The following is a 288,358-nucleotide window of genomic DNA, read 5'->3' as shown; positions in this document are numbered from 1 at the left end:
AAACAGGGCTGCCACAAACATTTTGGCACATACAGGTCCCTTTACCTTCTTTAATATTTCTTTAGGATATAAGCCCAGAAGTAGAACTACAGGATCAAAGGGTATGCACAGTTTGACACTTTTTTTGGGCATAGTTCTAGACTGCTCTCCAGAATGGTTGGATTCATTCACAACTCTACCAACACTGCATTAGTGTCCCAGTTTTCCCGCATCCCCTCCAACATTTAGCATTATTTTTTCCTGTCATCTTAGCCAATCTGACAGGTGTGTAGTGGTATATCAGAGTTGTCTTAATTTGCATTTCTCTGATCAATAGTGATTTGGAACTGTTGGAATCCTTACTAACTGCTAACTAATTAGAGTTGATCTAATCTTACAAGAAGATTTTGGCCAGAACCTGAAACAAGGTACTAAGTAGAACTAATTAATACAAGGCTTGTGTTCACACCTTTACTCATTGGAGTTCACAAGTATGCCAGCTTCACAAAGTAAACTTTCTAACTTCAAGGGAGTCCACACCTCCCATAGTAATAGTTTCAATTTCATCATCTGAAAATTGTTCATATCCTTTGACCATTTATCAATTGGAGAATGGCTTGTTTCTTATAAATTAGAGTCAATTCTCTATATATTTTGGAAATGAGGCCTTTATCAGAACCTTTAACTGTGAAGATATTTTCCCATTTTGTTGCTTCCCTTCTAATCTTGTTTGCATTAGTTTTGTTTGTACAAAGGTTTTTTAATTTGATATAATCAAAATTTTCTATTTTGTGATCAGTAATGGTCTCTAGTTCATCTTTGGTCACAAGATGCTTTCTCCTCCACAAGTCTGAGAGATAAACTATCCTATGTTCCTCTAATTTATTTATAATCTCGTTCTTTATGCCTAAATCATGGACCTATTTTGATCTTATCTTGGTATATGGTGTTAAGTGTGGGTCCATGCCTAATTCCTGCCATACTAATTTCCAGTTATCCCAGCAGTTTTTATAAATAATGAATTCTTATCCCAAAAGTTAGGATCTTTGGGTTTGTCAAACACTAGATTGCTATAGTTGACTATTCTGTCTTGTGAACCTAACCTTTTCCACTGATCAACTAATCTATTTCTTAGCCAATACCAAATGGTTTTGGTGACTGCTGCTTTATAATATAGTTTTGGATCAGGTACAGCTAGGCCACCTTCATTTTATTTTTTTTTTTCATTAATTCGTCTGATTGGTATAGCACTAAATAAATAGATTAGTATAGGGAGTATTGTCATCTTTATTATATTCACTCAGCCTATCCAAGAGCACTTAATATTTTTCCAATTATTTAAGTATGACTTTATTTGTGTGGAAAGTTTTTTGTAATTTTGCTCATATAATTCCTGATTTTCCTTTGGTAGATAGATTCCCAAATATTTTATGCTGTTGACAGTTATTTTGAATAGAATTTCTCTTTGTTATCTCTTGATGTTGGGTTTTGTTGGTGATGTATAAAAATGCTGAGGATTTATGGGAATTTATTTTGTATCCTGCTACTTTGCTAAAGTTATGAATTATTTCTAATAGCTTTTTAGTAGAATCTCTGGGGTTCTCTAGGTATACCATTATATCATCTGTAAAGAGTGATAGTTTGGTTTCCTCATTGCCTACTCTAATTCCTTTAATCTCTTTCTCGATTCTTTTTTTAGAGGCTAGTGTTGCTAATAAAATATTGAATTATAATGGTGATAGTGGGCAACCTTGCTTCACTACACATCTTACTGGGAAAGGTTCCAGTTTTTCCCCATTGCATATGATGCTTACTGATGGTTTTAAATATATGCTCCTGATTATTTTAAGGAAAAGTCCATTTATTCCTATACTCTCAAGTGTTTTTATTAGGAATGGATGTTGGATTTTATCAAATGCTTTTTCTGCATCTATTGAGATGATCATATGTTTTTTGTTTGGTTATTGATATAGTTGATTATGCTAATAGTTTTCCTAATATTGAACCAGCCCTGCATTCCTGGTATAAATCCTACTTGATCATAGTGTATTATCCTGGGAATGATTTTCTGTAATCTTTTTGCTAATATTTTATTTAAGATTTTAGCATCAATATTCATTAGGGAGAATGGTCTATAATTTTCTTTCTCTGTTTTCAGCCTACTGGTTTAGGTATCAGTCCCATGTCTGTGTCGTAAAAGGACTTTGGTAGGACTCCTTCAATCCCTATTTTTTCAAATAGTTTATATAACATTGGAGTTAATTGTTCTTTAAATGTTTGGTAGAATTCACATGTAAATCCATCTGGTCCTGGGGATTTTTTCTTAGGGAGTTGGTTAATAGCTTGTTCTATTTCTTTTTCTGAGATGGGACTGTTTAGGATATTTACTTCTTCCTCTGTTAATCTGGGCAAGCTATATTTTTGAAAGTATTTTTGAAGGTTTCATTTAAGTTGTCGAATTTATTGGCATAAAATTGGGCAAAGTAACTCCTAATTATTGCTCTTATTTCCTCTTCATTAGTATTTCCTGAATGAACTTTTCCCCCTCTTAGTATTATCATGTAAAGTTATTTCAATTATATCTTTGTATGCCCACTGTGTGGCAGAAAGTAAGAACTAAATCCATGATTTTTTGATAGGAGGAAAAAATTATTTAACCCACATGTGTAATAGTATATACCATTGAATGCAACGGAATAAATAGAAGCATGATGAATTTTCTCTTCTCCATTTTTCTTTAATTTCACTGAAAATGAGAATGTGATGATGATGAGAATGGTGCTAATTATATTAACAATAATTTTATAAATACAATAAATAAGTTATATTGGAATCAGAGGATGTGATAAGTGTTGCTCCCAAATACTAAAAGGAAATATTCATCCATGAATTTTTAGAATGTTTTTACAAACATTACCATTTCGAATCTCTAAACTACAAAAAAATTTAAAAATTTCAAAACCGGGAATTTGAAGAATCAAAACTTTATGAGAAAAGAATAAAACACACGTCATCTTTATTTATCCTATTTGCTTTTAAAACTGAGCAGAAAATGCTTTGGGAAAGCTTTTAGAGGGTGAACTTACATATCAATGCCTTTTTTCAACTAGAAAAATGATTTTTTAATTCACTTGTGCAATACATTTCAAAACTTTAAGCTTAAAGGAATAATAACTAGATAGTATTTTTTTTCCTAAATTCCATTGAAAAGAATGCATACAAAACGATTGTGCTGTTGCTTTTTCAATAAGATTTCATGGTTTACTAAAATCTTTATATCAGGTATTAACAAAATGAAATAAAAATTCCTAATAGGTGATTGGTAAATATGTACTTTGAGAAAAGAGATATGAATGATGGATTATCTCATGACCAAACTTCTTTCATTCACTTACTTATGAATAAAGTGATCTGTGAAAACTATCTCACAAGATGGAGATAATATTATAAAAACTGAATGAAGGTCAGCTGTTCTCGGGCTCAGGTCTCTTTCTGTAGAAACCACTTGTTTTACAAGGAATCCCTGTGTTTTGTGGGACTAAGTGGAGCCACCTTGGTTTTGAAATTTCCATATAAGGTAATTTAGTAATCCTAAATATATGGGTGGGTTAGAAGTTATTCCTCATTTATGACTTAGAATGTGAGGTCATTTGTCCTGACTAATCAGAGCAAAGATCCAGCCTATAGGGACTGTTACCCCAGACCCCTCCATAATTCTTGTCTGTTAACTAGGCTTCACCTCCCCTTGTCTAACTACTTGTGGGGAGGAAGACACCCTTTCTTGTGAGATTGTAATAAATTTTCTTTCTGCTTTTACTTTGAGAAATCTCCTTAAGTTATTTGAGCCAGTGGTCTTTGTCCCACACACTTATCATGATACCCACACTTCCATAAAAAGGTTTTTTTTTTGCCCCTTTCCCCAATCTCTTTTTTTTAAAGCAAAAAATCTTTTTTTTTTCCCCAGTAACTTGGACCTCAGATTTTTGTTTGTTTGTTTGTTTGTTTTAGAACTGTTAAAGAAGGCAAATCAAGTGAAATCAGTCTTCTTGGAGATTGGCAGACTTTTCTCATTGACTGCCATGTGAGTTTGTGAGTGGCCATATGTATAGAAATGTTTTCCAGCAGTAATCTTCCTTGAATTATTTAAAAACAGGCTCAAAATTCAAAAACCATCTACCAAATCTTGCTTAACCAGGAAAATAAGCCTACAGATGTTTCACCAAGCATTGAAAAAAATTAAATAATTTATGCATGGAAAATCTTTCTAAATAGAAACATAACTAGATTGAACACCTTTCCTCATGAGCAATTACAGCAGAGAGTTAAAGACAAATAAGAAATAAAAGAGGCATGCAGAGCATTTCATAGAAACAGAATAGGCAGGACACTCTGCTATTCATTTTCTAACAATGTGTTTCAACATGCCATTTGTACTACATTTCAAAATATTTACACTGGAACATTGCCTAAAAACACAACTATCATGCAAAAGGAACTTATGTATTACTCCACTTACAATAGGGATTGTGGATGTCACTGTAAATGACAGCATGCATAGTAATGCATGCACTGAAACTCCCAGGCATGGATTATTTATTTATTTACATTTGTACCTTTCCATGATACTGACATAAAACTCAGGAGATTAAAAATCCATTTTGAAAACTTAGAAATGATATGTTTCCATGGGCATTTCCAAAGGTGACAAGGAATCATGGTACATCAAAAAAAAAATACTTTACCACTTAATTAAGATGACTTTTCTTATACAGATGAGCTATATTATTTCAGTATATTCATTTAGTAAATTAATTGTCTGACTCATGTGAGACCGACTTCAAATGTAAATTTAAATTTGACCTGATAGTAGTGTAGTAGAAAACACCAGATGTCATGTGAAGGTTCTCTTCCTTTTTCTTCTATTACTCTCAACTCAACTTCCGTATGTATAAAGTGAGATAAGCCTAGAGTGATTTCTGAGCTCTTTTTTCCTAACTCGGTAGACCAAATTACAAAGACATTTGATAAATATTTCTTAAATCAATTACATGGCCAAATATGATTCAAAGTTTATAGTTTTTGCCCATATTCAGACCAATATTTCATCTCTGCAGCCAAAAAAAAATTCTAAAATAATATATGTTACATCACAAGAAAATATATTTTTGGCTAAAATATAATTATTATTTTGGTGTCATATGATGTCGTTGATAGATTTCCCAATTATTAGAAAGACAATCAGACCCACACAATTTGTTCTCAACATGCCTTTCTTTAAAATCCAGCTTGTCTTCCTCTCACTTTGTCAGTTTTAAATCTGAATCTCCCTACAATCTGAGATTCCAATTATCACTCATTCTCTCATCAGGGGTGAATATAATTGCAATACTTAGCAATCTAGTAATTATGGTGCAGGAGGCAAGGTGCATTGTTCTGAGACAATGCTTGAAGGAGTGAAAAATGTGTAATACATGACTCATGTCACATTCTGAGGATTTAAAAATACTAGAAACTTACGGTTAACAGCAACTTAGAGAAATAGAAGTTATGTCTGTATAGATAACAAAAACAACAGATGGTCAATTCATTGAAAAAAATGTCAAACCAATAGTTTAACATTAGTCATCTAAACGATTGATAGCATGTAGTTTCTAGTCACCCTACCTGCAAGAATCTTCCCATTTTCTTTCCATTTACCTAAGTAATTGCTTCCCCTATATACAACAATGAAATTTTATAATTGACTTAAGGATGGAGATAAAAAATCAGACCAATTATTCCATGAGTATAAGTATCTCCAACATTAGGAAACACCTTTGCTAATGTAGATAGTGACTTAGAATCTGAGAGAGACTTAGCAGAATAATTTGAGGGTAAATGACTTGTCCAGGGTCCAGGGGCTAGTATGTGTCAGAGGAGGTTTCCTTCTGTGCTGTTTCCATCCAATCAAGTTACCTTTTGACATTTTGCTGAAATAAGCATCAAATATTTATGAAGTATTATTTTTTTCATGCCTCATATTAGGTCCTGGAGTAAAAGACAAAAGTAAAGAATTTTCTTTCTCAAAGACTTTATAGCATATTGATAAAAAAAAATGTATCAATTTTAGTAATTCTATAACATATAAATAAAATTAAATGAATATCTCTTTTTTATGTAACTATAGGTTTATAGCTATTTAGTTAACATACTGTTTATATTTGGTTCAGCACTTCCCACAGAATAGATGGAACAATTAATCCTTGGTCCAGAAAAAGTTGTCAACATACTAAATCAAAAAAGACTTTCAGCTGGTTAGCTGGGTTGGGGGCTTATATATTAGAACTATACCCAGTAGAATATCTTGCAGCTATATTGTTTAGAAACAATAGAAGCTCTAGATCCTAAGAAGCCCAAAAGGGCAACAATCAAACTACATACTTGGTAAGACCACTAAAAAATCCATCAAAATCTTATATACTCTAGCTGAGATTGCCCCTGTTATCCTTGAAGAAGAAAACAGTTGATGCCAAATAATTGTGACAGTTCATATAGTCTAGACTCCAGTTCATATAGTCTAGAATCACATTAGAACTTGTGAGTCCAAAGAGAAATTATATAGAAGTTTGTATTAAAAATTTCAATGTAGAATATAGACTAGAAGAAGGACTGAAGAAACAAACAAACTAAATAAATAAAAATAAAAAGAGAAAGCATGATCCTTGGACTACCTAAGAAACAAGCTTAGGGAATGACAATGCCAAATATTTATTTTTTCTACTTATTTATAATCCTATAATGCTGGTCTTTTTTATTTGTTGCTCTCATATGATACTCCATCATCTAGCATTTTCACTACTGCCCTTCCCCCCCTCCCCATACTTGCAATGCTCTCTAACATTCATCTGTGCCTTTTGATTTCCCTGGTTTCTTTCAAGGCTCTGCTCAGTTCTCATCTTCTGCAATTGGCCTTTCCTACCCCTACTAATGCCTTCCCTCTGAGAATATCTGACATTTATACTGCATATAATATGTATATAAGTCATTTGCATGACTTCTCCCTTATTTGAGTTTGCAAGGTCATTGAGTGTAAATACTATTATTGGCTTTCTTTGAATCTCCAGGGCTTAGCAGAGTTCCTGGAATATAATGGACATTTAATATATCTCATGGATTCCCTGATTATCCTGAATCTAGAAGAATTTAGAGGCTATCTAGGCTCAAACTACTCATTTTTAAGAACACCAAACATAAATCTGGGAATTTCAAATAATTTGTCCAAGATATCAGAAGTATTAAGCAGCATAGAAACTGATTCCAGATCCAGAACTCTTAGTCTCTGAAGAATTCAGAGGATCATTCAAAGAGAACTGTAGAAGCACATAGTACATGATAAGTAAAGAATACTTATGAAATAGTAAGAAATGTATTATTTTTAAAATGAAGGAATGAAAAAAAAATATTAGATTCACCAAATAGTAAGAGTGAAAAATAATTGGTAGAAAGTATACTATCTATATAAAGTGAAGCAAGGAAAGCTCTTGGAATGTTGAGTACTACAAAGCCACAGTGTTTTTTCTCTTTATATAATATACACACACACACACATACACACACACATATATATGTATACACACACACACACACACATAGATATGCATATCTTTATGTGTGTTCTTTATTTATTTTAAGCTCCTTCCTGTACCAGAAAATCAATTTAATATCTCCCCCCCCCTTTTTTTTTTTTACATTTAAGGGCAGCACGAAAACATTTTCCAAAAACCTTGTCTAAATCTTAGACAAAGAATAAAGGGAAATATAAAATTAATAGGAGAGCATATATCTGTTTATTATTTTAAAATTATAATAAACTTTTGTTATGAAAAAATTAAATGTGTTTTTGTAGTACCTCAAATAATTACAAATTTGGAAAGTATATATTCAACTCAATAAGTATGGATTTGCATGTTTTGTCCCTCAAATGAAATGCCTTCCTAGAATGTAATATCCTCAGGATCTTCACTAATACGTGGATCCAAAAATTACACATACACAAACACACACACACACATACACACACACACACACTGCTCATAAGTTCCTATTGCTATATTTAGTTTACATTGTCAAAAAGCAGAAACAATTAGGCAATAGTCATAAAATTTTTAATATCTCATGGTAAGAACAGTAGCCTCAAAATATTCCCCTTTAAACCTGTAATAAAATTGCCTACAAACACACATTGTGGCCAGAAGACTGAATACAAACTTGTAATATACTATAGTGTGGCCTACATAGGGGGCCTCTTAGTACTTCAAAGCCACAGTGTTTTTTTTCTTTATATAGTATCCTTATACTGATCCCCAAAGGTCATAGAATCCCTGCTAGGTGGGTTGCTTGGCCCAGCTGCTCCTCTCCACAGCTGGATCCTTGGCTGCCAGAACTAGTTTTGTTTTGTTTTTCCTTGAATTCATAGTCACCTCTATTCTCTGCTGCAGGGGTCAAACAATTCAAAACCTAACAGTTGCCTGTTATATAAGAATCTGATTGAAAAGTATATATCACTGTTCCCAGTTGTCTATGTTGTCTATGAACTGTCTCCTGTTGGTAGGATGGCTATCTCTTACTCAGCTCTGTTATAACATTCCATATTTGATAGGTATGGACTGGAGAATGTAAAGAAGTTTACTGCTCTACTATTCTTTTTTGTGGTAAAGAAATTAAAAGTCACATTTCACAAATCTACTCCCTCTTAAGGATTTCTTTCAGGGATGGAGAGTTTCATTTTTATTTAAAGGTCACCATAGGTGTGACGTATCTTTAACCAGCCACTGACAAACTGTTCTATTAATCCTGTCAAAAACAGGTCCCCCTTCACAGATGTAATACTGTATAGATTGGTCTTTGGTCTTTGTACTTTGTTTAACACATGATATCTCATTATGTGACTGTTTGTGTAGAGAAACAACTTCACCTTCTCTATATTTACCAAGCCTGTTTTCATCATGAGGCAGTGAAGGGTCAAGGGAATATCAGTTTATCTTCTGAACAATTTTATTGTCACCCTATAGGATCCATGCTTTTCTTTTTGTCAATATTGCTGCATAAATATAGATGAACATAAATACAAGTCATAAATATAATCATGGAGTAGTGGGGTGACTGGAGATAAAAGAATTGTCCTTGCCATGAGTAATTATTAAGTTTATAAATGAGCACTTTCTAAGGAGTTCTATGTACTAGTCATTACTAATGACTTCCAGTTATATTACCAAAAGCAACTATTTTAAAATATTCACTTTGGAAAACTAAATTTTAATTTTAACCCTATCTTTAGAAATATGACTTGATTCTATGTTTTAAGAAAATGTCTGAACCAATAAGAAGTTCAGCTACTAGAAAAAAAAATCCATTACAAGGTATAGTTATCAATACTTTTTTTTTAATCCCTGTTTCTATTACTACTTACATCATTCACATTTAAACTGAAAGAATAAATTACAATGGTCAAAAAGTGCTACTGACTTTTGGTAGATGATCTGTTGATGAACTCCTTAGAATTTAACTATATTGTTTTTCTGATGAGAAATAAAATAATCTATCAGAGGACCAATATACACTGTGATAACAACTGTGATATACAAAAGCTATTTTTCAAATATTACAAAATAAATAAGTAATCAAAAAAAAAAAACTTAGTTACTCAAAAACTGTATTCAGTGAAAAATCTAAAACATCGGTTACTACAAGTAGGATAAATTCATTATATTGACGTTCCTTTGTAACAAGTTAGATCAAAACAGTTATTTTGTTTAAAAATATAAAATATTATATCTTTCTGGAATTATCTGAACTACTTCTGAAAACAAGGAAATAGTTAATAACATGTGACATACATTTGCAATATCCCTATAATTTCAGACAATGTAAAATACCCACATAAAAAGATATGCTTTTAAAGAAAAGTGAGATTTAATTGGGTAAGTTATTATTCCATTAGTAGATACCCAACTGGGATTTATGGAGAACATCATGCTTTTTAGTATTCTCCACTGCCTAAATCCTAACTGTATTGCAGAATACAGAGCATCCTGTCCATATGTGCACTATAAGTCCACTAGGGCCTTCCTCTTTTTTTCTAAACATTATGGGTAGCAATAGACCTCACAAGTTTGTCCATCAATTATTACTCAGACTTACACATCTTCCATTTTTAATGAAATATTTTATTTTGATTAATTTGAATAATCCCTTTTCTGATATGTGTACAGCTAGTTCAGGCCACCAAATCATTATCTTTGCTTGTTTGAGATTCTAAAAGTTTATGTCTCAGAGACTAAATTGTTTCTGTCTCACAGCTATAGGACACTAGAAAAATAGATGAATCAGTATATGACTTTTAGTTTCAGGTAGAAGCTTATGGTTATTTAAAGACTTTTGCAGTTTGTCAGAGAAAAGACATCCAATGCTTTTCCCACTCAATCCTCAGCCAATTTAATTTATAAAACCTACTCACTAGGGCTAATTTGTTATACAACAAATATAAGGTAACCATTAAAGATTAAGACCAAAGTACCCTACCAAGACAAATTATTTAGGTTTTAGACATGTAAATATAAATAATATGTCTGAGATTGTTATTAATAATTGAGAAATTCAAAATAAAAATGGGTAGAGATAAGTATGATGTAGCTTTAATAAGTGGAACCACTTATTAAAATAATAATTATGTCATACAAATGAGGTATGTGAGCAAGGACTTACACAAAGGAATTAGATGGGATAGGAGGCTAGAAGATCTGAAACTCTACTTTCAGGAGGAATGGGTTAAAAAAGAACTGTATGTGTGTATGTGTCTCTCGGTGTGTGTGTCTATATATATGTTTATATCTATATATATGTATATGTAAAGAGAGAGATATAGATGCATGTAGGCATATAGATAGATATAGATACAGATAGATATAGATGCAGATATATGTTGATTATTTATCTATCAACTATCTATATAAATTTATCAATCTACATATTTTCAAAGATAAAAATGTAAAATTCTTCAAATTTTATAAAGAAACAAAAAGAGGAGGGAATAGGATAAGGCTGGGTATAGAAGGATGGAAAGATTGATGGGAATGGGATAAAAAGGAAGAAAACATTAGGGAGAGAGGATAAAAGAGGGATTTTTGAGGGACGGGATGGTTAAGTTAAATAAGAACAAGATATCTGAAGGGTAGAAGTAAAGTCAAAGAGTCAGCAGGGATAGTAAACAAGAGATATATACAAACACTAATAATTATTAGGAATATAACTTATTCAAAAAAGCAGACATATATAATAATTGATCTCAGAAAACATTATAGTTAAAATAGATTTAATCAAAAGAGAAGAATAGGGAAATTATATAAATTATATAAATGTCATCCATATTAATATTGTGTTAGACTATTCGAAATAAGTAGATAGTATAAGATTGGAATACAATTGTGGCACAGGAAATGATAACCTGGTGGCTTTACAAAGGTATGCAAAGTATGGAAAAGTATTAGAATGTATCCGAAGATCTTATTTGGATCTAAGAAGAATGATGCTATCCACCTGCAGACAAAGGACAACAAGAATAGTACAACTTTATAAAGAATTATAAGAATATGTATTGTTTTTGATCACGGATATCTGTCTTTTGGAATCTTTACAAATTGTTAAGTCATTAGAGTTGATAGAGACAATAATTATCTAATTTAGCATGGTTCAGTCTCCTTGATCTAATCTTACAAGATGTTTTGGGCCAGAATCTGAAACAAGGTACTAAGTAGAACTAATTGATACAATGCTTGTGTTCACACCTTTATTCATTGGAGTTCACACGTTAGGGAGATTTCAGGGTTTAGTATGAATATCCGAATTCACACCTCCCTTGAAGCTCTTAAGGCCAGAGAGCACTGTGGGAGAAAACCCATAATCCCACTCGCTAATATATAAGAAGAAAGCAGAGGCCTAGTTAAGAGAGTTCAGCTGAATTTAGTTTGAGAGGGGACAGTCAAGTGAGTTCAGCCAGAAGCCCTCTCTGAGTGAGAAGTTTTACTTCGGAACATTGACTGGGGTCGGAGAGGAGCACTCTGAGAGATTGAGAGTCAGAAGCCCTCTTTCAGAGGCAAGACAGATTCAACTTGGTGCTGGCTCTGGAGGTTGAAGAAAGCAGAGGCAGAAGCAAAGGACAAAGCTGAAAAAGCTCTTAGAACCAAGCAGAGAGATAGGCCTCAACTAACTGAGCTATTTTGGAAGGAGAAAATAAACATTTGCATTTTTACCAGCTGGCTGCATTTTGGGTGATTATTACTTTTAACTGAAACTAAGACTGCCTCCAGAAAACCTCCCTGAGAAATCTGCTTTCTCCCAGAGAAAACCATTATATTATTATTAAAGATGAAAAACTCCAGCATATGTCAAATGTATGTATGCATATGTATTTGCATATATATGCATGTATGTGTGTGCTCACATACACACACAATTATGTCTGTGCTCAACTCTAGCCATTTTGAGGTAGATAGATGGGAAAGGAAAATGGGAAAAAGAATAAAGTAAAATGTGCATAGCAGAGAACAACAACAATAACAAAACCTACAAAAACCTACAAGGAAGAAAAGGAAAGACAGTTCGGAATACAATATGTTATATTATTATACACTCTTTCTTGAAATGGAAATTTGTTGTTATGTGATTTGAATATTTTCTTATATTCTGCTGTGCAAATGACAATTTTTAAAATTTTTGTTTAATCTTTTTTTCTTATTTTGTATTGAAATTTAAAAATATATTAAAATAGGAATATAGTTTATTTATTTGTGGTTTCTCAATTGTGCTTTTCTGTATGCTATTGGTAATAAATATGTCATTGTTTCTTGAACACCAGTATTATAACACAATCAAAACTATGTAATTTATAACATAGAACTTTTTCTCTAATATTTAGTCTAAATCAAATGTTTTTTCTTCCTCTCTTAGTTCTCTTCAATAATTGATTTTACATTCTACAATATGTTGTATTTATTGCATAGATAATTTCCAAATAAAATGTAAAATTTTTAACATTAATTTTTAATATTTTGTTTCAAATCTCTCTTTCCCTACTTGGGAAGGCAAGCAATTTGATATCAATTGTGGGTGTGATAATGTGATATCATTATGTAAAACACATTTCCATATTAGCAATGTTGCAAAAGAAAACAAATAAAAAAGAAAAATAGAAAAAGGAAGAAACTATATTTTCAGTATGCATTCAGAGTTCCTTAGTTCTCTATGGAAGTGCTTAATATTTTTCATCATGACTCTTTGGAATTGTTTTTGAACAATTTATTGATGAGAATATTTAATTCTCTCACAGTTGATTATCCATAAAATATTACTGTAACTGCATACACAACATTCTCCTGTTTCTGCTGACTTCACTTTGAATGAATTCATATAATCTTCCCACATTTTTATGAAATTATCCTGCTCATAGTTACTTATAGCATAGTAGTGTTCTATAACATCATAAGCCTCAACTCATTTTGATAGTACTTTATTTTTTCCAATTACATGTAAATATAGTTTTCAATATTCATTTTCAGAATATTTTGTGGAATGTTCTTAGTTCATTTTCTGGAGGTCTTTAAGGGAGTCTTCTTTTCAGCAGAGTAATCACCCCCAAGAATAGCCAGGTGTTAAAGTCCAAAAGTCTTTATAGTCTACTTCACCTGGTGCTCAACTAGCTTTCTTGTGGCCTTCAGAGGGGACTTGGTTTGAATGGAGAAAATGCAGGAAGACAGGCCAGCCACCAAAAGGCTGATGAAGATGGAGATGGAGGTCTCTCCTTGCCTGGGAGAGCTTAAATTCCTGCCTCCAGTCCTCGTGCCCTCTCTGGCTCTCTCTCCAAACCTCTATGTCCCCCAGGAGAGTTACCAAGAGCCTGACTGAAGATGGAATGAATCTCCTCCAGTCCTTGCTGGTTGTTATATACTCCATTATCATAGGTGTGAATCCCATGGAACTATATTAAGTACAAAGTACATGAACTGAACTAGAGAACTATTAAGCATCATGCTAAACTAGATGACCATTGTCTTTATCAATTCCACTGACTTAACACCTCGTAAGAATCCTTGTTTCAAGTTCAGAGTTCTGGCCCATAACAATTTTATTTCATATTTTTCCTTCATTCTTGTATCTCCTCCATTCCCAAGATAGCAAACAATTTCATGATATACACATGCAATTATATTAAACATAGTTCCACATTAGTTATGTTGTGAAGAAGAATGAGAACAAAAAGGAGAAATAATGATGGGAAAAAGTATTGTTAAAAGTGAAAATATTCTATGATCTTCATTCAGACTCCATAATTCTTACTCTATATGTAGATAGCATTTTCCATCATGGGTCTTTTGGAATAGGCTTTTATCATCTGCATGATTGAAGAGAGCTATCTATCAAAGTTGATTATTGCACAATGTTGCTGTCACTGTGTACAATGTTTCCTTAACGTTAGAGAAGAATAGAGTGATTTTAGATTTCCAGGGCATTTTGCCTTTAAATTTATTTAATAAATTTTTGTAATTAAATAATTCATCACCAAATGGCCATCCTACTAATGATGACTCTCTCTGTACTTAAGCACATAAAATGATAGATTAAGAAACAGAACTATCCTCTGGAACCCAAGATGGCTGAATAAGCTGTGAATCTCTGTAATCCTATCACCTTTACATCTGGGCAATCATAAAATAACTCTCTAAGACAGGTCCTGGAGTGATGGAATCAGCAAAGAGACAAGGAGAAATATTTATTTAGCCCAAGATAATTGGAAACTGGCAGGAGGGATCTGTCCTACTTAGGCAAAGATGAGGGTGGAGCACAAAGTCCAAAATAAAAAGCTCCCCAGTGACCCAGCATCAGGACCCATTTTGGCAAATCAGTAAGAGTCCCTTAAACCCAAGATGATTGAACAAGAGAATGCCAAGACCAGGAGGTCCTACATGTATATGCGAAACCATGAGAGTGTGTTGATTCCAACTTTGGGAATAGCCATGTGATCCAACTTATTTAGCTTGGGCCAAACAGGTATCCTACAGCAGCCCCATATTCATTTATCTCAGTAGAGCTTCAGACAGAGGTATCCTGAAGAAGCCAGACCACCATATCTTCCAGTATAGTCCTGGTGAAACATAGAAATACCCCACTGGGCCTCAGCATATGCCAGATAACACAACAAGGATCCAGTTTGAACAACAGGTAAGCTGCCAGACTTCTATGGCCTCTACCAACATCAGTCACTTCTCTATACACCCTCCTAATCAGAACCAGATGCAAATACCCAATGTGGCTCAAGAAAACATCAGTCTACTAGTATATAATTTGTCACCACTGGCATTAGAAGCATGAGACTCCCATGGGGGAGCAGAGGTCACATGTAAGAGAAAGCAAAAAAGAGAGGTGGAAAGGAGAGGGAAATAGAGCAGGAGAGAGGAAGAAAAATGGAAAAAGACAAACAGACTATATAGAGACAAAGACTGAGAAACAGACATGAAGATGCAGAGACAGAAAAAGAAACTAAGAGAAGCAAATTACAATATCCATAACAAAAAGAATATTGATAGTAGAAAGTTATTATGGTGACAGGGAAGACAAGACACAAACATAGAACAAGAAACCAATGCCCAAACACGTATGGGCAAAACAATGAAGATAAGTAGGAAGTGGTCTCAAATCCAGAAATAATTCATGTAAGATGTTAACAAGGAACTTAAAAATTATATGAGAGGTAGAACAAAGATTAGGGGAAAGAAATGAGAATGATATAACAAAATCATGAAAAAGAGGCCAAAAGCTTGAAAATCTGTCTTAAAAAGTATAATTGGTCAAATGAAAAATGAGATGCAGAAATGAATTGAAGAAAACAAGTCCTTAAAGAGCACAATTGGCCAAATGGAAAAGAATGTTCAAAAGATAATTGAGGAAAACAACATTTAAAAAGTTAGAATTGAACAAGTTGAGGCTAACAACTCTATGATTCTCCAAGGATTAAACAAATTGAAAAGAATTTTAAAAATAAATTATTTCTGTGAAAAGTGTTTTCTAATTGTGTTCATATAGTTCCTGATTTTGCCTTGGCAGGTAGACTCGCAAATATTTTTTATTATCTACAGTTATTTTAAATGGAATTTCTCTATTTCTTGCTGCAGGACATTGTTGGTAATATATAAAAATGCTAATGATTTATTTCATATGTTACAATTTTGCTAAAGTTGTGAATTGTTTCTAGTAGTTTCTTAGTTGATTCTCTAGGGTTCTATACCATCATATCATATCTGCAAAGAGTGATAATTTGGTTCTCTCATTATATAATCTAATTCATTTAATCACTTTTTCTTCTCTTGTTGCCAAAGCTAAAATTTCTATTATTATATAGAATAGTAATGCTGATGATGGGCAACCTTATTTTATCCCTGATCTTATTGGGAATAGTTGTAGTTTGTTCTCATTACATATGATGCTTGCTAATGGTTTTAAATAGAGACTACCAATCGTTTTAAGGAAAAGTCCATTCATTCCTACACTTTCTAGTGTTTTTAATAGGAATGAATGTTGGATTTTATCAAATGCTTTTTTTCTGTACCTATTGAGATATTTATATTTTTTTTTCTTAGTTTGGTTATTGTTACACTCAATTATGCTAATAGTTTTCCTAATATTGAACCAGCCCTTCATACCTGGTACAAATCCTTTTTGATCATTCTGTATTATCCTGGGGATGACTTTCTATAATCTCATTGCTAATATTTTGTTTAAGATTTTTGAATCAATATTCATTAGGGAAATTGGTCTATAATTTTCTTTCTCTGTTTTCACTCCAACTGATTTAGCTATCAGCACAATATTTTTTGTCATAAAAGGAATTTGGTAGGACTCCTTTCCCTATTTTTTTTTTCAGAAAGCTTATATAGTATTGGAATTAATTGTTCTTTAAATGTTAAGTGGAATTCACAAGTAAATCCATCTGGCTCTGGAGATTTTTCTTAGGGAGTTGATTACTAACTTGTTACATTTCTTTGTTTTAAATGGAACTATTTAAATAATGTAATTTTTGAGCAGTTAGAGAAGGAACCCCTTTTTGGGGGTTCTACCTCTACTTCCTTGAGAAGACAGGGAGGTCATGACCACCTATGTTCTAAAAACAAAAGAAAGCAGGAGATGTTATGGACCAGAACTCTGAATTTGAAACAAGGATTCTACAAGGTGGTAGCTTGTGGAATTGATAGAGCAATAGTTATTTAGCATGGTGCTTAACAGTTCTCTAGTTCAGTATGTGTACTTACTACTTAATCTAGTTCCACAAGATTCATACCTATGATAAATCATATAAGCTGAGACAAACTCGGCCAGAATCAGAACTAAAGAAGACATAGAAGTGGTGGCAGGCTCTCCTCCTTAGCTTCTCCACTGAAACCAAGATTCAGAAGTCCTCCAGAAAACTAACCGGGCCTCAAGTGAAGGAGATAGGACTTTGAAGGAGACAATAAGGGATTTGGACTTTAACACCTGGCTGCATTTTTGGTGATTACTGAACTGAAATGAAGGCTGCTCCCAGAGACCCCAAAAAAACCCCAAAAGAGAAGATTACATTTTAGAGAAAATATTACACTTGGAAATCTATATTTTTTGTAGATATTTCTTCATTTCATTGATTACCAAATTAATTGACATATAGTTGGGCAAAATAATTCCTAATTATTGTTTCAATTTCCTCTTCATTTAGGAAAGTATCATTTTAGATACTAACAAGTTGATCTTCTTTTCTTTTTCTAATCAAATTAACTAAAGATTTATCTATTTTGTTAATTTTTTTTCATAAAACCAACTCTTAGTTTCCCTTACTAACTCAATATTTTTCTTATTTTCAATTTTATTATTCTCCCCTTTTATCTTGAGAATTTCAAATTTGGTATTTTGTTGGGAGTTTTTAATGTGTTTGTTTTTTTCTAGATTTGTTAGTTGCAAGCCTGATTCATTCATCTGCTCTTCCTCCATTTTACGCAATTAAGCATTTATGGATAGAAAGTTTTGCCTAATATCTGCTTTGTCTGCATCCCATAAATTTTAATATGTTATCTCATTATTGTCATTTTCTTCGATGAAATTATTGATTGTGTCTATGATTTGTTCTTTTACCCACTCATTATTTAGGATTAGATTATTTAATTTCCAATTAATTTTTCATCTATTTTTCCCTGGCCTTTTATTGCATGTAATTGTTATTGCGTTATGAGCTGAAGAAATGTAATTACTATTTCTGTCTTTCTGCATTTGATTTTGAGGGTTTTGCACCCATATACATGGTCAGTTTTTGTAAAGATTCCATCTACTGCTCAGAACAAAGAACATTTCTTTCAGTTTATATTCAATTTTCTTCAAAGGTCTATAATACCTAACTTTTCTAGAATTTTATTTACCTCCTTAACTTCTTTCTTATTTATTTTGTGGTTTGATGTATCTAGTCTTGAGAAAGCAAGTTTGAGATCCTCCACTAGGATAGTTTTACTGTCCAATTCTTCTAACAGCTCTCTTAATTTCTCCTCTAGAAATTTGCATGGTATACCACTTTCAAAAATATAGCTTGCACAGATTAACAGAGGAAGAAGTAAATATCCTAAACAGTCCCATTTTAGAAAAAGAAATAGAACAAGCTATTAACCAACTCCCTAAGAAAAAAATTCCCAGGACCACATGGATTTACATGTGAATTCTACCAAACAATGAAAGAACAATTAACTCCAATGCTATGCAAACTAGTTGAAAAAATGGGGATTGAAGGAATCCTACCAAATTCCTTTTATGACACAGATATGGTACTGATACCTAAACCAGGTAGGTTGAAAACAGAGAAAGAAAATTACAGACCAATCTCCCTAATGAATATTGAAGCTAAAATCTTAAATAAAATATTGTAATGGGCTGAGGCTTGAGTTGATGCACTGAGGTCCCAAGCACGTGAAGCTAAATAGTAATTGGACCATACTCTATTAATATATATGCTTGGAGACTGAATGGCCCCCTCTCACTCTTTGTGCAAGTCCTGATGTGTTGTATAGGAAATGATGTTTTTGGTGGGTAGAGGCAAGGGAGTGAGAAGGGAAGCGCAAGGAGAGACTGCTGGCTGGCATCTTGACACAGCTGCTCACATTGCCATTGCGATGGCCTTTCATCTCCAATCCCCCTCTGCTAGCTGGCTCCCTGTCGCAGCTGCCCATATTGCTATCACAATCCTTTTTCACCTCTTCACTTCAATAAAGATTGAAGATTTTTCCCTTAATCTGAATTCCTGATTCCGGCTGATTTTAAATACACAGTCATCACAAAATATTAGCAAAAAGATTACAGAAAATCATCCCCAGGATAATACACTATGACCAAGTAGGATTTATAGCAGGAATGCAGGGCTGGTTTAATATTAGGAAAACTATTAACACAATTGACTATATCAATAACCACATGAACAAAAACCATATGATCATCTCAATAGATGCAGAAAAAGCATTTGATAAAATCCAACATCCATTACTAATAAAAACCCTTGAGAGTATAGGAATAAATGGACTTTTCCTTAAAATAGTCAGGAACATATATTTAAAATCGGCAGTAAGCATTATATGTAATGGGGAAAAACTGGAACCTTTCCCAGTAAGATCAGGAGTGAAAGAAGGTTGCCCATTATCACTATTATTATTCAATATTGTATTAGAAACTCTAGGCTTGGCAATGAGAGTTGAGAAAGAGATTAAAGGAGTCAGAGTAGGTAATGAGGAAACCAAACTATTACTCTTTGCAAATGATATGATGGTATACTTAGAAAACCCCAGGGATTCTACTAAAAAGCTATTAGAAATAATTCATAACTTCAGGAAAGTTGCAGGATAGAAAATAAATCCACATAAATCCTCAGCATTTTTATACATCACCAACAAAATCCAATAGCAAGATATACAAAGTGAAATTCCATTCAAAATAACTGTTGATAGCATAAAATATTTGGGAATCTATCTACCAAAGAAAAGTCAAGAATTATATTATCAAAATTACAAAACACTTTCCACACAAATCAAGTTAGATTTAAATAATTGGAAAAGTATTAAGTGATCTTGGATAGGCCGAGAGAATATTATAAAGATGACAATACTCCCTAAACTAATCTATTTATTTAGTGCTATACCAATCAGACTCCCAAGAAACTATTTTAATGACCTAGAAAAAAATAACAACAAACTTCATATGGAAGAACAAAAGGTTGAGAATTTCAAAGGAATTAATGAAAAAAAAATCAAATGTAGGTGGCCTAACTTTACCTGATCTAAAACTATAAATATATATAATGGTGGCAATAGTCACCAAAACTATTTGGTATTGGCTGAGAAATAGATTAATTGATCAGTGGAATAGGTTAGGTCCACAAGACAAAATAGTCAACAACTATAGCAATCTTGTGTTTGACATACCCAAATATCCCAACTTTTGGGATAAGAATTCATTATTTGACAAAAAACTGCTGGGAAAACTGGAAATTAGTATGGTAGAAATTAAGCATGGACCCACACTTTACACCATATAACAAGATAAGATCAAAATAGGTCCATAATTTAGGCATAAAGAACAAGATCCTAAATAAAATAGAGGAACAAGTTTACTTCTCAGACTTGTGGAGGAGGAAGGAATTTGTGACCAAAGAAAAACTAGAGATCACATCACAACATAGAAAATTCTGATTACATCAAATTAAAAAGCCTTTGTACAAACAAAACTAATGCAAACAAAATTAGAAGGGAAGCAACAAACTGGGAAAACATGTTTTACAGTGAAAGGTTCTGATAAAGGCCTCATTTCCAAAATATATAGAGAATTGACTCTAATTTGTAAGAAATTAAGCCATTCTCCAATTGATAAATGGTCAAAGGATATGAATAGACAATTTTCAAAAGATGAAATGGAAAATATTTCCACTCATATGAAAAAGTGTTCCAAATCACTATTGATCAGAGAAATGCAAATTAAGACAACTCTGAGATACCACTACACACCTGTCAGATTGGCTAAGATGACAGGAAAAAATAATGATAAATATTGGAGGGGATGTGGGAAAAGAGCTCTGAGAGATGACTATGAACCACTACATAGTATTTCCAATCTCTCTATTTTTGTCCACTTGCATTCTTTATTTCCTTCACAGGCTAATTGTATACTATTTTAAAGTTCAATTCTTTTTGTATAGCGAAATAACTATTTGGGCATGTGTGTGTGTGTGTGTGTGTGTGTGTGTGTGTGTGTGTATAGTATTTAACTTATACTTTAACATATTTAACATGTATTGGTCAACCTGCCATGTGGGGAAAGGGGTGGGGGGAAGGAGGGGAAAAGTTGGAACAAAAGGTTTTGCAATTGTCAATGCTGAAAAATTACCCATGCATATATCTTGTAAATAAAAAGCTGTATTTTAAAAAAAGAAAAAAAAAGAAAGATAGGAAGGAAAGAACTTCCAGGAACCAAGGGAAAAAATATTTAAAATGAAGTCATTGTAACATGATGATGGGAAAGGACAGGGGGAGTTAGAGAATACATAGTAGGAAGAAGATTATTAAAGATGAATTTTGAAAGGTTAGGATTTCAATAGGCAGATGTAGATGAGGGTGGGATAAAGTATTTCTTAAAAACAGTGGACAAGAAGAAAAAGTGATTTTAAGAAAGCAATTTAGAACTATGTCCAAAATGTTGTAAAACATTGCATCCCGTTTTATCAAGTAGTACTACTATTAAGTCTCTATCATAAAAAGATCAAAGAAAAAATGGGAAAAAAGTTTTATATATACAAAAATGTTTGTAGTAGCTTTTTGGAGAGTCAAGGATTGTCATAAAGAATTAGAAATTGAAGGGATACCCATCAATTAAGGAATTTCTGAACAAATTGTGTTATATGGTTGTGATGGAATACTGTTGTATTAAGAAATGCCCAGCAGATGGTTTCAAAAAACAAACAAACAAATTTTAAAAGGGGGCAGATTTATATGAAATGATGCAAGGATAATTAATCAGAATCAAGAGATTAGCAATATTGTATTATGACCAGCTATATGTAACCTTTCTTTTCTTAATAATATAAGGATACAAGACAATTCCAAAGGACTTAAAATAAAAAATCCCATTAACCTGTAGAGAAAGAACCAATGGAGTCTGAATGCAGATCAAAGTGTACTTAATTTTTTTTAAATATATGTTTTCCTTTTCTTTCTTTTTGTTCAGTCTTTCCTTTTGCACATAGCTAATATGGAAAAATTGTATTGCTCTACATATAAAATCTATATCAAAATGCTTGCCTTTACAAGAAAATTGTTGGGACTTAGAAGCAGAAGGGGATATGAATTCAGGAGTAAGGTCAAGGCAAGACAGAGAGACTTAGGAGTTATTTGAATAAATAGTATAGTTGAAGATGTATTAATGGCTATGTACTTATCCAGATTTGTTTATTTAATTCCTTTTTTTTTTTTTTGCTATAAATAGGGAAATATTACTTGTTATAGGCAACATTCAATAATCAGTAACATCTCTTCTTTTCATTGAAAGTGACATTTTAACCTATGCAAATTGATGCTACATTTGCAAGGAAAAGAATCATCTAGTAAAGATACTGAAGAAACATTTATATTTTCATTGTCTTTGGAACCTCTTCATTCACCACGAAGATAGTATTATTCTTTTCCCACTCCTAGAAGATACTTGAAATAGAATATGAAAGTCCTGCCATACTAAAAACTGGGATCCAGTAGGAAGCCAAGACTCACATTTATCTTGATGGAGATATTGTACTCACACCCAGAAATCTTACATATTTTTACAATTTAGAAACTGATGGTCAGAAAAATATGCTGGAGTTTTAATGCTTGGCTACTGTTCCCAACTCTGACACTTCATCATTCCTGGTTATTGAAACTGATCAAGTTTGAAGCCCACACTTGTCTGAGATTATCTGTACCATAAATTGCTTTACTCTTGATTCAGACCTGATTTTGACCTTGTCTTGTCTATTCTTGTTTCTGCCATTATTCTCTCACATTACCTGACCCCGAATGACTGTGGATCTCACTCTTGTCCACTTTTATTAATGTACTCTCCCAATTTAATTTAATAACACAAACTGGCTTTTGTCAGTTTATATCAGCTGCTGGGCAGGTGGCCACCCAGACCTGCCATTGCAGATCCACACTTTTATTATATTCCCCATATCTCTATGACCAAGGAAAGGACCTTAAATCTTTGCAGAACTTTCTGACCTATGCCTTTCTGACTAATTCAATGTACTTATTGTTACAACTCTTTTATTAAAAGCAAGACAGCTTAGAATTATTATTTGGTTATTTTAAGAAGAAAACAATGTCCTCTATTATTACTCTCTATGAAGGATAGAGATATCCTTTATCCACTATGTATTATAAAGAAGGTGAACATAGAATTAAATAATGGGGAAAGAGTCACTTGAAAACTTATTCTAAGATTTCAATGGAGACTAAACTTGTTGCTCTATGAAAGTCCATCTTTTTAAAATCATTATTATTTTCTTTGATGTTACATTCTGGAGAATTATTGTATATTATAATATTCAAAGGATCAAATTTTGGTTCGGCAAAAATAGGAGGGAGACTGGTGGGCATACACACAAAATATTGCATCTATGTATATGAATATAAGCATATGAATGAGTCTGTGTATATATGTTTTTGTGAATAGATAGATAGATGCATAGGTAAATAGCACAATGGAGAAAGTACCGGGAGTGTAGTTAAAAAGACTGTGTCCAAAGCTGGCATCAAATACATACTAGTTATGTGACTCTAGGAAAGTCAATTAACCCTATTTTCTCATTGGTTAAATTATCTGGAAAAGGACAGGCAAACCACTCCAGTATCTTCACCAAGAAAATTCCAAACAAGGTCATGAGTGTCAGACATAATTGAAGTAAGTTAATAATATATACATCTTAATTCTAAGGGTCACCTGTACCTCAGTTCTATTTAATTATTTAAAAATAAGATTAGTTTTTACAAAGGAATTTTTACTGTTGGAATATCTCCTCCCCCCCTCCCAAAATAGAAACATTAGGAAATGTTTACATAATATTTATAATAATTTTTAATTGTGTAAAAGAAAACTAGGATAACTGTTTGTCTCACTCAGATTCTAACAAGGACAAACTGATTGCTTTGTGATCTTGTGTTATTTTCATGCTGTACCTCAGTTCTTTCATCTGAAAATGGAAAAAGTAGCAAAACCTGCCTGGTAAGATTGTTGTGAGAATAAAATAGCATAAGATTCGTAAAGTGCTTAGCATAGTACTTGGGTACAAAGTAAATGGTATATAAATGATAGCTGTTTTTGTTTGACATGGAGACCACTGTTACTATTAAACTAGGAGTGAGAATTCTAGTGGTATTATTGTATCTCCCAAATTGACCAAGTCCTTAAGCTTTCTCATTTCAGAATATTTTTTCACTTAAGATTAGGAAAGATCAGAAATGGCTACATGTTCATCAGTGAGGTAGAGATGAAGACATCACCCAAATAAATTCTTATACACTCAGATTTATTCTTCACAAAGGTGTAAAAGAAATAGATATTTTGTTTGGACCTCTAGTTCTGCCTCAGTAAATCCTGATTCATCAGTTTTTCAGGTTTTCATAATCAATGAAAACATTGGTAATGACTCACTCTTGACCATCCTTTTCACATGGTGGTATAGAAAGCATTCAGACAACATCTATTTGTGCTTCAAGAATTCTAAACCTCTAGGGGCTATACAAGTTCAATTAGCATAATTATTTGTTTATTATTCAGTTACATTCCAAATAACTTTAATTTTTTATTGGACTTTATATCATTGGATAAAAAAAAGAGAATGTCTAGATACTCAGTAACTTTCTGTGAAAATAAAGTTCTTTGTTTTCTTGTTTCTGTAATTTGTTTAGTGTGGGGAATTCCTGATGTGGAACTCAGGCAGAAAGAATGATGTTCCCTCTGTCAGTGAAAATTGTTCACCATCAAAGTAGAAAAGACTAGGGTACTGCCTGAGGCACATAGAACATAATGATTCTAGAATCTTATATTTATTAAATAATAGAAGTGAGATTTGAATCTATTTTTTCTAACTCAAGTTCAATATTCTAAACATTAAGCTGTATTGTTATTATTTATATACAGCTTTTATTTCATATACAAATTCGAACAATCGATATCACTAACGCACATGACATTTGGATGCATATATGTACATATATTAATATATACATGTGAGTATATGTACATGCATATGTATGCATGTGTACATATGCATATAAGTGTATATCTTAATTGCATACACTAAAATGGGATACATTAATTTTGTTGGGCCTCTCAAGGCAGTTGATTAAGGTATAATCAATTATATTGGATAAAGTATAAGAGTTTGAGGCTTATTCTTTCTTTTGACATTTTTCTAAGTCCATTAAAAGAAAGACAGGCTATATCAGAGGCAAATATTTCTAAGAAACTGAAAAACAACTATGTGGGTGTTATCAAAAAGCTGTAGAATTGTCTTACATTGGAATAAATAAATGTTATATATTTAACATAGCAATCATGAATCTTCCTAACTACATAAAAGATTACTTAGGATATTAGGACAAACGATCTTGATATAATATATTTTTAAACTATGTCATTTCACAACGATATGGTATGAGGATGTATTCTGATGGAAGTGGATTTCTATGACAAAGAGACCTAACTGAGTTTCAATGGATAAATGATGGACAGAAACAGCTACACCCAAAGAAGGAACACTGGGAAACGAATGTGAACTATTTGCATTTTTGATTTTCTTCCCGAGTTATTTTTACCTTCTGAATCCAATTCTCCCTGTGCAAAAGGAGAACTGTTCGGTTATGCAAATATGTATTGTATCTAGGATATACTGCAACATATTTAACATATATAGGACTGCTTGCCATCTTGGGAGGGGGTGGAGGGAGGGAGGGGAAAAAAACGAAACATAAGCGAGTGCAAGGGATAATGTTGTAAAAAATTACCCTGGCATGGATTCTGTCAATATAAAGTTATTATTAACTAAAATAAAATTTAAATTAAAAACAAAACAAAACAAAACAAAAACTATGTCATTTCAAAAGTTCATACCTTTCTCACATGCTTGAAGAGAAGCCTACTATGATTAAGAAACTATCATTTCTTCCCATCAATGTCACTGTTTCCCCAAAATGCAAAAAAAAAAATATCTAATGGCTCACAGAAATTATACATATCGAGCATCTTATTATGATAATTGTTTTTCCAGTTTAGATTACTTTCAATGGTATCGTAACTAAATAACAAGGCTTTTGTAAAATCCCAGGGTGGTAAATCACGCTAACCCTTCTTTGAAATAATATTGTCTGGCTTAATTTCATATTACATTTTTACAGAATTTCATTAAATCCTTGATACCATAAAACATCATTACTTTATAGGAAGTAAAGTTATAATATGCTTGCACCATTGAAGGTTAGATAAGTGGCATATATTTCTGCAGTACTCCAGAGAAGGATTTTTAAACTTTATCCACTTGCAAGATTTTTTCCTGAGAAATTTTATGTAGTGCCAAATATATATGTATATCAATTAGATATATAATATAGGTATATAAAATCAAACACTTACTGATAATAAATCATAATTGTACAACTTCCATATTCAGTTATAAGATTCTATATGAGTTTGTGAACTATAATTTTTAAAACTGGGTTCTTAGGGAATTATGAAATTTCCATACTCCTTACGAGGTTAACCTATCATCTTCTGGACACATTCATAGATAAATTATTAAAATCTATTTTGAAACATTGGAATTTAAATTTACTGCCATTTATTTACCCATTTTATTTTCTTCTTTATTTTGGTCCATAATATGGAATTATTTATTTAAAGTCAATTTTGTACATTGGTCATCCCTTCTGTATATACTGAGCAATTCAAAAGCTAAAAGAAAAATGATGGCTTCCACTACCTCAAAGACCCATCATTACTTTAGATCAGATATAAATTAATTAAGATATTAACAGAGTAAATGAAGTATATTATATAATTTTGCTATATATCCATTTTCCCTTGTATAACTGCATTAATATATAACTAATTTATTTACATGATTATTTCACAATGCTTTAAACCTTTTTATTGTCAAAAAACTGAATAGAAATTTTAATCATTATCTCTAATTATATTATATTTCCTATGGGCCAAAACATTATTACATACTGATTTAATCTATAGTAATATTTTTATGGAGTATTTTTCCATTTATATAAAAGTTCTCATTTATTTTCAATGTGGAATTGAATTTTCTCATTATATACTAAAAACAGACATACTATTTCAATATTGTGCCAATGGAAAATACATAAGAATTTGTGAGTCTCCATATCAAAGCAAACTGAGTGGGAGGAAAACCATTGTCTGAAATAAACTGACCTATTATGCCACAGTAACCCCTGGAGGGTTAGTAAATTGAATGATCTGACAATAACTGTTGTTTTTTAAGAGTTAATTCAATAATACTGTGTAAATTGATTTAAATGATATTACTAATTTGGGGGTGTAATGGATTGTATTTTTACCATGGTAAATGATAGAACCAATGATTAAATACACACACAGACACACACACACACACACACACACACACACAGACACACACACATGTGTGTGTGTCTGTGTGTGTGTATGTGTAAATGTATGTGTAAGTATTCATGTGTCTTTTGCTTTAGAGGTTGTTACCTATGGGCAGTAAAAGGCAAAATGTAGAGAGAATGGGCCATGCAGTCAGGTAGCCACTTTTTCCTGATTTCAAATCTGGCCCCATATACTTATTTCCTGTGTGACTCTTGGCAAATCGCTTTATTCTGCTACCCTTTGTTTCATCTTCTGTAAAATGAGATGGAAAGGAAAATGGCAAATCATCTCAGTATTTTTGCCAAGAAACCCCAACTAGGGTCATGAGATCTCAGATATAATTGAAAAAAATGACTGAACAGTAATAAACTTTCTATGTGGTTTTTCTGAAAAGATCTATGAGTTACATGCAATCTTTTCTACACTATGCATTATGATAAAATAAGGGATAATAAGGACAAATGCCACAGCCTATATTTTCTAACAAGAACAGGTCTTTTTTTCCTTAATAACATCTCAAGCACATATATAATTTAAGGAAGATCTTTGAGTTGCATCAAGTTTTTCATCATTGCTCCCTAAAGACTGTAAGCTCTGTAGCAGAATTGTCATTCATATTCTTCCCCAGTCAAATGTGAGCTCCTTACCTCATGTTTTCCATTTGGTAGCACAATTCTTGACACAAAAAACAATTCTTAATAAGTGCTTTAAAAATTCATTCAGAGAATCCCATATCATAAAATTTTGAGAGAAATAGCAGAATCCAGGTTCATTATTGTATTGGAAGAATTTATCTATATAATAAATCATTTTAAAATCCTGCCCCCTAAAACAGAAATAAATGCTTTACAGGTCATTGTTTTGAAGGCGGACTTCAATTCCATTCACTCCTCTGATAGAGGAAAGACAGAACAGTCTAGCAAGCTGAATTTGAATCTAATATCTCTGTATACAAATACTTTAAAATGTTTCTTAAGACAACTCTCATTAAGTTTTTGAGTCTTTGAGTGTAAAATGAAGAAATGGAGTAGATGATTTCTGAAGTTCCTTTTAGTTATAAATCTCTAATCCTATAGAATACCACTATGTTATCTTTATATAGTGTTTTATTGAAAAAGAATAATGTCTAAATAGATTGAAAATATGTGGAATTGTATCACATCTGATTTCAAAAAAATTGTTATGTTGTTTGGGTCACAAGTCAGACATCTTAATGAATTGGATTTTCATAAGCAATGTGTAATCTACAGCTCAAAGCCTATCAAGATACATTCATACATATACACACATATAGACACATACATATATCTATACACACAATATATAATACATATATACATACATATATATATATATATATATGCACATATATTAAATATATACATTTGACTCCTTGGATGATTTGTATCCTTTTGTATGACTAGCTTGTCATAGTTCTGTGGAAACAATTTCCTCTCTATTGAATTTATTTAAATTGTTCTGTAAAAATAAAACACTAAAGAATAAGAAAAGGAAGGAATAGAACTAAGCATCTCTATTAACACATTTGTAAAATAGCTTCCCATTACTTTATATTCTAGTAGGGTTCTGATAGTTCTTTTAATCAGCTGTTCAGTTTCTCTGTGTGCATTTCCTTTTCTGTGTCATGTATAGGTTGTTTGAGACCTATACTCTCTATGCTGCTGTTTTTACTGTGATTGTTGCTGTTCCTGTCTTCTTACTCCTTACCTTGGTCTTAGATTGTTCAAGAAATAGTTGGAGATATATCATTTCTAGCCACACTTCATTTAAGGGCACATCATCAACACCTATTTCCTGTCTGATTATTTTGTAAGTCTGAAGCAACTAAGCACATATTCTACTGAAAAGCAACTAAGCTTTGCTTATCTCTGGTTTGCCTTCCATGCACATCTTTTTTTTCCCCTCAATTCCTCTAAAATCTCTCAAGCACATAATAAACACAGTTCCAGTGAGTCGGAAACAGCTAATTCAGCTGATGCTGGAGCAAACTTTTAAATCAATGCATTGTAATCACGATATTTCTAGCACAGGCATTGCGTTCCTCAGGCCAAAAATGTGTTGCATATATCTCTTGACATATTTCCAATATAGTATTTTCCATTTTTACTGTATAAGATCAAGCAAACAACTTTGAACATGGACCTAGAATCCCTAACATATGTGCAGAAACAATGATAATTTTAGCTGCTATTTTAATGTAGGAAATGATTCTTGTTTCCTTGAAATGTGATTACAATTAGTAATAGTTTAATAGACTCTGAGATGCCTAGGGAAGTTATAGATTCTAATTCAATTGATCATTTTATGGGCAGGGTCCATTACTATTTGCTGGTATGTAGTAGAGATTATTATTTTTTTCAAACATGATTTGCACTTCAACTCCTAGTATGCCATTTAACTGAAAGTCTATGATTTTTATATACATTTATAGAATAGCAGTGCCTAAATCACAGTGTTTACATATGTATAATTGACAAATATTTATTAAGCACCTACTATGTGTCAGACACAGAATTAATTCCTGGTGATAAAAATACAAAAGAATTGCCATCCATGAAGGTCTTCTACTCACAGTAACACTCTATGGGTTTTAAAGTCAAGAAGTATTTATTAAGTATCTGCTATATATAAGGAACTCTATTAAGCAATTGTGATTGCTTACAAAGAAAGTAAAAATAAATCCCTGCTTTCAGGGAGCTCATAGTCTAATGGAGGAGGTAACACACAAACAACAATGTACAAATATATCTAGATGTAACTATAGACCTAGATCTAGATATCAATATATACATATATATGAGATCATAGAGAGCCACTGGAATTTATTGAATAAGATTATATGATCAAAGCTGGAGATAACTTTCGGCAGCTGAATGGAAGACTTGGAGACAGATCTGAGGCAGTGAGAACAATTTGTTGTCAATGTAAATAAAATGGGTGAAAATGGTGTAGATGAAGAGGTTATGTATCTGTGATACATAAATGTATTGGGATATTATAACTAAATAACACTAGAAAAAGAAGCAATGGGTTGTAGAGAACAGAGAGAGAATTCCAAAGTCACTGAAGCTCACATTCAAGTGTGCCTTTGCCACACTGTAGCTGAATAACTTTTGATAAGTCACTATATATCTAACTACTCCAAGCAACTTTTCTTAAATATAAATTGCAAACTGCTGTTCAAGATCTACATTAAGAGAAAAAATATCGTTGGGAATTTCCAAAGTCAATGAAATTAGAGGCTTGAATTGTCAAAAAATGAGGCTATGACCAATCTGTAACCAATGGATCATAAGGTCATATGTAATCCAAGAGTCATAGATTTGGAATGAGAAGAGATCCCACAGGTCATGTATTCCATCTCACTCACTTTAAAAAGGAGGGAAATAAGTCTCACATAGATTGAACTTCTTATTCAAGATAAAAGAAGTTTTTAGTTACGAAACTGGAATATTACCTCATGTCTTTTGACTAAAAATTTAATATTCTTTTATATATATGTGTGTGTATATATATATAATGGATAAGAATGAAGGGCATAAGATAGCAGATCATATCAGTAAGCCCATCTAATAATAGTATGCCCAAATTTCCTGAAATCCACCACTGGCCAAAGGTGTATAGATATTGAGTCAAGACATGCACCAAAAATAGAGTAGCAGCTCTTTCCAACTTCTGGAAGCCATGTTGGTGGAGCAAACAATAAATCATCATAGCTCTCCTATATTCACCTCCAAACAACAATATAATAGTACATCAAAACACATACTGGAACAAAAGAAGCAGAAAAAGATGGGATAAAATAATCTTTTAGCCCAAGAAACTTAAGGGATCAGCAAGAAAGTTCTGTCTCACTCAGGTAAAAGGAGAATGCAATTTAGGAATTGTTCTAGCAAAACAGCAGCAAGCCTTATATCAGAAAACGAATGTGAGATCCTGAGGTCCAGTATGCAATAGCAGACAAATACCAATAACAGGAGCCACCATGTGCATTAATATTGGTAGAGAAACCAGAAGACTCCAGCTCTGAAAAAACACCATGTGCTTCAGTATAGTCCCAGGCAATCAGACATTCTCCAATAGCCTTATCGTTAGTGTCACAGTCCTAGGAAAATAAGAAGCCTCCAGAGGTCAGGCCATCATGTGCTTCAATGTAGCTTAGGGAGATGCAAAAGCACCCCATGAGCCAAACATAGCCACTAGGACCCCTGTTCAGCACCAGACAAACTTCTAGAACACTAAGGCCTCAAATAGCAAAAGTTGTATGCCATTGCAGTTCTTCAACATAGCACCAGACATGTCGGCCCCCTTTGGGCTTCAGGATAACAACAGTGCAACAACAGGTAAACAGCCAGGGACTACAGCAGGAAGCCTGAGACAGTGACCTTTGTTCCCTGGGAGCTGAGCTCAAATTTAAAAGACAAGAAAAAAAAATAATGAACAAAAAACTACAGGAAAAGAATCTGACCATAGAAAGTTATTGTGATGATAGGGAAGACCAAGGCACAAATTCACAAGAGGATGCAATGTCAAAACACTTGTGATGGCAAAATCCAAAAGAAAAATGAGAAGTAGTTTCAATCCCAGAAGAGATTTAAAAAAAGAGATTTAAAATCATAAAAGAGAGGAAGAAAAAAAAAACTGGGGAAAGAAGTGAGAATGATGGAGCAGAATTGTGGGAGAAAAAGCAATAACAGCTGGAAAAAAATAAAAGAAAACTGCTTAAAAAGAATTGACCAAATAGAAAAGGAGATACAAAAATCCACTGAAGAAAACAACTTTTTAAAAATTGCAATAAGCCAAGTAGAAAAGGAAGTACAAAAGCTAATTGAGGAAAACAAAGCTAATGATTCTATGAGACATCAAGAATCAATCAAATAAGTTCAAATGAATGGGAAAAAAATAGAAGAAAATGTAAACTGCCTCATTGGGAAAACAAAACAAAACAAAACAAAACAAAAAACAATTGACAGAAAACAAATCCAGGAGATACTGAGTCTGAAACATTGAATTAATTAAAAACTATAATCAAAAGGAATATGGAGCAACTTTTAAGAAATTATAAAGGAAATTTGATCTTATTTCCTGGAAGCAGGGGCAAAATATGCAAGTTTTTTAACTATCACATTAAGGAAAATACAGTGTAAATAGTCAGAAAGAAACAATTCAACTATAAGGTATTCACAATAAGGATTACATAGGATTTTGCAGCTGCAACAAAAACAAATGGGAAGTCATAAAACCTGATATTCCAGAAAGCAAAGAAGCTAGGATTGCACCCAGAATCATGTATGTAGCAAAAATAAAAATAATATCTGAAGGGGAAAAGTGGGTATTCAATGAAATAAAAGGATTTCAGAATTTCATAAGGAGATCAGAAATGAACAACAAGTATCTCCAATATTGAGAGTCAAAAGAAGCTTTAAAAAAGTAAAAAGGAAAAGAAAGCATATGGAATTCAAAGAATTTGAACTGTTTACATCTCTACTTGGGAAAATAAGTTGTAATTCTTAAAAGCTGTACCACTGATACAACAGATAAAAAGAATATACATAAAAGTATATGAATATAAAGTGAACTTGATGGAATAACATAGAAATAATGAAGGGATAAGAAAGAAGATTACATAGGGTGAAGAAGAAAGGGAGCATAGAATGGTATAAAGTATTTCACATAAAAATATGTTTAAAACCTGTTACAGTGGAGGGGAAGATGGGCAGTTGGGCAATGAGCATTATTTGAATCTTCCCTTCAACAGTATTGGGTCAAAGAGGAAATAATATACACAATCAGTTGAATATGGAAGTCTTGTCTTACCAGATAGGAAAAGTGTAATGGAGAGATTAAGTAGAACAGAAGGGAAGATCTCAGAGAAGAGAAGCTATTAGATGCAAAGCACTGTGAGGAGGGAAAAGGTAAAAGGAAAGAGAAGACAAATTGTAGATAAAATAAAATGATGGACATAAAGAATAAACATCCTGTGAACAAGAGCAGAATGAAATCTCCTGTAAAACAAAAGTGGATTGCAAAATTGATTTAAAAAGAATCCTACAAGATGTTTATCACAAAAATTAAAAAAAGGAAAAAAAAAACACACACTTTAACAGAGAGACACACAGAATAAGAGTAAAGTTAAGAGGCTGGAGGAAAATCTCTATTGCTTCAGCTGATGTTAAAAAAAAAAAACACTCAAAAAGCAGGAGAAACAATACTTAATGCAAAAGCAAAAATAGATCTAAATAAAAGAGAAGGAACAAAGCTACATCTTGCTAAAAGTTATGACTGACAAAGAAGTAATATCAATATTAACATATACATATTGAGTGGTATAGCATACAAATTCTTAAAGGAAAAGTTGAATGAGTTACAAGTTCATTATCAAAGAAGAGGTAGAGAGCATTATGGAATGTAAAAGAGATAATATTGATTATATTAAATTAAAAGGCTTTTGTACATATTTTATGCAACCAAGATTAGAAAAAAAGCTGAAATATGGGAAACAGTATTTACATTGAATATCTGACAAGGGACTCATTTCTGAAATTATAGAAAACTGATTCTAATTTAAAAGAATATAAGCCACCTTTGATAAATGATCAAAGCATATAAACAGAGAGTTCTCAAATGAAGAAATAAAAGCTATTGATAGGTATATAAAGAATGTTCTAAATCACTTTTAATTAGAGAAATACAAATAAAAACAATTTTTAGGTACCACTTCACATCTATCAGATTGATATGACCAAAAGAAAGATAGGGGGTGATAAAATTTGGAGAGAATGGGGGAAAATTGTTACACTAAAGAACTGTTATTTATGCTGTGACCTGATCTGTTAAGAATCATGCCTAAATGAAGGGGCAGGTCAATTCTCCAAGAGCCTGTAAATCATAATACACACACACACACACACACAAAAGCTTTTTATTTACAAAAATATGCATGGTAATTTTTCCAACATTGATCCTTGCAAAATCGTTTGTTCCAAATTTTCCCCTCCTTCCCCTCACCCCCTCCCCTAGCTACCAAGTAGTCCAATACATGTTAAATCCAATATATGGATACATATTTATACAGTTATCTTGCTGCACAAGAAAAATCAGATCAAGAAGGAAGAAAAACAAAAACTGAGAAAACAAAATGCAAGCAAATTATAACAGAGAGAGTAAGAATGCTGTGCTGTGTTCCACACTCTGTTCCCATTGTCCTCTCTCTGGGTGTAGATGGCTTTCTTCATTACTGAACTGGTTTGAACCATCTCAATGTGGAAGAGAATCATGTCCATCAGAACTGATCATTGCATAGAGTCTTGTTGTTGTCCTGTATAATGATCTCTTGGTCCTGCTGATTTCAATTAGCATCAGTTCATGTAGGTCTCTCCAAGCCTCTCTGAAATCATCCTGCTGGTCATTTCTTACAGAACAATAATATTGCATAGCATTGATATGCTTTAATTTGTAAAGTGCTAAAACTCCAAAAGGGTATGCTTGAATCAGATAAGAGAGCACTTGAGGCTAATTACCTATTCCACAATGACTCTATTAGCATAAGTTTGGATAAATGACTCTTATCATTGTTGGTACTTACTGAATGTTTGGTGTTAAGATAATCATCGACAAGGACTGGAGGGCAGAAAGACAGAGGCCAGAGTGACTTGGAAGCAGGGCCAGGTGGAGAGAAGTTGGTGATTCCGGATTCAGAATCCAGGATTCTGCTTGGCTGCTTCTTTTACATTTTGCACATTTTCCCTCCTTTAAGATCTCTGAGTTGTAATCCCTGAAGAAACACTGCTGGATCAAAGGGTATGCACAGTTTGATAACTTTTTGAGCATAGTTCCATAATGCTCTCCAGAATGGTTGGACCTGTTCACAGTTATACCAACAATGTATTAGTGTCCCAGTTTTCCCACATCCCCTCCAAAATTTGTTATTATCATTTTCTGTCATATTAGTCAATTTGAAAGGTGAGTGGTGGTATGTCAGAGCTGTCTTAATTTACATTTCTGATCAATAATGATTTGGAGTATCTTTTCATGTGACTACAAATAGTTTCAATTTTATCTGAAACTTGTGTTCATATGCTTTCACCATTTATCAATTAGAGAATACTTTGAACTATTATAAATTTTAGTCAATTCTCTATATATTTTAGAAATGAGGCCTTTATTAGATCTTTTGGACTTCGTAAAAATAGATTGGGAAAATTGAAAAACTAAACAACTCCTTGAAAAGTAGAATTGCTGCAAAAAGAAAAAAAAATAAATGAATAAAACAACTCCTTTAAAAGTTCAATAGGTAAAATATAAAAAGAGATAAAAAGCTACCTGAAGAAAATAATTCACTAAAAATTAGAATTAGACAACAGGAAGTGAATGATTCAATGAAATCTCAAGAACCAATCAAACAAAACCAAAAAAAAAATAATAATAAAAGAAAAAGATATAGAAGAAAATATAAAATACTTCATTGGAAAAATAGCTGACCCAGAAAATAGAGACAGTTTAAGATTTATTGGGCTACCTGAAAACCATGATGAAAAAAAAAGCTTGGACAACACACTTCAAAAACTCATCAAGGCAGCTAGATGGTACAGTGGTTAGTGCACCAGCCCTGAAGTTAGGATGACCTGAGTTCAATTCTGGTCTCAGACATTTAACATTTCCTAGATTGTGACCCTAAGCAAGTCACTTAACCCCAATTGCCTGAGAAAATTAAAACAAAAAAGAAAGAAAGAAAGAAAAAGACTATCATCAAGGAAAACTGCTCTGTTATTGTAGAGAGATCAAAAGAGCCATTGAAAAAAACACATTGATCAACTCCTAAGAGATGCCAAAATGAAAACTCCAAGAAATATTGTAGCTTAATACTAGAAATATCATATTAATGAGATATACAAGCAAAAGGAAAGAGGAATGCTTACAGAAGGGAGAATAGAAGGAGGGGAAAAGTCTAAGAAAGGGGGAGAGGCTGAAAAAGAGAGGGCAGAATGAGGGAGGTGGTGTTCAAACAGAAAATACTAGTAAGGAGTGAAAGGAGAAGAGAGAAAAATATAACTGGAAAAATAGGATATTAGGAAATAAAGTTAGTAATTTTATTTGCAACTGTGAATAGAATGAATTCTCCTATAAAACTGAAGCAGATAGCATACTGGATTAAAAGCCAGAAATCTACAATATTTGTCTATAAGAAACACATTTGAAGAAGAAAGATACACACAGAGTAAAGGTAAAAAGCTGAAGGAGAATCTGTAAAGCTCCAGCAGAAGTAAAAAAAAACAAAAACAAAAAAAAAGAGGGTTGGTGATGTTGATCTCAGATGAAGCAAAAACATAAATAGATCTAATTAAAAGAGATAAGGAAGGAAACTACATTTTGCTAGTGAAAATATCATAAAGAATGAAGTACTATCAATACTAAACATATGTGCTCCAAGTGGCATAGCATCTAAATTCCTTGACAGGAAGTTAAGAGAGTTATAAGAAGAAACAGATAACAAAACTATGGTAGAAGGGGATCTCAACCTCATCCATCAGAATTAAATAAATCAAACTATAAAATAAACAAGAAAGAAGTTGAGATAAATAGAATTTTAGAAAAAATAAGTATCATAGATCTTTGGAGAAAATGAATCAGAAGAAAATGAAGAAAGATATATTTTTCTCAGTGGCAGAAGAAACCCACACAAAATTTTGACCATGAATAAGAACATAAAAATTTCACAATCAGATTCAAAATGGGAGAAATAGTAAAGGCATTCTTTTCAGGTCATGATGCAATTATAATTACATGTAATAAAGGACAAAATAAATAGACAAAAATTATTTAGAAACTAAATAATCACATCCTAAAAGCATGAGTAGGTGAAAGAACAAATCACAGAAACAATGGCTAAGTTCATCAATGAGAATGATAGTAGTGAGATAACATACCAACATTTATGGGATGCAGCCAAAGCAGTTCATAAGGAAAATTTTATATCTAGAGGATTACTTGCATCAAAAAGAGAAAGACAAGATCAATGAATTGGACATGCAACTAAAAAAGCTAGAAGAACAAATTAAAAACTTTCAAGTAAATACCAAATTTGGAATTCTGAAATAAAAGGAGAGATAATGAAGTTAAAAGTAAGAAAGCTATTGAAATAATGAACAAAACTAAGCATTGGTTTTATGAAAAACCCAACAAAATAGATAAAATTTTGGTAAATTAATTGGAAAAGGGAAAGAAGAAAATTAAATTACTAGTATCAAAAATGAAAAGGGTAAATGTATCACCAATGCAGAGAAAATTAAATCAAATGTAAGAAATTATTTTGTTTAACTATATGGCAAAGAACCTAAGTGAATCTAAGGTGAAATGAATGAATACTTGCAAAAATATAGATTTCCCACATTAATAGACGAGGAAGTAAATTACTTAAATAGTGCCATTTTAGAAAAAGAAATGAACAAGCTATTAAACAACTCTCTAAGAAAAAGTCTCCAGTGCCTGATGGGTTCAAAAGTAAATTCTACCAAAGATTTAAAGAACAGTTAATTCCTATACAAATCAAACTATTTGGAAAAATAGGGGAAGAAGAACTCATACCAAAATTTTTATGACACATATATGGTGCTGGTATGTAAATTAGGTAGAGTCAATGCAGAGAAAGAAAATTATAGCCAAGTTGCCTAATGAACATTGTTGCAAAAATCTTAAATAAAATGTTAGCAGAGATTACAGCAATTTAATCACCAAGACATCATACCTATTACCAAATACAAAGAAGGATTTTTACCAAAAATGCAGGGCTGGTTGAATATTAAGAAAACTATTAGAATAATGGACTATATCAAAAACCAAACAGAAATAATATAATTATTTGAATAGGTGCAGAAAAAGCATTTGACCAAAATCCAATACCTGTTTCTGTTAAGAACACTAAAAAACATAGAAATAAATAGCATTTTCTTTAAAATGATCATTAACATGTATTTAAAGCTATTGCCAAGCATCACATGTAATACATATAAACTAGAAGTAATACATATAAATACATACAAAATATCAGGGGTGAAACAAGTTTGCCCATTATCATCAGTGCTATTCAATATTGTTAGTTTTAGTAATTTAGTAATGAGATAATAATAAGTAATAAAATTTAGTAATAAGAGAAGAAAATGTTAGTTTTAGTAATAAGAGAAGAAAAATAAATTGAAAGTATTAGAGTAGGTAATATGGAAACAAAATTATTACTCTTTGCAGATGATACGATAGTATACTTAGAGAATCCTAGCAAACCAACTAAAAAACTGCTATAAAAATTGCTATCCTTAGCAAAGTTTCAGGATACAAAATAAATCCACATGGATCATCAGCATTTCTATATATTACCAACAAAGTTCAGCAGTAAGAAATAGAAATAAAAATTTCTTTTTTTAAAAAAAAGTGTAAATAATATAATGACTAGAACCAAGAAAACATTGTACACAGAAACAATAAGATTATGTGATGATCACCTCTCATGGATGTAGCTCTTTTCAGCAATGTTGTGATTCAGATCAATTCCGATACACTTGTTATGGAGAGATACATTTACATCCTGAAAAAGGACTTTGTAGAGTGAATGTGGATCAAAACATAATATTTCACCTTTATTGTTATTGTTGTTTGCTTGCTTTTTTTTTCTTTCTCTTTTTTTTCTTTTTGATCTGATATTTCTTCAGCTGTATGACAAATGTAGAAATAGGTTTTGAGGAATTACATATGTTTAACCTGTGTTGGATTGTTTGCTGTTTATGAGTGGGGATGGGGGCAAGGAAGGAAGAAAAAATTGGAACAAAGTTTTTCCAAAGAGAATCTTCAAACCTATTTTTGCATGTATTTTGAAAAAAAAACTATTAATAAAGAAGGATACTGAAAAAAATTAAGGGAATGGAGACACAGAAAAGTTAAGAGAAATGCCCAAATTGCCATTATTAGATAGGTGAGACACTGTAATTGAAGATTAGCCTCTCTGATTCAAAAATGATTTTTTATCCATTATATAAAAATGTCTTGAAAAGTGGTGACAGAATGAGACATAACAATGAGTAATAAAATAACAAAACACATTAATGATAAAAAGATCAAAAACTACAAAATTTGGAGCAATCAAACCAAAGAAGAATCAAGATTACTCACATAAATGTGAATGATTTAGAACTACATCATCAACATTCAGACTCAGGTACATAGTTTGGATTCAAGTGGCACATAGAAAATATGTGACAGAATGATCACCATTGGCCACCAAGAAACTTTTAGACATAAATGCTAAAAATATAGCAATTTAGAGAGGAAGGCAAAGTTTGTTCACTTAATTTATATACTTTTTTCAGAATATGGAATCTACAGTATTGTAAGAACAAATGGCATGTTTTCAAGTTGTATCAGAGTCTGTATTATTTGAGTGTATTTGATCTGGCAAGGATTGTTTTGGGAGATTATTAGGGGATTGAAAAGATTACATGTTAGTCTTTTTAAATTCATTTTTACATTTTTTTGAGTGTAACTAAATAATCACATATATTTGCAATTTACCTGGACTTCCCTTGAGTTCTCTGTAAGTGTGCCAATAACGTACATGTATAATTTGACATTTTGAGAAACTCAGTTCTAGTCAGGTCAAGTTTTTTATTATATGAATCACTTGCAAAATCAAGTATTAAGTTTGGTCATCATGCTCCATTGACCTAGAAACTTAAGATGCTGCTCTTTGCTATCATACTTGAACTAGTAAGAAAGGCTCCTAGGAGTAAACTGGTCATTAGGAAACAGTGGTTTAAAATAGTAGTAGGATATTCGGTTAATAAAACAAGGAACAATATATTTGTTTTTATGCTTTTACGTAGACAAATTACATACTGGCAAAAGCACAAGTTCCGAGAAAGAAGACCTAAGTTCATAAACCACTTCTAATATTTATTAAAATTGTAACCTCAAATAAATCAATTAATCTTTTAAATCATCAGTTTTTTTTGTCTAAAGAATAATGTGGTTCATAAGATCCAGATTTATAATTTTATGTTTTACTTTATAAACAATTTAATGAATAGAACTCAAACTGATTAAAACAAAGAATGAGTTGGTAGTGTGCTTCTTATATTAGAATGCATATGAGCCATTGTGCCCTAAGCTTGGAAAAGTACAATGAGTTATTCCTATTTCTTTTAAATAATTGCTATTGTTGTTACAGAATTCTTATGGTAGCAATAGTATGGGTGATTCAAGCACAGTCTGTGAAAGATAATTAAATGACAAATGTCATTATGCATATCCTCCTCCCCTGTCAGTCAATTCAAATCATTAAGTGTTCACTTTATACAAGACTATTTGGGTACCATGTAGAATTGCAAGTTCATTGGCTCAGCGCCCATAGTGAAAGCCACTGTTCTTTGGGAATAAGATATTACTGTCACTTTAGATTTGTTACAACAGCAGTGAAGTTTTTGTTAATTTCCTCTCAGTTCTTTGCCTATAGGCACTGTTAATTCCTTCTTGTTATATTTACAACAGTAAACCATCACATTATGAAGGTTTATTTATGTCATAATTAGAGCAACTGTTGGCTGAAATGTGGTTAACTTAATGCCTAGTAGATAACATACCAAATCTGGACCTAAGTCATGTATTAACTCGGTACCAAAGTCAAATTTCTTATCACTCCATTAGGTTATATTTCATATCTGTAAAATGAGGGGAAAATAATACAAACCTACATAAATATACATAGGTGTACATATATGATCACATACATAAAAACTAGAATGGGGCAAATGGAAGCTAATGACTCTATAAGACATCAAGCCAGTCAAACAAACTAAAAAGAATAAAAAAATAAAGAAGATGTAAAATACCTCATTGGAAAAACAGCCAATCTGGAAATTAGATCTAGGAAGGATGATTTAAAAATCATTGGTCTGCCAGAATGCCATATCCAAAAAGAACCTGGATAACATTCTTTAATAAATCATTAAAAAAAACCCTGCCCTGTTTTTCTTGAAACAGAGGGGAAAATAATCATTGAAAGAACCCACCAATCACCTCCAGAAAATCATTCCGCAAGCAAAACTCAAGGAAAATTGTTACAAAACTTCATCTCAAAGAAAAAAACACTAGAAGCAGCCAGACAAAAGCAATTCAAGTATCTTTTTTTTTTTTTTTTTTTTTTGCTGAGGCAATTGGGATTAAGTGACTTGCCCAGGGTCACACAGCTAGACAGTGTCTGAGACCAGATTTGAACTCGGGTCCTCCTGACTTCAGAGTTGGTACTCTATCCACTGCGCCACCTAGTTGCCCCACAATTCAAGTATCAAGGAGCAACAATAAGGATTACCCAGGATTTGACAGCATCTACAATAAAGGATCAGGGCATCTGGAATACCATATTCTGGAAGACAAAGGACCTGGGGTTACAAAAAAGAATTAACTACTCAGCTAGAGTGGTTTTAAATCATTTTTTGATTGAATTGAATTGAAACAGTTGAAACAGATACATACAGAGTAAAGGTAAAAGTCTGAAACAGAATTTAATTATGCTTCAGCTAAAGCCAAAAAAAAAAAAAAAAAAAAAGCAAAGATAGCAATTTTGATCTCAGAGAAAGCAAAAGTAAAACTAGATCTAATTAAAAGATATAAGGAAGGAAAGTACATTTTGTTAAATATAAATTTTGTTAAATGTAAATAATGAAGTAGTAATGATACTATTTGTATATGCACCAAGTGATAGAGCATGCAAATATGTAGAAAATATATTAAGCCAGTTACAAGAAGAAATAGATAGCAAAAATATATTAATGGGAGATCTCAACCTCATCCTCTCAAATCAGACAATTCAAACCACAAAATAAACCACAAAGAAACTAAGAAGAATAATAGAATCCTAGAAAACCTAGATATGATAGATCACTGGAGAAAATTAAATAGGGACAGAAAGGAATATACCTTTAAGTGTACAAGGCACTTAAACAAAAATTGACCATGTATTAGGGTATAAAAACCTCACAATCAAATGCATAAAGACATAAATGGTAAATGCTTCTTTTTCAAACCATATGCAATAATAATTATATGCAACAAATGGTCAGGGAAAGATAGATTAAAAACCAATTGGAAATAAAATAATTTAATCCTAAATAATGAATGGCTCAAACAAATCACAGAAATATTACCTAATTTCATCCAAGAGTATGACAATAATGATACAACTTATCAAAACCTATGGAATGCAGCCAATGAAGTTCTTAAAGGAAATTTTCTATCTCTAAATAATTACATGAATAAAATTGAGATAGAGGAGATAAATGAATTGTGCATGCAACTAAAAAAGCTAGAAGAAGAACAAATTAGAAACCCCAGTTACATACCCAGTTAAAAAGTCTGGACTCAAAGGGGAAATTAATAAAATTGAACCTAAATAATCTATTGAGCTAATTAATAAAACTAAGATTTGGTTTTATGAAAAAGCCAAAAAATAGATAAAAAATTTGGTTATATTCTTGACAAAAAGGAAAGACAAAAAATTAATAAAGCCAAATATAAAAAGTGTGAATTTCTCACCAAAGAAAAATAAATTAAAGCAACCATTAGGAGCTCTTTTGCCCAACTCTATTGCAGCCAATCTGATAATCTAACCAAAGTGCATGGATATTTACAAAAATATACATTGCCCAGATTAAAAGAAGATGCAATAATTTATTTAAATCATTCCATTTTAGAAAATGAAATTGAGCAAGCCATCAATGAGCATCCTAAGAAAAAATCTTCATTGCCAAATGGATTTAATAGTAAATTCTACCAAACAATTAAAGACCTCAATTTCAATTCAATACTATGTGAATTATTTGGAAAAATAGTAAAAAAGGAGTCCTGACAAATACCTTCTATGACACAAATGTGGTACTGTTACCTGTAAAAGAAAGAGACAAAACAGAGAAGAAAAAAATTACAGATCAATCTTCCTAATGAATATTGATGCAAAAAAAATTAAATAAAATATTAGCAAAGACATTACCACAAGTTATCAGCAGGATAATACACTGTGATCAAATATATTCTATAGCAGACAATCAGGCTTTCCCTGATTCCCTATGCATAGCTTTTTATACAACAGTAATAATAACAAACAAGTGAAAAGGACCCACATGTACAAACATGATTGTAGCTCTTCTTTTTGTCATAGCAAAGAATTGGAAAATGAATAGATACCTATCTGAGGGGAATGGCTGAATAAGTTATGGTGTATGAATGTAATGGAATATTGTTGTTCTATAAAAATGAAGAATAAGCTGATTTTAGAAAAGCCTGAAAAAATTTACATGAACTGATGCTGAATGAAACACACAGTATCAGGAATACATTATGTATATATATATATATATATATATATATATATATATATATATATATATATACTGCAAAAATTGTGTGATGGTAAATTATGAAAGACTTGGGTTTTCTCAGCACTTCAGTGATCCAAGCAAATCCCAATAAACTATTGATAGAAATTGTTGTCTACATCCAGAGAAAGAACTATGGGGATTGAATGTAAATCAACATATGCTATGTCCACATCTTTTCTCTGTTTTCTTTTTTTTTTCCTTAGGTTCTGAGTTTTCTTTTCCAAGAAAATTCATAGAAAAAATATATTTTAAAAGTTAGTGTATATTTATAACCAGAAATAATAATAAAAAAATTAAACAATTTTTAAAAAGAGAGATTCGATATAGACCACTGATGAAAATGATGGGGAAGTTCACAAACTACTAAGTGAAAAATGAGAGTTTTGCAGGGTATAACTTCAGTATAGTCCATCAATCTTTAAGAAAGCAACATATAATTCCATTACATGTAAAGAAAAAATGAAGCTTAGGAAGATGCAGGTTCTTGGTTTATCAAGAAAAAGGTATATTTGTATACAATGAATAGAGCACTGGCTCTAGAGTCAGGAGGATCTGATGTCAAATAGAATCAGAGATACTTACTAGCTGTGTGATCCTGGGAAAGTCACTTAAGTCAGATAGATAGATAGATCTATAGTCAACTTTCCTTGTCACAGCTCAGTCATGTGACTAGCTTTGTAAAATGCAGATGAGAGAGGAAGAATGTGTGGAAGAATGGACCATTCTTATCACCCTCATTCTCCCCCACTCTCTCACTATAAGTGAATCCTTTGTAATCAAGTTTATTTAACAACTACTCTGAAAAAGATCTGGGGATTTTAGTGGACCACAAGAGAAGTCAGCAGTTTAATGTGAAGCCAGAAAACCTTTTGCAATCTTGAACTTCATTAGAAGACAGCTAGATTTTTTTAGGAAAAAAGAAGTGATAATACCACTTTACTCTACCCCTGCCATGTCTTACCAGGAATAAAATGTTCACAAAGTTTAAGAAAGACATGAGCAGAAGAGTATATAGATGTAGGAAACCAGAATGATGGAGGAACTTTACTTCATGAAATATGAATATCTGTGAAGTAATGGAAATGTTTTCAGTAAAAAAAAAAAAAAAAAGAAAAAGAAAAGAAAATGGGTGGAAATATGAATGATATCAAAAGCTAGTTATTCTTTCCCTACTGTGTCCTTTTTTAGGATATTAAAGCCATTTAATTTAAATACTAACTTTATTTTTCTTTGCAAGGGTCTAAAAATTGCTATCATTCTCAATTTTTTTTTTATTATTATTTCAATTTGGTAACAATTATGCTATTACATGTAAAGCCCTCACCAGGCAAGGAAAACAATGTAAGACTTATTTTCCAATTTACAAGAATAAAAATAAAACTTAAAAAACCCCACAATAATAAGTTTTTTTTTTTTTTTTTTTTGGATCTTCAAAGAAACCTAATATTTATTTTGACTGAAGTCTATCTATCACCATTTATCACCAATATTTGGTTTTCCCCTAAATTTCTCCATTAAAAAGAGGAGTAAAAAACAAACAAACAAAACAAAAAATACATGATCCAGAGTAGAACATATATAATTTATTTGAAATTCTGGGATAAATGGTGAGGTCACTGTTTTGACCACTCAGTTCTATGTGTTAATTTTTGATCAATAGCACATATCTTGAAAGATAGATATTTTTTTCTTGCATGTGATTTCCCTACTGAATTATCAGAATTGTATGGTAAAACTACCCATATTACCTTGAAGATTTTTTTTTAAAGATTACCTTAAAAACAGCAGGATCCACACCTTCTTTTCAATATTTAGAGGCTAACCAGAAAGAAAGGATGAGAGAAAGAAAGAAAAAAAGGAAGGAAGGAAGAAAGAAAAAAAAAAAGAAAAAAGGAAGAAAGAAAAGAAAGGAGAGAAAGAAAAGAAAAGAAAAGAAAGAGAAAAAGGAAGTAAGAGAGAAAGAGAAAGAAAGAAAGAAAAGAAGAAAGAAAGACAACCTAGTGGCTCTGAAAATGTTCTGTACAGTATAGAATCTTTTTTAATGGTTTTTCAGAGAAGTTCTGTGAAGGGAGAGGGTCAACATTCATTGGTAAATTCTGATGGTCCCATTAACAGGACAAAGATTTTTGCAGCAATTTTCAACTATTTTAATTTAACCAGAGGGAGGAAAAGGGTTAAGAGCTACAAAAAGAATCAAACAAATCATAAGACTCATCTATTCTAACCAAGTAAGTTTGCCATTGAGGACTGATTCATAGTAAATGTTCCACACCCACTGAGGCCTACAGGGCAGTTTTACACACCCTGCTGCTGACCTAGTTAAAAGGAAACTGGCAAAACCCATTCTAAAGGTACTCCTGTGGACAGATAAATGGAACTATAGACTTCATTTTAATGGTTCTCTCCATTTCCACAAACACCCTGTTACCTGAATCAGTGTGACCAGAAATTTCTCATATGATCATGGAAACTGTCTTATCTATCTCTGAAAGAAAATCTATTTCTTCCTGCCCCAACACATTTCTGAAAAGTGTTCATTATTTTTCCCATATATGTGTGTGTGTGTGTAATTATGTATATCCAGAAAGTCATTTTTTCATCTTTTGAAAGTGTAAAATATATGCCCTCTTACTTTTTTCTCAAATAAAATTATGATTCATATATTTAGTCATTCTAAGGGCCAACTTCTCTCAGGAAAGTGAATTTCCATGAGGATATTATTTATTCTTGGTCAAATAACCCCAAGTGAGTGTCAAATGATAATAAGTTGGGTTGGGAAACCAACATAAAACTGCAACTGTCATTCCGTCTGTGGGACACTTACCCCTGTGCCAACACAGAAAATTAGATATTTGTAATGTAATATTATAATGGATCAAATTCAAAAACTATTAAATTGTAGATCTGTGTCCAAATCATAAACAATTACAGTTTCTTTGCAAATACTATAACATCATAGTTAACCATATTAATACAGTGAGTCAGAATTGCCTAATTTGTAAAGTATTCTTCCCATTGCCTAATATGTCAATAGGGAATAGTTTAGATAAATTGAGACCTAATTTGGAACAAATTATATTATAGGATCATAAGAAATCATTTTTAGAATGTACCACAATTTTTAGGATAAATTTTGGGATAGATAGAGAAATAGATTATTTAACAACAGGCTCATGGTTCTGTTTTTAAAAAAAAAATAACCATGTATGTGTATGTATTTTGCATATGTATATATATATAATATATATATATATTTCTTTCTTTATTTGAATGTAATGAGGAAATGGTCAATGTGTTTCAAGCCCTGACATATGCTAAGAGACCTATATGAATATCTAGGAATTCAGTTTCTGGAAGTTCCTGTTCATGTGAAGTGAAGGAGTCTGGTTCTTTATATCTAGATAGAGAATAGTTTCCCTTCATTTTCTAACTTGTAAAAATCATGAGCACTAAAATTTTCCAGCATGATTCTAATCAACTTGTTGAAAGAACAAACAAGGTACCTCTGTATCATGTCACTGATGGAGAGGGCTGAAACCCTTGAGTTGTTGCACTGAGGTCAGTTCAAGCACTTAGGGCTAATTACCGATTGGACAATACTCTATGGGCACGTGCTTGGAGAATGGCCCTCCCCACTATCCTGTGCTGGCTCCATAATTGATGTATACAGAGAATTGTAGGAGGGGCTAGGGGATGGAGTAAGACTAGTCAGAGTCACTCTCTGGGTGGGAGAGGAAGAACTAAGGTTGTGGAGATTCTGCTTCCATCCAATTCAATCCTACCCCTAAAGACCAAGAATAAAAACTAAGGACTTTTGCTTATCCTGACTCCAGCTGATTCTAAGGTATCCAGGGTGCTAACGCGGTTATCACACCGCTATACATTTATTTTTACATAATTTTTGGCTGGAACTAAAGCTAAATTGTAAGGTTTTTTTTTTTTTTTCAATTTCCCTTTCAATTAGACATTAGTATCAATCTGTTTTGTTTTGTTTTGTTTTGTTTTCCCATCCTCAGAGATCCACCAACATAGCTTCTACTCAAACATTGGCAAGTAGGGTGTGAAGTGATTAATATAATCCCAGATAATAGTCACATGCATGAACAATGCAAAAGGCCACAAGGTCAAATCCACTGAGATTTTTTTACAGTCTCAGAGTTTCTACTATACACATCAGTGTGTGATTAATATTTAACTTGTAGGGTCACTTTGAGAGTGGTATTGCGTTGTTCTACACTTCTTAAGCCTAATTAAAACTAGAAAAAACCCATAACATCAAGCAATTTGCTTAAAAAGTTTCTGCCTTTATCTGAATGGAATCCTGACTAGAAGCCTTTACACTGATAAATGATTTTCCTCCAATGTATTTGTTTTTATCTTACAATTTCAGTTACCTGAAAAAAAGCAACTATGATTATGAATAAAATTAGATTTTTCTATCTTATTACTTCTTCTTGACCTTTTAGCTTTTCCTTCTTACATCTCCTCAGAGAGAGACTGAAGAATAGAGTGGTTGAACAGTTGTTGTTATTGCAATTGCCAGACATGCAGCTTCTTCACAAGACTAAGTAAAAGAACTTCCATATCTTGAATTCTAATCACTTAGTTTTATTTTTGGTTTTATTTTTCCTGATCTGGGAAAAAAAAATATAAGTTCTCTAACTAGTTAAAAGAGACCACTCCAGAGCAATTAGTTCATAAATTTGTAAAGGGCCAGCTGCATTCTTCCTCAGGGTTTGAGGTTTTACAGTCAAATGGAAAATCATGTTTGATAGGATTATTTATTATTTTTAAGCAGCATGGTACCAAATACATATCCTCACTTAAAAATACAACTCGCTTAATTGATTAATTCAATTACAGGCAATAAAGAGCATACACGTTCAAAAGACAGAAAACAATGAAAAGTTTCATTTTCTAGGGTGGATTCAGTGTCCAAAGTATAAATTAAATTTTAGATAATTTTTATAAACATTTCACAAGTTTACATGAGTAAATGCAAGGCCAAAGCAAGCAAGCATAAAAAAATGGCAATAGTAAGCACCAAGATTAGACAAAAAGCAAATTAAATAAAATTAATGGACAAATAAAGTTGCATAAGAAGAATAATATCAATATAAAAAAGGAGACTTTGGGCAAAAAATTCAAATGAATCAAAGCATTCTAAAATTGTAGCCATCGATGAAGATGAATAACTTCCTTTAAAGCATACATTATATGACTTTAAACTTTGGCTTTAACATCTCTCTACATGTAAAAACTTTCCTTAAGTTTCCCCCGGAATAGTCTAAGTATGATCAGTAATTGATACTTCTGCCCCTCCTAAAACCTGTTGATTTATGTACTGTTCTAGTCAGTGGTATGAGCTAATAATAATCCTTAACAGATCTGTCATTTTATACAACTGAATCTTATCAAAAAAGGGTTCAAGTTAAACACTTATGCAATTTTATATGAAGAGATGCATCTGTATTCTTTGAAGTTCTATGATCCAAAGACTAGTCAGAAAAAACATTGCCTCTTCATCCAATCCTCTCTTATTTGAGTTGGTTATTAGAATAGACCCCGAATGATCTTTTTAACTTGTAATGTCTGTATATGATCCATTGTCTAAATAGTCAGTCTGTGCATGACTGGCACTGGCAAATAGTCTCAGAGTCGTCTGAGGTAGGAAATACCTCATATTTTTTTAGCAACATAGTCATTTAATAGCAATGTGTCATGAAATCATGGTAAATTCAATGGCAATCCATGATTACCATGAATTGTTTCCACTTAGTCCTTGCCAGTCTTTGTAAACCAGTGTAAACCTTTGTAAACCACTTCTGTTCCAATTTTTCCCCTCCCTCCCTCCACCCCTTCCCCCAGATGGCAAGCAGTCCTTTACATGTAGAATGGGTTGCAGTATATCCTAGATACAATATATGTGTGCAGAACCGAACAGTTTTCTTGTTGCACAGGGAGAATTGAATTCAGAAGATATAAATAACCCGGGAATAAAAACAAAAATGCAAGCAGTTTATATTCATTTCCCAGTGTTCTTTCTCTGGGTGTAGCTGCTTCTGTCCATCTTTGATCAATTAAGGCTCTCTTTATTGAAGAGATCCACTTCCATCAGAATACATCCTCAAACAGTATCATTATTGAGGTATATAATGATCTTCTGGTTCTGCTCATTTCACTCAGCATCAGTTCATGTAAGTCTCGCCAGTCCTCTCTGTATTCATCCTGCTGGTCATTCCTTACACAACAATAATACTCCATAACATTCATATACCACAATTTACTCAACCATTCTCCAATTGATGGACATCCTTTCATTTTCCAGCTTCTAGCCACTACAAACAGAGCTGCCACAAACATTTTGGCAAATACAGGTGCCTTTCCTTTCTTTAGTATCTCTCTGGGGTATAAGCCCAGTAGAAACACTGCTGGATCAAAGTGTATGCAGAGTTTGATAACTTTTTGAGCATAGTTCCAAATTGCTTTCCAGAATGGCTGGATGTGTTCACAATTCCACCAACAATGTATCAGTGTCCCTGTTTTCCCACATCCCCTCCAACATTCCACATTATCTTTCCCTGTCATTCTAACCACTCTGACAGGTGTGTAGTGGTATCTCAGAGTTGTCTTAATTTGCATTTCTCTGATTAATAATGATTTGGAGCTTATTTTCATATGTCTATAAATAGTTTCAATTTCTTCATCTGAGAATTGTCTGTTCGTATCCTTTGACCATTTATCAATTGGAGAATGGTTTGATTTCTTATAGATTAGAGTCAATTCTCTATATATTTTGGAAATGAGGCCTTTATCAGAACCTTTGATTGTAAAAATGTTTTCCCAGTTTATTGTTTCCCTTCTAATCTTGTTTGCATTTGTTTTGTTTGTACAAAAACTTTTCAATTTGATATAATCAAAATTTTCTATGTTGTGGTCAATAGTGATCTCTAGTTCTTCTTTGGTCATAAATTCCTCCCTCTTCCACAGGTCTGTGAGGTAAACTATCCTATGCTCTTCCAATTTATTTATCATCTCATTCTTTATGCCTAGGTCATGAACCCATCTTGACCTTATCTTGGTGTATGGTGTTAAGTGTGGGTCAATGCCTAGTTTCTGCCATACTGATTTCCAATTTTCCCAGCAATTTTTGTCAAATAATGCATTCTTATCCCAGAAATTGGTGTCTTTGGGTTTGTCAAACACTATATTATTAAAGTTATTGGCTATTTTATCCTTTGAACCTAACCTATTCCATTGATCAACTAGTCAATTTCTTAGCCAATACCAGATGGTTTTAGTAACTGCTGCTTTATAATATAATTTTAGATCTGGTACAGCTAGGCCACGTTCATTTATTTTTTTTTCATTAATTCCCTTGAAATACTTGACCTTTTGTTTTTCCATATGAACTTTGTTGTTATTTTTTCTAATTCATCAAAGTAGTTTTTTGGGAGTCTGATTGGTATAGCGCTAAATAAGTAGATTAATTTAGGTAATATTGTCATCTTTATTATATTTGCTCGCCCAATCCAAGAGCATTTAATATTTTTCCAGTTGGTTAGATCAGACTTAATTTGTGTGGAAAGTGTTTTGTTGTTTTGCTCATAAAGTTTCTGATTTTCCCTTGGCAGATAGATTCCTAAATATTTTATACAATCAGTCATTACTTTAAATGGAATTTCTTTTTGTAACTCTAACTGTTGGGTTTTGTTAGTGATATATAAGAATGCTGATGACTTATGTGGGTTTATTTTATATCCTGCAACTTTGCTGAAGGTGTAGATTGTTTCTAATGACTTTTTTGGTAGAATCTCTGGGGTTCTCTAAGTATACCATCATATCATCAGCAAAGAGTGATAATTTGGTTTCCTCATTGCCTATTCTTATTCCTTTAATCTCTTTCTCAACTCTTATTGCCAAAGCTAGCATTTCTAATACAATATTAAATAGGAACGGTGATAGTGGGAAACCTTGTTTTACTCCTGATCTTATTGGGAATGGTTGCGGTTTGTCCCCATTACATATAATGCTTACTGCTGGTTTTAAATAGATGCTACTGATTATTTTAAGGAAAAGTCCATTTATTCCTATACTCTCAAGAGTTTTTAATAGGAATGGATGTTGGATTTTATCAAATGCTTTTTCTGCATCTATTGAGATGATCATATGGTTTTTGTTAATTTGATTATTAATTATTGATTATTAATATGGCCAATTATACTGATAGTTTTCCTAATATTGGACCAGCCTTGCATTCCTGATATAAATCCTACTTGATCATGGTGTATTATCCTGGAGATAATAGTCTTTTTCTGTAGTCTTTTTGCTAATATCTTTTTTAAGATTTTAGCATCAATATTCATTAGGGAGATTGGTCTATAATTTTCTTTCTCTGTTTTCAACCTACCTGATTTAGGTATTAGTACCATGTCCGTGTCATAAAAGGAGTTTGGTCAGACTCCTTCTATTTTTTCAAATAGTTTATAAAGTATTGGGGCTAATTGTTCTTTGAATGTTTGGTAGAATTCACATGTAAATCCATCTGGTCCCGGGGATTTTTTTTTAGGGAGTTGATTAATAGCTTGTTCTATTTCTTTTTCTGAAATGGGATTATTTAAGCAATTTACTTCCTCCTCTGATAATCTGGGAAGCCTATATTTTTGGAGGTAGTCATCCATTTCGCTTAGGTTATCAAATTTATTGGCATAAAGTTGGGCAAAGTAACCCTTATTATTTATTTAATTTCCTCTTCATCAGTGGTAAGTTCTCCTTTTTCATTTTTAAGACTGCCAATTTGATTTCCCTCTCTCCTTTTTCTAATCAGATTTACCAAAGGTTTATCAATTTTATTGGTTTTTTCATAAAACCAACTCTTAGTTTTATTTATTAGTTCAATAGTTTTTTGTTTTTTTTTTTACTTTCTATATTATTAATTTCTCCTTTTAATTTTAGAATTTCAAGTTTAGTAATTGATTGGGGGTTTTTAATTTGGTCTTTTTCTAACTTTTTAAGTTCCAGGCCCAATTCATTGATCTTCTCTTTTTATATTTTATTCAAGTAAGCCTCTAAGGATATAAAATTTCCCCTTATTACTGCTTTGGCTGCATCCCATAAATTTTGATATGATGTCTCATTGTTGTCATTATCTTGAGTGAAATTATTAATTGTGTCTATAATTTGCTGTTTTACCCAATCATTCTTTAAGATGAGATTATTTAGTTTCCAATTACTTTTTGGTCTATTTACAGCTAACTTTTTGTTGAATGTAGTTTTTATTGCATTGTGCTCTGAAAATTAAGCATTTACTATTTCTGCCTTCCTGAATTTAATTTTGAGGTCTTTATGTCCTAATATATGGTCAATTTTTGTGTAGGTTCCATGAACTGCTGAGAAGAAAGTATACTCCTTTCTGTCACCATTCAGTTTTCTCCAGAGATCTATCATACCTAATTTTTCTAATATTCTATTTGCTTCTTTAATTTCTTACTTATTTGTTTTGTGATTTGATTTATCTAAATCTGAGAGTGCAAGATTGAGATCTCCCACTATTATACTTTTGCTGTCTATTACTTCTCGCAACTCTCTTAGCTTCTCTTTAAGGAATTTAGATGCTATACCACTTGGTGCATATATGTTTAATACTGATATTGCTTCATTGTCTATATAGTACCCTTAAGCAAGATATAGTTTCCTTCCTTATCTCTTTTAATTAGATCAATCTTTGTTTTTGCTTGATCTGAGATAAGGATGGCTACCCCTGCTTTTTTGATTTCACCTGAAGCATAATAGATTCTGCTCCAGCCTTTTACCTTTAGTCTTTAATGAAGTGAGAGAAGAATCTATGTAAAACAAATATGTCAATTGTTTCCTCTTTGAGCCAACTCTGATGAGAGTAGGATTCATACAATGTTCCTCCCCCTCTCTAAGTTCCCCCATATATGATAGGTTTCCTTTGTCTCATTGTCGCATGTAGTTTCCCTCTTTTTATCTCCCTTCTTCCCTTTTTCTGATGCTATTCCCTTTCCATTTCTACTTCCCTTTTTTATGTTATATTGGTAAAATCAAATTATACATGTGGTTTTTATGTATATTCACAACAGAAATACAGTTCTCAAGAGTTCCTTTTACCTTTTTCTACTTCTCTTGATTCCTGTTGTTGAAGATCAAATTTTTTATTTAAGTCTGGTTTTTTCCTTAGAAACAGATGGAATTCCTCTATTTCATTAAATGTCCATCTTCTTCCATGGAAAAAAATACTCAGCTTAGCTGGATAGTTTATTCTTGGCTGCATTCCAAGTTCTTTTGCCTTTGGGAATATCTGATCCAGGCCCTTCGATCCTTTAATGTTGAGGCAGCCAGGTCTTGTGTGACCCTTATTGTTGCATCTCAGTATTTGAATTGTTTTTTCCTGGGTGCTTGCAAAATTTTTTCTTTAGTCTGGAAATTCTGAAGTTTGGCCACAATATTCTTTGGAGTCTTTATTTTAGGGTCTTTTTCAGAAGGTGTTCCATGAATTCTTTCAATGCCTATTTTCCCTTCCGGTTCTATTACTTCTGAGCAGTTCTCTTTGATGATTTCCTGTAAAATAGTATCTAGGCTCTTTTTTTCATCATAATTTTCTGGTAGTCCGATGATCCTCAGGTTATCTCTCCTAGATCTATTTTCCAGGTCTGTTGTTTTTCCAAGTAAATATTTGACATTTTTTTCCAATCTTTCATTTTTTTGGTTTTGCTTGACTGATTCTTGATGTCTCAATGAATCAGTCATTTCTATTTGTTCAGTTCTAATTTTTAGTGAGTTATTTTCTTCGTTAGCTTTTTTTACTTCTTTTTGTATATGTCCAATTGAGTTGTTTTGCTCTATGGAATTTTTTTTCCATTTCACTAATTTTTTTTTTTTTTTTTTTTTTTTTTTTTTTTTTTGTGAGTCATTTTCTTTTTCTAATTCGCAAACTCTGTTTTTTACCTTTTCCAATTCAAATTTCAGGAAGTTGTTTTCTTTTTCCACTTTATCAAATTTTTCTTTTAGTGAGTTATGTGTCTTTCCCCATTTCTCTTCTAGCTCTCTTTTAAGGTTTTTAATAGTCTCTTCTAGGAGAGCCTTTTGTATTGGTCTCCAATAAAAAATCCAGTCAATCGTCTGGAGACTGTCTGCTATTAGTCTCTTCAGGGTTGAAAAGCTGTTCTCTTTCTGTGTAGAAACTATCAATCGTTCTTTTGATTTTTTTACTCATTTTGTTAAAGCCTGTAAGGTCTGCCTTCAGAGCCAGGAGGTTACTAGCTTCCTCTGCAGAGCAGTGCAAGGTATATGGATGGGGTAGCTGTCCTGTCAACCAGATACAAAAAGCAGGGAGGTACTGGAGTGCTCTGGGAAAGAGTTCCCCACCGGAAAGTAACTCAGGCCTGCAGGGTAGTGCTGGGAAAGTGCCTTTCAAAGAACCTCAGCTGTGTGAGATAAGGACTGCCCTGGGGCTAGACACTGAGCAGTGAGAGTTTCACTGCCCCAAGCCAAACCCTGCCCTGGGACTATGGGTATTAGCAGCTGAGCAGTGAATGGATTTGCAGGGACTGGAAGTGTCTGCCCGGGAAGTGCAGTCAGCTGGGGAGGTTCTATTGCTCCAGGCTGAGCCCCCCACACTGCCGATTAGAGGCAGCCCAGGCTGTGCCCCACTGTCGTGCAGATTAGTAACTGCCCCAGCAAAAGCCCCGAACTGCCAGATGTGACCACAGGGCTGAGGTAAAGTCTGCCTAAGTCACTTCCGGGTTTGAGGGGTTACAGCCAGATCTCATTAGGTTCTGGCTTTTTTAAGAGGACCCTCTGTTTTAGGCTTTAACTTCTCTGCCAGTTTACTGCTTTGTAATCAAGGCAGAGCAGTCAGCCTATAGCAGGGTGGTCCCTATAACTTCTCTAGCCACAGAGATCACCCCTGCCCCTGGTCTGCTCAGGATGCTAGCCTCTATCTGTCTGTGCTAGTCTGTTCCTGGCCCCTCAGGACAAACCTTTCCTGGCGAGCTTCCGGATCGGCTGGTAAGTTGTAGTGCTTCTTATCTTCATGAATTTAAGCAGTGAAGAGTTATTTTTGAGGCTGGATTAAATAGTTGGTTATGAGGGTAATGAGAGGAGCTTAGAGAGTCGTGTGTGCCTGCTCTGCCATCTTGGCTCCGCCCCAACTTATATTCATTTGAATAAAACTTTAAAATCTGTTGCACAAATAAAATTGAATAAAATGATAAAAACTTTACTAGGAAGAATTCTGCACTATATTTCTCTGATTAATTTCTGATATAAAAATACATAAGCATTTGATTCAAATAAAGAAAAGAAGCCAGTTTCCATTAAAGAGAAATGAACAAATAATTTTAGAAAAATGCAAATGATTGGCAAATTTAGAAAGCATTTTTCTAATCACAGTAATAATATCTAAGTCCAACATTTCATTCAAGAGTTAGCAAATATTATCAGAACTATGAATTGCTTAAAACATCCTGGAAAACTTTACATTATGTGCAAAAAGACAAAAAAACATCAGATTTTGACATGGAAATCCGGCTGTTGAAGGTCTATAGAAGAGAGCAAGGCACCATTTATAACAATTTGTTCCTAATAACAGTCTTAAGAGCAGACAAAACAAAGAAAATAAAAACAAAATTGATGCTCACTGATCAAAGAATGACTAAAATTGTGGTATATAAATGTAATAAACTAATATTTTATTTTGAAAAATGAGTAATGAAGAATCCAGTGAAACGAGATAAAGAAATGAAAGGAACATGAAGTGAACAATAAATTCAATGTTTTAGTTACATCTAAAAGTAATTGAATTCTGACAAATTTTAATGGTGAGTTTTAGGCCCTAAGGAATGGCAAGGAAACACATATTACTCCTCTCAGTAGAGAGTTGAGGACTACCAAAGTTGAACATGACATATACTGCCAGATATTGTGACTTTGCAATTGTTTTCCCTTAATTGCTTCTCCCTCTTCTTTATTACAAAGAAGGACTCAAATGAGAGGAGTAAGAGAAAATGAATGTGGTTTAAAAAACAAAGACAAAATTAAAACTTTTTAGACATATAATGCAATGGAATAAAAAAAATATACTGGAATAATTTTTGAAAACATGTTTTTAATTGTCTTTTTCACAAAGGACCAATTTGCTACTTCCATTCATATATCAAATTTGTCCTTTTCTATGTTTTCCATTTTCTGACTCAAGAATCTGGGCATAGTCAAAGAAAACTTTATGATATCCATAGGGAAATCAAGAATAGAAAAGATGAAAGAAATGGTAATTCATTCAGGGAAAGTTTTCTTAAGAGTTGAAACAATCTCCTAAAAGTTAGTTCCTTCATTTTTCTGAGAATGTTAAGAAGTAAACAGTTCAGGAGAATGCCTTTTGGCAGATAAAAGCAGAGCAGAAGGTCTTAAATGAAACAAAATATATACTGAATTATAGTGTATAAAACGGAATGCAATTTTATATAAAAATGATTATTTTTCTTATTTCTCCATAAACATGGATTCTTCTATGTATTTGTAAGTAAATGTAGAAGCTGTTTCATTTATCAATTCTTGTCAAGAATATTTAGCTCTAAAAATAATACAATCAAATCTCCATATCATTAAAGAAAGGAATGAAATCAATGGATTCTTTTGTTAGCTTATAGAAAGAATAACTTTAAAAATGTGTATTGTCAAAAAATCAGTTCTCTATTTTTATGCAAACTTGTTCTATTTCCCCTGGGTACTCTCTAGATACTGTTTCAAAATAGGATAAATGAAATGAAAAGCAAAGCAATTACTTGGTAAATCTGATCAAGATAAAAAAAAAATCAATCCAGACAATTCAACCTAAGTTAAAAAAAAAAATCTACTTTCTTATATAATAGATTGGTGGGAAATGAATGATCTGTAGAATTGTCTCAGAGCCCAACCATAATGTATAGATTTCAAAAAGGGCACAGGGGCACATAGCTTTGAAAGTTAAAATTCCTAAAATGGAAATCAGAATTAGGGTACTACTATTTCTCAAAAAAAAATTTGTAAAAAGCCATAAATACTGGAAAATGTGATTAACAACTGCAAATATACTTTCTAATAAAGGACATTTAGATTATGTTGCAGGCTCAAAAGGGAAGACTATAGATCAACCAATCAAACTCAGTGAATTCTTGAAATTGAATCGAGATTCTCCTGATATTACAATCCTTATATTAACAAAAAAATAATTCAGCCATTTATTCTATTGATTTGGTAGATCCTAATTAGAGGAAAAAAGAATGCCATTTAGCTATGAGTTTCTTTTATATCATATCCAAAATAACAGCTTTTGGTGATGGGGATGAAGAAGAAAAAATAAATAAAATCATGATTACTGAGATGTCTTTAAAAATAAGTTCTCACACATCATACATGTGGCATGATTCATTTGTGGAAATAAATTATATTTTCCTAAGGAAATAAAGATAAATGCTTCTGGAATCCCAGTTTTTAAAGGATGCATGAGTTTACATTTTTGGATGAAAGTGCTTTGCAAATACCTCTTTAATATTCTTTGTGCCTATGTCTTCAAAATTACCAGTGAACCCAAAAAAATTCTATATGTGCTTTCCCCTAAGAATTCTGTGGTTTACATTAGCAAAGTGACTTTTGAATTATCAAAGCACACATGCTAATATCTCATATTGCATATAAACAGAAATGTCACCAAAGTGCTTCTTTTCTGAGGGAGTAAAAATTTTGTAACACAAAAATAAGAAGATTAAATTCTTTTGATTTTATAAGCAATGAATTTACAGAAAAAATTAAGAAACTGAGAAAAGTTGATTTTTATAGTGAATTAACAAGGTAGTTTTGAGATTGCTAGATGGCACACTGAATGTAGTATGAAAATAAAAAGTTTTCCAGAGGTTTTTTTAATCTTTAATGAATTTGTAAACTAAAACCTCACATTTTAAAATAAAAGAAAAATCTAAAAATTCATAGATAATTTCAGTGATGAGATTAGTCTAAGCAAATGTCACTGAGAGGCAACACAGACTAATCAGTAGTAAGTTGACCATAGAACCAGTAAACGATCTGTTTTCAAAACCTATATTTGACATGCAGCATCTGTGTCAATACAAGCAAATCACTTTGTCTCTCAGTGATTAAAACAATTCTCAAATTTTCATGCATAACTTCTAAGAACAAGAGAATATCACATCACAATTATAAATTGAAATCAGAAAAAACACATAATTCAATAAAAAAATTTATGAATCTATTTAAGGAATATGATTTTTTTTTCTTTTTAAAATAATAGCTGGTTTGTTTTCAAAATATATGCAAAAATAGTTTTTAGCATTCACTCTTGAAAAATCTTGTGTTCCAAATTTTTCTCCCTCCTTTTCCTACTTTTTGTCCTCCTTTTACAATATATGTTAAACATATACAATTCTTCTATACATATTTCCATATTTATTATTCTGCACAAGAAAAATCAGATCAAAAAGGGAAAAAAATGAGAAAGAACATGCAAACAATAACTAAAACAGTGAAAATAATATGTTGTGATCCACATTCAGTCCTGACACTCCTCTTTCTGGCTGCAGATAGCTGTCTCCATCACAAGTTGATTGAAACTGACCTGAATCACCTCATTGTTGAAAAGAGCCACTTATATCAGAATTGATCATCACATAATCTTGTTTGTATCTGTAATGTTTCTATGATCTACTCACTTTATTTGGCCTCAGTTCATGTAACTTGTCCCCAGGCTTTTCTGAAATCATACTACTGATTGTTTCTTAAAGAACCATATTCATATACCTTAACTTGCATAACATTCATATACCACAACTTTCTCAGCCATTCGCCAACTGACATCCATTTATTTTACAGGTCCTTTCCACTACCTGCTATAAACATTTTTGTACATGGAGATCCTTTCTCCTTTTTTTATGATCTCTTTTGGATACAAACTCAATAAAGACACTGCTGGTTCAAAGGGTATACATAGTTTGATAGCCCTTTGCACATAGTTCCAAAATGCTCTCTAGCAACAATGTATTAGTGTCACAGTTTTCACAATACCCTCCAAAATTGATCATTAACTTTTCCTCTCATCTTAGCCAATCTGAGTTGTGTATAATGGTACCACAGAATTATCTTAATTTGCATTTTTCTGATCAATAGTGATTTAGAGTATTTTTTTATATGACCAGAAATAGTTTTAATTGCTTCTTCTGAAAATGGTCTGTTTATATCCTTTGACTATTTACCAATTGGGTAATGACTTATAGTCTTATAAATTTGAGTCAATACTCTATTTATTTCTAAAATAAAGCCTTTATCAGAATAATTGGATGCATTTTCTTTCTGTGTTTTCTGTTTCCTTTCTAATGTTCTCTGCATTGGTTTTGTTTGTACAAACTTTTTAACTTAATATAATAAAAAAATTATCCATTTTGCATTTCATAGTGTCTTCTATTTCATCTTTGACCATAAATTCCTTCCTTCTGCACAGATCTGTGAGGTAAATTATGCCTTTTTCTTCTTATTTCCTCATAATATCACTCTTTATGTCTAAATTATGAACCTGGCCAAGATGGTGGAGAGAAGGCACATAGCTGTGTAAGCTCCACATTTTCTCTCACAATTCATTTCATGACAAGCCTCTGAATTAATGCTTGACTGGAAAAAAAAAAAAAAAAAAACACAACACAAATAGTTACCAAGAGAAGACATCCTTGAAATTCGCCAAGAAAGGTCTGTTTTTGCTCAAGGGCGGGGACAGTTTTAGATCGGGTGCAGGCTGCAGCTAGGCAGCGGCAGCAAGAGCACGGAAGGCAGCTCACACTCGAGCAGACTGGAGAGAGGGTGGGTTGTGATCGCAGCCATCTCTGAGGGGATAGCTTTGCTACAGGATTGGATACTTTGCCCTGGCAGCAAGCCAGCAGCCCATCAGAGAAGCTAAAAACACCGGGGGGTTGAAGAATATAACCCCATATAACCCCAAACAGCTGGAGTCTCTTAGGACCTGGCCACCCCTCCCCCACAGTGTCTCAGCACACTCTTGGAGTCTCAGAGCACAGGTTCAGCACAGCCCTGCTAGTGCCTCGCTGCTGCCCCCACAGTCTGTAGAGGAAGCTCGGTAACACTACCCAGACCCTCCCCCCAAAAAAGCAGATTCCTTTTGGGTTTTTTTCTTTTTTTCTTTTTGCTAGTTTGTCTTTGATTCTTTTCTGACAAAATGAGCAAAAAATTTAAACGGACCTTAACCCTTGACAGCTTCTATATGCATAGAGAGCAGATGCTAAACCCTGAGGAGACTAAAAACAGACTGTCTTCAGGTGAATCCCCAAAGGAGGAGATCGTCTGTTCCTCAGCACAGATAAATCTCATAGAAGAAATTAAAAAGGCTCTCACAAGAAAGCTAGAAGAAAAATGGGAAAAGGAGAGGGAGGCTTGGCAAGAGAGTCTGGAGAAGTCATCCCACTCATTTAAAGAGAGAGTGGATAAAGAAATCAAATCCTTGAAAAATAGGATTAGTGAACTAGAAACAGAAAATAGTCTCTAAAAAATAAAATTGGTGAAATGGAAAAAAAAAAAATTCCATAGAACAAAAGAACTCAATTGGACAATTAGAAAAAGATATTAAAAAAGTGAGTGAAGAAAATACTTCATTGAAAATCAGATCAAACAAATGGAATTGAATGACTTGAGGAGACAAGAAGAATCAGTCAAGCAAATCCAAAAAAATCAAACAATGGAAAAAAATGTGAAATACCTTCTGGGGAAGACAACAGACCTGGAAAACAGATCAAGGAGAGACAATCTGAGAATCATCGGACTCCCAGAAAAGCATGATGAAAAAAAGAGCCTGGACATTATTTTCCAGGAAATTATCAAAGAGAACTGCCCAGAAGTCATAGAAACAGAGGGTAAAATAGACATTGAAAGAAATCATCGATCACCTACTGAAAGGGATCCTAAAATCAAAACACCAAGAAATATAGTGGCCAAATGCCAGAACCCTCAGACGAAGGAAAAATTCAGTTCTGCACACATATACTGTATCTAGGATATACTATGATATATTTAACATGTATAGGACTGCTTGCCATCTGGGGGAGGGGGTGGAGGAAGGGAGGGGAAAAATCAGAACAGAAATGAGTGTAAAGGATAATGTTGTAAAAAATTACTCTGGCATGGGTTCTGTCAATAAAAAGTTATAATTATTTAAAAAAATAAAAATAAATAAAGAAAAAAAGAAAAAAATAAGAAAAAAAAAGAAAAATGATAACTTATGAACCCATTTTGATCTTATATTGCTATAAAATGTCAAGTGGTTGTCATTTCATATTTTCTTATATCCCCAGCAATTTTTGTCAAATAATGAATTCCTATTCCAGAAGCTGAGATCTTTGTTTTTATCAAACACTAGATTACTATAGTACTTGACAATTGTGTCTTGTGAACTTACTCTATTCCACTGATTGACTACTCTATTTTTTAGAGTATTTTTTTACTCTATTTTTTGTTTGTTTCAAAACAATCTTCCAAATTGTTTTGAAGTCCATTGTTTTATAATATAGTTTTAGGTCTGGTAAAACTATGCCACCTCCATTTGCAATTGTTTTCATCAATGTCCTTGAGATTCTTGATCTTTTATTTTTGCATAGGAACTTCTTTTTAATATTTTTTTCTATCTCTATAAAGTAATTTCTTGGCAATTTAATTGGTATGGCACTGAATAAGTAGATTAATTTAGGTAGAATTGTCTTTTTTATTATATTAGCTTGGCCTACATGTGGACATTTGATTTTCTTCCAATCATTTAGCTCTGACATTATTTGTGTGGAAATTTTGTAATTGTGTTCATATAGTTCCTGACTTTGGCAGGTAGATTCCCAAATATTTTATATTATCTACAATTATTTTGAATGGAATTTCCACTTGTGTTTCTTACTGCTGGACTTTCTTGGTAACATATAGAAATGCTGATGATTTATGTGGATTCATTTTGCTAAAATTGTTATTGTTTCTAGTATTTTTTAGTTTGTTCTCTAGGATTCTCTAAATATAACATCAGATCATCGGCAAAGGGTAATAATTTGGTTTCCTAATTATGTATTCTAATTTCTTTAATTTCTTTTTCTTCTCTTAGCTAACAAGAAATATGTTGTTTTAAAATTTTGTTTTTGTTGAGTTATTTTACTCTTGCTCAACTCTTTGTTATTTAAGTGGAGGTTTTCTTGAAAAAAAAATATTAGAGTAGTCTGCCATTTTCTTCTCTGACTCATTTTACAGATGAGAAAATTGAGGCAAACAGCATTAAGTGACTTTTTCAGAGTCATACAGCTAGTGAGTATCTGATATTTAATTTGAACTGAGGTCTTCCAGATTCCAGGCCCTGAAGTCTATACACTATACCAACCAGTTCCCTTGTTAAAAACAAAGAACAAAACACACAGGAACATGCACACACACACATGATAATAACATTGTAAAGTTACAGTTGTCTCCTAAATGTAATTTAGTAATCAATACATATTTCTGTAGTTTTTATTTATGTTATTTATAGTGCTAGTTAGTAAATTAATTGCTAACATATCAGATAACAATAACTTTTAAAATGATTATGTTTGCAACTCTCATACTGCAGAAAAGAGAAATCCCTAAAAAATACAATGTGTGTGTGTGTTTGTGTGTGTATTTGTGCGTGTATATATATATATATATATATATATATATATATATATATATATATACATTACTGCAAAATAATTATTCAGGATTTGTTTTTAATTGCTACTTAATATAAATGAAGTAGTCAATGGAGCTTCTCTGATCATATAATTTTCTTGGGGCTAAACTTGTTCTCTGAAGGACTTCTGCTCAGGCCATATTGCATTAGGAAACTTTAGTATTCAAAGATCTAGGAGCACATCTGATTATATTAGCTAATTTACCAGGGATCTCCTCTTGCCCTGGCTCACTTCTGTGTGTGTGCTTGGGATGGGATAATATAGAAATGGGTCATCAAGAATGGCTGGCTAGATTAGAGTAAATCTGAAAAAGGTCTTGAGGTGATGATGGGGCCCAAGCTGAGTATAAATCAGCAATGCAGGATTGTCATTAAGAAGGTAGGGGCAGAGCAGCTAGATGGTTCAGTGGATAGAGTACTGGTGCTGAAGTCAGGAGGACCAGAGTTCAAATCTGGTCTCAGACACTTAAGACTTCTAAGCAAGTCACTTAACCCCAATTGCCTCACCCAATAAACAAATAAATAACAATAACAATAACAATAAAAAGGGAGGCGTGTAGACCTAAAATGAGAGTTCCTATAACCACTCAGTGACTTAGCATGGTCAGCTCCTTCCGTGAGTACTCTTCAATTCTGGGCTTCAAGACTAGAGGGATGCAGAGGAAAACAGTGAAAAACAAGGGGGATGGCTGATGGTTCTCTGAGTAAAGATTAAAGAACTGGGCTTATTTACCTTAGAAAAGGAAAAGTTAGAAGGATAGGATTATAATGTTGAGAAGGGTTAGGAATTATTAGGGGCTGCCCCTATAGGAGTAAAGGAAAGGAATGCAGACTGCAGAATGAGAGATTTGTGTTGTTTAGTCTTTTTAGTTATATCTGGGATTTTCTAGGCAAAGACACTGACATAATTTACCATTTCCTTCTTTAGCTCATTTTACAGATGAGGAAACTGAGGCAGGCAGGGTTAAGTGACTTGCCCAGGGTCACATGGCTAGTGAGTGTCCGAGACTGGATTTGAACTCAGATCCACCTGACTCCAGACCTGTCATTCCATGCACTGAGCCACCAAGCTGCCCCCTTCATGGGGGGCAGCAGCATCATTGTTACATAGTTTTTATATAAATTAAGGCATTTTCTCTAAGTAAATGCCTGATCACAATCTTGAGAAAATAGAATTGAATTTCTAGATTTGAGAAATAATGAATTCTGCTCACTCACTTTGCTTAGAAATATTTTATATTAGCCCAGATCTCATCAATTTCCTTTCCTATAGTAGAACGGGCCTCTATATAGTAGAGGAATTTGCCTTGTCTAAAAAAAAGATACTTTTTTTTTTAATGTGTTGATGAGTGAGACACTTAGGAGGCATTGAGAAAATACTCTTTAGTTTATTCTATATAATGTAAAGTCTTTGTTTCAAAATCTATTTAATTTTTATCTTTGTATTACCAGTGCCTAATAAAATGTTTGTTTAGTAAAAGGCTTATCACATAGCAGGCATTTAAAGACTGCTTGATCCTTGATTTTATTTTCTGTAAAAAAGGTCAAATCAGCAAAACAAAAATGAAAGGGGACAATTAATATTTTGAAAATAATTTCTATATATGTATTATTTACAATTGTAAAACCTTTGTTTGCAGTGTTTCATTGCTATATGGATTTGTATGAGAAATAGTGATCATTTCTTATATAAAAAATACTTAGGACTACTCTCATCTTTTTATATATCAGTGTGATTCCAACATTGACTTCAAACAATCAGGCTGTTCTCACCACTTCTTTCACAATTTCTGAATCTTTCCTCCTCTTTGACCAGATGTATAATAGGGGCTGACCAACTCACATGACACACAAATGTGAAAGCTAGAGTCCAACACAAAGATTAATACTTCAGTAGTATCTTTAGTTCTATCTTGGCAGTGTTCAACAAAGACTAGTTACTCCTACTCATTGTTTTACTTATCTTTTTTCCCAGCTTTCTTCATGTAGACAGCCAGTATTTTTCACTGCTTCAGGCTGAGAGAAAAAAAAAAAAAAAACTACATGCTCTCATCTGTGTCTCATTACCTGACAGAATCCAAGAGATACACTCTATTACTAAATGACCCATTGGCAATAGAATAAGAAGAAATAAAGAGATCATTGAAGAGTATACATTTATGCATAAACATTAGAGAATAATAAATTTTAAAAGCATTGATTTTAAATTTTCAGGCAATGACTTAAATGAAAAGCAGTAGGTGATTTCCACTATTTCAAATGACATTCTGTTTCAGTGAAGTAAAAAGTCATGCCTTCAGGTTTAAAGGGGGTAAGCAATCTACCTTGGGAAAGCAGGAAGTGCCATAAATGAGATATATAAAATGGAAAAGAAGTATTTGTAAAAATATATAAAATGTATTGGTAGATCGTCCATAAAGTCAAATGTCTCCACTTGGAATTCTAGAGGTAGAAATGTGGCAGATAGAAATTATATGTTGTAACATGAACTTCCTTTCCCAAAAAAAGCTTGGGTAGAATGCTTACGCCATAAAGGAAAAAATGCTCTTGGATTATACAGTGTGTCTCTTGATTCTATTGTACCTAGAGGCCATATTCTGGTACAGCTAAAATTCATAAAGTGAAAATATATCTAGGCCTGAATACTCAGCAACAATCAATTATAACACTTATAAAACACAAAGACTTAAATATCTTTGTGGCTCATTGAATGAATGGGATATGGCTTTTATTTTAATAAACTCTGAGGATAAGGAGTGGTTCAATTTTACTAGTAAGTCTTAAAGTATATTTTAGAAAGTTGTACTAGGAAAAATGATTCTTAAATGGTAGGATTTTGTCTAGGAAGTAGGAGTGGGAGATGTGTGAAGAAAGCCTATGTGAGGAAATATATTTAGAGAAGTTATTCTTATAAGTTTTTTTAGTTATTACTTATACCATAGAAAAAGCAACTTGCCATATCAAGTTTATAATATAAGCCAAATTTCCTAACTAGTAATTCTTGACATGATACAACCTTTAAAAAATTCCTGCTTAGAACGTTTTTCTTTTTTTTTCTTTGTTCTTATTGTCTTATTTCACTTTCACTCTCACTTCAATTAAGAAAAATAGAATAAAAGATTTTAGAGGTAGAAGCTTCTTAAAGATATCTATTCTAACATTCTCACCTTGCAGTTGAAGAAACAGATACACTGATACTATTTAGGTAAAATTATAATTATAGATTTTTGAAATATAGATTTATCAATATTTGTTAAACAGTTTCTTATAAGGCAAAGATCTATTATATGAGAGATATAATATATAAAAAAATTAACTGAAAAAAGTCAGTTATGGAATTTCAGAGAGATGATTTAGTGCTGTAGTGGTCAAAGATTGGTGCAATTATTCGTGCAATTCAGAGTGAGAAGGAATTTTTATTGCTGTTGTTTAATAATTTCAATCATATTTAAGTCTTTGTGACATGATTTGGGGTTTTTGTGTCAAAGATAATTGAAGGAATTGTCAATTTCTTTTTCAGGTCATTTTGTATATGAGAAAAACTGAGAAACAGGAAAAAGTGAATTTCTCAAACTCACAGTTAGTAACTGTTTTAAGTCACATTTGAACTCAGGAAGATGGATCTTCCTGATAACAATCCAGGTGCCCTTTACAAATTAACATTTAGCTGCCTCAGAGAGGGTAGAATGGGGTAAATGTTTTCTTTTCTTTTCTTTTTTTTCTGAACATATGGTTCCTAACAGTAGTAACAAAGGTATGTACACAGGCAGAAATGTTTTGAGAGAAAAGGAAAAAAAAAACAAAAGAACAAATAAATGTGGTCTTTTCAGTAATGTAGAGTACTTAGGTAAAGATCAGAATGCTGACTTTAGGCATTCTTAGAGAATGTAGAAAAGACTCACACAGAATGAGAAGGCATGGATGAGATTTGTTCTGCAGGGTCAGAAGAAATACTGACCACAATTTGATCAAAGAGGCATTGAGATAAGTTTAGTTTTCAGCCAAAAAGAAATGTTTAGTAAGTGTTAGAGATGAAAAGATGGAATTGAAATGATTTTTAGTAGGACTAAATTGAAAATCAGCAAAGAAAAATTTGAAATTAATCAGAAGGGAGATAAAGAAAAAAAAATGCTTATATTACAGTCTGAAGCACAAAGACTTTACAGAGAGGGTTGATAACTATCAATGCTGAACAGATATGTTTTTTGTATCATAGAATTGATGAAGGTCAAATTTCAAAGGATTGAGGAGTAAATGGATGACAGTACTTATTAGTCATTTAATTCATGATAAAGTTACTTCCTGTGCTAAGCTCTGGAAATACAAATATAATCAGGAAAAAAGAAATTTTTGCTTTCAAGTAGTTTATACTTTAATGGGGAGAGCAATATATAAAAAGAAGTGGTGGTGGAAGGAATGTAGCCATGCACATACATGGTAGAAAATATCTATAGAGTCAGATGGAGCCCAGACAAGATTTGATAAGGCTGAACACTTAAAATAGAAATTATGTTAGGAGGAAAGGGCCATAGGCAAAGAATGTACTGCCAGGAGAAGACAGCAAGTACTTAGCAAAGTTTCAATTTGAGAGGACTACTGTGGCATAAGAGAAAAAGTTCAGAGAGTCAGATGTACCTGGAAAGTAACAAAGAAAGACAGGTTACAGATTTAGACTATTTACTGAAAATGTGACAATGAGAGAAAAGGGAAGGTTAAGATTGCAACTGCATTGCAAGATAGAATTAAGCAAAAGCATTAGAAATATGGGAAACTTTCTTTATTAAAACCTACATAGGCATTTACTAGCCATAGAAGGCTATCAACAGTGGGGTTATATTATAACTATAAATGGAATATATAATCTCTCCCTATCAATACATACAAGTAGAATCTTTTGATAGGTTTTCATAATACTTGTACTTTCCTTATCTGAATATCCATTTTTGTGATGGACAGAGTAGATGAATGAGTAGTAGGTGTAGAAGACAATTGCTTTGCAAATCTTAAAGTGCTATATAATAATTTCAATAGCAATAATAATTTATGATGAAGATGATGTTGATAGAGTTTTACCTAGATATATGAGAAAAAAAAAATTTTTAAGCTAAGGGGAATTCATGTTATGGCTTTTTTTTTTTTCCACTAGTATCTGTACTCCAGGAAGTAAATCTTAAGGGTGTGTCTAAGGTGATAAGAGATTTTGCACATAGTTAAAAAGTAGCAAACTAGGATTATTTAAACCTGTTTTCCAGATTTCAAATATAGAACTCAAAAATCTATACATGATGACGTTATTGATTGGCTATATTTATTCTTCTATTTTACAGAGTAGCAAATGTTGTGATACTTTGAGTAGAAACTAAATCAGTCCACCAAGCATTTTTTGAAAAGACTATCACCTTCAAAAACATTTTAATAAATAAAACTGATCTTAAGCTTGGTCAGTTATTTTTATGCTGTTTTAATATATTCTGTTACATTCAACAATGTTTTTCTCTAATTTGGAGGGCATTGCTTGGAGCAGTATTTTTCTATATTTTTTTTCTCTTATTACTTGTTGGGATACAATTAGCTAGGGTTAATTAGTCAATAGCTACAGAAAAATATAACCTACTCAAATAGGTTTATTTCCACTCAAACGGCATTTGTGTTTATTGTTCTCAGTAATAGAAATATATGAAGATAAATGCTTTCAATGTGCTAAGCATAGTATTAGCAAATGTTGTTGAAATGGAAAACAGATCTGCAAATCATTTTCTACATTCTGTTTCAACATTCTAATGCAACTATTAAAAGTTTTAGCTGCTTTCTTGTTTTCAGTTTCTCTAAAGTAAGAGGGACATATGGGCTAACCACAAACATGCTGGTGATCTTTCATAGTTTATTTGTTGCTATTATTATTATTATTATTTTTGAAACTGACCTACCAAATCTTTATATTTTGGCTTTGTTTCACCTCAGAAACACCAAAGAAAACAAGGTCATCACAAAGTTACTGAAAGTATCACAACTTAAAATACCACTCTTTGGGATTGATGAATAGCTTCAATTTTCTCAGTTCCATGACAAAGGGAATTGGAGCAGTTCTTTGGAGATCCATAAGAGGATGGAAGTAGCTGGATGAAAAATGACATTTCTGGAAATGTTCGTGGCAAGGTTAGAACATTCTAAAAATGAAATGCTTAATGTTCTTCAGAATTCAGGCTAGAGACTGTGATCTTAGAGATGGAAGAAGTGAACAGCTAAGAAAATATTAGAAGGTATTAATATATAATTGATGTGAAGCCTAAATTTATAATCCAACATATTTGAGAAGAGTAAATATGTATTACAAGAACAAAAGTAACCTTATGATTTAGGAGACTGGAGACACAAGGCCAGGCCATTAATCGAGTCTTTGTAACTAATGGAGTGTCTTTAGACATGGCAAATACTCTCTATGCTTTGGTCTCTTTATGTTGAAATAATGCACAGACTATTAAAAAAGACAAAAGTTTGTAAGCCCTACATTCAAAATTGAAGGTTTCTTAGTAATAACTCTAAGAATCATTTTTGAGGCATCTAGGTAGGGTAGTATTTAGAGCCCTAGCTCAAAATTCAAGAAGATCTGAGATCAAATCTGTTATCAGATAATTCTTCCTTGTGTTGCTTTGGGCAAGGCACTTGACTTTTGTTTACCTCAGATTTGTCAGCTGAAAATGAGAATAATAATAGCACTTAACTCTAGGGTTGAGATAATATATATTTTTTAAGAACTTACTTAGCACAGTGCTCCTACTTTGATGTTGTTCAGTCATGTCCAAATCTTGTGACTTTGGGGAAGTTTTCTTAGCAGAGATATTAGAGTGGCATACTTTTTTTTTTTCTCCATCTCATTTTATAGATAAGGAATTGACGTAAAGAGGGTTAAATGACTTGCCCAGGGTCACACACCTAATAAGTGCTTTAGGCCAGATTTTGTTTAACTTTCCATGATGAATATTGACTTGGCAATAATAATAAAAACAAAAGGTTTTGGCAATTGTCAATGTAAAATTACCCATGCATCTAACTTGTAAATAAAAAGCTATTTAAAAAATGTTAAACAAGGTTGATTGCCACTGTTCAGGAACATTTTCTCTTCAAAGGGCATATAAACTGTGAGCCCATAGCCATGAAGAGTCATTAGTCTAAGAGACATCTAAATAAATGTCTTTTTATTAACAAATGTGCTGGCCTTATTAATAAAATGATTAAATTACGCAGAAAAAAAGACTCATTTATATTATTGCCATGGCTGGTGAGCCAAACATTTAAAATGGCTCTCAATTCAATAGAGATCTATGCCATTGTTTTAGATCTGAGATAATCCATATAGTTGAAAACTTGAGCAGAGTCCCACCATTCAAAGAACTGATATTGACTTGAAATTGAAAGTTCTTCCTTTAATGTTATATTTAGTACACATTCATTATAGAGAAGAACAGTCTGATTTTGCTCCTCTTCATGTTCATTCACTCTGTGCTACATTGATTGGCTCTTTCACCTCTTGACTTGAACCATTCTCTCTCTCTCTCTCTCTCTCTCTCTCTCTCTCTCTCTCTCTCTCTCTCGCTCTCTCCCTTTTTGCTGAAGCAGTTGGGATTAAGTGACTTGCCCAGGGTCACACAGCCAGGAAGAGTTAAGTGTCTGAGAACAGATTTGAACTCAGGTCCTCCTGACTTCAGGGCTGGTATTCTATCCTCTGTACCACCTAGCTGCCCCAAACCACACTCTCTTTAACTTGCCTCCAGAGCTTCTTTGCTTACTCACTTGGTTTCCTTTTCCTATTTGGATGCTGTTAGTACATAATATATACAATCTCTCTCTTTCTCTTTCTGGTTCACACAAAGTTCTGTCATTTCTAATGAGGCCTGACTCATCAGTAAGGCCACTGGGGCTTCTTTCTTTATTTTTGTTCCCTATACTGTTGTTGTTGCTATAGTGGTAAATTTCAACAATGTCTAGTACCCACTACATCCCACTGTTTAAAGAGTAACCGTTTTCAAAGAGAGTTACCCTGGGCCAATATGTTTCCAGACAAACTGATACATTTCTATCTCTTTTCTTAGTCATACTGACATGTTCACAAAAAGGTAATTAAGTGTCTATGAGGAAGCCATATCATTCCCCCTTCCCCCATCTTTCTCTACTTCTGAAGACATTATTATTGTTGGATTGTTCTACTGGCTGTCTCTCAAACAACACATTACATGACCAGACTCCAGACATTTTCACTGGGTGATTCCCATGTGTGGAAGACCTTCTTGCCTCCTCTCTACCTCTAAACTTCGTTCAAGATTCAGTTAAGAAGTCTTTCATAATCCTACTGAATACAAGGAATTTCTATTAATTATTTTAGTTTACCTTACATATACTGGCTTGAACACAATTGTTATCTTTTTACCCACAATAGACCATGAGTTCTCTTAGAACCATTATTGCTTTTTATCCTTTTTTGTATCACTGGTGCTTGAACCTTGAACATAGATGTACTCAGTGGTCAACAAATGATTATTAGGTAACTAGAACTACTGTGACTGCATTCATCATCTTTTCTGTGCTTTGGTGACTTTTTCTTTATCTTATTGCACAGATTTCACAGAACAAGTGAATTTCTTCCTTAATATCACTTCTTTACCAATGATTTCTGAGAGAAAACAAAAGAACACAAAAATCAAAACCCCCAAAACAATTCAAGTATCAAGGAGCAACAGTTAGGATTATCCAGGATCTTGCAGTTTCCACAATAAAAAAATTGAAGAGCCTGTAATATCATATTCTGGAAGGAAAATGACTAAGAATCAAATATTCAGCAATACTGAGGACCAGGGGAGAAGATAGATCTTCAATGAAGTCAGGAATTTTCAATCATTGCTATTGAAAACATCAGAAATAAACTGAAAATTTGATCTTCAAACACCCGATTCAAGAGAAGCATAGAAAATTAAATGGTAAAGAAAAAACAGACAACAATAACATAATATTTAAAGATTCAACTATTTACATTTCTAAATGGGAAAATGATACTTGTAATTTTTGAGAACTATAGTCTTTTTTGGGCAAGTTGAAGGGATCATACATGGACAGAGGTATAAATTGACTCTGATGAGATGAAATCAAAGAAGAAATTAAAGGCTGGAAAAATAATTATACTGGGAGAAGAAGAAAAGAGAAATAAAATAGAATAAATTAGATCATATGAAAAAGTATGAAAGACTATTATAATAGAGGGAAAGAAGGGAGAGAAATGAGCACTGTCTGAAGATTAATTTCTTCAGCTTTGGCTCAAATAAGAAATAGCATTTACTCAATTTGCTGAAATTTACCTTACCCAATAAGGAAATGGGAGAAAAAAGGGGAAAGAAAAGAGAGGGGCTGTATAGAAGGAAGGGCAGAAACACTAGGAGAAAGAGGTAAGAGAAGGAAGGAAAGGTAAGAGAAGGAAGGGCAGTTGAGAGACAGATGAATCAGAGAAAAAACACTTCTAAGGAGGGGCAGAATAGAAAGAAAACAAAAGTAGATACAAGAGAGGAAATAGGATGGAGAGAAATACATAGCTGGGAATCATAAATTGTGATTGTGAATAGGATGTACTCTCACATAAAATGGAAGTAGATAGCTGAATGGATTAAAAACCAGAATGCTACAATATATTGTTTACAAGAATCACATTTGAAATAGAGAGATTCATACAGAATAAGAATAAAAGAATGGGGCAGAATCTATTAGGCTTTAGCAGCAGCAAAAACAACAACAACAACAAAAAAAACAAAAACAAAAACAAAACAAAACAGGGATAGCAATTCTGATTTCAGAGAAAGCAAAAAAAAAAGTCTAATTAAAACAGATAAGAAAGGAAATTACACCTTGTTAAATTGCACTATAGAAATAAATTGGTAATGAAACTAAATGTATATGCATCAAGTGATAGAGCATCCAAATTTTAAGAGAAGTTGATCAAGCTAAAGGAAGAAATAGACAATAAAACTATACTTAAGCATGGGATTGCAAATTCCCTCTCACAGAAATATATAAATTTAGCCACAAAACAAAAAAGAAACTATGGACAATAATAGAATCTTAGGAAATTTAGATATGATAAACCTAGGGGAAAAAAGAATAAGGATATAAATATACCTTTTTCTCAGCAATACATTATGTTTGTGTATTAGAGCATAAAAACTTCACAATGAAATGCAGAAAGGCAGAAATAGTAAATTCTTCCTTTTTAGATCATAATGCAAACTTCCAGAGGTGAAGCCAAGATGGTAGAGTAAAGAAGCTGCTCCAGCTCTCCCTATTTTCCTCAAAAACCACATGAAAGCAAGCTGCTAAATAGAGTATTATGGAATAAAACTACTCTCCAAGTCAAGATAGACTGAAAAAAACTTCAAGAAAGGTCAGTCTCACTCACGTGAAAAGGCTCTTTAGCCCAGGTCAGAGTGACTCTGAGAAAGCTGGTGAGAGAGTCTTAATTACAGAAAATCAGTGACTAAGACCCTCAGTTCTGGCTCAGTAGAGGAGAAAATCAGTGGAGTAGTTTCCTCACAATTTAGAAGGAAAACTCTCAGAAAGCAGGCCATTTCCTGAATAGAGCAGGCAAAAATACCCCCTGCAAACACAAATCAAGGTTTAGAGCTATCCAAGAAACTAGAGACAGTACACTCTATAACCAAGGAGCAGAGCTCTACCTTAAATAATTTTTTTAAAAGAGGGGGAAAACCAAAAGAAAAGGAAATATAATGAGCAAGAAACAAAAAAGAATGTTGACCATAGAAAGCTACTATGGTAATAGGGCAGACCAAAACACAAACTCAGATGAGGACAGAAAGTTTCAAGAAGAAATCTCAAAGAGTGATATGAATTGGTCTCAAACCCAAAGAAGGTTTTTGGAAAAGACTTCAAAAGGCAAATTAGAGAGGTAGAAGAAAAAAATGAGAAAGGAAATGAGAAAGGAAGTGAGACATATGCATGAGACAGTCAAAAGTTTGGAAAAGGAAGGGAAAAAATAGCCTGAAGAAAAGAACTTCTTAAACAGTAGAATAAATGGAAAAACAGATATAAAAGAGATACAGTAATTGAAAAAAATCACACATTAAAATCTAGAAGAGAGTAAATGGAAGCTAATGAGTATGAGACAGCAAGAATCAGTCAAATAAACTAAAAAGAATGAAAAAATATGAAAGCAAATATAAAATACTTTATTGGTAAAGCATCTGACCTGGAAAACAGAACCAGAAAAGACAATTTGTACCAGGAATTTAGGGCTGGTTCAGTATCAGAAAAATTATTACCATATCGATAACAAAATAATCAGAAATAATATGATAATCTCAATAGATGGTGAAAAAGCTCTTTTGGCAAAATACAGCACCCATTCTTAATAAAAAAAAAAAAGACTAGAGAGCATGGGAATAATGTGAGCATTCCTTTAGATAATAAGCAGTATCTATCAAAAACCTACAGCAAGCATTATTTGTAATGGAGAGAATTTAGACGCATTGCCAATAAGAACAGGACTTAAACAGGGATGCCCCTCATCACCACTATTGTTCAATATTGGGCTAGAAATGTTGTCTTTAGCAAAAAGAAAAGAAAATTCAAGGAATTAGAATAGGCAATGAGGAAATAAAACTATCACTCTTTGCAGATGACATGATGATATACTTAGAAAATCCTGGAAAATCATCCCAAAATCTACTGAAAACAATTGAAAGCTTTAGCAAAGTTGCAGAATATAAAATAAACCCACACAAACTATCAAAATGTCTATATATTACTGACAAAGCCCATCAGCAAGAGATAGAAAGAGAAATTCCATTTAAAACTATGATAGAAAAAATAAATACATGCAGGTCTACCTGTAAAGACAAATTCAAAAAGTTTATGTACACAATTACAAAACACTTCTTACACAAATAAAATCAGATCTAAACAATTGGGAAAATATCAATATTCATGGCTAGGTTGAGGTTATATAATAAAAATGGGAATTCTGCCTAAATTGGTCTACTTGTTCTGTGGCATACCAATCAAACTGCAGAAACATTATTTTATAGAATTAGGAAAAACAACAAAATTCATCTGGAAGACCAAAACATCAAGAATATCAAAAGAATTAATGAAAAAAAAATACAAAGGATGATGGCTGAGCAGTAATAAACCTAAAACTATATTATAAAGCAGCACTCATCAAAATCCTTTGGTACTAAAAAATAAAGTGGAATAGATTAAATACATACTACCCAATAATCAAGGCCTATAGGAATCAAATATTCAATAAATATCCAAACTCTAGCTTCGTGAAGAAGAACTCAGTATTTAACAAAAACATTTGGGGGAAACTGGAAAATAATGTCAGAAACTTGGTGTTAACTTACATCTCCCACTCCCAATCAAAATAAGGTCAAAATGGATACATGATTTGGGTGTAAAGGATGATACCCTAAACAAATTAAGAAAACAAGGGACAATTTACCTATTACATCTTTGAAGAAGGGAGGGATTTGTGACTAAAGAAGAACTAAAGAATGTCATGAAAGGTAAAATGGACAATTCTGATTACAACAATAAATTTAAAAGGTTTTACACAAACAGAACCAAGAGAACCAAGAGAAAGCTGGGAACAAATCTTAAAAGCCAATGTTTCTGATAAAGGTCTCATTTCTAAAATATATAAAGAATTGTGCAAAATTTATAAGAATATAAATTATTCCTCCACCATCAAAGCAAATTAACTTTGATATCTCCAAGATGGCGGAGAGGAGGCACACTGCTGTGTAACCTCCGTGCTTTTCTCTCACTATCCATTTCATTTCATGCCTCTGAATTAATGCTCGACTGAAAAAAAAAACATACAATTACTTACCAAGAGAAACCATCCTTGAGACTCATCAAGAAAGGTCTGTTTTTGCGCGAGGGCAGGGACGATTATTAGATCGGAAGCAGACTGTGGGCAGCAGCTGCAGCGAGAGCATGGAAAGCAGCTCAGAGCCGAGCAGAGCGGAGAGGGGGTGGGGCGTGATCGCAGCCGTCTCTGAGGGGAGAGCTTTGCTACAGGATTAGATACTTTGCTCTGGCAGCAAGTCAGGAGCCCAGCAGAGAAGCTAAAAACACCGAGGGTGAAGAATACAACCCCAAACAGCTGGAGTCTCTTGGGACCTGGCCGCCCCTCCCCCAGTGTCTCAGCACGCTCTCGGATCTCAGAGCGCAGGCGCCGTAGCACAGTAGGACCTGTGCCTCATGGCTACCCTGCCCCTCCCCCAAAGAAAGCAGCCTCCATTCAAGGGTTTTTTTTTCTTCTGTTTCTTTGATAGTTTGTCTTTGATTATTAGACAGAATGAGCAAGAAACTGAAAAAGACTTTAACCCTTGACAGCTTCTATACAGATAAAGAGCAGACTCCAAATCCTGAGGAGACTAAAAACAAACAGTCCCCAGGTGAATCCCCAAAGGAGGAGATCATCTGTTCCTCAGCACAGATGAATCTCATGGAGGAAATTAAAAAGGCTCTCACAAGAGAGCTAGAAGAAAAATGGGAAAAGGAGAAGGAGGCTTTGCAAAAAGAGAGGGAGACTTGGCAAAAGCAGAGTGAGGCTTTGCAAAAGGAGAGGGAGACTTGGCAAAAGGAGAGGGAGGCTTGGCAAAAGAGTCTGGAGAAGTCATCCCACTCAGTTAAAGAGAGAGTGGATAAAGAAATCAAATCCTTGAAAAATAGGATTGGTGAACTGGAAACAGAAAATAGCTCTCTAAAAAACAAAATTGGCAAAATGGAAAAAAATTCCACAGAACAAAAGAACTCAATTGGACAATTAGAAAAAGATCTTAAAAAAAGTGAGTGAAGAAAATACTTCACTGAAAATCAGAGTCGAACAAATGGAATTGAATGACTCGAGGAGACAAGAAGAATCAGTCAAGCAAATCCAAAAAAATCAAACAATGGAAAAGAATGTGAAATACCTTCTGGGGAAGACAACAGACCTGGAAAACAGATCCAGGAGAGACAACCTGAGAATCATCTGACTCCCAGAAAAGTATGATGAAAAAAAGAGCCTGGACACTATTTTCCAGGAAATTATCAAAGAGAACTGCTCAGAAGTCATAGAAACAGAGGGTAAAATAGACATTGAAAAAATTCATCGATCCCCTACTGAAAGGGATCCTAAAATCAAAATACCAAGAAATATAATGGCCAAATGCCAGAACCCTCAGACGAAGGAAAAAATACTGCAAGCAGCTAGAAAAACCCAATTCAAGTATCAAGGAGCCACAATAAGGATCACCCAGGATCTGGCAACATCCACAAAATAAATAAGAAAGAAGTCAAAGAGATAAATAGAATACTAGAAAAATTAGATATGATAGATCTCTGGAGAAAATGTAATGGGGACAGAAAGGAGTATACCTTCTTTTCAGCAGTTCATGGAACTTATACAAAAATTGACCATATATTAGGACATAAAAACCTCAAACTCAAATGCAGTAAGGCAGAAATAGTGAATGCATCCTTTTCAGACCACGATGCATTGAAAATTACATTCAATAAAAAGCCACGGGAAAATAGACCAAAAAATAATTGGAAACTAAATAATCTCATACTAAAGAATGATTGGGTGAAACAGCAAATTATAGACATAATTAATAACTTCATCCAAGAAAACAATAATAATGAGACATCATGCCAAAATGTATGGGATATATATTGATAGTTTTCCTAATATTGAACCAACCTTGCATTCCTGCTATACACACTACATGACCATACTGTGTTATCCATAATATATTGCTATAATTACTTTGCTAATATTAAAATTTTTGCATTGATATTCAAAACAAACAAACAAACAAATAAATAAATAATTCTCCAATTGATAAATGGTTGAAAATATGAACAATTTTCAGATTGTGAAATTAAAGTCATCTGCTGTCATATGAAAAAAAATGCTATTGATTAGAGAAATGTAAATTATAACAACTCTGAGGTATGATGTAGAAGGCTGAAACTTTTGAGTCATTGCACTGAGGTCAGTTCAAGCACTTAGGGCTAATTATGATTGGTAAGTTACTCTATTAGCATATGCTTGGAAAATGGTCTTCCCACTATCCTGTGCTGGCTCAATGATTGGTGTATATAAAGGATTGTAGGAGGGACTAGGAGATGGAGTAAGATGAGCCAGAGTCATTTGTTGCAGTAGACAAGGGAGAAGGCGGTCAGGGAGATTCTGCTTCCATCCTGTTCAATCCTACATCTAAAGACCAAGAATAAAGACTAAGGAATTTTGCTTATCCTAACTCTGGCTGATTCTGGGTTGTCCTGGGTGCTAGGGGGTCATCACAGTATGACCTGACATCTTTCAAATTGGCTAAGATGACAGGAAAAGATAATGATAAATGTTAGAGGGAATGTGGGAAAACTGGCATATTAATGCATTGTTTGGTGGAGCTGTGAAATAATCCAACCATTCTAGAGAGCAATTTGAAACTATGCTCAAAGAGTTATAAAACTGTGCATACCCTTTGACCCAGCAGTGTCATTACTGGTTCTGTATCCTGTTAGAGTTCAAAGGTTGGAGTTCTTGTTCTCAAAACACAGGATTTAGAGGCTTAGAGCCCTCCGAATATCTCCAAATCCAAAGGTTCTGTCCTTCAGCCTCTGCTTCTGCTTTCTTCAGCCTCCAACCAACACAGAGATGGAATGTCTCTCTTGTCTCCTTCTGGGGAGCCCAGCCACCAACTACAGTGGTGTGAGATGAAGATGAATCTGGTTGTCCACTGAACTCTCACTCGTAGCTTTATCCTCTGAAAGCTCTTCATCTGCCACCAGCCAGCCAAGTGGAAAAAATGTATTCTGGAATGGCTGTCTCGCCTTATATGTGAATCTTCTGAGAGAATGGGATTATGGGTTTTCTCCCATAGTGCTCTCTGGCCCAAAGAGCTTTAAGGGAGGTGTGAACTCCCTTGAAGTTAGAAAGTTTACTTTGTGAAGCTGGCATACTTGTGAACTCCAATGAGTAAAGGTGTGAACACAAGCCTTGTATTAATTAGTTCTACTTAGTACCTTGTTTCAGGTTCTGGCCAAAATCTTCTTGTAAGATTAGATCAACTCTAATTACTTAGCAGTTAGTAAGGATTCCAACAGTATCCTAAGGAAAACATATAGGAGGGGGAAAAAAAAAAAAACACATGGGCAAAAAGTTTATAACTGCTTTTTCTGTGGTAGCAAAGAATTGGAAAAGGAGTGGATGCCTATCAATTGGAGAATGGCTAAATAAGCTGTGATACATGAAGGTAATGGAATATTATTGTTCTATAAAGAATGATGAACAAACTGATTATTGAAAGTCCTGGAAAGATCCACATGAATTGATGCTGAGCAAAACAAGAAGAACCAGGAATATATTGTACATAATAATAGCAAATATGTGAGATGATCAACTATAAAAAGCTTGGTTATTCTCAGTGGTTCAGTGATCCAAAGCTATTCCAATTGACTTTGGATTGAAAATGCCATCTGTAACTGAGGAGACTAAAAACAGACAGTCTCCAGATGAATCCCATATTCATTGTGGGGGATATGATCTAGTCCTCAACACGAGACTCTCATTGAAGAAATTAAAAAGGCTCTCTCAAGAGAGCTAGACGAAAAAATGGGGAAAAAAAAAGGGAAGCTTGGCAAGATAGTCTGGATAAGTCATTCCACTCATTTAAAGATAGAGTGGATAAAGAAATCACATCCTGGAAAAACAGAATTAGTGAACTGGAAATAGAAAATAGCTCTCTAAAAAATAAAATTAGTGAAATAGGAAAAAAATTCCATAGAACAAAACAACTCACTTAAAAACTCAATTGTAGAATTAGAAAAAGATATAAAAAAGAGAGTGAAGAAAATACTTCACTGAAAATCAGAATTGAACAAATGGAATTGAATGACTCGAGGAGACATCAAGAATCAGTCAAGCAAAACCAAAAAAAAAAAAAAAAGTCAAATAGCTTCTTGGGAAAACAACAGACCTGGAGAATAGATCTAGGAGAGACAATCTGAGAATTATTGGACTCCCTGAAAAATATGATGAAAAAAAGAGCCTAGACACAATTTCCAGGAAATTATCAAAGAGAACTGCCCAGAAATCATAGAAACAGAGAGTAAAATAGATATTGAAAGAATTCATTGATCACCTATTGAAAGGGATCCTAAAACCAAAACACCAAGAAATATAATGGCCAAATACCAGAACTATCAAACAAAGGAAAAAATACTGGAAGCTGCTAAAAAAAAAAATCAATTCAAATATAGAGGAGCCATAAAAAGGATTTCTCAGACTTCCGGTTAAGATGGCGGAGAGGAGGCTCACAGTTGCATAAGCTCCGCGCTTTCTCTCACTATCCACTTCATTACAAGCCTCTGAATCAATGCTTGACTGAAAAAAACCCACAAATAGTTACCAAGAGAAGCCATCCTTGAGATCCGCCAAGAAAGGTCTGTCTTTACTGGAGGGCTGGGGCGGTTTTAGATCCGGCGCAGGCTGAGGGCAGCGGCAGTGAGAGCACGGGAGCAGAGCTGAGAGGGGGTGGGGAGTGATCGTAGCCGTCTCTGCGGGGAGAGCTTCGCTACAGGTTTGGAACCTGCAGCAAGTCAACAGCCCAGCAGAGAAGCTAAAAACACCAGTGCTGAAGAACACAACCGCAAACAGCTGGAGTCTCTCAGGAACCTGGCCGCCCCCCCCTTCTCCCCCCTCAGTGACTCAGCACGCTTTGGGATCTCAGAGCGCAGGCGCAGCACAGTCCTGCTAGTGCCTCACTGCTGCCCCCTGCAGTCTGTAGAGGAAGCTCGATAACACACCCAGCCCCCCCCCAAAGAAAGACTCCAGTTTTTTCTGTTTTTCTTTGGTAGTTTGTCTCTGATTAATAGACAGAATGAGCAAGAAGCTGAAGAGGACTTTAACCCTTGACAGCTTCTACACAGATAGAGAGCAGACTCTAAATCCTGAGGAGACTAAAAACAGGCAGTCCCCAGGTGATTCCCCAAAGGAGGAGATCTTCTGTTCCTCAGCACAGATGAACCTCATAGAAGTGATTAAAAAGGCTCTCACAAGGGAGCTAGAAGAAAAATGGGGAAAGCAGAGTGAGGCTTGGCAAAAGGAGAAGGAAGCTTGGGAAAAGGAGAGGGAGGCTTGGCAAAAGAGCCTGGAGAAGTCAGTTAAAGAGAGAGTGGATAAAGAAGTAAAATCCTTGAAAAATAGGATTAGTGAACTGGAAACAGAAAACAGCTCTCTAAAAAACAAAATTGGCGAAATGGAAAAAAATTCCACAGAACAAAAGAACTCAATTGGACAATTAGAGAAAGATTTTAAAAAAGTGAGTGAAGAGAATACTTCACTGAAAATCAGAATTGAACAAGTGGAATTGAATGACTCGAGGAGACAAGAAGAATCAGTCAAGCAAATCCAAAAAAATCAAACAATGGAGAAAAATGTGAAATACCTTCTGGGGAAGACAACAGACCTGGAAAACAGATCCAGGAGAGACAATCTGAGAATCATTGGACTCCCAGAAAAACATGATGAAAAAAAGAGCCTGGACACTGTCTTCCAGGAAATTATCAAAGAGAACTGCCCAGAAGTCATAGGAACAGAGGAAAAAATAAACATTGAAAGGATTCATCGATCACCCACTGAAAGGGATCCTAAAATCAAAACACCAAGGAATATAGTGGCCAAATGCCAGAACCCTCAGATGAAAGAAAAAATATTGCAAGCGGCTAGAAAAACCCAATTCAAGTATCAAGGAGCCACAATAAGGATCACCCAGGATCTGGCAGCATCCACATTAAAAGATCGAAGGGCCTGGAATATGATATTCCGAAAGGCTAAGGAACTTGGTATGCAACCAAAAATAACTTACCCAGCCAAAATGAGCATCTTTTTCCAGGGAAGAAATTCAATGAAATAAGTGAATTTCACCTATTTTTATGAAAAAACTGAAACTAAACAAAAATTTTGATCTACATATTTTTGCTATACAGATGTATAAAGAATACATGTATATCTTGTTCTAGAAACTAGAGGTGGAAAGGACATTGTACCAGAAAAAGGGTAAAGTGGGGGTACTACATCTCACAAAGATGCAAACCAGATTAGAAGGGAAGTAACAAATTGGGAAAACATCTTCACAATTAAAGGTTCTGATAAAGCCCTCATTTCCAAAATATATAGAGACTTGACTCTAATTTATAAGAAATCAAGCCATTCTCCAATTGATAAATGGTCAAAGGATATGAACAGACAATTTTCAGATGATGAAATCGAAACTATTTTCACTCATATGAAAGAGTGTTCCAAATCACTATTGCTCAGAGAAATGCAAATTAAGACAACTCTGAAATTCTATTATACACCTATCAGATTGGCTAAGATGAGGGGGAAAAATAATGATGAATTTTGGAGGGGATGAGGGAAAACCGGGACATTGATGCATTATTGGTGGAGTTGTGAACGAATCCAACCATTCTGGAGAGCAATCTGGAATTATGTCCCAAAAGTTATCAAACTGTGCATACCCTTTGATCCAGCAGTGCTACTACTGGGCTTATATCCCAAAGAAATAGTAAAGAAGGGAAAAGGTCCTGTATGTGCCAAAATGTTTGTGGCAGCTCTGTTTGTAGTGGCTAGAAGCTGGAAAATGAATGGATGCCCATCAATTGGAGAATGGTTGAGTAAATTGTATGTTATGGAATATTATTGTTCTGTAAGAAATGACCAGCAGGATGAATACAGAGAGGACTGGCGAGACTTACATGAACTGATGCTAAGTGAAATGAACAGAAGCAGGAGATCATTATATACCTCAACAATGATACTGTTTGAGGATGTATTCTGATGGAAGTAGATCTCTTCAATAAAGATATCTAATTCAGTTTCAATTGATCAAGGATGGACAGAAGCAGCTACACCCAAAGAAAGAACACTGGGAAATGAATATAAACTGTTTGCATTTTTGTTTTTCTTCCCGGGTTATTTTAACCTTCTGAATCTAATTCTTCCTGTGTAACAAGAGAACTCTTCAGTTGTGCACACATATATTGTATCTAGGAGATACTATAATATATTTAACATGTATAAGAGTGCTTGCCATCTAGGGGAAGGGGTGGAGGGAAGAAAGGGAAAAGTCGGAACAGAAGTGAGTGCAAGGAATAATGTAAAATATTACCCAGGCATATGTTCTGTCAATAAAAATGTACAATAAAAAAAAGAAAGAAAGAAAGAAAATGCCATCTGCATCCAGAAATCTCATTTAAAATAACTGGAGATAATTTAATGTATTTGGGAATCTATCTACCAAGACAATTCCAGAAACTATATGAACACAGTTAAAAAACACTTCTCATACAAATACTGTCAGATCTAAATAATTGGGAAAATATCAATTCCTCATTATGGGGTGAGTTGCATGACAAAAATGATAATTCTGTCTCAATTAATCTACTTAATTCAGTGTCATACAAATCAAATTGCCCAAAAATATTTTATAGCACAAGACAAAAATAACAACAAAATCCACATGGCAAAACAAAAGGTCAAGAATATCAAGGGGATCAATTTTTAAAAAAATGCAAAAGATGATGGGTCTAGTAGTATCAGACCTAAATCTCTTTTGTAAAGCAGCAGCAATCAAAACAGCATAATTGGCTAAAAATAGAATGGTAGCAGCTACACCCAAAGAAAGAACACTGGGAAATGAATGTAAACTGTTTGCATTTGTTTTTCTTCCTGGTTTATTTTTACCTTCTGAATCCAATTTTTCCTGTGCAACAAAGAACTGTTCGGTTCTGCACATATATATTGTATCTAGAATATACTGTGACATAGTTAACATGTATAGGACTGCATGTCATCTGGGGGAGGGGGTGGAGGGAGGAAGGGGAAAAGTCAAACAGAAGTTAGTGCAAGGGATAATGTTGTAAAAAAATTACCCAGGCATGGATTCTGTCAATAAAAATGTATAATTATGAGAAAAAAATAGAATGGTGGATCAGTGGAATAGGTTAGATACACATGAAACAATAATCAATGACTACAATAATCTAGCATTTGATAAACCCCAATCTGGATTAAGGACTCATTATTTCACAAAAATTGCTAGCAAAAATGAAAATATTATGTCAGAAACTTAGCATAGACTTAAGTCTTATACTCTATACCAAAATAAGGTCAAAATGGGTACACATTAATTAGACATAAAGGATGACACTGTAAGCAAATTAGGAAAGCAAGGGATGATTTGCCTATTACCTCTGGGACATTAATGCATTGTTGGTGGAGTTGTAAAGTGATCCAACTATTCTAGACAGCAATTTGGACTTATGCTTAAATAGTGATAAAACTTTGCATACCTTTGATCTAGCAGTGTCATGATTGTGTCTGCATCCCAAGGAAATCATAAAGGAGGCAAATTCACTCACCTAGTTCAAAAATGTATATAACAGCTTTTTTATGGTGGCAAAAAGTTGGAAAATTAGTAGATGTCCATCAATTGGGGAAATGGCTGAAAAAGATATGGTATATAAAAGTAATATAATATTACTGTACAATAAAAATGATGAGCAAGCTGATTTTACAAAAACCTGAAAAGATTTACATGAATTCATGCTGATAAAAACAAGCAAAATGAGGAAAACATTGGACACAGCAACAGCAAGATTTTGCAATAACTGACTGTGACAGATTTGTTCTTCTCAGTAGTTCTGTGATCCAAGGCAATCCCAACATACTTTGGATGAAAAACACCATCCAAATACACAGAACGAACTATGAAGAGAATATAAATTAACACATTCTAAATTCACTTTTTTTTTCTTTTTTTCTCTCTCATTCTTTTTCCCTTTCTGCATTTTCTCATCAAATAGTTCATTAAGGAAATGTGACAAAAAATAAATGTGCATGAATAACCAAAAAAATGTTGTTTGTACTTGTAACAAGGAGAAATTTCCCCCAATTATTTGCCAAAACATTCATTTTTCATTTATTTTATTTTATTTAATACTTTTCTTTTTTCCCACTTACCTATTAAATGCATTTTTTAACATTAATTTTTAAAATTTTGAATACCAAATGTTCTCCTTTCATCCCGCACCATTTCTTCCCCATTCCATTCAGAAGACAAGTATAATTCCATATAGATTATACATGTGTAGTCTTATTATAGTCATTTGGACAATATTTTGAATTTTGAATTTTTATTCTTCCCCTCTTACAAAAATAGTAGGAATTTTATATATGTCATACAAGAACTATAATATAAAACACATTTGCATATAAGTTATAGTTGGAAAAGAACAAGACACCAAACATCAAGAGGATAAAAGCAATTAAAAGAAAATAAAATTAGTGAAAAAGTTATATTTCAATCTTCATTAAGAATCAATCAGTTCTTTTTATAGATGTGAATATCATTTTCTTTCATGAACCCTTTGTACTTCTCTTGTATTATTATGTTGCTGAGAATCCTAAGTTTTTCATAATTGATCATTATGTAATGTTGCTAATAGTATGTACAACATTTTGCTGGTTATGCTCATTTCCCTCTGCATTAGTTCATACAAGCCTTTTTCTGAAATCTGCCTATTCATTTTTTCTTAATTGCATGATATGTCATTACTCCTCTTAATATTCTGTATCTTTTGTTCTAGATGAACTTTGTTGTTATTTTTTCTAGCTCAATCAGTTTGTTTTGATAGTTAGAGTGGTACAACATTGATTATATAAATTAGTATGGGCAGAATTATCATTTTTAATATATTGGCTTGGCCTACCCATAAGCAATTGATATTTTAAGTTCTATTTATTTAGTTCTATCTATTTAGTTATTTGTGTGAAAACTTCCTTTTTTTTTTTTTTTTTTTTTTGTAATTGTGAATAGTTCTTGGGTTTGTCTTGCAGTTAGATTCCCAAGCATTTTATATTTTACAATTAATTCAAATGAAATTTACTTTTCAATTTTTCGCTGCTGGGCTTTTTTGGTCATATAAAGAAATGCTGATGATTTTTGTGGGTTTATCATATTCTGCAACTTTGCTAAAGTTGTTTAATTTTTCAAGTAAAATAATTTAGTTGATACTCTAAGGTTCTGTAAGTATATAAACTATTTGAAAAAATAGGGATTGAAGGAGTCCTACCAAACTCCTTTTATGACACAGATATGGTACTGATACCTAAACCAGGTAGGCTGAAAACAGAGAAAGAAAATTATAGACCAATCTCCCTAATGAATATTGATGCTAAAATCTTAAATAAAATATTAGCAAAAAGATTACAGAAAATTGTCACCAGGATAATACACTATGACCAAGTAGGATTTATACCAGGAATGCAGGGCTGGTTCAATATTAGGAAAACTATTAGCATAATTGACTATATCAATAACCAAACAAACAAAAACCACATGATCATCTCAATAGATGCAGAAAAAGCATTTGATAAAATCCAACATCCATTCCTAATAAAAACACTTGAGAGCATAGGAATAAATGGACTTTTCCTTAAAATAGTCAAGAGCATATATTTAAAACCATCAGTAAGCATCATATGCAGTGGGGAAAAACTGGAACCTTTCCCAGTAAGTTATTTTTGGTTGCATACCAAGTTCCAAATCGGAACAGAAATGAGTGTCAATATAATGTAATTATTAAATAAAAAATTTAAAAAAAAAAAAAAAAAAAAAAAAAGGATTTCTCAGGATCTAGCAGCGTCCACATTAAAGGGCCTGGAATATGATATTCTGAAAGGCTAAAGAACTTTTCCCAGTGAAGCAAGGTTGCCCACTATCACCATTATTATTTAATATCGTATTAGAAGCACTAGCCTCGGCAATAAGAGTCGAGAAAGATATAAAAGGAATTAGAGTAGGCAATGAGGAAACCAAACTATCACTCTTTGCAGATGATATGATGGTATACCTAGAGAACCCCAGAGATTCTACCAAAAAGCTATTGGAAATAATTCATAATTTTAGCAAAGTAGCTGGCTACAAAATAAATCCCCATAAATCCTCAGCATTTTTATACATCACCAACAAAACCCAACAGCAAGAGATACAAAGAGAAATTCCATTCAGAATAACTGTTGATACCATAAAATATTTGGGAATCTATCTACCAAAGGAAAGTCAGGAATTATATGAGCAAAATTATAAAAAAGTCTCCACACAAATAAAGTCAGACTTAAATAATTGGAAAAATATTAAGTGCTCTTGGATTGGCCGAGCGAACATAATATAGATGACAATACTCCCTAAACTAATCTATTTATTTAGTGCTATACCAATCAGACTTCCAAGAAAATATTTTATTGATCTAGAAAAAATAACAACAAAATTCATATGGAACAATAAAAAGTCGAGAATCTCAAGGGAACTAATGAAAAAAAAATCAAATGAAGGTGGCCTAGCTGTACCTGATCTAAAATTATATTATAAAGCAGCAGTCACCAAAACCATTTGGTATTGGCTAAGAAATAGATTAGTGGATCAGTGGAAAAGGCTAGGTCACAAGACAGAATAGTCAATTATAGCAATCTAGTGTTTGACAAACCCAAAGCCCCTAACTTCTGGGAAAAGAATTCATTATTTGATAAAAACTGCTGGGATAATTGGAAATTAGTATGGCAGAAATTAGGCATGGACCCACACTTAACACCATATACCAAGATAAGATCAAAATGGGTCTATGACCTAGGCATAAAGAACGAGATTATAAATAAATTAGAGGAACATAGAATAGTTTATCTCTCAGACTTGTGGAGGAGAAAGAAATTTGTGACCAAAGATGAACTAGAGACCATTACTGATCACAGAATAGAAAATTTCGATTACATCAAATTAAAAAGCCTTTGTACAAATAAAACTAATGCAAACAAGATTAGAAGGGAAGCAACAAACTGGGAAAACATTTTCACAGTTAAAGGTTCTGATAAAGGCCTCATTTCCAAAATATATAGAGAACTGACTCAAATTTATAAGAAATCAAGCCATTCTCCAATTGATAAATGGTCAAAGGATATGAACAGACAATTTTCAGAGGATGAGATTGAAACTATTACCACTCATATGAAAGAGTGTTCCAAATCATTATTGATCAGAGAAATGCAAATTAAGACAACTCTAAGATACCACTACACACCTGTCAGATTGGCTAAGATGACAGGAAAAAATAATGATGAATGTTGGAGGGGATGCGGGAAAACTGGGACACTAATGCATTGTTGGTGGAGTTGTGAACGAATCCAACCATTCTGGAGAGCAATCTGGAATTATGCCCAAAAAATTATCAAAATGTGCATATACTTTGATCCAGCAGTGTTTCTATTGGGCTTATATCCCAAAGAAATACTAAAGAAGGGAAAGGGACCTGTATGTGCCAAAATGTTTGTAGCAGCCCTGTTTGTAGTGGCTAGAAACTGGAAAATGAATGGATGCCCATCAATTGGAGAATGGCTGGGTAAATTGTGGTATATGAATGTTATGGAATATTATTGTTCTGTAAGAAATGACCAGCAGGATGAATACAGAGAGGCTTGGAGAGACCTACATGAACTGATGCTAAGTGAAATGAGCAGAACCAGGAGATCATTATACACTTCGACAACGATATTGTATGAGGACATATTTTGATGGAAGTGGATTTCTTTGACAAAGAGACCTGAGTTTCAATTGATAAATGACGGACAAAAGCAGCTACACCCAAAGAAAGAACACTGGGAAACGAATGTGAACTATCTGCATTTTTGTTTTTCTTCCCGGATTATTTATACCTTCTGAATCCAATTCTCCCTACGCAACAAGAGAACTGTTCGGTTCTGCAAACATATATTGTATCTAGGATATACTGCAACATATCCAACATATAAAGGACTGCTTGCCATCTAGGGGAGGGGGTGGAGGGAGGGAGGGGAAAAAAAAATCGGAACAGAAATGAGTATCAATATAATGTAATTATTAAATAAAAAATTAAAAAAAAAAAAAAAAAAAAAAAGGATTTCTTAGGATCTAGCAGTGTCCACATTAAAGGGCCTGGAATATGATATTCTGAAAGGCTAAAGAACTCGGTATGTAACCAAAAATAACTTACCCAGCCAAAATGAGCATCTTTTTCCAGGGAAGAAATTCAATGAAATAAGTGAATTTCACCTATTTTTATGAAAAAACTGAAACTAAACAAAAATTTTGATCTACATATTTTTGCTATACAGATGTATAAAGAATACATGTATATCTTGTTCTAGAAACTAGAGGTGGAAAGGACATTGTACCAGAAAAAGGGTAAAGTGGGGGTACTACATCTCACAAAGATGCAAACCAGATTAGAAGGGAAGTAACAAATTGGGAAAACATCTTCACAATTAAAGGTTCTGATAAAGCCCTCATTTCCAAAATATATAGAGATTTGACTCTAATTTATAAGAAATCAAGCCATTCTCCAATTGATAAATGGTCAAAGGATATGAACAGACAATTTTCAGATGATGAAATCGAAACTATTTTCACTCATATGAAAGAGTGTTCCAAATCACTATTGCTCAGAGAAATGCAAATTAAGACAACTCTGAAATTCTATTATACACCTATCAGATTGGCTAAGATGAGGGGGGAAAATAATGATGAATTTTGGAGGGGATGAGGGAAAACCGGGACATTGATGCATTATTGGTGGAGTTGTGAACGAATCCAACCATTCTGGAGAGCAATCTGGAATTATGTCCCAAAAGTTATCAAACTGTGCATACCCTTTGATCCAGCAGTGCTACTACTGGGCTTATATCCCAAAGAAATAGTAAAGAAGGGAAAAGGTCCTGTATGTGCCAAAATGTTTGTGGCAGCTCTGTTTGTAGTGGCTAGAAGCTGGAAAATGAATGGATGCCCATCAATTGGAGAATGGTTGAGTAAATTGTATGTTATGGAATATTATTGTTCTGTAAGAAATGACCAGCAGGATGAATACAGAGAGGACTGGCGAGACTTACATGAACTGATGCTAAGTGAAATGAACAGAAGCAGGAGATCATTATATACCTCAACAATGATACTGTTTGAGGATGTATTCTGATGGAAGTAGATCTCTTTAATAAAGATATCTAATTCAGTTTCAATTGATCAAGGATGGACAGAAGCAGCTACACCCAAAGAAAGAACACTGGGAAATGAATATAAACTGTTTGCATTTTTGTTTTTCTTCCCGGGTTATTTTAACCTTCTGAATTTAATTCTTCCTGTGTAACAAGAGAACTCTTCAGTTGTGCACACATATATTGTATCTAGGAGATACTATAATATATTTAACATGTATAAGAGTGCTTGCCATCTAGGGGAAGGGGTGGAGGGAAGAAAGGGAAAAGTCGGAACAGAAGTGAGTGCAAGGAATAATGTAAAATATTACCCAGGCATATGTTCTGTCAATAAAAATGTACAATAAAAAAAAAGAAAGAAAGAAAGAAAATGCCATCTGCATCCAGAAATCTCATTTAAAATAACTGGAGATAATTTAATGTATTTGGGAATCTATCTACCAAGACAATTCCAGAAACTATATGAACACAGTTAAAAAACACTTCTCATACAAATACTGTCAGATCTAAATAATTGGGAAAATATCAATTCCTCATTATGGGGTGAGTTGCATGACAAAAATGATAATTCTGTCTCAATTAATCTACTTAATTCAGTGTCATACAAATCAAATTGCCCAAAAATATTTTATAGCACAAGAGAAAAATAACAACAAAATCCACATGGCAAAACAAAAGGTCAAGAATATCAAGGGGATCAATTTTTAAAAAAATGCAAAAGATGATGGGTCTAGTAGTATCAGACCTAAATCTCTTTTGTAAAGCAGCAGCAATCAAAACAGCATAATTGGCTAAAAATAGAATGGTAGCAGCTACACCCAAAGAAAGAACACTGGGAAATGAATGTAAACTGTTTGCATTTGTTTTTCTTCCTGGTTTATTTTTACCTTCTGAATCCAATTTTTCCTGTGCAACAAAGAACTGTTCGGTTCTGCACATATATATTGTATCTAGAATATACTGTGACATAGTTAACATGTATAGGACTGCATGTCATCTGGGGGAGGGGGTGGAGGGAGGGAGGGGAAAAGTCAAACAGAAGTTAGTGCAAGGGATAATGTTGTAAAAAAATTACCCAGGCATGGATTCTGTCAATAAAAATGTATAATTATGAGAAAAAAATAGAATGGTGGATCAGTGGAATAGGTTAGATACACATGAAACAATAATCAATGACTACAATAATCTAGCATTTGATAAACCCCAATCTGGATTAAGGACTCATTATTTCACAAAAATTGCTAGCAAAAATGAAAATATTATGTCAGAAACTTAGCATAGACTTAAGTCTTATACTCTATACCAAAATAAGGTCAAAATGGGTACACATTAATTAGACATAAAGGATGACACTGTAAGCAAATTAGGAAAGCAAGGGATGATTTGCCTATTACCTCTGGGACATTAATGCATTGTTGGTGGAGTTGTAAAGTGATCCAACTATTCTAGACAGCAATTTGGACTTATGCTTAAATAGTGATAAAACTTTGCATACCTTTGATCTAGCAGTGTCATGATTGTGTCTGCATTCCAAGGAAATCATAAAGGAGGCAAATTCACTCACCTAGTTCAAAAATGTATATAACAGCTTTTTTATGGTGGCAAAAAGTTGGAAAATTAGTAGATGTCCATCAATTGGGGAAATGGCTGAAAAAGATATGGTATATAAAAGTAATATAATATTACTGTACAATAAAAATGATGAGCAAGCTGATTTTACAAAAACCTGAAAAGATTTACATGAATTCATGCTGATAAAAACAAGCAAAATGAGGAAAACATTGGACACAGCAACAGCAAGATTTTGCAATAACTGACTGTGACAGATTTGTTCTTCTCAGTAGTTCTGTGATCCAAGGCAATCCCAACATACTTTGGATGAAAAACACCATCCAAATACACAGAACGAACTATGAAGAGAATATAAATTAACACATTCTAAATTCACTTTTTTTTTCTTTTTTTCTCTCTCATTCTTTTTCCCTTTCTGCATTTTCTCATCAAATAGTTCATTAAGGAAATGTGACAAAAAATAAATGTGCATGAATAACCAAAAAAAATGTTGTTTGTACTTGTAACAAGGAGAAATTTCCCCCAATTATTTGCCAAAACATTCATTTTTCATTTATTTTATTTTATTTAATACTTTTCTTTTTTCCCACTTACCTATTAAATGCATTTTTTAACATTAATTTTTAAAATTTTGAATACCAAATGTTCTCCTTTCATCCCGCACCATTTCTTCCCCATTCCATTCAGAAGACAAGTATAATTCCATATAGATTATACATGTGTAGTCTTATTATAGTCATTTGGATAATATTTTGAATTTTGAATTTTTATTCTTCCCCTCTTACAAAAATAGTAAGAATTTTATATATGTCATACAAGAACTATAATATAAAACACATTTGCATATAAGTTATAGTTGGAAAAGAACAAGACACCAAACATCAAGAGGATAAAAAGCAATTAAAAGAAAATAAAATTAGTGAAAAAGTTATATTTCAATCTTCATTAAGAATCAATCAGTTCTTTTTATAGATGTGAATATCATTTTCTTTCATGAACCCTTTGTACTTCTCTTGTATTATTATGTTGCTGAGAATCCTAAGTTTTTCATAATTGATCATTATGTAATGTTGCTAATAGTATGTACAACATTTTGCTGGTTATGCTCATTTCCCTCTGCATTAGTTCATACAAGCCTTTTTCTGAAATCTGCCTATTCATTTTTTCTTAATTGCATGATATGTCATTACTCCTCTTAATATTCTGTATCTTTTGTTCTAGATGAACTTTGTTGTTATTTTTTCTAGCTCAATCAGTTTGTTTTGATAGTTAGAGTGGTACAACATTGATTATATAAATTAGTATGGGCAGAATTATCATTTTTAATATATTGGCTTGGCCTACCCATAAGCAATTGATATTTTAAGTTCTATTTATTTAGTTCTATCTATTTAGTTATTTGTGTGAAAACTTCCTTTTTTTTTTTTTTTTGTAATTGTGAATAGTTCTTGGGTTTGTCTTGCAGTTAGATTCCCAAGCATTTTATATTTTACAATTAATTCAAATGAAATTTACTTTTCAATTTTTCGCTGCTGGGCTTTTTTGGTCATATAAAGAAATGCTGATGATTTTTGTGGGTTTATCATATTCTGCAACTTTGCTAAAGTTGTTTAATTTTTCAAGTAAAATAATTTAGTTGATACTCTAAGGTTCTGTAAGTATATCATCATATCATCTAGAAAGAGTTTTACTTTTTTTTTCTTCATTGCCTATTCTACTTCCTTTGACTTATTTTCCTTCTCTTATTGTTTTAAGTCCTACATTGAATAACAATACTAGTGATAATAGGTATCCTTAATTTCTCCTGATCTTATTGGGAGACTGCTAATTTAGCCCCATTACAGAAAACACTTGCTCATGGTTTTATTTAGATACTATTTATCATTTTAAGAAATGTTTCTTTTATTCCTAGGATCTCTAGTGTTTTAAATAGGAATGAATGTTGTCTTTTATCAATTTTTTTCCAGTACCTATTGTGATAATCATGATTCCTGTTGGTGACTTAGATGATATGGTCAATTTAGGGCTCTGTTTTCATGGTGGAGGATTCATTGTCACAAAATAAATAAATTTTATTTATATTTAATCAGCCTTGCATTTCTGGTATAATTGCCACCTTATCATTGTGTATAATCCTTGTAATTTATGGCTGTAATCTCAAAATGCTTTCCTCAGGTGCACTTTCAAAACCACACAAAAATGCCATGAAAAACAAAATGTTACATTTCAAAATCAGACAAAATATTACAAAAAACAACTTTACCTTTCCTTTGATATACAAAATACATGAAGTACTCTTTGATGAATGCCTGATTTTTAAGTTTGAAATAAATTCATAGAGCGGAGACATGTATTCAAGTTGCAATTTTCCAAGTATTAACTTTTTGAATTTGGCCAAGAAATATAAGCCCATATTCCAGAACATAGATTTTTCATTGAAATTTGAAAAGTAGAATTAGATTGAAAGTGGTAGCCTTGGTTTTTATCCCAATGGATGATCAATCAGTCAATCAGAGGATGGGAAAATAAGACATGTACTGCTTTTTCTTCCATAGTCAATGAAAAGGTTTGTTTTCAAAACAATCATACCTATCTTTATCTTCCAAGTTCCCCTATTCCACACTTCTCCCTGTGGCAGTCTCTTCCCTTTTATGCTTGGAATTGGCCCTTCAGGGCAATTTTAAGATCTATTTATTTATGTTATGAATTACAGTATTATATATATATATACACACACACATATACATACACACACACACACACACAGACATACACATGTATGTATATATACATAGGTATGTGTGTATACATATACACACACACATATATATATACACAAATACTTATTTTGGATGGCATCTTATTATATAAACATATATAAGATCCTATCCAAAATAAGTAACATCTGTGCATATGCCAAAAAAAAAAATGTTTTTCCCTCCAAACCTCCTATCTGGAGCAGGATGAAATTCCTATCTTATAGATCATTTTTTTTTTTTGGAGGCTTTGAATATAGGAACTTTAACTTTGTTATCTATCTTCTTCTGGGTATGTATTTTGATCTGCCTTATCATCACAATAACTTTCTATGGTAAGAATTTTTTTTCTGTTGTCTGCTCATTTTCCTAGCCAGTTTTTAACTCTGCTAAAATAGGGCTCTAATCAATTCAGATTTGTACCCTGTTACTATCAAGGGCTATCAAACTGTGCATACCTTTTATCTAACAGTGTTTCCACTGGGCTTGTATTCCAAATAAATCAGAGAGGATGGAAAGGGAACCATACGTGCAAAAATGTTTATGGCAGCCCTTTTTATAGTGACAAGAAACAGGAAAAGGAGTGGATGGCCATTAGCTGTAGAATGGCCGAATAATTTATGGTATATGAATGAATATTATTATTCTATAAAAATGATTAGCAGGATTATTTAAGAAAAGCCTGGAGAGACTTACATGAACTGCTGCTAAGTGAAGTGAAGAGAACCAGTAGACTATTATACATGGCAACCGCAAAATTATACTATAATCAATTCTGGTGCACAAGGTTCTTTTCATCAATGAGATGATCCAAGACAGTTTCAATGGTCTTTTGATGAAAAGAGCCATCTGGACAGAGAAAGGACTGTGGGAATTGAGTGTGGATCACAACATAGCATTTTCACTCTTTTTTGTTGTTTTCTTGCCTTGTGTTTTCTTTCTCATATTTTCTCTTTTTGATCTATTTTTTTTTGTGTGTGTGCAACATAATTGTAAAAATATGTATAGAAGAACTGCATATGCTCAACATATATTGGATTATTTGTCATTTGGGGGAAGAGATGGGAGTAAGGGAGGTAAAAAAGTGGGACACAAGGTTTTTTAAGAGTGAATGTTGAAAATTATCTATGTATATGTTTTAAAAATTTAAAAAAAGTTTAAATTAAAAAAAATTAGGGCTCTGTTTTCATGGTGGAGGATTCATTGTCACAAGCTTCAAACATTTTGTGCAGCTGTTTTCAAGATCCTTCTAGGGATTTGGGCACAAACATTCTTTTCTGTCCCTGCAATTGTGAGGAGTGTCTCTGTTCTACTATGATTGTAAGTTTTAGTATACTAAAACAACAGAATCCTCCCTCAATGCTAGTATATAGACATGCGAACTGATGTTCCTGCAAACTACTGCTGCCAACACTGCCCATGCCCACTCCTGATTTGCTGATTTTCCAAGCACCTCTCACCCAACTGGCAAACTTTGTTTGTTGACCTTAAAAGTTCCGTTGGATGTCTCTGAGTTAAGAGTTCTGGAAATCACCAGTATGCTGCTCATTTAGAGACCCCAGTGCTCAATCCTGCTTTGCTATTGCAAGGATCCTGAGAGGAGCTTCAGTGGCACAGCCTGGGCTAGGATTGCATGCTGTACTTCCACCTTAGTGACACAAACTTTTCCTGTTCACCTTGTAAGTTATCTTAGACTGGAAATTATCCAATTTATGTTTTTTGAGTGTTTTGACACTCTAAAATTTGTTGTCATTATTAAAAGGAATTTGTAGTGGTTTGGAGGGTGAGTTCTGGTAATTAGTTAGTCTGTCTTCTTTGCTGTACCTACTCCCTGTAATGGGCTGAAGCTTGAGTTGATGCACTGAGGTCCCAAGCATGTGAGGCTAAATAGTAATTGAACCATACTCTATTAATATATATGCTTGGAGAAAGAATGGTCCCCTCCCACTCTTTGTGCAAGTCCTGATGTGTTTTATAGGAAATGACGTTTTTGGTGGGTAGAGGCAGGGGAGTGGAAAGGGAAGTGGAAAGAGAGACTTCTGGCTGGGGTCTTGTCACAGCTGCATGCATTGCTATCGCTGTAGCCCTTCATCTCCAATCCCCCTCTACTAGCTGGCTTCCTGTAGCAGCTGCCCGTATTGCTATTGCAATCCTTCTTGCCCATATTGTTATCACAATCCTTTTTCACCTCTTCACTTCAATAAAGACTGAAGATTTTTCCCTTAACCTGAATTCCTGACTCCAGCTGATTTTAAATATGCGGTCATTACAACTCCCAGATCACCTTCTGGCTTGAAAATGGGTTTGAATTTTATTTATTTATTTTTATTATAGCCTTTTATTTACAAGATATATGCATGGGTAATTTTTCAGAATTGACAGTTGCAAATCGTTTTGTTCCAACTTTTTCCCTCCTTCCCCCCACCCCTTTCCCCAAATGGCAGGTTGACCAATACATGCTAAATATGTTAAAGTATAAGTTAAATACAATGTATGTATACATGTCCAAACAGTTATTTTGCTGTCTTAAAAGAGTCGGACTTTGAAATAGTGTATAATTAGCCTGTTAAGGAAATTGAAAATGCAGGTGGACAAAAATAGAGGGATTGGGAATCTTATGTAGTGGTTCATAGTCATCTAGCAGAGTTCTTTCCCTGGATGTAGCTGGTTCAGTTCATTACTGCTCTATTGGAATTGATTTGATTCATCTCACTGTTGAAGAGGGCCACATCCATCAGAATTGATCATCATATAGTATTGTTGTTGAAATATATAATGATCTCTTGGTCCTGCTCATTTCATTCATCATCAGTTCATTTAAGTCTCCCCAGGCCTTTCTGAAATCATCCTGATGGTCATTTCTTACAGAGTAATAATATTCCATAATATTCATATACCACAATTTATTCAGCCATTCTCCAATTGCTGGGCATCCACTCAGTTTCCAGTTTCTGGCCACTACAAAGAGGGCTGCCACAAACATTCTTGCACATTGGGTTTTGAATTTTAAAGAAATAAGTAGTTAGTAAAAATCTGCCCCTCTGTTTAGGTTTAAGGAAATTGATTCAAAATTTCAATCTTATCTTCAACTCCTCATTCAGTTTCTTTCTTTTGATATGTTCATTTACTTTCCAACTACTCTTTCTATTTCCACAATATATTTTACATCTTTTTTTTCTTACATATTATTTAATATTTTCTGCAATTACATGGAAAAACAATTATTAACATTTGTTTTTAAAATTTTAGATTACATTCACTCCCTTCCTCCTTCCTCAACACTCCCTCCTCATTGAGAATGCAAACAATATAAAATAGATTATTCATGACTAGTGATGCAAAGCATTTTCATAATGGTCATGTTGAGAAAACAAAAAGTAAAGTTTTTTTTTGTTGTTGTTGTTGTTGTTTGTTTTTTTATATAAGTATATGATTTTGTATTCAGATACCATCAATTTTTTCTATTGGGATTAACTTTTCATTGTTAAGTCCTTCAGATTGCTTTGGATCATTCATGACTGAGAATAGCTAAAACACTCACAACTGATCATCCTACAATATTGCTGTTACTTAGTAATAAAACACTTTACTTTGCATCAGCTGATGGAAGTCTCTCAAGGTTTTTCTGAGAACTTCTGGCTTATCATTTCTTATAATACCATAATATTTCATTATAATCATGTAACAATTTTTTCAGTCATTCCCTAATTGATGGGCATTCCCTTAATTTTAATTCTTTCCCATCAAAAAAAAAAGATTCAAGAAATACATGCATGCATACATACATGTGTATGTATTTTTATATTTTTTTTTGTTTTATCTCTTGTGGGATACAAACCTAGATGTGGTCATGCTAAGTCAAAATGTATGCATAGTTTTATAGCTCTTTGGGAATAATTCAAAATTGCTCTGTAGAATGACTGATCAGTTCACAACTCCACAATGTATTAAAGTGTCATTTTTCCTGCATCCTTTCAAAATGAAGCATTTTTTAGAGAAACTTACTTCACTTCTTTTTTTCACAGCCATGATTGCTAAATATATAAGTCTATATCCCATTCACCTCCTTTGTTTATTTTCTTCTCTGTCTTTTTTCACCTTGTCCCTCCTCAAAATTCTTTTGCTTCTGACTACTCACTTTCCTATTTTGCCCTCGGTTCTATCAGTCATTCTTCTTTTACCCCCTTTTTCTCCTACTCTTCTGTAAGGTAAGATAAATATCTACAATAAATTGAGTGTATATGTTATTTCCTCTTTGAGCCAATTCTAATGAGAGTAAGCTTCACTCACGCCTCTCCTCTGCCACCAGAACCCTTATTGATAAAATTTATTTTGTTGCCACTTTTATGTTAGATAATTTACCTCATTCTACCCTTTCCTTTCTTTTTCTTCTAGTGCATTATTCTTTATCACCCCTTGTAAACTGTATCTAGATATACTTCCTCTATCTTTCACAATAAGGAGAAAATTCCTTATTTAAAATAATTATTTTAATTTATATATTGAATTAATTAATTAATAACTAGGAATTACAAATATAATCTTCCCATGTAGAAATGTAAATAGTTTAACTTTTTAAAGTTTGTTATGATTTTTCTTTTTTGTTTACCTTTTTATGTTGAAGATCAATTCTGTTTTTTGTTTTTGTTTTTGTTTTTTATGAAGAATGTTTAAAAGTCTTCATTTCATTGAATGTGCCTTTTTTCCTCCTGAACTAATTTTTTTTTTTCCCATTTTCAGTTTTTCTGAGTAGGTGATTCTTGCTTGCAATCCTAACTGCTTTGCCCTCGTCAATATCATATTCCATATCCTCCAATACTTTAATGTAGAAACTGCTAAATATTTTCTTATTTTCAATAAAGCTCCACAATTCTTGAACAGTTTCTTTCTGATTATGTGCAAATTTATCTCTTTGACCTGGGAGCTTTGGACTTTGGATATGATATTCCTGTCAGTTTTCATTTTGGCATCTCTTTTAAGAAGTAATCAGTGGATAATTCCAATTTCTCTTTTATTCTCTCAATATAAAACATTAGGATACTTTTCCTTGATAATTTCTTGAAAGATGATGTCTTTTTTTCTACAATGACTTTCATGTAATTCAATAAATTTTTTTAAAGTTATTTCTCCTGGATTTATTTTTCAGGACAGCTATTTTTCCATTGACATATTTCACACTGTCTATTTTTTTCTTGCTTTTGATTTTGATTTATTGTTTATTTTTCATAAAGTTATTACTTTCCATTTGCTCAATACTATTTTTATTATAGCTTTTTATTTACAAGATATATGCATGAGTAATTTTTCAATTTTTCAGCATCAAAATCAATTCTAATTTTTAAGGAATTATTTTCTTCATTGAACTTTTATTGTTCATTTTTCACTAGGAAAACTCCACTTTTTTTTTTATATAAATTTTTTATTTAATAATTACATTATATTGACACTCATTTCTGTTCCGATTTTTTTTTTCCCCTCCCTCCCTCCACCCCCTCCCCTAGATGGCAAGCAGTCCTTTATATGTTGGATATGTTGCAGTATATCCTAGATACAGTATATGTTTGCAGAACCGAACAGTTCTCTTGTTGCGTAGGGAGAATTGGATTCAGAAGGTATAAATAATCCGGGAAGAAAAACAAAAATGCAGATAGTTCACATTCGTTTCCCAGTGTTCTTTCTTTGGGTGTAGCTGCTTTTGTCCGTCATTTATCAATTGAAACTCAGGTCTCTTTGTCAAAGAAATCCACTTCCATCAAAATATGTCCTCATACAATATCGTTGTCGAAGTGTATAATGATCTCCTGGTTCTGCTCATTTCACTTAGCATCAGTTCATGTAGGTCTCTCCAAGCCTCTCTGTATTCATCCTGCTGGTCATTTCTTACAGAACAATAATATTCCATAACATTCATATACCACAATTTACCCAGCCATTCTCCAATTGATGGGCATCCATTCATTTTCCAGGAAAACTCCACTTTTTAAGGAGGTTTTTTTTTCTTTCAGTTATTTTTTATGTCTTTATTTCCATATGGCCAATTCTTTTTTTTTAATGATTCTTCTAATCTGTCTTTTCTATTTCCCTTATGATTTGATCTCTCTTTTTTTAAGATGCTATTTTCTTCAGTATTTTTATTTTTGTTTCTTTTCTTTTTTTTTGTTATTTTCTTACATTACCTCATTTTTCTTACCAATTTTTCCTCTACCTCTCTTCCTTGATTTTCCAAATCCCTTTTGAGCTAGCCCATAGCATGACATGAATTTATAATTTTTTTGGAGACTTTGTATGTTGGAGCTTTGATTTTGTTATCTTCTTTTGAGTATGTTTTGATCTTCCTTGTCACCAAAGTAACTTTCTATAGTCAGATTTTTTTCCTATTGTTTACTCTTTTCCCCAACCTATTACCTGACTTGTAACTTTTTGTAGGGTTCTTCTTCCAGGGTGAATGAGTATTGTTCAAGCTTCAGGAGTTTTGTGCAACTCTTTTCATGTATACTTCTAACAATCTGTATGTTTTCCATTCTTCCAAGGTTAATGATCTAAGGAAAGGTGTTTTTTACTCCTGGGTTATTCACAAATATTCTTTTCTGTTTTGGAACTGTGACAAGGGTCTCTGTTTACTTTGATCCCAAGCTCTTGTGTGTTAGTATGTCCCCTTCACCTTGGGACTGCCACGCAAAACTTTTACCTGAATCCAAGTATGGGCAAGCAACAAAGACTTGCCTCAGTGCTAATAAAGGGACCCCTAGAATCTCCTTTTGATTAGTTCTTCAATTTCCTTATCATCTGTGGGTTGAGAATTCTGAAAAAAATTTTTATCTGTTGATTAAGTGATTCCCAAGGCCTGCTCCTTGTTTGGTGGTACCCAGTCTGCTCTGACATAGGCTGCACTGAACTGTGATACATTCTTATCCTGGTATAATAAATTTGTACCAGCAACCTTCTAAGTTGTTTTGGATCAAAAAATTGTTTCAGTACATCTCCTTGTGTGTTTTACTGTCATAAAAGTTACTTAATGTCATTATTTAAGGAATTTGGAGGGGTTTTGTGGAGAACTCAGGCATTTTCCAACTTTAAAATTGTTCAATGTTGGTTCTACCTCCAACTCTTTTCCATACTCTCTCTGACACTTTCCAAGTTCAAGTTCTCACCACGCCTTTCCTCTATTATTATCAATAGTGCAATCTTCCTATCTCAACTATTACCTTTCTCTAATCCCTGAATATCTCACATAGCTCTTCAAGTAAATTTTGTAAATGGAAACAAATCTAACCAATATAATTTTTCTATTCTTATAATCTCTAGTGGCTCCCAACTGACTAAAGTATCAAATGTTATTTCACATTTATCCTTATTTTAATGCCTATTTTAAAATTTAAATATCAATTTTTCTTTGTTTTTTTAATATAAAATGTTAACATAGTAATAGTAATTTATAACTGAGAAAATATATATTGTCAGGACTATGTGCTAATTTTTAAAAGTGAAAGTAATGTGAAAAAAAATTTAAAATGGACAACTCTAACCTCAGTGGTTTTTTTCTTTTAACTTTAAAATTCTTATCTTGTATCATCCTAGTATACTACCAGTTGTGTAAGAGGAATAAATAAATAACTTGCTTGATAGCTTGCATGACTGATCAATTAACATCTAATGTAAACATAGGAAATATTTTTTTTATTTTATTTTATAATAACTTTATATTGACAGAATCCATGCCAGGGTAATTTTTTTACAACATTATCCCTTGCACTCGCTTCTGTTCCGATTTTTCCCCTCCCTCCACCCCCCTCCCCTAGATGGCAAGCAGTCCAACATAGGAAATAATTGAAGACAAAAAATGCAACTTCATTTCATCATTCTAATTTTAAAATAAATTTTAAAAAATAGCTGAACACTTTATATTCAGATACTGAAGTGAGTTAATTGTTTTCAAATTAAATGTTTGAAACTGGATTTGGCTAATTTCAAACCAGTTTGTATAGCTATTAGTATGATACAAATCATTCATTTTGAGAAACATTTTTCTCTTTAGTATATCCATCTTTTTGAGGGAAACTTAGGCGGCTATAAATACAGGTTTAGACATTTGTTCCTTATTTTAGGAGAAGGCCCAAAACAAGGGGACAGGGTACATATATTTAGAGGGTAAACTTAGACTCTCATCTTATAAAAGAAAACATTATATTTCAACTATATTTTAACTTTGTTCAAAGTAATGAATGGGACTCTGTGGGAGAAAAATAAAGCAGAAAACAATATATTTGCCCTTAGTTTTAGTATTTCTACTATTTTCATTTTGAATCTGAAAATTATGACATTACTAAACATTCTTTCAACCAAGCTAGAGGGTAGAGTATTATGAGAATTCCAATGGTAGTGGAAGAAATTATTCAGATAAGTTCTTGTCATAAAGTTACTATAAAAATCATAGTTAAATTTCAAATTTAAATTTCAAAACATTGATTTGTAACATACAGCTTGTTATTTTTTTTTTCAAATTTAATACCATTTCACAACTTGAATATGTTTTACTTGTCAGCTTTCATTTATGATAGAAATAGTTCAAATAAAGGTCCCAGTTTTGGGGATAAGAACACATTATTTGACAAAAATTGCTGGGAAAATTGGAAATTAGTATGGCAGAAACTAGGCATTGACCCACACTTAACACCGTACACCAAGATAAGGTCAAAATGGGTTCATGACCTAGGCATCAAGAATGAGATTATAAATAAATTGGAAGAGCATAGGATAGTTTACCTCTCAGACCTGTGGAAGAGGGAGGAATTTATGACCAAAGAAAGACTAGAGATCACTATTGACCACAAAATAGAAAATTTTTATTATATCAAATTGAAAAGGTTTTGTACAAACAAAACAAATGCAGACAAGATTAGAAGGGAAACAATAAACTGGGAAAACATTTTTACAATCAAAGGTTCTGATAAAGGCCTCATTTCCAAAATATATAGAGAATTGACTCTAATTTATAAGAAATCAAGCCATTCTCCAATTGATAAATGGTCAAAGGATATGAACAGACAATTCTCGGATGAAGAAATTGAAACTATTTATAGACATATGAAAATATGCTCCAAATCATTATTAATCAGAGAAATGCAATTAAGACAACTCTGAGATACCACTACACACCTGTCATATTGGCTAGAATGACAGGGAAAGATAATGCGGAATGTTGGAGGGGATGTGGGAAAACAGGGACACTGATACATTGTTGGTGGAATTGTGAACACATCCAGCCATTCTGGAGAGCAATTTGGAACTATGCTCAAAAAGTTATCAAACTGTACATACCCTATGATCCAGCAGTGTCTCTACTGGGCTTATATCCCAAAGAGATACTAAAGAAGGGAAAGGGACTTGTATGTACCAAAATGTTTGTGGCAGCCCTGTTTGTAGTGGCTAGAAGCTGGAAAATGAATGGATGCCCATCAATTGGAGAGTGGTTGGGTAAATTGTGGTATATGAATGTTATGGAATGTTATTGTTCTGTAAGAAATGACCAGCAGGATAAATACAGAGAGAATTGGCAAGACTTACATGAACTGATGCTAAGTGAAATGAGCAGAACCAGGAGATCATTATATACCTCAGCAACGATACTGTTTGAGGATGTATTCTGATGAAAGTGAATCTCTTCGATAAAGAGAGCTAATTCAGTTTCAATTGATCAAGGATGGACAGAAGCAGCTACATCCAAAGAAAGAACACTGGGAAATGAATATAAATTGCTTGCATTTTTGTTTTTCTTCCTGGGTTATTTATACTTTCTGAATCCAATTCTCCCCGTGCAACAAGAGAACTGTTCGGTTCTGCACACATATATTGTTATCTAGGATATACTGTAACCTATTTAACATGTAAAGGACTGCTTGCCATCTGGGGGAGGAGGTGGAGGGAGGGAGGGGAAAAGTCAGAACAGAAGCGAGTGCACGGGATAATGTGGTAAAAAAATTACGCTGGCATGGGTTCTGTCAATAAAAAGTTATTAAAAAAAAAGAAATAGTTCAAATATATTGGGACTAATAGATTTAGATTTTGTCTTCCGATTACTGATGAGAGCATGTAACTGTTCAAATAATTACATTATTTGTAGTCTTGTTTCCAGCTATTATAATATAAAAATAAACAACTTGATCTTTTCAGTTGTTATTGGAAAATAATTAACTAAACTTTTTAAGCAAAGTATACCTTTCGAAAAAGGGTTCTTAAACTTTTTCATTTCATTTCCCTTTGGCATTCTGGAAAAATCTATGTATCCTTTTCAAAATAATATTTTAATGCATAAAATAAAACAAAATTAGGAAGAATATCAAGTGCATTGAAATATCAATTTTAAGAAGTTAGATTGCATGTTAAGAACTATGAATTTAGAAGTTTTTTTATGTTAAACTTGTATGCTTATAGCATTTTAAGATTATAAGCAATTCTTTTTATAATGCAGATGCCAATATTAGCTGGTACTTAGGGTATTACCTGGTAATTTAGGATTTGAAGGACTGTTTGAGCTATGTTAAGAGACATGAGTAGGCTTATACATCTTATATGTGGCAGAGGCAGGAATTGAATCTAACTTTATAATATTATGAGAGCAATTCTCAATGTACTAGTAGCTATTCTTCTTATGCATTAGAAGTCTATGGGATGTTTAGGAACCCATCTTCTTCAGTTGTAAATCATAATCCAATATAAGGTCTTGACTGAATTTAAGAGTTGAGAAATTATGATTTGCTATTAGTAAATTTGTAGACCTACTTAATATTCCTCTATACCTGGAGCTCATGTCAAAACTTCTCAGGAAAAAAGGATCCATGAATAGAAAAAAGTTTAATAAGACATCTTAAGGAGGACTGGGCTTGTTGAGAGCTTTTCAGAGCTGCTCATTTGCTTTTGGCATCCCCCTGATTCACCTAACTCTAACTCGTTATTCCCAAGAAGCTATAGCATGCACAGTGGTTATAACCAAGTAAACCATTCTTACAGATGGACTAAACCAGATTAAGGGACACAAATTTTTTCAAACTCATCAATGAGCTAGAGCATTGACTATCCCAAGCAAGTGAAGACTTCTCCTAATAGAATGGGCTGATGAGAATAATTTGTTCCAAAAGCTATGGAGGTGATTGAAAGAGTTTCTGGGGATTGCTTTGAGCTTGGTAAAACATCAAAGAACCTAAGTCATTTACTGCAAATAGGCTAATGCCTATGTTTTAACTTTTGTTCATTAAATGGACTTCAGCATCTTTGGATAACCTTGGTGTCTTCTATATCTAACCAAGTTCTAAATATTGCACAACACCCACTTCATTTGCCTTCAAGGCTGTTGGGACAAATTGCTCTCATTCACCCATTCTATCAAGGGAAATCTTTATATGCTTGAGCTAAACACTCCCCTTAACTCACCATAGGGTTTGACCCACCTTGGTTATCCTCTATCTGGTTTAGCCACTGCATCTCCCATCATGACCAGTAGCCTTGACTCTGTCCTATCATTGGATAGTAGTGTCTCTGGAAGAGAGAGTGAGGTTGAAGTCTTCATAACTTCATGACTAAATGAGTCTGCCTCATTTAAATTCAATTTATACAAGAATCAAAAATCAATCAAAAGGACATAAATGACTCAGGAAAAAGAGAGTGAGACTGATGACTGCAAATCTAACTCACTTAAATCCAAATCAAGACATTCCGTAACCTTGAGGTCACTGTTTCTCTAAATGAAGGATGAACAATCTTAAGCATATATACTTCAACTCAATAACATACAGACACCTGCTACATGCACAATTGTGATATATTCTGATAACTACTCCAGAACTGGCCTCTAAAATCTGGGTAATGGAGGTCAAACAAAGCAGGTTTGAGACAAGAGTCAAAAGGGAGAGTCAGAAATCAAACAGAAGTTCAATTTTCAGGTGAGGGAAGTAGCTTGCAATGACACATGGGCCAGAGCCCAGCTCCAAGCTGGGAGATTTCTAGTTCAGTGTGGAGAAATTTTAATACTTATACCGATGGCTATGTAGTGAGCTATGAAACGGACAATAATGTGTAATAGCAACAATGTGATAATTTTGATTCCTAGTAAGAACAAACCAGAAACAGCTATTTTGCTGTGGCTGAGATCATCCAAAGATCAATCCAAAATATTGCTTTCTAGGCCTTAGCTCTGGAAAATAAGGTTTTTTAAAAAATATTTTGACAATTTCTACATGCCTACTTTCTATGAGTAGGAAATACCACAATGAAAAGAATGTTGTACATATAATCAATAGATAAACTTTAGACAAATTCATTCTCTAGTCTTAGGCTCAGTTTCTTCATCTGTAAAATGAAGGAATGGAATGGAAGATTTTTATTATCCATTTTCTATAAATATAGTCATAACATTTCTAAAGTTTAGTATGATTAAAGCTTAATTGTATTTGATTATTATGATTTCTGGTTTTGTATCCCTAGGGTCTTACAAAGTTTCTGGAATACAGAAAGTGCTTACTAATGCTTTGTTGAGTGAATGAATATGATTTAAAAATTATGTTTATGCAACTTTTCTATGAATAGAAAAGAAAAAAATCAGTGGCTTTGAAATCTGATAGAATTCTTTGAAATCTCAGTTTGATTATATGCAAGATGTGTGATCTGAGATATGTCATTTAATCTCTGGGAGATTTAGGTTACACACTGCAAAAATAAATAAATAAATAAATAAATAAATAAGGAAAAATAATCATCTTTGTACTACTTATCTCAAGAGAATGAATACTGTGACAATCAAGTAAAATGAAAAAAAAAAGCATGAAGTTCTATATCAATCCTTAATTTCTAAACAAATCTGAATAATTATTGATCTGGTAATGCTATATGAACTTATGTGTCATGAAAAATACTTGGCAATTTTATTCAATTCAAGTAAAGTATGTGACAAAATGAAGAATGTTTCAATTTTACAGATTAAAAACTTTGGAGGTGTTTTTCACGAAATATTAATAGTTTGCATAAAATTTGAATTGAAGTACATAAATGCCCAAGTTGTTTTTTTTTAATTGTTTTTCATTCTTCATTTGCATAGAGGACCAATGCCATTATGGGTAATGTCTTGACTTATCCATTAATTGACCTTAAGTAAGCAGAATTGCACAAACTCATAAGCATCACTCTTTCTTTCTGAGTCATTCAAGTGCAGTGGATGAACAAAGCTCAAGATGACTGGTTTGAAATTTTTGCATTTGCCTCACTGACATTTATTAGTTTCTAATAAATACTAATTCATCACCCCCATCTATTCCTCTTCTTACTACTTGGTTGAGTTATTTTAAATATCCTAGAAAAAATACCCAAGAAATTCTTTCAAATTCACCTATATTAATTTCATGGTTGTTGTTAAAGGAAAAAAAAAATAAAAAGATGATGTTGATAAGAGATATCAGACTGAAAAAATTAGGGATCACTGAAAAATGTTCTTTGCCTATAAACTGATTTAATTTTTAAAATGTAATGCTATGTTTTATTATATTTTTTATTTATTTTTAAATACTTTCTAATTGAATTTTGGGTCATTGATTTAACATTAGGAATACTGGGAGGAATGTATTTAATGCTTCTGATGTAGATAATAATTGTTGTTATTCAGCCTTTTCAGTTTTGTCTGTCTCTTTATGATCCCATTTGGATTTTGTTGGCAAGGAACATGAAGTAGTTTACTATTTCCTGCTCCAGCTCATTTTATAGATAAGGAAATTTAGGCAAACATGGTTAAGTTATTTGTCGAAGATCACACAACTATTAGGTGTCTGAGACTGGATTTGAACTCAAGAGCTTCCTACTTATATTGCACATTACAGTTTGTAAAAGGATTATCCACATATGTCACCTCAGTTAATCCCAACAATCTTTGGAGGTAAGTGCTATTATTAGTTAATTTTCTCAGATGAAGAAACTGAGGTTATAAGAAGTTATAGGATTTTTCCAGATTTATATAGCCATTAAGTATCTGAGAGAGGTTGTAATCTCTGTCCTTTATATCACTTAGTTCCTTCTCATATGTTATCACATGAGTTACATGTATGATTGGTAGAAGGAATATGTCAATCTATTTTTAGTAACATGGATGAGGACCTTAATTATTTTCATGACTTCTCATTACTATTATCTTCACAAAAACCCTTTTCATATTTTCAGAACCAAGGCAAGGGTAGCAGAGAGATAAGAATGAGAAAGATTTTTTTAAAGAAAATAGTAAATAAACTGGGAGATAGAACACTTATTCGATCAAATTTCCTCTTTGCAAGGAAACAGCAGGAATGAGCTGAAATGATTGAGGTTTAGAGTCTAACACATACACAAGTAAAGTTAAAATCCAACATTCAATATGGTTTTCATTTCTAGCACTAAGCAACAAGATAGATTTTAAAGTTATAACTGAGAAACAAGTCAATAAGGAAAAAAGAGGTAAATGATATATAGAACTCAGAAAGCCAAGTTACAAAACTGGAGGAAAGCAGTTCTTTCTTAGTAGCTATCTGGATTAATCAAAGGAAAATTAAAACTTATTTTATGGCACTCCTAAAATAGAACAAACTCCACTTTTGCAAGAATTAGGAATGCTATTAAAATCTATTATTTATATTGCCTATTTTCAAATTTATGTAATAGCAATTATTTTTACAATTCCTTTGTTTCTTTTTCACTTTGAAAGTTCAAATTACCCTAGCATCATATACAAAAGCATGATGATGTTATTTATAGCTAACCTTTATAATATGATGATGTTTATAGCTAGCCAGACACTATGCTAAATGCTTTGCAAATATATCATTTATTCATCATAATAAACCTCAGAGGTAAGTGTTATCATCACCATTTTTTACTAACAAAATGAGGAAACTGAGACACAGGTAAAGTGATTACCTGTCAGACATATAGTTATTCAGTTATAACTAGCCCTTCCTGATATCATTTTGGATTTTCTGGGCAAAGTATCTTGTTTCAAGTATGTTATGTCAAATTTTAATTTGAGTACTCTTAACTTAAAGCTCAGCATTCTCAATGGTAGCACCTTGTTGTCTAATATACTGGTAGTTTTATTGTTTGATTTTAGCTCCTACATAGGTATTTGTTTTATTATATGTTTTTTGTTTTTAAATATTAGACGTAGCACAATAGAGTGGGAAGAGCTTTATTATTTTTAGTCTATGGATTTTGGTAGATACTTAACTTTTCCACTTATTGTAAGTATGGTCTTAGAGAAGTCACTTAATGTAAGTCTACAATAATAGACCTTCCATGTCTTTTACAATTCCAAAGCTGTGATTGTTTAATTGAAATGATACATTTTAGTGATAATTATATTTTATTATAAACCTTTAGAGGAAAGAAATCATCTTTTTCCAGTACCAAAATACATTGACTTAAATATGGTAGATATTTAGATGGTTGATGAATGCAGTTGAATTAGATACTTAAAATTTCTAATAAATTTGTATTGTTCTTTTTCAGGTAATTTAGTCATGTCTGAGTCTCCATTACCCCATGTGACATTTTCTTAACAAAGATACTGATGTAGTTTTTCTTTTCCTTCTCCAATAACTGTATTAGTATTAGTATACTAATTAGTAATTAGTATAATTAATATTAGTCTTTTTAAATATAAATTTATTTGAAATAATTCCAATCCAAAGGTTTTTTCCTTAATAATATAGTTTTACATCATTTTTTTCTGATTGCTTCATTTATCCCTTCATTCATTTTATTTTTTGTACATATATCATATTTATTTGACTCAAATTTAAGTAAACTTTTGTTTTTCTACTCTCTGACCATCCTTTAATTTTCCAGACTACCCCAATCATTTTTTGTTGGAATCCTTACTAACTGCTAACTAATTAGAGTTGATCTAATCTTACAAGAAGATGTTTTGGCCAGAACCTGAAACTAGGTACTAAGTAGAACTAATCAATACAAGGCTTGTGTTCACACCTTTACTCATTGGAGTTCAATGAGTTCATACCTCCCTTGAAGCTCTTTGGGCCAGAGAGCACTATGGGAGAAAATCCATAATCCCTCTCTCTGGAAGGAGCATAAACAGGCCAATGGGCCAATCGAAGAGGTTCTTGAAAGGAAGATGCTACAAGTCGAGATTTCACCGGAATGACATGAAGACTGGAGCTGGCTGGAGGCTGAAGAAAGCAGAGGCAGAGGCTGAAGGACCAGACCTTTGGATTTAAAGACATTCGGAGAGAGCTCTTGGAACCAAGCAGAGAGATAGGCCTCTAAGCTAACCGGGCTATATTGGAAATAATAAAAGATCTGAACTTTTATCACCTGACTGCTTTTTGAGAAGAAAAAGATTACAACATTTTGGCACCCGAACAGGGACCAACAAAATCCTGATTCCAGGGAAGGCACCCAGAGAGAACTCCAACATTTGAACTCCTAACATCTGAACTAGATCACAACAATTTTTATTCTCTGTTTATGTGTAGTGATCTGCTTGCCAGTTAGGACCAACATTCCACATCCTCTTTTGGTACGTATTATCTGTGTGATGTTAAGCAAGACATTTTACGTCATATTGCTCTACAAAACAACCTAACATTAAAATTTCAAAGAAAATTTTAACCTTACAAAGGGAATTTTCCCAAGAGAGTTACATATGCCAAAATCACAGATTTAGTCCCTACTCCTAACTTTGTCAAAGAAAACAAAAAATCTATTAGTCATAGACAGTTACTTGGATATACTGAAAGATTGACTTGCCCAAGGTCATTCAATTTCAAGTATTTCTGACTTCAACCCTATGTAGTACTATTTCTTCTATAATTCACTACCTCTCACTTTGAATATTATTGTATTTATGCCTAAACATTTGTACCAGAAAAATCTTTTTTTGTCAAGGTCTTATTGTATAATTTTAATTTCTGCCATTTTTGACCAACATCAGTCTTTATTCATATTCAGTGGTGTGTTACAACTTTTTTTCTGGCTCCTTGATGACCCTATCTTCTAATCAATATAACATGCCTATTAGTAACCAATATTAAAGAATAATTACAGGAAAACAAAGATAGCAAAAGGGAACCAGGAAGTCACTTTCAAACTGTCCCAAATATCAAAGAAGCATCATTTGTGAATTCTTTCATATGTTAACCAAAATTCATATCTTGCTAATATATGCTAAGTCAGATGAAGCCATTAAGGAACTGCTTGTTAAATTTTCTAGTTCCATATGTAAATTTTGACAAAATCCAGACTGTCACAGCTTCTGAGAAGTAGAACATCAAAAAGGAATTGATAATTTTGTGATGATGATATTGAGGTGATTCAAATATGTTAATAAACCATTCCTAAAGGAATATGCAGCTAAGTTCCATGCAAATTTAAAATAAATACTTCCTTGTAAAATCTTACATTGAAGAATAGTAAAAGATTATGAATAAGTAACATGGTATATTTCTGATGGCTCACTTCATTGACTTTTCTCACAATATCGCTGTAAATTTATTCATATCTACTCCTTATCATTTTTTCAATATGATCCTACTAATAATCTTCCACTATCTTCCTTCAAAAGATTTTATGGGCTCATTAGATAGAGGTAGAAGGCTCAGTAGATATAACTTTATCTGGAATCAGGAAGATCTCAGACATTTAATATCTCTGGCCTTCGGCAAATCACTTAATACTAATCTCCTAATCCCTACCCCCAAACATACACAAACACACATAAAGATTTTATGAATGAAATCATATTCAAAATTATTGTCCTGTATTTCCATATATCTTTTTTAGGCTAAGAGAACAAAAGTTTGTTGGAAAAGATGATTTCTAGATTTTCTAACAGTATTTTTAACTCCATGATATGTTTGTATTTGGAAAAGAAAGCAGCATTCAAGTCAGGAATATTTAGGTATAAGTCCTACCTCTAACATAAATTGACTATATGATCCTGGAAAACTCGGGTAATTTCTTAACTGGTAACATGCAACAGTGATCAAAATTAAATAGGAATTTATACCTATGTTGCATTTTACAGTCTACCCTAGTAGCCCATTTACCTAATATTTCTTACAAGCATTCTCTCTCCATTAGACTCATTTTAATCACAGATATATTATTAGGTTCATACAAAATCTTCTTTTTATAGTTACACAATTTTATAATTTAAGAGTCATTTATGTTTAATGTTACAATCTAAGATTCATTTATATATTTTTTTAATCCTAATTCATTTATAATCCAGTTTATAGGCATTAGAACCTGGGTCTCATTTCTTCTTCTTTTCCTTGTCATTATCTCTTATTAATACTCCGATTCCATAACTATAGATTCTATGTAAATAGCTATTGCCATCTTTGTTATCTGGTTTAATAATTTCAAGGGGACAGTTGTTGCTCTTGTTTTTCTCCCTTCCTCTCCTCTTTATATTTTAAAGCTGACTTAACTAGATAAGCTGGATTCTACAGAGGTGCTTGTTTTCTCTTCTTTTTCATTGTACTTCCTCTCCAACCAATAAAACTTAATTCTTGTCATGGTTCAAAAAAGCTAAATCCCATTCTCCATCCCAATCATCTTAGGCAGATGTTCACTTACTATATCCCATATCCTTTCCTAAGATTGTGTGTGTGTGTGTGTGTGTGTGTGTGTGTGTGTGTGTGTGTGTGTGGTATTGAATAAAACATGAGCTGCATTTCTAAGTTACTTAAGTTCCAGCCCATCATTTCATATTTTCTATGAATACTTTTCATGCTCTTTCTCAGTATGCAACATCCTTTTATACAGACTGCCAGGAATGAGAAATCAAAAAAATGACAAAGTATGTATGGTTTCTTTTATCTAGAGTTGTCCCCGATTCCTCATCTTATTTAAGAGCAGGATGGAATTACAAGACTTGAAGTAGAAAAGGAGTATAGAAGCAAGAGGCTGCCAGAGTAAAGTAAGATGAGACCATAGCAGGAGAATTTTAATACTCTTCTCTGGAGTCAGCAAGAGATTTCATGAAGTTAAAGTAAGTAATCAGAAGGGATGGGATGGTTGCAGAGCAGCAAAGCAGAAATAAATGCTGAAGCATGATAAAGTTTTTAGCATTCTCCATTGTCCTTAGAGGCTGACTATACCCTGTGTTTTTGTAAGTTTCATTGTCATAATTTGTCTTGAATCCTGTCACTAAAATCATTTGTTTTTGGCTAAGTATTTAGGAGACAGTTTAAAGTTTATTTTAAATTTTTAACATTTTCTCCATCACTTTCTTAAATATAAACAAACAACAAAACATTAAGTCAAGCCCTCATTTGTAGCATTTGCCTCTCTTTGAGACTGATAAAATATTGAGGTTGATAAAATACTGTGTATAACCCCCCTACACACACACACACACACACACACACACACACACACACAGATGCACATAGAGATAAATGTATACAGAAATCTCAGTCTCTCTGTCTGATTGTCTGACTGTCTATCCATCTATCATTTCTCTCTTAGAGGGATAACAGAGTAGAACTGGGAAATAAACAGGAAGATCTAAACTATCATTTCCACCTCTGCATCTCATTTTCACTTCTACTATACCTCCATACCAAGAACCTTTCCCCAAAGAGTAGGATTCTATCATGATCCTGATTGAGGATTGGTGAGAAAAGAACCACCATGTCATTGTAAGAAGCAGCCAGGATGCTCATTTTCCCTCTCCCTAACTTTCAGGTCTGCTCCACCACTAGACTGACTGGCTTACCCTATTCAGGCATGGTCTCTTAACTATCTACCTCTTTTACATATTATTTTCCCTCCATGAGAAATTAAATCATTGAGACCAAGGACTGTCCTGTTTTCCTTGCTAAATTCCCTCTCTTTTTTCATTCTTTCCTCCCTTACTCCCTCTCTCCCTTCCTTCCTTTTTCTCTCCATCGTTCCTTTCCTCTTTTCCTCCTTCCCTCACTCCTTCCTTCCTTCCTTCCTTCTTTCTTTCCTTCCTTCCTTCCTTCCTTCCTTCTTTGCTTTTTCTTTCTTTCTTTCTATTTTTCTTTCTTTCTTTCTTTCTTTCTTTCTTTCTTTCTTTCTTTTTCTTTCTTTCTTTCTCTCTCTCTCTCATTCTCTCTCTCTTTCATTCTCTCTCTCTCTCTGTCTCTCTCTGTCTCTCTCTCTCTTTCTTTCTTTTTTCTTCATTCTTGAAGTTCATCCTATTGACCAAGAAAAGACACTAATTACACCAGTGACAGACTCGGATAGGTTAGATAGCATTATAGCATTATATTTGCTATTGGTTTTGGAAGTAAATCAAGTTCCACTAAAGAAGGGAGATAGAAAAAGGGAGGAAAAGACAGAAAGGACAGTAATTCCTCCAAGAAAGAAGGACTGGGGAAGCTGTCCAAGCAAAACTGTCATAGTGTAAAGAGTCTAAAACTACTCACCTTCTGAACAATTAGTTTATTAGGATTTATAAGTAATTTATTACTTGTTCCCACATCACTACTGCTTGCAGAAAGACAAGAATATAAGGTGGGGGTTGTGAAGTGACAGGTCAGGATAATAAAGGTGAGGGAATCATCTCTATGGAATGATAATAAGAAAATATGAGAGTAGATAGGCTTCCTAAAGGAAAGTGAGCAGAACAGAGAGCACAATACCAGACCTAGATGAAAGTTAAGAGAAAGAGAGACTAACAAAGAAAATATAATGTAAGGGATCAGAATTGTAGAAGAATCAGGGCAATGGAGCCTCATGAAATGTTGATAGTGGTTCTTGTTCCTTTTAATAATCCAGGAGATTAAGGGATAAAAATCAAGTTATTGTCTTTCAGGTAGGTCATGTTCCCTTTATCCCTATCTTTCTGTCTCAAAAGATTTTCCTATCTCTCCATCATATAACTTAACAAGAAATTGCAAAGTTATTGAATCTTAATTAAATACAATTTAGCTAAGTTCGAAGGCCAGGTTAGCCGTAGATTTATTATATTAGTGTATTCAAGGATCCTGCTGCCAGTAACTAAAGACTGCATTTAAGCCAGAGTAAATAGTACTGAAGGACTTCACTTGAAGTGAAGCCATTTTAAATTGTACTCTTCAAAGCAAAGAAGTTGGAGAGAAAAATAATGAAGATTTTAATGACTTTAGAAGATTATTATGAAGGCATATCTAACAAGATTATAATGTTCTCACCTGAGGGATTAATGCTAGTTCAGCTATTGTTCAACCATATGTATTTGTTCCTAATTCCATTAAGCACCTTCACTATCAACTCTATTAACAAATTTAAAATGCTTTATATGCAAAGATAAAAATTTATTATAAGGTACAATATACAAATTTCAGTTAAATAATATCATTTCTTTGGAGTAGCAACACCAGGGGATATTGACAACTAACTTATTATCATGCAATTGAAATTTTATGAGGAAAGCATGTTTCTAAGGCTTAAAATATAGGTAATTTGTCAGAAGTCCTTACTTTATCCGAAAATGCTTCATAATTATGGATCATTTCTAACCTGTCATTGAGTAGTTATGGAGTTTTATGAACACTTAGGAGCAATTTGTATTATTAAATTTTCCTCTCTGTTCAGCTGTGGATATAATAGTGAAATTGCCCAAATAATAGTTACACAATAGTTTTCTATAACTGCTGTTTAGTAGGTCAATTTTTGATAACCAAGTATCATTAGAGCCTTTTGTGGGATCCAAGAAAGTAATTATATGTGTGATAATAATAGTGATGTGTTGAAGTTATACCATCCCCTTCTAATAAAGCAATCCCACTGGTTGTATTGGGTGATTAAATTTCCAGAGTTTGAGTAATATAGCCTCTTTAGATGATACCTATGATATGATACCTATACCTCTTGAGGAGGCAGTTGACAGAATCTTCACTTTTCTGCAATTGCTTGAATAATCATGGACAATATTTAAACATATTTCTCAAACTAATAAGCAAATGTTGCCAGGAACTTTGTTCAGAAATTATTATCCCAGTTTAGAGTTGAGGAAACAAGAGTTCCAGAGAAGTTGTGATTTGGAAAAGTTTATAGGGCTAGTATTTGCAAGAATTAGCACTTGAACAGAAATTATCTCTCCACTTTCTAGTAGGATTTAATAACTAAGGACTTACTAACACTCAGAGTTAGTTGCCTTTCCCCTGTGCCATGATTTTTAAATCCTATTCTTAAAAAAAAATATATATATATATATATATATATATATATATAGTTATCTTACATAATAATTTGCCAAATATACATTAAAACCGGCAAGCAAATGGAGCAGTGGATTGAGTGCCAGGGCTGTAATTAGATTCATCTTCTTCAATTCATATGTAGCCCCAATTATATTTACTAGCTGTGAGACCCTAGGCAAGTCACTTAATTCTTTCTGCCTCAGTTTCCTCATCTGCAAAATTAGTTGGGGAACGAAATGACCTTGCAATATTTTAGCCAAGAAAACCCAAGTCACAAAGAATCAGACGTTACTGACAAACAAATGAATAACAAAAACATGTGAAGTTTAACTAGCATGATGGTTCAAGAAGACTGGACTTCAGAAGACATTTATTGCAATTCAATCATGATATAGATGAAAAAAATAACCAAAAATTTTCCAGGGAGGCTAGATGACTTATACATACAAAGTCATATAAATAGTAAATTTCGTCAACTGAATTTGAACTTAGATGGTCTGACTGCAGAACCAAAATACTTTCTACTAAGCCACGTTGTCTCTAGGATGTTTATAGTTGAATAATGAAACAATCAGCTTACCTTTGGGAACTTTATGTTTTACAATGGGTTTTACAAACATTATCTCCTTTAACTTTCTCAAAAGCTCTATGAAGTAGATAATTCAGTTCTATAATCTTCGTTTTACAGATAAGGAAGCTAAGTCCCCAAAAGGTTAAATGACCTGCTCATCGTAATTCAGTTAAGTGCCCAAGGTAATCTCTGACCCTAAATCCAGAATAGTTTCTTCTATGTATAAAATCATTCTATACTGGTTTGCTTTATGAAGTACCCATCAAAAAAAAATAAATAAACAAAGCTATTCTCATTCAATATTAGGCAATCGGGACCCAAACTATGACCAAATGGAGATTGGTCATACTTTTTTACCTTTTTAGAAGTATTTACATCACAGAGATGACTTTTAAAATTTTATTTAAAAAATAGAGTAAGAAACAAAGAAAAACAGAAAAGGAATACAACTCAAAATAAAGCAAAACAAAAGAGAACATTTGTCATGTGCCTCATAGAACATCAGAGAGGATTTAAAATACATAAAATTACTAGATCAAGATATATATGTGTATGTGTGTGTGTGTGTGTATACATACATATATGTAGAAGAAATTATACTCAGAAATGTCCATTTTTCTTTACTTTCTTGTAAATTATTATTTTGTTCTCTGCTGCATACCATATTTACTCTATTTTCTCCCTACGTTTCATCATCCCACCATGTCCCCCAAAAAACTACAGTTAAGAATAGATACATTATGGTATGCATACATATACACACACTCACACAAATATGTCCCATAGACATACACACATCTTTCCTATCCTTATTGACTCTTTAAATTCAGCTCAATAATTTGCTTTGCTATTACTTAACCTCCCTCAAGTCAAGAATCCCTCCCTTGGCTTCTTCCCCTGCCCTTTTCTTCCCCATCCTCTCATCCCTCCCCTCTTATTTCTTTTAAAACATTCATTCGTTCCTTTATTTGTTTATTTTAACACACATTGTTTTACGAATTATGTTGGAGGAGAAAAATTAGAGCAAAAGGGAAAAAACATGGGAGAGATAAAAAACAGAAAAAAAAAAGTTAACATAGCATGTGTTGATTTATATTCAGTTTCCTTTGCTCTTTTTTTGATTGTGGATGAAAATGTCTGTCCAAAGTCTATTGGGATTATTTTGGATCACTGAACACTGAGAAGAACCAAGACTTTTGTAATGGTAATTGCATATTCTTGCTATTATTGTGTAAAATGTATTCCTTGTTCTGTTCATTTTGCTCAGCATCAGTTCATGTAAATCTTTCCAGGCCTTTCTAAAACCAGCACGTTCATTATTCTTCAATAGAACAATAATATTCTATTACCTTTATATACCACAGTTTGTTCAGCCATTCCACAATTGATGGGCATCCATTCTTTTCCCAATTGTTTGCTACCACAAAAAGAACTGCTACAAACATTTTTTGCACATGGGGATTCTTTTCCATCCTTTATGATTTCCTTGGGACACAGACCCAGTAATGGCACTGACAAGTCAAAGAGTATGACCAGTTTTATAGCCCTTTGGGCGTACTTCCAAATTGATCTCCAGAATGTTTGGATAATTTCACAATTCCATCAACAATGCATTAGTATTCCAGTTTTCCCACCTCACTTTCAACATTTAATCATTAGCTTTTCTTATCATTGTAGTCAGTCTGAGAGTTGTGAGATAGTATCTTAGAATTGTTTTAATTTTCATTTATCTAATCAATAGTGATTTACAGCATTTATTTTTTATGTGGCTGCAGATGTCTTTAATTTCATCATCTGAAAATTATCTGCTCATATTCTTTGACCATTTATCAACTGGTGAATGACTTGTATTCTTATAATTTGACACACTTCTTTATATATTTTAGAAAGACTATTATCAGAAATATTGGCTATAACAGCATTTTCCCCCATCTTTGTACATCTCTTATAATCTTGGTTCTGTTGGTTTTGTTTCTGCAAAATACTTTTTAATTTCATATAATCAAAGTTGTCTATTTTGCCTTTCATAATATTCATTACTTCTTCTTTGGTAATAAATTCCTCCCTTCTCCAAAGATCTGATAAGGAAATTATCCTTTATTCTCCTAATTTGTTTATGGTATCATCTTTTATGCTTAATCCATGTACTCATTTTGACTTATTTTGCTATGGAGTGTGAGATGTAAATCTATGCTGAGTTTCTGACATTATTTTCTAATTTCCTCAGCAATTTTTTTCAAATAGTGAATTCTTATTTCAGAAAATGGAGTTTGGAATGTTATCAAATGCTAAATTGCAATAGGCCTTGATTATTGTGTCATGTGTAGCTAATCTATTCCACTGATCCATCAGTCTATTTCTTAGGTAGTACCAAATGATTTTGATGACTGCTGCTTTACAATAAAGTTTTCGGTTTGGTACTGCTAAGCCCCCATTCTTTGTATTTTTTTCATTAATTCCCATGACTTTTTTGACCTTTTGTTGTTCCAGATGAAATTTATTTTTATATTTCTAGTTCTAGTTCAATATAATGTTTTTGCAGTTTTATTGGTATATCACTGAACAAGTAGATCAATTTAGGTAGAGTTGTAATTTTTATTATATTAGCTCAGCCTAGCCATGAACAATTGATATTTTTTTCCATTTGTTTAGATCTGAGTTGATTTTTGTAAGAAACGTTTTCTAATTGTTTTCATATAATTTTTTTTAATATTTTATTTTATTTTATTTAATAATAACTTTATATTGACAGAATCCATGCTAGGGTAATTTTTTTTTTAACAACATTATCCCTTGCACTCGTTTCTTTCTGATTTTTCCTCTCCCTCCCTCCACCCCCTCCCCTAGATGGCAAGCAGTCCTATATATGTTAGATATGTTGCAGTATATCCTAGATACAATATATGTTTGCAAAATCAAACAGTTCTCTTGTTGCACAGGGAGAATTGGATTCAGAAGGTAAAAATAACCTGGGAAGAAAAACAAAAATGCAGCTAGTTCACATTCCTTTCCCAGTGTTCTTTCTTTGGGTGTAGCTTACAATCAAATGGATTGTATCATTTGATAACATTTCAAACTCCATTTTCTGAAATAAGAATTGCTGAGGAAATTAGAAAATAATATGTCAGAAACTCAGCATAGATTTACATCTCACACCAACAATGCATCAGTGTCCCAGTTTTCCCGTATCCCCTCCAACATTCATTGTTTTCATATAATTCTTGGGTTTGTCTTGGCAGGTAGACCTGCCATCATTTATCAATTGAAACTCAGGTCTCTTTGTCAAAGAAATCCATTTCTATCAGAATACATCCTCATACAATATCCTTGTCGAAGTATATAATGATTTCCTGGTTCTGCTCATTTCACTTAGCATCAGTTCATGTAGGTCTCTCCAAGCTTCTCTGTATTCATCCTGCTGGTCATTTCTTACAGAACAATATTATTCCATAACATTCATATACCACAATTTACCCAGCCATTCTCCAATTGATGGGCATCCATTCAATTTCCAGTTTCTAGCCACTACAAACAGGGCTGCCACAAACATTTTGGCACATACAGGTCCCTTTCCCTTCTTTAGTATTTCTTTGGGATATAAGCCCAATAGAAACACTGTTGGATCAAAGGGTATGCACAATTTGATAACTTTTTGGGCATAATTCCAGATTGCTCTCCAGAATGATTGGATTTGTTCACAACTCCACCAACAATGCATCAGTGTCCCAGTTTTCCCGTATCCCCTCCAACATTCATTGTTTTCATATAATTCTTGGGTTTGTCTTGGCAGGTAGACCAGCAAGTATTTTATTTTATCTATCATAATTCATTCTATAACTTTTGATGGATTTTGTCATTAATATATAGAAATGCTGATGATTTGTATGGGTTTATTTTCTATCCTGCAACTTTGCTAAAGCTGTGAAAGGCTTTCAATATGTTTGGGGATATATATTTAGGATTCTCTAAGTATATCATCATATTATCTGTAAAGAGTGATAGTTTATTTTCACATTGCCTATTCTAATTCCTTTAATTTCTTTTTCTTGTTTTATTGTTAAAGCCAACATATCTAACACAACGATAAATAATAGTGGTGATAATGGGCATCCTTTGTTCATGCCAGATTTTATTGGGAATGCTTTCAGAGTCTCTCCTTTACAAATAATATTTACTCTAAGTTTTCTTTTTTTAAATTTTTTCCGGCAATTTTACTCTAAGTTTTAAATAGATGCAGCTCATTATTTTTTAAAAAAGCTTCCTTTATCCCTATGCTCTATGATATTTTAAATAGAAATGGTGTGCTTTGTCAAAAGCTCTTTCTGCATCTATTGAGATTAACATAAGATCTTCATTGCTTTTGTTATTGATATGGCTGTTTTCCTGATATTGAATCAGCACTGCATTCCTGGTATAAATCCCACTTGGTCATAATGTATTATCCTGCTGGCAAGTTACTATAATCTCTTTGTTAATATTTTATTTATTTTTTGCACAAATATTTATTAGTGAGATTGCTCTGTAATTTTCTTTTTTCCATTTTGTTTCTTCCCTGTTTAGATGTCAGTGTCATATTTTTGTCATAGAAGAAATTTGGCAGTGCTTCTTCTTTACTTATGTTTCCAAATAGTTTACATAGTTTGGGAATTTATTGTTTTTTTAAATATTTGATGAAATTCGCTTGTGAATCCATCTGGCACTGGAATTTTTTTCTTAGGGAGTACATTAATGATTTGTTCAATTTCTTTTTTAAAAATGGGACTATTTAAGTAATTTATTTCCTCTTCTATTAACATGGGCAATTTATATTTTTGTAAATATTCATCCATTTCAGTTAGAGTGTCAGACTTGCTACCATACAGTTTGGCAAAATCACTCCTAATTATTGCTTTAATTTCTTTATCATTGATGGTAAGCTCACCCTTTTCATTTTTGATGCTGGTGATTTTATTTTATTATCTATTTTATTCCAACTCTTTATTGTATTAATTAATTCAATAGTTTTCATTGTTTCTATTTTATTAATCTCTCCTTTAAGTTTCAAATATCTAATTTGTTATTTAATTGGGGTCTTTAATTTATTTGTTTCTAGATTCTTTAGTTGCATATCTAATTAATTGATATCCTCTTTTTCTATTTTATTTATGTAGCTACTAAGAGATATGAAATTTTCCTTAAGAATTTTTTTGACTGCATCTCATAGGTTTTGATATGCTTTCTCATTATTTTCATTCTCTTGAATGAAATGGTGGATTGTTTCTGTAATTTGTTACTTGACCTGATTATTCTTCAGAATTAGATTACTTAATTTTCAATTCATTTTTAGTCTATTTTCCCCTGGCCCTTTATTGAATATAATTTTTATTGCATCATGATCTAGAAAGAAATGATTTATTATTTTTGCCTTTCTGTATTTCATTGTGAGGTTTTCATGCCCTTATATATGGTCAATTTTTAATTAGATCCATATACTATTGAGAAAAATGTATATTCCTTTGTGTTCCTATTCAATTTACTCCAGATGTCTATTATACCTAGGTTTTCCAGGATTCTATTAATTTCCCTAGATCCCCCCCTCCCTTTTTTTTAATTTTGTGTTTAGATGTTTGATTTTAAGAAGGGGAAGATTGAGGTCCCTTACTAGGATAATTTTGCTATCTATTTTTGCCTCTAACTGCCTTAAAATCTTCTCTAGGAATATATCTACTCTACTACTTGGTCCATACATATTTAGTATTGTTAGTACCTCATTATCTACATTACCCTTTATCAAGATGTACTTTCCTTTTTTATTTCCTTTAATAAGATCTATTTTTACTTTTGATTTATCTGAGATCAAAATTGTTATGCCTGTTTTTTTTTTTTTACTTAAGCTGAAGCATAATAAATTATTTTCCACCCTTTACCTTTATTCTGTATGTGCCTCTATCTATCAAATGTGTTTCTTGCAAGCAATATTTTGTAGCATTCTTTTTTTTTAATCCACTGTTATTTGCTTCAATTTTATGGGAGAGTTCATTACAATTCCATTTACAGTTATAAATAGTAATTCTATATTTGCCTCCATCCAATTCCCCCCTTTTGTTCTCTCTTTCCACCCTGCCTTAAGATGTATGTGTGTTTTTTTTACCCACTCTACACATTACCTTATCTCCTATCACCACTCTTCATTCTTTTAGTTAAGTTTTTTTTTAATCTACCCACCCACAACTTTATCTTCTATCAACCCTTCCCCCCTTCTCTTACCTTTCCCCGTAGTATGTCTGCCTTTTCTTCTATTCTGCCCCTATCTTTTCTTTTTCTCTTTCTCCTCTTACTTCTTTATAGGGTTAGATAAATTTCTACACCCAACTGAATGATTAATTTATTCTCTTTTAGAGTCCAAACTGCAAAGATCAAACTTCAAGTAATGGTCGTCCCACTACTTTTTACTCTCAGTTGTAAGAGGTATATTGCACCTCTTCAAGTGAACTAATTTTCCCATTATATCTCCCCTTTCCTCTTTTTCCAATACAGACCTTTTTCACCTCCTTAATATTTTTTTGATGCCTTCACATCAAATACTTTTTACAATCACACTCTCAGTCTATGTGATGTCCTCCTCTTTCTGTGCTGGTGAAAAATGCAGTTCTCAAAAGTTATAAATATAATTTTCCTAGGTAGGGATATAAACCATTTAACCTTTAATTAATATCTTTAGCAAACTAAATTTTATTTTTCAATGAATAAAAATCCATTATCTTTCCATCTCACCATTTTTCCTATTGTGGGAAAGGATAAAAAGAAAAAAAAATCTGGTAACAATTATTTCTAGCTAAATAAAAAAAATGTATTATATATTGACTATGCCCCAACCATTTCTTATTCTTCACAATCTATCATTTTATTGTCAGAACATGAATAGCACACTTCATTTCTAGTTAAGTAAATTTTTCTAGGGTAAAGAAAAAAAGTTTTGGTTATAATAAACTAAGTCTACAACATAAATGAACATAATATTCTCACCAAAAGGACTTATCTTATTCAGATTGCATATAAGGTTCCTGCATGATTATGATATTTCCAGCATTACTTATTCTTCAGTTTCTTAGATATTGTTTCTCTCTATAGTTTCATTGTCAAGTTTGGTGTTGTCTTTAAAAGTGTCCACTGGCAAAATTGTACTTAGAATTCCCATGCCCTTAGTTGTTTTGTCCTTCATTCTTGAAGAAGACCATGACAACAGGGAGGTGATGCCATGGTGTGCAAGTGAATTGGATTTAAGTGAGGGAGGCTGTAAAAGGAAACCTGCTTCATTTCCCCCTCCTGAACCATTTGGTTCCAGTGGTAGGACACAAAGCAAGGTGACCAGAATTGACCCTGGATGAAATGGGAGACCTTCCTCTGGAAGGGAAATTGAGTCAGGTGACCTTGTAGATCCCTCTCTCACTTAAATCCAAATCACTTCCATGTCATGGTATCACCTCTCTGAAGTCATGTTTGGTGATTAAAGCTTGACCAGAATTATTCAATTTGAATACTTCTTCCCTCCTTCCCCTTTCACCCTCTCTTTTCTCCTTCCCTTTTCTCCCTTCTTCTGTCCTTTAACCCTTTCTTCTCTTCTTGCTCCCTCCTTCCTTTTTTCCCCTCACATTTTTTTTCTTCCTCCCTTTCTCCATTCCTTTTTTCCTTCCTCCCTTCTTCCTGGGTGAAAGAGGATATTCTTATTATTGTTCTGTAAGAAATGACTAGCAGGATGAATACAGAGAGGCTTGAAGAGACTTACATGAACTGATGATAAGTGACATGAGCAGAACCAGGAGATCATTATACACTTGTATTCTGTTGGAAGTGGATTTCTTTGACAAAGAGACCTAAGTCCATTTCAATTGATAAATGATGGACAGAGGCAGCTACACCCAAAGAAAGAACATTGGGAAATGAATGTAAACTATTTGCATTTTTGTTTTTCTTCCCGGGTTATTTTTATCTTCTGAATCCAATTCTCTCTGTGCAACAAGAGAACTATTTGGTTCTGCAAACATATATTGTATCTAGGATATACTGCAACATATTTAACATATATAGGACTACTTGCCATCTGGGGGAGGGGGTGGAGGGAGGAATGGGAAAAAATCGGAACAGAAGCGAGTACAAGGGATAATGTAAAAAAAAAAAAATTACCCTGGCATGGGTTCTGTCAGTAAAAAGTTATTATAAAATAAAAAATAAAATTATTATTAAAAAAAAAAGAAAGAGGATATTCTTTGTCTAAATTGCTACCTAGTCTTAATCACTAAGGTACAGCCTATGCTCCAGTTAAATGGTGATGTTCATCCCCTATGTAGTAACATATAGAAATATATAAAGTGCACTATCATGTTGAGAAACAAGTTCAATATTAGAATATTTCAGTGTAGCCTAATGAAAATGGGGTAGAATTCTGGAGAGAATTGAAACTTTATATTTTGAACTACTGTATTATTTGCAAAATTTAATCCTTAAAGCATGCATAGACTAATGTTATTTTTAGTAGCAAAACAAAGATTTATTTCAATTGCTTAAGAAGGCAAGTCAGATAATGGGTCAAATAAGAAAATATTAAATAATAATAATTAAATAATAAAAATGAATAACTAAATAATCAATAAATAAAGATAAAACCATGGGAAAATAAATAATTGAATAAAAATAAATAATAAATAACATAGTTGTATGTGTGACTTATAATCTTTTTATAGATGATTGTAATATAATAAATGCAATAATAACAGCAACAATATAAACAACGAACCCCTACATGCATTCTTTCTCCCAATGTGAAATATGTGATGTTATTAAGGCTGTTTATGGCCAATAAAACTGAATTTAGAGGATCTGAGATTATTTGTCCATAGACACATGGAAAAGGTTACTGGATCAAAATGTGAACTCAGATTTTTTACTCTGATTTGAATGGTTCTTTTCCCATCCTTTCTGTCTCACAAGACAATTAAATCAGAACTTTGGTTACATCTTTTAGTTAATCAGCACTGTAAAGTCCTCATACAAAAACTGAACAAATTACAGGAATATGTGATACAAGAAACTTATTAAATTTGATTCCTGATAATTTTTTAAATCAAGAAAATTGGGAAACTATTAAAATTAAGACAAAAGGAAATTTTGTGGTAGATCATGTAAAAATGATTTAGAAAGAATAGCATAATACTCTATAAGTAAATACATCTTTATTTTTTGTGAAAGTTATTTTTGGTATTTGGCTTTATTATTTAACTAGATCATTTGTAACATTTTTAGACATGGAATTACATAATTTAATGTATGTATATATTTGTCAGGGTCATTTTAAATGGCTTTATAAAATATAATAGTGAAGCACATTATGCAAAATTAGAACGCAATAATAAAAAGACAGCTCACTAACCTCTAAGGATTGTGATATATTCTAATGTGAAAACTTTCATTTAATATATTAGGCATTTTTATTGGTGCAAATGTTCCTTTTATCCACAAGGAAAACAGCACAGTATTGTTATCTTCTTAATTAAACAATACACTAATGATCTAGGGAAATTAAGGCATTTCCCAACGTGAAAACTTTTGTTCTGCATAAGTTATACTTTTGTTCATATGTCTAAGTGATATTTAAGTGGCTTAAATTCATTGAGTGATCCCACATTGACCATTATCATTAAACACATGTTTTTATTCTTTTCCTTAGTCTATCCCATCCCACAGAGAGTCAGGATCATAGGGTAATACAGGTACAAACATTTTCTTTTTTTTTATTATTATTATTGCTTTTATTTACAAGATATATATGCATGAGTAATTTTTCAGCATTGAGAATTGCCAAACCTTTTGTTCCAATTTTTTCCTTCCTTCCCCCCACCCCTTCCCCCAGATGGCAGTTTGACCAATACATGTTAAATATGTTAAAGTATAAGTTAAATACAACATATATATATATGTGTGTGTGTGTGTGTACATACACACACACACACACACACACACACACACACACACATACACATGTCCAAACAGTTATTTTGCTGAGGTAGAAACATTTTCAAAAATTCATTGAAGAAAATTTGCTACTCCAGTAACTTGTTTTAATTTTGGTAGCATGAGTGCAGAGTGCTCACACCCCAATTTAGCTTTCAAGTGATAACAAAGGACATTTTTATATTCAATTTTTTTGCATGCATATAGATTATCATCTCATCTGTCTCCTAATGTTCACAACTCCATTTTAGCACTTTAAGGTATCCCACAATATTTAAGAGCCCCTTATTCTATAGTTATCTCCACTTCTCATATTCACATTTTTTCTTACTAATTCAACATGGAGCAATAGATGTCTTTTTCTTGAGATAATGTTTATGATAACTATATTTGTAAAACTAATGTAATTATCACAAGTATCATTGAAGGGATTTCTATTTCAATATTTTGTAGAAGGAAGTAATGAAATACAGAGTGGGAAGGCCAGTATTGTAAAAGGAAGGCCTTTTAAAGCAAAGTTGATCTTGTTGATTCAAATATTACATTTTCATTTTCATTCATATTTTTATAGTGATAGGACAGTGAGGATTAGAAGTTCAGGTTAGTCTAACGATAACCATTTCAAGGATCTTAATATATTTTTGTGACAAAAACATTAAAATATACTTTCTTTATATGAAATTTAAGAATAAGTGATATTGCCTAGTTGATTAATGAAAATAACCAATAGATTTCAAATGTGAGATTCTCCATTCTTTATGCTTTTACACAAGTTATCAGCAATTCATCAGATTACATTATCATCCTTCTTAGGCTTTTCATTTTCTTCATCATTTACTGAAGCAAACTCTTAGCTGGAATTTGAAATCTTAGAAGGAAAATGAATTTTGCATCTATTAGCCAATTAAAGATCACAGGGATATTAATAACAAGTGAATGTGCAAACTATAATAATTCTTGTCAGAAGAGAAATAAGAATGCTAATTTCTAAAATGGGATTAATGAACTTTCTAAATCTACTACAATATTAATAAGTGGTAATATTAACTACTGCAATATTGATGGCTTAGATGGAACTTTTCACATTATGAAGAAGCAATATGCTGCAATCACTAATAGTTTGTTAAAGTAACTTGTTTGAGTACCTGCAAAGAAGAAAAAAATTACATATATATATATTTGTATATATATATATATATATATATATATATATGTATATATATTTGAATTATTTACTAGGACAAAGTAAATACAAGAAAGAAGTATAAACTTTGGCAATTAGCTTTGAAATCTTTCACTATATCTTCTGACAATGAAATCTGTGGAAAGAAAATAAATTATATGAGAAATCTCCTAAACCATTATAGGCCATTTAAATTTAGACCAAATTGATCCAAAAGAAGATATTTAATAATAACTTTATTCTATAGTTAGACTATGAAAGAAAGAAGAACATTTGTCTACTGGCATAATATCTTGGAAACTTTTTGCCAGGAAGCTTTTCTGTGTAATCTAACACTTTTCCAGCGACTTTTTCAGTGAATTCAAATTATATATTTTGCACATGGCTCCAAGAACACATCTAGGTTATTTCTTCCACTTTGACAACAAAACATACTCCATACAGGATACCCTACTTAAAAATCAATTTTAAAATAATTAAACTGCATTCCATACAATCTCACTTGCCTCTAGAATCAGATTATTACTATAAAATATTTCTGAATGGATAAATGTTAGTCAGACTATCTTTAAATCATAGTCAGGAAAGTGACAGTGAGTGAAGGAAGTAGAAACAAAAGCAGAATTTTTCATCTAACAAATAAAGTCTATTATAAAATATTATAACTTTGGAGGGAAACAGCAAAAAAAAAGTCTTTTGTTTCTATTTCAAAATTTTACTGGAATATCTTTCCTGTATATTCGCTGTGATGATCTATGTAATAATGTCAAAGTTTAAAATATAAAATAGAATGATTTTACAAAACTTCCACACTAAATGCATGGGATTTATTAGATATTAGATATTAGAGATTTTAAATATAACCTGGGAATGAAAAGTAAAATTCAGTTTCTGAAAATGATAATTGATTCTTCTCTTCTATAGTGTACCTAGAGCAAGGTTAATAGAATTAAATAGCTAATTTTCCCAAAAAAAGGTGAATCAAACTTTTAGTTGATGAATGACATGAAGACAAAGTATTTAGATAATAAAATGAAATGTGCCTTCAAATAGCAAATTAAGCTATTTCTGATTATCAAGCAGTTAGTTGAATGAATTAACTAAATAATGTATTCAGCCATTCTGAGAGGTGTATAGTGATACCACAGAAATGTCTTACTTTGCATTTCTTTGATCAATATTGATTAAAAGCATTTTTCATATGACTAGGAATGGTTTTAATTTCTTTATCTGAAAATTGTGTGTTTATATTCTTTGACCCTTTCTCAATTGAAAATGGCTTGTATTCTTATAAATTTGAGTCAATTCTCTATACATTTTAGAAATAAGACCTTTATGAGAACACATAATGTAATTTTTTCCCCAGTTTTCTGCTTCCTAATCTTTTCTGCATTGGTTTTATTTGTACAAAAACATTTTAACTTGATAAAATCAAAATTATCCATTTTGCATTCCATAATGTACTCCAGATCTTCTTTGGCCACAAATTTCTTCCCTATCCTCAAAGATAATTCTTTGTTCTTCAAGTTTGCCTATATTATCACACTAATATAATATCACTCTTTATATCTAAATCATGAACAAATTTCCACCTTATCTTGGTATATGGTGTTAGGTGTGGTCAATACCTAGTTTTTACCTATCATACTAATTTCCATTTTTCCCAGCAGTTTTTGTCATGTAGTGAGTTCTTATTTCAGAAGCTGAGGTCTTTAGGTCAATCAAACACTAAATTCCTGTAGTCATTGACTCTAATGTCTTGTGAACCTAACTTATGCCACTGAGCAGCTTAATCTATTCCTTAGCCAATATCAAATGGTTTTGATTTGAGCATTCTAATTATTTACATTTTTCATCAATTCCCCTGAACTTCTTAAAACTTTGTTCTTCCAGAAGAACATTGTTATTATCTTTCTAGCTCTATATAATAATTTTGGGGTGTTCAATTTATATGACATTAAATAAGTACATTAATTTAAGAAGAATTATTATTTTCATTATATTAGCTCAGCCTAACCATGAGCACTTGATTTTTTTTCCCATTTGATTAGATCTGACATTATTTGTGTGGAAAATGTTTTGCAGTTGTGTTCATATAGGTCCCTAATTTTGCTTTGACAGGCAGACTCCAGATGTGTTATATTATCTACAGTAATTTTAAATGGAATTTCTCTTTGTATCACTTACTGCTGGACTTTTCTGGTAACATAAAATGCTGATGATTTATGTGGATTTATTGTGTATCCTATAACTTTGCTAGAGTTATGAAATGTTTCTAGGACTATTTTACTTGCATTTCTAGGATTCTCTAATTTATACCATCATATTATCTGCAAAGAATGATAATTTGGTTTTCTCATTACCTCCTCTAATTCCTTTAATTTCTTTTTCTTCTCTTATTGCTAAAGCCCATATTTCTAAAACAATATTGAATAGTAATGGTGATAATGGGCAACCTTGTTTCATCCCTGATCTTACTGGGAATGATTGTATTCTATTCCCATTATGTATGATGATTTTTGATGGTTACTGATCATTTTAAACAAAACTCCATTTATTCTTATACTCTATAGTGTTTTTAATAGGAATGGGAGTTGGATTTTGTCAAATGCTTTTTTTGGCATCTATTGAGAGTAGCATGATTTCTGTTAGTTTGGGTATTGACATAGCCCCTTATAGTTTTCCTAATACTGAACCAGCCCTGCATTCTGGTGTAAATTTTACTTGGTCACAGGATATTATCCTTTTATTAACTTATTGTAATCTCTTTGCTAATATTTTATTTAAGATTTTTGCATCAAAATTCATTAGGGAAATTGGCCTACAATCTTTTTCTCTGTTTTAATATTACCTGGTTTGGATGTCAACAACATATTTGTATCATAAAAGGAATTTGGTAGGACTTTTTTCTTCCCTATTTTTCCAAAAAGTTTGGATAGTATTGAATGAATTCTTCTTTAAATGTTTGACAGAATTCACATGTAAATCTCTCTGGCCCTGGAAACTTTTTCTTAGGGAGCTGATTAATAGCTTTTACAATTTCTTTTTCTAGAATGGGACTACTTAAGTAATTTATTTCCTCCTCTGTTAATCTGGGAAATCTATATTTTTGTAGGTAGTCATTCATTTCACTTAGGTCATGAGAGATTTGGCAAGATAGCTCCTAGTTATAGCTCTAATTTCCTCTTCATTGGAAGAAATTTTACCCCTTTCTTTTGATATTAATACTTTCATTTTCTTCTTATCTTTTTCTAAGCAAATTAACTAAATGTTTATTTTGTTGACTTTTTTCATTAAATTAATTCTTAGTTTTATTTATTAGTCCAATATTTTCCTTACTTTTTATTAATCTCCTCTTTTATTTTCATAACTTCTAATTTAGTACTTAATATAGGGGGTTTAATTTGTTCTTTTTCTAACTTTTTTAGTTGCAAGCCCAATCACTGATCTCTTTCTCTATTTTATGCAAGTAAGCATATAGAGATATAAAACTTCTCCTAAGAAATGCTTTGGCTGCATCCCATAAATTTTGGTATGTTTTCTCATTGTTGTCATTCTCATAGAAGAAATTATAGATTGTATCTATGACTTGTTGTTTCACCCACTCATTCTTTCGGATTTGATTATGCAGTTTTCAATTAACTTTAGTATGGTTTTCCTTGGACCTACATGTATTTTTATTGCACCATGAGCTTAAAATGATGCATTTACTATTTCTGCCATTCTGCATTTGATTTTAAGGTTTTTATGCCATAAGGCAAGATCAATTTTGTGTAGGTTCCATATACTTCAGAGAAAAAACATATAGTCCTCAATTTTTTCCAATGGCCTACCATACTTAACATTTCTTAAATTATATTTAACTCCTTAATTTATTATTTATTTTGTTATTTGATGTATCTAGTTCTGATAGAGTACATTTGAAATCCCCCAGTTTTGTATTTATACAGATACAGTTTTGTATTTTATTTCTTCTCATTGTTTTCTTAGCTTTTCCTAGGAATTTCGATTGCTGTGCCATTTGGTGCATATATGTTTAGTATCGATATTGCTTCATTATCTACGGTACTGGGGCAGCTAGTAGCACAGTGGATAGAGCACCAGCCATGAAGTCAGGAGGATCTGAGTAAAAATCTGGCATCAGACACTGAACACTTCCTAGCTGTGTGACCTTGGGCAAGTCACTTAACCCCAATAGCCTGAGCAAAAAAGAAGAAGAAGAAGAAGAAGAAGAAAATTATTATCTATGCTTCCCTTGACCAAGACATGGTTTCTTTCTTTATCTCTTAATTAGATCTATATTTGGTTCTACTTGATGTGAAATCAGGATTGCTAGCCCATTTTTTTTTTAATTTCACAAGAAGCATAATAAATTCTGCTCCAGTCTTTTACCTTCAATCTGTATATATCACTCTGCTTCAAATTAAAATTATATCTATATCCACTAAGTATACACCTAACAAAGTTACAATTCTCAAGGGCTAAACATGTTATCTTCCCACATGGGGATGTAAACCTTTTAATTTTTAAACCCAATTTTTCTTTCCTTTTTAACTTTTCATGCTTCTCTTAAGTCTTGTATTTGAAGATCAAATTTTCTGTTTACCTCTTGCCCTTTCATCAACAATAAATGAAAATTCCAAACTTCATTGAACATATACCATTTCTCTAGAAGGATAATTGCTTAATTATAATTGATACGTGGCTGCATCTCCAGGTTCATTTGCCCTCTAGAATATCCTATTTCAGGCCATTTGATGTGTTAAAGAGGAAACTGCTAGATCCTGGGTAATCCTTATTTGATTCCTTAATATTTGAATTTTCTTTCTGGCGGCTTATAGGATTATCTCCTTGAACTGATGATTTAACACTCCTTGAAATTTTCATTTTGAGGTCTATTTCAAGGGGTGATTGGTGGATTGTTTCAATGGTTATTTTCCTTGATGATTTCTTGAAAGATATTGTCTAGAGTCATGGTACAATAAAAATACATGTAGGTCCAAGGAAAAGCATACCTAAAATTAATTGAAAACTGCATAATCAAACTATAGCCCGCAGGCCAGATGCTGCAGCTGAGGACGCTTATCCCCCTCACCCAGGGCTATGAAGTTTCTTTATTTAAAGGACCACAAAACAAAGGTTTTTTTTGTTTTTACTATAGTCGGGCCTTCCAATAGTCTAAGGGACAGTGAACTAACCCCTATTTAAAAAGTTTGAGAACCCCTGCTCTTTTTCTTCTATCTTTTAAGATCTTTTTGGAATTCTTCCAAAATGTTCTTGTGAACTGGAGACCAACTTATATCACTCTTTGAAGCTTCATCAGGTGATGTTTTACCTTTAATATCCTTAGGTTTTAAAGTCTGTTCTTCCCTATCTCCATAAAAGCTTTTTTTGTTGGTGGTCTCACAGCTAGTCTGATGATCCAGTGACTTCTGAACCAGGGCAGAATAGCAAATACTAATGTATTTTAGCTACAAGTCTCCCACTAGATTCCCCCAACAAACTTCTCTGTCCTAGATCTCCCTGCACTACACTGCACTTCACTGGGCCTACACTGTCCCACAACCCCAATCCCCACCTCCACTCCCTGGTTGACAGAGTTTTTCTGAAGTGCTTCTAAAATGTCTTCTGCTGGAAATTTGTTACATTCCAAATATTTTTGTGTTCTATAACACCAAAATCCCTTTAGAGTCTTAAGCTTGATCTGATGGATGCCAGGAAGAGCTCAGAAAAAAGATTTGTCTACTTTCTGCTATCTTGGCTCTACCTCTCAAAATTAAAAAAAAAAAAAGTTTAAAATGCTTTTTATCTATAATTGGAGAAAATATCCATTACAAAAATATTTTCCAAGTTAAATGTTTCCAGTTTCTTCAACTTATCTTCATGTATTATGAACATACATTATGAACCCTTCAGCCTTCTGACAGCTATCCTCCTGACACTCTAGCTTATCCAAGCTTTTCTAAAGTCATGAGGTTCAAACTGAATATGATCATACTGTACTTGAGATCTGATTGGTGAGAAACACATGAAAAATGGAACATAGGAAATGGGCATGAATTGTCAAGCCCTTATTATGATCCTTATTATGCTAAATTATTTAGAAATGTTGTCTCATTTGAACCTCATAGCAACTCTATCATTTGATATCAATATCCTCATTTTGTATATGAAGAAATTGATGCAGACCAAAATCAAATCACAATATGTATGATATAGACTGTGAGTACCTGAGGGCATAGTTGAAGTCAGGTATGCACAGTTTGATAACTTTTTGAGCATAGTTCCAAATTGCTCTCCAGAATGGCTGGATGTGTTCACAATTCCACCAACAATGTATCAGTATCCCTATTTTCCCACATCCCCTTCAACATTCCACATTGTCTTTCCCTGTCATCCTAGTCAATCTGACAGGTATGTAGTGGTATCTCAGAGTTGTCTTAATTTGCATTTCTCAGATTAATAATGATTTAGAGCATATTTTCATATGGCTATAAATAGTTTTAATTTCTTCATCTGAGAATTGTCTGTTCATATCCTTTGACCATTTATCAATTGGAGAATGGCTTGATTTCTTATAAGTTAGAGTCAATTCTCTATATATTTAGGAAATGAGGCCTTTATCAGAACCCTTGACTGTTAAAATGTTTTCCCAGTTTATTGTTTCCCTTCTAATCTTGTCTGCATTTGTTTTGTTTGTACAAAAACTTTTCATTTTGATATAATAAAAATTTTCTATTTTGTGGTCAATAGTGATCTCTAGTTCTTCTATGGTCATAAATTCCTCCCTCTTCCACAGGTCTGAGAGGTAAACTATCCTATGCTCTTCTAATTTATTTATAATCTCATTCTTTATGCCTAGGTCATGAACCCATTTTGACCTTATCTTGGTGTACAGTGTTAAGTGTGGGTCAATGCCTAGTTTCTGCAATACTAATTTCCAGTTTTCCCAGCAATTTTTGTCAAATACTGCATTCTTATGCCAAAAAATGGGATCTTTAGGTTGGTCAAACACTATATTATTAAAGTTATTGGCTGTTTTGTCCTTTGAACCTAATCTATTCCAATGATCACTAGTCTATTTCTTAGGCAATATCAGATGGTTTTAGTAATTGCTGCTTTATAATATAATTTTAGTTCTGATACAACTAGGCCACCTTCATTTGATTTTTTTTTCATTAATTCCCTTGAAATTCTTGAACATTTGTTTTCCTTATGAACTTTGTTGTTATTTTTTCTAGGTCATCAAAATAATTTTTTGGGAGTCTGATTGGTATAACACTAAATAAATAGATTATTTTTGGTAGTATGGTCATCTTTATTATATTTGCTCATCCAATGCAAGAGCATTTAATATTTTTCCAGTTGATTAGATCAGACTTAATTTGTGTGGAAAGTGTTTTGTAGTTTTGCTCATAAAGTTTCTGATTTTCCCTTGGCAGATAGATTCCTAAATATTTTATACAATCAGTAGTTACTTTAAATGGAATTTCTCTTTATAACTCTGTTGGATGTTGTTAGTGATATATAAGAATGCTGATGACTTATGCGGGTTTATTTTGTATCCTGCAACTTTGCTGAAGGTGTGGATTGTTTCTAATAACTTTTTAGTAGAGTCTCTGGGGCTATCTAAGTATTCCATCATATCATCAGCAGAGTGATAATTTGGTTTCATCATTGCCTATGCTTATTCTTTAAATCTCTTTCTCAACTCTTATTGCCAAAGCTAGTATTTCTAATACCATATTAAATAGTAACGGTGATAGTGGGCAACCTTGTTTCACTCCTGATCTTAGTGGGAATGGTTGCAGTTTGTCCCCGTTACATATGATGCTTACTGCTGGTTTAAAATAGATGCTCCTCATTATTTTAAGGAAAAGTCCATTTATTCCTATACTCTCAAGAGTTTTTAATAGGAATGGATGTTGGATTTTATCAAATGCTTTTTCTGCATCTATTGAGACTATCATATGCTTTTTTAAAATTTGATTATTAATATGGCCAATTATACTGATAGTTTTCCTAATATTGAACCAGCCTTGCATTCCTGGTATAAATCCTACTTAATCATGGTGTATTATCCTGAGGATGATTTTCTGTAGTCTTTTTGCTAATATTTTATTTAAGATTTTAGCATCAATATTCATTAGGGAGATTGGTCTATAATTTTCTTTCTCTGTTTTCAACCTACCTGGTTTAGGAATCAGTATCTCTCTGTGTCATAAAAGGAATTTGGTAGGACTCCTTCATTCCCTATTTTTAAAAGTAGTTTATAAAGCACTGGGGCTAATTGTTCTTTGAATGTTTGGTAGCATTCACATGTAAATCCATCTGGTCCCGGGGATTTTTTTTTTAGGGAGTTGATTAATAGCTTGTTCTATTTCTTTTTCTGAAATGGGACTATTTAAGCAATTTTCTTCCTCCTCTGATCATCTGGGAAGCCTATATTTTTGGAGGTAGTCACCCATTTCACTTAGGTTATCAAATTTGTTGGCATAAAATTGGGCAAAGCAACCCCTTATTATTTCTTTAATTTCCTCTTCATCGGTAGGATGTTCTCCCTTTTCATTTTTAAGACTACTAATTTGATTTCCTTCTCTCCTTTTTCTAATCAGATTTACGAAAGGTTTATCAATTTTATTGGTTTTTTCATAAAACCAACTCTTAGTTTTATTTATTAGTTCAATAGGTTTTTTTTTTTACTTTTAATATTATTAATTTCTCCTTTTAATTTTAGAATTTCAAGTTTAGTAATGGATTGGGGGTTTTTTAATTTGGTTTTTCTAGCTTTTTAAGTTGCAGACCCAATTCATTGATCTTCTCTTTCTCTCTTTTATTCAAGTAAGCCTCTAAGGATATAAAATTTCCCCTTATTACTGCTTTGATTGCATCCCATAAATTTTGGTATAATGTCTCACTGTTGTCATTATCTTGAGTGAAGTTACTAATTGTGTCTATAATTTGCTGTTTCACCCAATTATTCTTTAAGATGAGATTATTTAGTTTCCAATTACTTTTTGGTCTGTTTATACCTAACTTTTTGTTGAATGCAGTTTTTATTGCACTGTGATCTGAAAATAAAGCATTTACTATTTCTGCCTTCCTGAATTTAATTTTGAGGTCTTTATGTCCTAATATATGGTCAATTTTTGTGTAGGTTTCATGAACTGCTGAGAAGAAAGTATACTCCATTCTGTAACCATTCAGTTTTCTCCAGAGATCTATCATACCTAATTTTTCTAATATTCTATTTACCTCTTTAATTTCTTTCTTATTTGTTTTGTGATTTGATTTATCTAAATCTGAAAGTACAAGATTGAGATCTCCCACTATTATAGTTTTGCTGTCTATTTCTTCTCACAACTCTCTTAACTTCTCCTTTAGGAAGTTAGATGCTATACCACTTGGTGCATATATGTTTATTACTGATATTGATTCATTGATTAGCAAGACATAGTTTCCTAATTGGAAATTGGTATGACAGAAACTAGGCATTGACCCCCACTTAACACCGTACACCAAGATAAGGTCAAGATGGGTTCATGACCTAGGCATAAAGAATGAGATTATAAATAAATTGGAAGAGCATAGGATAGTTTACCTCTCAGACCTGTGGAAAAAGGAGGAATTTATGACCAAAGAAGAACTAGAGATCACTATTGACTACAACATAGAAAATTTTGATCATACCAAATTGAAAAGTTTTTGTATAAACAAAACAAATGCAGACAAGATTAGAAGGAAAACAATAAACTTGGAAAACGTTTTTATAGTCAAAGGTTCTGATAAAGGTCTCATTTCCAAAATATATAGAGATTTGATTCTAATTTATAAGAAATCAAACCAGATCTATCATACCTAATTTTTCTAATATTCCATTTACATCTTTAATTTTTCTTATTTATTTTGTGATTTGATTTATCTAAATCTGAGAGTGCAAGATTGAGATCTCCCACTATTATACTTTTGCTGTGTATTTCTTCTCACAACTCTCTTAACTTTTCCTTTAGGAGGTTAGATGCTATACCACTTGGTGCATATATGTTTAATACTGATATTGCTTCATTGTCTATGGTACCCTTTAACAAGATATAGTTTCCTTCCTTATTTCTTTTAATTAGATCAACTTTTGCTTTTGCTTGATCTGAGATAAGGGTGGCTACCCCTGCTTTTTTGACTTCACCTGAAGCATAATAGATTCTGTTCCAGCCTTTTACCTTTACTCTGTATGTATCTCCCTGTTTTAAATGTGTTTCCTGTAAACAACATTGTAGCGTTCTGACTTTTGATTCAATCTGCTATCCCCCTCCTCTTTATGGGAGAATTCATCCCATTCACATTTACAGTTAAAATTACTAATTCTGTATTTCCTGCCATCCTCATATCCCCAAATTATACTTTTCTTTTTCTTGCCCTCCTTCCTTCCTTCCCTAGTATCAAAGTTATTGGTCCCACTTGCGTTACGCAGCTCTCCCTCTTTAGTTTCCCTCTCTCCGCCCTTTGAATCCCTTCCCCTTTCTTGTACCCTTCCCTTATTACTCCTTTTCCTTTTCCCTTTTCCTCTCCCACTTTTTAATGAAGTGAAAGAAGAATCTGTGTAAAATAAATATGTCAATTATATCCTCTGAGCCAACTCTGATGAGAGTAGGATTCATACAATGTTCCTCCCCCTTTCTAAGTTCCCTCAGATATGATAGGTTTCCTTTGCCTCATCATCGCATGTAGTTTCCCTCTTTTTATCTCCCCTTTTCCCTTTTTCTGACACTATCCCCTTTCCATTTCTACTTCTCTTTTTTATGTTATATCAGTAAAATCAAATTATACATATGGTTTTTAAGGATATCCACAACAGAAATACAGTTTTCAAGAGTTCCTTTTACCTTTTTCTACTTCTCTTGAATCCTGTTCTCGGAGATCAAATTTTTTGTTTAAGTCTGTTTTTTTTTTTCTTTAGAAACAAATGGAATTCCTCTGTTACATTAAATGTCCATCTTCTTCCATGGCGGAAAAAAAATATTTAGCTTAGCTGGGTAGTTTATTCTTGGCTGCATTCCAAGCTCTTTTGCCTTTAAGAATATCTGATTCCAGGCCTTCTTCGATCCTTTAATGTTGAGGCAGCCAGATCTTGTGTGATCCTTATTGTGACATCTTGGTATTTGAACTGTTTTTTTCTTGGCTGCTAGTAAAATTTTTTCTTTAGTTTGAATATTCTGAAGTTTGGCCACAATATTCCTCAGAGTCTTTATTTTAGGGTCTTTTTCAGAAGGTGTTTGAAGAATTCTTTCAACACCTATTTTACCTTCCAGTTCTATTACTTCTGGGCAGTTCTCTTTGATGATTTCCTGTAAAATAGTATCTAGGCTCTTTTTTTCATCATAATTTTTGGGTAGTCCAATGATCCTCAGGTTATCTCTCCTAGATCTCTTTTTCAGGTCTGTTGTTTTTCTAAGTAAATATTTGACATTTTTTCAATCTTTCATTTTTTTGGTTTTGTTTGACTGATTCTTGATGTCTCAAGGAATCAGTCATTTCTATTTGTTCAGTTCTGATTTTTAGTGAGTTATTTTCTTCATTAGCTTTTTTCACTTCTTTTTGTATATGTCCAATTGAGTTGTTTTGCTATATGGAATTTTTTTCCATTTCATTATTATTATTATTTTTTTACTGAGTTATTTTCTTTTTCCAGTTCATAAATTCTGTTTCCCTGCACTTCTTGGGAATTTTTTACTTTTTCCAATTCACATTTCAGAAAGTTGTTTTCTTTTTCCACTTTATCAATTTTTTCTTTTAGTTAGTTATATGCCTTTTCTGTACTCTCTTGCATATCTTCTCTTTCCTTTCCCCATTTCTCTTCTAGCTCTCTTTTAAGGTTTTTAATAGTCTCCTCTAGGAGAGACTTTTGTATTGGGGACGAACTATTGTCTGGAGACTGTCTGCTATTAGTCTCTTCAGGGTTGAAAAGCTGTTCTCTTTCTGTATAGAAACTATCAATTGTTCTTTTGATTTTTTTACTCATTTTGTTAGAGCCTGTAGGGTCTGCCTTCAGAGCCAGGAGGTTACCAGCTTCCTTTGCAGAGCAGTGAAAGGTGAATGGATGGGTAGCTATCCTACCAGCTGGCTACAAAATGCAGCAAGGTACTGGAGTGCTCTGGGAAAGAGTTCCCCACCCGGGAATAACTCAGGCCTGCAGGGTTGAGCTGGGAATGTGCCCTGCAAAGAACCCCTGCTGTGTGAGATAACGACTGCCCTGGGGCTAGACACTGAGCAGTGAGAGTTTCACTTACCAAGCCAAAGTCTGACCTGGGATTGTGGGTATTAGCAGTTGAGCAGTGAGTGGATTTGCAGGGACCAGAAGTGTCTGCCCAGGAAGCACAATCTGCTGGGGAAGTTCTATTGCCCCAGGCTGAGTCCCATACCGTGCTGATTAGAGGCTGCCCAGGCTGTGCCCCCCTGCTGTGCAGATTAGTAACTTCCCCAGCAAAAGCCTCAAACTGCAGCATGTGCCTGCAGGGCTGCATTAAAGTCTGCCTGAGTCACTTCCAGGTTTGAGTGTTACAGCCAGATCTAGTTAGGTTCTGGCATTTTTTAGAGTACCCTCTGTTTTAGGCTTTAATTTCTCTGCCAATTTACTGCTTTGTAGTCAAGGCAGAGCAGTTAGCCTATAGCAGAGTCATCTCTATAACTTCTCTAGCCACAGAGATCACCCCCGCCCCTGGCCTTCTTAGGATGCTAGTCTCTTGCTGCCTGTGCTAGTCTGTTCCTGGCCCCTCAGGACAAACCTTTCCTGGCAATCTTCCAGATTGACTTGGCTGATAAATTGTAGTGCTTCTAATCTTCATGAATTTAAGCAGTGAAGAGCTGTTTTTGAGGCTGAATTAAATAGTTGGTTAAGAGGGGAATGAGAGGAGCTTAGAGATTCTGTGTGCCTTCTCTGCCATCTTGTTTCCACCCCCTATCCTTCACTTTTGTGGTGCCTCTCCTATTTTTCCTTATCACTCAGATAATACTGCTAGTTACTCACATTCACATCTACCAGCTTTTTAAGGATCCAGAAAGGCAGATCATTTGAGCTAAATAATTTGATATAATCAAGGACAGCCTGGCACATTCTTGGCATATTGAATATTGTCTTCTTTCATTATGTTTGCTCTGTCATTTCCAGGGGAAAAAATTTCTACTTTGAAGATAAAATAGAAAATAAAGAAAAAAATGCCATATGTCCTTTCTTTTTGACTTGATTATGATTATTTCATCCCTCTATTACTTCTCAGATCAACTTTCCCTTCATTACAATTAAAAGTATATATATATATAGAAACTTAGAAAACTAAGGGCAGCACATATATATATATATATATGTGCTGCCCTTAGTTTTCTTCATCAGTATCAAGTCTTTCTGAGCTTTACCATCCCTTTAACAGTTACTTTTGTTGTTGTTATTGTGTTATACCATTTTATTCATCCTCTATTTCCTGGACTTGCTCTTATCATTTTACTTTCTTTGTAAAAATTTAAATTGGTTAGTGAGTTACCCATATATTCAATTTCTCTTCAATAGAAGCCTTTTGTTGTAGTTTATTTGTTTTTTCCTTTGTATCTTCCACATTTTCTTCTGGATCACCATATATTTCTCCTGGGCTCTCTTACCTAATGTATTTTACTCTTTGGGATCCTATGTTTATTCTGAATCCTTTGAAATGTGCTTTCCCAAAAACTGGGGTGTATGTTAGAATCTGCTTCTATTTGCTTTCTATCACTATTTCTTTGATGGACTGATTACTTCCCTCAAGGATCCATTATTTTCCCACAATCAATTGTCCTCTTTTAATGAGAATTATACCCAAAATGAAATTTTGCCCTTAATCATTCTTATATAATTTGAAGAATGAAATTTTCCCTGAAGCAATTTAGGAAATTATTTTCTACACTATGTTTTGGTAGGTGAGAGTCCAGCAGGTTTGGGGATATCTCAAGTTCTTTATCACAACAGTCATTCTTTATCAGGGTTATGATCTGAATCACAAATATTTCAAGTGTGCTGATATGTGAAAAATTGGTTTTCACAAGGCTGGGCACACAATAGATGTTATATAAATGATTCTTTCCTTTCAATTTTTCTTCTACCCTTCTAATCTGTTGCATAACTCACAGACAAAATCATTTATGTTTCTCTCATTTGACTTCTCCGAAATATTTTCCCTCAGCTTTCTATTTTCATTTCCTCGCTTTTATCATATAAGTACAGTCTCTTTATTAAGACATGATATTATTCGACTTCTGGCCAAGATGGCGGAGAGGAGGCACACTGCTGTGTAACCTCCGCGTTTTTCTCTCACTATCCATCTCATTTCATGCCTCTGAATTAATGCTCGACTGAAAAAAAACATACAATTACTTACCAAGAGAAACCATCCTTAAGACTCATCAAGAAAGGTCTGTTTTTGCGCGAGGGCGGGGACAGTTATTAGATCGGAAGCAGACTGCGGGCAGCAGCGGTAGCGAGAGCACGGAAAGCAGCTCAGAGCCGAGCAGAGCGGAGAGGGGGTGGGGCATGATTGCAGCCATCTCTGAGGGGAGAGCTTTGCTACAGGATTAGATACTTTGCTCCGGCAGCAAGTCAGCAGCCCAGCAGAGAAGCTAAAAACACCGAGGGTGAAGAATACAACCCCAAACAGCTGGAGTCTCTCCGGACCTGGCCACCCCTCCCCCACAGTGTCTCAGCACGCTCTCGGATCTCAGAGCGCAGGCGCAGCACAGCCATCGCTGTCCTGTTAGGGCCTCACTACTGCCCATAGTTTGTAGAAAAAGCTCGGTAACACCACCCAGCCTCTCCCCCAAAGAAAGCCGCCTCCATTCAAGGTTTTTTTTTTTTTTTTTTTCTTCTGTTTCTTTGATAGTTTGTCTTTGATTATTAGACAGAATGAGCAAGAAACTGAAAAAAGACTTTAACCCTTGACAGCTTCTATACAGATAAAGAGCAGACTCCAAATCCTGAGGAGATTAAAAACAAACAGTCCCCAGGTGAATCCCCAAAGGAGGAAATCATCTGTTCCTCAGCACAGATGAATCTCATGAATGAAATTAAAAAGCTCTCACAAGAGAGCTAGAAGAAAAATGGGAAAAGGAGAAGGAGGCTTTGCAAAAGGAGAGGGAGACTTGGCAAAAGCAGAGTGAGGCTTTGCAAAAGGAGAGGGAGACTTGGCAAAAGGAGAGGGAGGCTAGGCAAAAGAGTCTGGAGAAGTCATCCCACTCAGTTAAAAAGAGAGTGGATAAAGAAATCAAATCCTTGAAAAATAGGATTGGTGAACTGGAAACAGAAAATAGCTCTCTAAAAAACAAAATTGGCGAAATGGAAAAAAATTCCACAGAACAAAAGAACTCAATTGGACAATTAGAAAAAGATCTTAAAAAAGTGAGTGAAGAAAATACTTCACTGAAAATCAGGGTCGAACAAATGGAATTAAATGACTCGAGGAGACAAGAAGAATCAGTCAAGCAAATCCAAAAAAAATCAAACAATAGAAAAGAATGTGAAATACCTTCTGGGGAAGACAACAGACCTGGAAAACAGATCCAGGAGAGACAACCTGAGAATCATCTGACTCCCAGAAAAGTATGATGAAAAAAAGAGCCTGGACACTATTTTCCAGGAAATTATCAAAGAGAACTGCTCAGAAGTCATAGAAACAGAGGGTAAAATAGACATTGAAAGAATTCATCGATCCCCTACTGAAAGGGATCCTAAAATCAAAACACCAAGAAATATAGTGGCCAAATGCCAGAACCCTCAGATGAAGGAAAAAATACTGCAAGCAGCTAGGAAAACCCAATTCAAGTATCAAGGAGCCACAATAAGGATCACCCAGGATCTGGCAGCATCCACATTAAAGAATCGAAGGGCCTGGAATATGATATTCCGAAAGGCTAAGGAACTTGGTATGCAATCAAAAATAACTTACCCAACGAGAATGAGCATCTTTTTCTAGGGAAGAAGATGGACATTCAACGAAGTAAGCGAATTTCATCTATTTTTGATGAAAAAGCCAGAACTTAACAAAACATTTGATCTACAAGTACAGTACTCAAGAGAAATCTAAAAAGGTAAAGATTAATCTTGGGAACTATATTTCGGCTATAAAGATGTATAAAGAATACATGTATACCTTGTTCTAGAAACTAGATGTGGAAAGGACATTGTACCAGAAAAAGGGGAAAGTGGGGGTAGTACATCTCATGATATCTTAGAGAAAGAATGGAGAGGAATGAATATAGTGGGTATTTTACTGCTTTCAGAATTGGCATTAAGAGAAAAATTTTAGACATATTCAATCTATGGTGAAACTTCTCCCACCTCATTGAAAAATGAGAAGGGAAAAGTGAAAAGGGAAGGAATAAGATAAGTGGAAGGGAATATGGTAACTGGGAGGGAAAGGGGTAAGTTAGGGGGAGGAACTCTAACGGGAGGGGGAGGGATACTAAAAAAGGGAGGGCTGTGAGAAGCAAGTGGTGGTCACAAGCTTAATAAGGGAGGTAAGGGAGTAAGAAGGGAGAAAAGCATAAACCGGGGTTAACAAGATGGCAAGTAATACAGAATTGGTCATTTTGACCATAAATGTGAACGGGGTAAACTCCTCTATAAAGAGGAAGTGGTTAGCAGAATGGATTAAAAGCCAGAATCCTACAATATGTTGTTTACAGGAAACACACCTGAAGCGGGGTGATACATGCAGGTTAAAGGTAAAAGGTTGGAGCAAAATGTACTATGCTTCAGGTGAAGTCAAAAAAGCAGGGGGAGCCATTCTGATCTCAGATCAAGCTAAAGCAAAAATTGATCTAATCAAAAGAGATAAGGAAGGGCACTATATCTTGCTAAAGGGTAGCATGGATAATAAAGCAATATCAATATTAAAATATATGCACCAAGTAGTATAGCATCTAAATTCTTAAAAGAGAAATTAAGAGAGCTGCAAGAAGAAATAGACAGTAAAACTATAATAGTGGGAGATCTCAACCTTGCACTCTCAGAATTAGATAAATCAAACCACAAAATAAATAAGAAAGAAGTCAAAGAGATAAATAGAATACTAGAAAAATTAGATATGATAGATCTCTGGAGAAAATGTAATGGGGACAGAAAGGAGTACACCTTCTTTTCAGCAGTTCATGGAACTTATACAAAAATTGACCATATATTAGGACATAAAAACCTCAAACTCAAATGCAGTAAGGCAGAAATAGTGAATGCATCCTTTTCAGACCACAATGCATTGAAAATTACATTCAATAAAAAGCCACGGGAAAGTATACCAAAAAATAATTGGAAACTAAATAATCTCATACTAAAGAATGATTGGGTGAAACAGCAAATTATAGACATAATTAATAACTTCATCCAAGAAAACGATAATAATGAGACATCATACCAAAATGTATGGGATGCAGCCAAAGCGGTAATAAGGGGAAATCTCATATCTCTAGAGGCCTATTTGTATAAAACAGAGAAAGAGAAGGTCAATGAATTGGGCTTGCAACTAAAAATGCTAGAAAAGGAACAAATTAAATATCCCCAGTCAAACACTAAACTTGAAATTCAAAAAATAAAAGGAGAGATCAATAAAATTGAAAGTAAAAAAACTATTGAATTAATTAATAAAACTAAGAGTTGGTTCTATGAAAAAACCAACAAAATAGACAAACCCTTAGTAAATCTGATTAAAAAAAGGAAAGAGGAAAATCAAATTGTTAGTCTTAAAAATGAAAAGGGAGAACTCACCACTAACGAAGAGGAAATTAGAGCAATAATTAGGAGTTACTTTGCCCAACTTTATGCCAATAAATTTGACAACTTAAATGAAATAGAAGAATACCTCCAAAAATATAGCTTGCCAAACTAAAAGAGGAAGAAGTAAATATCCTAAACACTCCTATCTCAGAAAAAGAAATAGAACAAACTATCAATCATCTCCCTAAGAAAAAATCCCCAGGACCAGATGGATTTACATCTGAATTCTATCAAACATTTAAAGATCAATTAACTCCAATGCTAAATAAACTATTTGAAAAAGTAGGGATTGAAGGAGTCCTACCAAACTCCTTTTATGACACAGATATGGTACTGATACCTAAACCAGGTAGGCTGAAAACAGAGAAAGAAAATTATAGACCAATCTCCCTAATGAATATTGATGCTAAAATCTTAAATAAAATATTAGCAAAAAGATTACAGAAAATCATCCCCAGGATAATACACTATGACCAAGTAGGATTTATACCAGGAATGCAGGGCTGGTTCAATATTAGGAAAACTATTAAAATAATTGACTATATCAACAACCAAACAAACAAAAACCATATGATCATCTCAATAGATCAGTGGAAAAGGTTAGGTTCACAAGACAGAATAGTCAACTATAGCAATCTAGTGTTTGACAAACCCAAAGATTCTAACTTTTGGGATAAGATTTCATTATTTGATAAAAACTGCTGGGATAGCTGGAAATTACTATGGCAGAAATTAGGCAAGGACCCACACTTAACACCACATACCAAGATAAGATCAAAATGGGTCCATGACCTAGGCATAAAGAATGAGATTATAAATAAATTAGAGGAACATAGGATAGTTTATCTCTCAGACTTGTGGAGGAGAAACAAATTTGTGACCAAAGATGAACTAGAGACCATTACCGATCACAAAATAGAAAATTTTGATTATATCAAATTAAAAAGCCTTTGTACAAACAGAACGAATGCAAACAAGATTAGTAGGGAAGCAACAAACTGGGAAAACATCTTTACAATTACAGGTTCTGATAAAGGCCTCATTTCCAAAATATATAGAGAACTGACTCAAATTTATAAAAAATTAAGCCATTCTCCAATTGATAAATGGTCATAGGATATGAACAGACAATTTTCAGATTAAGAAATTGAAACTATTACCACTCACATGAAAGAGTGTTCCAAATCACTATTGATCAGAGAAATGCAAATTAAGACAACTCTGAGATATCACTACACACCTGTCAGATTGGCTAAGATGACAGGAAAAAATAATGATGAATGTTGGAGGGGATGCGGGAAAACTAGGACACTGATGCATTGTTGGTGGAGTTGTGAACGAATCCAGCCATTCTGGAGAGCAATCTGGAATTATGCCCAAAAAGTTATCAAACCGTGCATACCCTTTGATCCAGCAGTGTTTCTATTGGGCTTATACCCCAAAGAGATACTAAAAAAGGGAAAGGGACCTGTATGTGCCAAAATGTTTGTAGCAGCCCTGTTTGTAGTGGCTAGAAACTGGAAAATGAAGGGATGCCCATCAATTGGAGAATGGCTGGGTAAATTGTGGTATATGAATGTTATGGAATATTATTGCTCTGTAAGGAATGACAAGCAGGGTGAATACAGAGAGGCTTGGAGAGACCTACATGGACTGATGCTAAGTGAGATGAGCAGAACCAGGAGATCATTATACACTTCGACAACAATATTGTATGAGGATGTATTCTGATGGAAGTGGATTTCCATGACAAAGAGACTTAACTGAGTTTCAATGGATAAATGATGGACAGAAACAGCTACACCCAAAGAAGGAACACTGGGAAATGAATGTGAACTATTTGCATTTTTGATTTTCTTCCCGAGTTATTTTTACCTTCTGAATCCAATTCTCCCTGTGCAGCAGGAGAACTGTTCGGTTCTGCAAATATGTATTGTATCTAGGATATACTGCAACATATTTAACATATATAGGACTGTTTGCCATCTTGGGGTGGGGTGGAGGGAGGGAGGGGAAAAAGCGAAACATAAGCGAGTGCAAGGGATAATGTTGTAAAAAAATTATCCTGGCATGGTTTCTGTCAATACAAAGTTGTTATTAAATAAAATAAATTTTAAATAAAAATAAATAAAATAAAATGTCAATTTTCTAATTCAAAAAAAAAACAAACCAAAACAAAACAAAACAAAAAAAAAAAGACATGATATTATCATATTTACTTCCATGCTCTTACCTAATCTGTTTCTCTTGAATCTTCTATATGTATGTAGAGATATGGTTTAGTCATTAGTTTCATTTCACTAAAGACTTTTATTAATATTTTTTTCTTTGTGTTTCGGCCATATATTCTTGGCTGTTGCCCAAATTTTGGAAATTTATACACATATTTCTGACCATGGATTTTATTATGTAATTACTTTTTTTCTTGAATGCTTTGTCTGAGGATTGTTTTTTACAGATCTATGCTGCTAGTCTTCCTTACTTGTGGCTATTCTCTATAGTATTTAATTGGGAATGTCCAAAAGTACTTTGAGATTATATGTTTTCCCTCTTAGCTTTAAGTTCTGGAAGAAACTTGCAATACAAAAACAAAGTCAAATTTGAGAAAAAAATGCTTTTGTTTACCTTTTAACTTCTCATTAATTTCTTCTTCTTAAAACTCCAACTTCTGGGTATAGGTTTTTTTTTTTTTTTTTTCCTGGAATGGAAACGTTCTTTCTCTTTAAATGAATGTGGAACTCACTTCGATTTCTACAAAAGTTTCATTACTTTTTTTTCATATATGTTGACTTGTGATTAGTTTTTGAAAATTACAATGTCCAAAATAAAACCAGAAGACATTTGTTGACTTTATTCACTAATGGATACAAGAAAAAAGGTATATTAAATGCCTTCAGTATTTGGAAGACAAACAGAATTTTTGGTCACAGTATTGTTTCTTTATGTAGATCATTTAATATGTCTTTTAAATAAAATATAAATATCACTTTTGACTTGTCATCTAAAAGGTTAGGAAACTGCAATGACAAACACAAAATGCCAAGCAATGAAAATTTAAAATTTTGACTATGTTAAAAATTAAAGATCTTTCAGAAATTACTTTTAAATCAGCTACATAGTTTTCTAAACCATTGTAAAGGAAATATATAGAAATACAAACATACATGTATCTCACTTCTTTGTATTCAAAGATATTGTTGCTAATCATCTTAATTTAACTATGATTTACATTTTTTTTAAAAAGCAAGTTTTTTTGAAAAAGGAAATATGATGGACAGTAAGGTGGTGCAGTGGATAGAGCACCAGTGCTGAAATCAGGAAGACCTGAGTTCAAATATGGCCTCATGCACTTAACACTTTCCAGCTGTGCAACCCTGGACAAGTCACTTACCCCCAATTGCCTCAGGAAAAAAATGAAATATAAATATATGCAGTCTATTTGTCTATTTTCTGGACACTATATATAGATTGGAACAGCTTCTCCCTTTGGACACCTGAAGGAATTTTTTTTATCTTTATTGTATAACTGACTCACTCCATTTCCTTATACTTTGCAATGATCGTCTATCTATAGTCTTTCAATAATTGGTAATCATGATACATTGCATCTTTTTGTGCCCTTGTAGCATATTCATTATCCATCTTGTTTGTAACAATCCCAATTTAAATCACTACAACTTACTATTCTCTCTTGTTCTTTTCCAGTCTATTCACTTGATCAACTCAGCAAAGTTAGTTGCAATCATGTCCTAAATTACATGTACTCTGGGACCTCATTACTGATGATTCTGCCCTGTCATTTAACTATGTTGTTGAGGTATCATTTCTGAAACTGAACTGGAATGAGACAAGTCTACATGCATAGTTAGATGAATAACACCAATGCTCTGTAAACTTTTAGCCTCACCTGGAGTTTAATATCACAAGGATGTCAGGCTGTTAGCCTCCCAAAGGACATGCTGTGCTTTTTGATTCACTTTTCCAGTTCCTTGTCTATTAATAAATTCTTTGACAGCATCCTGCTGAGTAGCAAAACCCAGTGACAACTTTCAGATAGGTATTGCCAACAAAGATTTTCTGAATATAAGTAGTTTTCATCTGATGTGAATTTAAGGATGACCTTCATGTTCTTTAGCCTTATTATCAATTCATAGCAAAAAAGGTAACTATAAAAAGTGAGTCATCTTATTTATATTTTGTAGGAAAAAATAACCAACATGCAGCAATTTTGAATGATTCTTGATATGGCCTCTATTAAAAAGATAGATGGAGAACATATTTCATAGAGAATTAGAAACCTATCTGCTGTTAGTTTCTCTATCCTTTTAACAATATTTTTGTGTATTTTTGTAAAGTGCAATTTAAATCTGGTTGGACAGTTTGGCTGCTATTGAGTAATAAGCTAAAACATCATCAATACTAACATATGAAGCCTGATTTTTTTTTTTTTTTGGAAAACCTCCTCCAAACATAAAAATGATGTCAGTTCTTAAGCTACCAAATATAGAATGAAGTCAAACCAAATATGTTAAAAAGAACACAGATGAGGCAAAAAGAAAGAATTTATTAATAAAAGTATTATTCCTCCAATCACCCATTTCTTTACCTATACTCACGCTTTATTTGCAATGAAAATTGAGTTTGTTGTTTTCAGATTTTGCATATTATTCAGTAAGGAAAGTGTGGCTTTTTAACATTTTGGAACTCTTATTTATTAAGCATTGAAATGGGATTGAAGGATACAAAAATGCTTTCCTATTTATTGGGAAGTAACTGAATAAGTTAGAGTAAGTGAAAAAAAAAAAAAAAAACTAGTATGCCATTCAAAATGACAACTATGGAAAATTAGGAAATTAGGAGAACCTGAAAATATTTCCACAAAATGATACAGTTTGACATCAGCAGAACTAAGAAAATCATTTATATAACAACTGAAGTAATGTGTGTAAGTGAAAACAACACTTTAAAAAGATAAATTATAATAAATACTCTTATTAATAATTGTAGGGATTGATAAACTGGAAAAATACATCATTGTCTTCTAAAATTTCCATCTTGTTATCTTGTCATAACTTTGCCATTAACTTCTTGGGTGCTATTGAACAAGTTGTATCTCTTTGATCCTTAACCTTCCTCATTAGGAAAGGATAGTGCTTGATAACCTCAGGATCTTTTCCAGATCTAATTGTATAATGTTTTTAATTCCTTGCAATAATTAAGAAAGTAAACTACAATTTAGAAATAAAAAAAAATCTTTATTCAGTATATATTCATATATGTGTATAGTTGTATGTGTGTGTATGTGTGTAAAAAAGGGAGAAAGAGACAGAGATAACACAAATGCATGCATATGAATATACATATATAATCTAATATTTCCAATTCAGATATATATTTATATCCATATTGTACCTGTGCAGTACTTTTAATAAATACTTGTTCAGTGTCCATTATTTCATTTTTTATAAAATGAACTCATATGTTGTGGTTTTATAAACATTATCTCATTTAATTAGTATACCAATTATGTAAGTTGAATGATTGTAACACCCACATTAAATATATTAAGAAAGGGAGAAGAGAAGAAAGGGATTTTTAATATTTTAAAAATTTTAACATTTTTTAATTCTCATTGTATACCAGGTGCTATGTTTAACCCTTCAAATTATTATTTCATTTTATCCTCATCATAACCTTGAGAGTAAGATGTTGTTGTTGTGGTTTGGTCTTTCTTCTTGAAAAGGACCATGATATCAGAGTTTGGATGTCCATACAAGCAAGTGAATTGGATTCATGTGAGGCAGGGCTATGCAAGGTCACTGCCCTCATTTTCTTTTCCAGAACCATCTAGGTTCACTGGTAATGTATAAATCAAGATGACAGAAAATGGCCCTGGATGAAAAGGGAGAACTTGTTCTTTTTAAGTTAAAGTCTTCAACATTTGTCAGTGTGATTGAGGCCATATCCATTCAGTGATTAAGGCTAAATAGTAATTGAAGTAGAGAATCTCCTCTTTCACTTAGTCCAAACAAAATCTAAACAAATGAATGAATGAATCTGGAAAGGGAAGAACCTTAGGATTTCTGAAGAAATCAAAAATGGCTGCTATTTACATTTAATCTGAGTTAATCAAATCCCAAATCACAAGCAAATGGGACTTGTACTAGAACTTATTGGTGACCAGTTAGAATTATTATCCCTGACGTAGAGCCAAGATGGCAGAGAGGAGACATGGCTTTTTCTGAGCTCTCCCAATATGCTTCAAATTAACAGCAAATCAGGCCTCTGAACAGGTTTTCGAGTGACAGAACCCATAAATATTTTGAGAGTAATAAATTTCCAGGAGAAGATAATTTGGACGATCTTAAGAAAACATATGTTTCAATTGGGTACAGAGGAAGACAGAAGAAACACAGGAACTCCAATATAGGCAGTGCAGAGACCCAGAGTGCTGTGGGCTTCACATACAGAAATATACCAGGGGGAATCTACAACAGTGTTGGCTACTCTGTCCTGGTTGCAAACAATCCAACACAAATATAAAAGGCAAATAGTGAGTACGTAAACCTCAGAATATCACAGGACCTGACCATGCCCACCCAGGACCAGAAATTAATCATCACTGACCCAGTGCAGTCACTGTCACTTGTAGAGGAAGTTTGTACAATTTCCCCTTTGCCCTAAAGCCAGAGCGCAACCTTTTAAAAATAAGAAAAAAGGAAAAAAGAATTTTGACCATAGATAATTTTTTATGGCGAAAGAGAATAGATTTCAAACTCTGAGGACATTAAAAGCAGACTGTCTTCAGATGAAGCCCCAAAGAGTTATATGAACTGGTCCCCATCTCAGAAGGCTCTCTTGGAAGAATTCAAAAACCATCTTAAAAGAAAGTTAGAAAAATTGGGGAAAGGAAATGAGAATTTTGCAGGAGGGTTTGGAAAAGAAAACACAGAAACTATATGAAGGCAAATCATTACAAAATAGATTTAGTGGAATGGAAAAGGCATATAATTCCTTATAAAGTAAATTTGACAAAATGATAAAAGAAAACAACTCCTTGAAAAGTAAATTTGTAAAATGGAAAAAAAAATTCATAGAACAAAATAACTCATTTAAAAATTCAATTGGCCAAATACAAAAGAAGCTGAAAAAGGTAACTGAAGAAAATAATTCATTAAAAATAAGAATTGAACAAATGGAAATGAATGACTCAATGAGACAACAAGAAACATTAACAAACAAACAAAAAAGGAAAAAAAAAATAGAAGAAAATGTAAAATACCTCACTGGAAAAACAATTGGCCTGGAAAATACATTTAGCAGAGACAATCTAAGGATGATTGGACTTCCTGAAAACCATGATAAAAAAAAAACAAAAGTTTATACATCATTTTACAGGAAATCAAGGAAAACTGTCCTAATGAACTAGAAATAGAAGATGCAATAGCCATTGAAAGAATTCACTGATCACCTCCCAAAAGAAACTCCAAAGTGAAAACTCCAAGGAATATTGTAGCTAAATTTCAGAATTATTGGATATAGGAGAAAATATTGCAAGAAGGCCAGAAAGAAACAAATCAAATATCAATGAGCCACAATCAGGATTATCCATGACTTAGCAGCTTCCACCTTAAAGGTCTGATGGGCCTGGAATCTGATATTCCAAAAGGCAAAGGAACTTGGATAGCAGTCAAGAATCAATTATCCAGCTAAGTTGAGCATTATCTTTTAGGGAATAAGATGGACATTCAATTTTACAGATGAATTTTATTTATTTCTGATGAAGAGATTGGAGCTGAACAAAAAATGTGATGTCCAAATACAGAATTCAAGAGAAGTATAAAAAGGTAAAAAGGAAAAAAAAAACTCTTGGTAATGATGTTTCTGTTTGGGGTATTTGTAGAGAGTGCAGGTATAATTTGATTTTAGTGTGTTAATATAAAAAAGAAACTAAAAGTGAAATGGGGATTATACTGGAAAAAAAGAGGAAATTGGAGGTAAAATGATAGAAATTACATCTTATGAAGAGGTAAAGAATATCTATTATAATTGAGAGAAGGAAGGGAAAAGATGAACATTGTATGAACCTTACTCTCATCAGATTTGGCTCAAAGAGAGAACAGTAGACATATTTGGTATCCTAGAGAACTTTGTCTCACCTTATAAGTAAGTGGAAGAGGAAAGGGGAAAGGAAAGGGTGAAGTTACTACAGACGTAGTAGGGGAAAGATATAAGAAAGGCAGAGGGGCTGTAATGGGAGAGTGCTGTTTGAGTGAAGTGGTGGTCAGAAGGAAAATATTGGGGAGGAGGAAAAGGGGGAAAGGAAAGAGAAAAGGATAACTTGGGGTACTTAAGATGGCAGGAAATATAGAATTAATCCTTTTAACTGTGAATGTGAATTGAATGAACTCTTTCTTAAAACAGAATTGGTTAGTAGGTTGGATTAAAAGTCAGAATACTGCTATATATTGTATATAAGAAACACTTTTAAAGCTGAGTGATACATACAGAGTAAATATAAAAGGTTAGAGCTGAATCTATTATGCTTCTGGTAAAGTAAAAAAAAAATTAAAAAAGCAGTAATAGTGATCTTAGATCAAGCAAAATTAAAATAGATCTAATTAAAAGAGATAAGGAAGGAAACTCTGTCTTACTAAAGCATAGCATAGAAGTAATATCAATACTAAACATATATACATCAAGGGGTATAGCACCAAGTTTCTCTGTAAAACCAAATATGTCTAATATTCTCTCTTTGAGACAAATCTGATAAGAGCAAAATTCACACAATATTCATCCCCCCTTCCTTTTTTCCCTCAATTATAATAGCTCATCTTTGCATCTCCATGAGATGTAATTTCTCTAATTTTGCCTCTATTTTCCTCTTTTTCCAGTACAATCTCCTTTCCAACTCTAGTTTATTTTTCATATTATCATAATAAAATCAAATTTTACCTGCATGCTCTATGTATACTCATGACAGAAATACGGTTCTCTCAAGGGTTGTTTCTTTTTTACCTTTTTATGCTTCTATTAAGTTCTGTATTTGGAGATCAAATTTTTTATTCAGCTCTTTTCTTTTCATTAGAAATAAATGAAATTTACCTGTGACAACTGAATATTCATCTTCTTCCCTGAAAAATAATGCTCAGCTTAGTTGTCTAGGTGATTCATAGGTACAATTCAAGTTCCTTTGCTTTTTGTAATATCAGATTCCAGTCCCTTTGATCCTTTAAGGTGAAAGCTGGTCATAGATAATACTGACTGTGGGTCCTCCATATTTGAATTGTTTCTTTCTGCTTTCTTGTAAAATTATTTTCTTTGGTCCAATAATTCTGAAATTTAGTGATGATATTCATTGGACTTTTCATTTTGGCATCTCCTTCAGGAGGTTATTGGTGAATTCTTTCAATGGCTATTGTACCTTCTTCTTTCAGGCCATCAGGGCAATTTTCCTTCATGTTTTCCTGAATGGTAATATCTAAGCTCCTTTTTTTTTTTTTTAAATCATGGTTTTCAGGACATCAAATTATCCTTAGATTGTTTCTTTTAGATCTATGTTCCAGGACATTTGTTTTTTGATTGAACCATTTTACATTTTCTTTTCTTTTTTCATTTTTTTTTTTTGGTTTTGTTGGATTGATTCTTGATGTCTCAATGCATCATTAATTTCAATTTGTTCTGTTCTAATTTTTAGCGAAATATTTTCTTCAGTTCCCTTTTTAACTCCTTTTGTTTTGTTTTGAATTTTAATTGAGTTATTTTGTTTAATGGTTTCCATTTCACAAATGCTGTTTTTCCAGGAGTTGATTTTCTCTATTTGCCAAAGCTATTTTGGTAAGAAGTTATATGTATTTTCCATTTCATTAATTCTATTTTTAAGGAGTTTTCTTCAGATAGTTTCTGCATTTCCTTTTCCAAACTCTCTTTCAAAATTCTTATTTTACTCCCCCATTTTTCTTCTAATTCTCTTTTAAAGTCCTTTTTGAATTCTTTCAAGAGATGGGGACCAATTCATGTCATCCTTTGGGGCTTCATCCTGAAATGATCTGCTTTTTTGTCATCAGAGTATGCAATCTGTTCTTCTCTTTCTGCATACAAAGTAACTATGGTTAGATTTCCTTTTGCTTATTTGCTCAGTTTTTTAAAAGGTTTAGGTCTGCTTTTAGGGCAAAGGGAGATTGTCCAAGCTTCTTCTACAGACAACAGTGCCAGGGCTGCATTGGTGCAGACTGACTGCTGGTGTTAAGTGAATACAGCCAGGTCCCATGTTTCTGGGTTTTAGGGGTTCACTATTTTCTTTTTTACTTGTGCTGCATTTCTTGCAGATAATATGCTGTTCTCATGGCTTGCAACAGGACAGAGTAGCCAATACTGCTGTATATTCTTCCAGTTATATTCCATAATTCATAGGATGCCACACCATCCTGGGTCCCTGAAATTGCCTCTTCTTGGCTCCTCTCTCCATGCCCAATTGAAACAGACCTTTATTGAAGTTCTTCGAAAAATATCTTCTGCTGGAAATTTGTTACACTCCAAATATTTGTGGGTTCTGTGACTGCAAAATCATGTCAGAAGCCTGATTTGGTGTTGATTTGAGGGATATCAGATAGTGATCAGAAAAAGACATGTCTCCTCCTCTACTCCTCCCAAGAACTGTATCTTGTATATGGATATATCTAGTGTGTAGGTATAACTTGATTTTAATGTGATAATATAAAAATAAACTAGAGGTGGAAAGGTGATTGTACTGGAAGAAGAGCAAAGTGGAGGTAAAATGGAGTAAATTGCACCTAATAAAGAAGCAAAAATGACAAGGAGAGTTGTGTGAATGTTACTCTCATTGGATTTACTTCAGAGAGAAAGTTAGACATTTTTAGCTCAAAGAGAAACTTATCTTACCTAATAGGGAAATAGGGGAGGAAATGGGAAAGGAAAGAGAAAGTATAACATGAGCAAAATAAGATCATGGGAAATAGAGAATTAATAATTTTAACTGTGTATGTGAATGGAATGAATTCTCTCATAAAATGGAAGCAGATAGCAGACTGAATTAAAAGTCAGAATTCTAGTTGTTTATAAGAAAAACATTTAAAACAGAATGATACATACAGAGTCAAGGTACAAGAAGAGTAGAATCTATTGTGCTTTAGGTGAGGTACCAAAAAAAAAAAAAAAAAAAAAAAAAAAACAGAGATAATGATCCTGATCTCAGATCAAGCAAAACCAAAAAATAGATCTAATTAAAAGATATAAGGAGGGAAACTACATTTTGCTAAAGAGTGCCATAGATAATGAAGTAATATCAACACTAAATATAAGTATACCAAGTTGTATAGCATCCAGATTCCCAGAATAGAAATTAAAACAGCTGCCCGAAGAAATTGGCAAAATCACACTAGTTGGGTTTCTCAAACTTGCTCTCTTAGAACTAGATAAATCAAACTACAAAATAAATAAGAAAGAAGTTAAGAGGGTAAATATAATTTTAGAAAAATTAGGTATGATAGAACTTTTTAGAAAATTGAATGAAGACAGAAAGGAATATATTTGTTTTCTTGGTAATACATAGAACTTAGAAGTTGATCATATATTAGGGCATTAAACCTCAAAATCCAATTCATAAAAGCAGAAATAATAAAATCAGCTTTTAAAGATCATGATGCAATGAAAATTACATGTAATAAAGGGCCAGAAGAAAAAAGACCAAAAATTAATTGGAAATTAAATAACATAATCTGAAAGAATGTGTTGGGGCAACTACAAATCACAGACACAATCAGTAATTTCATCTAAGAAGATGACAATAATGAGACAATATGTCAAAATTTATGGGATTCAGCCAAAGCAGATCTTAGTTGAAATTTTGTATTTGTAGATGCTTAGTTGTATAAAATAAAGATAAGATCAATGAATTGAGTGTGCAACTTAAAAAAAAAAAAAAAACTAGAAAAAGAACAAATTTAAAAACTCCGAGTAAAATACCAAATTTGAAATTCTGAAATTAAAGGAAGAAATTAACAAAATTGAAAGTAAGAAAATTATTGAACAAATAAACAAAACTGTTTTTTTTTTAACTAATAGAATTGATTTTATGGGAAAAAACAATTAAATTAGAAAAAGGAAAGAAGAAAATTAAATTGTTAATATCAAAAATGAAAAGGGTGAACTTTTCACCAATGAAAAGGATGTTAGAGCAATAATTATGGTGTATTTTTGTCCAAGTGAATACCAATGAATCTCATAATCTAAGTGGAATGGATGAGTGCTTACAAAAATATAGATTGCCCAGATTAACATAAGAATAAATAAATTACTTAAATAGTCCCATTTTAGACAAATAAGTTGAAGAAACTATTAATCGGCTCCTTAAGAAAATATATCCAGAGTTGGATGATTTTACATATGAATTCTACCAAACATTTAAGGAACAATTAATTCTAATACCAAACAATGTATTTGTAAAAATAAGCAAAGAAGGAATCCTTCAAAATTCCTTTTATGACACAGATATGATGCTGATACCTAAGCCAGGTATGGTCAAAACAGAGAAAGAAAATTATAGATTAATTTCTCTAAAGAATATCGAAGCCAAAATGTTAAATTAGATTGCCTTTCTTCTACAGACAACAGTGCAAGGCTTATTCAATATAAGGAATGCAAGGCTTATTCAATATAAGCAAAACTGTTCCTATAATTGACTATATCCATAACCAAACAAAATCATATGATTATTTCAATAGAAGCAGGAAAAAAAATTGATAAAATCCAATACCCATTCCTATAGTTTTGCTGTCTGTTTTTTCCTGTAACAAGGTTAAAATCTTCTGTAGGAATTTGGTTGCTCTACCATTTGATGCATATACATCTTTGCTCCTTCATTTTTTTTTTTTTATGGTTCCCTTTATCAAGATACATTTTGCTCTTTATCACTTTTAATAAGATTTATTTTTACCTTTGCTTTATTGAGATCAGAATTGCAACCCCTGTATTTTTTTTTTAGTTCAGCTGAAGCATAATAAATTTTGTTTCAGCCTTTATCTTTACTCTGTATGCTTCTCCTTGTGTCAATGTGTTTCTTGTAAACAACATATTTTAGGATTCTGTTTTAACATATTCTTATTTTATCCCACTATCATTCACAGTTATGATTACTATTTCACCCTATGTGGTGTTCTTCTTCTTTAAAATAATACGGTTCTCTCTGAGAGCAGGTTTCTTGGGGAGATTTTCTGGAGGCAGCCTTAGTTTCAGTTAAAAGTAATAATTACTCCAAATGCAGCCAGGGATTAAAGTACAGTCTTTTATTGTCTCTTCCAAAATCTTATCTCCTTCACTTGGGGCTCAGCTAGCTTTCTGGAGGCCTTCTTTCTCCTTGGTTCCAAGAGCTCTTGCCACTAGTCCTTTGCCTCTGTTCCCTTCAGCCTCCAGCCAGTACAAAGGTGGAAGATGGAATGAATCTGTCTTGCCTCCGAGAGAGAGTTTCTGCTGAAGTGACCTGACTGGCTCATTGAAGCTCTATTTATGCTCCTTCTCCAAGAGTGGGATTGTAGGTTTCTTCCCAGAGTGCTCTCTGGTCCTAAGAGCGTCTTGCTTATATGAGCTCTTTAAAGATATGAACACAAGCATTGTTTCTATCAGTTCTACTTAGTACCTTGTTTCAAGTTCTGGCCCGTAACATCTCTTTGTAGGATCAGATCAACCATACTGAACCATGCTAAATTAGATAATTATTGTCTCTATCAACTCTACACTTTGTAAGGACTCCAATAACCCTATTCAATTTTCTTTCCTGTAAATACTATATATACTCCACCCTGCCTTATTAGTATAGGTACTTATGCAGTACCTTTATCTCCTATTACTCCTCCCCTTTCTCTTAGTAGTGCCTTTTAACCCACCTCACCCGCTACCTTATTTTCTGTAATTGTTCTATCCCCCCTAATATTTCTGCCCTAATATTAGGTTAGTATCCTAACCCTGCTTTTTCTTTATTCTTTCTCCTCCTACTTTTTTGGTAGGATTACATGAAATTTTATATCCAAGTGAATGATTAAGTTATTCCTTCTTAGAGTAAAAATCAGCTTTGATGAGCTCAAGCTTCAGGCAATGCTCATCTCCCTTCTTTCTATTTCCCTAGAATAATTAGCATGGTTCAGTATGATTGATCTGATCCTACAAGGAGATGTTATTGGCCAGAACTTGAAACAAGATACTAAGTGGAATTGAGGAGACAATGGTTAAATCTTGTTTAGAATTGATTTAATCCTACAAAAAAAATGTATTTTTCTTTGAGACATTTTCTCAAAATGACTTTTGAGTACATTCACAATCTTATCTTCCCTCCATGTGATACCCACTATATCTACCCCAATAACAGATACAGTTATTATAACATAACAGATTTAATCCTACAAAAAAAAATGTATTTTTCTTTGAGACATTTTCTCAAAATGACTTTTGAGTACATTCACAATCTTATCTTCCCTCCATGTGATACCCACTATATCTACCCCAATAACAGATACAGTTCTTGAGTTATGGCTATTATTTTCCCATCAAGGGAAGTACACGATTTAACCTTTAAATAAAATATATATTTTCCCATTTACTTTTCTATGTTTCTCTTGATTCCTGTATTTGTAGACTAAATTTTCTGTTTCATTCTTTTTTATATAAAAATGATTGAATATCTCTTATTCCATTGAATATTCATTCCCCCTCCTGAAAGATGATGCTGAGTAGTTAATTTTTGGTTGTAACCCTAGATCCTCTGCCTTCCAAAATATCATATTCCAGGACTTCTGATTATAACCTGCCAGATCCTGGGTAGTCCTGATTGTTGCTCCTTGATATTTGAATTGTTTTTGTCTGACAGCTTGCAGTACTTTTTTTTTCCCCCTTGCCATTGTAGTTCTGGAGTTCACAACAATGTTTCTTGGAGTTTTCGTTGTGATATCTCATTTTGAAGATATCAGATAGATTCTTCCAATGAGTATTTCTCATCTATTTCTAGAATACTGGGGCAATTTTCTTTGATGATCTCTTGAAGAATGTTGTGAAGGCCTCCCTTCCCTTTTTTTGTCATGATCTTCAGGTAGACCAATAATTTTTCAATTGCCTCTTCTTTACCTATTTTCCAGGTTAGCTCTTTTTACAATGATATATTTTACATTTTGTTACATTTTTCATTCTTTTTATTTTATTTGACTGGTTCTTCTTGTCTCATAGTTATTAGGTTCTGTTGGAATCCTTACAAAGTGTTAAGTCATTAGAATTGATAGAGACAATAATTAGCATGGTTCAGTATGATTGATCTGATCCTACAAGGAGATGTTATTGGCCAGAACTTGAAACAAGATACTAAGTGGAATTGAGGAGACAATGGTTAAATCTTGTTTAGAATTGATTTAATCCTACAACAAATAATGGTTTCCCAGTGATATAATGATTGGTGTGTACTCAGCGTATAGCATATAAGCAAGAAGATCTCAGGGCCAGACGCAGAAGTCCACTCTTGGTGGCGGAGACAGATTCATTTCATATTCCACCTTTGTGTTGGCTGAAGACATTCGGAGAGAAATAGAGGCTGAAGCTCAAGACTTTGAAGGACACAATAAAGGACTGGATTTTAACTCCTGGCTGAGTTTGAAGTGATTATTACTTGGAGTGGAAATTAAGGCTGCCTCCCAAAAACCTCCTCAAGAAAACTGCTCCCAGAGAATGATCACTTTTTATACAGAAGAAGAGAACACCACAAGGTTCCATTTGCCACATTTTTTGGTTTTCAATGTATGATTTTCTTCAGTTACCTTTTGTATGTCTTTTACGATTTATTTAATTCTACTTTTTGATGGTGTTGTTTCTCTCTTCCCCCCTCCCCCTCCCCAGTGATCTTTTTCTTTTCTTTTCTTTTCTTTTCTTTTTTTTTTCATTCAGCCAATTTTATTTTTAAGGAATTATTTTCTTTGTTTTTTTTTCCTTTCTTTTCAAATCTGTTGACTCTCTTTTATACATCTTTTACTTCTTTTCTCATTTATTCACTTCTACCCCTCTTATTTTTTCTTTTAAAGTCTTTTATGAGCACTTCCAAGAAGTCTCTTTAGTTTTGAGACCAGTTCATATGTTTCTTTGGGATATCCTCCATGGAAATTTTGTCCTCCTGTAAGTTAGACTTTTGATCTGCCCTGAATTCATAGTAGTTTCTATGATCAAGATTCTTTTTATGTTTCTTGCCCATTTTCTTTTCTTTTCTTTTGATATTTCCTCTATTTTTTTTTTTTTTTTACTTTTATGTTTGAGTTCCAGTCCTAGGGTAAAAGGAGTAGCTTCTTGTGCAGCTCTGAACCTTGGCTTTGAGCACAGAGGAACCTGGTGTTTTCAGAGGGTAGCTTTCCTTGATTTTTTTATGGAAAGGATCTGGTTTCACAGAGTTTGCCTTCCAATCTGGGACTAGAGGCTTCTCCCCGATCTGTTTCTCTACTGAGGCAGCACTGAGGGTCTCACTTGCTGATTTGCTGTGATTAAAACATTCTCACTGGGTTTCTCAGTGTCTGTTTAACCTGGACTGAATTCTCTTTTTATCCCAGTAAAACTGATTTTTCTTGAAGTATTCCCAATCTATCTTCAGGTGGAGGGTAGTTTCATCCCATCAGTCTCTGTTCAGAGGCTTGGTTTCATATGGTTTTCAAGGGAAACTGGGAGAGCTAAAGTAGCTTCCTGGCTTTATTCTGCCTTGTGAATGGACTCAAAAGACATCTTGAGAAAATGTCTCAAAGAAAAATATATTAAAGGGTATAAATATTTTCTAAATTCAGATAGAAGCAAGCAGGGAAGGAAATTGAATGGGGGGAAAGGATAAAAGAAAGTACCTTGGAGAGGGCAGTTTAAGTAATAAGAGGATAACGTCATGGATAAAGCAAAGTAGAGGGTTCAGAAAAGATAGGAATTGGATGAGAGGTAGAAGGAAAACAGAGGAGTGTGAAAGGATAGAATAGCTTAAGAAAGGTAATGAGTTAAATAGAAAAGAGGAAAATAAACAGCAAGTAATTATTGCTTAGAATGTGAATTGGATGAATTCCCATATAAAATAGAAACCAATAATAGATTAAAAACTTGAACTCAACAATATGTTGCTTTCAGCAAAAGTTATAAAAGTGAAAGATAAATGCAAACACAAAATAAATGTCAGGAGTAAAAATTATTATGTAGAAAAAAAGATTAATAATTGCAGTAAAAATTAAAGCTAAAGTCGATTTAATCAAGTAAAAAAATAGGGAAATAACACCATATGTCATTCATATTAATCAATATTGTTTTAGACTCTTTAAATGTACTAGATAGTATAAGGTTAGAATGTTTCTATAGCATAGGGAATACTAAGTGGAGGACTTAGAAAACTATGGAAAAACGTAAACATATGAAAGAACATACTATTCAACTTCAGAGAAACAGAAGACAAGTAGAAATAAATAGGAAATAAAATAAGTCTTACATTTATGTGTATGAATGTATATGCATATATTATGTGCATATATACATACACACGTGTGTGTGTATGTGTGTGTGTGTGTGTGTGTATGTGTGTCTGGGTATGTGCACATAGTGAAACCTACACCTGGCACACAGCATTCCCTATCATTGTAACTACTCCAGAAAACTGTGTTTCCAGCTTCAATTTAGTCAAGGTGGTCTTTATTTGTAATCTTATTTCACTCAGAACTACAATTTGAAATTTGGAAGAGTTATCTATTTTCAGATATACTGGATTTTTTTATCCATAAACATTCATACATTCCATAAACCAAAGGTAATATAGCAAACTTCCGGCCAAGATGGTGGAGAGGAGGCACACAGCTGTGTAAGCGCTGCGTTTTCTCTCACTATCTATTTCATTACAAACCTCTGAATTAATGCTTAACTGAAAAAAAAAATCCGCAAATAGTTACCAAGAGAAGATATCCTTGAAATTTGCCAAGAAAGGTCTGTTTTTACTTGAGGGCAGGGACAGTTTTAGATCGGGGGTAGGCTGAGGGCAGCAGTGGCAGCAAGAGCACGGGAAACAGCTCATAACCGAGCAGATTGGAGAGGGGATGGGGTGTGATCGCAGCAGTCTCTGCGGGGAGAGCTTTGCTACAGGATTGGATACTTTGCCCTGGCAGAAAGTCAGCAGCCCAGCAGAGAAGCTAAAAACACCAGTGAGAGGGAGGGTGAAGAATGCAACTCCAAACATCTGGAGTCTCTCGGACCTGGCCAACCCTCCCCCACAGTGTCTCAGCACGCTCTCAGAGTCTCAGAGTGCGGGCGCAGCACAGTCTGCTAGTGCCTCGCTGCTGCCCCCGCAATCTGTAGAGGAAGCTCAGTAACACCACGCAGCCCCCCCCCCCCCCCCCAAAGCAGACTCCATTTAGAGGTTTTTTCTTTTTTTTTTTCTTTGCTAGTTTGTCTTTGATTCTTTGACAAAATGAGCAAAAAGTTGAATAGGACTTTAACCTTGACAGCTTCTATATCGATAGAGAGCAGACTCTAAACCCTGAGGAGACTAAAAACAGACTGTCCCCAGGTGAATCCCAAAAGGAGGAGATCATCTGTTCCTCAGTACAGATGAATCTCATAGAAAAAATTTAAAAGGCTCTCACAAGAGAGCTAGAAGAAAAATGGGAAAAGGAGAGGGAGGCTTGGCAAGAGAGACAGGAGAAGTCATCCCACTCATTTAAAGACAGAATGGATAAAGAAATAAAGTCCTTAAAAAATAGGATTAGTGAACTGGAAACAGAAAATAGCTCTCTAAAAAATAAAATTGGCGAAATGGAAAAAAATTCCATAGAACAAAAGAACTCAGTTGGACAATTAGAAAAAAATATTTTAAAAAATGAGTGAAGAAAATACTTCATTGAAAATCAGAATTGAACAAGTGGAATTGAATGACTCGAGGAGACAAGAAGAATCAGTCAATCAAATCCAAAAAAATCAAGCAATGGAAAAGAATGCGAAATACCTTCTGGGGAAAACAACAGACCTGGAAAACAGATCCAGGAGAGACAATCTGAGAATCATTGGACTCCCAGAAAAGCATGACAAAAAAAGAGCCTGGACACTATTTTTCAGGAAATTATCAGAGAACTGCCCAGAAATCATAGAAACAGAGGGTAAAATAGACATTGAAAGAATTCATCGATCACATACTGAAAGGGATCCTAAAATCAAAACACCAAGAAATATAGTGGCCAAATGCCAGAACCCTCAGACAAAGGAAAAAATACTGCAAGGGGCTAGAAAAACCCAATTCAAAGCCACAATAAGGATCACCCAGGATCTAGCAGCTTCCCCATTAAAGGATCAAAGGGCCTGGAATGTGATATTCCGAAAGGCTAAGGAACTTGATATGCAACCAAAAATAACTTACCCAGCCAGAATGAGCATCTTTTTCCAGGGAAGAAGATGGACATTCAAGGAAGTAAGCGAATTTCATCTATTTTTGATGAAAAAGCCAGAACTTAACAAAAAGTTTGATCTACAAATATAGAACTCAAGAGAAATCTAAAAAGGTAAAGATTAATCTTGGGAACTATATTTCTGCTATAAAGATGTATTAAAAATACATGTATACCTTGTTCTAGAAACTAGATGTGGAAAGGACATTGTACCAGAAAAAGGGTAAAATGGGGGTAGTACATCTCATGAAGAGGCAAAGGAAACCTATTACATCTGAGAGAAAGAATGGAGGGGGATGAATATAGTGGGTGTCTTACTGCCTTCAGAATTGGCTTTAAGAGAAAAATTTTAGACATATTCAATCTATGGTGAAACTTCTCCCACCTCATTGAAAAGTGAGAAGGGAAAAGTGAAAAGGGAAGGAATAAGCTAAGCGGAAGGGAATACGGAAACTGGGAGGGAAAGGGGTAAGATAGGGTGAGAAAATTTAAGGTGGGGGTAGAGATACTAAAAAGGGAGGGCTGTGAGAAGCAAGTGGTACTCACAAGCTTAATACTGGGAAGGTGGGCAAAGGGGAAAGAAGGGAGAAAAGCATAAACAGGGGTTAACAAGATGGCAAGTAATACAGAATTGGTCATTTTAACCATAAATGTGAACAGGGTAAACTCCCCCATAAAGAGGAAGGGGTTAGCAGAATGGATTAAAAGCCAGAATTCTACAATAGTTGTTTACAGGAAACACACCTGAAGTGAGGAGATACTAAACAGGTTAAAGGTAAAAGGTTGGAGCAAAATCTACTATGCTTCAGGTGAAGTCAAAAAAGCAGCGGTAGCCATCCTGATCTCAGATCAAGCTAAAGCAAAAATTGATCTAATTAAGAGAGATAAGGAAGGGCATTATATCTTGCTAAAGGGTAGCATCGATAATGAAGCAATATCAATATTAAATATATATGCACCAAGTGGTGTAGCATCTAAATTCTTAAAAGAGAAATTAAGAGAGCTGCAAGAAGAAATAGACAGCAAAACTATAATAGTGGGAGATCTCAACCTTGTACTCTCAGAATTAGATAAATCAAACCACAAAATAAATAAGAAAGAATTCAAAGAGGTAAATAGAATACTAGAAAAATTAGATACGATAGCTCTCTGGAGAAAATGTAATGGAGACAGAAAGGAGTACACTTTCTTTTCAGCAGTTCATGGAACCTATACAAAAATTGACCATATATTAGGACATGAAAACCTCAAACTCAAATGCAGTAAGGCAGAAATTGTAAATGCATCCTTTTCAGACCATGATGCAATGAAAATTACATTCAACAAAAAGCAGGGGAAAGTAGACCAAAAAAAAAAATTGGAAACTAAATAATCTTATACTAAAGAATGGTGGGGTGAAACAGCAAATCATAGACATAATTAATAACTTCACCCAAGAAAACGATAATAATAAGACATCATACCAAAATGTATGGGATGCAGCCAAAGCAGTAATAAGGGGAAATTTCATAACTCTAGAGGCCTATTTGTAAAAAATAGAGAAAGAGAAGGTCAATGAATTTGGCTTGCAATTAAAACTGCTAGAAAAGGAACAAATTAAAAACCCCCAATCAAACACTAAACTTGAAATTCTAAAAATAAAAGGAGAGATCAATAAAATTGAAAGTAAAAAAAAAAAAAAAAACTTTTGAATTAATAAAACTATGAGTTGGTTCTATGAAAAAACCAACAAAATAGACAAACCCTTAGTAAATCTGATTTAAAAAAGGAAAGAGGAAAATCAAATTGTTAGTCTTAAAAATGAAAAGGGAGAACTTGCCACTAACAAGGAAATTAGAGCAATAATTAGGAGTTACTTTGCCCAACTTTATGCCAATAAATTCAACAACTTAAATGAAATAGAAGTATACCTCCAAAAATATAGCTTGCCCAAAGATAATCTATCTTTGAATCATTACAAAAAGATGGTACAATTTTTTTTAATTTGTTTTGACTATAGTATAATATTTGAATATCACAAAGTAATTAGAATAGTATTTGATTACATGAAAAAAATTTAGGGCAACTTTTCTATCCTCAACCCCATGTTAGAAAATTAGTACTATGATCCTTTAAAAAGCTCCTTAGATATGCAGGATGCTGCCTAATTCCACTGCCCTTTCAGTACACTGAGAAGATGACCTATGATCTGGGCTATCTTTGAATAGATTTTTGACTATATCTCCCAGTATATTCATATCTTTTCCTTTGTCACTTGCCCATTCATAGACTTTGAGTCAGGTAAAAATGTCATAATGGCATGGGTAATGTGTTTGTTTGTTTGTTTGTTTTTTTAACTTTATACATAAGTGAGGCAAAGATCTTGAAGTTGTTGCCTTAATCTCTCTTCCAGAATCTTTGGGATATAGTAACAAAACAAAAGTAATGATGACTCGCAATGGTTCAGGATATAATATATTTATAACCTTTGAGTTTTTCTATGTCTAATCAAGCTCCAGGTTCTCCATGGTGCCTTCTTTTGCCTCCTTCCTGGCCTAGTGAAACAAATTGTTTACACGCTAGGAATAGATACTGTCCCATAATTTACCACGTGTTTTGAGGCCCATCATTTAGGTCAACCTAAAGTCCATCTACCAAAAATGTTTTACCAGGATTTGGCTCCTGCCTGTGCTAAACCTTCTCAGAACCACAAACGAAAATTGAGTGAGAGGTTGACACCAAAGGCAGAAAGTTGCCCTTTTAAGGACTCAACAGCTTTCACATCAGATGTATTAATCTTCCCTGTGCATTCATACATCCCATTATCATTTACTTCTTACAGGGTATAAGTTTAGTAGTGAGATGAAAATGTTTACATGTTTTACTCATAATCACTACTTGTTTTCCAAAATGATTGTAGCAATTTACTCTTCCACCAGTACTATAGTCTAATCTTCTCACAATTTCTAATACTGACAAGTTCCCTCTGTTATTTGTTCACTATTTTGCTAGGTTAAGTGAAAACTGAGTTTCTTGGCATTTCTGTTGTTGTTAATGAGTTGAACCATTAGTTCTTTAAATTGCTTATTATTTCTATTCTTAAATTTCAAAATTGTTGTATTAAAATGTTATTACATATATATAAATATATAAACACACATATAAGTATATATTTATATAAACATAGACATATATACCTATATTAAATAGGTATATAAGCACACTGGTTTTTGAGAGATAATTTAGAGATAATTAGCATGCGTTGAGCAATATAGTAAGGTGAAAAAGTAAGCACTGACTTTAAATTCCAAGTATCTGAGTTCAAATTCCAATTCCATTAATTATACTCTCTGACCCAACTTTTCTTTTTGTAAATTTCTATCAAATACAGGGCTGGACTAGATATATCTCAAAAGTCTTTTAAATTTATAATGATAGTAGTAGCAAAAATAAAATTTGAAGTTAATTTTTTTTTCTTACATCAATTATTTGGCCCAAACCACTTTTAATTTTTTTTTTTTTTACAAAAGAAAACTCTGGGGTATCAATTCAGTAAACAGTATAATTCCATTTCTCTGCATCCTTAATTGTCATTTATAGTTCACAAAAGAAGATACTAGAATATAGATTAAATTCTGTCTGACTTTTTAAAATTTGCATTGAAGATAATTCATCAATTGGCAGAAAATACATTTTTTCATTAAAATATTTTATCTGACATTTAACACATTTAAAAACATGCAAGAACTGTGTGAAATCATGGAATAAATATTTTATTTCTAGGGGATTATTCCTGACATAATTCATGTATGGACACTATATTTTTATTTTGATGATTCTGTCAATTTTAGCAGTCAACATATAGAAAACTTAAAGGTAATTGTTGTAAATAAGAACAATCTTACTTGGAGATAATTTATAATACAAAATGTAAAATGAGTTACAATAAATTAATTTTAATGTATCAAACTACCATGAGTCAGTTTGCAAAAATCTGAATTAAGTCACTAAAGTTGTTAGAAGTATTTCATGTCCCCAGCAAATTGTTATATTAAATTAGTAGCATGAGATTAACATCATGAGACTATTAATATTATCCTTGCTTATTCATTATTCCTAAGATTCATAGGATGCTATTTTATTGCTTTACTTTTTAAGATGCAAGTTACCTTTTTTCTTCTTTGTGAATTTAGTGCTTGTAATAAAAAATTTTAACACTGGAAATACTAAAAAACTTTTTATTTAAAAAATCATTGTTTGAAGGTAAGAAGAAATTATTTAAAATAGTAAGCAAATGTAGTGTTGATGTCATGAAGAGAGGTAAGGGGAACAATCAGTTGTATATAATCACTAAAACATAGGATTTTAAAATAAAAATTTACAAGCAATGTAGTACTTTGTATTTAATTTGCATGATTCACATTTAAATATATTGGAGGTTTAGAAAACACATTTTAATATATTTAATAAGTGTGAAGTACTTATGCATGGATATAATATAAAATAAAATACATACCATTTTGCCTGTGCCTACATATAATGCCAATCTATTTGAATGCATAAAAATGGACAAAAAGCAATCATGGTAAGTCTAATTAAATCAAACTATCTGTATTTACATTATACTAACAAATTATATATGTGTCTAATCATTAGACTATATAAATATGTACATTTATGTAGACATAGACATATAAATGCAGAATATACTATAAACACATAATTACCAGATAATACTATTAGCCACCCACTGGAGAATTCCCTTCTTCCTCTGCTGATTTGTACATATTCTAATTGGTAACAGTGTTCATTGTATATTTGTGTCTACAAAGTGGACTTCAAAAAAAAAAAACCAAAACAAACACCTCTGTTTTCCTTCTCTCATACAGCATAAAATTGTCAGTAAGAGTTATATGAATTTGTGAAATGCATCTACCAATTTCAGTATAACATGCATGTCCACTGGCTAATTCTACTTCCTTTTAAACTACTTCTATTTCACTGAAAAAAAAAGTTATATTACCTTGGTATATCAGAATATTTATACAGAAAGAAACATACATTTTTATACATTATAGTATCCTTTTTCTCAGTGTAGAAATGATAAATAAATCAACAAAACATAATAATCAGAAACTGCACACACACACATACACACATATAGATATAGTATAGTTAAGCAATAAAATATTTACTCAGCAGTTGTAAGGTACTGCTCTTTCATATTTATGAATTTCCTGGAGATCAAGTCAAGTTAATTCAACATACTTTTATTAATCATTTTTTAGGAGCCAGGTACTGTGCTAAGCTCTGAGAATATAAATATAAGGAGAGGGAAAGTCCCATCTCACAAGAACTTACATTCTTAATGAAGGAAGAAAAAACATAAAAAGATGTATTAAAAGCAATGTGGAGATGAGACTTCCTCTTCCATAGTAGAAAAAGGTAGAAGAGTTAGAATTTCATTCTGGAAAGAAATGAAAACCTGGTGGATTTAGGAATCCTTATAATGAAAGTTGCAAGTGAACCCTACAAATTAACAGAAGAGATCACCAGATAAAAGTTATTTCATTATCGTTTGTCTAATCATATAAGTGAAATTCCAAATAAAGAGGACTTTTTGAAAAAAAGAAAAAAATGGGGAATCAGGTATGGGATTGAAGGTGTAGGATCCAGGTGGTATCATCAGCCTAGTCTCAGATGTTCTAAGACACAAGCAGCAATTCTTATTTTCTCATTGCAGTTCTCCAATCAAATCTTGGCTCATTAGACAGAATCTGGAGCCAATTTGAAATTTGGTAATCATTTATCTACTTGTGAGGAATATGAGAGAGAACTGGAACTCAAGAGGGTTAGTACTTTTCTTGTGGTTCTTGTATTAAGTAAAGACCACTTACCTTTTATAGGCCCGACTATTCCAAGTGGGTAGACTAAGCAGCAAATATCAGGAACTATTGTCATCAGTATAGTAGTTCCTTGTTACCTGGTCAGAACATCAGAATATTATCGCTTTTTTCTAGAGGTTTGCGAAATTACTTGCTTTCACTCTATCAGAGTAATATCTCCTATCCTTCATACAGCCAAAGCATATGAAATATGCTAGTAATGTTAATCATAACAATTGTGAGCTGTGTTCATTGATATTCCCTTTCTCATTTTGTAAAGGAAATGCTTTGATTTGAACGATAGATTCCAACAAAAGGGGAAAAATATTTTTGATATATTTTTTCATAAGATTTACTAATTGTCAATTATTATGTCACTTTTTAGTTACTTGAGTAGTACAGTGATGATAGCTTCATTAATAGTGAATGTGTCTTTATTTTGCCTAATATGTAGCTAGAGGCATATGATTTTTTAATACTTTGTTATGATCCAAATCTGTGATTCTCTAATATTTTCATTGTATCATAGTCTCTATTTGACGTTTTGTGATGTAATGAAAAAATATTGTAAAGTAAAATATCAGAAATTAAAACTTGGCTCTATCACATGCAAGCTCTTTCATATGCATAAGTTGTTTTAGTAGGTCTGGAGTCAGTTTGTTAATCTGTAAATGAAAATAACATTGAATGTTTCTGTTTGTATCTTTCAAGATCGGTGCTATCATAAGTAGAAGCATCACCAGCTCTTTTTCTTTTGAGCTCTATTTTTCAAGAATATTACTATAAAGTTTATGGCAAAAGGAGAGGCATTATATCTTATAAAACCTTTGTATATTCCCTGTGCTTTATATAAGACTTTCTATAATAATTACCTAATAAATGCTTATTTTATTATAGTGTTCTACTAAGTAGAAATTTGAGTGTTACATCCATGGTATAAAGAACTTCTGGTATAGTAGTTACCTATATTGTTATAAATGAGAGCTATTTGTATATAACTTAGAAGTCTTTGCATAATACCTAAGATGCCAAAAGATCAAGTATTTTAGATTCAATCACACAGTAAAACTATGTGGTAAATAGTACACAAACTAGCTTCTTTCCACCTTAAAGGCTAGAGTGTCAGCAATTTCACTATACTTCCTCACAATATTACATTATCATCATTATATATTTATGGGAAAGGGTGATAACTGTTGGGAATTTTGTAGAGAAAGTGATTATGCTGACCACCAGGGTGTTATGTATTGCTATCTTTTTGAGTTCTTTGCATTCAAGTTTCATAAACACTATGAAGTTTTTTTTTTCAAAATCCCATTTTAAGGAATGATTATTTGTATGATTATATTGATTGTTGCCTCAATCTTTTAGAAAAGTAATCATGTTTTTCCTCTCTCTTTAATAAGATATCAATGTCCATGGGATCTAGCTATTTTCTATTCCAAATAGATCAATACTTCAAAATAGAAAAAAATGGTGTCTTGTTATCATCTTTAACAGATACTGTAGTATAATGTCACCTGCTTTTGAGAAATGCAATATATAGTTGCATATAGATTTTATCAATAAAAATAAAAGTATATTTCATAATTACCATTTAAAATAAAATATTTATTGAATTGTTGATGGCAAAATCTGAGAAAAAAATTAAACCTACAAAACAAGTTTATAAACTCTCTCATCCTGAATGTTATTTGCTTCTTAGAGAAATGCTTATTTTTTCTTTTTATTTGTAATTTTTCAAAAAGGAAATTTCTGGAACTAGAGTGTCATAAAATAGGAGAACAAAAATGAAATTATTAGCATAGTCAGGTTAATGAACAATTAAATCCAAAAACAAAGACAAAAAAAAAGTGAAATGCACTGGCATCTAATTTACAAATATGTTTGTAATCCAGGTAATGAAAGGCAGTTGGAGGTATTCTCAGATTTTTCTAACAATAAAGTCATTACTAACTGGCCTGCTGCTTCATATACTTTCTGTGATAAGCTATTGGAATTTTAATTGGCTTTAGTGGGGAGGTAAGGGGGTGGAAGGAGGGGACTTTAATGTAAAGTAAGTGTAACTACTGAACAAACCTTCTTTGATCCATATATTTATAGAAACTTTAGGAAGCTCATTATCATGTTGTTTTCATGTGTTTTTATTAAATGAGAATGTATAGTGAAATACTACAAGTATCTTTAAGAAACCATATCATTTTTGCAAAATCATGTTGGCAGATAAAAATTTGATTAAATGAATTAAATATTCACTTAGCTTTCTGTTAATAATAATAAAAAAGAGCAATCACTATTTCCCCATTTTGTACAGTTTTAATGGGATTTATGATTAGAAACTTTTTTTTTCAGAATCATTGATTTAGAACCTCTTAAATGGTATCTATTTATCAGCCTATGGAATTCTAAATTATAGAATATTTGAAATGTGGTCTCACAGATATATTTCCAATTTTATTGTATATTATATGCTAATTTCAAACATCTCATCAGTATAATAACTATTATGTCTAATTTAATCATTCAAAGATATAGATGATCATTTTCTTTGTAAACCCAAATTAGAAAGACCTCCACGAACAAACTAAATCAAGCTGAGTTTATTGTTGCTACCCTACAGAAATAAAATAGCAAAGAAAAGATTATTTTTTCCAAAACTACCAGAAATATAGCCATATTGTTACCCATAGATGATCAATGTATCCTGTTCATCCTATGCTTCCTCTTATTCCCAAAATATTATCTATTGCCAAATGATTTTGGATCACTCAGAAGTTGAAGTAATGGACTATTTGTATTAGAAAAAAAGTTTTAGGAAATGTCTTATACTACTCATTCATTATGTATTTTAGCATCCCTTTCAAAAACCTTTCAATTTTTGTTGCTAGTCATCTATTATTTCCATATCATTTTTTGATAAGTAACTCTTCCATTGTTTTTAACTCTACATCCATAATATTTCCTGTGCCCTGCTGAGAAAACAAGTGTAATAATAGAAAAGATTTGAGAAGTAAGTGAAATAATTTGTATATGTAGACATGACACTGTCTTTGCATGATCATGTTGAAACTAAATTGCACAAAAAAATAAGGAGTGAGGAAGGTGGAGCCAAGATTGTGGTGAACAGGCAGCAATTTTCTTGAGCTCTTTCCAAAATAACTTCAAAAATTATTTAAATGATATATATTTAAATAAATGACATATTTATATGATATTTCATAAATAAATGACATATTCAGTAATAACAAATAAAGAAATCAAGTAATATAAATAAATTATGTGTTTAAATAATAAATTTAAATAATTTGATAAAATAATTTCTGAAATGGCAGAACCCACAAAAGGATGGGGAAAACAATTTCCCAATCAAAAAACTTAGAATTTGGCAGGAAAGATCTGTCACACCTAAGTGAGAGTAGAGCATAGTTCAATGCAGAATGCTCCAAGAATTGAGAAAGTTTACCAATCATCTCTTGAGAAAGCTCCCCAAATGAATATTTCTTGGAATATTATGCTTCCATAATTCCAGAATTCCCATGTCAAAGAGAAAATACAGGAAAGAGCCAAAAGAAACAATTCAAAAGAAACAATTACTGGGGTTAGAATGCTAAAAGATTTAGCAGTTTCTATATTAAAGGTATGGAGGACTTGGAATAAGACATTCAGGGGTAAAAGAGTTAAGGTTGCAAAGAACCTTTATCAGTCCCAGAAAACTAGGAATAAAAATTGGAAGCCACTGAATTAGCTGGGGTAGCACCTGTTCTTGAAACTCTCAGGATATCTTTGTTGGCTCTGAATTTGGAACTTGTTATTTTGCTCATACTCAGATCTAGGTTTCAATCTTGGCTGGCATCACAGAGTGACCTGCAGCACTAGAGTATTGGATCTTGCAGTTAAAATTGAACAAGGACTCTTGTCACAGTTCCAGAGTAGAGAAGAGTGTTTGTGTTCACTCACAGACCAAAGAATAGATAGGACATACAGGTCTCTTTCCCTTCTTTAAAATCTCTTTGGGATATAAGCCCACTAGTAACACTGGAAAGCTAATGACTTTATGAGAAATAAAAAAAAAACAAAAAAACAAAAAAACAAAATCAAACAAACCCAAAAGAATGAAAGAAAAAAAAAACAAAAAAAAAAATGAAGTATCTCATTAGAAAGAAACACTCACCTGGAAAATGGGTCCAGAAGAGATAATTTAAAAACAAATATTGGACTACATGATAGACATGATCAAAAAAAGATCTTAGAGATAATCTTTCATGAAGTTATCAAGGAAAACTACCCTGATATCTATAACTTGAGAGTAAAATAAGAATTGAGAAAGTCTACCAATCATCTCTTGAGAAAGCTCCCCAAATGAATATTTCTTGGAATATTATGCTTCCATAATTCCAGAATTCCCATGTCAAAGAGAAAATACAGGAAAGAGCCAAAAGAAACAATTCAAAAGAAACAATTACTGGGGTTAGAATGCTAAAAGATTTAGCAGTTTCTATATTAAAGGTATGGAGGACTTGGAATAAGACATTCAGGGGTAAAAGAGTTAAGGTTGCAAACAAGAATCACCCAGAAAAACTGAGTATAATCCTTAAGGGGAAAATTGGATATTCAATTAAATAAAGGATTTGCAAGTATTCTTGATGAAAAGATCACACATGAATGGAAAATTTGACTGGGCTTTCTATCCAAGGCTGGATAGGAAATTAAAAAAAAAATAAACAGGAAAGATAATTCATAAAGGGATTAGTAAGGTTAAACTATTTACAATACTGCATGGGAATAAAATATGAGTAACTCACAAGATCTTTCTCCTTATTACAAGAGTTAGAAATAACATAACTAAACAGAAGGCAAAGTGTAATTTGAATATGAAAATATGATACCTATACAAAAAAAAATAGATTTAAGAGTGAGAAAGAGAAATGCACTGGGAGAAAGGGAAATGTTATGGGCTAGAATTCTGAAGCAAGGATTCTTACAAACTGTTAAGTCAGTGGAATTGATAATACAATGGTTATCTAGTTTAGCATGGTAATTAATAGTTTTCTAGTTCAGTACATGTACTTAGTACTTAATATGAATTCCAAGATTCATAGCTATGATAATATAATCATAATAGAGTATATAATAGCCAGCAGGGACTGAGAGCCAGATTCATTCACTTCATCTCACATCACAGTGGTTGGCCTCTTGCATTTTCTCCACTGAGAGCAAAGCCCATCTGAGCCAGAGTCAGACTCTGAAAAGGGACTGAGAGACAGATTCATTCCATCATCCACCTTTGTGGGGACTGAAGGCTGAAGCACAAGCCCTGGGATGCAGAGCCAGATTCACTCACTTCATTTCACACCACTTTGGTGGCAGAGCTCTCCTCCTGAGCTTCTCCACTGAAATCAAGACTCCAGAAAGCCTCTAAGAAAGGTAGCCCAGGCCCCTGGCAAGTAAACAAGATTGTGAAGGAGATAATAAAGAATTTAGACTTTAATACTTGTCTATTCTTGTGGTGATTACTCTACTGAAAAGAAAGCTGGTCCAGAGACCTCCAGAAAAAACAATCAAGGACACTACAAGGAAAGGTGTGTGAAATTGTATAAATTATTTTACATAGAAGAGGCAATAAAAAGATGTTACAGTGAAGGGGAAGAAAAGAGAGAAGGAAGGAATAAGGTTCATTTACTCTCCTTAATCTCATCAGAATTGTTTCAAAGAGGAAATACCATGCACATTTAGTTGCCTACAGAAATGTGTCATACACTATAGGAAAGTAAGAGGTGAAGGGGATAAAAGAAGGGAAGAATAAAAGAGAGAGTTTGGAAAAGAGGATAGTCAGAAGCAAAACAATTTTGAGGACAAGTGGGTTGAACAGAGAGAATAGAGTATAAATAGAGGATAAAAATAGGCTAGAGTGACCTACATTTAGCAATTATAAATGTGGAAAAAAAATGAAGCATGTTTCTCTAATAAAGGCCTCATTTCTTAAATATATTAGATAATTGAGTAGTTTGCAAAAACAGGAAACACTGCCAAATTGGTAAGTTATCACAAGTTATGAACAGTTTTAGATTAAGTAATCAAAGCTATTATCATATGAGAAAGTGCTCTAAATTTTTATAATTTAGAGAATGGCAAATTGAAACATTTCTTAGATTCTTATTACCTCATGCCTATTAGATTGGCTAATAGGACAGAAAAGAAAACTGACAAATGTTAAAAAGGGATGTTAGGAAAAAGAAACATTAATGCATGGTTGATGAAGTTGTGAATTGATTCAACTATTGGTTAGGGCAAGACTTTTAAAACTTTTTCTACTCATGACTACTTTTCTTTTGCCAGAGAACTTTTTATATGACTCTGAGTAAATAGCAATATGAAGTAGTTATGCATATCAAACATTTACTGATGATAAAGCATGTTTTCAGTTCCATAGTCAGTTATGTAACCTAATATAAGGTCAGTCTTATAATTTAAGAAGCTTTGTTTTAGGAGTAATTTGGAAATATACTCAAGATTATATGAGGGCATACCATTTGACCCAGCAATGCCACTACTAAGTCTGTCTCCAAAAAGAGATTTTAAGATGATAAAGAACCTACTTGTGGGATAATCTTTATATCAGCTCCTTTTTAGTGGTAGGGAAGTGGAATTTGGGAGGATGTTCATCATTTGGGCAATGACTGAACAAGTTGTGTGATGTGATTATGATGAAATACTATTGTATTTTTTATTATAACTTTTTTATTTACAAGATATATGCATGGGTAATTTTTCAGGATTGACCCTTGCAAAATCTTCTGTTCCAACTTTTCCCCTCCTTCCCCCAACTCCCTCCCCTAGATGGCAAGTAGACTAATACATGTTAATGTGAAAGTTTATGTTAAATACAACATATGTATACATATTCATACAGTTATTTTGCTACACAAGAAAAATCAGACTTAGAAATAAGGTTAAAAATTACCTGAGAAGGAAATCAAAAATGCAAGTGGACAAAAACAAAAACAAGTTATGCTTCATACTATGGTTCATAGTTCTTCCACTGGGTGTAGCTGATTCTCTTCATTATTGAACAAATGGAACTGATTTGGTTCGTCTCATTGTTGAAGAGACTGGTGCTTCATAATAGAGTTTTAGATCTGGTATAGTTAGGTCACCTTCATTTGATTTTTTTTTTCATTGGTTCCCTTGAAAGTCTTGACCTTTTGTTCTTCCAGCTGAATTTTGTTGTTATTTTTTTCTAGGTCATTAAAATATATCTTTTTTGGAAGTCTGATTGTTACATCACTAAGTAAATAGATTAGGTTAGGTACTATTGTCATCTTTATTAAATTCACTCAGCCTATCCAAGAGCACTTAATATTTTTTCCAATTGGTTAGATCTGACTTTATTTTTCTGGAAAGTGTTGTGTAGTTTTGCTCATATATATCCTGACTTTCCCTTGACAGATAGATTCCCAAATATTTTATACTATCAGCAATTGCTTTAAATGTAATTTCTCTTTGTATCTCTAACTGTTGGATTTTATTAGTGGTATATAAGAATGCTGAAGATTTATGTGAGTTTATTTTGTATCCTATAGCTTTTTAGTAGAATCTCTGGGGTTCTTTATGTATATGATCTTATCATCTTCACAGAGTGATAATTTGATTTCCTCATTACCTACTCGAATTCCTTTAATCTCTCTCTCGACTTTTATTGCCAAAGCTAGAATTCCTAACACAATATTGAATAGTAATGGTAATAGTGGGCAATCTTGTTTCACTCCTAATGTTATTGGGAATGGTTCCAGTTTGCCCCCATTACATAGGATGCTTACTGACAGTTTTAAATAGATGCTACTGACTATTTTAAGGAGAAGTCCATTTATTCCTATACTTTCAAGTGCTTTTAATAGGAATGGATGTTGGATTTTATCAAATGCTTTTTCTGCATCTATTGAGATGATCATATAATTTTTGTTAATTTGTTTATGGATATAGCCAATTATGCTAATAATTTTCCTAATATTGAATCAGTCCTTCATTCCTAGTATAAATGCTACTTGGTCATGGTGTATTAGCCTGGTTTCTGTAATGATTTTCTGTAATCTTTTTGTTAATATTTTATTTAAGATTTTTGCATCAACATTCATTACGGAGATTGGTCTAGAATTTTATTTCTGTTTTCAACCTACCTGATTTAGGTATCAATACCACGTCTGTGTCATAAAAGGAATTTGGTAGGAGTCCTTCATTCCCTATTTTTTCAAATAGTTTATATAACATTGGAGTTAATTGTTCTTTAAATGTTTGGTAGAATTCACATGTAAATCTATCTGGTCCTAAGGATTTTTTTCTTAGGGAGTGGATTAATAGCTTGTTCTATTACTTTTTTTCTGAAATGGGACTATTTAAGCTATTTATTTCCTCCTCCATTAATCTGTGCCATCTATATTTTTGAAGGTAGTCATCCATTTCACTTAGGTTTTCAAATTTATTGGCATAAAGTTGGGCAAAGTAACTCATTATTGCTCTAGTTTCCTTTTCATTGGTGGAAAGTTCTCCCTTTTCACTTTTAAGACTAACAATTTGATTTTCCTTTTTCCTTTTTTCTAATCAAATTTACCAAAGGTTTATCTATTTTGTTTTTTGTTTTTTTCATAAAACCAACTCTTAATTTTAATTATTAATTCAATAGTTTTTTTTTATTTTCAGTTTTATTAATCTCTCTTTTTAATTTCAGAATTTCAAGTTTAGTATTTGATTGAGGGTTCTTAATTTGCTCTTTTTCTAGCTTTTTAAGTTGCAAGCTCAATTCATTGACCTTCTCGTTCTCTATACTCTTTCTCTTACTCTTCAAGTAAGCCTCTAAAGATATAAAATTTCCCCTTATTTCTGCTTTGGCTGCATCCCACAAATTTTGGTATCTTGTCTCATTGTTGTCATTCTCTTGGGTTTTCACCCAAGATTATTATTAATTGTGTCTATGATTTGCTGCTTTACCCATTCATTCTTTAGGATGGGATTATTTAGTTTCCAATTACTTGTTGGTCTATTTACCCCTAGCATTTGTTAAATATAATTTTCATTGCATCATGATCTGAAAAGAATGCATGTACTATTTCTACCTTTCTGTATTTAATGTTTAGGTCTTTATGTCCTAACATATGGTCAATTTTTGTACAGATTCTATGAACTGCTGAGAAGAAAGTATACTCCTTTCTGTCTCCACTCAGTTTTCTCCAGAGATCTATCATAACACATTTTTCTAATATTCTATTTACCTCGTTAGCTTCTTTCTGATTTGTTTTGTATTTTGATATAAATAATTCTGAGAGTGCCAGGTTGAGATCTCCCACTACTATAGTTTTGCTGTCTATTTCTTCTTGCAATTCTCTTAACTTCTCCTTTAGGAAGTTAAATGTTATACCATTTGGGGCATATATGTTTAGTATTGATATTGCTTCATTGTTTATGCTACCCTTGAACAAGATATAGTTTCTTTGTTTCCTTCCTTATCTCTTTTAATTAGATCAAGTTTTGTTTTTGGTTTTGCTTGATCTGAGATAAGGATGGCTACTCCTGCTTTTTTTTTTTTTTTTTTACTTCACCTGAAGCATACTAAATTCTGCTCCAGTCTTTTACCTTTACTGTGTATGTATCACCCTGCTTTAAATGTGTTTCCTGCAAACAACATATTGTAAAATTCTGGCTTTTTATCCAGTCTGCTATCCACCTCAGTTTTGTGGAAGAGTTCATCCCATTCACATTTTTTGGTTAAAGCTACTTGTAATGGGCTGAGGCTTGAGTTGATGCACTGAGGTCCCAAGCACATGAGGCTAAATAGTAATTGGACCATACTCTATTAATATATAAGCTTGGAGAAAGAATGGCCCCCACCCACTCTTTGTGCAAGTCCTGATGTGTTGTATAGGAAATGACGATTTTGGTGGGTGGAGGCAGGGGAGTGGAAAAGGAAGGGGAGGAGAGAGTTTTGGGACTGCCCTTGCCACAGTTGGCTTGGCTCGCGTCGCTCTCTCTTAGCTGGCTTCCTGTCACAAGTGCCTATATTTGCTATTGCAATCTTTATTCACCTCTTCACTTCAATAAATATTGAAGATTTTTCCCTTAACCTGAATTCCTGACTCCGGCTGACTTTAAATATGCGGTCATTACATTTGGCGCCCAAGCGTGGGAACCAAGGACCCTACTTTCACTGAAGAAGTCTCCAGTGACCAGGAACTTAGGTGAGTATAAGACAAACAGGGAACTTATTTTCTTAAAGACGAAAGCAGTAACTTTTTGGCTGAAATGGGACAGATCCTAGGTAAAGATTCTCCATCCCCCACCTCAAACCCCCCAACCCCTGCCCCATCCAGGAGTGGTGCTATAAAAAGCCTGCGTGACCTGATAGAAGAGGAAGGGCTAGTTGTATCTTGGGAACACGCAGCTAAACTTCTGGGTATATTAAAACGCACCTCCCCTGGGTTCTTAGAGGAAGAGCAAATCTGTCTGGGTAACTGGGCATTGGTTGGTCAATAGCTCTCTGATTATAACATTGAAAACCCTCAGTCAGTTCCCTTCGAGGCATTCTATTTATACAATACGATACAGTTGGCCTTAAAATACCGTACTAGTTTTAGGAGAAAAGGGAAAAAACTCTAAGAATGGCCAAATGTGGAAGCCTGAGATAAAGGAGGAAGACAAAGAACAGATTAATGGCCATATCCCCACAGGGCATGAAGACTTAAGTGAGGCTCAAGGGCGGGGTGAATCTGAGGCAGCCTCAGCCCCACCTGAGGAGCAGGTAATTGACTCTCCTTCATCAACTCCACCCTCCAGGATGGAGGGAGGAGGAGTAGTGGGGGGGGGGCAGTGACAGCACCAGCACCTCCCCCCCAGCATCCAGCACCTCCCCCCCAGCGTCCAGCTGCTCCTTTGAGTAGATTGCAAAAGGGACTAATTAAGGCCAAAGAAGAAGGGAGATCCAACACCACATTTTTCCAGTTATTCAACAGTTTAATTCTTCAGGTCAAGAAAATACAAGATACTCTCCTTTTGATATAGATATCCTCAAAGACCTGAAAAAAGCTTGCACTCTTTATGGGGCTACATCAGCTTATGTTAAGATGCTATTATAAAATTTGTCTTTTGAAATCTTGACCCCTGATGACTGGAAATCTATAGCAAAGATATGCCTAGAACCTGGACAAAACTACTTGTGGCTTTCTGAATATAGTGAGCTCTGTAGGATACAAGCCCAACAAAATAGTCAAAGTGGAGTTCATGCTGCAATCACTTATGACCTACTTACAGGTGTCAGTCCTTATGCACATGTCGCAGCACAAATTAATTATTCTGTAGCAGCATATGAGCAAATTGCTGCTAATGCTATCAAAGTGTGGGCTTCCCTCCACAATAAAGACGACAAGGGGGGAGGGGCTTCACAAAAATAACACAAGAGACCAATTGAACCCTTTGCTGACTTTGTGGGATGTTTGCAGACAGCTATCACAAGAACAAATGGAGAAAATCCAATAACAGACATTTTGATAAGGCAACTTGCTAAGGAAAATGCTAATGAGGTTTGCAGAAGAATTATACCAGGCCCGCGCAAGGATGCTCCTTTAGAGGAGATCATAAGACGCTGTGCCACAGTGGGCACAGATGCCTTTTATACCCAGGCTATGGTGCAGACTTCCCAAAATCCAAACATGGGAAGACAGAGTCCCTCTTGGCAAGGGACTTCCAGAGAGACTCGTAGATGCTTTCAGTGTGGAAAAGTAGGGCATCTGAAAGCTCAATGTTGGTATAGAGATAGAATAGGAAAACAAGGTGGGAGAACAAGACCCCAAACCCCATGTCCAAAATGCAACAGAGGCTTCCATTGGGCCTCAGAATGCAGACAGATTCAGGGAAACGGGATGAGGGGCCCAGCCCCAGGGCCCAAGGCAAAAAACACTTGGGGCATGATGGCAGCCAATGGTGCACCCAGGGAGGGCCTAGAAGTCCAGTATCCAGACATGACCAATCAGCCAGAAAGCCATATGATGGGAGAAGGGGATCACACAGTCAACCAGCCAGGAAGCAACCTGATGGCAGAAGGGAATTACAATTGGGGAGAATAGAGCTGTATGCAGCTGGGACAACTGAGATACCCCCTAGAAAGGTGAAATCTGTTCCTCTCCAGCCTATGGATCCCCTACCTCCAGGCACAGTAGGCTTGACCATTTCACCTCCTTTTTGTACGTACAAAACAGTGTCCATCCACACACTGATGTGGGAAACTGGGGAATGTGTAGATAATATCCCAGTCACTAATACAGGTAGACAATGTGTGACTTATCACCCAGGAGAAGTAGTAGCATCAGGTTTACTCATACAGAATCCTAATAAGCAACCTGGTGATAGTCACCCAGATTCTGGCTCCAGACCACAAAATCCAGGAATTTACTGGACAGCAGCTGTAACAGCTGACCGACCTATGCTCACGATCTATATAAATGGCCTACCATTGGAAGGATTGGTAGACACAGGTGCAGATCGTACAGTTATTAGAGGTGCCAATTGGCCCAGTCACTGGCCAAAGATTAAAGCAGACACCTATATGTCTGGAGTAGGAGGATCAATTGCAGCTGAAGTTAGTGCTGCCCCTATGAGATGGACTTTTGAAGGCAAAACAGGAGTTTTTACTCCTTTTATAGTTGAAAAACTCCCCATCAATTTGTGGGGAAGAGATGTTTTACAACAATTAGGGATAAAAATGAGTACTTCGGTTTTTTAAGCAGGGCTGCTGTTGAAGGCCTGCCAACACTTTCACCTGTTCCTATCCAATGGAAAACTGATACACCAGTGTGGATAGAACAGTGGCCCTTAGGTAGCGATAAAATTCAGGCCTTATTAGATATAGTACAGGAACAGCTTGAACAAGGACATTTACAACCTTCTCTAAGTCCTTGGAATTCCCCAGTGTTCGTTGTAAAAAAGAAATTGGGAAAATGGAGGATGCTCACTGATTTAAGAAAAGTAAATGAACAGATGGAAACTATGGGAACTCTTCAGCCTGGACTTCCATCTCCTACTCAATTGCCTAGAGAGTGGCCTCTTTGGGTCATCGATATTAAGGATTGTTTCTATTCTATCCCTCTGGATAAGGAGGATATGAAAATATTTGCTTTTTCAGTGCCCAGCGTTAACTTAGTTGAGCCTTATAAAAGATATGAATGGACAGTTTTGCCACAGGGAATGAAAAACAGCCCCACTATGTGTCAAATGTATGTTGCTGCTGCTCTTGCTCCAATAAGAAAAGCATTTCCAAAAGTTATACTATTACATTATATGGATGATATATTGGGATGTGCACCTGAGAAACAAATGTTAGAAGCATGTCTACAAAAGACCATAGAAACACTAAGATACTACAAATTATACATAGCTGAAGAGAAAATTCAAAGACATGCTCCTTTTCAATATTTAGGATATGAAGTATACCCTAAGGTGCTTACAGTACAAAAACTGTCCTAAGAACAGAGAAGCTAAACACCTTAAATGATTTTCAGAAATTGATAGGAGACATCCAATGGATGCGACCAGTGTTAGGCTTGACTACCTATCAGTTACAACCATTATATGATATTTTAAGGGGAGACAGTGCTTTAAATTCACCACGCCAGCTTACAAAAGAAGCGCAAGAGGCTTTGAGAGAAGTTGAACTGGCTTTATCCAATGTGGTTGAGAGAGTCACTCAAAAACCCTTGGAAATAACAGTTTTTGCCACACAAGAGGCACCCACAGCAGTTCTTCATCAAGGAGACAGTGTGATAGAGTGGGTGAACCTCCCGGCACAACCAGAACAAAGCCTTACTCCTTACCCAGTGCTTGTGGCTAGAATTTTGTTAAAGGCCATTAAGTGAGCAGTACAATTATCTGGGGCAAGACCTGATAAGATATACACCTTTTATACCAATACACAAATTAATGTGTGTTGTGAGACCATCCCAGAGTGGCAAATTTTATTAGCCATGGCTCCTAATTTTATACATGGGTCTCCATTAAAGATAACCAGACTTTTACATAATTGGCGATGGATTCTTGAAGAAAAAGTTCCTAAAGTTCCTCTTAAAGGACCAACTATCTTTACAGATGCATCCAAACACAATATTTGTGCTGTATACTCTCATGACTTAACTATAAAGAGAGTAGTCAGAACTCCTTTTCAGTCCACTCAGCAGAACGAATTGTATGCAATCATGTTAGCTCTCACTTATTACCCAGGAGACATAAATATAATATCTGATTCAGCCTATTCAGTAGGTGTGGTACAAAGAATTGCCACAGCCCAAATAAAATTTGCAGCTTCTAATATATATCAGCTCTTTAAGGAACTTCAGGAGCAAGTGAGAAAACATCCAGGTAAGATTTATATCTTGCATGTCCACTCACATAGTGGACTCCCAGGCCCTATTTTTGATGGGAATTCAAAGGCAGATAGCCTTTTAACTATGTTAGCCAGTACACCTTTATTTCAGGAGGCCCAGGAATCCCATTCTAAGTACCATCAGGCTGCTCGAGCTTTGCGTTTACAATTTGGGATTACAAAAGAGGAAGCTAGGAGCATAGTAAAAAGCTGTACAGCTTGCCTTCCTTTCCATGCTCCTACACTGCCTCCAGGGAAGAACCCTCGTGGTTTGAGACCCAATGAAATCTGGCAAATGGATGTGACCCATTATAAATCTTTCGGTCGTCTGTCTTTTATCCATGTTGTGGTAGACACCTTTTCAGGATTCACTTTTGCCACACCAGCAGCAAAAGAGACAGCCTGAGTGGTCACTAAATTCCTCATGCAAGCATTTGCCATTATGGGTGTGCCACAAGCAATAAAAACAGACAATGGTCCTGCATACACCTCCAAACATTTTGCACACTTTTGTGCACAATATAAGATTTTACACACCACTGGCATACCCTTTAATCCTCAAGGACAGGCAATAGTAGAGAGGAGAAACAGAGATATTAAGACGCTGCTCCAAAAACAAAAGAAAGGGGGAGCCACAGGTAACCCTAGAGAGCTTCTAAATCTAGCACTTTATACTATTAACTTCTTGATTTTTGACAAAGATGCACTGGCTCCGGCAGACAGGTTTTATAACCCACCGGAAGGGCAATGTCCAGTGCGAGCAGCTCCACTATCTTTAGATAATCGCCAGGTGATGTGGAGAGACCCAGAAAGTGGTGAATGGAAGGGACCAGATAGGCTAACTGCTTGGGGGAGAGGGTTTGCTTGTATCTCTACAGGTGGAGAAGGAATCAGATGGGTGCCAACGAGCCATATTTGCCTTGTCCACCGCAGAGAGACAGAGCAGACCCTTGAAACGAAGGAGAAGACCCAAGAAACATCGGGTGGTTCTGTTGCTGATTGTGCTCACCATTGAAAGAGTGTGGCAGTTATGGCGTTTGACTCATGGACATAGAAAATCATTGGACTTCAAAACCCTCAGAAATCATTGGATTCTCTGAGACGTAAGATTGTTGTAGGACTTTAAATCCCTCAGGAATCATTGGATTCTTTGAGACATAAGACTTGAAAGCCCTCAGGAATCATTGGATTTTCTGAGAAATGATAAGACTGTTACAGGACTTCAAAATCTGCTGGAATCATTGGATTCCCTAAGACATAAAAAGACTTTTGCTGGACTTCAAAAACTTGGGGGGATCATTGGATTCCCTGATATGTGAAGCAATGGACAATAGACTGGTTTTGGACTATCTCTTGGCTGCCATAGAGGTGTATGTGTGACTGCTGTTTACATACTCTCCTTCTAGGGCTTCTGGCAATCTTTTACAACACAATGTTGATTTATATTGTTTGTTATACCGTTACTTGGGTGTATAATTCATGTTTGTTACACCACATCAAGCCTGCACTGACTGTGGGGAGAGTCATCACTAATAGCCTCTGCGTTGTTGCTATGTGCTATGTGCTATGTGTTCCCATGCTGATGGGTTTGTACATAATAAGACCCTTGAGCCCAGAAACCTGCTAGCAACCCCCACTTCCCTTTGGTGCTTTTCATCTCCCTTCCTGAGAGTCAGGGATGGCATGATCACCTGTGTTTTAAAACAAAAGAAAGCGGGAGATGTAATGGGCTGAGGCTTGAGTTGATGCACTGAGGTCCCAAGCACATGAGGCTAAATAGTAATTGGACCATACTCTATTAATATATAAGCTTGGAGAAAGAATGGCCCCCACCCACTCTTTGTGCAAGTCCTGATGTGTTGTATAGGAAATGACGATTTTGGTGGGTGGAGGCAGGAGAGTGGAAAAGGAAGGGGAGGAGAGACTTTTGGGACTGCCATTGCCACGGTTGGCTCGGCTCGCGTTGCTCTCTCTTAGCTGGCTTCCTGTCGCAACTGCCTATATTTGCTATCACAATCTTTCTTGCCTATATTTGCTATCGCAATCTTTATTCACCTCTTCACTTCAATAAATATTGAAGATTTTTCCCTTAACCTGAATTCCTGACTCCGGCTGACTTTAAATACGCGGTCATTACAGCTACTAATTCTATATTGTCTGCTATCTTATTATTCCCAGATTATACTTTTCATTTCCTCCCTTACTCCCCTCCCCATTATTAAACTTATGGGAACCACTTGCCTCTCGTAGCTCTCCCTCCCACACCCTTTCAGTCCTCCCCCCTTTCTTATATCTTTCCCTTATGTTTTTTATATTCTCTTCTATTTGGCCTACTTTTTTTTTCCTTTTCCCTTTTCCTCTTCCACTTTCTAATGAGGTGAGAAAAGTTTCTCTGTAAACAAAATATGTCTAATTTTTTTTTTTTGTCTTTGAAATCTGATGAGAATAGGATTCACACAATGTTTGTCCTCCTCCCGTAATTCTGTTAGATATGATAGGTTTCCATGACCTCGTAGTAGGATGTAATTTTGTTCTTTTTATCTCCCCTTTTTGCTTTTTCTGATACAATCCCCTTTCTGTTTCTACTTCCCTTTTTAAAAATATTATAACAGAAAAATCAAATCATACATGTGCTCGTTGTGTATTCCTGTAACAGAAATACAGTTCTGAAGAGTTCTTTTTATCTTTTATCCTTCTCTTGAGTCCTATATTTGGAGGTCAAATTTTTGTTTAGCTCTGTTTTTTTCATTAGGAATAAATGGAATTCACCTGTTTTATTAAATGTCCATCTGCTTCCCTGGAAGAAAAGGCTAAGCTTTGCTGATTAGTTTATTTTTGGCTGCATTCCAAGTTCTTTTGCCTTATGGAATATCATATTAGGGCCTTTCAATCCTCTAATGTGGAAGCTGCTAGATCCTGAGTGATCCTTAGTGTGGCTCCTAGGTATTTGAATTGTCTTTTTCTGGTTGCTTTTAATATTTTTTCCTCAGTCTGATAATTCTGAATTTTAGCCACAATATTCCTCGGAGTTTTTATTTTAGGGTCTTTTTCAGAATGTGTTCAATGAATTCTTTCAATGTCTATTTTACTTTCTGATGCTATTACATCTGGACAGTTCTCTTTAATGATTTCTTATAAAATAGTGTCTAGGATCTTTTTTTCATCATAATTTTCAGGAAGTTCCATAATCTTCAGATTATTTTCTAGGTGTGTGGTTTTTCCAAGTAGATATTTAATGTTTTTTTTTCTATTTTTTTTTCATTTTTTTAGTTTTTCTTGACTGATTCTTCTTGTTTCAACAAATTATTCATTTCCCCTTGTTCAGTTCTGACTTTTAATGAGTTATTTCCTTCATTAACTTTTTTTAAATTTATTTTTGTATATGTCCAATTGAGTTTTTAAATGAGTTGTTTTGCTAAATGGAATTTTTTTTCCCCATTTCACTATATTTTTATGAGTTATTTTCTTTTTTCCAATTCACAAATCCTACTTTCCTGGGAGTGCTTTATCTTTTTCATTTCACTAGTTCTATTTGCCTGGGAGCTCTTTAACTTTTCCAGCTCACATTTCAGCAAGTTGTTTTTGGTTTCCACTTTATCAAATCTTTCTTTTAATGAGTTATAAGTTTTTTCAATATTCTCTTGCAGAGCTTCTCTTTCCTTTCTTCATGTTTCTTATAACTTTCTTTTAATAGCTCTTCTAGTTATTTCTAAGAGAGCTTTGTATGATGGTGACCAAGTTATATCCTGCTTTGGGGTTTTGTCTGGAGATTGACTGCTATTCATCTCCTCAGGGTTGGAAATCTGCTCTCTTTCTATATAGAAGTTATTTAAAGTTAGAGTTCACTTGGCTTTTTTTACTCATTATTTTTTTAAAGCCCTTAGTGTCTGTCTTCAGGGCAAGGAGGTTTTTAACTTTCTCTACAGAACAGGGATATATGGAAAGTAGCTGTCCTGTAATGAGGTTGCAAAAAGCTGCCACACTGATGCAGAAGTTTTACTGCCCTGGACAGAGCCCCTGCTGTGCAGAACAGTGGCTGCCCTGGGAAAAGATGCTGGGCAGAGGAAGTTTCACTGGCCTGGACCAAGCCCCGCTGTGTGGAATAGTGGCTACCCTGGAAGAAGGGGCTGAGTCGCTGAGCAGCAGAAGTATCATTGCCCTGGGCAGAGCCCTGAGCTGTTGAGTGAGGCTGTGCAGTACTGCTGTGATTGTGCTGAGTCACTCTAGGTGTTGCGTGGGTGTGTTAGGTGCCAGGTCCTGTTAAACCCTGGGATACATGCTACTTTTGGCATTTGTGTAACTTCTTCCAGTTAAGACATACTAGGAATATCACAGAAATTGGTCAATGAGAAAGTAGCACCTATAGAATGTAAAACAGGACATTGAACTGCAAGCCTCAATAAATCTTTCCCCCTTCATTGCAGCAGAACAGCAACTTTCTTTGCTGTTTTGAAAGAGATTCTGATGAAGTTCAGCTAATTATAATACCATTCCATTACCATACATTAATATACACACATACACCAATGTACTGTTCTTTCTGCCTTTTGGCTAGTTATTTGAACAATTCCATCAAAGCTTTAGAACTCCCCATGTCCACAAACTTTTCCTGTGACTTCAAAATGTTTGTAGTTCATAACATAATGAGATTCCAACAATATCTTTGGCTTGCTTTGCTGGAATAGTAACTCCTTAAATGATTACAACCCACACTGAGTGCATGATTCACAACAAATCTTAATAAAATAACTTTTACTTGACGTAGAGTTGGTCTGAGTTCTGTATTCCTTCACCTGACTCCACAGATTACATCCTTGAACCCCAATAATATTTTAAAATATCAAGGTACAAATAAATTAGCTATTTTTTCAGCAATTTAATGATCCAAAATAGCTATGAAGGAATTATGAAGAAAAATGCTATTTATCCCCTGACAGAAAACTGTTTGAATAAAAGTGAAACATGCTTTTTTAAACTTTCATAATTTTTTCTTGACTTTTCTCTATTCAAATTCTATTTTCTTTCACAATATGACTAATATGAAAGTGTTTTGCATGATTATACATGTGTATAACCTGTATGGAATTGCTTGTCTTAATGAGGGCAATGTGGAGGGAGCAAGGGAGAGAATTTAGAACTCAGTGGTTTAAAATGTTTTACATATATTTGTGAAGATACTAAATGTATCAATTAATTCATAGATAAAGGTCTAAACTTGTGATTTCATTGGCATAGGGAATTATTCAGGGAGGAAACTACAGCAATGCATGTGTACTCCTCTTCTGTGATTTATGTCCTCTGAAACACTGGAATGCTAATTGATTTATTTAAAATCACTCAGCACTTCTTTTTTTTTTTTTTTTTCTTTTTGCTGAGGCAATTGGGGTTAAGTGACTTGCCCGGGATCACACAGCTAGGAAGTGCTAAGTGTCTAAGATTAGATTTGAACTCAGGTTTTCCTGACTTGAGGGCTGGTGCTCTATTCACTATACCATCTAGATGCCCCTCACTTAGTACTGCTTAAAAGGTACACTTGAATTCATGGCCCAACCAGCTTTAAGCTTCCATTTTATTCACTAAACAAACAAAAAAGAATTAATATAAAAGGCATTTAATAACTTAGTATCAATATCACTTGTAAAGGACTAATTATATTTTATTCAATATCTACATTTAAAAAAGAAGTAGAGAAAATATTAACATCATAAATTTAATTTAAGGGTGGGATATGCATCCAATTTCCCCCCTCAGCAAAGAGAATGTTAAATATTTACCACCATACCAATGTTTCTGACTTTAAACCTATCACAAAATTATTGCTTTTAATTCCTGGTGAATTAGAATGATCAGTGTCGAACTTGACTTCTTGGATCAACACTGTTACCTACTTAAGTAGAAGTATTCATGGTCAAAGAAATTTAAACTCAGTAGTAAGCACTTATATTATAAATATAAATATAATAAAATAATTTTAAAGCTTAATTGTTTATAACTTTTCTAAATGACTCAGAGAAGGGCTATGACAAAGTCTTCATATTCACATAGACATTGGATGACAATTGATGCAGAAAAAAGCTTGATCTTTTCTATAAAACTTTATTACATATAGACATGAATGCTTTCCTGTCCACTAAATGAGAATACATGTTTAGTGAACTATAGTGAATAAATTATTTTTTCTCCCACTGTTGCATTATTTTATCTTAAGCAGTTAAGCATTACTTATGAAGAAATAATAGAAAAGCAACCTCTCTAATTTATCAATTTTAATTAGTTAGACTTCTTTTCTGACCAAATATGAAAAAACTATGTTTAGATAAGTAAATAATATTCAATATTAACACCTATGTGTTAATGAACATAATATATTTAGCGACATACTCTAGCTGTGAACTTTTCAATTTTCACAAACAAGCCTTTGTATGTCCCATAATAATATGACAGTACTAGAGAATCCTACAGATTGGCTTTACAAAGAAAGTAAGCATATACAATTTCAGCTATGATTTTGAGTTAGAATAAACATTGCAAAGCCTGAATCATGGAAATGATAAATATAGGGATTTTTAAAAAATTATTATCTTTAGAAAGGCATGTATATCTTTTCCTTCCTTCTAATTAGTCACTGGAAAAAAATATACAGGACAGAAAAATTGCTAATGCTGAGTCTTTGTCTCAAAAATTTCTATTACTCCTGGCTGAGCTTTCTATCCCTGAGGAATATGTAACATTTCTATTACACAAGAAATTCCTTAATAATGTCTTTTTTTTTTTTTTTTTTTTTTGCTGTAATAGAAATTCTAGGTGTTCTGGCTTGATTTTATATATTATATTCTAATCCATTTGGTTGTTTTTTTGTGAGTAAAATTAATGGAAGAAGTATTCCATTAGATATAAATTTCACAAACAAACAAAAATCCTGTATGTTACACTGTTCCCCATGACATATAAGATTTTTTCCCCTCAGCAAATCTTTTTATTTTTCCTGTTTTCAATCCCCCAATCTTATCCACACAGACTCAAATTTTTATTTACTTTTAGTCTGGTGATCCAGCTTAGTATCACAACAATAAGAAAATGATTATACTTGTTAGATAGCTTTTCTTGTATAGTCTGAAATGGTGTGGTGAATTTGTTGTCAATAGTAGTAGTATCATTCCATTATTTCTAAATTCCAATGAATGTTATTTGTGCACAGGGAATAGTTCAGTGATTCCTGAACTACCAAATGTTCATTGGAAGATTTGAATAAAATTTTGCCTGGTTTGGCAGATTCTTTTTATTCTTCCAGAGACATAAACACAAGTCCAGTTACCCCACTTTAATCCCAGAAATGTCTAACCACTTGAGCCTACACTTTACTATAACTAACCAGCTTCCACTACCTAGCAATGCTAAAATATCATGAAGTTGAAAAGAAATTTACCATAAAATAATATCTAATATGACAACTCTCAACTCACATTCATAATTTTATATCATACAATATTGTATACATGTATTTAAAATAGTTTGCTCAAAATATTATTTTGTGCATTTTATATTGGCCCTGAGAAGATTATTCTTACTTTTTTTTTTTAAAGAAAAACATACTGGATTTGTACTAGTTACACTTCATTAAGCTAATATTTGTAAAAGTATATAATGAAAATAGTTGCATCGATCAATGAACTTTGAGAGTAAACAGGTTAAAATTGTTTTACCTTCAAAGAAGGTCTCAATTGAAAAAAAGTGTCCATAAATGTAGTGTTGAAACTAGGATCAAAACCAGACTCAATCATTTATAAAGTATGTGGCATAGGGTAAATTATTCTACTTAAGAGGACTTCACTATCCTCACCTGTAAAATGAAAAAGTTGTCCTAAATGCTTTACATTTTCCTCTATCTCTAAATTTATCACCAACCATATGCATGATTCTAAGGGTGATTTTTTTAAAATAGAAAAGTGTAATATATAGCATCTCTTTCAAAATTAAAAATATATATATATTTATTTATGTGTACAATCATATTAACTTAGTCTCCATATTTTCATAAAAGAAAAAAAAACTAATCTAATTTGCTTATATTGTCATTACATTCATTCTATCATAGAACTTTATTACTGAAAGGAACCCAAAAAAGCACCTGATCTTTATTTCTATTTTTAGAGATCTGATCCTCCTTGGACAAAGGATTTTATGCTCCCCTTTTGAAGATTTCCCTTGATATAGATTCTTTGCCTATCTATCACATTCTTGTTTTGAGCTCTGTGACATTCCAGAAATCATTCCTTGTATCAATTCATAAAGAATTCTTTCTTCCTAATGTTAAGTTCATGTTCTCTTAATACTCTTTGATATGCAGAATACTGCTTCAGGATCTTGTTACTGTAAATAATTAAAATTCAAATATACACTTTCTTCTCTTTAACCTTATGTTTCATCTAAATATCACATTTTCAAAAATGTTTTTGCTTTTGTAATCTTTTTGACATTTCTCAGTTTGAAATGCATTGTTTTTAAAAGGAAAGCAAAAAAAAAATCTGAACAGAAAATTAGAAAGCAGATCTGAGTTATGTGTCAAATAATCTGGAACATTTAACAAAATTATTATTGATATTTACAAACTTATTTACTACCTGAATCACTAAAGCTCTAAATAATAACAAGAGTAAAGAATCTTTAAAATAAGAAAAAATCAACTTGAGTGTGGTCATTTTGTAAGGACCTATTATGAGTCAGGTACTTTTGATAATAACTGAGGATATAAAAGCAGAAGACAGTTCTTACTCTTAAGTTCATCATCTAAAAAGTGAGATGCAATTCAAACAATTTTGTAAAAATAATCTATCTACAGGAAACATTGACAATGATTAATAGAGAGGAAACTAAATGAGATATGAAAAAAAAACAATAGAAAAGGTCAAATTTTTAGCAGATATTTGCAGGGATTTAGGTAAATCAGAAGGCTGAGATAAGAAGGGAGATCATGTCAAATATGAGGAATAACTGATGCAATTGCCCATAAGTGGGAGATGGAGGGACTTGTTTGAAAAATAGCAAGGAGACCGTTGTCATTGCAATGCAGAGTACATTAAAGTTGGATGGGGAAAAAGGGATTAGATATAACAAGATTGTGGAAAGGTAGCTGGAGTATGCTTGGGAAAGAGTCTGAGATTCAGAAGATTTCTTTTTCAAAACCCACCTCTGCCATTTTTTGTAACTGTGTACACTTCCATTTCTCTGGACTTCAGCTTCTATATCTGTAAAATTAAGATTTTAAATTAAAATAGTTCTCAGGTTCCATCTATTTATAATTCTATCATCTAACGATGCTTTAAATCCTACCAAATGATGTCTCATCTGACAAATATTTAAAGGATCTAGGTTAGGTTTAGAGTAATTGTATTTCCTATTCATCCTTCAAACTATCACTGGCATCTAGCTAATTTGAATGAATAACAGAAATTGGTTTACAATCACTTTTAATAGATAATTCCATCCAATCTTAAAACCAAATAGGATTAGTAGTCTGACAAAAGTAGATAGATGGACAACACGTTACTCTAATTTACAAATATATTTTTTACAACATTTATATGATTATTGCATTGTGTTTTTATTTATATTTGTTTTCTCTCACAATTCTCCCTGTTCACAATTGGCCAATTTTCTTGATAAAAATGAAAGGAGACTAGACAATCAAAAGATATGAAAAATATAAATCATCACATTTTTATGCAATTTATTAATTTGTCAGTTAGGGTTTTTCTTCAATGCATTCTACCATCTTTACATGGCTTAGAAGACATTCTTGATGAGTTCCTGAAGCAAAAAAAAAATATCTGAACAAATAAATATTCACTAGAATAGAATCTCTAAGGTCGAATAGCCTGGTATTCTTTCTAGGACAGTTACTAGAATTATACTCAAAAATCTTTAAATCTTCATTTGAATTTTTGAACTGTTGCTGCACAGCATTGCTTTAAAGATCACAGAGTCATCATCATCATTCTATGATGAGATATTAGAATCTGACTTTGAAAAAATGATTTCTCCACATTTCTTTAAAATGTGTTCCTTTTTTTCTATTTCAGTTCTTTGATATATTTGTCACAGGTCCCTATATATGTGGAATATAATTTTCAGGTGTTTAATTGCATCAGAAATTTAAGTTGCATATATTTAGACTTAGTTTGGATTTGCTCTGAAATAGATGGCAAGGCTAATAGAGGTAAATTTTAAATGCTTACTACTCTGCAATCACCCTTGATGATCTTCTGATTACTAATACCAAATGATATTATTAAAGTTACTTGCCGTTGTCATGTAAAATGCTAAGCACAAAATCAAAATGGAAGAGGAATTCCCTACAGATGCTACCATTACTTAAGTATATAGAAAATATTACAGATTAATGCAGAGCTACTAGGATATGTGTGTGGAGGGGAGGAAGTAGGGGTTCCATATTTTAATATTGTATTGGATAATATATATTCAACTCTCAGAACAAAAGGAAACCATAGGTACTACTCACAAAGAGGAAAAGCCAAAAGGCCAATAACAGCAAGCTTTTCTGTGAATGTGAGAGAGGAAAAGGTACTCCAGTGTACCTTCTCTTGCTGGATGGCATGAAACATGAATTCTCAACCCTCTCTTCTTACAATATTAGTTATTAATTACTTAATGTTCTACTAATGTTCATTTTTATGTACAAAATCTAAAAAGAAAAATGTCACTTACTACTCCCAGATAACATCCTCCTTCTTTTGCCTACTGCACCATTTTACACTCTATTCTCACGTTAGAAATTTACATCTAGTACCTGAGAGAGCTTTTGTAATATAATAAATTCACCAAGCTGCAACATAATTAGGACATCTCTTTAATAAAGAATTTAACCTTTAGATTGAGTAACACTGTGGAATCTTGACAGTTTTGACTAAGCATGTCAGTTAGACATAGTCTTTTCTCCATTTATATACAAATCTACTTTAAATATAGCCATTTAGGATGGTACAGTATCAACTTTTCTCAGAACAGATATCTAAATACTACTAGTTTCCTTCTCAGAACACACACACCCATTCATAACTGACTCAATGATTTGTACTAAATCAAAAGAGGAATAATATAGAATGAAGTGAAGACACATAAATGACAAAAACAAATTGCCTGAAATCTATATGATATTCTAATCTCACTTTAGTCAAAAGTTATTATTCCCAAAGAAAATCTTTGACAATAAAAGTAGGAAAAATTACTGACTTTAATTGTATTTAATTTAAATCTTCAGCAAAATTATTAAAAATTAACTCAGCATTTATTTAAATTTTATAATATAAAACACTTTGCATATATATCACCTTAAATATATCTACTGGAAAGAAGCATTTTGTTACCCTGATGACTTTTATATATGTGCTTGCAAAGCTAAATAAAGATTCTTGTTAACTCATCCTCCCCCAAAAAACTGTAGGTAAATGACATATATAGTAATAAACTATTTGTCTTTCTCTACCTAGTTCAGCTAATGGATCTGCACAATTCTTTCACAGAATTTAACACTCGGTTTATGTCAAACAATAAATTTAACATTTCTCTGAGAGCCTCCACAGCTGTGAATCATAACATCTGAAGGAGTTGCAAAGCAGTCTTTGCTAACACAGATGTTCCTTGTGGATGGGGAATGAAATAAATTGGAGGCAGAGGGAAGAGAAGAGAGGTCAGACAATGCAATAGCCTCTTAGTAGTGAAGTCAGAAAACATCAGAGAATAGGAACTGCCTCTCAGTCTCCTTGTATCATCATCTTCATCATCATCATTTGCTCCCACGAAGAGATCCATTCTACTGGTCTGAATTAGACACCCAGCAGCCACTGGCAGGTGGCTCCCATATCACAACACATCTAAAATGAATGGTGCAAGCAGTAAGTATTCTGAACTGGATGAAGAAATATGGAAGAGAAAAGTACATTGGAACTTTTTACAATTTTTGTTATTTTAAAGTTTTATTTTTATTTTCAAAACATGCATGCAACTAGGTAGTACAGTGGATAGAACAGTAGCCCTGAAGTCAGGCTGACCTGAGTTCAAATCTGGTCTCAGACATTTAACACTTCCTAGCTGTGTGATCCTGGCAAGTCAAGTTCCTTAACCCTGATTGCCTCAGCAAAAAAAAAAAAAAAAAATCAAACAAATATGTTCATAGTTTTCAACATTCACTCTTGCAAAACCTTTGTTCCCAAAGTTTCTCTCCTTCTCTTTCTCCCAGCCTTCACCAGATGGTAAGTAATCCAAAATATGTTAAATATGTATAATTCTTCTATTCATATCTTCACAATTACCATGCTGCACAAGAAAAATCAGATCAAAGGAAAAAAAGAGAGAAAGAAAACAATGCATGCAAACAACAACAAAAAGGTGAAAATACTATGTTGTGATCCACACTCAGTCTCCACAGTCCTGTCTCTGAGTGCAAGTGGCTCTCTCTATCACAAGACCATTGGAATTGGCCAGAATATCTCACTGTTGAAGATAGCCATATCCATCAAAATTGATCATCATATAATATTCGTGTTGTTGTGTAGTGTTCTCTTGGTTTTACTCACTTCACTTAGAATCAGTTCCTGTAAGTCTCTCCAGGCTACTCTGAAATCATCCTGCTGATCATTTCTTATAGAAAAATAAAATTTCATTACATTTGTATACCATAACTTATCCAGTTATTCTCCAATCGATGGGACTTCACTCACTTTATATTTTCTTACCACTATAAAAAGGCTACTACAAATAGTTTTGCACATATGGGTGCTTTTCCTTTTTTTAATTATCTCTTTGGGACACGAGCCCAGTAGAGACAATGCTGTGTCAAAGGGCATGCATAATTTGATTGCCCTTTGGGCATAGTTCTCTATTGCTCTCCAGAATGATTGAAACTGTTCACAACTCTATCAACCATGTATTAATGTTCCAGTTTTCTCATATTCCCTCCAACATTCATCATTATCTTTTCCTGTGATCTTAGACAATCTGAGAGAATCGCATTATATCTTAAAGAATGAAGTAGAAAATGTTTGAATTTTGTGATTGGAAAATTGTTGAAGACATTTAAGAGCACACTTAAGTGGACAGACAATAATGGACTGTACATTTCAAGAGTTTAAAAATTGACTGAGTAGTAAGGAAAAAAAATGATAGTACTTAGAAAAATTTAGAAATTTGGCAGTGCGTTCATAATATAATTACTTGAAGAAACACTTTGCCTAATGAGATTTTTTCCCAAGTCATATCCCTCTCTCTGCCTCTTTCTCTTTATCTTATTTCAGTCTTTTCATCTTTCTGTACCTCTGACTTTGTCTCTTTGTCTCTCTCAGTCTTTGTCTTTCTTCTTTCCCTCTCCTCCTTTCTCAAGCTTGCCCTGTCCTTGTCCCTGCCTCCAATATTTATCAGTCATTGCTCATTTTCTTCACATTTCTATTATAGTGTTTTCCTAACTTACAGACCTCATTATGATCACTACCCTGATCAATTAGAATAGAAAGGGTTTTATTACCTTTTAGAAAAAAAATAATAATTTAGGCCTTAATAACTTACTTCCAATCTACCTTTCCAATATTGGTATACATCATTCCCCTTCCCACCCTTGAAGTAGGGACACTTATTGTTGTTCCTTTCAAATCATATTCTATCACTTGCTTCTATACTTTTCCATTGGCCCACCCCCATCCCCTGAAATACACTTTTGACATTGTCCTCTTAGAATCTCTAAATCCCTCCAAAACTTAGTTAAAGCACTACTTTCTTCATGCTCTTCTTTTATTATCCCATAGCTGATATTGTATGTCCTGCAAATATTTTGTTATCAATTTTTACATATTTTGCATTTATTTCTATTTGTAGATATTATTTCCTTTGATACAATATAAACTCCTTGGGGGCTGCTATTTCCTTTTGTGGTTATTCATCTATCATAGTGCCTGAAAAATTATATGGATTCAATAAATGTTTGCTAATTAGTTGGTTAGATGAATGTAAAATGTTACATGCAGAGAAATGTTTTATGCAATGATTAAAGTAATGAAAATGGAAAGAAGAACAAAAAGTAAAATTTAATGGGAGCATTATGGTACCATGGGAAGAAGTCTGAATCTAATGTTAGAGAGTCTGAACTTTGACTCTTGTTATCTGTGTTTAGTAGAAATGAGGTTTAGAATAGAATCTTTTACCATATATCACAATTATAACAAAATGATTATCTTTCTCGCTAAAAAATTCAGGTCATGAAGTAAAATAAAGAAGTGCGAGGAGACAATTTTAAACACAATGAAACAACTTTCCAATCAAAACGTTATCAAATAATATCAATAACATTAAAAACAATTTTCCAAGCTATAAATAGCCATTGTGAAACGGGTTCTATATTACTACTACTACTACTATTACAACTACAAAGAGAGATACAAGTCAAAACAATAGTGACATTTCATCTCTTACCTGGCAAACTGGCAAAGACAACTAAATATGGACATAATACTGAGGGTTGGTGTTGGAAGACAGGCACAAGGATATATTGTTGATGGGGATATGAAATATTATATAGCTAGCCTTTTGGAATATTATTTTATGATGATAGCAGCAAAATGAGCAAACTGGCTATCTTCTGATCCATCATTAACACATTCTATTAACAATATACCCCAAAGGAAGCAAAAAATGGGGGAAAGTAATTAGAATCATCTAGGAGACACATTCAATAGAATACTAGGTCCAGGGAAAAAGAATTCTAAAGTTCAAATCTAGTTTCAGACATTTTGTTCTTATGAGATCTGGGAGAAGTCACTTAATCTCTTTTGTGCCTCAGATTTTCATCAATAAAATGAGAGTGATAACAGCATTTACCTCTCAGGGAAGTTGTGAGGATTAAATGAGATAATATGTTTTATGTACTTTGCAAAACACAAAGTACTATTTGAATACTAGTTATTTTTATGTGATTATTAGTGTCAACATATTTAGAACAGCAGTCTCTGGTAACAAAGAACTTGAAATGCAACTAAAATCTAGCCTATTGTGTTAGAGTTCAAATGTTGGAGTTTGTTCTTCTCAATGCACAGCTGGTTTAGAGGCTTGGAGCCCTTCGGGTGTCTCCAAATCCAAAGATTCTGTCCTTCAGCCTCTGCCTCTGCTTTCTTCTGCCTCCAACCAAGACAGAGATGGAAGGTCTCTCTTATCTCCTTCTGGGGAGCCCAGCCACCAACTTGCCGCAGAGAGAGGGCTTCTGGCGTAGCTCCACTGAAATCCGTCAAAGTGTTCTCTGCACAAGAGTCGTTCCTCTCGAGTCCAGCACGATCAGCCAGCCAAGAGGAAAAAATGTATTCTGCCATAGATCCCTCATCACTGGCCTTTTATCTGCCTCTTCTGAGAGAATGGGATTATGGGTTTTCTCCCATAGTGCTCTCTGGCCCAATGAGCTTTAAGGGAGGTGTAGAAAGTGTACTTTGTGAAGCTAGCATACTTGTGGACTCCAGTGAGTAAAGGTGTGAACACAAGCCTTGTCTTAATTAGTTCTACTTAGTACCTTGTTTCAGGTTCTGGCCAAAACAACTTCTTGTAAGATTAGATCAACTCTAATTACTTAGCAGTTAGTAAGGATTCCAACACTATTGGAATTCAGCTGCAAATGTATCAATAATTCAATAAATGAAATAGAAATTTTAGTCACTTTCCAATTACACTCAAGTCTTCATTACCCTATTTGCAGTTTTCTTGGCAAAAGAAATGGAAATTGTTTAATATTTCCTTCTTCAACTCATTTTACAGATGAGAAAACTGAGGCAAACAATTTAGCAACTAACACAGGGCTAGACAGTAAGTGTTTCAATATTGATTTGAACTCAAGAAAAATAGTGTTCCTGGTTTCAAGCTGGGCACTCTATCTATACACCACCTAAGTGACCTAATATAATCAGATATTTTTTGTATAATAATATGTAAAAATATTAGCAACAATGACAAACATGAAAAGTTACATGAGTTGACATATGCACATTGATTACAATAGTATACATGAAAAAAAAAATCAAATTCTGAATAATTGCAAATTTCATCAAACCCTGAAGATTCTAACAAGCCATAAGATTTTTTTTTCTCATGGCAACACAATAAAGGAAAACTAAAGCAAAATAATATATACACTGCCAGATTCATTTACTCCTATGCCTCCCCCTCTTTTTTCCTTGGAACATATTTCTTGATTAAAATGCAAAGTTAAATATAGAAGGTAGATAGAAGGATTCACTATCTCCAACGATTCTGACATAAAGACAAAATTAATCAATATGATATACAAATTCACATACACATACACATATATAGAGGGATGCTTGTATATCTTGACCAGTTCTTCTACATCAGTGTACAACAAAGAAGAGGTTAGTAAAGTTCTTTGCTTAGCCTTTCATCTGATCATTTACTTATTTAATTAATATTAACACATTTGTTTAATTGACTGTTTTTATTAGGAGCTGTTAGCACATTAGGCTTGTGCTTATAAAAAATAGAAAAGTGATGGATTGTGCTCACCATTTATACCAAAAGCAATCAATCTGAAAATAAATAATAGCCTGTTGATGTTATGATTCTCTAATTAGATTAATTAATAACAAAGCCAACAATTGAAATGTTAAAAAAAAATGTCAGTGCTTATATAACTTTTTCCCATACACAGGAATTTAGATTGAATATCATACTTAATTTTCACAACAACTTCATGAGGAAAGTAACACACTTATTAAATATGTTTCCATTGTACAAAGTAGTTTAAATGCCATCATGTAAAGTGACTTTCACAGTTTAGAAATAAAAGAGAAAGTAAGAGAAATTCAGAAGTTACAACTAAAAAATAATCTTAGTGGTTTATAGAGAAGTTCTAAGTGATAAAGTGAACAGAATGATGACCTCAAGTCAAAAAGACCTGACTTCAAGTTCAGCCTCAGAAATTTACTAACTTTGTGATCCTAGATATTTTTGCCTCTTGCCATTTGCATGTTTTGGTAGCCTGAGCACTTACCACAGTACCTAGTACATAGTAGGTACTTAATAAATAAATACTTATTTATTGAAAATACTGATGGAGAATGGGAAGAGATCATGTCTCATTTACTTTTGTATTCCTCAAACTGCTAATTACTGCCTTCCACACAGCAGCAATCTTGTTCTTAGTAAAGTTATGTTTTATTTGGAATTGAGAAATGGAGGAAAATTATATAAAAAACATTTCTCACATTTAATTCTTGGTGAGGTCTGACTTGTTTGATTAGTAGCATTTACATTACTTGTATTTTCTGAGTCCTTTTGTGTGTTCATATTGATAATTCCCTGTTTCTCTAAAGCTCATACAAATAATAAGGTACCTTATCTGATGACCTCTGCTTTCTTGGTCATGAAACATTGGCTTGTTGATATCCTTTAAGAATAAATTGAATTCCATTCTTTTCATTTGGATTTAGCCTCCTATTATTTTATAGAATATTATTAAATCTTGAGTGATACATTGTAAGAATAGTGCCACATAAATTCTGTTGCTATTGTGGAATCAGGGATTAATCTCTATGGACACTGATTGAGCCAACCCGACACTCAATGTTTCACAGTTTAGCAGAGACACTTTAGAGACTATAGTCTTAAGTGGTCTTTTTTTTTTTTAACTGGAAAATAACTATATTTTAAGTAAACACTGTGAATTTTCCAAAATATCTACACACATTTTTTACAACTATTAATTCAAAAGAATTATTAAACTTGCAGGTTTTTAAAAGCTATACAAAGTTAATTATTATGTATCAATTATAACATTTGTTATCTGATAATTACAATCATCTTTTACATGTTATATAGAGATTATATAATATAAATGTGTTTTTACACAACTTATTCTAAATATAATTTGTCATTTTATTACAAAATATACAATTGCATTAATAAATACTCCCATTAAATAATTGTATAGACATGTATACATATATTGTATTTAACATATTTAACATATATTGGTCTACCTGCCATCTGGGGGAGGGGGTGGGGAGAAGAAGGGGAAAAATTGGACCAAAAGGTTTTGCAACTGTCAATGCTGAAAAATTACCCATGCATATATGTTGTAAATAAAAAGGTATAATAAATAAATAAATACTCCCATGCATGTACAATAACATATGTGAGTACTTACTATGTAATGGGAGGGAAGAGAGGAAAAGAGGAAGGAAGGGATAATATTTAGAACTCAAAACATTGTTTAAAATGTTGAAAATGTTATTAATATGTAATTGGGTGAGATATGTTAAATGAAAAATATGTACCCCTTTCAATCTTATCTTGCTACAGAGTGTGAAATGTTGTAGTAAGCCTATTTTCTGAGAAACTATTTTCCAACTTTCCCAGCAATGTTTGTCATGCAGTGCATGCTTATTTCTCTCCAACTGCATGCTTATTTCAGAAGTTGGAGTATTTAAGTTCATCATACACTAAATTCCTAAAGTTATTTACTATTGTGTCTTCTGTACCTAACCTATTTTATTTCATTATTATTTCTTAGCTAGCATTAAATGACTTTCATAAATGCCACTTTATAATACAATTTTAGTTCTGGCACAGGTGAGCCAACATGCTTTGCAGTTTTGTTTTGTTTTGTTTTGTTTTTTCATTAATTCTCTTGACATTCATGACCTTTTATTCTTCCAGATGAATTTTGTAATTTTTGTTTCTGACCCTATACAGTAATTACTTGGCAATTTGGTTGGTATGCCGCTAAGTAAATATGTATATATGTGTACATACAAACAAATAATTCCATGTGATCTGTTTATATGCTTAGGTTCTATTTGGACTTGAAATCGGGAACATCTGATTTTGATTTCTTCCTCAGATTCTTACTAGTTATATAATTGAGAATGTCACTTATTCCCTCTCAACCTCAGTTAACCTCATCTTTAAAAAATTTGTAATAATAGTTTTTCTCACAGACTGTGAGGCCAAGTGAGATAATTCAAGTAAAATTTTCTGGACACATTAAAATGGTTTTTCTTCCTTCCTTCCTTCCTTCCTTCTTTCCTTCCTTCCTTGCTCCCTTCCTCCCTTCCTCCCTCCCTCCTTCCCTTTCTTTTTCCCTCCCTCCCTCCTTTCCTTTCTCCCTTTCTCTCTTCCTCTCTCCTTTCCTCCCTCCCTCCCTCCCTTCCTCCCTTCCTCCATTCTTTCCTTCCTTCCTCCCTTTCTCCCTCTCTCCTTCTCTCCCTCTCTCCCTTCCTCTCTTCCTTCCTTCCTTCCTTCCTTGTTTCCTTCTTTCCTTCCTTCCTTCCTTCCTTCCTTCCTTCCTTCCTTCCTTCCTTCCTTCCTTCCTTCCTTCTTTCCTTTTCTTCCTTTATTTCTTCCTTCCTTCTTTCTTCCATGCCTTTATTCTCTTTTCCTCCTCTTCCTCCTGCTTCTCTTTCTTTTCTTTCAGCCCCTTCTCTTTTTTAATTTTTCCCTTCTACCATTCCTATCAATATCTAGTCATTTTTTCTGACTTTTATAATTAATTTAATATCATGACTCAGTCATGCACTGCCATTAGCACTTGCTATTTCAATATTCAGGATGATGGCCCAACTATAATCCTGATAATGAAAATGTTCTACCTTGCTAAATACAATAATCTTCTCCTTCTGTTTTTAACCATACAACACCTTGGTTAAAAAACCTTAACTTACCAGGGGTCCTCAAACTATGGCCCGTGGGCCAGATGCAGCAGCTAAGGACTTTTATCCCCCTCACCCAGGGCTATGAAGTTTCTTCATTTAAATGCCCACAAAACAAAGTTTTTGTTTTTACTATAGTCTGGCCCTCCACCAGTCTGAGGGACAGTGAACTGGTCCCCTATTTAAAAAGTTTGAGGACCCCTTTAGACCACCATTAAACTTTTACTAAGTATTTACTTTATACTATGTTCTGTGGAAAGAAGAAGGCCCACAAAACAAACAAACAAACAACAAGAACAAAAACAACAACAAATCACACTCGACCTTTAAGGAATTTAAGGATCAAGAAGGGAATGAAATGGTATGGACAAAGACAACAAAATGGAAGCAAACAGCGACCAAAAAAGTGAAAATGCTATGTTGTCATCCACACTCAGTTTCCATAGTTCTTTCTCTATGTATATATGGCTCTCTTCATCACTGAACAATTGAAACTGATTTGAATCATCTGATTGTTGAAGAGAGCTATGTCCATCAGAATTGGTCATTGTATAATCTTGTTGTTGTCATATATAATGATATCCTGATTCTACTCATTTCACTTAGCATCAGTTCCTGTAAGTCTCTCCAGACATTTTTTTGTAATCATCCTGTTGGTCATTTTCTACATAACAATAATATTCCATAACATTCATATACCATAATTTATTCAGCCATTGTCCAATTGATGGACATACACTCAGTTTCCAATTTCTTGCCATTACAAAGAGGGCTGTTACAAACATTTTTGCACATGTGGGTCCTTTTCTCTCCTTTAAGATCTCTTTTGCAAATAAGCCCAGTAGAAACACTGCTGGATCAAAGGATATACACAGTTTGATAACTTTTTGAGCTTAATACCAAATTACACTCCAAAATGTTTGGATCCATTCACAAGTTCACCAACAATGTATCAGAGTCCCATTTTACCACATTCCCTCCAAAATTTGTCATGATCTTTTCCTGTCATCTTAGCCAATCTGACAGATATGTAGTAGTATCTCAATATTGTCTTAATTTGCAAATCTCTGAATAATAGAGTTTTGGAGCACCCTTTCATATGACTCGAAATCGTTTCAATTTCTTCATCTGAAAATTGTCTATCATATCCTTTGACCATTTATCAGTTGCAGAATGGCTTGATTTCTTATAAATTAGAGTCAGTTCTCTATATATTTGAGAAATGAAGCCTTTATCAGAAGCTTTGAATGTAAAAATGTTTCCTCACTTTATTGCTTCCCTTCTAATCTGATCTGAATTAGTTTTGTTTGTACAAAAACATTTAACTTAATATATTATCAAAACTATCTATTTTGTGATCAGTAATGATTTCTAGTTTTTCTTCGGTCACAAATTCCTTCTTTCACAGATCTGAGAGGTAAACAATACTATGTTCTTCTAATTTGTTTATAATATCATTATGTCTAGATCATGAACCAATTTTGACCTTAGCTTGATATATGGTGTTAAGTGTGGATCAATGTCTAGTTTCTGCCACAATAGTTTCCATTTTTCCCAGCAGTTTTTGTCAAATTGTGAGTTCTTATCACAAAAGTGGGGTCTTTGGGTTTGTCAAAAACTAGATTACTATAATCATTGACTTTTTTTTTCCCTGTGAATCTTCATTTTTTTTATCATTAATTACCTTGAAATTCTTGTCCTTTTGTACTTCCAGATGAATTTTGTTGTTAATTTTTCTAGATCAGTAAAATAGTTTCTTGAGAGTTTGATTGGTATACCACTAAATAAATGGATTAGTTTAGGTAGTATTGTCATGTTTATTATATTTGCTCAACCTATTTAAATGCACTTGATAGTTTTCCAATTGTTTAAGATCTGACTGTGTCCTTAAAGTTTATTGAATAGAAGTCTAGTACTGGTAGACCTATGCTTTATGAGTCACTTTGGAAGTTGTGTGGAGGATAGATTGGAATGAGATGAAATTTCAAAAAGAAAGATAAATGAAAAAAAAAAATTATTGTAATAATCTAGGAGAGAGAAAATAATGGGCTGAACTAGGGAGGCAACTGTGTGAATATAGAGTAGGATGTACATATGAGCTATATTGTGAAGATAGAAATAATCAATTAGATATGTGGACTGAAAAAGAATAAAGATTCAAGGAAAACAATGAGTTTGAGAACTTAGGTGACTGGTAGGATAGTTTTGCTCTAGAGAGCAAATAAGATAGTTCAAAATAAATAGGTCTTTGAGGGAAATACAAAGATTTTCTTTTGGACACATTGAAATCGAAATGCACATAGGACATTTTCTTGAGAACATTCATTAAGTAGTTTGTATCACTGGACTGAAGCTAAAGACAGAGACTGACACTAAATATAAAGATATGGAAGTTATCTATATGGTATGAGGTGATAATAAAATAATTGGAGCTGTTGAAATCATGAAATAAAATACCAGGAACCTGGGCAGAGCTTTGGGGTACCTACAAGTAATGGACATTATATAGCTGAATATCTAGGAAAATACCATAATGCTTCTTTTATTTATAATTTGACATTTCCTCTTCCAACTTTTAACCTCAAATTTTAATCTAATTATTCACTGAGTATGCAGATTGTTTTGATATTGTGTAGACATAGAACAAAAAACACATGAAATTATTGTGATGCCAAATATGAACATGTCAATTTTGATACATTTGTTAAATACTTAATATATTCCAAGTACTAAGCTATAAAGAAAGGCAAAAAATATGGTCTTTGTCTTGAGGAATTCATGTTCTGATGATAATCCAACACTCAAACTATTACATACAAGATAGTCATCTTGTTTTCTTCAGGCAGAGTATATGTCTTTGAAGTAGGGTCTTTTTTCATTCTTATCTTTGTATGCTCAGGCTCTCTTCAAGCTCTTTGGACACAGTAGACTGATAAAAATGCTTGATAATGTATAATTTGCTTACCTGACACCTTCAGTATCTAGCCCATCTAGAGCTACATTCCCCACCCCACCTCCATGCCCATCAGTAGGGGCTACCAGCTCATTACTTGTTAAATATTATCTCAGGAACCACACTGCAGAGTGGAAGTGGAGTTTTCCCCAAACCCAGTGCTTGACTAGCCTCCTTACAGATCCTGATTCAAAGCCATGTCCAGAACTGTGATGCAGGCAAATGAAAACACTTTCAACTTCCTCTACACCTATATATATGGCTGGAAGTGAGAGAGGGGAGGGAAGGGAGGTGCTTGTTATTCTCCAGAGACAGGATAATATCTTTCTTTTAGAACTTCTCCAGTAAAAGAAAACCCTCTCAACTTCTGAAATGCTCCCATTTCACCATCTCTAACTGCTTCTGAGTCATACCTCTTGAAGCTTTACCTAATATAGCATTATCATGTGCCAAAGAATTAAATGTTATATTGAATTCTGTGTCTTCCTCAGCGGACTTTCTTCTAAGGATTTTCTCTGCTTGAAATCACTTCTTTCATTCCCTTATACTTATCACTTCCCAGTCATATTGAATCTCTATTTGCCAACAAACAAGCTTTTTTCCCTAGCCTCAATTTGCCTATCCCTCCTGTCAATCTCAATCCTCTCCTCCCCCAAGCCTACTCCACAAGACTTTCTGAAATGCCTACTCCATAATTAATAAACTCCATTTCCTTTTAAAGCTCTTTCTAATTCTTCTCACATCTCAATCTCCTTATGCCTCTGTATCTATATCTAATCTATATCTATCTCTGTCATCTCCATATAATTAGTCTATATCTATTTCATCCATCTCTCTGTCAGTGCTTCAACCTATAGCTATATATAAATTAATTTAATGCATAATTTAAAAATGATATGAAATAATAAAACAGTTGTAATTTTCTGATAAGATTATTTTCTCCTTTTTGACTTTTACCACCAATTGAAAAGAAAAAAGAAAAAACAAATTAGTATAATCAAAGTAAATGAACTTCTGCATTAGCCATGTAACATGTATGTGTGTGAGTATATGTTCATATGAATACACACACCCACACACAAGGGCATATACAAATTTTGCATCCTGTGTCCAACCAACACCTCTTATATCAGGACATGAGTAACATTCTTCATCATCAGTTCCTCAGCATTTTGGATCATCATGGATCACAATTTTTACAGTTTAATGACCTTTTAAAAATAAATCTCTGGTTTCCTAACTATCAGTTGTAAATACGTGTAGACATAGTCCTCATCTAACATTTGACCTTGAGACAAAGGGGACAATGAGTGTGAAACACTATACAAAGATCATCTAATATGATTCTGGGCTTGAGAATTATTTTTTCTATGAATTAAATGTGCATAGGATTTTCTATTAGGTTGTAGGAAAGATATAAATTAGATAAGAACAGCTCCAGCTCTCATTAAGTTTACTGTATAGTAGGGAACTAAGCTAAAAGTTTTAGTACAAAGTTAAGTAGCTTGGAGAGTTATTAAAAAAAATGTTTTAAGGGAGGTAGGACAGGAATAGACCTGATCAATTTGGTGAGTCAAAAGTGGGCTAGATTATGGTAGATATTGCTATTTGCAGGTGTGTTTTGTGGTGAATTAGCTTCCAGATTTAATAATAATGCCATTTTGCTGTGTTCATGGAAGAAAGGCTATGTGGTCCTCTGATTCCTGGAGTAGCTGATGACTGTCTTCAGCCACTTGTAGATTTTCCATCAGTGAAAGAGCATTAGTAATAGATTTTAATGTAATATGATTTGTTTGGTAATATAAGCGAGTGAGTATATTAAAAACACTTTAATATTTCAAAAGGGGAGGAAGAATTCTGGAAAGATGATGAAGTGGCTTGGAAAATTTCTCCAGATTTCCCCCACAAATAGAAAAAAAAAAGTGTTTCAGAGTGATTTAAACTGATGAAAAATCAAGAAGATTTGACGTAATACAGAGATCCTCCTGGTACACTCTAACAAGATCGGTGGAGCCAAGATGGTGGAGAAGGCAGATGTGACTTTCTAAGCTCTTTTCATACCCTCAAGACTAATTATTAAATTCAGCCTCAAAAATAGCACTTGACTGGTAAAATTTACAAAGATTAGAAATACAACAACTTTCCACCAAAGATAATCTGGAAGACCGCCAGAAAAGGTTTGTATTGAGGGGTGGGAAAAGACCAGTGCAAACAGGAATAGAGAATTAGAAGCTAGTATATTGAGCAGACTGGGCGGTGGTGGCCTCCATAGTTAGAAAATTTACAGAGATGACTCTGCCATAGGCTGACTGCTCTGCTCTGCTTGCAAAGCAGTAGACCAGCAGAGAAATTAAAGCCAAAGGTAGAGGGTACATTAAAAAATGCAAGAACCTAACAAGATCTGGCTATACCCACCCAAAACCAGAAGTGAGTGAACCAGCACAGGCTACAGCACAGCTGTATAGCTGCATTCTGCAGAACCAGGCTTTTGCCTGGAAGTCACAAATCTGCCCAGCAGGGGGGCAAGGATCGGAGCAACCTCTAATCTGCACTGGGTGGTGGCTCTGCCTGGGGTAATAGAACTGCAGGGCAACAGCGCTTCCCTGGGCAGAGACACTTCTGGTCCCTCTGGCTATTCTAGACCAGGTAAATTAGAGCAATAATTAGGAGTTACTTTGCCCAACTTCATTCCAATAAATTTGACAATTTAAATGAAATTGAAGAATACCTTCAAAAATATAGCTTGCCCAGACTGACAGAGGAAGAAGTAAATATCCTCAACAATCCCATCTCAGAAAAAGAAATAAAACAAGCTATTAACCAACTCCCTAAGAAAAAATCCCCAGGACCAGATGGATTTACATGTGAATTCTACCAAACATTTAAAGTACAATTAACTCCAATGCTATATAAACTATTTGAAAAAATAGGGATTGAAGGCGTCCTACCAAACTCCTTTTATGACACAGACATGGGTCTGTGTCTAAACCAGGTAGGTTGAAAAGAGAGAAAGAAAATTATAGACCAATCTCCCTAATAAATATTGATGCTAAAATCTTAAATAAGATATTAACAAAAAGACTACAGAAAATCATCCCCAGGATAATACACTATGACCAAGTAGGATTTATACCAGGAATGCAGGGATGGTTCAATATTAGGAAAACTATTAGCATAATTGACTATATCAATAACCAAACTAACAAAAGACAGTGATCATCTCAATAGATGCAGGAAAAGCATTTGATAAAATCCAACATCCATTCCTATTAAATATACTTGAGAGTATAGGAATAAATGGACTTCAGGGCAAGGAGATTACCTGCTTCTTCTGCAAAATAAGGACAGGTATAAATGGGCTGCAAAAAGCAGGGAGGTACAGGAGTGCTCTGGGAAATAGTTCCCCAGGGGAAATGATTCAGACCTGGTTAGCACAGGCCAACCTGTGGAAGTACCCAGTGACAAACCCCACTTTGTGGATTAGCGCCTGCCCTGAGAATAGAGACTGAGCAGTGAAAGTGTCACTAACCCAGGCCAAAGCTCACAGTTGGGGGGTGGGGAGGAAAGTTGTAGTTATTAGCTGCTGACCAGGGAATAAGTCCTCACAGAGTGGAAGTGTCCCTGCCCAGGGAAGCACAGTCACTGTTGCAGAAATTCCATTCCCCCAGGCCAAGCCTCACACTCTGCAGATTAGAGGCTGTCCCAGGCTGTGCCCACCTGCCATGAAGATTTGTAACTGCCTTGAGCAAGCCCCATACTGTGGAATGTGGCTGCAGGGCTGTGTTACAGTCTGTGCTGAGTCCCTTTCTTCCAGTTTTGAGTGTGTATAGCCAGATCCTGTTAGGTTCTGGTGTTTTTTAGGGTACTTTCTGCCTTTTATTTTAATTTCTCTGTTGATCTGCTATTTTGCAACCAAGGCAGAGCAATCAGTCTATGCCAGAGTTGCCTCTATAATTTTCTAACCACAGAGGCCACCCTTTTTCCCATCAGCTCTGTTTGCCCAGAGCTCTCTGCCTGCAATGGTTTGTTCCTGCCCTGCAGGACAAATATTTCCTGGTGATCTTCCAGATTATCTTTGGCTAGTGAGTTGTACTTCTAATCCTCGTGGATTTTACTAGTCGAGCTCTATTTTTGAGACTGAATTTAATAATTGCTCTTGAGGTCATGAGACGAGCTTAGAAAGTCACATGTATCTTCTCAGTCATCTTGGCTCCACCCCTCCATATTACCTTTTTATGCTTCTCTTGAGTTCTGTATTTGAAGATCAAATTTTCTGTTCACTTCTGATCTTTTCATCAGAAATGAATGAAATCTATCTGCTTCATTGAATGTCCATTTTCTTTCCTGAAAGATAATACCTAATTTTGCTAAATAATTGATTCTTGGCTGCAATCCAAGTTCCTTTGCCTTTAAAAATATGAGATGCCAGGCACTTTGATCCTTTAAAGTGGAAGCTTCTAAGTCCTGGGTAATCCAGATTGTGACTCCTCGATATTTGAGTAGTTCTATCTACTTGCTTGAAATATTTTCTTATTTATCTAATAATTCTGAGTTTTAACTACAATATTTCTTTGAGTATTCATTTTGGCATCTCTTTCAGGAGGTGATTCTTGAATTCTTTCAATCACTATTTTACCCTCTGGTTCTTGGACATCAAGTCAGTTTTCCTTGATGATTTCATGAAAGACGATGTATCAACTCTTTTTTTTTTTTTTTTCATCATGGCTTTCAAAAAGTGCAATGATTCTTAGTTTGTTTCTTCTAGATCTATTTTATAGTACAGTTTTTTCCCCAATGTGATAGTTTACATTTTCTTCTATTTTTTTCACTTTCTTAGTTTTGTTTGACTGATTCTTGAAGTTTCATTGTCATTCACTTTCATTTGTTCAATTCTGATTTTTAATGAATTATTTTCTTCAGTTAGCTTTTTCATCTCATTTTGCATTTGAAATATTGATTTTTCAAATAACTTGTTTTGTTCATTGGATTTTTTTCCCATTTCACAAATTCTGTCTTTCAAAGAGTTGGTTTTTAACCAACTCTTTCTTTTCAAATCTATTTTGTAAGGAATTATATGTTTTTTTTTTCCATTTCATTAAATCTATTTTGTAAGGGATTTTCTTTACTTAATTTCTGTGTTTTCTTTTCCAAACTCTCCTGAAACATTCTCATTTAATTTCCCTATTTTCCTTTGTACTCTCTTTTATGATCTTCTTTGAATTCTTCCAAGAGCAACTTGTAAAATGGGGACCAACTCACATCACTCTTTGGAGATCCATCTAGAGGTGATTTGCCTTTAACATCAACAGAGTGTGAATTATATTCTCTTTCTCCATAAAAGCTATCTATGGTTAGACTTTTTCACCTTTTTTTCTCATTTTTTTAAAGGTTGAGAAACCTTTAGAGAAAAGGGAAGATTGTTCAAGGTTCCTCTACAGGGAATAGTGATTTTTCCCTGCCTTGAAACTGGTGCTGCTGACTTACTCCCTGAGATTAGTTGGTTGTTGCCAAGTCCCATTTTATTATAGGGTCCAGAGGCTCACTGTTTGTCTTTCATATTTGTCTTAGATGTCTCACAACTAATCTGCCGAACTACTATATTCTGTATCAGGAGAATAATCAATGCTGCTGTAATTTAGCTAAGAGGTTCCCTATAGATTCCCCACTGCAGGATGCCACAGTGCCCTAGATTACTGAGTTGTGTCCCTGTGCTCACTTAAAACAGGCCTTTTCTGAAGTTCTTCCAAACTATCTTCTGCTGGAAAGTTTTACACTCCAAATATTTGTGGCTTCTGTCAACTCAAAACCATTTCAGAGGCTTGATCTGGTGTTGATCTGAAGGATGACAGGAAGAGCTCAGATAAAGACCTGTCTAATCTCTACCATCTTGGCTCCACCTCACTGCTATTCTGGTTTCTTTCCAAATAAAATTTTAAAAAGTAAAAAAAAAAAAAATTCAAAATGCCTAAGACTGATGCAAATACTTTATAAGTCAACCATGACTCTAATCAGTCTTCTACACCTCCTGTCAGTTCTCTAGGACTTTTTTTTTTTTTTTAATTTCCTCAAAGGGAATTATGTATTTATTTCTGTTCCTTATCATCTCATGATTATTTATATTACTAAAATGTCTTCATTCTTCCTCAGATTCTACTTCTGACTAAACTCTCTCTACTAAGCTACAGTCTTCTTAATTCAGAAATTTGCTCCAAGACTGGTTTTCAACACACTGAACCTTCATCCTCTGGCTAATTTCTTTTAAAATCTATTTTAAAGAAAACACTCAGTTCAATTCAAACGTATATATTCCACTCCAGGTTTCATACATGATTCTCTGGACTTTGTGGATTTCCACAGATTCCCCTGGCTTTTAATCTTCCTCTTATGTATTGACATTTCCCATGAAAATATATGCTCATTTTTCCTCTCTCCTTTTTCTCTTTCTCTGTGTCTGTCTCCGTCTCTCTGTCATTCTCTGTCTCTGACTCTCTGCCCCTCTCTCTGTCTGTCTCTGTCTCTCTCTATGTTTGTCTCTTATTTTTTTCTTTCTACCTTTTAGTTTCTCCCTTCCTCTTTACTCCCTATCCTTCTCTCGTTTTTATCTTCTTACCTCCCTCCCTCTTTCTTTTTTCTCTTTCTTTCTCTCTCTTTTCTCTCTTTTTCTTTCTTTCTTTCTTTCTTTTTCTTTCTTTCATTTCTTTCTTCCTATCTTTCTTCCTTCCTTCTTTTTTCTTTCTTTCTTTCTTCCTTTTTTTTCTTTCTTTCTTTCTTTCTTTCTTCTTTCTTTCTTTTTTTTCTTTCTTTCTTTCTTTCTTTCTTTCTTTCTTTTTCTTTCTTTCTTTCTTTCTTTCTTTCTTTCTTTCTTTCTTTCTCCTTTCTTTGTTTCATTCCTTGCCTCCTCTTTCTTTTTCTTTGTTTGTCTCTTTCTTTTTCCTTGTATTTTCATAGACTGTAATTACAACAGTGGCTTAGACAAAATAAGTGCTATACAGATACTTGTTGATTTGACAAATCATTTTAAAAAATAAATATACTGTAGTAAAAGAAATTAAGATCCCTTTTACTAATGAAAAACAGAAGACCCCAAGTGAACACTTTATTTACAAAATGTTCATCTAGCACAATTTATACATAGATATACATAGTGGATGTGATTTTCTATGAATACAATTTAAATACACTAAGTTTATTTAAAATTTATGTGGAAAAATCATGTCAAGACTTGGATAGAATTATCTATAAATGTGGCAACATGTAAATAAAACACATGGGTTTTTGTGTAGTGTCACTTCCCCCCATCAGATATTTTGATACTAGAAACTGGAATGTAGTCATTTTATACTATAAATTGTAGTATCTTTCATTGACTTTCACCTCTTTACTTGCATGTATAATGTCTTCCAAAGAACATTTTCTTCTAGGTATATAGTTCAATTTTTTGTGTCAGCCAGAAAGAAAATGTCTGGATTGACAGATGTCCTTTGAGACATACTAAGATAGTACACTTCAAACTAATTTAAAGAAATTGAGAGACATTATGATAAGAAGTTGAGAAGAGAGAAACTATGTAAGAAAGAGTTTAAAAAATCAACAAAAAAGTTATTTATTCAATGTTTCAAGTGATGAGGAGTTAAGGTCAAACTTTTGTTTCTGCTTGGGTAAGGAGAATCTGAATATTACCATTTAAATTTATTATGCTTTTTCATGTTTGTAGATAAAAGTATATCTCTTCAGGGAGAAACTCCTAGTGTTGTTATTGTGAAAATCAATGAACTTTCATAATATGAAGTTACACATAATACACAAATATCATAAAGTGGCTATTTCAGAGAAGCAAGTAGGTGGAGGCAATTACTCTATTCTTTGACAGACACATAAGTTTGAGTCTTAAAATGCTATAACAATACATCAAAAGTGAATAATGTATCATCACTATCACTACCCCCAAATTCCCCAGTGGTAAAAGGCTTTAAATCATGATTATAATTGTTATCATCATCATCGTCATCATCTTCATCACCACTTCCACAGCCACCATCACCACTCCTCACTTTAGTTTTTAAAGACTTTTACGTCACCACTGTATTTGACACATAGTAAGTGCCTCATATAAGTGACATATAGTAAGTGTTTACTGACAGCTTGGCCCCATAGGATCATAAACTTATAGCAGAAAAGTATATTCAAGGTCATTAAGTCCAATTCCTTCATTTAACACATGAGAAACCTAAGGCCCAAAGAGATCAATTTATTTGTCTATGTTCACATAGACAATGGATTTCAATTTTTCTGTTTCAAGGTCAATCTTGCAATGTTTTATTTTTCTTCTAAGACTCTCTAATCCCAATAAACCAGCCTTGTTTTTGTTCCTCAAATAAAATAATCTATATTTTATTTAGTAGCCTTGCATTGGCCCTCCCTTATGACTGGAATGTATTCCTTCCTTACCTTTTTCTCAAAGAGTACTTCAACAAGCTGCTCAACTATTAATGTCCACATGAATGCTCTTGATTTCCAAATTTCTATTTCTCTCCATAAGTAACTTTTACATTATTCTACTAAGTTGTACTTATTTTTCATTTATTTGATATATACTTATATATATATATATATGCTGTCTCCCACAAAAGAATGTGATTTCTTGGGAAAAGAAATCATTCCTTTTTGTTGTAGAAGCTTGTAACATACATTTAATTGATCCATCTCCTTCTTCTCCTACTTTCTCTTCTTGGTCTATTATCCCTCTTTCTTGTCATCTTTTCTTCCATTACATCATATTTGTTTTAAAAAATTTAAAGGTCACTCTATGAAAATATGATATTTTATGTATATATTACCCCCTTATGCATATATACATACACCCAATAATATATATATATATATATGTGTGTGTGTGTCCATGACATATAATATGTGTGTATATACATACATATATACACACATGCATGTACAAATACACAAATGAGGAAAAGTGGTAATATTGAGTTAATAGAGAAAATATCTATATCAGTGGAATCATGAATCCTTGCAGAAGGAAAGAATATATTTTTCTAATGTCTATTTCTTTTTTCACTGTACTTTCACTGTCTATGTCATGTCATTTCTACATTGTTTAAACCATATTTTTTTTGACAACCTGGCTTTAGTTCCTTTGCTGCCCAAGGCTTTTTATCTGATAACATCATTTCTAAGTTTTCTGGGACCAATCTATGTAACACAGATTTTTTTTTTTAAATGTGAAAAAGTTCACACGATCATTTTGAATCAATAAGAGGTCCTTAAAACCAAATCCCAAACTCTACATACTTTACATATGTTGAAAACTTTGACAGAGAGAACTGGAGTTACCCAAGTTGCACATACTAAATTGGTGAAGCCAAAATTTGATTCAAGATCCTCTGATTCCAAATCAAGTGTTCTTTGAATTCAGATTGGCACTGATCTTGAAAAATCTGCCTTGCTTCTTCCTTAAATTCTTTCATATTTATTCCACATTGGAATCTATCGATCTACTGAAAATCATATATGAATGGTGCCCTTTATTTTAAGATATATCATTTAAACTGAAAGGTACTTAGATGTTGTCTAAGTACCACAAAAATTCAATTGAATTTAAATAATATCTTTGGGGAAAAAAAACAAAATAAATATTTATGAAAAAAATTTCTTGTCCAAAGAATCTTTTTTTTTTCACAATGAATTTCTTTAAATTAATTTTGCCAATTTTTTTTTTCATGAGGAAGTACACAAAAGCTTAGCACTCAAGCACACAGCACACAGCAAGGAAAATAAAGCAACAAGAGAACAGGGCCCATAAGGAGTCATCTTCTGTCAACACTAAAAGCCATGCAGATCATTAATCTATTTTTAAGACAGGTAAATGACTTGAGTTCTATATAGGCTAGAACATCTTGAATAATGACTTGCCATTTAATAGGAACAACTAATTTTGCACTGAAGGTTGACCCTGAAATGTTAATTTGCTTTTAGGAAGATCTCAGCAGACACCTAAGTAGGTTGTAACAAGACTTACCCATTTAATATTCTGCTGGGAGGAAATGACTACATTTTACTTGTTTTATTCTGAAGTAGAGAGTTAAAGTATCTGGGAGCCATTGCACCACGATTGATAAATTACTACAGAATTGACCCAGACTGCTGTGTGTTTTGAAGTCATCATCTGATGATCTGACCTGAAAATATTGTAACCATTATAAGATTTTTCAGATATCTGGGGAAAGTTACCTAAAGATTGTGATGAATAGTTCAAATATCTTGATTTGAATGTCTCCAATAAATTACCTTACTGTGTGGACACGTAAAAGTAGTAGGAAGGAGGATGATTGTGGTTTTATTTCTTTCTGTGTGCAAGGTCATTCCTGTCTACAGATACTGTCTATACAACTATGAATTTATAACAATGCAGCTGTTTCTCTTCATATTGGTGTCTCAATGGGGGTGTAATAATAGCTGACATTTTACTACTTGTTAAAGCTTGAATCATGCCTTACATACATAATTTTATTTGTTCCTACAAAAAACCCTCTGAGGTAGGTTCTATTAGAATTGTTTTCTCTATTTTCTGTGACAGTAGAGGAGGCAAAATAAAAGGTAGACTTAATAGGACCTGGCTTTGAATCACAACTCTACTATCTCCTATCTATGTGATCTCAAATAAGCTATTAGTTTATTCCTCAGTTTCTTCATCTAAAAATAAGTAGTTTTGGCCATATACTTTCTATAGTTTGCTATAATTTTCAGTCTTTAAGATCAAATGTCAAATTTAGCAGTAAAAGCTGCATTCAAACCAGCACCTTTGCTTACTTCTTGTTCATTATCCTACGCATTATACCAAACTGCTTGTGTCACAACAATTAATCATTTCTCCTTGATAGTGACTGGATCATCAATGCTGTTATCTTGTTCAAGGCCTTACTTTACATGTGAGGAAACTGAGGCTAAGAGAAGTCAAATGAATCCTTTATATAACAATCAACATAGCTTAGTTGAGGACTATAAGGTCACAGGATTTAAATCTAAACCAGGGGTCCTCAAACTTTTTAAAGAGGGGCCAGTTCACTGTCCCTCAGAGTGTTGGAGGGCCAGACTATATTAAAAACAAAAACTATGAACAAATTCCTATGCACGCTGCATATATCTTATTTTGAAGTCAAGAAACAAAACGGGAACAAATACAATATTTAAAATGAAGTAAAGGTAAATCAACAAACTTACAAATATTTCAATGGGAACTATGGGCCTGCTTTTGGCTAATGATATGGTCAATGTTTGGTTCCATATTTGTCACTGCTAGTCATAACAAGTGATGCAAGTGTACATCTGTTAGTCTTGATCTTGTTGGAGATTTCAAATGTTTCATTCTAGAAAAAGTCTGTTCATAGACATAAGTGTTGCCAGAGATGGTTGTCATTTTGAATGCATAGTTCCTGAGATAAGGATATGTCTCAGAGGGGAGAGATGCATAAAAATTATGAAGGCTGCTTGTCTTGAAAGCGTCTTTCAAAGAGTTACAATTCTGCAGTTCAGCTAGTTCAGGTAAATTGTATCCATATTTTCAATGTCAATAGAAAATGTGTTATGGAAAAGCTATATGTTCTATTCATGGAGATAAAGCTCTTTAAATCTAAATTGGAACTCCTTTTGCAATTTTTTCCAGTGAATCCACACATGTTTTGTTTGGGAATGCATTTGGCAGTTGTGGGGAGATGGTAGAAGTTTTCCTCCTTCACTTGTTTGATGAGGATGCCTAATTTTACTTCAAATGCTTTGACATGTGATTGCATATCACAGATGAGCTTCCCCTTTCCTTGAAGTTGCATAGTGAAATTGTGGAGTAGCTCTGTTACATCTGACAGAAAGGCAAGGTGCCATTTCCATTCTGTATCATTGAACTCTGGTACTTCTTTGTTTTTTGAAAGCAGAAAAGTTGTAATCTGTGGAAGTAAGTCATAGAAACATTTCAAAACTCTCCCTCGACTCAGCCAATGGACTTCTATGTGATGTAGAACATCTTCATACTCAACATTTAGCTCAGAAAGAAATCCCTGAAATTGTCTGTGAATTAGTGCATTAGCTCTAATGAAGTTAATACAAGATACCACAATTTTCATAACAGAGTCCCATTTCAGTGATTTACTACATAGCGCTTGTTGGTGGATGAGGCAGTATATAATTATTGGATAAAATTTTTGTTATGTTTGTCCATCTCTTGGTTAATGCGAGCAATTACTACATTCTTAGACCCCACAATGCTAGGAGCACCATCAGTTGTCACTCTGGCTAATTTAGCCCAGTCCAGCTCCAAACCATTCATGGTTTGGCAAACCTTTTCATAGATATACTCTCCTGTAGTTGTTCCTTTGATGCTTTGCAGTGCAGCAAGCTCTTCTACAACTTCAAAATAATCATTTGTTCCATGAATAAAAATTAGAAGTTGGGCTGAATCATGTGCATCATTGCTTTCATCGAGTGTCAAGGAAAAATATGAATTTTTTTAATGGAGTTTTGCAAATGCTGATGCAGCTTGTCTCCCATTTCTTCAATACTCCGTGTAATTGTAGGTCCTGAAAGACTCACTGTACTAAATAAATCAGCCTTCTCTGGATGCATCTTTTTGGCAACAGAAAGAAAGCATTCTTTAACAAATTCTCCCTCCACAAATGGTCTGTCAGTGTGTGCTATTAGTTTGGCAACTTGAAAACTTGCTTACAGTGATGAAACATTTAGCTGCTTCTGCTTCACAAAAGTTTTTTTCTGAGTTGTCAATGTATTTTTCAGTTTTAATATTTTATCTTTTCTCACTTCTCCAACCAAACAATCATATTTATCTTTATGTTGAGTTTCATAGAGTCCATGCAAATTCTATTCTTTGAACACAGACACTATATTCTGGCATATCAGACATACAGCTTTTTCCTTGTACTGCATGAAAAAGTAATCATAAGTCCACTGTTCTGTGTGTGTGTGTGTGTGTGTGTGTGTGTGTGTGTGTGTATCACTACAAAAACAATATCCCCGCAATAACTTTGCCCACACAGAGATGTACAGACTGCAATGCCCAACTTCCTCCAAGTTGCCTCTGTGCTGTGATGCCTCTGTTTCCCGCATTCTCTCCTGCTCTTCTCCTGCTTCTGACCTTCACTGCTGCAGTGAATTCCCCCTGCAGCAGCCGTGACATGTGCAGCATGCACTGTACATCCCCTGCACCTGTCTGTTGTGGTAGCTGCCATTACTGTACAAGGCCGTGGGCCATCAGTTCTCCATCTTTTGCATCTCTCTCCCTTCCCCACACCACACACCCCGGCCTGGGAACTCACCTCACCTTGGTATCACCTCATACTCTGTCTCCCCTGCCTCAGCCCAATGCCAGAAGTGTACGTTGCTAACCCGAGTTTAGGTCAAACTTCATTTCCAGTTCGATTTTGCCATAACCCAGTGGGCCGCATAAACGTCCTCAGTGGGCTGCATCTGGCCCACGGGCTGTAGTTTGAGGACCTCTGATCTAAACAATCTTACTCATGATCTAATCTAACACCCACTTTGTGCAGATGGGATAGATGAAGTTCAAAGAAATGAATTAGCTTACCCAAAATCTCACAGTTCTTAAGTGAAAGGAGTCAAGATTTGAACTATTATTTCAACTCTGGTGCTTTTTTCTTGGTGGTGTGACCAAACATGGACATGAGCTTTGGCAATAAAAATCATTCGCTTAGTTACTTTGATAGAGTTTTGGTCTCACTGATGTGAGAACTCATTTCACTGGCATAGAAAAAGCCATTCAGACCTTTTCATCCTATATGATTATTTTCCATATCACTCTATACAATGTCCACTGAGGAGAGACTTAACATGAAATATTTTAGAAATTTTAGAATATTTAATGTACAAATACTAACAAGGTTTGAACGTTAGTACATATAGTTTGATTATTTCTATCACTACATAATTTTCCCACCTTATTTTCTAGGAAAGCAGTTCTTTGATGATACTCTTTACATTAATTCTCATGTGCAATTATTCACTGACATATTTGCAGCTTATTCACCTTGCACCTTATTATTGTCTTAGTGAAGCATATGTAGCTTTAATTCTTTGTACTACATTGTTTTCTATGACTTGCAGCATTCACGTAAAAATAGTGATGTTTAAAAGATAGGTTTTGGCTTTAGTAATATTATTAGGGGAGTAAAAAAATAATGTGTCCTAATTTCACAAAAGCAATTTGACTTCATTTTCCTTTTTACTCTTAAACACTACTGGTTTTCTTTTTATATTGTTTCTTTAATTTATACATAGCTAAAGACATATGCACTAAGAAGAACCTCCACTTGAATCCTGTCTCTGGCATCTTTCTACTAAGATTCATTGTTCTACCTCATTATTTAAATGAAGTCTGTTGACTACAATCTTTATTTTCCTCAGTGTTGTCTTTGTCAAGCTGTTTATTTTCTTGGTTATTTGTACACCCACTTTTCCCCATTTAATTTCACTTTCCCATATGAAACCTACCAGGACTAAGCTAATATTTCTTTTTTTCTTTTTTCTTTTCTTTTCTTTTCTTTCTTTTTTTTTTTTTTTGGAGATGTTGAAACAAAATTCCACATTCTTTTCTCTTAAATGTATGTTACATGAAACCAGCTTAGCCCTTATTCTTTTCAAGGTTACAGGCATCCAACTCATTATATGATGTGCAAGTAGAAGCAAAGGAGTGAATATGAAATCAAAGGATAGATCAGAGAGATCTAGACCGCAATCAAGATATAGGGCATGACAGAAGAAAGACAACTCAAAGGAAACCAAGATGCCACGTAGAAATTCAAAATAATAATGAATTTCAGCAGACACAACTAGTTCAATGTTATCAGTAGATGAATTGGAATCACTGTTTCTCTTTGAGCTACAGAGTTAGAAGATGGAAATAGTTAGAGACTTTAGTTTAGCAGTCTGAGTAAAAGCTGAGCACCCCAGAGATTTAGTTTCTAGTCTTGACTATCACTGGCTGACTTTGTGACTTTGAACTTCTTCACCTTCATTCATCTTAAATTTAGTACAGGACAACTATGAATAATGAATACAAATTGTGGTTGAAAGTAGAGTAAGGCAGGTCACTAGGAGAGACCATTTCTTATTTATTTTCAGGTCTATTTATATGCCTAACACAGTGTATTCAATTCAGAATTGCCTTAATGATTTGTGGCTAATATAAAAGAAAAATGGAGAGAAACAACCTAATACAGTGTAGAGAAAGCCAGTCTCTGAATTACCAAGATGTGAGTTTAGCTTTAGACTTTACTGGGCTAGCTATGTGATTCTTGGTTAATCACTTAGAGTTTGAGAGACTTGGATCAACTTTATTAGATCATAAATTGTTTGTTTGGTATTACTATACATGATTAGCCAGATTTTCCTTATTTGAGAGTTTCTTATGTTAGAGAAATCACAGGTACAATACTTATTCTTAATTTATATGAAAGGTATAGGAAAGTGATTTAAGGAGAATAAAACTGTCAAATTTGAGAACTGAGAAAGATGTTTCTTTTTATCCAGTGCAGAAAGTGTTGGAAGGGACAATAGTAATATCAAAGAAGATGGAGATGATGATGATAAAAAAGTGGTATAGAAAGTAGGAAGTAGAAAATTAGAAAGAGATATATCAATACAGGGGTGATTGTGATTATATGTGAAAAAAACTGAAGACTGATCTAGGACAGTGTCTATCATCTGCAATAAAAAGAAGTGTTCTTTAGCATATTAAGAGAAAATGTTTACGTGATTTTGCAATTAGAAATCAGAGTAGGTCAAGTCAATATACTCTGTCCTAACCTCCATGCAAAGTTATAGGAATATGAAGAAACACAAATTAAAAAAAACAAAATCCCAGTTTATATTATCAAGTAGCTCACAGTATCAAAGGGTATGCCACATTTAGACACCTGTATGCAAATAAAATTATACAGAACAGATTGGAGATAGAGACAAAAGAAAAGAACCAATTTAGAAGTAACCCTAAGAATAATGATGCCAATCATGAAAGAAAATACAATTACCAAAAGGTAGAATTTGGAAAAGGAAAAGAGGTACTTTTTGAATCCACAGGATCTTAGATATTGTAAAACATTCACATAGGAATGCATCATAGATTATCAGAAACATTGTTCTACATAGACAGTAAAAGATCAAGCCTGATCATTATCTAGAAAAAAACATATAATCTAGGTCTATCCACAATATGAACTCTTTCATACAACTTTTATGAAGGAAGCATAGTGCTCTAAATATTGGAGGATAAAAACAATTAGTTTATCATAGGAAGAAGAGTTATTGAAAGAAGTATACAGGAGGTCATGTGGTAGGGTACATTAAAATCTATGGTCTTTACAAAAATATGACGTATAATAGTGTCATTTAAGTACCATATAGTAGAAAGATGGATTTTGAATCAGAAGAAACCTTGGAATTGATGTAGCCTGGGTGCTTCTATTTACACAAAAAGAAATTGAGATCCAAAGAGGAGAAATAGCTCTCTCATGTGGGAGAGGAAAGATTTGAACACAAGTAAGTACAATAAGTAGTTTAACTATCCTTATCCTTGTTTCATATATCAGGCAGTTATGATTAATGTAACACATATAAGTTGCCCAAATATGAATTGAAAGAAAAGCAACTCTACAGAAGATGAAAAGGGTTCACACTTGCTCATAATTGTTAGTTAACTCTGGAGTGATAGTTTGGTGATTAGTATAGAAATTTTAGCAAAATAGGCTATGGGAATTTATAATTGACATTTTTTCTGACAATAACATATGAATAGGGAGTTAATGTTGATGAAGTCAAATAAAAGTTTGAGTTTACTCTTGGGTAAATCTTGATTTTATAAAATATAGGAAAAAAGATCAAGATAGTCATATATTAGAGCTTATTTCAAATAATTTCCACAATTAAAAAAATTCTTTAAAATATGACCATTAGAATGAAAATTAGTTGAAAATTTTCTGGAATATGGCTTAAAATATAGGAATGACTGAGATGAAGTTCATCCAACAAGCATAGTCAGAATGTATTTGACTGGTATCCTAAAATATGATCAAAAGTGTTTTAAACTATATAAGGAAGGGAAGGAAATCTGGCAATCTATCAATTTTCATGCCATGGAGAATAACAATATACAAAAGAACTATAAAGACAACTAGAAAATCATGAAGACAAAATTCAAGTAAGGATTCATGAGTGAAAAATCATATAAATTTGCAAGCAATTGAGAACCAGAAATTTTAATTTAAAGAGACAAACTCAATCTCTTAAGAATCTATCACTGAGAAAGGATAACCAGAAATGTGGCCTGAGATGGTATGTCTTCTTGAAAAGGAAAAGGAAAACAATGAAAGGAGGGAATAGAGATAAAGAAGAATGTGTGTGTGTGTGTGTGTGTGTGTGTGTGTGTGTGTGTGTAGATGGATATAGATATAGCTGTAGATATAGATTTCAACATAGATTGAAAGATATACATATATATGTAGATGATAGATAAATAGATAGATAGATATAGATAGATTCATGATAGATAGATCTGTGTATATTAGAGTTAATATCAAAGGTTTGTAGATCTTGACCCTAATATATAGTCATTAGGAAGAAAACTGGAAAAATGGGGGGAAATGAATCTCTTGATAAAGAGATATTATAGTTTATAGGAACATAAAACACAGAACCACTCCAAAATATCTGAAAGAAACATTTCAAAGAAAAATACAGCTTAGACACAAGAATTCCTGGAAAAAGCAAAGCTACAATTAGTATAGATATATAAATATAGATATATAGATATAGCTATAGATAGATAAATAGGTGAAATGAGAGGGCTAGAAGAGGAAAATTGAAAGGAAATGGGAACTATAAGGGAAGAGATTAGAAATAGAATTAATAGCTTGGAGAGGAAATATAAACCTTTACATAATTCTTGAAAATTAGAAAGTTCTAAATAAAACATAATGAGTATATCATTAAACAAGAAATAGTAAAAGAAAATAAAAAACTGGCTTTGTATGTGGAATCACTCATGATCACTAATTGTGTTTTTCCACTCCCTTCTTTTGTTTGTACTTTTCCTTTAAAAAAAAAAAAGTTGTCCCCTCTTTATAAAGAAGAAAGTGCTGAGAAAGATGGAGTAGCTTCAGTAACTGTTCAGTTGGTTTACTTCAAACTGATTCTATTCCTTTGTTCCCTTTCTCATACTTAAATCACAGTTTAACCTTGCTTTTCTTTTAAACCTCTCACAATATATCCTCCTAAGTTAGAGTTTCTTTTACTTAACAAAAAATGTTTCCTTTTTAATACTCTCTTCTCCTTCTCCCCTCTCCTTATTTTCCTATGAATAAATATATTTCTGTGCCAAAGTGTATTTTATTCAATCTTTTAACAGTCTCAGAGATTAGTAAGTTTCTTTTCACCCACTTCTCCCACCTCTTCCTTCTTATGTACATTCTTTCACTTGCTCATTAAATCAGTTAAGATAAAATACATAGCAAAAGAACCATTTATCATTTATTAAATGATCAATTATATGAGCAGATTTTCAGAGGAAGAAAGATAACTTCAAATAGTCATGGGGGAAAGTATTCTAAAAGACTAACAGAAAAATGAAAATTAAAGTGCCTGTAAGGAGTTTTCTCCTATCCGTCAGACTGGCAAAGTTGGTTAAAAAAAAGAAAAGAAATGCTAGAGGGCACTTCAAAAGACAAACAGATTTAAGTCTGGAAAACTATTAAATTATACATATCCTTGAACCCATTAATATCAACACTAGATATCTTTATCATAGGGATAAAGAAAGAGAAAAAGAATAGTTTATAAAAAGATTATAATATTTCCTTTTTTTTTGTTGTAGTGACAAAGTGACTAATTGGGAACTAAAGGGTCAATAATGGCTGAATAAATTATGGCACATAAATATGATATATAATACTTCTGTTTTGTAAAGAATGTTTTAGGAATAGTTTCAGAATCTATACTATATATAAACCCACATATGTACTATATATACATATAAGTATATCTACATATATACGTGCACACATTACATATATATAAACACACATGCACACATGTACATATATAGTATAAATTCTGAGTTGCTTTCCAACTTTGATACTTTGTAATTCTTCATATACATGTTTTCAGTTTCAGAAGTTTTGTGGACCTATTATTGACATTTATGTTTAAAATATTGCTGATATCCTTTTCTCTAAATATATTCTCTCACTCTCTAATGAATGAAAATTTCTATTTTTGATTTGATTTTCAAATTTCTATTTAGTTTAAGTCAAAATGGTACTAATTAAAAGAAAAACATCTATTTAGCACTGATATGCATCTGTGTAAATTCATTTGAATATGAGCAAATCTGACAATTACAAAATGAAATAACAAACAAATAAATAAAAGAAACAACAAAGCACCATATCTTAATCTAGAGCCATGGTATTTCAGTTCTAATCCTTCTTTGATTTTTACTAGTAAAATAAGATTGGTGGATCCCTAACCTCACTAGGCCTCAGTTTTCTCAACAACAAAAAGAGGGAATAGGACTAGATGGTCTCTGCAGATTCTGCTACCCTAATTCTTTGATCTTTTGTAGAGCTTCATGCCCCACTCATCCTATTTGGAGTTTGAATATCATCTCTCAGATCCATAAAAATCTCTAACACCTAAGCAAAGCTCCTTCCTCTCACTGTGTTTAATGAAGAGTTGACTGTATCATATGCTTCATGTGTTTCAAAACCTCAGTGACAAACCACTATTCATCTTTTGAAGAATTGTCTTAGAAAATTGTGTTGACTAGTGAAGCGTTACACTCAGTAAGTAGAATTCCATATTAAATAAAAAACTGTTGGTTTCTGAGTTTCTGAATACTAAAACTTAGAGAAGAAACATTATAAATGGTATTATTTATCATCACAAATACTTATATATGAATATGAATTTATGATTTCTATGGAAATAAACAAAACTGGCTATTGTTTATTTAACACAATTACTCCCAAGAATGTTCCTTAGAAACTTCTTTGTGCTTCATCTATTTTATTGTGATTGAGGAACTTTTTAAAAGAGACAAATGTAAAATTATTTCTTGTGCAAAATGAAATATTTTTCTATTATATTTATATAGTATATTTATGACTTCTATATTAAAAGCCCATAACATTTAATTTTTCATTAGATTGCTTTAAAACTCTAAAAGAAAATTTTGAAACAAAATATATGAAAATAATTTCTATATTGACACAAGATCTTGGAAATACATAGCTCACAAAGTTCAAGGAAGAAAAAGTTCTGTTAATGGGTGACATGCCCGGGATCACCCAACACCTAAGTATTAAGTGTCTGATGCCATGTTTGAACTAAAGTCCTTTTGTTTTCAGGACTGGTGCCCTATCTATTGTGCTATCTAGGTGCCCCAAACATGTTTGTTAAGCACTTACTATGCCACATGTTTTGCCAAACAATGGGGAAACAAAGAAAAGCAAAAGCAGTCTCTTTATTCTAGGAGCTCACTTGTTAAAAATGTGTTACTTCATTCATTCATTCATGGCAATATTTCAATTTAACACTTGTAGTCTTGTATTTATTTGGGATTGGGAGATAACTATAATAACTTTTCTGCTCCGTAGTCATTTCTAGTGAAGAACAAAAACCAATGAATCATACTTACTGCAATGAGAAAGCTGTTTTACATAACCAAACTTCTTATTTCAGAAATGATTTATCCTTTAGAAGTTGGGGGGAGAATTCCACTGATATTTTAGTATCTAGAACTTCTCTGAGAACTCAAGAGAACTTAGAGAGACCAAGTGACTTGTGGCAGTGCCAGGATTGGCAGACAAGATTAAAAGGGAAGCCATAAACTGGGAAAACATTTTCACAATTGAAGGTTCTGATAAAGGCCTCATTTCTAAAATATATAGAGAATTGACTCTAATTTATAAGAAATCAAGGCATTCTCCAATTGATAAATAGTGAAAGGATATGAACAGATGATTCACAGATAAAGAAATTGAAACTATTTCTAGCCATATGAAAATTTGCTCCAAGTCATTATTAATCAGAGAAATGCAAATTAAGACAACTCTGAGATACTACTACACACCTGTCAGATTAGCTAGAGTGACAGGGAAATAATGTGGAATGTTGGCGGGGATGTGGGAAAAGTGGGACACTGATACATTGTTGGTGGATTTGTGAAAAAATCCAGCCATTCCGGAGAATGATTTGAAACTATGTTCAAAAAGTTATCAAACTGTGCATACCCTTTGATCCAGCAGTGTTACAACTGGGCATGTGAAACCAAGTTAGCACCCTGGATACCTTAGAATCAGCTGGAATCAGGATAAGCTAAAGTCCTTGGTCTTTATTCTTGGTCTTTAGGGGTAGAAGTGAAGGGAATGGACACAGGATATCCGTGACCTTCCTTTTTCACCTCCACCGCCTAAGTGACTCTGACTTGTCTTACTCCACCCCCTAATCCTTCCCACAATTCTCTGTATACAACAAAATATTGAACCAGCATAGAATAGTGGGAAGAGCCATTTTCCAAGCATATGCTAATAGAATATCGTCTTATCGGTAGTTAGCCTTAAGTGCTTGGTTGTCCAGCCTCAGTGCATCAACTCAAGAGTTTCAGCCCTTTACAGTTTTATATCCCAAAGAGATTTTAAAGAAGGGAAAGGGACCTGTATGTACAAGAATGTTTGTGGCAACCCTCTTTGTAGTGGCCAGAAACTGGAAACTGAGTGGATGCCCATCAATTGGAGAATGGCTGAATAAATTGTGGTATATGAATGTTATGGAATATTATTGTTCTATTAGAAATGACCAGCAGGATGATTTCAGAAAGGCCTGGAGAGACTTGCATGAACTGATGCTGAGTGAAATGAGCAGGACCAGGAGATCATTATCTACTTCAACAACAATACTATATGATGATCAATTCTGACAGATGTAGATCTCTTCAACAATGAGATGAATGAAATAAATTCCAATAGAGCAGTAATGAATTGAACCAGCTATACCCAGTGAGAGAACTCTGGAAGATGACTATGAACCACTTCATAGAATTCCCAATCCCTCTGTTTTTGTCCACCTGCATTTTTTATTTCCTTCACAGGCTAATTGTACACTATTTCAAAGTCTGATTCTTTTTGTACAGCAAAATAACTATATGGACATGTATACATATATTATATTTAACATGTATATTTAACATGTATTGTTCAATCTGCCATCTGGGGCAAGGGGTGTAGGGGTGGAGGAGCGGAGTGGGAAATTTGGAACAAAAGGTTTTGCAATTGTCAATGCTGAAAAATTACCCATGCATATATCTTGTTAATAAAAAGGTATAATAAAAAAGAGAAAACAAACAAAAATATATAGAGAATTCACTCAAATTTTTAAGAATTTAAGCTATTCTCCAACTGATAAATGGTTAAAGGATATGAACAGACAATTTTCTGATGAAGATATTGAAACCATTTCTAGTCAGATGAAAAGGTGCTCTAAATCACTATTGAACAAAGAAATGCAAATTAAGACAATTTTGAGATATCACTATACATCTCTCACATAGCCTAAGATGACAAGAAATGATAATTTCAAATACTGTTGGGGATGGGTAAAAACTGAAACAATAATACATTGTGAAATTGTGAATGAATCTAGCCATTCTGGAGAGAAATTTCAAACTATTTCCAAGGAGGTAAAGGGACCTACATGTGCAAAGATGTTTGTAGCAGCCCTTTCTCTAGTGGCAAAATACTGGAAACTGAATGAATGCCCATATATGGGAGAATGACAGAAAAAAAATTTACTGTATATGAATGTTATGGAATATTATTGTTCTATAAGAAATTATCAGCAGAATGATTTCAGAGAGGCCTTGATATACTGACATGATGATCAATTCTGATGGATGTGGCTCTTTTCAACAATGAGATGATTCAGGCCTGTTCTAATGATCTTGTCATGATGAGAACTATGTACAACTAGAAAGAGTATGTGGAAATTGAAGCTGGATTACAAGAGAGCATTTCACTCTTTCTGTTGTGGTTTGCTTGAATTTTATTTTCTTTCTCATTTTTAATCTGATTTTTCTTGTGCAGCAAGATAATTGTAAAAATATGTGTGCCTATTTTGGATTTAAACAATATTTTACATATATTTACATATATTTGACATATTTTACCATGTTGAACATATATTGGATTATAGCCAAATAGGGGAGGAAATGGGAGAGAGATGAAAAAAACTGGAACACAGGGTTTTTCAAGGGTCAATGTGGAAAAAAAAAATTATCCTTGTATATGTTTTGAAAAGTTAAAAAATAAACTTCAATTAAAAATAGAAAAAAAAATTAAAATTAGGCAAGATTTTTATATCCAAAAATAATAAGAAAATGAGCATGTCAACTAAATAAAAACTAATTAGAAGAAAAAGTTTCAAGAAACAGTTTTTCTTGGATCTTTTTTTTTTTTTTTGTAATTTGGCCAATGTTTTCTTTTTGACCAAAAAATTAGGAAAGGAGAGGCTTCTTTTTCATTTTTTTTTACAGTGAATTAAATATCATTCTTAGGTTGTTATACCTTTGCCAAGTGACCAAAAGATTGACTTTACTACACCTACTAGTGATTCCATTTATTGGGATTTTATTTCCATTTTTTGGGGGGGTTGATTATTTGTTATTTTTGTTCTGATTTTATCAATTTTGGAGTTGAGGACTAAAGTTGATAAAATGTGTGATTTTATTGCATTTAAAGATGATTATCCCCATTTGCTTTTCAGATTATATTCTTGAAAATTGCTAGGAATTATAATTTTATTATAAAGAAATCATTTTTAAGAGACTTAAAAATTTGTATTGATAGTCCATGTATTTTGTGCTTCCCATTAAAAACAAAACAAAATGGGACAGCTAGGTAGCACAGTGAATTGACCACAGCCCTGAAGTTAGGAGGACCTGATTTCAAATCTCGTTGCCTACACTTAATACTTCCTAACTGTGTGGGGCAAGTCACTTAATCCCAATTACCTCAGGAAAAAAAAATAATCAGAAGCTTAAGCAAAGTTGCATGTTTATTTATTGTTCCTCAGCTTCTAATGATTTCTAATGGTCAGTCCCTTGAAGATATAACATTATTTAGTTTTATTATTTCAGGGTTTGATCACCTTGCAAACATACTTCAAATTGTTCTTGTATTGGCAGAGGACACAGTTCATTCTGCACCATCTCTCAAATTCAGTCCCCAAAAGGGAGCTCTTTACTATGAAGCCTCTCCCTTCTGAAATGATTCTCTGTGTATTCTGGCATCACAGATGTTTTACTAGAAATCAGGAGAGGATCCTGATTTTGCATCTTTATGAATCTCTATCACCAAAACTGAATAAGAACATGATGATTTCAAAGTTGATACCATCTTTTCCGCCTGAGCAACTTGTTGATATACTCTTATCTGAAGGAACATTCTGCATATAATCTATTTTCTTCTTACTTTTCTCCACTATCTCAAAGGGCAAAAAAGCTGTGCTGTTCATAATACCCATTGATTTTTTTTTTGAGATATATAGGGTGTAGAAGATTGGGTAAGGAAGTCGCATACTTCTCCAGGGATACCATTTACCAATAGAATGAAGGGAAGGGAAAAAGAAATGAAAGAGAGGAGAATAACAATAACAAAACAAACAACAAAGAGAAGAAATGGAATGAATGGCCAAGGAGTAAAAACAGGAGCAATAAAAGTAAGAAAAAATAAAAAGGAAACAAGAAAAAAAGAGAAATGTATATATATATATATATATATATATATATATATATATATATATATATATATATATATATATGAATTGTTTCTATTCTTTTCAAGGTGTAACAAAAGTTTCATTTTCTGTAAGGAGCTCTAGACCATAAGCATCTTGCCCTGCCATAAAGCATAGAAGAACTGTCTGTATGTTTAGTGTGCTTTCCCTTAAATTGATTTTTTTTATTACATGATGTAAGCAAGTATTTATTGAGGATTTCTTTGTTTGTTTATTTGTTTTTTTGGTCTGCTTATTATATATTAAAGAAAAAAAGCCTTTTGCTATAATGCTAATCAAGAAATGGAAGCATATAGAAACTGGAAATTGAATGGATGCCCATCCATTGGAGAATGGTTGGGTAAATTGTGGTATATGAATGTTATGGAATATTATTGTTCTGTAAGAAATGACCAGCAGGATGAATACAGAGAGGCTTGGAGAGACTTACATGAACTGACGCTAAGTGAAATGAGCAGAACCAGGAGATCATTATACACTTCGACAACGATATTGTATGAGGATGTATTCTGATGGAAGTGGATTTCTTTGACAAAGAGACCTAACTGACTTTCAATTGATAAATGATGGACAGAAGCAGCTACACCCAAAGAAAGAACACTGGGAAACGAATGTGAACTATTTGCATTTTTGTTTTTCTTCCTGGGTTATTTTTACCTTCTGAATCCAATTCTCCCTGTGCAACAAGAGAACTGTTCAGTTCTGCAAACATATATTGTATCTAGGATATACTGCAACATATCTAACATATATAGGACTGCTTGCCACCTAGGAGAGGGGGTGGAGGTGGGGGGGATCGGAACAGAAATGAGTGCAAGGGATAATGTAAAAAAATTACCCTGGCATGGATTCTGTCAATATAAAGTTATTATTAAATAAAAAAAGCAATTTTCTTAACAAAAAAAAAAAAGAGAGAGAAATGGAAGCATATATAAATTTTCAAAATTTTGCTTGCCTTGCTATAATTTTTAAGATGCAAGATAACTTTCTGCAACAAAGGGATGGTGAAAGTGGCTCCTCTGAATTAGGATATATAAAAATTAAAATTCCAAGGAGAAAATCTTTCCAGTAGGTCCTTGAAAATGCAAAAGAATAAAAAAACTTTCCACGCAAGAAGTCCATGTAGTTTATGTAGATTTTAAGGGGATTTATGCAAACTTCTATTCTCACTGGCAAATGAAAGCCCCAACATTTTCTAGCTACATATTTCTCTCTAAATTGTAGGGTTATCTTTAAGGGATTAGGTCATTTTTCTAAGGCAATTAGTTTAATTCTTTGTATATCTATTAAAATGACACTATTTCTGCAATATCATTGGATAATTTAGCACTTAGTGGGTCTACTATCCATTAAACCCAATTAAATAAATTAATTTACTGATATTTATTGGAAATGTGTAGAAAGAAAATTAGTACAAAACATCCCAATAAATTAGAGAAACATTTTTTTCCCAAAGCATCTTAATTCCTAGGAAGAGTGAGCTGCAATTTAAATGCTTCTAAAACATTCAATTCAGTTTCTAATGTTATTTTTTTCCAAATTAAATTTTCTTTTATAACATTTTTGTTTATATATTTTTTTCTGTTTATACGTGTATATTACCTTTTAAATACATATTTCTTTATGAATCATTCTGAGAGGGAAAATTCAAAATGAAAAGGAAAAGAATCACAGGAAAGAAAAACAAGCAAACAAACAAAAAGAATATAACATCTGTTGATTTACATTCCATCTCCATAATTCATTTTTTCTGGGTGCAGATGGCCTTTTTTATCCAAAGTTTATTAAAATTGGTTTCAATCACTAAATCATAGGAAAGAAGTAAGACTTTCCTATTTGATTGTCTCATGATCTTGATGTTATTGCTCTCCAGAGTGGTTGGATAAGTTCACAACTCCACTAAACAATGCATTCACGTTCTAGTATGCCACATCCTTTCTACCATTTATTATTATCTTTTCTTGTTATCTTAGCCAATCTGAGAGCTGTAAGGTGGTACCTCAAAGGTGTTTCAATTTGCATTTCTCTAATCAAGAGAGCAGTTTTGCATTTGACCTTAGAGGGCTTTAATTTCTTCATTTGATAATTGTCTGTTCATATCCTTTGACCACTTAGCAATTAGGGAATGATTTGTATTCTTATAAATTCAACAAAGTTCTTTTCATATTTTAGAAATGAAATCTTTATCAGAAACTGGTTGTAAAATTTTTCCCAGTTTTACACTTTCCTTTTAATCTTGTTTGTCTTTGTGCAAAAACTTTTTTTAATTTTATGTAATCAAATTGTCTATTTTGCATTTCAAAATGTTTTCTAGCTCTTCTTTAGTCATAAATTTCTTCTTTCCCCAAAGATCTGATGGGTAAATTATCTTTGTTCTCCCAATTTTCTTTTGGTATCACTTTTTACATCCAAATCATGTACATATTTTGACTTTGTTTTGGCATGAGGTATGAGATATAACTATGCTGAGTTTCTGACATTATTTTCCAGTTTTCCCAGAATTTTTTTTTTGAAATGGTAAGTTCTTTTCTGAGAAACTGAGATTTGGATCTTTATCAAACACTAGATTATTATAGGCATTATTGTGTTGTGTGTGTCCATGGGTATAGCATTCTATTTCTTAGCCAGTTCCAAATGTTTTGATGACTATTGTTTCATAATATAGTTTTAGTTCTGATACTGTTAGGTTAACATTCTTTGTAATTTTTTTTTTCATGAAATCCCTTGATATTCTTGACCTTTCATTCTTCCAGATGAATTTTTAAAATTATTTTTTCTAGTCATATAAAATAATGTTTTGGCATTTTGGGGGTATGAAACTGAATAAATAGAACAATTTAGGTAGAATTGTTATTTTTATTAAACTATTGAGTAATTGATATTTTTTCTATTGCTTAGATCTCAAGGTATTTGTGTGAGAAGCATTGTGTAACTGTGTTCTTATGGTTAGTTCCTGGCTTTGTCTTGGCAGTAGACAAGCAAATATTTTATTTTGTCTAGAGTTATTTTAAATGGAATGTCTCTTTCTATCTCTTCCTGCTGGGCTTTGTTAGTAATACATAGATAAGCTGATGGTTTGTGTGGGTTTATTTTATACTCTCCAAAGGTATAAAGCTAAAGCTGTGAATTGTTTCCAATAGGATTTTGGATGATTTTCTAGGTTTCTTTAAGTGTATCATCATATCATCTGGAAAGAATAATAGTTTTATCTCTTTTTTGCCTATTCTAGTTCCTTTAATTTCTTTTTTTTTCTTTTATTATTGCTAAAGTTAACATTTCCAATATAGCATTGAATAATAATTGGGCGTTCTTTTTTTATCCCTGTTCTTAAAGGGAATGTATCCATTCCATATATATATATATATATCTCCATTTTAAATAATCCTTGCAATTGACTTTGGATAAATATCTCATCACTTTTAGGAAGATTCTCTTTATCACTGTGCTCTCTAATGTTTTGAATAGGAATGGTTGCTGTATTTTGTCAAAAGCTTTTTCTGTATCTAATGAGAATATCAAATGATTTCTGTTATTTTTGTTATTGCTATGATCATTTATGGCAATAGTTTTCCTGATATTTAACCAGCCCTGCATTTCTGATGCCAATCCCATTTGGCCATAATGTATTCTCCTGCTGATAAGTTGCTGTAATCCCTTTGCTAATATTTTATCAAACATTTTTGCATCATTCATTAGGGAGATTAGTCTGTAATTTTCTTTCTCTGTTTTGGCTCTTCCTCATTTAAGTATAATTACCATATTTGTATAATAGAAGGTGTTCAACAGAACTCTTTCTTTACCTATCTTTCTAAATATTTTACATAATATTGGAATTAAGTTTTCTTTAAATGTTTGGTAGAATTCACTTGTAAGTCCATAAGGCCTGGAGATTTTATCTTAGAGAGTTCATTGATAGCTTCTTCATTTTTTTTTTTATAATGGGACTATTTAAGTAATTTATTTCCTCGTCTTTTAATCTGAGCAATATATATTTTTGTAAATAATCTTATTTCAATAAGATTGTCAGATTTACTGCCATATAGTTGGGCAAAATATTTCCTAATTATTGCATTAATTTCATTTTTATTGGTGGTCAATTGCCTGTTTTCTTTCTTTCTTTTTTTCATTGGTGGTCAATTACCCATTTTCTTTGTTTGTTTGTTTGTTTCTTTCTTTCTTTCTTTCTTCCTTCCTTCCTTCTTTCTTTCCTTCCTGGTCAATTCCCCATTTTTTTCTTTCCTTCCTCCTTCCTTTCCTTCCTTCCTCTCTTTCATCTTTGCTTTTTTCTGAGGCAATTGGGGTTAAATGACTTGCCCACAGTCACACAGCTAGGAAATATTAAGTGTCTGAGCTCAAATTTGAACTCAGGTCTTCCTGACTTCAGGAGTGGTGCTCTATCCACTGTGCCATTTAGCTGCCCCTCCCCATTTTCCTTTTTAATGCTGGTAATTTGTTTTATTTTTTTCTTTCCTTTTTCCAAACAAATTTACCAAAGGTTTATCACTTTTTTCATAAAATCAACTCTTAGTTTTATTAATTGCATTTTAGTTTTGTTAGTTTCAATTTATAAATCTCTCCTTTGAGTTTCAGAATTTCTAATTTTGATATTTAATTGGGGATTTTTAATTTTTTATTTTGCTAGCTTTTTGACTTTTATTCCCAATTGTCATTCTCTTGGATGAAATTATGGATTGTTTCAGTAATTTGTTTTTGACCCACCTTTTTTAGAATTAAATTATTTAATTTCTGATTGATTTTTAGTTTACAGTGTTCCTCTCCCTTTATTGATTATAACTTTTATTGTATCATCATCTAAAAAGGAAGCATACTAAAAAGAAATATACTATTTCTGCCTTTTTAAATTTTATTGTAAGTTTTTATGCCCTAATAAATGATCAATTGTTTTGTGTGTTTGGATTCCATGTACTGCCAAGATAAAGGTGTATTCCTTAGTGTTGCTATTCCATTTTCTCCAGGTTTATCATATTTAGGGTTTCTAGGATTCCATTAACCTCTCTACTTTTTTTATTGTTTATTTTGTAGTTCAATTTCTCCGATTCTGAGAGAGGTTTTAAGTCTCCCAGTAGTATTGTTTTGCTGTTTATTTCTTAATGTAACTCGCTTAAAATACTTTATATGAAATTGGGTGCTTCACCACTTGGTGCATATACATTTAGCATTGCTTCTACTTCATTCTTTATGGTACCCTTTATCAAAATGCAATTTCCTTCCTTATTTCTTTTGATAAGATCTATTTTTACTTTTACTTTATCCCAGATCAGAATTGCTATCCCTGTTTTTGTTTGTTTGTTTGTTTGTTTGTTTGTTTCTTTCTTTCTTTCTTTCTTTCTTTCTTCCTTCCTTCCTTCTTTCTTTCCTTCCTGGTCAATTCCCCATTTTTTTCTTTCCTTCCTCCTTCCTTTCCTTCCTTCCTCTCTTTCATCTTTGCTTTTTTCTGAGGCAATTGGGGTTAAATGACTTGCCCACAGTCACACAGCTAGGAAATATTAAGTGTCTGAGCTCAAATTTGAACTCAGGTCTTCCTGAGTTCAGGAGTGGTGCTCTATCCACTGTGCCATTTAGCTGCCCCTCCCCATTTTCCTTTTTAATGCTGGTAATTTGTTTTATTTTTTTCTTTCCTTTTTCCAAACAAATTTACCAAAGGTTTATCACTTTTTTCATAAAATCAACTCTTAGTTTTATTAATTGCATTTTAGTTTTGTTAGTTTCAATTTATAAATCTCTCCTTTGAGTTTCAGAATTTCTAATTTTGATATTTAATTGGGGATTTTTAATTTTTTATTTTGCTAGCTTTTTGACTTTTATTCCCAATTGTCATTCTCTTGGATGAAATTATGGATTGTTTCAGTAATTTGTTTTTGACCCACCTTTTTTAGAATTAAATTATTTAATTTCTGATTGATTTTTAGTTTACAGTGTTCCTCTCCCTTTATTGATTATAACTTTTATTGTATCATCATCTAAAAAGGAAGCATACTAAAAAGAAATATACTATTTCTGCCTTTTTAAATTTTATTGTAAGTTTTTATGCCCTAATAAATGATCAATTGTTTTGTGTGTTTGGATTCCATGTACTGCCAAGATAAAGGTGTATTCCTTAGTGTTGCTATTCCATTTTCTCCAGGTTTATCATATTTAGGGTTTCTAGGATTCCATTAACCTCTCTACTTTTTTTATTGTTTATTTTGTAGTTCAATTTCTCCGATTCTGAGAGAGGTTTTAAGTCTCCCAGTAGTATTGTTTTGCTGTTTATTTCTTAATGTAACTCGCTTAAAATACTTTATATGAAATTGGGTGCTTCACCACTTGGTGCATATACATTTAGCATTGCTTCTACTTCATTCTTTATGGTACCCTTTATCAAAATGCAATTTCCTTCCTTATTTCTTTTGATAAGATCTATTTTTACTTTTACTTTATCCCAGATCAGAATTGCTATCCCTGTTTTTGTTTGTTTGTTTGTTTGTTTGTTTGTTTTTGCTTCATCTGAATCATAATAAATTCTGCTCTAGTCTTTTACCTTTTCTCTTATTATCTCGTTATGTCAAATGTGTTTCTTGTAAGCAAAATATTGTAGAATTCTGTTTTTTTTTTAATTTTTTTTAATCTACTTTGTTATTTGCTTCCATTTTATGGAAGAGTTTCTCCCCGTCCTTTTTTTTTTTCTCCTCTTTCCATCCTGTTCCTCCTTAGTGGTGTTTTGTTTTTAACTCATGCTATCTGCAACCTATCTTTTATCACCTCTGCTTCTTCCCTTATCCCTTTTTCCTAGTGTATCTATTCTTCCTTCTATCCAACCCCTCTCTTTTCTTTCCTCTTTCTCCTCCTAGTTCTTTATAGTTAAAGTTAAGTTTAAGTTTAAGTTAAGTATAAGTTAAATTTCTATACCCAATTCGAGTGATTAAGTTAATCCTCAGTGGTTCACCAACACATCAGTTTCAAATACAATTCTTGTGGGGATTTTTTTTTTAACTTGTGATCCTCCACCTTTACTAATTCCACAATTTCTGCCCAATGTAAAAGAAAATACAAATAGGAGCCCTTCACAAGATTATGTGGAAGGGCATGAAATCTAGGAAACTAGGGCATTCTCATGGATTGAAGGAAATCCCCTCATTGGCCCTTTGGAGCTCAAAATATTAATTTTACACATTGTGACCATTTGACTTACCAGACATCAATATTGATATTCTGAACTTTCTTCTAGGAATGCTTCTACATTCCTGTTTCCTTATCCATCTCCTTATATAGAGTTATATATGATTAACATTCATTTTTAAGTGTAATAACCTCCTTAGTAAGTCATTTCCTGCTTAAGCATCACTATAAATGTCAGAAATGTATAAATCATACCTAGGAGTCAAGAAAAGCATGCTGATCCCACATTTTTAATAAAAATAAAAAGGAATGAATGGGGAAAAATATAATATCAACCTTTTTTTCAGGAAAATTTATAATTATGTTTTTCTTGGTTACATTTTATTTTCTAGTAGATAGTAACTCCTTTGTCTGTAATCATATGTACTTAAGTTCAGTTCCTGTTACAATATGATTTTACCACTAAACAAATATTGAGAAAAAATATTTTTACATATTAAATGAAATTTTTATGTATCCCACTAGATGGAGGAAATGAGAGTAATTTGTTTTTTAAAAAGTAGAATTAAAAACTTTCTAATTCTCAAAAGTATAACTGACTGCCTTAGGACATATTAAGTTCTCTTTCATTAGAGGACTCAAAGAAAATTGGTTGCTCACTTAGTGGTCTGTTGTGAAATAAATTGTTATATAATATGGCTAAGATAATGTGACCTCTGAGGTCCTTTCCTTTGTAGTTCTGACAATACTCAATGAACATAGGATAAGTCTCTTTAGTTCAGAATAATTAGAAACTAGGCTAGACTACATTAATGAAAAATCCAAATTGTGACTATTTTAAAATAAATTTAAGATTATTACATTAAAAAATATAATGCTTGAAAAAGGCTACCTACAATTAGACAGAGTGTAGTCACCCTCCCTGTCATTCTTAGGGGATTTGCTTTAATGAACATGTAATGATTGTTTTTGATCAATATGTTAAATCCAAATGCAGATAAAAATTTGCAAAGTGCTTGAATACAGTTTGATCTGTTAAGTATTTTTTTTAATATTACCTTACAGATATTCATTTGCAAATGATTGATAAGTTAAAGATACACTTGAACCCATCCCCTGTCCAAATTGTTACAAACTCTAATTAGCAAAGTTTACATTAACAAGGCTTTAGTACATCACCTGCTTTCTATAGCTCTTGACATTTTTATTTTGTTGTTGCTATTAGGATGTGCTTTAATTTAATACGTGAACTAGAATTCATTTAATATTCTCTGATGTCTCTGATGTTAGTACTTGAGCTACATATTAGAGAATAAAAGACAAGGGTCGTCTCTGTTTAATTTAGTAGAGAATGCAAAACATGCAAAGGCAATTAATGGAATTATTTTCGAATACAATATAAACCTATACTAAAGTATGAATAAACTTGAAAATATTATCCTCTACATCATCATCTGTAGTTTCTTCTGTTCTATAAAGCTTATTGTCAAGCAGATTTGGAATTCATGCCTCTGTCCTAGGCAAGAATATTTGAGTCAAGTCATAACTTGATGGGTACAATAAATCAAAGTCACTTTCCTATCTCCATGTCCACTTGAAAACACACACATTGCCTCATGGAACCACATGTGAGGAGCCTTACCTCAAAAGAAACAAAGATGGTGAAATGAGTTTATTATTGTTGAGTCTTTAGAAAGAAGAGAAAAAAAAAGAGAGAGGAGGTTATATTTTTAGATCTGATTCACACAAATGAAGGGGAAATGATTGGAAGGAGTAAAATGATGGTAATTTTGGGAGGAAGTTACCTTATTACTTTGGAATTTGGGACTGAGAAAAGAAATAAGGCATCTAAATTTGAAACCTGGCAGTGTTATTACTGGATGATTTTCAGAAAATCATATAACCTTTTTGAGGGACAGTATCTATTTTTTTTTTTTTTAAGAATAAAACTAGATAACCTCTAATGGTTTCTTTTGGCTTCACATCTGTAAAACAATGAAGCTAGCCAGTCCTAGTCTAATGTGAATATTTAATTTTTACAGAACAGACTTGTAAAACATTTAGAGAAAAGATAAAAAGCATCCTATGGATGAAAATTCTATAAGGGAAAGTTAGTCCAAGATTGTTAAGGATAATGTTAAGGTCCGTATTACAATACAAGATGATAAGCATATAAGAAGTGAAATTCTGAAAATATAATAAAAAAAAAACTTACTTGATAAAGGAAATAAAAAGGGAAAGGAAGTTGTTTAACTAGCAATTCACCAAACAACTTATTATTATTATTATTATTTTTTTTGGCCAGACATGTACTAAAGATGGAAACATAGACAGGTCATAAGATGTATACAAAAGCATGACAAAATCACTCTATGAATAATTTTAGGAGTATTAAAGGCCAAAATAAGCTGAATTGAAGAAAGCTAAGAATATTGAAAGGGGTGTGTCAGTTATGCTTGCTTTTAACAAGTTTGAAGAAAAGATGTTTAAAAAAAGAATTGAAGTATTGCTTGGGAATTTAAGAAGGAGTAAGTTGATACAAATGCTTAATTTGCATCTATTTTTTTCCTACTAAATAAAATGTCCTTTGGACTAGAAAGGACTAGAAAACACTTTAGACTAAAAAGTGATAATTCATATTTGTTACTATTGACAAGTAAGGTAGTAACAACAGAGGACTTTAGTGATTAATGATTATTTCAAGTCACCTGGCCCAGATGAACCAAATTCAAGAGTCCTAAAAAAATCTCTAACATCTGATTGCAAAGATATTTTTAGTGAATTGCAGTGACATTTTCAGTATAGACCAAAAAAGAGGCATCAATAAACAGGATATGGAAATATGTCCTTACTTTTAGTAAAGAGAAGATGTACTTGGGGGGCGGGGGGAACTTTGATTTCCACAATAAATTATACAATAGGTCTAAGCAAAGGTAAGTGAATATCCAAAAAAGGAAATAGGGATGATAAACATCATGACTTTATGAAGAGTAGCTCATTCCAGAAAGTCTTATTTCTATATACTACAAGAGACAGAAGACTAATTCCAATTGAAATGTCTCTTATTTTATTCTGTCCAAGTAACCAAATTCACTTTCTCCCTCAGAGCCATCTGAGTCCAGATGGAAGATTTAGAACAGGACAACTGGAAATCCAATTCATGGAATCACTTTCCTGATATCATGGTCTTCTTCAAGAATAAAAGACAAAGAACATCCTTTGTGAATTTTTATTAATGTAAAAATGTTGATCAAACAATGCAACTCACAAATATATGTATTTTTTGAAAATCATTTTTCATAAACTATATTCAGATTTAATTCAGGTTAACAAGTCATCATTATAAGCATTCATTAGCAAAAAAGAGAGCTCACTAAACCAGTTGATTGTATTCCTGTCTTGATGTTTATTATATATTATAATGAATATATGGTTAGTGAAATATACTAGTAAAATGATACATAGTTATAATCTTTTCCTCTTAAACCAATTAAAACTATGAAACCCCCTTATATTTCCTCTTTAATCTTGTCCCAATGAATTTCATTGTTGTGAACTAACCTAATATGCCATAAATTCTATTTTTCACATTTAAAACCATAAGTTAAAATAAATATTTTTGTGATCTACATTTGCTGGTATACAAATAATGTAACCATCAATCATTCTTTAATACAATCCTTTTGAGGGGAATATGGTGATGGCCTTGATCTATTTTTCCCAACAATAAAGGGAGATGCCAGTGAAGAATGTTCTCTACCTGGTCATCTATGATTTGTAAACAGATTTTTTAGGAAAAATAAAAGCTTAACTATCTTGTATATAGTTAAGATGTATCATAGAAATAGGACATGACCTGAGGTCTTTTAGACATCAAGGGTGACTTTTTTTCTTCTTTCATAGCTTGTAAACTCTAAAGTACCTAACTTTTCTCTTTTGTAAAAGAAAACAGTCTAAATATTTGGAATTAGTCCTTACTATAAAAATGTAAATATTAGCAGACAATTTAAACATGAATAATGTATATTTCTGGTACTCATTAAGTTAGCACATATTATTGTTTAGATTTATCATAATCCAAATGGACTTTCCAGCTGTGTTGATTTACCCTGTAGCACATAGCTTAACACATGACCTAAAAGCTCCTTTTCTTCCACCCTGAACAAAGATTTACTCCCTGGTTTTATTCAGCATATTCAGGAATTGCACATCTCTAACTCATTACCTAAATAAAATGTCTTTGCCTACAAAACCTTAAGCAATGTCTCTATAATCTGATGGACTAGTTAGCATTCATATGCTGTGCAAACATGACTATGGTGACAAAATGAAATAAAACTGAAAAACAAATAAATTATGTATTTATTCCCTTTAAAAGTTTCATAATGGAAATATGGTGCTCCAGGGAGAACCAAAAGAAAATAGTAAATCTGAAGAGTTAGAAGAAGTAGATTTCACCTTGCCTTAAAAGTCCTAAGGGCTGCACTTTTAATATGTCACCTAATCAGTCACCCTTAAATACCTTATTCTTGAGTTGTGTAATGGTCTCAACAGACACAGAATACAGGCTAATGCAAATTAGTCTTATAGTGCTGTGTTTTGTTTTCCACCTCTATTTTTAAAAACTTTTAAAAATTCCTAAATTATATTTCCAACTACTTCTCTTTTTGTCTCATCCCATTACAACTCTTTTCTTTGTGCCAAATGTATTAAAAGAATGTAGAATATATTTGAGGACAGCAGCAGAAGAAAGGAGAGATGAAGAGATAGAGAAATGTTTGATTGAAATTCCATAAAAACATCCTGAAAAATTGTAAAAGAGGAATAAAGATTTTTTTTTTCTTATAAAGATTTCTCTCAGCCCACTTTTAAACATGATCCATAATTTGATCAAATGCTCATGGGCACTATTAAATAGTAATAATGAACTTCACCTAAAGCCCTTAGTAATTTTGTTCCACATTTCCTACTCTAATTATCCACTATTCCCTATTTATTATTACTTCATTCCCTGCCTTGAGGCCTTCTAAAAATACTAAGAATGATAAATTAAACAATACATTTGGCACTAAGTTAACCTGTGGGGAGGGTTATAATTTAATGGGTTGTCTCCTGAATTAATTATTTCTGAATTATTTAATTGTAGCTTCTAAACAAAATTCTTACTAAAATGTGAAGTTAAAAATTGGTCCATTCTTCAAAACAATAGTGATAAAAGCAACAGTAAAATTATTATACTAATAACATTAATACCAATAATATTGATAATAAACTATGCATATACAAAATATATCCAGAGTAAATTCCCTATAGAGCTATGGATATCATATATTTGTATTCATATTTATATTTTTACTAATAAGTTTCTGATTCTAAGCAGAGTTCAACTATATTATTTTCAATTTTTTTTCATAAGTGAAATCATTAAATTGGCATTATGGAGCTAATGAATTTGTTTTTTTTAACTTAGCAATAATAATTTATTTTTATATTAGATGCTTATGTCTCACATGAAAAAAAAATCATACTATATACATATGTATGTATTTTAGATTAAACTCTACTTTAAAAGACCACAGTGATACTTTGCACATAAGTTGCTTGTCATCTCCATTCTCATGTTCTTTAAAAACCAATCCTTGCCATTTGTGGTTAATTGTTCTTTTTATGATATAGGGAAAGTATTTTACCCCATAACAATCCCAAATACAAGAGGAAATGGTGGCTAAACTATTGTACTCTGCCTTTTAACCCATGCAACATAATAGCATTTAGGTTACTGTCAAATTGTCAGAACAATACAGAAAGGTTTTTGCAAAATAAACAAATGAAAATGCACAGCCATTTATCACCAGAAGCAGATCCAGAAGTAGTCATAGCTCATCCAGTCTTAACCTCTGGCATTTTCCCAAATTAATTACTCACTACATAAAACCCATATAAGTCTTCTCAGATTTCATGTCTGAATGGCTTTGCAGTTGATCCAAGAAGCTTGCTTACATCCCTTAATGTGTTCAACTTGCTGGACAGATGATTTTATGGTTAAATACTTTCAAAACACAAAACTTTTTTATTATTATTATAGCTTTTTATTTACAAGATATATGCATGGGTAATTTTTCAGCACTGACAATTGCAAAACCTTTTGTTCCAACTTCTTTTCCTCTCCTTTCCCTCATCCCCTTCCCAAGATGGCAGGTTGACCAATACATGTTAAATATGTTGATGTACAACACTTTTTTTTGTTGTTTCTGTTGTTGTTGTTGTTTTTACAATCCGGGATTTTGTTCTTGGGTTCTCTAGGTTTTCAGAGTTAGTAGTTAGTTGAAGGATATAGATCCTTTTTCCTTTCTATAATTTAATTCTCAATTATCTATTTGGATGTTTCTGATTTATTTATTATATACAGCTGCATTTCAGTTCTAAGCTACCTTCACTCTTCTATTTATTTTGCCCTTGAATTACTTAAAACTATTTCTAGTTAGTTTATGATTAGGAGATGAGGGTCATTTAAAAATGAATAAATATGAATAAGAAATTAAGTCTTCTTCCAAAGTAAAATGAACAAAATGTAGTCTAAAATATATTTATTTATTTTTTGTTAATTTCTTCCAACTGTAGTGAATTTATCAGTTGAACCAACATTCTTTTTCTTTGTTGTTCAGTCATTCCATCATATCTGGCTCTTGTGATCTTATGGATCATAGCATGCAAGGCCTTTCTATCTTCCACTATATCCTAAAATGTGTCAAAGTTCAGGTCCCTTGTTCCATATCTATTCCTCTCCTCATATTCTGTCCCCTTCTTTTGTCTTCAGTTTTTTTCAAATTAGGGTATTTTCTAGTGATTATTGTCTTTTCATAATGTGGTCAAAGTATTTTAGTTTTAGTATGTGTCATTTTAATGAATAATCTGAATTAAAATGTCCAGGTATTGGCTGAGTTAATCTCCTTCCTCCCCCAGAGTCTCACCACATTTAAATGTTCATTCCATGGTCATCAATTTTCCATATAGTCCAACTTTCACAGAAAAACATTATTTCTGGGAAAATGATAAATTTGACTACAAACAGTTTTGTTGATAAAACTATGTCTCAGTTTTTAGTATGCTTTCTAGATTTGCCACAGCATTCAGGCATCTTTTAATTTTGTGACTGCAGTCACTTATATGAAGGGATTTTTTTAACCCAAGAGTATAAAATCAAGTACTGCTTCCATTTCTCCTTCTGTTTTAACAGGAAGTGATAAGATTAGTTGCCAAAATCTATTTTTAATGATAATTTTCAAACTTTTGTTAATCTCTCTCATTATCATGAAGAAGTTTCTTAACTCCTCTTTACTTTCTTCTATCGAAGTATTATTATATTGATAACTGAGAGTATTGATATTATCAGTGAGGATTGCCAGTGAATAGGTTCCTAAGAAATATGATGTCTAGAGGAAAACCTCATAATGTTTATGCATGAAATTGTATTTTTGTAATAAAAAATACATCTTTTTAAAAGAGGGGAAGTGCAACAAAGCAGGATAGATACATTATTTAGCAGTACAGACAGATAGCCATTTGGCAATTTAATCTAAGAGTTGAAAGTTTAAATTACTTATACATGAACACAATCACCATGTGTTAAAGGTAAAACTTTAACTCAAGACTTTATAACCCTGGGGTTAGCGCTCTACCTACTATACTATTCTGTCTTCATTTAAAATCACACACACACACACACACACACACACACACACACACACACAGATATGCAAATATATGCATATATAACCAAATATATGTGTATCTAGTTTTATACACATATGTATAATTTTAGGTGATTAGGTATGTATAAAGATACATATATGTGTACATGTGTCTAGTTATATATATACACATCAAAGATATGTGTTTTATTCATAGTTTGCCATATGGATTTTTAGAGACTTTATATTACCTGCATGTGTGATTTCTTTGATGAAGGGAACTTCTCCTGAAAAACTCTTTTTACTAATATTTAACAGTAATGTATATGTAACTTACTATTTATGGAATTAGTAGCTACTTAAGTATTATATTAATTGGATTTTATTATATTTTATTATTTAACAAATTACTTTGAAGAAGAGGAATTGTTGGGACAATTCTAGATATTTCTCTAATATTGCTGGAGAAAGTTTAACTTGCCCTTTAAATGTTCATGTATCCTGTGGGTTATGTAAAGTTCAAAATGTCCGTGTATTTTTTTTTTTTTTAATAGCAAAGTTTAAATGGGCTTTTAAAAAAAAAGTTGAATTACCATGTGGCATTTGCAGATAACTATGCCTGACTGGCTGTGCTAATTTTGAAAAGATATTTATAATTGTTTTAGGTTAATTGTTTTTGACATAGCATTTGCAAAATATACATTTTTTGGTTTTTTATTGTACAGATAGCCAAAATTATTTTTATCAAGGCCACCTCGTATATAATGTATAAGTAATCCTTTAATATTCAAATCTACAGAAACAAATCATTTCTTTATGACTTTATTTCTAAGCAGCTTTGGATTTGCATGTAAAATTAAAGCTTCTGTTTTATTTCACCGAAAATTTAACAGTCAATTAACTATATAGATGCAATTTTTAGCAATTTCTTTGATTCATTGTTATGCCTCCCATTTTGTGAGAATACAAATGCTGCAAATATGTTTTAACAAATGCCCCAAGTTGTCATATGTGTTACTGTTCTTCAAACAAATTGTGCTATTACTCCTAACCCAACCAACGAAAGTATAATTCATACATAGATACTGTGAATGATATTGAAAGATTGATAAGATGCATCTTTCTTACATATTTTTTTTCCTGTTGTACAACTGGTTATTTCAACACAGGTTGGGCTTTTCTTCTCTTTACTTTCTTTACAAGATTCATGAGCTGAAGTTTTCTTTTTCTCTTTCTGCATTTTTCATCATTCTATTTTCACATATCCAGCATACTCATGCAAATGTAATATGACCTATTCTCTTTAGCCTTTTATATTAAAAGGAGAAATGCAAAATTTAGAGTCATGTTTGTGTTCTGACATAAATTTTAAAGAGTAAAACAATATAACTAATCACAAAAATTATGAGTTCTTATGCCAATATATTATTTTCTCTTAAATTTATTTTAAATATGGAAATATATGGAAATTAATCTCAATATTTTCTGTTCATAACAAATGAGTGCATGTGTAACAACATGTACATGCATATGTATGTGTTATGGCTTTTCATTTTGAAATGAGAGATAAAGGATGCATGTACATTAGTACACATAAGACACTAAAATCTTATCAGATGGCCCTCTGCACATTCAACAAACATTTATGGAAAGTTTTTAAAAAGGTGTGGACAAGAATCATACAAACTAAGGAATTATGGAAGGTTGCAATATATGCAAATGGGTAAAATGCCCACATGAAAGTAAACATATTTGAATTTTTTAGGCATTGAATATGCAATTTACTTTTCTGTTTGTGTATATACAAATATGTAGGATGTTTCATGTGGGGAACTGACTATATAAGCAAAGTGACATCTTTCTCCTTGGCAACTCATAATCTTAGAGATTTGCCTGGTGGCATTAGGAAATTCTGTAACTTGTTGTGGTTCACAAATGCAGTCTAAATCTTAGTCAAGATTTAAACTTATATCTCCCTGACTATAAAGTTAGCTTTCTATTCTTTTTTTTTTTTTTTGTACATTTCAAGAATCTTTAACAAAAGGGGAGGAAGGAAGCACTATGAAAAGGACAATTGAATCCTGTGTTTAGCATTAGTTCATTCTCCATAAAAATGTGGGGAAGATAAACTTTGAATATTTATATTTTGTTCATCTATCTTTCTCAGTTACTTGAAGTGAAGTGAGAATTATTACAGGACAATTAAGACTAGGTATTACTAACAGGAACAAAATTTTCATGATTCAAAAGTAAATGTTTGCTTTTCTAAATTCATCAGGTATTTTAAAGACATTATAATGACATTTTTTTTTCATTTTATCACTTGGGGAAAATAAATTGCACAGGGTATACTAGATCAATCAATGTTTCACTGCATTCACACTTTGTCTCATTTTTAGAACAATGTCTACAGCTTCAATGAAGGTCAAAGCTAAGACATTATTTAGACATTGCTGCAATTTAGAACAAATTTCAAAGAAATGGTCAGTACAAAAATAAACAGGTTTTGTGATAATATACCTATTTATATACATATGGAACATATTAACATAATATGTGATAAATTATAATAAAATATAGATAATACATATGGATTTATTGGATGGTGTTTAAGAGGATGAAATAAGTTTAAATTACATACTGAATACTCCATACATATCTGTTGATTTCTTTATTTTCCTGTCATATATATTGTGTAGAAGTTGCAGAAGAATGATATGAAAAGTTATTTGTTTTAATGTGTGTTAAACCAAAATACAAAACTGAATTCATTTTTAAAACATGAAGATAGTAATTAAAAAAAATAAAAAATAAAAAAAAAAAAAACAAGCAAAATCTCTCTACTGAAAAAAGTAGAATTTCAGAAAGAGATTAAGGAAAATGTATAGGAGCCCTACAGAAAGTAGCAGAAAATGGGTGTCCAATACATTTTATTTGTAGTAACATAGACATCTATGTCATGTTTATAATTACATGTATATCTGCTTATACCAAAAAGTACATGTGTAAACAGTTTTACATATAGATAGATAGATAATACATAAATAGAGAGAGAGCTATAGAGCATATACATACATACTTGTGTGTATACATACACAAAAGCATAAAGAAAAATTAAGAAAATAGGCCCCAAATAATGAAACTGCTAATAATTGTTTTATTTACTTTATTCATATTTTCATCCACATAAAGATAAAGTACTCAGAGAGAGAACATTCTATTTTAGACATAATTTTCATCATCAAAAAGAAATTGGTATCTGAGATAGAAATCATTTACTACTTCATTTAGAATTTAGGATAGTGGAGAAGAAAACTGGTGATAATCTAATATGCATACTAGATTTTGAAAGAGCAGATTTCAAAAACTTTTTTAAATATAAGTACAAAGTATCCCATATACTAAAACTATACAATAGAGGTCAATCCAGGAAGTACAGATGACTTTTAAAAATAATTTCTGAAAACATAAAGAAAATACACACACACACATAAATGTATATAAAAAGAATAATGTTAATGCATGATAAACTCACCGAGATAGATTTGAAGTAAATATGTATAGAACATGGCATAAAAGTCCAATAATGAAGGATGAAGATTAAAATATGACACAATTATTTTAAAATAACAGAAGAATAAATGAAACGATAGGCACTTATTAAATGTTTGTTAAGTTCCAGGTACTATGATAAAAACATAGACAAAAATGCAGCCACACAAATAATATATATGAAAAAAAAAACTTTTTAAACATAGATTTACTGAAATGCAGAAAGACAACAGCTTCTTAAAAATAGAATTGTTGAAATGGAAAAAAAAAATCCAATGAACAAAACAACTCCTTTTAAAGTACCATTGCAAAAGCAAATAAAAAAGCTAATTGAAGAAAATAATTTACTAAAAATTAGAATTGGGCAAATAGATGTGAATGACTCAATGAGACAAGAATCAGACAAATGAAACACACATACACACAAATAGAGGGAAAAATAAAATATAAAAACAATAGATCTGAAAATAGATACAGGAAAGATAATCTAAGAATTATTGGATTACTTGAAAGCCAAATGTTTAAAAAAAAGGCTAGAAAAACTATCTTGATATACTAGAACCAGACAGTAAAACAGTCATTGAAAAAATATACTGATCATCCCTGAAAAGCGATCTCAAAATGAAAATTTCAAGAAATATAGTGACTGAATTTGAGAAATTATCACATCAGGAAGACAATACTGGGGTTGGGGGTGGTAATAAAATTTGTGAATTGGAAAAGGTAAAAAAAAAAAAAAACACATGAAAGGAAAAAAATTCCATAGAATAAAACATTTAAAAACTCAATTGGTAATAATAGGTAATGAGGAAACCAAACTATCACTCTTTGCAGATGATATGATGGTATACTTAGAGAACCCCAGAGATTCTACTAAAAAATTATTAGAAATAATTCACAACTTTAGCAAAGTTGCAGGATACAAAATAAATCCACATAAATCATGGACATTCTTATATATCTCTAACAAAATCCAACAGCAAGAGATACAAAGAGAAATTCCATTCAAAATAACTGTTGATAGCATAAAATATTTGAAATTTATCTACCAAAGAAAAGTCAGGAATTATATGAGCAAAATTATAAAAAAAATTCCACACAAATAAAGTCAGATTTAAATGACTGGAAAAATATCAAGTGCTCTTGGATAGGTTGAGTAAATATAGTAAAGATGATAATACTCCCTAAACTAATCTATTTATTTAGTGCTACACCAATCAGACTCCCAAGAAACTATTTTAATGACCTAGAAAAAGTAACAACAAAATTCATATGGAAGAACAAAAGGTAGAGAATTTCAAGGTAATTAATGAAAAAAAAAAATCAAATGAAGGTGGCCTAGTTGTAACTGATCTAAAACTATATTTAAAGCAGCAGTCACCAAAATCATTTGGTATTGGCTAAGAAATAGATTAGTTGATTAATGAAATAGGTTAAGTTCACAAGACAAAATAGTCAATAACTGTCAATCTAGTGTTTGATAAACTCAAATATCCCAACTTTTGGGATAATAATTCATTATTTGACAAAAACTGCTGGGAAAACTGGAAATTAGTATAGCAGAAATTAGGCATGGACCCACACTTAACACCATATACCAAAATAAGATCAAAATGGGTCCATGATTTAGGCATAAAGAACAAGATCATAAATAAATTAGAGGAGCATAGGATTGTTTACCTCTCAGACTTGTGGAGGAGGAAGGAGTTTTTGACCAAAGAAGAACTAGAGATCATTATTGATCACAAAATAGAAAATTTTGATTACATCAAATTAAAAAACCTTTGTACAAACAAAACTAATGCAAACAAAATTAAAAGGAAAGCAACAAACTGGGAAAACATTTTTACAGTTAAAAGTTCTGATAAAGGCCTCATTTCCGAAATATATAGAGAATTTACTCTAATTTATAAGAAATCAAGCCATTCTCCAATTGATAAATAGTGAAAGGATATGAACACACAATTTTCAGATGATGAAATTGAAACTATTGCCACTCATACAAAAGAGTGTTCCAAATCATTATTGATCAGAGAAATGCAAATTAAGACAACTCTGAGATACCACTACACACCTGTCAGATTGGTTAAGATGACAGGAAAAATAATGATGAATGTTGGAGGGGATGCGGGGAAACTGGGATACTGATGCATTGTTGGTGGAGTTATGAATTAATCCAACCATTCTGGAGAGCAATCTGGAATTATGCCCAAAAAGTTGTCAAACTGTGCATACCCTTTGATCCAGCAGTGCTACTACTGGGCTTATATCCCAAAGAAATACTAAAGAAGGGAAAGGAACCTGTATGTGCCAAAATGTTTGTGGCAGCCCTGTTTGTAGTGGCTAGAAACTGGAAAATGAATGGATGCCCATCAATTGGAGAATAGTTGGGTAAATTGTGGTATATGAATGTTATGGAATATTATTGTTCTGTAAGAAATGACCAGCAGGATGAATACAGAGAGGCTTGGAAAGACTTACATGAACTGATGCTGAGTGAAATGAGCAGAACCAGAAAGTCATTATACACTTCAACAATACTATATGTGGATGTATTCTGATGGAAATGGATATCTTCAACAAAGAGAAGATTTAAATCAGTTCCAATTAATCAATGATGGACAGAATCAGCTACACCCAGAGAAGGAACATTGGGAAATGAATGTAAACTGTTTGCATTTTTGTTTTTCTCCCCAGTTTATTTTTACCTCCTGAATCCAATTCTGCCTGTGCAACAAGAAAACTGTTGGGTTCTGCACACATATATTATATCTAGAATATACTATAACATATTTAACATGTATAAGACTGCTTGCCATCTAGGGAACAGGGTGGAGGGAGGGAAGTGAAAAATCGGAACAGAAGTGAGTGCAAGAGATAATGCTGTAAAAAAATTACCCCTGCATATATACTGTAAATAAAAATTTATAATTATTTAAAAAAAAACTCATTTGGACTAATACAAAAAGAAGTAAAAAAGAGGCAAATGAAGAAAATAATTCACAAAATCAAAATTGAACAAATGAATATGAATGACTGGATGTGACATCAAGAATCACTCAAGCCAAAAAAGTGAGTCAAAAATGAAAAAAAAGGAAAAAAATATATCAAAAAAAACTCACTTGGGGAAAAAAAAACTGACCTGAAAAACTGATCAAAGAGAGACAATCCAAGGATTTCTGGACTCCCTGAAAACCATGATGAAAAAAAAAAGCCTAAATACTATTTTACAGGAAATCATCAAAGACAACTACTCTGTCATAGAATCAGAAGATAAAATAGCCATTAAAATAATTCCCTAAACACCTCTTAAAAGAGACCCCAAAATTAAAACTCCAAGGAATATCATGGCTAAATTACAGAAGTCACGCCAAGGAAAAAATGTCACAAGCAGACAGGAAAAAAAAAAAAACAATTCAAATACCAAAGAGTCACAATAAGGATCACCCAGGATTTACCAGCTACCACCTTAAGAAACCAAAGGACCTGGAATCTGATATTCTGAAAGGCAAAGGAACTTGGAATGCAGCCAAGAATAAATTACCCTACTAAACAAAGTTTTCATCCAGGTAAGAGGATGAGCATTCAATGAGACAGGCAAATTCTATTTATTTCTGATGAAAAGACCAGAGCTAAGCAAAAAAACTGACTTTCAAATATAGGACTCAAGAGAAGCATAAAAAAAGGTAGAAAGAACTCTTGAGAATTGTATTTCTGTATGGGTGTACATAGAGAGTGCATGTATAATTTGATTTTACTGTTATAATATAAAAAAGGAACTAAAGGTGGAAAGGGGTCTATATCAGAAAATGGGAAAGGTGGAGGAAAAATTAGGGAAATTACATTTAACAAAGAGGCAAAGAAAACCTATTACATTTAAGGAAAAGAAAGAAGTGGATAAACATTGTATGAATCTTACTTTCATCAGATTTGGCTAAAAAAGAACATAGTAGACATATTTGGTTTGCAGAGAAACTTATCTCACCTTATTGAAAAGAGGGAGGGGAAGGGCAAAAAGGGAAGGGGTAAACTAAATAAAAGAGAAAAAAATTAGTAGGCAAAAGGTATAAGAAAGTGGGAGGGACTCCAAAACAGGAGATATTTTAAAGGAGGAGCACTGCTTAAAGCAAGTGATGCTCATAACTTAAATACTGAGGAGTGGGGAAAGGGGAAAGGAAAGAGAAAAAATAATCTGGGGATAATAAGATGCCAGGAAACAGAGAATTAGTAGTTTTAACCATAAATGTGAATGGAGTGAAATTTCCCATAAAGTGGAAGTGGATAACAGACTGGATTAAAAGCCAGAATCCAATAATATATTGTTTACAAGATACAAATTTAAACAGGGTGATACATGCAAAGTAAACATTTGGAGCAGAATCTATTATACTTCAGGTGAAGTAAAAAAAAAAAAAAGCAGGGGTAGCCATCCTCATCTCAGATCAAGCAAAAGCAAAAGTTTGATCGAATTAAAAGTGATAAGGAAAGAAACTACATCTTGCTAAAGGATACCATGGATAACGAAGCAATATCAATACTAAATATATATTCACCAAATGGTATGGCATGGAATTTCCTGAAGGAGAAGAAAGTTAAGAGAGCAGCAAGAAGAAATAAACAGCAAAACTGTAATAAATAATAGGAGATTTCAACCTTGCACTCTCAGAACTAGAGAAATCACACTGCAAAGTAAATAAGGAAGAAGATAAAGAAGTGAATAGAATACTAGAAAAGATAGGTATCATAGATCTTTGGAGAAAATTGAATGGAAACAGAAAGAAGTACACTTTCTTCTCGGCAATTTATAGAACCTAAACAAAAAGTGACCATATATTAGGACATAAAGACCTCAAAATCAAATGCAGAAAGGCAGAAATAGTAAGATCACGATGTAATAAAAATTACATTCAATAAAAAGCCAAGGGAAAATAGAGCAAACAGTAAGTGGAAACTCAATATTCTCAACCTAAAGAAGGAAAGGGTGAAGTCAACCATAAACACAATAATTTCATCCAAGAGAGTGACAATAATGAGACAACATACCAAAATTTATGGTGCAGCCAAAGTGATAATAAGGGTAAATTTTATATCTTTAGATGCTTACTTGCATAACATAAAGAAAGAAGATAAATGAATTGGGCTTGCAAGTAAAAATGCTAGAAAAAGAGCAAATTAAAAACCCTTAATCAAGCATCAAATTTGAAATTCTAAGAATAAAAGGAGAAATTAATAAAATTGAAAGTAAAAAAAGAATTAATAAATAAAACTAAGAGTTGGTTTTATGAAAAACAAAACAAAACAGATAAGCCTTTAGTAAATTTGATTAGAAAAAGGAAAGAGGAAATCAAATTGTTAGTCTTAAAAATGAAAAGGGAGAACTCTTCAACTAATGAAGAGGAAATTGGAGCAATATATATATTTATATAATTATACATGAACTGATGCTAAGTGAAATGATCAGAACCAGGAGATCATTATACACAACAACAAGACTATATGATGATTAATTCTGATGGACATGGCCTCTTCAACAATGAGATGATTCAACCCAGTTCCAACTATTCAATAATAAGAGAGCCATCTACACCCAGAAAGAGGACTATGAGAAATAAGTGTGGACCACAACATAGCATTTTCACTCTTTCTATTATTGTTTGTTTGAATTTTGGTTTTCCTTCTCAGGTTTTTTTTTTTTTTCCTTTCTAGATCCAATTTTTCTTATGCAACTAGATAACTGTATAAATATGTGTACATATATTGGATTTAACATATAATTTAAAATACTTAACATGTATTTGACTACCTGCTATCTAAGGGAGGGGGTGGAGGGAAGGAGGGGAAAATTTGGAACAGAAGGTTTGCAAAGGTCAACGTTGAAAAAATTACCCGTGCATATATTTTGTAAATTAAAAATATAACAATAAAATACTAACTATAAAAAAGAAAAAATACTGCAATCAGCCAGAATGAAACAATTGAAATATTGAGGAACCACCATCAGGATTATCCAGGACCTAGCAGCTTCCACTTTAAAGGCCTGAGGGGTCTGCAATATGATACTCTGAAAGATAAGGAAGGCAAATCAAAAATCCAGCAAAACTAAACATTATCTTTTAGGGAAAAAGATGAAAATTCAAGCATTAGTTTATGGAAATACCAAAGTTTAACAGAAAATTTGATTTCACAATACAATATAAAGCATAAGAAGATAAAAGGGAAAGAAAAAAAATATTTTTAAAGGTTAAAATGTTTACATCCCTACATGGGAAGATGATACATGTAACTCTTGAGTACTGTTGATTTTTCAGGTATATACTTAAAGTTGACTTTTTTTTGATGATACAAAAAATAAAATTTGGAGTGAATTGTTCTAGTAGAAGTTGAAGGCTAAGTAAAATGGGATAAATTATATATCATATGAAGAATCAGAAAAGACTTTATACAGTTGAGGAAAAGAAGAAAGGAGATGAACATTATTTGAACCTTAATCTCTTCAAATTTGGCTCAAGGAGGGAATAGTTTACATTTTTTTAAGAATAGAAACTTGTTTCATCCTATAGGGGAGTAGGAGGGGAAAAGAGAAAGAAAAGAAGATGTCAATAGAAGGGAGGGCAGAAATGAAAGGGAAAGGAATAAGAAAGTGGGAGGATCTAAAAAAAGATTATATATTGAGGGATGTGATAGAAGCAACACACTTATAAGGAGGACAAGATGGAGAGGAGAAAGAAAAGTATAACTTGATAAAAATAGGATGGCAGGAAATATAGAATTCGTAATTTACAATATGAATGTGAATCAGATGAAATCTCCCATAAAACAAAAGCAGATTGCACACTGGCTTAAAGGTCAGAATCCTACAATATGTTGTTTACAAGAAACACATATGAAGCCGAGAGATACATACAGAGTAGAGGTAAAAAAACTGGAGCAGAATCTATTATGCCTCAACTGATGTTAAAACAAAAAAAGCAGGGGTAGCCCTATTGATATCAGATCAAGCAAAAAGAAAATAAATCTAATTAAAAGAGACAAGGAAGGAAACTACATCTTGGTAAAGATAAAGATTTAATATGAAGGCTAAACATGTACACCAAGTGGTATCATTGAATTTAAATGTACTGCAAAAATAAATAGAGAGCAAAACAATACCAGTCAAGGTTTCCAACATCCCTCTATCAGAACTAATCTAAAAACAAAATAGAGAAGAAAAAACTTTAGCTAGATGTAGTTAGAAGTTTAGCCAAATTAGGTATGAAAGACTTTTGAAGAAAATTACATGGGGATGATAAGGAATATATTTTTCTCAGTGTTACTTGGCAGGTAACAGAAATTGACCATATATTAAGGCATAAAATCTCACAATCAATTGCAGAAAAGAGAAATAGTAAATGCCTTCTTTATAGATCATGATACAATAAGAATTACATGTCCTAAAGGGTAGTGAAAAATAAACTAAAAATCAATTGGAAACACAATAATATAATGATAAAGAAGAAAGAAGAAAAAGCAGAAACCATAGAAGCAATTAGTTTAATCCCAGAAAATGTCAATAATGAGACAACATCCCAAAATTTATGAAATACAGCTAAAGCATTTCTTAGAGGAAATTTTATAACTCTAGAGACTTATATGAATACTGTTGGAATCTTTACAAACTGCTTACTCATTAGAGTTGATAGATTATTGATCTGATCTTACAAGAAGATGTTTTGGGCCAGAATCTGAAACAAGGTACTAAGTAGAACTAATTGATACAATGCTTGTGTTTGCACCTTTACTCATTGGAGTTCACATGTTTGGGAAATTTCAGGGTTTAGTATGAGATATCTGAATTCACACCTCCCTTGTAGCTCTTGGGGCCAGAGAGCACTATGTGAGAAAACCCATAATCCCATTCTCTCAGAAGAGTCATATGTAAGTCCAGTGGAGAGATTCATTAGAATATTTTCCACTTGGCTGGCTGGTGGCAGAAGGAAAGTTTTCAGAGGAAGAAGCAATGAGTCGAGAGTTCAGCAGAAGACTGAGAAGGCTCTCTCAGAGGCACAACCAGATTCACTTCATCTCACACCACTGTGGTTGGTGGCTGGGCTCCTGCATTTCCCCCACTGAGACCAAGCTGGTCTGAAAAGGCTCACCAGAAAGCTAGCTGAACCCCAAGTGAAGGAGACAAGACATTCATTCCATCTTTGTGCTGGCTGGAGGCTGAAGAAAGCAGAGGCAGAGGCTGAAGGACAAAACCTTTGGATTTGGAGACATTCAGAGGGAGCTCTTAGAACCAAGCAGAGAGATAGGCCTCAACTAACCGGGCTATATTAGAGGCAATAAAAGATCTGAACTTTTATCACCTGGCTGTGTTTTGGGTGATTATTACTTTCAACTGAAACTAAAGCTGCCTCCAAGAAAACCTCCCCTGAGAAACCTACCCTCTCCCCCAGAGAGAATTATTCTACTTATTTTAAAAGAAGAAGAACACCACAGAATACAATAGAGAAAGAGAGGCTCGATAAATAGGGTGTTAAGATAAGAAAAATCTAAAAAAAACACAAATTTAAAATAAAAACAATTAAATACCAAACTAGAAATCCAGGAAATAAAAGGAGAAATTATTAAAATTGAGGGAAAACTATTGAAGTGATGAAAAATGACATTAATCAAAAATAAAAAGAGTAGATTTACCACCAGTGAAAGTAAAGTAATAATTAGGAGGTACTTTGCCCAATTATTTGTCAACAAATTTGATGATCTAAGTGAAATAGATAAATACTTATAAAACTATAGATTGCTCAGAATAACAGAGGAGAAAATAAATTACTAAAATAATCCCATTTTAGTAAAAACAATTTGAACAATATATTATGAATTCTTTCAGGGAAAAAAAAATTCCAGGGCCATAGAATGGACAATTAATTCCCATATTATATAAACTATTTGGGAAAAAATGGAAAAGAAGGAGTCCCCCAAATTCCCTTTATGACACAGATATGATGCTAATAGTTAAATCAGAAAATTAAAGTTTTGTTTGCCAAAACACAAAAGAAAATTATGGACCAATTTTCTGAAATTGGGAATATCGATGTAAAAATTTTAAATAAATATTAGCAAAAAAGTTACAGCAACTTTTCACCACGATATGATCAAGAAGAAATTATACCAAGAATGCTAAAATTTCTTGCTAGGGCTGGTTAAATATAAGGAAAATTACTGGAACAATTGACCATATCAATAACCAAACTAACAGAAATCATTTTGTTATGTCAATAAATGCAGAAAAAAGCTTTTGACATATACATCACCCATTGCTATTCAAATCACTACAGAGTATAGGAAGAAATGAACTTTTTCTTAAAATGATCAGTAGCATCTATCCCAATAAGATCAGGAGTGCAACAAGGTTGTCCACTATCACAATTACTATTCAGTATTGTACTAGAAACATTTGTTTTTGCAATAAGAAGGAAAAAGAAATTGAAGAAATTAGAATAAGTAATGAGGAAATTGAATTATCACTTTGCTGATGATAGGATGGTATACTTAGAAAATCCAAGAGAATCACATAAAAAACCTACAAGAAAAAAATGAACAATTTCAGCAAAGTTGCAGCATACAAAATAAACTGATATAAATCATTAGCATTTCTATAAATTATCATTGAAATCGAGCAGCATGAGATAAAAAGAGAGATCCCATTTAAAATAACTAAGTAATATAAAATATTTAGGAGTCTACCTGCAAGACAAAGACAGAAACTATATTGTTTGGGTCCTCCGCTAGTGCAGACCTGCTGACACTAGCTGGTGTCTGAGCACTTACCCACAATTATCATCACCTCTATGACCTTCAGAAATGGACGTCTCCATCTCCAGATATGACAGAGCAGTTCTGACACCATTTATGCAGTTAAAGAAGCTTTATTGCTTGGTTACACCGTCTTGTCTCCTCTCTGCTTCCCTGCTTCCCTGCTTCCCTCTTCCCTGCTTCCCTGCTTCCTCTCTCTCCCTCTGCTGTTCTGTTCTTATATCCCTCTCATCTCCCTTGCCAACATGCCCCAACAAATATGTGTTTAGCTTGTGTATCCAGGAGTCCAACTCCTGAGCCGGTGGGGGCAATCTCGATTTGGTTCATGCTCCATGCCTGTCCTGGCGTGTCTCCAGAGTGTGTACCCCTGACCTTTAGCTAATGAGGCAGAACTCACATCTGAAGCCTCAACATCCATTCCCAAGAGTGAGCTGACTGAGATCCAACCAGCCAAAGACTACAAGGGTCAAGTTTACACAAGATTACCTTTGCACAGACTTGTTGTCTATACAAATGGGGCATTGTGTGCAAGATACATGATGAAGAGTCTCAAGATTAATGCAGACTCTTGTTATTCTGTTCCCTGGCATTATTGTTGTTAGGTACTCTAGCACTATATGAACACAATTCCAAAACACTTCACAATAAATAAAGTTGGATCTTAACAATTGGAAGAATGTCTACTGCTCAGGTGTATGCTTGAAGAGAATTTGATAATTATACTTAAATCTATTTCCTTTTCAATGTCATACCAATAAAACTACCAAGAAATTACTTTATAAACCTAGAAAAAATAACAAAATTCATCTGGAAGAACAAAAAGTCAAGAATATGAAGAGAATAAATGAAAAAAAAAATGTAAAGGAAGGTGATCTGCCTGTACCACATCAAAATTACATAGAAATCATCAGCCACCAAAACTGTTTGGTACTGGGTAAAAAACAGAGTAGTGGATCAGGGAATAGATTATGTTCAAATGACATAATAATAACTAACTATAGTAATACAATGTTTGACAAACCCAAAGATTCCAGCTTCTAGGATAAAAACTCACTATTGGAAAAAAAAATTGCAGGGGAAATTTGAAAGTAGTATGACAGAAAGTAGGCATTGATAAACACCTAATACCCTATACTTAGATAAGGTTGAATTAGGTTCATGATTTAGACATAAAGGTGAAAGTATAATCTAATTAAGAGAACAAGAGATACTTTCCCACTCAGATCTGTGGATTAAAAAGGAATTTATGACCAAAGAACTGGATAACATTATGAAATGAAAAGTGCATGATATTGATTGTATTAAATTAAAAATTTTCATACAAACAAAAGGAATGCAGTCAAAATTCGAAGGGAAGAAAAAATCTGGGAAAAATTTATATGTAGTGTTTCTAATAAAGGCCTCATTTCTAAAATACATAAAGAACTGTGTCAATATAAAGCAATGCATGCCATTCCCCAATTGATAACAGGTCAAATGACATGAAGAGACAATTTTCAGATGAAGAAATTAAAGCCATTTCTAGTCATATGAAAAAATACTATGAATCATTATAGATTAGAGAAATGCAAATTAAGATCATTCTGAGGCACTGCTTAATACCTCTTGGATTGGCATTTCTCAGGAAAAGATAATGGTAAATATTGGAGGGGATGTGGGAAAACTGGAATACTAATACGTTTTTGGTGGACTTGTGAACTGATCCAACCATTCTGAAGACCAGTTTGGAACTATGACCAAAAGGCTACCAAACTTCACATACCCTTTGATTCAGCAGTGTCTTCACCAGGTCTATATCCCAAAGAGGATATAAAAAAAGGAAAAGAACCCACATGTGCAAAATATTTCTTGCAGTCCTTTTTGTAGTGGCAAAGAATTGTAAACTGAGTGAATATCTATCATTTGGGAAGTTGCTGAATAAATTATGAAATATTATTGTTCCATAAAAAATGATGAGAAGGGGGCAGCTAATTGATGCAGTGCATAAAGTACCAGCCCTGAAGTCAGTAAGACCTGAGTTTAAATCAGGTCTCAGACACTAAACACTTCCTAGCTATGTGACCCTGGGGTCACTTAACCCCAATTGTTTCAGGAAAAAAAAAAAAAAAAAAAAAAAAAACAAGAACCGTTGAGAAAGCTGATTTCAGAAAAGCCTGGAGAGACTTACATGAACTAATGCTAGGTGAATTAAGTTAAACCAAGAGAACATTGTTCATAGCAATAGAAATATTATGTAATAAGCAACTGTGATGAACTTGGCTCTGTTCAACAATGAATCAATTCAAAGCAATTCCATTATATTTATGATGGATAGAGCCATCTGCATTCAGAGAGAGAACTATGGGGACAGACTGTGGATCACAACAAAATATTTTCACCCTTTGTTGTTGTTTTTTGTTTGCTTTTTTCCCTCATTTTTTCCCTATTGATTTTTCATGCACAGCATGATAAATGTGAAAATATTTCAAGAAAATTTTGTTGATATACTTCCTAGGTTTCTCTTGACAGGTAGATATCCAGAGATTTAATATTATCTTCAGTTATTTTAAATGAAATTTTTTTTCTATTACTTTTTGCTAGGTGTTGTTTATAACATATTGAAAGACTGGTGATTTATTTCGGTTATTTATATTGTGTAACTTTACAAAAGTTGTTAATTGTTACAAGTAGATTTGTCAGTTCATTCTTTAGATTTCTTTAAGAACATTAATTTTCCCCTATTTTTACTCTTCCTAATTTAGAAATTTGTACCCTGTTTGTGTCATATAAGAAATTTAGAAGATCCCGTTCACTTATTATTTCTAATAATTTGGAACTAATTGTTCTTTAAATGTTTGTTAGTATTCTCTTGTAAATACATTTGACTTTGAAGAAATTTTCTTAGTGAGTTCTTTGCTATTTTTTCAAAATAAAATGAATTTATTTAAGTATTTTATTTTACAAATATCACCTACCTGTGTAGAGATATAAACTACTCAATCTTACTGAATTTCATGTTTGTTTTCTTTACCTATTTACCTTTTTATTCTTCTCTTGAGTCTTGTATTTGACAATTAAATTTCCTACTCAGCTCTGGTTGTCTCATCAAGAAAATTTGAAAGACTTTTATTTCCTTGAATATACATCTTTTCCCTTGAAAGTTTGTGTTCAATTTTGGGGGTAGTTGATTTTTGGATATAATCCAATTTCTTTTGTCTTCTAGAATATCATATTCCATGCTCTCCAATATGTCCTAAATATGGCCACCTTTGGTTCCTTGGTATTTGATTGTTTCTTTCTAGTTATCTGCAATATTTCATCCTTGACCTGATAATTTTGAATTTGTCGACAATATTCCTTGGAGTTTACATTTTCGATCTCTTTCAGAAGGTGTTTGGTGGATTCTTTTAGTTATTATTTTGACTTCTGATTCTAATATGTGAGGGTAGTTTCCATTCATAAATTCTTGAAAGATATTGTCCACACTCTTTTTTCAGTGTTATAGGGAAGAGTCATGGCTTTCAGGAAGTTTAATAATATGTACATTCTTTCTTCTGGATTAATTCTCTAAGTCAATTTTTTGTATTTTATATTTCCTTCTATTTCTTTTAAATTCTTTTGATTTTGTTTATTGACTATTGATGCCTCATGAAATCATTGGCTTCCACTTGCCCACTTCTATTTTTTGATGAATTACTTTATTCACTTTGCTTTTTTACATTCTTTTCCATTTTTAGTCAATTCTCCTTAAAAGGTTGTTTTTCTTTCCAGTGGATTCTTTTTTTTTTTTTTCTATTTGGGCAATTCTATTTTATACTTAGTTCTTTCCTTCAGTTATTGGTTGTGTCTCCTTTTCCAAGCTATTAACTTTTCTTTTTATAATTCTTCCACATTTAATTCTGTATTTTTTCTCCAACTTCTCTTTATTTTTAAACTTCTTTTTGAGTTTTTCCCCAAAAAAAAAAATCAGGCTTGGTATCTATTTATCTTCTTCTTTGAGGCTTTACATACAGGTATTTTTGACATTGCTGTCACTCTTTTGAATTTTCATTGTTATCTTCCCTGTTGCCATAGTAACATTCTGTGATTAGGGCTCTTTGTTTTTGTATATATATATATATATATATATATATATATATTATATATATATATATATATATATATATATATATATATATATATATATATATATATGAGTTCTGCTCCTGAGGTTGAGAGGGCACTGTACAACATTTTTGCACTGTAGATCTCAGATGTCTTTACTGGCTTTCTGTGCCAAGGTCTTTGTGAGCTATTGCCTATTTGCTGAACTAAGGTGGCCCAGCCTAGTGGTACCTGTTTTATCATGTATTCCAGGGCTGGCAATTTGTTTTCTATTAGGCACTGAAGGCCTCACTGCTAACTTTATTTGTCACTAGTCTGCAGAGGAAGGCCTGAGAGGCCTTGGTTGTTGATGTGTGCTGTGGTTAAGACACTCCTACTGGCTTGCCTTGAAACATTCTGTGCTCAGCTTCCTTTTTACCCAATTGGCCTTTCTTGAAGTTCTTCTCAGTTAAATTGAATTTGAAAATTACTTCATTCCATTTTTTTCTGAATTTCATCACTTCAGAATTCTTTTAAAAGCTAGATTTAATGTTTCCATTGGAAACTGAGGAGAGCTCAGGCAATTTCCTAGCTTCTCTCTGCCATCTTGTCACTGCCCATGTCCTGTTTTGTTTTTGTTTGTTTGTTTTTGTTATATAGGATGAATGTCTAGAAAAAGAGTTAAAGAAAAAGAACATATGTAAATGTGTTGGATGTAAATTGATGAATGTATCTGAAGGAAAAAGAAAATTATAAAGGATTTTTGATGAATTACAAACTTAAAACATACCAATAACATAATGTGAAAACCAAAAAAAAAAAAAAAAAAGTAATATCACCCTGTATCATACTGAAATGCACATTTTCTAGATCTGAAGCTGGTAAACAACTGCAAAGTTTTTGTGTTTTAAATGTAAAAAAAAAAATTCTTAATTGATGGGCTATACAAAAATCAGGCAAAGAACTTGTTAGATTTAGCTTTCTGTCATAGTTTGCCGATCCTTTCTCTGGATTTAGATAATAATCCAACAGAATTCTATTTAGGTTTGACCACTTCTGTGGCAGTCTGCTTAACTTTGGGAGCCACATTATAGGAAAATTATTGATAAGTGAATGAAAATACTTAAACTCATACGTAAAAAAAAAAAAAAATTAAGTAATATTTTATGAGTGCCAGTTGAAGGAAATGTAAATATTTAGCTTGACTAAAAGAATATAGACTTTGGTGGTCTCCAAATAATTGAAGATAAAGTAGATACATCTTTATTTGTTTGAATTCAAAAAGGCAGAAATAGGAAAACTGCATTGCTACTCCAAAGAGTAGTTAGACCTGATGTAACAGATTTTTTGAAAAGTTCTTTATAGAAATTTGAGTTGTTTTGAAGTGAAACCCCACTTAAAGTAAAAATAAAATGACTGTTTTTTTTTAGATATTTCATAATCATGATGAAATTTATAATATATTTTGGAATAGATTGCATCCTACCTTTCAATTTTGAGATTTTGTAATCCAATGGAAACAAGAGTGATGTGTATATCCTGGTATTAGTTCTATTTCAATATATTAAAAATTTTGTTATTCTGCAGATCTGAAATATATTGGTCAATATCAGACCCTTTTTGAAATCTTTCTAAATTGAGATAACTAAGTAGAATTTTTGTTCCCTGAAACATATTTTCATGATTTAGAGTTACTTCAATATTTTCCTATTGAACTGCTAGTGAAGCAGGGCTTAAACTTTTTCCAACCACAACCACTTTTCACCAAATTGTTATGTGAACCCCAGTTATTTATGAATATAAAATAGGGATATAAATAAACATTTACTGATAATAAATCATAATTTTGTGATCCTCATATTCAGTTATAATACCCCATATGGTATCACAAACCCAGTTTTAAAAGCTGAGTTCTATATGTATTAAGTGCCTAAGTGATGAATATGAAACAATGTGCATTTGTATGGTAATTAAAACATGTTCTCTGGCATCCTCAAACTTGCATGTAAAATATTAATATAAATCATATGCACATACATAATACTATATGTTAAAATAAAGAAAAATAAAATGTCATAAGCACATGTAATTTTTCCAAATATTTTTGCTTAATGAACTCCCCAGTAGAATAGTAGTTCAAAGAATGAGCTAATGCAATAGAAAGAACACTGAAAACTCAGAGGACCTCATTTCAAATTGCAATATTGCTGTTGAATATATATTTAAAAGTGGGCAAGTTGATTAACTTGCCTAGGATTATTTCCACCTTTGTAGAAACAAAGGGCTTAAAAAGAAAGGTCATGGTAGTAAGTCCAGAACTATGATCCTATGACACCTATTGAGAGAAGGGAAGAAGCTGTTTCTCTTTCACATATCCACCTCTGTCAGTGTTTTTCATAGAGTAGGTTTTAAATAAGAATTACTAATGATTATTTCTCCAATTAATAAATATGAAAATTAAAACATGAATAAAGGATTTTTTAAAAATATAATTTATATATATTTTTCTTTCTCAGGTATGACAAAGTATAGTCCTAAAAGTATCTGCATTTTTTAAAATTATTATTATTGTTTAATAACTATTTTTAACTATTCACTATGCTTATCCAAATATAGAATGAACTCTGACTCCAGGAAGGTTCAAAACTGTCTCACATTACCATATTCTCAGAACTAATCACTCAAACTCTTAGTGCCCCATAATCTTCCCTAAGACTAAGGAGATTATCTGAATGTTATTTCACATACTTAACTTGTGTGACCTAGCCTGAACCATTAACTTATCTCAGTGACCTAGGCATTTCTCTTAGTCACAAAGGTGTTAAATTCATATGTATCTGTGTATACACATACATATATACATACATACACATATAAGAGCACATTGATGGAATCACATATGGACAATCCTCCTTCTTCCCTATCCCCCCCCCAAAAAAAAAAAAAAAAACCCATATAGAAAATTTCGGTCCTATGCCCTACATTTAGACTTAGGAAATTAATAAAATACTAAAGAAATGAAATAATTTATCCATATGTCATTTAGCAAAATGGGGAAAAGAAGGTAAATATTTTAAATTTAAAATCAATAATATATAACATTATCTACAGAACTATCAAAAATCTTCAGGATTTTTTTTTTTTTGAGAGAATTGTATGTCTTTTTGATTCTCTCAATCAAATATGCTTCAGTTTATCATGCCACTAGAATTTTGGAGGTAAAAGAAATAAGAGTATGTCTATTCAAGGAAAAAGTTAGAAAACAGGTAGCACAACAGATAATTTGCAGAACTTGAAATTTCAATGACATCAGTTTGAATTCAATTTTTATTCGCTGTTAACTCCTAAGGAATTAATTTAATGATTTTTTTTTTGCCTCAGTTTGTCCATCTGCAAAACTGAAATACTGTTGTCATCACAGGCTTGTTATAAAGATCAAATGAGTTATAATATAAAAAGTCCTTTCCAAATCTTAAAGTTCCAGAAATAATTATAATATTTCCTCATGCATGTATCATTTCTAAAATTTATTTATTAGTTTAGTATAAAGAATTACTACCACATAGTAAACTTTATTTTAATATTATTATAATTTATCATGACTACTATTACTATTATCTTTTTGGTAGAGTAGAAGTTCCTTGAGGATAGTATTATCTTCATTTTATACTTTTTCATACATAAATCACTATGGATAATTTTAATTTTAATTTTTAAAATTTTATTTTTAATACATTTTTATTTTTCAAAAATGCATGCAAATATAATTTTCAAACTTCACCCTTGCAAAAACTTGTGTTTCACATTTTTCTTCCTCCCTTCTCACTTCATCCCTCTCCTATATAGCAAGTAATTTAATATAGTTTAAACATGTGAAATTCTTCTAATCTTATTTCTACATTTATGCCCACAAGAAAAATCAAATCAAAAAGAAAACAAAAGTCAGAGGAAAAAAAAAAGCAATCAAACAGCAATAATAAAAAAGGTGAAAATACTATGTTGTTATCCACATATCCACAGTCCCCCACAATCTTCTTTCTGGATGCATTTTCTTCTCTCCCTCACAAGTTTATTGGAATTGGCCTGAATCACCTAATTGTTGAAAAGAGCCAAGTCCACAGTGTGAAAGAAAAAGTAAAATCTGATCATCACACAAAGATTTCTGAACCACCTATTTGACAGAAAAGCAAACCTTCATTATTGCCTGATAGACTTAGTTGATCATAATGTGATTTTCTTATTGTCATTCTGTTAGTCACTGCTAGGTGGTAACAAGGCAAATTTTAATTAAAATACTTGATTTTATTTGAATCGTTAGGCTGGTGAAACAAGGTGCACTGTTTAATAAAAAATAATCAGTGTTCATGCGTAAAATTTATATCCATAGTATACTAAACCTCGGCTAGTAAAAATATATAAGAAATAACTATTACCAAAAAAAGAAGAAATAGCTACTGAGTTTTGGGATATAATTCCCTTGAAATTTGGCCCTATGTTACTATTATAATTATGTAGAAACCCAATGGATCATAAGAACAATGTTCTGTGTGGTATGTGTGTGGGGGGGAAGATAATCTTCCTACAGATAGGGAGAAAGAGAAGGGAAAGAGAGAGAGGGAGGAAAAAAGGGTAGGAGAGAAGAAGAAGAAGGAGGAGGAGGAGGAGGAGGAGGAGGAGGAGGAGGAGGAAGAGGAGGAGAAGGAGAAGGAGAAGAAGAAGAAGAAGAAGAAGAAGAAGAAGAAGAAGAAGAAGAAGAAGAAGAAGAAGAAGAAGAAGAAGAAGAAGAAGAAGAAAGAGGAGGAAGAAGAACAAGAAGAAAGAGGAGGAAGAAGAAGAAGAAGAAAGAAGGAGGAGATTTCCATGTAATGTATATCTTCTGTGAAAAACAGCTAGGGGGTGGAAATTTCATTGTGATATTATTCTATTTCCATTTCCCTCCAGGAACACATAGCTTCAATTCATCAGAGACCTTTTATTATCATGGCAACACCCTCACCTATCTCAAACATCTCATTCAACCAGTTATAACATTTATAAGGTAAATCCTTTTTGAATCAGTGTAATACTAGCAGCATGCCCTGAAGTACTTCTGAAACATGTTGAAGAAAAGTGCACAGCATGATGTTTTTCACAAGAATAACATTCAACTCTTCATGCTCTTAAAATAAGAAAACTTGTTTTCTTGCTGATATTGATGAGGCATATGCTGTCATCATTCAGGGATTGATGGATTGATTCAGCACCAAAAGATATAGCAAAATTCTTAGCTAAGACAAAGTAATTCCACAGTCAGGAGTTCTAAAACATAATGCCTTAATTCGGAAGGATCTGGTCTGTCAAAAAACATTGTGAATGAGGCTGAAGGGGAAAAAAAGAATAGGGAAAGACTTCAGTTTTGAATTTGTTATTGTTGGTTTTTTCCCTGTTAATACCGGAAAATGTTCTTTGTTAATCACACTTTGGGGCAGTAAAATCTGCCTTCACAAGAAAAAAAAATCTTCTCTTTTAGCTAAGAAATGAGCATGTATTTTTAAAAGGTTCATATCCTTAAGAAGATAGTTCTCCCAAAAGAAATAAAATAAAATAAGACAAATTTTAAGGAAAAATGACAATGCTATCAAGCCAAAAAGTCAACTTTTTCATTTTGCAGATCCTGCCTTATTTTTGGTTCAGTTAGAATTAAATAAGTTTGTTCTCTCTCCCAGGAGCTAGTAATAATAATAATAATAATAATAATAATAATAATAATAATATCTCCTTGACTTCAAAGACCCTAAATTCTATGGAAATAGCATGAATTCATATGCAAAATATTTAGAAAATAAATAAAATTCATGTATGTGTGTGCACATATGCATTTGGCGAGGAAGAATTAAAAATAAAGGATACTGGGATAGAACTCTTATTAGAAATAGAAATTGATTTGAATTTTGAAAATAGTTACCAGATCAAGAAATGAAAACAAGGAAGCAGAGGTTTCCAGTTTTATGGACAATCTATATACAAAGGCACAAAGATGAGAGTTACAATGTTATATGCTAGGAATTTCAAACAGACCATTTTGGCTGAAATGTAGAGTGCACATGTATGGATAATATGTAATTAGAGAAGAAAGACAAGTTCAAGTGTAACTGTATATTGTTTAATTGCCAAAAAGAGAAGTTATTTATTTTTCCTAAAAATCACAAGAATGAGATTCTAAAGAGAATTAACAATTTTGGCTGATAAAGAATTTCCATAGATGTCACAGATGTGTATTTTCAAAATAATATTTTAATATTTGTTAATCATGAAAACTAAAGGATTTTCCCTTTTATACTTCAGATGATATATTAGGGTTACACTTTATGCCAGACACATCCAAAGTTAAAAAACAACAACAACAACACAGTAGGCATATTTGGGAGGCAAATATACAACCACTCGTATGACTACTGAAGATTAATAGGTAAAAGTTAAAATAGAGTATATTACATTTACTCTATCATTTATCATTTGCAGTGACTATTCAGAAATGTAAGAAAGTCAATGGTACCTGGAATCAAAGGATTTTGAGTTAAAATGAATCTTAGACATCATTCAGTTCAAAAATTCTGGTGTAGAGAGGAGGAAAGTAAGCTTTCCAAAGGTCACAAAGTACTAAATAACTGAGGTAATATTTGGATTAGATCCACTGACTTTAAATTCATGAGGCTTTGGTTAACTAGAATAACCAAATAATGAGCATGGTTTCTGCTATCTAGAAATTTAAAGACAGAATTTTCTATTCATTGAACAGTGCTCAATAGCTTCTTCCTCACTATTAAATATATCAAAGTCAAGAGGAAAAAAAAAAACTGTCACTCATCCACTGAATATAACTAATTATTTTTGCTTGTTTTGTTTTTTCTTCAGTTTTTAAAAAAGGCCTCGTTGCTTAGCTTAGCTATTCAAAAGGACAGTATCCACCATCTCAGAAGAAATAAGAACTTATTCTGTTAGTGATAAAGAATGCTGTGTTAATTTGGTTTGTTCACTGTGTCCTCAGGGAAGGACAAAGCACCCTTTCCCTGGGCTGTGGAATCATGGTTTTGAAGGAGAATAATTACAGTGGTTCACAGCACTTGGGGGCACTTTTCATGCTGAGAGAACAGGATAATTATCTAATTTTCCTTATATGTCTAGTATTGAAATGTAAAATAATGTATCATATATAATATCCCTATGAGGCAAGTGAGAAACAGGTAGTATAGGGTGATCATGACAACAATGATAAGAGGTGACTTGCACTGCTACATCCACTATTAAGCTATCTGAATTTTCAGTCCAACTAGTGAAGTCATTCAGGATACCATCTGGACACTTTTCTCTTTATTCAGTATGTCTGCTTTTGCTTAATTTGAATCCTTTACAACTGTCATTTTAAGTGCTCCTTTTTTTTAAACCTGAGTACTGACTTCAATTGTATAGTTCAATTGTATATTATTAGCTGCTAACCTCCAAAGTCAGAAGGATAAACCATTCAGTTAATATATTAGAGATTCTGTACTTTTGAACTTAGGTTTAGTATCAAATCAATTTCTTCCTCAACGCTTCCATCACTTTGCCGTCTGGTTAGATAAAGTATCTTTGAAATTGAATTGGCTTAGGAACTTAGTTTCTTTGAGTATATTTTAAGATAATTTTCAATGGAAAATGTCTTGAGTTATATTTGCAGGTCAAACACATCTTGTGTAAGAGATTCTACTTTAATTGTATCTTATTGGCTACCCATAACTGTCAACAATTCTCATAAAGAAAATGAAGATGAACATCCATAAAAATTACATTTGTTATTGTATGCAATTGTAAGAAGCTCAAGTAAAATACTAGGAAATTAAGCAACTATCATTGTTATTAATGACAATGATAATAATGATTATATTATATGATAAACATTGGGTACAGAGGGAAAAGTTTATTGTTGTAATTTTATGCAAATGGAAACTGAGGTACAATTTATTTATCATTTAACAATTCATCATCTCATTGGCAAACTGAATTTCTGTTAGATCAAATCTTCATTCTTTTAAAATATACTTTCATTAGCCCATATTTACAGCATTCCTATTAGGCAAATGGCATGGTCATTTAGAAAACATAGAGATGCAATCTTTTTCTTTCTTTTTTTTTAATAGCTTTTTATTTACAAATTGTATGCATGAGTAATTTTTACAGCATTAGCAATTGCCAAACCTTTTGTTCCAATTTTTCCCTTCCTCTCCCCCCTCTCCCCGATAGCAGGTTGACCAATACATGTTAAATATGTTAAAGTATAAATTAAATACAATATAAGCATACATCTCCTAACAGTTATTTTGCTGTACAAAAAGAATCAGAGTTTGAAATAGTGTACTATTAGCCTATGAAGGAAATCAAAAATGCAGGCAGACAAAAATAGAGGGATTGGGAATTCTATGTAATGGTTCATAGTCATCTCCCAGAGTTCTTTTGCTGGGTGTAGCTGGTTCAATTCATTACTGCTCTATTGGAGCTGATTTGGTTCATCTCATTGTTGAAGAGGGCCATGTCCACCAGAATTGATCATCATATAGTATTATTATTAAAGTATATAATAATCTCATGGTACTGCTCATTTCACTCAGCATCAGTTCATGTAAGTCTCTCCAGGCCTTTCTGAAATCCTCCTGCTGGTCATTTCTTATCAAACAATAATATTCCATAATATTCATATACCACAATTTATTCAGCCATTCTTCAATTGATGAGCATTCATTCAGTTTCCAGTATCTGGCCATTACAAAGAGACCTGCCACAAACATTAGTGTACACACAGGTCCCTTTCCCTTCTTTAAGATCTCTTTGAGATGTAAGTCCAGTAGAAACACTGCTGGATCAAAGAGTATGCACAGTTTGATAACTTTTTGAACATCGTTCCAAATTACTCTGCAGAATGGCTAGATATATTCACAATTCCACCAACAATGTATCAGTGTCCCAGTTTTCCCACATCCTCTCCAACATTCATCATTATCTTTTCCTATCATCTTAGCCAATCTGACAGGCATGCAGTGGTATCTCAGAGTTCTCTTAATTTGCAATCCTCTGATTAATAATGACTTGGAGCATCTTTTCATGTGGCTAGAAATACATCTGACAATCATCTGTTCATAACCTTTTACCATTTATCAATTGGATAATGGCTTGATTTCTTATAAATTAGAACCAATTCTCGATATATTTTGGAAATGAGGTCTTTATCAGAACCTTTGAATGTAAAAATGTTTTCCCAGTTTATTGCTTCCCTTCTAATCTTGTCTACATTAGTTTTGTTTGTACAAAAACTTTTCAATTTGATATAACCAAATTTTCTATTTTGTGATCAATAATGATCTCTAGTTCTTCTTTGGTCATAAATTCCTTCCTCTTTCACAGGTTTGAGAGGTAAACTATCCTATGCTCCTCCAGTTTATTTATAATCTCATTTGTTATGTCTAGGTCAGGAATTAATTTTGACCTTACCTTGGTGTACAATGTTAAGTGTGGGTCAATGCCTAGTTTCTTCCATACGAATTTCCAATTTTCCCAGCAACTTTTTTGTCAAATACTGAGTTCTTATCCCAAAAACTGGGGTCTTTGGGTTTGTCAAACATTAGATTATTAAAGTTATTGGCTGTTTTGTCCTTTGAACCTAATCTATTCCACTGATCAACTAGTCTATTTCTTAGTCAATACCAAATGGTTTTGGTAACCACTGCTTTGTAATATAATTTTAGATCTGGTACAGCAAGGCCACCTTCATTTGATGTTTTTTTTGTTTTTTTTTTGTTTTTTTTTTCATTAATTCCATTGAAATTCTTGACCTTTTGTTTTTCTATGTGAACTTTGTTGTTATTTTTTCTAGGTCATTACAATACTTTTTTAGGATTCTGATTGGTATAGCACTAAATAAATAAATTAGTTTTGGTAATATTGTCATCTTTATTATATTTACTTGCCCTATCCAAGAGCATTTAATATCTTTCCAATTGGTTAGATCAGACTTAATTTGTGTGGAAAGCGTTTTGCAATTTTGCTCATAAAGTTTCTGATTTTCCCTTGGCAGATAGATGCCTAAATATTTTATACTATCCGTAGTTACTTTAAATGGAATTTCTTTTTGCAAATCAAAGTGTTGTATTTTGTTAGTGATATATAAGAATACTGATGACTTACGTGGATTTATTTTCTACCCTGAAACTTTGCTAAAGGTGTGGTTTATTTCTAATAACATTTTAGTATAATCCTTAGGGTTCTCTAAGCATACCATCATATCATCAGCAAAGACCGATAATTTGGTTTCTTCATTGTCTATTATAATTTCTTTAATGTCTTTCTCAATTCTTATTGCCAAAGGTAGCATTTCTAATACAATATTGTATAGTAAGGGTAATATTGGGCAACTTTGTTTCACTCCTGATCGTATTGGGAATGTTTTCAGTTTGTCCCCATTACATATGATGCTTACTGATTGTTTTAAATAGATGCTACTGATTGTTTTGAGGAAAAGTCCATTTATTCCTATACTCTCAAGTGTTTTTTAATAGGAATAAATGTTGGATTTTATCAAATGCTTTTTTTGCATCTATCGAGATGATCATATGTTTTTTGTTAATTGGTTATTAGTATGGCCAAGTATACTGATAGTTTTCCTAATATTGAACCAGCCCTGCATTCCTGGTATAAATCATACTTGATTATGGAGCATTATCTTGGGGATGATTTTCTGTAGTCTTTTTGGTAATATCTTATTTAAGATTTTAGCATCAATATTCATTAGGGAGATTGGTCTATAATTTTCTTTCTCTGTTTTCAACCTACCTGGTTTAGGTATCAGTACCATGTCTGTGTCATAAAATGAATTTGGTAGAACTCCTTAATTCCCTATTTTTTTCAAATAGTTTATCAAGCATTGTGTCTAACTGTTTTTTAAATGTTTGGTAGAATTCATATATAAATCAATCTGGGCCTGGGGATTTTTTTCTTATGGACTTGATTAACAGCTTGTTCTATTTCTTTTTTCTGAAATGGGACTCTTTAAACAATTTATTTCCTCCTCTGTTAATCTGGGAAGCCTATATTTTTGGAGGTAGTCATCCATTTCACTTAGGCTATCAAATTTATTGGCAGAAAGTTGGGCAAAATGACCCCTTATTATTTCTTTAATTTTTGCTTCATTGCTGGAAAGTTCTCCCTTTTCATTTTTAAGAGTAATAATTTGATTTTCCTCTCTCCTTTTTTCTAATCAGATTTACCAAAGATTTATCAATTTTAATGGTTTTTTCATGAAATCAACTCTTAGTTTTATTTATTAGCTCAATAGCTTTTTTTACTAATATTATTAATTTCTCCTTTTAATTTTAGAATTTCAAGTTTAGTAATGATTGGGGATTTTTAATGTGGTCTTTTTCTAGTTCTTTTAAGTTGCAAGCCCAATTCATTGATCTTCTCTTTCTGTATTTTATTCAAAGAAGCCTCTAAGGATATAAAATTTCCCCATATTACCACTTTGACTGTATCCCACAAATATTGGCATGATGTCTCACCATTGTCATTGTCTTGAGTGAAATTATTGTGTCTATAATTTGCTGTTTTACCCAATCATTCTTTAAGATGAGATTATTTAATTTCCAATTATTTTTTGATCTATTTACCCCTAACATTTTGTTGAATGTAGTTTTTTATTGCATTGTGATGTGAAAAGAAAGCATTTACTATTTCAGCCTTCTTGTATTTAATTTTGAGGTCTTTATATCCTAATATATGGTCAATTTTTATGTAGGTTCCATGAACTGCTGAGAAGAAAGTATACTGCTTTCTGACACCATTCAGTTTTCTCTAAAAATCTATCATACCTAATTTTTCTAATATTCTATTTACCTCTTTAATTTCTTTCTTATTTGTTTTGTGGTTTGATTCATCTAATTATGAGAGTGCATGATTGAGATGTCCCACTATTATAGTTTTGCTGTCTATTTCTTCTTGCAACTCTCTTAACTTCTCCTTTAGGAAGTTAGATGCTATACCACTTGGTGAATATATATTTAATATTGATATTGCTTCATTGTCTATAGTACACTTTAGCAAGATATAGTTTCCTTCCTTATCTCTTTTAATTAGATCAATTTTTGCTTTTGCTTGATCTGAGATAAGGATGGCTACCACTGCTGTTTTAACTTCACCTGAAGTATAATAGATTCTGCTCCAGTCTTTTACCTTTACTCTGTATGTTCCTCCCTGTTTTAAATGTTTATCCTGTAAAAAACATATTGTAGAGTTCTGACTTTTGATCCAGTCTGCTATCCACCTCCACTTTATGGGAGAGTTCATCCCATTCACGTTTACGGTTAAAATACTAATTCTGTATTTCCTGCCATCATAATTTCCCCAGATTATGCTTTTCTTTTTCTTTCCCTCCCCTTACTCCCTTCTCTAGTATTAAACTTAAGGGTGCTGCTTGTGTCACACAGCTCTCCCTCTTTAGGATCCCTGCCTCCTCCCGTTGAATCCCTTCCCCTTTCTTGTACCCTTCGCTTATTACTCTTTTTCCCTTTTCCCTTCTTTTCTCCCACTTTTTAATGCAGTGAGAGAAGATTCTCTGTAAAATAAATATGTCAATTATTTTCTCTTTGAGCCAACTCTGATGATAGTAAGATTCATACAATGTTTCTCCTCCTCTCTAAGTTCCCTCAGATATGATAGGTTTCCTTTGCCACATCATGGGATGTAGTTTCCCTCTTTTTAATCTCCCCCTTTCTCTTTTTCTGACACTATCCCCTTTACATTTCTACTTCCTTTTGTTATGTTATATCAATAAAATCAAATTATACATTTTTTTTTTTTGGTATATCCACAACAGAAATACAGTTCTCAAGAGGTCCTTTTACCTTTTTCTGCTTCTCTTGAGTTCTATGGTTGGAGATCAAAGTTTTTATTTAACTCTGGCTTTTTCCTCAGAAACAAATGGAATTCCTCTATTTCATTAAATGTCCATCTTCTTCCAATGAAAAAATGCTCAGCTTAGCTGGGTAGTTTATTCTTGGCTGCATTCCAACTTCTTTTGCCTTTCGGAATGTCAGATTTAAGGTCCTTCAATCTTTAATGTGGAGGCACCCTTATTGTGGCACCTCAGTATTTGCATTGTTTTTTTTTTCCTGGCTGCTTATAATATTTTTTTTCTTTAGTCTGATAATTCTGAAATTTGGCCATAAAATTCCTTAGAGTTTTTATTTTAGGGTCTTTTTCAGAAGGTGTTTGATAAATTCTTTCAATGCCTATTTTACCTTCTGCATCTATTACTTCTGGGCAGTTCTCTTTGATTATTTCCTGTAAAATAGTATCTAGACTCTTTTTTTTTTTCATAATTTTCAGGTAGTCCAATGATCCTCAGGTTATCTCTTCTAGATCTATTTTCTAGGTCTATTATTTTTCCAAGTAAATATTTGATATTTTTTCCTAATCTCTCATTTTTTTTTTTGTTTTGCTTGACTGATTCTTGATGTCTCAATGAATCAGTCATTTCTACATGTTCAGTCCTGATTTTTAGTGTGTTATTTTCTTCATTAGCTTTTTTTTTTCTTTTCCTATATGTCCAATTGAGTTTTTAAGTGAGTTGTTTTGCTTTATGGATTTTTTTTTCCATTTCACTAATTTTTTTTAGTGAGTTATTTTCTTTTTCCAATTCACAAATCCTACTTTCTTGGGAATACTTAACCTTTTCCAATTCATAAATTCTGTTTCCCTGTACTTCTTGAGAGTTTTTTACCTTGTCCAATTCACACTTCAGGAAGTTGTTGCTCTCTTGCATAGTTTCTTTTTCCTTTCCCCATTTTTCTTCTAGTTCTCTTTTAAGGTTTTTAATAGTCTCTTCTAGGAGAGCCTTTTGTGTTGGGGATCAACAATTGTCTGGAGACTCTCTGATATTAATTTCCTCAGGGTTGAAAAGCTGCTCTCTTTCTGTATAGAAGCTATCGATGGTCCTTTTGATTTTTTTACTCATTTTATTAAAGCCTGTAGGGTCTGCCTTCAGGGCCAGGAAGTTACTACCTTCCTCTGCAGAGCAGTGATAGATGTATGGACAGGTAGCTTTCCTGCCAACTGGCTACAAAGAGCTGCAAGGTACTGGAGTGCTCTGTGAAAGAGTTCCCCACCCGAAAGTAACTCAGGCCTGCACTATGGAGCTGCCAAAGTGCCCTATAAAGAACCCCCCTATGCAGGTTAATGACTGCCCTGAGGCTAGAAGCTGGACAGGGAAAGGTTTACTAACCCAAGCCAAAGCCCTCCCTGGGGCTGTGGGTATTAGTGGCTGAGCAGTGAATAGCCCTGCAGGGACTGGAAGTGTCCCTACCCCAAGAAGCACAGTCTTGCTGCCAAAGTTCTATTGCCCCAGGCCAAGCTTCCCACTGTGCAGATTAGAGATTGCCCCAGGCTGTTTTCCCCCTGCCATGCAAATTTGTAACTGCCCCTGCAAAAGCTTTGAACTGTAGAATGTGGTTGCAGGGCTGTGTTATGTGTCTGTCTGAGTAATTTCGATTTTGGGTGGTTATAGCCAGATCTTGTTAGGTTCTGGCCTTTTTATAGGGAGTACCCTCTGTGTTTGGCTTTAATTTCTCTATTGGTTTACTGCTTTATAATTAAGGCAGAGCAGTTAGCCTATGGGAGAATCATCTCTAGCTACAGAAGTCACCCCCACTGCTGGTGTGCTCCCAGATGCTAGTCTCTTCCTGCCTGCACTGATCTGTTCCTAGCCCCTTAGGACAAACCTTTCCAGGCAATCTTCCAGATTATCTTTAGCTGGTGAGTTGTTTTACTTCTAATCTTCATGGGTTTTACCAGTCAAGCGCTATTTTTGAGGCTGAATTTAATGTTGGTCGTGAGGGTATGAGAAGAGCTTAGAAAGTCTCCTGTGCCTTCTCCACATCTTAGCTCTGTCCCCTCCAGAATGAGAGATGCAACCTTAAAGAAAATTTGATGTCTGAAGAAAATGGTTACTTGTCATTCTTTTCAAAACCCCCTCAAATGAACAGTTACCAATTCTACTGGCAAAATAGAAAATAATTTAAAGGAGTTTTTCATGCCTTTAAATGAATTCCTTTATCATTTCCTCTTCTTAGAAACTTTGTCTTTGTGGTTGATGCAGAGTGCTACTTGCTCTGTGGATTTTTTTTTTTTTTCTTGTTCAATGTAGTTTTTAGTTCTCTCCTCCTCATTTTTTCTCGTTGCTCACATTTGTGTTAATGGTATATCCTCCTTGCAAACTGTAAGAACTTTGAGGTCAGGGATTGTTTTCTATCTTATCTTTGAATTTCTAGTGTCTCCTACAATACCCTGTGCATAATAAAAAATTAATAAATATTTATTGAATTAAATTTAACATTAATTCTAGAGGAAGTATGGAACATTTTATTTATTCAAGGTAAACTATCTTAAAGATTTTGGTTGTATTCACATTTTCTAAGCTCTTTTTTTTATTTTGTGCACATTTATTGATATTTTTACATTTTTGAAATTGAAAAAGGACAATCAGCTTTGGAAAACAGGATAGAATGGTGTCATTTGTGGATACAGAAGGATTTGCCTTAGCAAGGAGAATAGCAATTTCTTTATATAAAATGAAAGTGATTAATGGCAGAAGACACTGATTGCTATCAGATAAGGAGCAAAGAATAAGATGGATCCCACAATGAATAAACTCAGGTTTTTGCCCAGAGTAATATAAAGCATGATTCTCAAATGAGAAAGTGAGGGTAGGAGAGCTGTAGGAGGTTTTCAGGAGCACAGAAAGGTTTCAAAAAGCAACTGTGACAGTGTTTCTCCGGGGCTTATATCCCAAAGATCTTAAAGGAGGCAAAGGGACTCACATGTGCAAAAATGTTTGTGGCAGCTAGAAACTAGAAATTGAATGGATGCATATCAACTGGAGAATGGCTGAATAAATTATGGTATATGAATATTATTGTTCTGTAAGATACAACCAACAGGATGATTTTGGAGAGGGCTGGAGTGACTTACATGAACTGATGCTAAGTGAAATGAGCAGAACCAGGAAATCATTACACACAGCAACAACAAGAATATACAATGATCAATTTTGATCATCATGATGGACATGGCTCTCTTCAACAACGAAATGATTCAAACCAGTTCCAATTGTTTAGTGATGAAGAGAGTCATATCTATCCAGAGAGAGTGGGAACTGAGTGTGGACCACAATATTGCATTTTCACTCTTTTTGTTGATGTTGCTTGCATGTTCTTTTCTTCTGTTTTTTTTTTCCTTTTTGATTTAATTTTTCTTGTGCAGCAAGATAATTATATAAATATGTATACCTTATTTTTACCATACTTAATATGTATTGGATTACTTGCCATCTAGGGAAGAGGGGAAGGAGGGAAAAAATTGGCACAAGAAGTTTTGCAAGAGTCAGTGTTGAAATATTACCCATGTATGTGTTTTGTAAATAAAAAGCTTTAATAACATTTTTTAAAAGCATCTGTGATAAGTGGGTAAGTATGTCAATTAGAAAAATATAAAAGGATTGTCCTGCTTCAGTGATGGTCCTGATTCAATTATGTAACATAAAATTTTAGTGGACCAAGTTAACATGGGATTTTCTCTAACTTTATTTAGCAGAATATCAGTAGAAGTACAGGCAGTGATTAGTATAAGTAATCCAAATCAAAGGACAAATTCTTTAATTTAAGATTAAGGGGGAAAGGAGCAAAAGAAAGGAGGATAGTAGAGCAGTGAATTAATTTGCCTGTAAGTCAAAATGGGGAAGAGAAGAAATTATATATAGTAAAGGGCTGTTGACCAGTAAAAGAACTGAACAGATTTTGTGATTACAAGGGGAAAAGACAGGTAAAACAACACCAAGGGAATGAGCATTGAATAAATATTCATAACGTGTTTAACAGAAAATGTGCTAAGTGCTTGATAACCTACCTCATTTTATCATCACAAAACTCTTAGAGGAAGCTTTTAGTATTATCCCCATTTTTCAGATGAGAAAATTGAGACAAATTGAAGTTAAGTTGTTGTTGTTACTCCTTCATTTTCTTAGCACAAGATTTGGTGCATAGTATTTGTCCTTTATTATCAAAGAGGACCAAAACATCAGGTAGGGGATGGCATGACATGCAAGTAAATTGTGTTTAAGTGAGAGAGAGCTATGCAGAATCACCTACCTCACTTTTCCCTTCAGAACCATCTGGTTCCAGTGGCAAGATATATATCTAGGTAAATGGAGATGTCCCTGAATGAAATGGGATGTACTCTGGGTCGCATAACTATTAAGTAGCTGAAACTGAAAGGAAATCAGGTTTTCCTACCTTCAGGTCCAGCACTCTGTCACTGTGCCATCTAGCTCCAGGAGATTATGAAACTTTTTAGAGTTTATGAACATTTAAGTAACGAATTCTGTATGGAGAGAGACTGTGGTATGGGAAACACTTCTTATATTCAAGATTTTTCTTTATTTTTCATTTCTCTAGTACTTTACACTGTGCCTTGAACATGGGATAGCAACTGAATTTTTAACTTAATTATTTAGGAAACTTTCAGTAGAACTTATCCTCACTAGACACAGTGGGGCAATATGGCCTTTTAATTTTGTTTTTGTTTTATTTATTTGATATTATCTCCAGTTACATTCAAAACAATTTTTACATTAATTTTTTATATTTTTTATTTCTATTTTTTAATTGAAGTTATTTTTATTTTCAAAACATGTGCAAAGATAATTTTTCAACACCCTTACAAAACCTTGTGTTCAAATTTCTTCTCTTCCCCCATCCCCTGCCCTAGAGGGCAAATAATCCTATTAAACATGGTAAAACATGGTCAAACATGATAAAAATACATGTTAAATCCAATGTAGACAAACACATTTATACAATTATCTTTCTGCAAAAGAAAAATCAGATAAAGAAAAAAAAACAAAGTGAGAAAGAAAATAAAAATTCCAGCAAAGCACAACGAAATAGAGAAAATGCTATGTTGTTATCCACTCTCAGTTCCTACAGTCTTCTCTCTGGGTGTTGATGGCTCACATCATCACAAGATCATTGGAATTGGCCTGAATCATCTCATTGTTGAAAAGAGCCACATGCATCATAATTGATCATTATATAATCTTGTTGTTTCCATGTTCAATGATCTCCTGGCTCTGCTCATTACACTTACCATCAGTTTCTGTAAACTCTCCAGACCTCTCTAAAATCATTCTGCTGACCATTTCAAATAAAACAATAATATGCCATAACATTCATATATCAGAACTTATTTACCCATTCTCAAACTGATGGGTAGCCACTCAGTTTCTAGTTTCTCGACACTACAAAAAAATCTGTCACAAATATTTTTGTACATGAGGATCCCTTCCCCCGCTGTACGATCTCTTTGGATTATAAGTTTAGTAGAAATACTACTGGATCAAAGTTTGAAAATCATTTGTGAATAGTTCAAAATTTCTCTCCAGAATGTTTGGATCCATTCACAATTCCACCAACAATGCATTAGTGTGCCTGTTTTCCCACATTCCATACCATAGTCTTCATTATATTTTCTGTGTTTGTTCATAGCCTTTAATGATTTATTGATTTGAGAATGGCTTAAATTCTTATAAATTAGAGTCAATTTTCTATGTATTTTGGAAATGAGGCCTTTATCAGAACACTAGGATGTAAAAATGTTTTCCCAATTTATTGTGGCCCTTCTAATTTTGTCTCCATTAGTTTTGTTTGGCAAGAACTTTTAACTTAATATAATCAAAATTATCTATTTTGTTTTCAATAATGAACTCCAGGTCTTCTTTGTTCACAATTTCCTTCCTTCTCCACAGATCTGAGAGATAGACTATCCTATGTTCTTCTAATTTTATTATAATATCACTCTTTAAGTCTAAATCATGAAACCATTTTGACCTTACCTTAGTATGTGGTGTTAGGTGTGGGTCAAGTTTCTGTCATACTAGTTTCTAATTTTCCCAGCAGTTTTTGTCAAATAGTGAGTTGTTAACATAAAAGCTGAGCTCTTTGGGTTTGTCATACACTGGATTATTTTAGTCATGATTATTTTGTTCTATGAACTTACCCTGTTCTAATGATCAATTACTCTATTTCTTAGCCAATTATAAAGCGACAGCCAATACTGTTGCTTTATAATATATATTTTAAGTATGGCAGAACTAGACCACCTTTATTTAAATTGTTCTCTATTAATTACCTTGAAATTCTTAACCTTTTATTCTTTCAGATAAACTTTGTTATTATTTTTTCTAGATCTTTAAAATAATTTCTTGGAAGTTTTATTGGTATGGCACTAAATAAGTAGATTAGTTAATATTGTCATTTTTATTACATGTGCTTGGCCTACCCATGAGCACTTGACATTTTTCAAATTAATTAGATCTGACTTTATTTGTGTGGAAAGTGTTTTGCTGTGTTCATATAGTTCCTGATTTTGCCTTCACAAATAGACTCCCAAATATTTTATATTATTGTATTGTTTATATTTAATATTATTTTATTAATTATTAATTATTTTATATTATTGTATTGAATATTATAATATTATTTTGAATGAGATTTCTCTTGGTGCGGTACTTTGTTGGTAATATTTAAAAATGTTGATGGCTTTTGTGGATTTTGTGTTCTGCAACTTCGCTAAGTTGTGAATTGTTTCTAGTAAATTTTTAGTTGATTCTATAGGGTACTCTAAGTATATCATTATATCATCTGCAAAAAGTGATAACTTGATTTCCTCATTATCTATTCTAATTCCTTTAATCTCTTTTTTATTGTCAAAGCTAACATTTCTAAAACAATATTGAATAGTAAGTTTGATAGTGGACAACCTTGTTTCTTCCCTTATCTTACTGGGAATGCTTCTAATTTATGCTAGATGTATTAGGCAATACATGAGATGCTTGCTGACAGCTTTAAACAGATGCTATTGATCATTTTAAGGTATATGCATTTCTGGTATAAATCCTAATTGGTCATGGTGTATTATCCTGGGGTTGACTTTGTGTAACATATTTGCTAATATTTAAGATTTTTTCACCAATATTCATTAGGGAAGTTCATCTATAATTGTCTTTCTCTGATTCTACCTTACGTGGTTTAGTTATAAGCACCACATCTGTGTCATAAAAGGGATTTGCTAAAACTCTTTCCCTATTTTTTCAATTAGTTTGCCTAGTATTGGAATTAATTGTTCTTAAATGTGTGATAGAATTCACAAGTAAATCCATCTAGACTGGGAAATTTTTTCTTAAGGAATTTGATTAATAGCTTGTTCTATTTCTTTTTCTAAAATGGGACTATTTAAGTAATTTATTTTCTCTTCTGTTAATCGGAGCAATCTATATCTCTATTTCACTGAGATGATCAAGTTTATTGACATAAATTGGGCAAAATAACATCTAATTATTGTCTAATTTGTTCTCTATTGGTCTAAAGTTTTCACTTTTCATTTTTGAGACTAACAATTTGATTTTGTTTCCTTTTTGTAATCAAATTAACTAAAGGTTTACCTATTTTGTTGTTTTTTTTCCATAAAATCATTTCTTAATTTTATTTATTATTTAATAGTTTTCTTACTTTCATTTTTATTAATGCTCCCTTTTATTTTCAGAATTTCAAATTTAGTGTTAGTGTTGATATAGCTTCATTATGTACAGTACCCTTTAGCAAGCAATAGTTTCCTCTCTGATCTGTTTTAATTATGATTAATTATTATTATTATAATATTATATTATATTATGATTGGAGGTTTTGGCAACTGATTAGTGCCACTAATAATTGGATCCCTAGATATAGCATTCCCCCGAATAAATAACATAAGTTTCTGGTTGCTCCCACCATCATTCCTATTACTTCTGGCATCTTCAAAAGTTGAAGCAGGTGCTGAAACTCCGTCTTTTCTTTGCTTGATCTGAGATCAGGATTGCTACCCCTGGTTATATTGTTTCACCTGAAACATAATACATTATCCTCCAGCCTTTTACCTTTACTCTGTATGTCTTATCTGACTTCTCTCCTCTTCCCTCTCCCTCCAATTTATCTCATTCCCAGTCTGCAACATCTTTTGCTCTTAAATTGACATACACTCTGAAATATTGGTTTATATGTAGTTTCTTCTAAATATTTTTTTTTCCAGACACTTTTGTCAGATGTTGAATTTCCCCTTATAGCTTGGACTTTTGGGTTTACAAAATGATCAGTTATTATGGTCATTTACTATTAGGTATTACATAACCAATATATTCCAGTGATCCACCATTATATTTCTTAACCAATACCAGATTATTTTTATGATTATGCCTTTGTGATATGGTTGGACATCTGCTATTGCTAAGATACCTTTTTCAATTTTTGTTTATTGATTCTCTTGATGTACTTGACATTATGTTCATCTAGAATATATGTTCATAAGCGTGTGTGTGGGTGTGAGAGAGAGAGAGAGGGGGAAGGTATTTGTATATTGTTTGATTGGTGTGACACTATGCAATTAAATTAACTTGGGATTGTCATTTTAAAAATATTGGCTTGGTCTACCCACAAGTAATCCATATTTCTCAAATTATTTATATCTGCCATTATTTATGTGAACAATGTTTTGCAATTATATTCACCTAGTCCCTGGGCTTGTCTTAGCAGATATACTCACCATTATTTTAAAATATCTACAATTATTATAAATGAAATTTCTCTTTCTACTGGTTCCTGATAAGGTTTGTTTATAACATGTATAAATGTTATGATGTAGTATTATTGTTTTTTTC

Source organism: Antechinus flavipes, chromosome 3 (assembly GCF_016432865.1).
Source record: "Antechinus flavipes isolate AdamAnt ecotype Samford, QLD, Australia chromosome 3, AdamAnt_v2, whole genome shotgun sequence".
Classification (NCBI taxonomy): domain Eukaryota; kingdom Metazoa; phylum Chordata; class Mammalia; order Dasyuromorphia; family Dasyuridae; genus Antechinus; species Antechinus flavipes.
Note: the sequence above shows the minus strand (reverse complement) of the source record.